At 48.7% G+C, this 271,691-nt stretch overlaps 3 protein-coding genes, 1 long non-coding RNA gene, 2 other non-coding genes and 1 pseudogene across 12 annotated transcripts; 3 read left to right on the top strand and 4 right to left on the bottom strand.

Moving 5' to 3' along the window:
- Window positions 1-19,158: 19,158 nt before the first annotated feature.
- Window positions 19,159-19,234, bottom strand: TRNAS-GCU (transfer RNA serine (anticodon GCU)). Its single transcript has one exon. It is a non-coding gene; the product is annotated as a tRNA-Ser (tRNA).
- Window positions 19,235-56,143: 36,909 nt separating this feature from the next.
- Window positions 56,144-95,174, top strand: RAB11FIP5 (RAB11 family interacting protein 5). 3 transcript variants are annotated; one of them, XM_066377992.1, is made up of 6 exons: window positions 56,144-57,458; window positions 79,509-79,945; window positions 80,080-80,776; window positions 87,686-89,677; window positions 93,434-93,623; window positions 93,884-95,174. In XM_066377992.1, the coding sequence occupies exons 1-6, from the start codon at window positions 57,028-57,030 to the stop codon at window positions 94,085-94,087; spliced, it is 3,951 nt and encodes a 1,316-aa protein (XP_066234089.1). In that variant the 5' UTR covers window positions 56,144-57,027; the 3' UTR covers window positions 94,088-95,174. The 3 variants fall into 3 exon arrangements, with proteins under 3 accessions (XP_066234089.1, XP_066234090.1, XP_066234091.1); XM_066377993.1 differs by having other exon boundaries at window positions 88,004-89,677; XM_066377994.1 differs by lacking the exon at window positions 87,686-89,677.
- LOC136400795 (uncharacterized) lies at window positions 95,158-97,397 on the bottom strand. Its single transcript, XR_010750396.1, has 2 exons — window positions 97,139-97,397; window positions 95,158-96,109 (listed from the first exon to the last, which is right to left on the bottom strand). It is a non-coding gene; the product is annotated as an uncharacterized lncRNA (long non-coding RNA).
- Window positions 97,398-97,537: 140 nt separating this feature from the next.
- SFXN5 (sideroflexin 5) lies at window positions 97,538-217,635 on the top strand. Of its 5 annotated transcripts, none has more exons than XM_066377999.1 (15): window positions 97,538-97,659; window positions 105,195-105,263; window positions 110,245-110,261; window positions 124,036-124,157; window positions 138,393-138,419; window positions 138,841-138,895; window positions 141,739-141,764; window positions 159,086-159,139; window positions 160,124-160,180; window positions 161,512-161,577; window positions 172,169-172,259; window positions 189,467-189,582; window positions 191,614-191,699; window positions 197,987-198,104; window positions 214,596-217,635. In XM_066377999.1, the coding sequence occupies exons 1-15, from the start codon at window positions 97,619-97,621 to the stop codon at window positions 214,671-214,673; spliced, it is 1,023 nt and encodes a 340-aa protein (XP_066234096.1). In that variant the 5' UTR covers window positions 97,538-97,618; the 3' UTR covers window positions 214,674-217,635. The 5 variants fall into 5 exon arrangements, with proteins under 5 accessions (XP_066234096.1, XP_066234093.1, XP_066234092.1 ...); XM_066377996.1 differs by lacking the exon at window positions 110,245-110,261 and adding an exon at window positions 142,198-142,222 and having other exon boundaries at window positions 124,080-124,157; XM_066377997.1 differs by lacking the exons at window positions 97,538-97,659; window positions 110,245-110,261 and adding exons at window positions 97,953-98,092; window positions 142,198-142,222 and having other exon boundaries at window positions 124,080-124,157.
- TRNAT-CGU (transfer RNA threonine (anticodon CGU)) lies at window positions 110,263-110,338 on the bottom strand. Its single transcript has one exon. It is a non-coding gene; the product is annotated as a tRNA-Thr (tRNA).
- On the top strand, window positions 203,645-204,246 carry LOC136397884 (NADH dehydrogenase [ubiquinone] iron-sulfur protein 5 pseudogene; annotated as a pseudogene).
- Window positions 217,636-224,294: 6,659 nt separating the features above from the next.
- EMX1 (empty spiracles homeobox 1) lies at window positions 224,295-242,901 on the bottom strand. The gene is made up of 3 exons (XM_066378001.1): window positions 242,046-242,901; window positions 236,084-236,268; window positions 224,295-226,871 (listed from the first exon to the last, which is right to left on the bottom strand). Exons 1-3 carry the CDS (start codon window positions 242,566-242,568, stop codon window positions 226,704-226,706), a joined length of 876 nt encoding a protein of 291 aa, XP_066234098.1. The 5' UTR covers window positions 242,569-242,901; the 3' UTR covers window positions 224,295-226,703.
- Between the last annotated feature and the right edge of the window lie 28,790 nt (window positions 242,902-271,691).

Consider the following 271,691-nt stretch of genomic DNA (forward strand, 5'->3'; position numbering starts at 1 on the left):
GGCTTCTGGGGTTGTCACCAAGCTCTTGCCACCACCTACTGAAGATGGGGAGGTTGAGTCCAGGGACTAGAGGCAGGTTGGGAGATAACTGGTGTGGGGAGGAGCACTCAAAATCATGGGAAACCTCATTGCCCAGGCCAGGTGCAGGGGCTGGGCCTTGCCACCAGCTGGGGGTCTAAGAGCAGAGTGGGGGTCAGGCTGCCTGTTTGCTCAGCACTAAGCTGAGGTTCCTGTTAGGAAGTGCCCTCGCTTGTGACCAGACTGATTTGTTTGCTGTTCACACTTGCATGGAGAACTGCCCCTGGGAGTCCTGGCTTCAAACGTAAGTGTGGGCGTGGGAAAGGGAATTATGGGTCCAACTCAGAGCTTCCAGGGTCCAGAGAATAATCTGGGAAAATCAACGTCTACAAACTCCTGATGAGGAGAGGGGAGGGTTGGACCCCTCAGAAAGCTTAGCCCTCACTTTCTGCTTTCCAGGGAAGGGCCAAGTGGGGCTTGTCCAATGAGGAGTCCTGAGTCACAAAGGGTTTGGAATTTGACCTCCTCACTCACCAGGGGAGCTGCCTAGTGAAGAACAAAGTATCCTAATGTTGGGGTCCCACCTCTGAGTTGCTAATTTAGTTGGTCGGGGTGTGACCTGGACACTGGGAGCTGTAAACCTTCCCAGGTGATTCCACTGTGCAGCCAAGGTGAGAACCACTGTTCTAGATCTACCAGCTTCTCAGACCTTACTGTACGTGCCGGTCATCTCGGGATCTGGTTCCGTTGAAGAACCTGACCCAGTAGTTCTTGGTTGGACCCTCAGAGTCTGCATTTCTAACACACTCCCAGGTAATGCTAGTGCCAGGCCGGGGAAACATACTTTGAGTAGCAAGTCTCTAAACTTGCTTTAGATTCCTCATTCCAGTTGTCCTAACTGCTCAGTGGGGAGGGGGTAGAGCCATGTCCCTAAGTTTCCTATGCCTATTCACCTAGCTTACCCTTTCCCCACCACCTTACTTATTAAAGTGATCAACAGACCTCACAACCTATCTGGTCAAGGCTGGTCCTCTAGTAATTCAGGGTCTAAGTAGATAAGAGGGACCCCGACTCTACCTGAGACAAACCAATTCAAGTTGCTTTACTTGGGGAGTGTGACAGAGGTAGGGAGAGGGCAGGAGCAAAAGGAACAAGGACATCCTTCTTTTGTCCTCTTGACAACTTGGGCCTGTTGGGCAGATTGTACATAAACATTGTGTAGCAGGGTCTGTTTCCAAAGATGTCTGTAATAATACCTTCCTTCCCACATGCTCTATTACAGAGAGGACTTGTCGTTTCCCCAGCCTCTTTTCTTGGATCTGGGCTAGCCCTATGACTTGTTTTGGTCAACAGAATGTGGAAAAAGTGATACTGTGTAACTTCTGAGACTGGGCCTGTGAGCTGAAGTTTTCCCCTTGCCACATGGGTTGCTCTTTTTTTTTAACAGAGACAGAGAGAGTCAGAGAGAGGGATAGACAGGGACAGACACACAGGAATGGAGAGATGAGAAGCATCAATCATTAGTTTTTCGTTGCGTGTTGCAATACCTTAGTTGTTCATTGATTGCTTTTTCATATGTGCCTTGACCGCGGGCCTTCAGTGGAGCGAGTAATCCCTTGCTCAAGCCAGCGACCTTGGGTACAAGCTGGTGAGCTTTCGCTCAAACCAGATGAGCCCGCGCTCAAGCTGGTGACCTCGGGGTCTTGAACCTGGGTCCTTGCATTCCAGTCCGACACTCTATCCAGTGCGCCACTGCCTGGTTAGGTGGGTTGCTCATTCTTATGAAGAAGGTCAAATTAACCATGTGGAGAGAATGAGATTCCAGTTTCCCAGCCAACCCTGCCAAGACCCTGTACTTATGAATAAAACTATCCTAACTTAGTCCCAGCCACCAACTGATAGTAAAACTGGCTACATAATTTGTGGAGCTTGGTATAAAATGAAAACATAGGTTCTGTTGTTCAAAAATTATTAAGAGGCCCTGGCCAGTTGGCTCAGCGGTAGAGCGTCAGCCTGGCGTGCGGGGGACCCGGGTTCGATTCCCGGCCAGGGCACATAGGAGAAGCGCCCATTTGCTTCTCCACCCCCCCTCCTTCCTCTCTGTCTCTCTCTTCCCCTCCCGCAGCCAAGGCTCCATTGGAGCAAAGATGGCCCGGGCGCTGGGGATGGCTCCTTGGCCTCTGCCCCAGGCGCTAGAGTGGCTCTGGTGGTGGCAGAGCGACGCCCCAGAGGGGCAGAACATCGCCCCCTGGTGGGCAGAGCGTCGCCCCCTGGTGGGCGTGCCGGGTGGATCCCAGTCGGGCGCATGCGGGAGTCTGTCTGACTGTCTCTCCCCGTTTCCAGCTTCAGAAAAATACAAAAAAAAAAATAAATTATCAAGAATTTCAAGATGGCAACAGCAGAGCCTTAAACCAATTGCCAGGTCTCTGTGAACGTGGGGACTTGTGCAACTGCGTAAGTCTCATGCCCATTAAGTCAGCCCTGATTGCAAGCTCAGAAGAGATCCTAGCTGACAGCATGTAAAGCAGAACATCCCAGCTGAGCCCTGCCCAAATTCCTGACCCTCAGAGTTGGGAGCAGATAAAATAGTTGTTTTAAACCAAAAATTTAAAAGTGGTTTGCTAGACAACAGCAGGTAACCACAACACATAGCATGGTCTCTTTGTAGAATAGGAGATGGGTGAGAGAAGGTACTGGCGGGTCAATAATTTGAGAATTCTTATGGACTAAGACCAATCACAGATGATAATGCTTGTTCGTTAGATGGATGATTACTTTAAAGATGAAGTCCGTCGGCCTAGCGTGCGGAGGACCCGGGTTCGATTCCCGGCCAGGGCACACAGGAGAAGCGCCCATTTGCTTCTCCACCCCTCCGCTGCGCTTTCCTCTCTGTCTCTCTCTTCCCCTCCCGCAGCCAAGGCTCCATGGGAGCAAAGATGGCCCGGGCGCTGGGGATGGCTCTGTGGCCTCTGCCCCAGGCGCTAGAGTGGCTCTGGTCGCAATATGGCGACGCCCAGGATGGGCAGAGCATCGCCCCCTGGTGGGCAGAGCGTCGCCCCATGGTGGGCGTGCCGGGTGGATCCCGGTTGGGCGCATGCGGGAGTCTGTCTGACTGTCTCTCCCCGTTTCCAGCTTCAGAAAAATGAAAAAAAAAAAAAAAAAAAGATGAAGTCAACTCACAGAATGCAACAGATAAAAAAACTAAAACAACCCAGCGTCTGAAGATATACATACCCCAGAATATGCTGACCTGGATAAAGGCAGAGGAGGGCAGGGATAGGACCCCTCTCACTTGCTTTTCTCTGGGGCAGGCAGGAGTAGAAGAACGAAGGTGTGGCCTCACAGTCTTGGGCTGACATTGAACTTGCACAAATTCACATTGTGAGAGTCTGGGAAGCCTCACTTCTCCTCATCTGTCCCCATCCTGTTGCCCCTGCAGCCTCTCTCTTCCCAGAGAAGGGCAACTTCGTCCTAGCTGCTCAGGCCAAAAATTTGGAATCATCCTTGGATCCATTCTTTCTCTCATCCTCACACCTAGTTCACCAGCATAATTCTCATAAGGCTCTACCTTCAAAATATATTCTCAGTGAGACTTCATCCGACCATCTCCACTGATACTATGGTGGGCCACACTCCCTGTCTCCTGCTGGGATCACTGCGGCAGCTGCCTGTCTGTTCCTTTGCGTCCATCCTGGCCCCCACTAATCTTCAACCCAGCCGCTAGAGTGGTTCCAGTAAAAAGGGTCAGATCATGTCATTGGAGATCCTTTGGGGATCTAAGGGCTTCAGGGACCACCATTTATGGAGCATGTGCTCTGTGCTGGCTGCACAAAATCAAAGCAGTGGCTCCTCACCACACCCGTGAAAAATCATCAATGCTACCTGACAAATAAGGAACACAGGCTCAGAAGGAGGGAGAGCTGCTTACCAGGTGACACAGCTAATACAGGGCAGGAAGGAGGGCATCCTCTCTTCCCACCAGGCTCCTCTGCCCCTGACCTTGCATTGCTCCTCCTTCACAGCCTGAGCCCTGCGGGAGGGGGTGCTCCTGGCACTTTCCTGGACTGGTGCTTCTCTGTTGATGGGAACACCTGGACTTGGTGCTGAGGAGGACCCTGTCAGTGCTCAGTGCCTGGGTAGGCTACAAGGATAGAACAGGGACTCACAAAGCTGGTCTATGTGGGCAACTAACAGGGCACAGAATCAGGCCTCTGCCAGCTCTGGAGCTCTAGGAGGCGGGGACCCAGTTTTCTCAGTCCCTGCAGAACTCCTTGTTCAGTGCCCTGGAGAATGTTAGCCTTCATATCACCAGTGCTTTTGTAGAGGTCTGGGCTTGCTGCCAGGATTTGGTTTTACATCTAAGTTGTGTGATGTGGTATAAGAAAGTCACTTAGGCCCCCCCTGTGAAGTGGGAATGATAGTCTTTTTTTTTAATATTTTATTTATTGATTTTTTTTTTTCTTAGAGAGAGAGGAGTGAGAGAGAGAGAAGGGGGAGAAGCAGGAAGCATCAACTCCCATATGTGCTCTGACCAGGCAAGCCCAATGTTTCGAACCGGCGACCTCAGTGTTCCAGGTTGACGCCCCATCCCACTGCGCCACCACAGGTCAGGCGGGAATGATAGTCTTAAAGGGTGCTGAGCCCATTCATGGGGCACATGCTAAGTGCCTGTACTGCCTGGGCGCTGTCCCAGCGAGGTCACAAGAACGCACCGCGAGGTGAGCGGTGAGAGGAGATCCCGAGCGCCTGGAAACCGGTTCTGAAGGGCCGGCCAACCGTGTCGTTTCTCGCGTTGGGCAGCAGGGGGGGCGCGCAGACCGTATAATGGAAGCGCCATCCCCTTAAGGCTGCAGGTGGCAACCGGATCTCTGGGGTTTCAGCAGCCCCTGTGAGGGAGCGGGCGTGGAGAGGGGCAGCTGTGGGGGGGCAGAGAGAGGCCCTTTATACAGAAGCCTAAGAGTTAGAATCAGCATGTTATAGACTACTCAGAGGCTACGGGAAGTGAAGCCCGAGGAGGTGTGGCGCGGCGCAGTGACAGAAGGCGGGAGAACCCTAGTGCGGTGGAGATAGGCGAGACACTGTGCCAGGCGCCCTTGACCGCTGTTCCTGAGCTGGAGGAGTTGATGCTTCCTAACTATAGGGCAGAAACAAACACCCCCCTCCTCATAGGAGAAAAGGAGTGGGGGAAGAGATCTTCATCCTGTGCAATCACACCTGGGAGGTGGTAGTGTGTGAGTGTGTGTGTGTATGTGTGTATCTTCCTGCTACCAGATGACACTTCTTACCAGCCCCAAATGTGCTAGCAGTTAAGGTCCTTCTGGCCTTACATGGGTTGATAGACCTATTTTTCTTTTCTGATTCCAAAACTACTGTATACATGTTGCATAAAAATAAAACAACACTGAAGTAACTGCTAAGAAAATGAAATCCTCTCCATAATTCCCTAACAAAATAACCTCTGTGAACAGTATTGTTCAGGTTTATTTCTATTCCATATATAGACTAACGTATGTATTTATTGTGATTTTGATAAGAATCTAAAAATTAAACTATAAAACGGTTCTTTAACTTGCTTTATTTCTCAATAGATATTGCACATCTCCCTGAATCAGTATATAAAGCTCTGCCTCATTTTTAGTAAGTGGTTATACAAAATGCAATGGTTGAGCCAGCCCACTACTGATGGGCCTTAAGGTATTTTTCCCCTTTCAACCATGACAAACATCCTAAGGGTGCTGTGCTCCCTGCAAGTATTCTTTAGTAGTGAATCTTAAATGTACAATTCCTGGGAAGACAGACAGAGATGTTAATTTTATTATTTTTATTTTTTACTTACTGATTTTAGCAAGAGAGAAAGGAGAGGAACATCAATCTGTTCCTGTGGGTACCCTGACTGGGGATCAAACCAGCAACCTCTGCACTTCAGGGCAATGCTCTAACCAACCAAGCTACCCAGCCAGGGCAAGATGTTCACTTGAAATGTTGGCTGATGTTGCTGCATTGCCCTTCACAAAAGTTGCCTGGGCAGTATGCCCAACCACAGTCAAGAGATCTTGGTGGGTTCAGCCATGACCTCTCTCTCGAGGTGAAGGCTGAATCCTCCAACTCTTGCAACTGGCAGTTGCCTGACCTGGCCACTCTGGAGGTCCCAGCAGCTCACTAAGGAACTTAGGGGAGGTTGAAAAGGAAGGGAGGGAGCTTGCTAGTTCAGTTCAGATGGGTCAACAGCAAGATAAAGGATTTTATAACTGCTCCCAGAAAAGGGGAAATTACAAAGTCCCTTATCTCCCAAAGGACTGTGGTGGGGTTGGGTTGGGGTTGGGGCCAGTGCACAAGAGCCAGTTGTAGGAGTGAGGCACCAGTGGAGGTGTTCCTGGAAGGGAAACTGTCACTCTTTAGGAAGAGGGTCCCTGTGGGCACAGGAGCCCCAAGGACCAACCCACTGCCCTTTAAAGCTCCAGCATCTGTCTGGTGGTAGGAGAAACCCTAACCCTGGCCAAACCTCCCAGCTCCAACAGAACATATAGCCTATCTTTGAGGGAGAAGAGAAGGCTAAGCCCCCGCTCCTGAGGTGGAATCAGATGCTACATTTGTTTAAAGAGCCTCTAACCTGGAGGAGCCCTGGAGGTCTTCCTGGTGGAAGAGGTTAGAAGCTCCCTGTGTCTTGGTAAGTAGGCAGGATTTGGACTCTCCAAGAAGCCTGAGCAAAGGCATGTTTGGAGGAGTTACAGTCTGCTCAGGAACAGGAAGGAGCACGGTGGATTGAGGGTGAGCTGGAGGTGGGGACAGGGCAGGAGGAACTCAAGCTGGGGCTGCGATAGAGGCTCATGTGCGGGTGCCCTGCAGCGCCAAAGAGAGGAGTTTGTTTCAGAGTCCTAGAATGCCCTTCTGACCGCTGAACCTCCGGGGCCCTGGAAGATCTGGGCTTCCAGAGTCTGGACACGTTCCCTATGGCTGCTGGAAGCCTGTCGGAGGCTCTTTTCCCAGAGCAGCGGAGGACTCAGGTCTGGGGAGCCGTTCAGCGCCAGGCAGCGAGGCCCACGGACACCAGGGGGCGGGGAGCCCCCTCCTCCGGGCGGGGAGCCCCTCCTCCCCCCGCGGCGCTGGTCTAGAGTCCCGGCTGCGCGCCTGGGCCAAGGGCTGGCACTCTGGTCTTCGCATCTCCACCTTTGGCTCTTTTTTCTTCCCCACCCTCAGCCAGGAGTTCTTTCCCCCAGCCCCGCCAGGTCAACGGAGGATTAGGGGTGCGGGGAGAGGGGAGAGTTAGCGAATTCAGGAGGGTGGGCTAAAGGAGGTTGTGCCCGGGTTATCTCCACTCGCTCTCCCTCTTCCTTCTTCTTTCCCTCCTCCTGTCATGATCTTTGGTACCAACCCAGTTTTTACTGGAGTTGGTTGTCCTCCACGTGTGTGCTCTCATGAAGCAAAAGATACAAATTCATAACATTAGAAGGAAGGAAAAAAATCCTTTGCTCCCTCACACGGTGCCTGTCCCCTCGGAGTCGTCCCCTCTGGAGGCCAGCGCCCCTCCCCCCTCGCCCCCCCAGGAGAAGTAGGGGCTGGGGCTGCCCCACTCCCCCTGCCACACACCCGCACGCGGCAGAGTCACTGCCCTGTGGGCGCCGCCGCGGGCGGAATCAGGGACCGGGGATTGAGGCGGCCGCCGCGTGTTTGCCCAGCGCCCGCCCCCGCCGTCCCTAATCTCCGATACACTTGCAAGTTGGCTTCCTGCTCCGGGGCCCCCAGCTCCCAGAGCAAACAGGCGGAGCGAGGCGCTGCATCCGAAATGTGGCATTTGAGCCTTGCCGGAGGAAAGCCAAGCGCGGCCGGTCGGCTGTAATTGCCCTTCCCTCCCTAATCCTCCGGCCAGCCCCTTCCGCCTTCTGCGGCCCATTGATTAGGGAGGGAGCCGCGGGCTTAGCCAGGCTCTGGGAGGGGCGCCCCAAACCCCACCCTAGGCCTAGCAGGCAGTCAGGACCTTCCCCCCACCCTAGTCTCCCTGTGCACCAGCCTCTCTCCATCTAATGTCCTTCCGGATTTGGGGGAGGAGAATGTCCCTTGAAAGGGCATCAGGTTGCCAGGGGAAAGATGGAGTGGTAATTAAAAGGGGAACACCCCAAAACTTTCCCAGGCATACCCCAGGCTGAGGGATGTAACACCCAGACCACGATGTCCTTTGTGTGATGAGGGAGGGAGTGCAGAGAATCCACAGGGGCCTGGCTGGGCTTGACACCCTGAGACCCACTATGAATCTGGGGTTGGGAGGTCCCTGTGTGCCCCAAACCACCCTCAAGGGTCCACTGCTTCGGCAGTGGCCAGGGCTCACTTCCTGTGGTCTGCTCAGAGGGGCCTGGGCCTCACACCAACTTCATTCAGCCTTCCATCCACTGAACACAGGGGTGGGGACTGCAGAGTGCCAAGAGCTCCAAGCTGGAAAACAGACATGGCCTTTACCACAAGCAGTTCATGGGAGAGGTCAGTACAGGGGAAGAGAGAAATGGGGTGAAATGGGAGCAAACTCACCGAAGCCTTGGTGATGGCTTCAAAGGGACAAGAACTAGTTCCCAGCTGGAGTGAGTTTTGTTGCTTTCCTCCTTTTCCTCAGCCTTCCGTCCAGGTCCCCACCCTGCACTCCTTCTCCCTCCCAGAACAGCCACCCCAGGCCAGGGAGACAACCTTGGCCTTCCCAGCCTACATCTCTGGATTTAGGATCACAGTTCATGGCTTGGCTTCTCTGTACAAGAGCATGGCCCCAGAGGATCCAGGGAGCAGGGGCCTCCTCCGACAGCCTGAGGCCCAGGGAAGAAGAGCTGCGGCTGGGGACAGAGGCTGGGCCAGGGTAAGTAGAGGTCCACAGAAATGGAACACAAAGGAGATGTAAGAGGGAAATCAGGCGAAGAGGATTTGATAGCAAACAAGCACCTGATGTTTCAGCGCCTCCCCTGGACGCCCCTGAACAGGGCTGGGCCAAGGCAATGAGGAGCCACGGAGGGCACACCTGTAAGAAGGCACTCCCTCTCGAGTTCATACAAGGGCAGGGTCAGCATCCTGGAGGGAGTACCTCCTTGCCTCACCCTACGCCCTGCCCTCACTGCCCTATTGGAGCCCCCCCTGGCCTAGGATAGCCCCAGGCACTGACCATTACCTGGGATTTGCCCCATAGCCTGACATCAGCTTGACGTTATCCTCTCTCTTCACTTGGTTGGTACTGACAGAAGGCGCATGAGGCAGGGACCTTATCCTTCAAGGTCACTGCCAATAGCAGGACCTAAGTAGGTAGTGAGTAGTAAATAAATATATAGCTGATGAATAAGTAAATGACCCTGTGTCACCCACTCTCCTTATCCCCCTTCTGAATTCTTCCCTTTAGACATGGCCAGCTGCAGTGGCCACCCCTGGGGTTGCTGGCTTTACCTCTAACCTCATTTAATCCTCAACCCCTCTGCCTGAGTGTGAATTTACACAATTGATGGGTTTTTATTCTCACTTTCTCTGATACTAAGCCCCACTTCTCTCTCCAGATAGATGACAACTCTCTGGGGGTGGAGGCCACGCCTGGCCTGGAATTCTTCTCTACCTTGCAGCACACAGCCCAGGGAGGCCCTCAATAGATGCTGTGTGGCACTTGGGGCCTCACGCCCATCTGGAGACTTTGGACAAGTCCTCCTAATGCCTTATTTCTGGTCAAGGAAAGAATGATCCAGGTCACAAGTCTTTGCAGTGACAGACTTGGCAGAAGCTAGGACCCTGTTTCCCAGAAGCTGTGGGATCTTGTCTTTATGATTAGTAATTGCATCATGTATGTAGGGGTGGGCTGGTGGGGCTTCTCAGCTTTTTCTTATCATACCCAGTACATGGCCCCCAAGTTCAATGAATGTGACAATGAACGTGCGAGCAGGTGGAAGAGTGTGTGACATCTGTTGGGGGTTTGTGTGTGTATGGTGTTTGCTGTGTATGAATGTGAATGAGTGCCTGGGGAGCTGTGTGTGTGTGTGTGGTGTCAGCAGAGGGTGTATGTAGGGATTGTGTTGGATATGAATGTAGGTTGGTGGAGGGTGTTGGCTGGGCATGTGTGTCTGCTGAGTGCGGGTGTGTATGTAGTATCTCCTGGGTTGTGTCTTCGTGCTGTTAGTGTTTTCTAACAATGTGGGTTAGTGGTGTCTGGGGTGTGTCTGCAGAGCATGTTTAGTGCTGGCTAGAGTGTAGGCATGTCATGCCTGCTCTGCGTGCATGTAGGTGGCTGGGTGCCTGCCTGGAGGCTGTGTGTGTGTGTGTGTGTGTGTGTGTGTGTGTGTGTGTGTGTGTGTGTCAGAGAGAGAGACAGACAGACAGGAAGGGAGAGAGATGAGAAACATCAGTTCTTCGTGCATTACCTTGGTTGTTCATTGATTGCTTTCTCATATGTGTCTTGACCAGGGGGCTACAGCAGAGCAAGTGATCCCTTGCTCAAGCCAGTGACCTTGGGTCATGTCTATGATCCCACACTCAAGCCAGCGATCCCACACTCAAGCTAGTGAACCTGCGCTCAAGCTGGATGAGCCTGTTTTTAAGCTGGCGACCTCAGGGTTTCCAACCTTGGTCCTCTGCATCCCAGTCTGACACTCTATCCACTGCACCACGACCTGGTCAGCCTGAAGGCTGTATTGTGATGCTGCCTTCCAGAAGCCTCTGTGTAAAGTCTGCTGATCACCCTATACTTGGCCAGAGGCTGCTGTCTCTAGGCCTGGACTGGTTGGCAGGCATGGATGAGGTTCTGGGAAGTCCATTGGTTCAGGAGGTCAGGAAGCTGAGAGATAGCAGTAACTGCTGTGACAAGGGGCATGGAGCCCTACCAGGGGCAGGTGCTGGTTGCCATAAGTGGGCTGTGGCTGGTATCTGGAGGCCTCAAGCCCTGTTGAATACAAATGGCAAAGCCCAATGCACCACATAGATCAAGGGGAGGGGAGAGGGATGGGAACATTAAGTCTGGGTCTCAATCTAGACAATACATTCAAGCTCAGGACAATTGAAAGGAAGGGAGCCCTGGGAGAGAGTGAACTTGGATGGCTGTAGCCGGTGGGATAAGGAAGTAAGCCAGCTCTGGCGGGCCAGGGTTAGCCCACAGGACACCCTTCTGAGCAGCAGCAGCTCCCTGCCAGGGCACAGGACTCAGTACAGGGAGCAGGAGCAGGATCTCAGCCCCGCTGCCCACCTGGCCAGTTGCCCTTGCACCTTGTACAGACCTGCTCAGCTGTATACAGTGACCCTGGACCCTGGCCTAGGAACCTGTCACTTTCAGTTCCTGTAGAGGGGAGAAGTGGACATCCTCCTCAGGCTTTGGAGGAGACCGGGAAAGGCTGGGCAGGCTGGGCAGGGGCCGGCTTTGGAGAAGGATAGCTGGAGGTCTTTTTGCTGGACACACCCATCTCCTGGGTCCTGGTCTGGCTTTCACAGCGAAGACAGGATAGAAGGAAGGCCCCAGCAATCCAGAATTCTCTCACCTCCATAAAGTGCCAAAATGGCCCCTCACCACCCATGGGAGAGCTATGATGGGGAAGACACAACAACAACAACAACAACAAAAAAAAAAAAAAAAGGAAAAAAGAAGGAGCCTTGACTAGAAAAGGGCATTCAGAAAGGATCCAGCCCTGGCCAGTTGGCTCAACGGTAGAGCGTCGGCCTAGCGTGCGGAGGACCCGGGTTCGATTCCTGGCCAGGGCACACAGGAGAAGCGCCCATTTGCTTCTCCACCCCTCCGCTGCGCTTTCCTCTCTGTCTCTCTCTTCCCCTCCCACAGCCAAGGCTCCATTGGAGCAAAGATGGCCCGGGCGCTGGGGATGGCTCTGTGGCCTCTGCCTCAGGCGCTAGAGTGGCTCTGGTCGCAACATGGCGACGCCCAGGATGGGCAGAGCATCGCCCCCTGGTGGGCAGAGCATCGCTCCTGGTGGGCGTATCCCGGTCGGCGCATGCGGGAGTCTGTCTGACTGTCTCTCCCTGTTTCCAGCTTCAGAAAAATGAAAAAAAAAAAAAAAAAAAAAAAAAGGATCCAGACAGGGGAGAGGAGAGCAGCCTCCCAAATAGTAAAGGAGTCAGCAAGGTGACCCACTGACAAGATTTCTAATCTCGGACTACTGACTTCTTTCTGGTCTTCAGTTTTGTCATCTGATTAAGGAGGTTGGAATAAAACAACTTCAAGTCTCCTTTCCCTATGACTCTAACCACAGACAGACCAGCCTGGCAGAGGGCTGCCCCAGAGGATGGTTAACACTAGCTCCTCTCCTCTTTCACAAGAAGGAGTGAGCGGGGGTGGGGGTGCGGTGGGGTGGAGGGGGGGTGGAGAGTGTGGGTGCCTTAGTGCAGCCCATCCCCAGACTGACAACCAGCCATGGCCGGCAGCTTGCTGCCTGGTGTCTGCAGCACCGTGCTCACATGTCAACAAAGACTTGAAAGGACTATTATGGACTCTTAGTTCCAAGGAGGACAGTGTCTTTCTAACTAAATTCTAGAATAAAATTTGGAAACTTGGAAAACTGAGATTCTGGGAAACTCTAACAAAACCCCTGAACCAATGTGAGTAGCCTTGGCCATTTTTTTGGTCACTGGGGCCTGGAGGACAGACAAGGCATGAGACAGAGAAGTCCGGGCCTTTGGAGGTCACGCTGTGAGTAGAAGAGGAGGTTGCTGGTTGCCTTAGCACCCAGGAGGGAGGGGGACGTTGTGAGCAAGATTTTTCACACCTTCCGTAAAACAGGAAAAAAAAATTATTTCTTCTATTTCCTTCTCTGAGATTAATGATAAACGGTCTATACCCTAAAAGAAAATGATAAAGACTCTAATTTTACTTGGAGGCTTAGAAATGCCATTTCTACGCAAAACAGGGAGCCCATAATCAGACCGAGCGGGGCAGAGCTTTGATAGAAAATGTTTCCCGCTCTCCTTCTATTTCTTCCCCTCCTTTCCCTCCCAAACCAAGATGCCCAACAGCTAAGAACAATGCTCAATAAAGTGAAATAATATTTTAGTCAAAATAGGCCAAGACTGCTCCCAGCCAACTGTAAATTAGCATTTTGAGGGCAAATATGCAGACAATTTGAGATAATGAAGCCTGATTATTCAATCCAATGAATGTTAACTAGGGAGCAGAGGCTCCACTGCCTTATCTCACTCCCTTCGATTTATTTTTTTAATCGTTTCACATTTGAACTCTTTATTTGTTTCTGTTTTATGTGCCCCCTCCCTCCCTCCCTCCCTCTGTCTGTTTCTGTCTCTTTCACACACACAGGCACACAGAGTCTTCCTTCCCTCTCCACCTCCTCCACTCTTGCCCAGGCTGCAGAAAAGGACCAGCTTGGCCCTTGGGGTGGGCTCAGCAAGTCCCCCAGAGCACCCGCTCTGTACATGGTCCTTTGTGGAGGCGGAGGGGCTGGGGGCTGAAGTGCACTAAACAGACAACAGGCCCTGCTTCTTAGTGTTTAGAGCGGGGCTGCCTAGAGGATCTGGGAAAGTCACACACGTTTGTAAAGGAACGTACCAGGTGCAGGTGAGGTGTGGGACTCTGGGATGCACATGGAGTCCTAAACAATAAGAGGAAGACTTGTCAGGCCTTCAAGACACCCTCTTTGAAAGGTCCATGGTGAGCCCCTGCATCCCCAGAAGTGAAAACTTATCTTAAATTAGTTTTCATTCCAGGTAGGACTAACTTCATAATTTGCAGAGCAAATTGAAATGAAAATACAGAGCCCCTTGTTAAAAATTATCGAGAATTTCAAGATGGTGATGGCAGAGCATTTCAGCAAGCATGGGGGCTGCGTCACTGGGCCTTGGCAGCTGCGCAGACAACAAGCCACGCGGCTGGCCCTGATCCAGGAGCGCCAGGAGGTAATCCAAGAAGGCTTTCTGGAGGAGAAATGAGGCAGGATCTTCTAGCTGCTGAAAAGCTGTCAGCAAGACCTTGTTTCTTCTGGGTAGTACCCATTCTCCAGCCCAGAAATGATGCTTACTTGGTGCTGGAGACAGCTCCCGCCTGAGTGAGGATCCCTCATGCTTTGGTGGCCCCCTGAGCTTAGCCTCCTCCTTTGACATCGGCCCTGCTCTTTCCCTTACCAGTGCCTGCTTACCGGTTCCTGCTCCTTTCCCCGTGGGCTCTTGTCCCAGTTCCAGGTCCTGCCATCCCCTTCCTTCAGTGTTCATTGAGTGCCTTCATGCTGTTTGCAGCCGGAAATCTCCTCCCAGTCATGGCCTCACCCCTTCTCTGCCCCACTCTTCAGCATGCCTGCTTCCCACCAAACCTCCTGCTCAAGTTCATTACACCCCTCAGACCCTCGGTGCCTCTGCTCATGCTGGAAGGCCTTCCTTTGGCCCCCAACCCCCTCTTCCCATCTACCCTTATTTTCATCCCTGTCTTAATGCCTAGCCAGAGCTTTAAGTAGCCCTGGTCCTATACCAAGCTTTGCCCTATAATGGCATGCTCTTGGGAAAGTTATTTCACCTCTCTGAGCCTCAGTTTCCTTGTGAACAAATAGGGATGTACAGTACTACTACCGTGTCTCGTGAGATAAATTGGAGGACAGAATGAACTGGTGCAGGGGGTTGACCCTCGTGAATGTGCATACATGTTAGCTTACCACTCTGGGAGGCCGTAGGGCAAGCTGCCCTCTCAGAACTTCTGTACCATTCAGAGGCCCCATAACACAGTGTGGGCACAGTGTTGCGCTGTTTCCTCCACTTGGCTGAGTCTGCCATGAATGCGGTGGTAGACACTGAGGATGGGCTCCCTCAACCTCCCATGCTATCCTCTTATTGGCTGGAGAGATTAGAAAAACTAAAAACTGCATTTCCCAGACTCTCTTTGAGCTAGGGTTCTGGAAGTGAATAGGATCGTATCATCAGTTACATTTATGAAATTTGGAATGTGGATATGAGTCCAAGGCTGTTTTCTGCCTCTGGTTGATTCTAATGACTAGCAAGATTATAGAAACATGGTTTTTGGTTTGTTTGTTTCTGCAATAGCTTCCGTAGTTCATTCTCTAGCTCCTGGGAGTCAAGAGTCAAGGACAGTGGTGACAATGTCAGTAATAGCTTGATTCTAGTTTCTTGGTCTCTGTGTTACAGCTACAATGGTTTCAAACTGCTGGCCCAGCCTGCAGTTCAAAGAATGGTCTCAGAAGTTGGAGTGCCACTGGAATCAGTTCAGAATTCTTCTGGAAATAATTCCTGGATATTCAGGTTAAAACTCACTATGTTGGCCCTTCCAATATTTTGAAAACACCTTATTCTTTATATTAAATCTGTCTTTGCTTCAATGCTCAGAGGGAGTTTCTACACAGAACCTTGACAGGCACATTGTAAGCCCTGCTTGCTCTTGCTATTGTACACGCACAACACAGCACCTAACAGAGGTCTCCCTTTCCCAAAGAAAGCTCACCCTTCACACCAGCAGATCCAGTGCCAACTTGGCCTCTGAGCTGCTTGGCTCATGTGCTGGTCATTGGTTGCTTGCACATTCATTTATTCTCTGCCCTTCCCTTGCTCTGTCCCGGATTCAGGGAATTGACCCTTGCAAATTATGTTTCCCAGTAATTTGCTCTGTCCAATTTGGTTTCCTACTGTGTTCAACCAATTTGAGGCCCTGGTAGGAGGCTGGAGGACAGGAGAAGGGAAAAGGCCAGCGTATTTCATGTCCTTTCTCTCTCTTTCTCTTGTTTCCATTGGCATCTATTCTGTGCAGCCAGCTTCAGCCAGGCATTTCCCCTTAAAATGACTCCAGCTCACAGTTGTTGGCCCCTTCAAGTTGTAGCTTTGACCTGGTAGCCCCAGCTCGTGGCTCTGGTAAACACCACCCCCTCGCTCTGACTGTCAGGCTCTGGGGTGGTAGCAACTTCCTGCAGTTGTTAATCTTGGAGTTGCCTCACCTTTCCATTTTCAGCTTTTCCAATACTCTGTAACTGGGTTCTCAAATTAAACCCCCTCTGCAGAGAGCGATCTGGCATGAGCAGGGTTTGCAGCCTTAGCCTCATTCCTCATGCATGTGGTACTAGGGCTGAGCACCCCCACCACATCTTCCCTCCTCGTGGACACAGTCTATCTCAGAGGCCTGTCTCGCCGGCCTGTCCTGGCCCAGCCTGCAGAAACATCTGGGCAGAGTCCTTTGGGATCCCCTTCCCCAGCTGGGGAGTAGGGGTAGGGGAGGAGCCAGGGTGAATGACAGCTTTCATCAACACCTCACTCTTCTCTTCTCGACATGTTTACTCACAGGCTGTCTGGAAAGTGAGAATCCTCCCTAATAGATATTTCACCCAATTAAATAATTAAAGCAGAGCGTTGCTAAGCATCCTTGGCGAATGTCTCCCAGACCTGGAGGCTCCATCATGCCAGGCCATGGCTGTTGCCAGTCAGGGTCTGGCCAATGCTGAGAGGACAGAGGCGGGTGGGAGGAGCTGCCTCCATATTTCCAGGTCGGGCTGAAGGAGATGAGTGCACTAGAGAGAGAAGGGAAGGAAGGACTTGAAACCATGTCAATGCAGCAAATTAAAAATTAAAATTAAAAAGATAGAGAGAGAGAGAGAGGGAACGAAGGGTATTTAGAAAAGGAAGGTGGGGGCTCATGGGAGAGGTCAACAGACAGTTGGGTAAGGATCCTGCAAAGGAGAAGCTAAGAATGTACGATTCATTCATACTGTGGAATACCACTCAGCCCTTAAAAGAAATAAGATAAATTTGCATGTTCGGATGGGAAAAGGTCACTAAGATACTATATGTGAAAAAAATGCAGACATAGTCCGTACAGCTTAGTTTAAATATGAGTAAAACTAGCACACACGTATATACGTTATACCTGGCCACCCATGGAGAAGGGCTGGCAGTAGCACCCCCCAGTGCTCCTTGGGTGGCCTCTGTGCCTGGGGGTGGGGTGAGGAGAAGGGGGCATTCTCATTTTACTCTCCACACTCCTGAAATGCTCGACTCTTACAACCAGAACGTGTTCTTATATCACTTCTATAATTAAAACAAAAAAAATGTAGTGAGGAATACTGTTAGAAAAAAGAAATAGCTGTGTCTTAAAAAAATGGCGCAGAGGAGGATGTAGGAGTTATGATAAATTGAGGAAAATAGATTCTTAACTGAGTCTATAGTCTTGAATCAGTATTTTTCAGTCATTTTGGCCTCATGTCATAGTGAAAAATAGGTTTTCAGTAGATCCCGGTACACACACACATATATATTCATAACCGAAGTTTCACAAAATGATGTTTGTTTTTAATATATACTGTGTGCGCTAGTATTTTCAATTCTTATCTAATTTTCCCTTTAAAAATACTGTTTGTCATCCGGATTTCATGACCATTATTTGGAAAAAGCTGCCTGAAGGGATGGGGCTCTGGGCCCTCTTAGGAGAGGCTTGCTCATCAAACCCTCAGGGACAACCCCAGGCTGGAGAGGAACCCTAGAATCTTTACTATGCCAAGTCCCAGAGGGGACAGGGAAAGACGTTCTTCACTGGTACCACCACACGGTGTCAGCACTGGCTGCATTCGGTACCAATCCAAGCACCGCCCAGAGGTCTATCTTTAAACCATTATGAAACAGAATTGAACTGTTGTCTACCTTCCAACCCACCTCCAGGTCTCACCTCCGAGAGGGAGGGGGGAGAAAGAGAGAGAGAGAGAGAAACAAAACCCCAGATTCTCCACATGAAGCCCAAACCTCCTTCCCAAATGGGGTAGCCTAGTCTTAAAGATAGAACCAAATTCCACCCCAAGTTCAAAATCCAAGTTTTCATTATTAGCTGTGTGGCCTTGGGCAAGTTTCTTAACCTCTCTGTACCTCAGTATCTTCTGTAAAATGGGCATACGTAATGATACCTCCTTTAAAAAAAAGCCTCCTTCCCTCAAGGAGTTGTAAAGATAAAATGCACTAATACACGCAGAGCCCTAAGAGTATAAGCTATTGCTATTATGCAGTTTTCCCTCCTGGTTGCTTCTGCTGTGAAGGTGCTGTCAGTGGTGGGACGTGCTTTAGTGGTCAATTAACTGCAGAAATGAATGAAATCTGGGAGAGCCCATTTCCAACCTTCCCCCTGGCTGGGCAGTGGGCTGGAGCTGGGAGGTGAAGGGAGGTGGAGTGTGGCGGCTGAGATGAGGCTGATAAGCCATGACTCCAGCTCACTTGTGATTGTGCCCTGGGGCCTGGCCAACCCCTCCCCCACTCCCCCACTGCTATACAGCACTCAGAGCCAGGCCTATCTTGGCCATCACTGTTCCTGAGTCAGGACCAACTTCTCCCTGATCTCTTAGGTCAGGTGGGAGACAGACCACCCTATAGACCCTGAGAACGGCTCACTCTACCTTCTGTGCCAAACTAATATCCCTCCAGAAAGTAGGGGTGGCCCACCACTTCTCTCCTCTGCAGGTGGGCACACTACACTCCTCCCTTCACCAGGTACAGGGCTCCTGTCTAAGGTCCTCTCTTCCCCCCAGGGCTCCCATCCTCTGGTCAGTCTCTCTCCTCTCTACTCCAGTCCTACTAAAAACATCCCTAATGCATCCTGCTCTCCAAAGCCTCTTCCTTGAGCTGGGTTCCTTCTCCATACCCAGATGCAGGCCTATCTCAGCCATCACTGAGCCCTGAGGCCAGCACCTTTAATTTCACCATCTTCTAAATATCATGGCCTAATGTTATCTCTTTAGAAACTTGAAAACAGAATCCGAAAGTATTAAATGTAACCTTCAAAATGGCCACAGGTTTTCTTTTTGAATTGTTTCCACTGAGGCACATAACTCAAGGGTGGAACAAAGAAGTACCAGAGAAGCCCGGCATCCACATTTGAATAGGGGAAAATTCTCTCCTTTTTGGCATATAGTTTTCTGAGGTTTTTTCTTTTGTATTTTTCTGAAGCTGGAAATGGGGAGGTAGTCAGACAGACTCACGCATGCGCCTGACCGGGATCCGCCTGGCATGCCCACCAGGGGGCGATGCTCTGCCCATCTGGGGCATTGCTCTGTTGCAACCAGGGCCATTCTAGTGCCTGAGGCAGAGGCCATGGAGCCATCCTAAGGGACCGGGCCAACTCTGCTCCAATGGAGCCTTGGCTACCGGAGGGGAAGAGAGAGACAGAGAGGAAGGAGAGGGGGAGGGGTGGAGAAGCAGATGGGCGCTTCTCTTGTGTGCCCTGGCCGGGAATCAAACCCGGGACTTCTGCACAGCAGGCCGACGCTCAACCACTGAGCCAACCGGCCAGGGCCACTTTTCTGAGTTTTAACACATGCACAGAGCCCTGTGACCATCACCCAAATCAAGATACAAAACAATTCTATGACTGCTCCCAAATTTCTTCCTCCTGTCTAATTTTACTTGTATTTATTTCTCCTCCTCCAACCCCTTGCAACCACTCATTTGTTCTCCTTTGCTGTAGTTTTATCCTTCCCAATAATGTCATATAAATGAAATGCTAGAATAGGTAGCCATTTAAGACTTACTTCTTCCACTTATTATAATGCATTTGTGATTCATTTTCGTTGTTGCATGGATTAAGAGTTTGTTCCTTTTTTTATATAAATTTATTTTTTATTTATTCATTTTAGAGAGGAGAGGGAGAGACACAGAGAGAGAGAGAGGAAAGACAGAGAGAGAGAAGGGGGGAGGAGCTGGAAGCATCAACTGCCATATGTGCCTTGACCAGGCAAGCCCAGGGTTTCGAACCGGCGACCTCAGCATTTCCAGGTCGACGCTTTATCCACTGTGCCACCACAGGTCAGGCAAGTTTGTTCCTTTTTATTGCTGAGCAGTAGTCCATCATATGGGTGCACTATAGTTTGGTTGTTATTATGGGTAAATACCTAGGAGTGGAATTGCCAGGTCATATTCAAGTTATTTAAAAATAAAGAATGAGAGCAAAATTTTTTTTCAGTCTTGTAACTCTGCAGGCAACCTCTGTTACCATTTTCTTTGTATTTTTCCAGATGTGTGTGTGTGTGTGTGTGTGTGTGTGTGTGTGTGAGAGAGAGAGAGAGAGAGAGAGAGAGAGAGAGACAGAGGAACACAGAGGGATAGAGAGAACATATAATCTTTAAAAACATACAAGTCATCATATAATATATGTTTTGCTTTTGTTACCTTTTTCAATTAAAGATCATATCTTCTTATTCTGTTTCATTCTTTTCTATAGCTGCCTAATATTCCACATACAGATGTACCATACTTTAACTCCTTATTTAAGATTTCGGAGTTTCTGGAATTAAAATGTTGTAACAAGGATCCTTGTATGTGTTCCTTGGGCTGTTGTTTGACAACAGTAAAATAACTCATAGATGGAGTTCTGAGAAGAATAATGTACATCCCAACTGCAATCTCCCCTCCTCCCTCTTCCTTGGCCCATAGCAATTTGGTCCGGGCCCCCAGTAACCAGTGAAACTGCCTTCATTGCTAGTCCTCCTCCATTTCTCTGAAGCAGGCAATGCTGCTGACCCCACCCTTCCCTTTCAAATACCTCCTTGGGAAGCCTCTGGACTCTTGGTTCCCCCAACTTCTTTGATGATCAGAGGCAGATTAAGGTTGGTTGAGGCCCCAGGCACAGAAGAAAATATTGGGCCCCTTATATTAGAAAAAAGTGTAAAGTTGGGGTTTTGTGGGACCCTTCAGAAGTCAGGGCCCAGGGCGCGCTCCCGGTGCGCCCACCGTTAAATCTGCCTCTGCTTCCCCATTTCCACAACCTCCCACCAACCCCACTGCAAACGTTCAGCAAGGCCCACATACTGTCTCTTGCCCCCCACGGCTTCAGCCACACATGCTTTCAGGCGGATCCTACTTTATGTCCACAGTTCTGACCTCTGTTCTCAGCTCTCATCAACTTCCTACCCACATTGTGGGGCCAGCATCCTAAACCTTATCAGTACCTTGCTTCCCTCAAAAGCTGCCTTGGCTTTACTTATGGAGCTGTCATGCCACCAGGAAGCTGACACAAACCGCTGTCTGCTCACTCCTCCCATTGGTTAGCCACCCACCTAGGAAGGGGTGGACACAGGATTTGGTGCCAGGCAGTGCGGAGCCTGCTTGTTCCATGTGACTACACTATTGTTCCTCCTTACTCATTGAGATTGTCTTAGAACATACCATCTGGCCTCCAGACTGTACTAAATCCAACCAGCACTCAGCTCACAGATTAATCTTCCTAAAACATTGCTTTAATTACATCATAATTCTGATCAAACGCCTTCACTGCCTCTAAATAAAACCCTGATACTAGCATTGCTCTTCAAGATCCTCCATGCACTGGGCCCAATTTTCTCATCCAAAAAAAAAAGATTTCAGAGTCATTTACAATTTTATTTACTGCCCTTGGCTGATGACTTGGTGGTTAGAGCATCATCCGGAAGTGCAGAGGTTTCTGGTTCAATTCCCTGTCCGGGCACAAACAGGAATGGATTGACATCCCTGTCTCTCTCTCTCTCTCTCTCTCTCTCTCTCTCTCTCTCTCTCCCTTCCTCTCTCTACAATCAATAAATACACATTTTAAAATATTTATTTATTTATTTTTGGGTAATGAATAAGTTTACATTGTTAAAAATTCTAAATATAAAAAGGATTCAAAGTAAAAACCTCTCTCCCTCCCATTGCTCAGCTACCCAGTTCAGTTCCTTGTAGGGAATAAATATTAGTATCTCATGTATTTTCTTCTGAGATATTTGGTGTGGTAGTTCAAAATCATCCAAAAATTCTTTTATACTTTTCCCTTGAGTATGGGCTGGACTAATGAACTCACTTGTGGTGGGTAGGTTTCTAAGACTAGGGCATGAAAGCCCTTATGGCCTTCTTGCTGTGCTCTCCCTAGATCTATCCGTTTACCCTGTCACAAGGATGCAGAAGCCGGCCCCTGTTGAGGTTGGCATGACAAGGAACTGAGGCCTCCTACCTACAGCCCTGTGAGGTGACCATATATATATTTTTTAAGTAGAAAGTGCCCTTAAAAAAAATTTTTTTTATTTATTGCTTTTAGCGAGAGAGGAAGGGAGAGAGAGTTAGGAACATTAATCTATTCCTGTATGTGCCCTAACTGTGGATTGAACCAGTAACCTCTGTGCTTTGGGACAATGCTGTAAACAACCAAACTATCAGGCCAGGGCAGGGTGACCATCTTAAAACAGATCCTCCAGCCTGACCAGGCGGTGGCGCAGTGGATAGAGCATCAGACTGGGATGTGGAAGGACCCAGGTTCGAGACCCCGAGGTTGCCGACTTGAGCGCGGGCTCATCTGGCTTGAACAAAAAATAAATTAAAAAAAGCTCACCAGCTTGGATCCAAGGTTGCTGGCTCGAGCAAGGGGTTACTCGGTCTGTTGAAGGCCTGTGGTCAAGGCACACATGAGAAAGCAATCAATGAACAACTAAGATGTTGCAATTAAAAACTGATGATTGGTGCTTCTCATTTCTCTCTGTTACTGTCTATCCCTCTCTCTGACTCTCTGTCCCTGTAAAAATATAAATAAATAAAAATAAAAAATAAGAAAACCCAGATCCTCCAGCCTCAGACAAGCCTTCAGATGACTGCAGCCTCAGCCCATATCTTGATTACAACCTCAGGACACCTGGGCTCAGGAGCTAACCACCCAGCTAAGCTGCTTCCACATTTCCAGCCTATAAAAAACTGGGAGATAATACAGTTGATTCTTATCATCCATGGCCGTTTTGTTCTATAAAGTCACTGAGAACAATGAATTGCCAAATACTGAACTACTGCTTCTAAGAGAGATATAGTGTAAGTTCCCATAAAATTTTGGTCACATTTTCCTCAACTGATTAATACATAACCTTGTGTTATGCATGTTTCTGTTTAAGGACCACCTTATTTAATAAAAACTGTTGATTCATAAATATTGAGCTCATGGCCAATGGCTTTATTACTCATTATAAACTGAACCAAATATATCCAACACACGTTTCCTCCGTAAGGTATGTCCAGCCTTCTTTTGTTTTAGGGGGACTTTTTAAACAGTGAAATCACCAACAAAAACCACAAAAATGCAAAAACCACAGGCACTGAGTAGACAGAGAAAAGCATGCTTGTTCATGGCAGAGAGCTGAAACAAGGAGGAAGCGCGTCACCTTGTTCCGCCTCAGCTGGGAATGTGCACGTGGGCCAAACTTTTTGCTGCTCTGCATGTGTATGCAAATGACAGAAAAGCACTTTGAATATGGATTTTGGGATTATAAGTGAATTTTCACAAGTAGGTGAGTAAACTAAAACAGAATATATGAATAATGAGGATTAACTATAAATATCTGTTGTTTAGTCCACTAAGAATAGGGATGATTTGCCCTGCAGGAAATCAATAATGTGCATAACCTATGATCCCAGTTTTTGCAGAATAATGATATATGTATAGGAAAGGGTCTGGAACCAGAAATACCTGTATATGTAACTTTAGATGTGTGGAATTATGGGTGTTTGGTAGTAGTTTCTGATTTTTCCTAAAATAAATATGTATTACTTATTGATTAAAAAAACAAAAGAAAACATTTAAAATTATATTGGTAGATGGTGTTTGTTCCAATTAGTTACCCGATGTTAGACAATTCTTTTGTGTGTGTGTGTGTGTGTGTGTGTGTGTGTGTGACAGAGTCAGACAAAGGGACAAATAGGGACAGACAGACAGGAAGGGAGAGAGATAAGAAGCATCAATTCTTTGTTGTGGCCCTTAATTGTTCATTGACTGTTTTCTTATATGTGCCTTGACGGGGGTGGGGGGGGGGGGGGCTACAGCAGATCGAGTGACTCCTTGCTCGAGCCAGCAACCTTGGGTCCAAGCTGGTGAACCTTGCTCAAACCAGATGAGCCTGTGCTCAAGCTGGCGACCTTGGGGTCTTGAACCTGGGTCTTCCACATCCCAGTCCGACGTTCTATCTACTGTGTCACTACTTGGTCAGGCTAGACAATTCTTTTGTAATAAATTCCAGGTTGTTAAACATTTATTGACCTAACCAATCTTTTTTTGGATACATAAGTAATTCCATCCCATCAGATTACTGTTGTCCAAACTGTTTTGAACCACATGTTATACTTCCTATTCAATCATCCCTTCTCGTCCTTTGTCTTCAGCCTCCCCTTCCCAATTCCTACCCAGACCTTGCTCAGATCTCTCCTATTAAAACAAACAGCACCATTCTTTTCCTAAGAATGCCTGCATTCACTGCTTCCCCTACCTCACTCTCAAACTCTCTGTCCACGGGAGTACACCTTCTGACTCCATCCATTCAGCAGAACTGTTTCCCAACCTCCTTGTGGCTAAGTTCAGTAGATATTTCTCAGGTCCTTTATTACCCTAGCACTCCTCACTGTGCTCTCTCCCTCCTTCTAGAGGCACGCTGTCTGGGTTACCATGTCCACACACTTCTTCCTTACCTATCTGCCTGCTCTTCTGTGGCCTCTTTTTGCAGACGCTTTAGACTCTCTCCTTGTCCGCTTCTCTCCTTACTTCCCACCTCCTCTCTGCGGAGTTCACTCACCCCATGGCTTCAATTACCTCTGTATGTTGAGGGCTGTCCGCAGGTGCTATCAGCTCCCTGCTGTCTAGCCTGAGCTCTTACCTATATGCCAACCATGTACTGGGCCTCTCACTTGGATGTCTCCACTCAGCTTGTCCACGCAGGATCCGTCATCCCCCTTCCCTGGCCTCTCTAGTCTGTTCTTTCCCTTTCCCCATTTCAGATTCTCATGCTAGGAACTTGGAAGTCACTCTCTCATTTTCCTCAGACTCCATACAGTGCTGGGCACTCAGGAGCATCCAATTAATATTAATTTAATGACTTTTATTAACCACCAAGTGCAGTTGATTCCACCTTTGAATGACCTGCTGGCCTCCCTTTCCCATCTTCTATTGCCTGTTACTTACCTGTTTCTCCAGTAGACGATGGGTCTGAGCTAGAGGCAGCAGAGCTGTGAACCCAGGGCACCTTGAAAAGATGCTACGGGAAAATGAAATCCAGCCTGCTCTTAGTAAGGCGCCAAGGTGCCCGAGCTGGTACAGGGCTTCTTCCCCTTATGCTGCCCCCATCATCCATTCAGGAGGCAGGGGTGCCTTTGAAGCCGCCATGCCCTCAGAGCTGCATCGGAAATGGCACTTCTTTCTAAATACTGAAAAGTTAGATGAGATCTATCCATACTGAGTCCGGTCCAGCAGGCTGCACGTCCATCTTCACATTGAATCTGCGTGGGTTAGCCCAAGGGAAAGGGGGCTCCTGCCTCTGGGAGGTCCCACCCCAGCTATGAGCCAGAAGAGGAGGGAGGAGCAGCATGGGGGGGCAGAGAGGTTATGTGCCTCGTGGAGCAGTGGGAGCAGTGAGGATGACCTGGGGCTGGGAGAGAAGGAGACAACCGATTTACTCACTGTTCACAGATTGCCTTGGGGCTAGTCTTGCTGTTGAGGGCAAAACAATCTTATTCAGTTCAAACCCTAATCTGTACCGACCAGTCACTCTGGTTAGCCCAGGCGTTCGAAGGAATTGTAGTTCTTAAAATTATCAGTAGGTGGCGCCCTCAGATCACCTTTGCTCTCTGCAGGGCCGGCTATGTGAGCTAAACTTGGATGGGAAGGATCTGATAGGTAAATGAGGAGAGCAAATGTGAAGGAGGGGTGGTGAGCTGACTTCCACGTTTCTCGCATGCATGACATCCAAAACATGGGCATACATGAGAGGAGCAGTATGGTGGTAGTCAGGGAAAGTGAGTGGGGTTTGAACCTGTGGAAACAGAAGTTCCGAAGGACAACATCCTGTGGGAGATGTGTACTGTGCAACTGATACACAATTCTGGAGCTCTAGGGGAGAGATTAGAGTTAGACATGTAGATTAGGGGTCGTGATTATATGAGCAATGATGCCTGACCTGAGATTGCCCAGGAGGCACGAGAAAGAGGCAGAGGCCTGGGAAGCATTGGTATTTAAGGGACTGGAAAGAGAGGGTGTGGACTATCAGAGATAGCAGAATAACCCAGAGGGACTGGGGTGGATGCAAGACAGGAGAGTTTAAAAGTGGATGAGTGTCCCTGTTCAAAGCCCTCTAAAGAAGAAGTGTTGCCAGCTGGTCCCAAGACCTCTTGTGATGTATGGTCCAGAGAGAGGGAGAGGAGGAAAACACAGAGAGGCTGAAGGAAAGGTGGGCCCTTATCGAAAGAGGCAAAGTACATAATAAAACCAGCCAGGAAGCATATATTAGAAAAAGAAAATCCATGGGAAAAGGATAGGTCACCACACTGGGGCTTAAAATAACTGCGGTTTTCAAATGTAAGGATCTCCAGAGTAACTCCAGGGTAAAAGAAAATTTGGGGAGGGAGAGAAAAAGGGGCTCTTGGAGAGTGTGTTCTAGCAGAGTGTAGATAGAAATTTCTTCCTGATAGAGGTGGATTTAGGTCAGTTGAGGCCTTGGATGCAGAAGAAAATATTGGGTCCCTTAAAAAAAAGAGAGAGAGAGACAGGGAAAATAAGTATACATGTTAACCATATTTTTAAATAAATAAAAAATATTATGTACTATTAATGTTAAAATTGCACATATGAAACTAAACTTGGTGTCATTAGAAAAAAGTGTAAAGTTGGGGTTTTGTGGGGCCCTGCAGAAGTCGGGGCCCAGGGCATGGGCCAGTGTGCCCTCCGTTAAATCCACCTCTGCTTCTTTTCTTTTTATTAATTTTAATGGGGTGACATTGATAAATCAGGGTACATATGTTCAGAGAAAACCTCTCCAGATTATTTTGACATTTGATTATGTTGCATACCCCTCACCCAAAGTCAAATTGTCTTCTGTCACCTTCTATCTGGTTTTATTTGTGCCCCTTCCCTCCCCCTACCCCCTCCCTCTCCTTCCTTCCCCCCTTTCCCAGTTACCATCACATTCTTGTCCGTGTCTCTGAGTCTCATTTTTATGTCTCATCTATGTATGGATTCATATAGTTCTTAGTTTTTTCTGATTTACTTATTTCGCTCAGTATAATGTTATCAAGGTCCATCCATGTTGTTGTAAATGATCTGATGTCATCATTTCTTATGGCTGAGTAGTATTCCATAGTATATATGTACCAAAGCTTTTTAATCCACTTGTCCACCGACGGATACTTGGGCTGTTTCCAGATCTTCACTATTGTGAACAATGCTGCCATAAACATGGGGGTGCATTTCTCCTTTTGGAACAGTGCTATGGTGTTCTTAGGGTATATTCCTAAAAGTGGGATAGCTGGGTCAAAAGGCAGTTCGATTTTTAATTTTTTGAGGAATCTCCATACTGTTTTCCACAGAGGCTGCACCAGTCTGCATTCCCACCAACAGTGCAAGGAGGGTTCCCTTTTCTCCACATCCTCGCCACACTTATTCTGTGTTGTTTTGTTGATGAGCGCCATTCTGACTGGTGTGAGGTGATATCTCATTGTGATTTTAATTTGCATTTCTCTAATGATTAGATTTGTTGAGCATTTTTTCATATGCCCATTGGCCATCTGTATGTCCTCTTTGGAGAAGTGTCTATTCATTTCTTTTGCCCATTTTTTGATTGGATTGTTTGTCTTCCTGGTGTTGAGATTTACAAGTTCTTTATAAATTTTGGTTATTAACTCCTTATCAGACGTATTGTCAAATATATTCTCCCATTGTGTAGTTTGTCTTTTTATTATGTTCTTATTGTCTTTAGCTGTGCAAAAGCTTTTTAGTTTGATATAGTTCCATTTGTTTATCCTGTCTTTTATTTCACTTGCCTGTGGAGATAAATAGGCAAATATATTGCTGCGAGTGATGTCGGAGAGCTTACTGCCTATGTTTTCTTCTAAGATGCTTATGGTTTCACGGCTTACATTTAAGTCCACCGTTAAACCCACCTCTGCTTCTTGATATCTATTTGGAAGCCAAACTTAAATGAAATATGCCTTTGAATAACATAGGACCTTATAGGACTTCAGTCTTATTAGAAGCCATTGAACTTTAGCAAGCAGAAATAGAAAAAATAATCTTCCTTAACATGACAAAGAGAAATGACCAGAAATTAATTGCATACTTTAATGATGAAACGTTGAAAGCATTCCCATAAAATGTAAAACCAAGAAAAAAATTTCCATTATTGTTGCTATTATTCAACATTGTACTGAAGGTCCTACTTTGCCAAGAAGACAAAAAGAAGAATAATTTTTGGAAAGAAAGAAACCAAATTATCATCATTGCAAATGTTATTGTGTACCTAGAAAAGAGAGTTAACTGAAAAATTATTAAAACTAACAAGAAAATTAAGCAACTAGAAATGTTTACCTGAAACCTATGTACTCTTTTTGAACAATGTCACCCTGTTAAATTTAATTTTCTAAATAAAATTAAAAAAAAAGAAAATTAAGTGGCCTACACAAATCAATATACAAAATTTTATATACCAGTAATAAGTAATTTTAAAAAACCATAAAGGTCAAGAAATACCAATTCCAATAGCAACTAAAAACTATAAAATATTGTACATATACATTTACAATGGTTAAAATGATAAATTTTATGTTATTTATATTTTACACAATTAAAAAATTAAAAAATATTATACCTGGATTTAAATTAATAAATTTTTTTTCTTCATTCTAAAGCATTGCTTAAGAGAAAAGAAGAAAAGCTAAACAAATGGAAGGACACATCATATTTTTAAGATGCTATTGTTGTGCAGTATTTTAATTGGTTTAAACCCCATGAATTAGACATTATTATAATTATTTTATATGGACAACATTTTTTTGTCTATACGTTTACTAATTTCTTTGCTCTTTCATGAATCTTTAACCTTCCTTCCAGGATCATTTTCCTTCTTCCTGACGAAACATTTTTTTTTTAATAATTTTATTTTTTTAATGGGGCAACATCAATAAATCAGGATACATATATTCAAAGATAACATGTCCAGGTTATCTTGTCATTCAATTATGTTGCATACTCATCACCCAAAGTCAGATTGTCCTCTGTCACCTTCTATCTAGTTTTCTTTGTGCCCCTCCCCCTCCCCTTCCCCTCTCTCTCTCCCCCCTCCCCCCGTAACCACCACACTCTTATCAATGTCTCTTAGTCTCACTTTTATGTCCCACCTACGTATGGAATAATGCAGTTCCTGTTTTTTTCTGATTTACTTATTTCACTTCGTACAATGTTATCAAGATCCCACCATTTTGCTGTAAATGATCCAATGTCATCATTTCTTATGGCTGAGTAGTATTCCATAGTGTATATGTGCCACATCTTCTTTATCCAGTCATCTATTGATGGGCTTTTTGGTTGTTTCCATGTCCTGGCCACTGTGAACAATGCTGCAATGAACATGGGGCTGCATGTGTCTTTACGTATCAATGTTTCTGAGTTTTGGAGGTATATACCCAGTAGAGGGATTACTGGGTCATAAGGTAGTTCTATTTTCAGTTTTTTGAGGAACCACCATACTTTCTTCCATAATGGTTGTACTACTTTACATTCCCACCAACAGTGAATGAGGTTTCATTTTTCTCCACAGCCTCTCCAACATTTGCTATTACCTGTCTTGTTAATAATAGCTAATCTAACAGGTGTGAGGTGGTATCTCATTGCAGTTTTGATTTGCATTTCTCTAATAACTAAAGAAGATGAGCATCTTTTCATATATCTGTTGGCCATTTGTATTTCTTCCTGGGAGAAGTGTCTGTTCATGTCCTCTTCCCATTTTTTTATTGGATTATTTGTTTGTTTGTTGTTGAGTTTTATGAGTTCTTTGTATATTTTGGATATTAGGCCCTTATCTGAGCTGCTGTTTGAAAATATCATTTCCCATTTAGTTGGCTGTCTGTTTATTTTGTTATCAGTTTCTCTTGCTGAGCAAAAACTTCTTAGTCTGATGTAGTCCCATTCATTAATTTTTGCCTTCACTTCTCTTGCCTTTGGAGTCAAATTCATAAAATGCTCTTTAAAACCCAGGTCCATGAGTTTAGTACCTATGTCTTCTTCTATGTACTTAATTGTTTCAGGTCTTATGTTTAGATCTTTGATCCATTTTGAGTTAATTTTAGTACAGGGGGACAAACTGTAGTCCAGTTTCATTCTTTTGCATGTGGCTTTCCAGTTTCTGATGAAACATTTTTAAGCAATTTTTTAGTACAGGTTTATTGGTGCTAATCTCAGTTTTTGTTTATCTAGCTAGGTCCTTAATTTACCTCAACCTTCAGAATAGTTTTGCTGAATATGTGATTCTAGCATGACAGCTATTTTCCCTTAATTCTGACTTTATTATTCTGCTGGCTTCTGTTTCTCATGATTGCTGCTGAGAAATCTTTGTCACCTTAATTTTGTTTCTCTGTAGGTGACATGATTGCCTTAAAAAAACTTTTTGTTATGAAAAATCTCAAATATACCCCAAAGTAGAGTGAAGAATTTAATGAACTTCCACATTTCCAATGCCTGGCTGCAATAATTAACATCTTCGCCACCAGTGTATCCTTTATTTTGACTCCCTTTCGCTGAGGCACTTTTTGTTTCTTTTGCTACAATATTTAAAGCAAATTCCAGGTATATATCTACATATGTGGATCAGATTGCATCTTTGATAGATGAGAACTTTTCTGCTTTATTTTTATATTAATCTCTTAATATCATCTAATTCCTCATGCGTGTTCAAATTCCCCTGATTGTTCTAAAAGGGTCTTTTTACAGTTGGTTTGTTTGGCTCAGCAAGCAAACAAATTCCACATTGTGCATTAGTTGATGTGGCTTTTAGGTCTCCTTTCATCTATTACAGCCAGCCCCACCCCACTTCCTTTTTTATGCCATTTATTCGTTGATAAAAACAGGCCATTTGTCCTGTAGAATTACCCACAATCAGGATTTGACTGATTACTTCCTCATGATGTCAACTCACTTGTTCCTCTAGCCCCTGTATTTCCTCACAAATTAGTAGTCATAACAGAGCCTTGAGTAGACTTAAGTTTAATTATTTTGGCAAATACCTGTCATAGGTGGCACTGTGTATCTTCTATTACGCCATGCCAGGAGGCACACTGTGTTTGGTTGTTGTATTTTGGTGCTAAATTCATCCATAACTAAATTAAGGGTGCAAAGTGATAATTTTCTTCTAATTCTATCATCTCTTCTCCACTTATTTTTTTAAATTTATTCATTTTTTAGAGAGGAGAGAGAGACATAGAGAGAGAGAGAGGCAAGACAGAGAGAGAGAAGGAGGGGAGGAGCTGGAAGCATCAACTCCCGTATGTGCCTTGACCAGGCAAGCCCAGGGTTTCGAACTGGTGACCTCAGCATTTCCAGGTCGACGCTTTATCCACTGTGCCACCACAGGTCAAGTTCTTCTCCACTTATTTTTTATTTTTATTTGTTTATTTTTTTTTAGTAAGAGAAGGGGAGGCAGACACAGTCTCCCTCATACGCCCTGACCGGGATCCTCCCAGCAAGCTTGCTAGGGGGCGATGCTCTGCCCATCTGGGACCCTTGCTCAGTTGCACTGGACCCATTTTTTTAGCGCCTAAGGCAGAGGCCACGGAGCCATCCTTTGCGCCTGGGGCCAACTTGCTCCAATTGAACATGGCTGCAGGAGTGGAGGCGGAAAGAGAGAGAGAGAGAAAGGAGAGGGGGCATGGTGGGCACTCCTCCTGTGTGTCCTGGCTGAGAATCGAACCTGGGACATTCATACGCTGGCCGACGCTCTACCCCTGAGCCAACCGGCCAGGGCCTCCACTTATTTTTTTTAAGTGACAGACTCCTGCATGTGCCCTTATCAGGGCCCACCCGGTAATCCTGTCTGGGACTGACGCTGGAATCAACCGAGCCACTGGCTGTGAGAGAAAAAGAGAGAGAGAGAGAGAGAGAGAGAGTAGAGGGGAGAGGGAGGAGAAGAGAAACAGATGGTCACTTTTCATGTGTGCCCTGACCAGGGATCAAACCTAGGATGTCCACATGCAAGGCTATGCCCACTGATCAAACAGCCAGGGCCCCTTCTCCACTTATTAACTGGAATTCATATTTTACAGGCCTTTCTTCTCCAGCTACTTGACTGATGCAGTTGATGTCCCACCAAGGTAACTGATGAGGTAGGTGTGTGTGTGTGTGTGTGTGTGTGTGTGTGTGTGTGTGTGTGAGAGAGAGAGAGAGAGAGAGAGAGAGAGAGAGAGAGAGAGAAAGAGAGAGAGAGAGATTATGAAATTATGGAAGTTTCTATATTTCATGTGCCTTAATAAAATGTAGTCATTAAGGGGGAGGGGGAGGAGTACAAAGAAAACTGGATAGAGGGTGACGGAGGACGATCTCTCTTTGGGTGATGGGTATGCAACAGAACTAAATGACAAGATAACCTGGAAATGTTTTCTTTGAATATATGTACCCTGATTTATTGATGTCACCCCATTATAATAAAAATTTATTTATAAAAAATAAAAAAATAAAATGTAGTCATTACTCATTATTAGACAAATGATAGGCCTTTTCATTCTATACTCCATATCTCTTAACCTCCTTTTATATTTTCCATTTCCTGTTTCTCTTTGCTGCATTTGAAGTGAATTCTTTAGCACTTTCTTCACAATTACACTTTCCAGCTGTGTCTAATGTTTTTTGTTTGTTTGTTTTGTTTTTGTGACAGGGACAGAGAGAGACAGAGAGAGGGACAGATAGGGACAGACAGACAGACAGGAAGGGAGAGAGATGAGAAGCATCAATTCTTTGTTGCAGCACCTTAGTTGTTCATTGATTGCTTTCTCATATGTGCCTTGACTGGGGGCTACAGCAGACAGAGTGACCCCTTGCTCAAGCCAGCAACCTTGGGTTCAAGCTGGTGAGCTGTGCTCAAACCAGATGAGCCGTGCTCAAACCAGATGAGCCCGTGCTCAAGCTGGTGACCTCGGGGTCTCGAACCTGGGTTCTCTGCATCCCAGTCCAACGTTCCATCCACTGCGGCACCGCCTGGTCAGGCTAATACTTTTTTTTATTGTGGTATGAAGTTCTTTTTTATTGTGGTAATGTTTGTTGATAAAACCTGAAGGAAGATTAAATTGCATCATTATGTAAATATTTACATAAATTATATATAAAATGAATATGAAGTTATTTACATAGTATTTATAAAGTTTATAAAATAATGTACAAAATTATCTTAAATAATTAAATCATCAATTATATACACACTTTTATCTCAGTTACAGGTATATATATATATTTAAGCATTTTTAATTGATTTTTTAGAGAGAGAGAAAAAGGGAGAGAGGAAAGAGAGATGAGAAGCATCAACTCATAGTTGCTTCACTTTAGTTGTTCATTGTTTGCTTCTCATCTATGCCAGAGACCTTGGGCTCAAGCCAGCGACCTTACGATCACGTTGATGATTCCATGCTCAAGCCAGTGACCCTGTGCTCAAGCTGGCAAGCATGTGCTCAAGCCAATGAGCCTACATTCCAGCCAGCGACCTCAGCGTTCCAGATGATTGATTTATCCACTGCACCACCACTAGTCAGGCCACTTACATATAAATTGTGCACAGAAATAAAAGTAAGATCCATTGGAAGGAGACTAGATAAGAAAAATAGATAAGACTGTGGTCCATGCAACAAAAAGTAAATGCACTATAGCTAAACAAATCAACATAAACAAATCTCATGACTGTGAAAGAGCAAACTGTAGAAAAATACATGCAGTATACTTTAGAAAAATCGAAACAAAAGGAAACAAAATATCATTTAGAAAGGGGTACTAGTTGGACCAAATGAAACTACTTAAAATATATGTGGTAGACAGGCCCTGGCCGGTTGGCTCAGCGGTAGAGCGTCAGCCTGGCGTGCGGGGGACCCGGGTTTGATTCCCGGCCAGGGCACATAGGAGAAGCGCCCATTTGCTTCTCCACTCCACCACCCCCCCTCCTTCCTCTCTGCCTCTCTCTTCCCCTCCCGCAGCCAAGGTTCCATTGGAGCAAAGATGGCCCGGGCGGCGTGCCGGGTGGATCCCGGTCGGGCGCATGCGGGAGTCTGTCTGTCTCTCCCCGTTTCTATTAATAGCTGCAGAAGAAAAAGAAAAAGGAAAAAAAATATATGTGGTAGACAATAAAGAAAAATAAAGAAGTATAAACACAAAATTCAAAACACAGAATAATGTCACTGGGGATGAAAGGGACTGGGATCTGGGAAGGGTGGCAGGGGCTTCAAAAGTTCTGGTTTACTAAGTGGATGGTAGGCCCATTGATACTTGCTTGGTTTTTATTGTATTTTTAACATATGTAACAAGTGTTCTTTTGTATTTATTCAGCATTTTATAAGACCCTGTGTTTTAAAGAGCAAAAGAAAACACATTCCAGTGATACTCATTGCTGCATCTGGGCATTTTGAGCGTGATCTTGTCTCTCTCTTATATTTCTTTATGTCATTAAAATTTTGTACAGTGGCATTTATGTATTATTGATACTTTGATGGTCAGGAAAAAAATCTAGCTAAGTTGGGAAGTTGGTAGCAAAAAGATTAAGGTTTTCAGAAATGAGTCTCAGATTGGAATATTAAAAAAGAAGAAAATTTAGGTGAGATGTTTTACTTGTCTCCACGTACAAGAATGCAACAATATCTATATATTTTTTGCTTGATGACAGTATATCTACCTCACAAGGTTATTGCAATAATCTCAAAGTGATGACACTTTGAGAAGCTGACACAGTATTCTACATGTGATAATTACTGTGAGAAATTAATAAGGAAGACTAAACATACATTGTTCAGATAGCCTGTCCTGCGGTGGTGCAGTGGATGAAGTATCAACCTGGAACACTGAGGTCGTGGGTTTGAAACCTGGACTTGCCTGGTCAAGACACATATGGGAGTTGATTCTTCCTGCTCCCCCCCTTCTTTCTTTCTTTCTTTTTCTTTTCTCTAAAATAAATTAAATTAAAATTGTTCAGATAGAATTTATTTATTTATTTTTTTATTTTTTATTTTTTTTGTATTTCTCTGAAGCTGGAAATGGGGAGAGACAGTCAGACAGACTCCCGCATGTGCCCGACCAGGATCCACCCGGCACGCCCACCAGGGGCAATGCTCTGCCCACCAGAGGGCGATGCTCTGCCCCTCCGGGGCGTCGCTCTGCCGCGACCAGAGCCACTCCAGCGCCTGGGGCAGAGGCCAAGGAGCCATCCCCAGCGCCCGGGCCATCTCTGCTCCAATGGAGCCTCAGCTGCAGGAGGGGAAGAGAGAGACAGAGAGGAAGGAGGGGGTGGGGGTGGAGAAGCAAATGGGCGCCTCTCCTATGTGCCCTGGCCGGGAATCGAACCCGGGTCCCCCCACACGCCAGGCCGATGCTCTACCACTGAGCCAACCGGCCAGGGCCCAGATAGAATTTATAAAGCACTCTTTAACAGTAAGATTTGGGAGATTTTATAAAAGCTATCAAAATATTGCATAATATCCTTCTCTAGAGATTTAAAAATAACATTATGGACAGTTTCAAACATATCCTCAAAGTGGAGAGAATAGCTTATTGTTGGTTTTCCACAAACATGACTATTACCCAAATCCAACAGTTATCAAAATGTTGTCAAGTTCACTTCCTCTTTTTGTGCAAACATGAGTATGTGCATGTGTTTATTGTTTCAAGTACTTCAAAACAAAATCTAGATTTATTGTATCTCTAAAATGTGTAGAATTTTTCTTACATCCATAATGCCATTATCACATTTAACAAAATGAACAATAATTCGGGTATTCTCTAATACTGGGTCATATTCAAATTTCCCCAATAGCATCAAAAATGTCTTTTTATGGTTTGTCTGTTTGCATTAGGATTCACAAATTTAATAATTGTGTCTCTTAAATTTCTCTTAATTTAGAATCCTTCTTTTGTTTTTTTTTAAATTTTTATTTGTTTTTGACACGACTGACAGGGATATAGTGAAGAAACAGGATCAGTTGTCCTGTGAAAGACTCCAATTTCTGCTTTTAACTTTGACCTTCCTTATGGTGTCATTTAACCTGTTTTTCTCTTCCTTGTGTTACTGTGAACTGGAACTCAGTTCTGAAGGCTTTTTAGGTCCTTGCTTTGTTGAGACCACTCCCTACCTGGGACTTTGGACTCTATATTGTATCACATCAGCGTGCTCTCATATTGTCCAATTGTTCCACATCCACTAAGTTTTCTTACTTTTTTTTTTTTTTTTAGAGACAGAGAGAGAGTCAGAGAGAGGGATAGACAGGGACAGAGAGACAGGAAAGGAGAGATGAGAAGCATCAATCATTAGTTTTTTGCTGAGCATTGCAACACCTTAGTTGTTCATTGATTGCTTTCTCATATGTGCCTTGACTGTGGGCCTTCAGCAGACCGAGTAACCCCTTGCTTGAGCCAGCAACCTTGGGTCCAAGCTGGTGAGCTTTTTGCTCAAGCCAGATGAGCCCGCGCTCAAACTGGCAACCTCAGGGTCTCGAACCTGGGTCCTCTGCATCCCAGTCCGACACTCTATCCACTGTGCCACCGCCTGGTCAGGCAAGTTTTCTTACTTTTACAATACTATTTTTTTCTAGAATTACTGTTTTTCTCTAATTCTATTTTATCCTTTAAAACAGTCCCCTCTGTTTTGCTCATTTTTGTGATTCCTTCTCTTACTTCTTTGACCATTTCATACATGGGATTTTTTATTATGTAGCTGATGATGCCCCTCTTGTAGGGAACCTACAGGACAATTTGTTCAGGAAGCAGGCTGTGAATATTATTCAGGGACATCAGTGGCTCATTTATTGAGCGTATGTGCTTGTGTGTGAGGGTGGGAGGTTGGGGGTGCTGGTGCCAGATTAAAGGAGCCTTGCAAAGCAAGATCATTGAAGTTGGGGGTGGACCTTTGTTTGGGGGCCGGTGCAGAAGAAGGTTGAGGGCCCAAGCTGAGAATGCTGTCATAGATGGTTGAAGTGATGCCCCTTGGAGTCTAGTTGAAGAAAAAAGAGAATGAGGAATGCCAGCACCTAATACTATCCTGGCACATAGTAAATACTCCACAAATACTTGTTGACTGTTGTTGAGAGTTAGAAGCCTCCATGAGATTGAAGAACGTGTGTTTAAGACTAAGGGTGTAAGAGTTTGAGGGGCAGGAGGATGGGGTAAGAGAATGGGATATTAAGAGGCTGAAATTTCAACAATGAGATGGTTTTAGTCATGACAAACTCTGTTATGGCTTGATGGAGTGGGTAGGGGCCGAGGTCCTTAGAGGAAGTCACAGGATAGTGAGGGAATTAGGGTATCTGAAGAGTTGGGTGCCCTCCCTTCCCTACCAGGGTCTCAGCTCTTCCAGGCTTTGGTCTCTGGCCTCCCTACTCATCGGTGTTTCACTGCAGGTGCTCCCCTGCCCGCACATCCGCTGGACCTGCAGGAGGCTTCCTGGCCGAGAACACAGTTGCCTGGGCTAACTTTGGGGGTGGGGATTGACTGCAAAGGAGCACAAGGGAACCTTTTGGGGTGATGGAAATGTTCTAAATATGGATTGTTGTGGTAGTTGAGCAGCTACACATTTATTAAAACTAATTGAATTGTATACTAACAATGGGTGAATTGTATGGTACATACATGAAACCACAATAAAGCTGTTTTTAAAAAGGAATCATCGGTTCAGGGACCAGAGTATTGAGATATTTTAGGGGTATTTTATTATTCCAGCTGGGAGGAAATCTGCAATAGGTTCAAATCTGAGTGCTGTGTCCAAGTCTCCGCCTGTGGTATACCTGAGGGAGACTGGTGACGGCCCCAACTCTCCGCCTGTGGTATACCTGAGGGAGACTGGTGACAGCCCCAAGTCTCCGCCTGTGGTATACCTGAGGGAGGCTGGTGACGGCCCCAAGTCTCCGCCTGTGGTATACCTGAGGGAGGCTGGTGACGGCCCCAAGTCTCCGCCTGTGGTATACCTGAGGGAGGCTGGTGACGGCCCCAAGTCTCTGCCTGTGGTATACCTGAGGGAGGCTGGTGACGGCCCCAACTCTCTGCCTGTGGTATACCTGAGGGAGGCTGGTGACGGCCCCAAGTCTCTGCCTGTGGTATACCTGAGGGAGGCTGGTGACGGCCCCAAGTCTCTGCCTGTGGTATACCTGAGGGAGGCTGGTGACGGCCCCAACTCTCTGCCTGTGGTATACCTGAGGGAGGCTGGTGACGGCCCCAAGTCTCTGCCTGTGGTATACCTGAGGGAGGCTGGTGACAGCCCCAGAGGTATTCGGGTCCCAGTGCCTGAGACCTGTGAATGTAATTGAATATGGCAAAAGAGACTTTCCAGATGTGATTAAGTTAAGGATCTTGAAACAGAAAGATTATCCTGAATTATCCATTGTATTGGGCCTGACATGTAATCACAAGTGTCCTTAGAGGATGGAGGCTGAGGGAGATTGACTAGAGAAGTAAGAGATGTGAAGACAGAAGCAAGAGCCTGGTGAAAGGGGTCATGAGCCAAGCAGTGCAGGCAGCTTCCCGAAGCAAAAAAGGTCCAGCAAGCCGGTTCTCCTGGGAGCCTCCAGAAGGACGCAGTGCTGCTCACCCTTTGATGCCAGCCCCATAAAACTGACTTCAGACTTCTGGCCTCCAGAACAGAAAGAAAATCAATTTTTGGGTTTCAAACCACCTAGATTATGGTAAGTTGTTATAGTGGCAACAGGAAACTGATTAATGCCAACAGCAAACATATTTGATTTATATTTTGTAACTAGCTGTACCCGGCTATGCGTTCCTATGGCTCAGTCTGGTTAAATGGAAGAGAAAGAAAAGAGAAAGGATACATTTCTTTCTTTTTTTTTTTTTTTAAGTTTTTTTAAAATTTTATTTATTAATTTTTAGAGGGGAGAGAGAGAGGGAGAGGGAGAGAGAGAGGGAGAGAGAGAAGGGGGAGGAGCTGGAAGCATCAACCCTCATATGTGCCTTAACCAGGCAAGCCTAGGGTTTCAAACCGGCGACCTCAGCATTTCCAGGTCGACGCTTTTTTTTTTTTTTTTTTAGATATTTTTTTCTTTTTTTTAATTTTATTTATTCATTTTTAGAGGGGGGAGAGAGAGGGAGAGACAGAGAGACAGAAGAGAGAGACAGAGAGAGAGAAGGGGGAGGAGCTGGAAGCATCAACTCCCATATGTGCCTTGACCAGGCAAGCCCAGGGTTTCGAACCAGCAACCTCAGCATTTCCAGGTCAACGCTTTATCCACTGCACCACCACAGGTCAGGCTCCAGGTCGACGCTTTATCCACTGTGCCACCACAGGTCAGGCCAGGACACGTTTCTAATGTTTAATTTCACAATGTTTGTGGGTATACAATATTTTTTGTTGTTCCATTGTCTGTGCAGATATAGAAATTGTCTGGTTTGCTGAGTCTAGAACATATAACATATAAGTGTCCATGTGAGAAGCAATCCGTGTGTAGATCTAAAGCACACAATTCTAAAGATTGGCCCTGAGCTTTGTTGATGGTGATTGCAAACACCAATCGAATTGGGAATTGTAATCTCTTAAATTGAAATGGCATATTTGTTGGAATCATAGGAATGCGAGGAATGAGGACATCTTCACCTTTGAAAGGTCCTGTCAAGATTATTGCTTCTACTATGTTGCTCATTAATTTTTTTTTACAGCGCACAGACCCAAACACTTCATGTTTTACCATGAAATCCATCAGCGAGTTCAGCTTCTGTCTGAAAACACGTGCTGTGATGTCATGCCTATCCACCGGTGAATGGCCAGGAAGTAAGAGCTGTTGTATACTGTCCCAAGCTGGATTGCATGTGAATGTAATGAATAGGTCTGGACGCCCATAGTGACGAACATACACAATTGCATCTTGAGCATACTCATGCATATGACCTGGACTGCCTGTATATGAAGATGGCAAAATCATTAGTCTTCCAATGTTAGTTGTATTACTGTCATTTACAACTGCATCTCGTAAGAGAACATATTCTTCAGAGCAAAGCTTGGTCTGATTCAAACGAATGAATATCAAATGTTCTGTTTCAATTTTTGCATATATATCTATGAGGTATTGGTGAAACAATTGACGGCATTTCAAAATGTGATTGTCTTCATTCTTTCTAATCATTAATTAGTATGAATAATAGTTCATTGCGCTGCATTTCATATTTCTTTCTTCGCCACTGACCGGATTTATCATCTTAACATTGAAGTGATATCCATTGGCATCATCCCAAAAAATGATTGGACATTGCAAGGCATTGTAGCATCAATGAGTTTCTGCAAGTTTTTTTTTTTTAAGGGAGGGAAGGGGGCTCTCAGAGGGAAGAGACCCAAGCACAAAAGAGGTCTGCAGAGGGACCAGAGAAGTCCCAAGAGAGGGGCGCCCCCGGGGGTCAGACAGCAGGGAAAGAGAGTTGGGAATCTGCAGAGAAGGAAAGATTAGGAGTGGAGGTTTAAGGTGAGGTTTCTCTGGCCAGAAAAAGGCCTGTGCAGTGGAACAGGTGGCACAGAAATTAAGGACAGGTATGCGAATAATTAGAAGCCGTGTATGTAAGAGATCTCCAATCAGTTCTCAGCTTTTTTGGCGATAGTTAAATTGGTGAGGGTGTTAAAACCGAAAGTCCCTTCAGGAGGCTAATTCAGTGGGTTCTGTGGCCTGGCCACAGCGGAGAAGAAGAACAGTTTCTTCTTCTTTATGGAGGGAGATTCCTGTGCCTCCATGGCCACCCTCAGTCCTCGGAGTGGTCAGATTTGAGTATTAGCGTCCTAAAACTCAAGGTCTGGCCACGGACGGAAAAGGTAAGTTGGATGTACTCCGGACGTCTCCACAAGCACATGCACTCGGAACGAAAAGACTTCCCTGACGTAGTTACAGTTTCGGACAGGGAGTCTCGGAGGAAAGAACTCAAGGGTGACTGGAGGCAGGGGACTTACCGCACCGTGCACCGAAGTGGGTGGAAGGTTTAAGATCCTGGTTCTTTCTCAGAGGGGATAAGGAAGAGGAGCGGTCCTTGTGGACTTCAACTCCTCCCGGGTTTTCGGCACCAAAATGTAAGGTATTTTTCCCTGCTGAGAAGGAAGAAAGAGGCCAGAGCCACGAAGTGTGGAATAACAAAAGGCTTTACTAAGTACAGAGTGCACATCCCACCCGCCCGGCGAGGTTCCCTGGCCCCGAGGAAAGATGGAGGCCAGGGAAGTCGAAGTTTTGTCAATTGATTGTTTCTCCGATGAAGAACAGTATTTCTAGGTTGGAATTGATCTCTGACTATAACAATTGCCACTTCATCTGTAGTTGGAGCATTGAATCTTTGCACATGTTCTCCAGCAGCCGTTTTGTCAGCATGAATAACAATCTGTGTGTATCAGATGGCGTCATGTCAATTGCTGTTTTGAACAAACCCACTAAATTGTTTTTTTCATGAAGAAGCTCTTGCAGTTGGGAAATGATGGACCTTTTTATGCCGGTAGAAATTCTGCAGTGTGCATTCAATTCATCATTACCATCACCAATGAAATACATTCGTAGGAATTTATGTTGACCATCTGGGAATGGAAGCAGGAAGCCGGCTTTATGATAAATTTGTCCTTTCACATTGAAAGTTGGCATGAATTGAGCTGTTACGATTTCTGTGCTGAACAATGTCATTTGGAAGCATGAGTTCTATTTCCTGATGTTAGATAGGAAATGCTTTGATTCGGCAGTATATCCGGCAAGCAAAGTTTTTAATGGCTCTGGTGGTTCTCCAAGTTGAGGCATTTTAATTTTTCCGGTAGCGCAACACATTCCTTTTGTTTCTCCATTGAATTTCAGAGCCTTGCAATAAGGACACACCTCAGTCATAGTGCCGATAAGAACATGCTGGCTCAAACTATAATCATGAGCTGGGTTGTACCGGAATGCAAGGCAATTGTAATCGCGTGATTGCTGAGCACAGAGTCGTGTTTGACACTAATCTGCTGTTTCTCATTGACGTCTTTCAGCCACCCTCAGCCTATCACATTCATTCTGTTGAGAACGAAGCAGATCTGAAGCTGCAGAATGTGATCGCCGTGCTTGCAGCCATGCATCCTCAAGTCTGGCTGCATGTAAATGAATGGTAAATTGGAAACATTGAAATGGAATCGTAAAATATTTAGTATAGCGTGTGTTGCTTTTATGTCCAACAGATGGTGCTGTTTTTAAAAAGGCATGTTTTTACCTGTCACAGGTGTGACATCTATATCTATATAATCGTAGGTATATAAAAAAGAGCGCATATTTGAATGCAATGTTGTGTCAGAATTTCAAAGCAATTGGTGAAGAACTTTCGGAGATTTAAGATTTTGAACAAATGAACATTTACATTTTTATTTATATAAGATTTTGAATTGGTTGCAAATACAAAAAATTTTTAATGGATTTGTGGTTTTTTTAATTGTTAAATTAGGCAGCACAGATCTTTCCCATCAACAAGGCGGTAATAAAACTGCTGACAATGAGTAACGATGCCCCATCGTCCTATGCTGTCTCCCCACAGCCTGCTTAATCCTCTCTGCCTGGCTCCTGCAGGCGTGAGTTTGTGATTCCTGCTTTCGAATGGTTGCTATAGCTGTCTGTGGCCATATTCACACCTGCATATGAGGACTTGACACAGTCACTTTGAATAGATGTAGCATCTTCCATGGATTATAACTATCTCTTTTTAGTGAGGGTCAAGGAAGAAAGAGGAGTCACTTTTTTTTTTCTTTTTTTTTTTTTTTTTTTGTATTTTTTTTCTGAAGCTGGAAACGGGAAGAGACAGTCAGACAGACTCCCGCATGCGCCCGATCGGGATCCACCTGGCACGCCCACCAGGGGCTATGCTCTGCCCACCAGGGGGCGATGCTCTGCCCCTCCGGGGCGTCGCTCTGCCACGACCAGAGCCACTCTAGCGCCTGGGGCAGAGGCCAAGGAGCCATCCCCAGCGCCCGGGGCCATCTTTGCTCCAATGGAGCCTCGGCTGCGGGAGGGGAAGAGAGAGACAGAGAGGAAGGGGGGATGGAGAAGCAAATGGGCGCTTCTCCTATGTGCCCTGGCCAGGAATCGAACCTGGGTAGCCCGCATGCCAGGCCGACGCTCTACCGCTGAGCCAACCGGCCAGGGCCGAGGAGTCACTTCTGAAGCTGGCTTGTGTTACCTTTTGTCATCTTATGTCATTCTGTGTCACCCTTCTGCTGGCTGAAAAGCCCTTGCCCACATACCTCTGGGACTCACTTCCTGTGAAGCTTCTGGCCTTCCTAGAACATCCTGGGGACAAGGGTCTCCCATGTTCACACTGTGCTTGTTTTTCTACTTTGCCATGTACTGATCCATTACCTCCTGGAGTTCCAGGAGCACCAACTTCTCTTGAAAGATCTTATTAGTGTCTTGGTGAGGCAGGACAGTAAGAAGCTAGGAATATTCCTGGGCAAGTGGAATGAGGGAAACTGAGATAATTAAACAAGGCCAAACAATTTGACCAATTTACAGGCAGCTAATGAATTGCAAGTCCTTATCTTCCCTAATCAAGGACACTTGAGAACAAGTGGTTTATACCTCTTCTTTCTGAGCAGAGAATAAGTAGCTTAAATCACCCTGGTCAGAGAGATAGAGGACAGAGACCCAGTGGGTGCCGGCTGTGCCAGCCAAACCCAAGGACAGATGAGGTCAGGGGAACAAATAACAAAAACCTGATTAGAGCCAGACAGACCCAAGATAAAAGTAAAACAGTAAAGTCAACCAAAGAATAATCCCAACTCCCCTATACTCTTATTTTGCTAAATCAACATATTTGCTAAATCAACTTATTTGCTAAATCAACAACTGAAATCCTGCCCTAACATTTGCCCACAGAAAAGAGATAAAGCCGCTCAAAACAAAGACCCAGCATGGGCTCGCTTGAGCATGCCCATGCCCTTCTCAGGCATGAAATTTTCACTTCCTTTCTCCTAAACTCTAAGGGTCTCGCCAATGAGACTTGCAGCCAGGGGAGCAGTGGGAAGTGGCAGCTTGTCCCGGGCTTACCTTGAACCTGTCTACAAGGCTCCCTTTTCCTTTGACTTTCCAGTGAGGTAACAACAGCCCTGCCCTGGCTCACTTCTTTCCTGTTGCTTCTTCTATCCTAAGTCCTTTCTTTGTCTCACTGTCCCCAACTTTAATTAACATACTATCAAAATCACTTGGACTTATGTTGTGAAATCTTTTCCTGCAAAAGTCAAGAACCCGCACCTATCTGCCAGTCGAAGGCAGGTCCACTGCAGGCGAGTCCCTGTCTGGTAACATTGGTGGCCTCACAGGTGTAGAAGGGGGCCTCTGGGAAAGTTGTTCTTCAGTTTGAGACATGCACACAGACCTGTTTAATTATTTGTTTCAGCACAAGTGAAATTTTGTCACACAATGCGCACAAAAATAAATCCTAAAAGTATAAATTAGAATGCTTCAGCCTGATCAGGCGGTGGCGCAGTGGATAGAGCATCGGACTGGGACATGGAGGATGCAGGTTCGAAAACCTGAGGTCACCAGCTTGAGCATGGGCTCATCCAGCTTGAGCATGGGCTCATCCAGCTTGAGTGTGGGGTCGCTGGTTTGAGCGTGGAATCATAGACATGACCCCATGGTCGCTGGCTTGAGCCCGAGGTCGCTGGCTTGAGCAAGGGGTCACTCGCTCTGCTGTAGCTCCCCCCGCCACCAAAGCACATATGAGAAAGCAATCGAACAGCTGAGGTGCTGCAATGAAGAATTGATGCTTCTCATCTCTCCCTGTCTGTCCTTCTCTCTGTCTCTATCTCTCTCTCTGTCTCTGTCACACAGACAGAAAAAAAAATGCTCCAGCATTCAAAGGCCAACCACCTCCACCTAAGCCCCGCTCAGGGTGCTTCCTCTCTTTATCTCCTATTCTCATTCAAGAAAATGAGCACTACAGCAATCCCTCCACCACGAGTCCTGGGCTTCTCCAGCCCCTTATCTCGGGTCAGGATACTAAGGTTGCTCTTTCCACATGCTGACCTGCCCTCTTCCAGAAAGATGGACAGCTTTTCAAAACTTACCCACTTGTGGGACCCCACACCCTCGAATAACACCACAGTCCTTGTTGGCGCACCTCCCGATGCCTGGATCCGTCAGTCTGGATTACAGCTTTGCACTGCCCCATGAAGTGGACCTGCAAGTGCGCGTTGGCACGGCCAGTGGAGGCCCCTCGGGGGTCTCCAATCTGAAGAAGAGATCCACCTCCAGTCATTTTAGCTGCCTTCCTGGCTCTCCTCCCGATTTCCTGTAGGTGACTGCTTCAGCAAGGATATATCCACGCCCTTGCCCAAAACAGCTACAGAGACGCCTGATCTGAATCATATATATTTTTTTAATTTTTTAGATTTTATTTATTCATTTTTGAAGAGAGGAGAGAAAGAGACAGGGAGAGAGAAGCGGGAGGAGCAGGAAGCATCAACTCCCATATCTGCCTTGACCAGGCAAGCCCAGGGTTTTGAACTGGTGACCTCAGCATTCCAGGTTGACACTTTTATCCACTGCGCCACCACAGGCCAGGCCTGAATCATATTTTTAAAAAATATGTTTTTTTCATAATCCATAAAGGTATTGCTCTTAGAAAATTCCCTGTCTTTAATGTGGCCCACAGGTCCTAGGAGGGCGGCTCCTGCCCTTCCTTCCTGCCGTGGCCCTCTGTGCTCAGGCCACACCTGCCTATTCTGCTTCTCATCTTTCTCTGGTTCGTCCCCATGTTAATTTCCTCAGAGAAACCTCTTCTGACCTCCCAATAGAAATAAAGTCCCTCTGTAATGTGAGCTCCCATAATCCTATGCTCTGCCTTCATAGTGCTTACTGAAGTTTTCAGTTTTATATGTTTGTGGTTATGTATTTAATAGTCTGTCTCCCCTGTGAGAGTTCCCCAGTCATGGGGGGAGTTTCTTGGGAGGCTGTGTCTATCTGTCTCACATTTTCTGAAACAATAAATGAACAAAAGGGAACAATTTACAAAAGCACTTCTCTCCTCCCATCCCCAACAACTTATTATTTACTTACTTATTTATTTTTGGTTGTCAAATGATCTTTAATGGAAACATTTTCCTTTGTAGTTCCTAACTAACTGGGCATTCGTCCGTACCGCTGTTGATGTCATGTATGCTATCATAAGGGTGGCAGTCATCAACACTGCAGCTCATAGGCTGGGCAGTCCCCAGGGTCTCTTAATGGAAGTTCTTTTTTTTTTTTTTCCCAGAGACAGAGAGAGAATCAGAGAGAGGGATAGACAGACAGGAACGGAGAGAGATGAGAAGCATCAATCATTAGTTTTTTGTTGCAACACCTTAGTTGTTCATTGATTGCTTTCTCATATGTGCCTTGACTGTGCGTCTTCAGCAGACCGAGTACCCCCTTGCTCGAGCCAGGGACCTTGGGTCCAAGCTGGTGAGCTTTTGCTCAAACCAGATGAGCCCGCGCTCAAGCTGGCAACCTCGGGGTATCGAACGTGGGTCCTCGGCATCCCAGTCCATCGCTCTATCCACTGCGCCACCGCCTGGTCAGCCTTAATGAGAGTTCTTAACAGAGTTCTCTAGCTAAAGATCAGTGCTGTATCTATTGGGCAATGTGGACAATACCTTCAGAAGTGATTAATGTTTTTAATGACTTAATGTTTTTCCATGGTGCTTAATGTTTTTCTCCTTCCTTCTGTCTCTTGGCGGTTCTTTGAGGGCTTTGATGATCTTTTTGTTTGTTTGTTTGGTGTTTTTTGTTTTTTTACAGATACAGAGAGAGAGTCAGAGAAAGGGATAGACAGAGACAGACATACAGGAACGGAGAGAGATGAGAAGCATCAACCATTAGTTTTTCATTGCGACACCTTAGTTCGATCGCTTTCTCATATGTGCCTTGACCGTGGGCTTTCAGCAGACCGAGTAACCCTTTTTCTCGAGCCAGCGACCCTGGGTCCAAGCTGGTGAGCTTTTTGCTCAAGCCCGATGAGCCCGTGCTCAAGCTGGTGACCTTGGGTTCTCGAACCTGGGTTCTCCACATCCCAGTTCAACGCTCTATCCACTGCGCCACCGCCTGGTCAGGCGATGATCTGTTTTTTATGAGTGGTCAGTTTCACTGAGATCCTCAGACCCTTCCAATCACCAGTTGCTTTAGCGATGTCATCACCAACCTTTTTAGAGACAGGGCCAACGGGTGGATCTTGGCAGCCAGGGCAAATGTGGCACTGACTTCCAACCCGTGCACCTCAGGTATATGACTTTGATCTCATTGGGGTGAACTTCAGGGGCATGGTGCAGGTGGTTGGTGTGGGATGAATCCGGATTTAGGACTACCAAAGAAAGTTGCATCTAAGTCTCCTCCGAGCAGAGAGACTGGAGGACCCCAACAATTGAAAATATGTAGAGCTTCTAAAAAAATATACTTGGCCCTGGCCGGTTGGCTCAGTGGTAGAGAGTCGGCCTGGCGTGCAGGAGTCCCGGGTTCGATTCCTGGCCAGAGCACACAGGAGAAACACCCATCTGTTTCTCCACCCCTCCCCCTCCCCTTCCTCTCTGTCTCCTCTTCCCCTCCCGCAGCTGAGGCTTTGTTGGAGCAGAGTTGGCCTGAGCGCTGAGGATGGCTCCATGGCCTCTGCCTCAGGCGCTAGAATGGCTCTGGTTGCAGCGGAGCAACGCCCTAGATGGGCAGAGCATCGCCCCCTGGTGGGCATGCTGGGTGGATCCTGGTCGGGTGCATGCGGGAGTCTGTCTGACTGCCTCCCCGTTTCTAACTTCAGAAAAAATACACCCCCCCCCAAAAAATATACAGAGCTTCTAACTGTTTTAAATTTGAAATAGGTTGTTGGATGTATCTTTACGATTTGTCTAATCAAAAGACCCAAAGGTTAAGTGGTTTTCTCAAAATAAACAGAAAGTCACCAAAGAAGAAGTCTAGCAACATCAAGGAACCCGCCCGCGGCTTAAAGACTAACAGCTCACCTTAGGTGGACTGAGGTCAAAGTGCCCCAGGGCCCTCAGGCTGCAGTGTGTGGAGGAAAGTTCTTCAGGGTGGGGAGGTAGCTCCGACACAGGGAATCCTCAGCTTCCATTCCCCTTTTGCAGCCGCCTGCTGTGCTCCTGGCCTTTCCTCAACTGATATACTGTGACTCCTTTATCTCTGTTCGAGGATATTTAGGTTCCTACCCAAGTGCTTTGCTGTTTTAAATCGTGCAGAAATAAACATTTTTTTTGACAGAGACAGAGAGAATCAGAGACAGAGAGAAGGACAGATAGAGACGGACAGACAGACAGAAAGGTGTTACATCCCAGGAGACAGACCACAGCAAACCCAAAGTGAATTTTATAAGTTTTATTGCAAACCTGCGTAGGGACTGCAGGCAACCCACGCAAGGGAACACTGCAGCCCTGAGCTTCTAAAATGGCTCCTTTTTATAGGGTGGCTATCTAGGCTGAGCAACCAAGCAGCGTTTACAAGGGCGGGAGGGGTGCGGTTAGCTGACCTCATTCTTGGCTAAGTCTCTAGGGTAGGGGCTTCCTTGATCTGGGTATATAGAGTTCAGTGGAAAATATTGCTACATTTCTAACAGTTGTTTATCTTTTGCCTCCTAGCCATGTACTAGATGTACTCAGTTTTTATGGTTGGTGGCCTGCACCGCTTGTCCTAAGATGTCACAAAAGGTAGAGAGAGATGAGAAGCATCAATTCTTTGTTGTGGCATCTTAGTTGTTCGTTGATTGCTCATTCATTGATTGCTTTCTCATATGTGCCTTGACTGGGGGGGCTACAGCAGACAAAGTGACCCCTTGCTCAAGCTAGTGACCTTGGGCTCAAGCCAGCAACTATGGCATCATATCTATGATGCCATGCTCAAGCCAACGACCCCACACTCAAGCCAGTGACCCCATGCTCAAGCTGGTGAGCCTGCGCTCAAGCTGGCAACTTCGGGGTTTCAAACCAGGGTCCTCTGCATCCCAGTCTGACGCTCTATCCACTGTGCCACAGCCCGGTCAGGCTCAGATTTAAAAAAAAAATACTTCCTGGCCCTGGCTGGTTGGCTCAGTGGTAGAGCGTCGGCCTGGCGTGCAGGAGTCCCAGGTTCGATTCCCGGCCAGGGCACACAGGAGAAGCGCCCATCTGCTTCTCCACCCCTCCCCCTCTCCTTCCTCTCTGTCTCTCTCTTCCCCTCCCGCAGCCAAGGCTCCATTGGAGCAAAGTTGGCCCGGGCACTGAGGATGGCTCCATGGCCTCTGCCTCAGGCGCTAGAGTGGCTCTGGTTGCAACAGAGCGACGCCCTGGATGGGCAGAGCATCGCCCCCTGGTGGGCATGCCGGGTGGATCCCGGTCGGGCACATGCGGGAGTCTGTCTGACTGCCTCCCCGTTTCTGGCTTCGGAAAAATACAAAAAAAAAAAAATACTTCCTGTTGTTTTCCATCATTTTCTTTTTGATCTGTTTCTTTCATTTTTTTTATTTTTATAAAGGCTTTATTTATTAATTTTTTAGAGAGGAGGGAGAGACAAATGAAGGGGAGAAGAAAGAAGCATCAACTTATAGTTGTGGTGTCTTGCATGTGCTATGATGTACTCATTGCTATTGGTGTGTTTACTAGTTCTTTTAAATGCGCCTTTCAAGTTTCCAAGTTCCTCTTCTAGTTCTTTATTCCTTGCAATTTTTATTTTGAAAAAAAAATTGGATTGTTTATCCTGTAGTGTGTATTTTGCTGGTTACATCCCTGAGTTGTTGTTTAACATTTTTTTCTGTCCCATATTGTTCCTAAAAACTTATAGTTGGATCTACAGATTTGATCAGATTCTGGTTTGATTCTTTTTTTTCTTTTAAAGGGGCAAGACTAATTCATAGGTGGTGGTGTATTCTTCCTTTAGGAGACACATAATTCCTAGTTATATCTTTTTGGTGTGATGTCAGCAGACATTGACAATCACTGCTTAGGTCCAATCATTCATAAGGGCCTGTGAAATAGTGATATTCCAAGTCAATTACTCCTCCCTCATTTATTTACTGGAACATTTCTATAGATTCCTTTCCTCATCTACTTTTTTTTTTTTTTTTAGAGACAGAGAGTGAGTCAGAGAGAGGGATAGACAGGGACAGACAGACAGGAACGGAGAGAGATGAGAAGCATCAATCATTAGTTTTTCGTTGCGACACCTTAGTTGTTCATTGATTGCTTTCTCATATATGCCTTGACCGTGGGGCTACAGCAGACCGAGTAACCCAGGGGTCCCCAAACTTTTTACATGGGGGCCAGTTGGAGGGCCGGACTGTCCCTCAGACCATTGGAGGGCCGGACTATAAAAAAAACTATGAACAAATCCCTATGCACGCTGCACATATCTTATTTTAAAGTAAAACAACAAAACGGGAACAAATACAATATTTAAAATAAAGAACAAGTAAATTTAAATCAACCAACTGACCAGTATTTCAATGGGAACTATGCTCCTCTCACTGACCACCAATGAAAGAGGTGCCCCTTCCAGAAGTGTGGCGGAGCTGGATAAATGGCCTCAGAGGGCTGCATGCAGCCCGTGGGTCGTAGTTTGGGGACCCCTGGAGTAACCCCTTGCTCAAGCCAGTGACCTTGGGTCCAAGCTGGTGAACTTTGCTCAAACCAAATGAGCCCACGCTCAAGCTGGCGACCTCGGGGTCTTGAGCTTGGGTCCTCCGCATCCCAGTCCAATGCTCTATCCACTGTGCCACCGCCTGGTCAGTCTCATCTACTATTTTCTTACCTAATATTACAGTTCATATAAAAGAAGGTAGAATTCCTTTTCTTTATTTAGCAGGGGTTTTTTTAGGTCACGTCTTTACGTTTTATTTATTTATTTTTTAATTTAGAAGTTAAATTTAATGGGATGACAGTGATCAATAAGAGTACATAGGTTTCAGGTGAACATCTCAATAGCATTTGAACTGTTGATTGAGTTGTGTGCCTATTTCGCAAAGTCAAATCATTTTCCATCACCATATATTTGTGTTCCCTTACTCCCCTCCCCCATTCTCTCTCCCCTGGTAACCACTTCACTTTAATCTATGTCCATGAGTTTCAGTTTTATATCCCCACATAGGTATGAAATCATATAGTTCTTAGATTTTTCTGATTTACTTATTTCACTTAGTATAATGTTCTCAGGTCCATCCATGTTGTTGTAAATGTCACTATGTCATCATTTCTTGTGGCTGAGTAGTATTCCATTGTAGATGTACTACATCTTCTTTATCCAATCTTCTATCCAGGGAGACCTTGGTTGTTTCCATGTCTTAGCTACTGTGAATAATGCTGCGATGAACATGGGGGTGCAGGTTTTCAAAATGGTGTTGGTTCCTTAGCATCTCCTAGTGATGACAAATTTAATATTTAAAAATGATGAAATTGTGGATTTAAATATATTTAATGTATTTCAACCAATTGATTTTTTATCCTTGCTGATGCTCTATTTGTTATGCCTTTGGCCATTGGAAGCCTCTCAAGTTGGCTTCTGAGTCCTTTTGGACTTCTAACCTGGCATCTGAGAAGCAGGCAAGAGGCAGATGCTCAGTGCAGCCTCTAGGTTTCGTCCAAGCACCTCTATCTAGTCTTACCTCTGAAGAGGACAACATTGAACCTTCTAGGTTTCTGGTTAGGGCTTTGACAGATTTACCAAGAGGAGAAATACAGGAGAGGGGACCGGTCATAGTAGAAAAGATGATGAGTTCAATATTGTTATGGGCTGAATTGTGTCCCCCTATCTCCTAACTTATATGTTCAAGTCTAAACCCCCAGTACCTCAGATTATGACTGTATTTGAAGACAGGACTATTAAGGTAATTCAATATGCAGTATCTTTCATAAGAAAAAAAGAATAAGAGTTTTAGTAGTTTCCTGGTGGATTCTTTAGGATTTTTCCATTTCTAAAATCATGTAACTTGAAAATAGAGATAGTTTTACTCTTCTTTGCTTTCTGATCTAGATGGCTTTTATTATTTTTTTCTCGCCTAATTGCCTTAGCTAGAACCTCCAGTGGAATTTTAAATAGAACTGAAGAGAGAACATCCTTGTCTTATTCCTAATTTTAGAGATTATATCATAATTTTTAATTTAATTTAATTTAATTTTATTACAGAGACAGAGAGTGAGTCAGAGAGAGGGATAGACAGGGACAGACAGACAGGAATGGAGAGAGACGAGAAGCATCAATCATTAGTTTTTTGATTGCGCATTGCAACACCTTAATTGTTCATTGATTGCCTTCTCATATGCGCCTTGACCGCGGGCCTTCAGCAGACCGAGTAACCCCTTGCTGGAGCTAGCGACCTTGGGTTCAAGCTGGAGAGCTTTTGCTCAAACCAGATGAGCCCGCGCTCAAGCCAGAGACCTCGGGGTCTCGAACCTGGGTCCTCTGCATCCCAGTCCGACGCTCTATCCACTGCACCACTGCCTGGTCAGGGTATATCATAATTTTTAATGGCTATTATTTATAAAATGTTAAGTTTTCTCACAGTAATTTATCACACAATTCCAAAAGAATTTAAGCTCATGTGGATAAATACAGAGGTAAAAGTAGCTATAAAATCTCTGAAGAAAAGAAATGAGTGAAGACTTGCTCTTTTATTGTAATAAAGCATTTCAAAGACAACAATAATTAAAACAGAATGGCACTGGCATAATGATATAAATCTCAGTGGAATAGAATACAAAGTTTAGATTCTGTCTATAGTATGTATAATAACTTTTAATAATAAAAATCACAATGGCGCCTGACTAGGCAGTGGCGCAGTGGATAGAGCATCGGACTGGGATGTGGAAGACCCAGGTTCGAGACCCTGAGGTCGCCAGCTTGAGCGCGGGCTCATCTGGTTTGAGCAAAAGCTCACCAGCTTGGACCCAAGGTCCCTGGCTCGAGCAAGGAGTTACTCTGTCTGCTGAGGGCCCACGGTCAAGGCACATATGAGAAAGCAATCAATGAACAACTAAGGTGTTGCAACAAAAAACTAATGATTGATGCTTCTAATCTCTCTCTTTGTTCCTATCTGTCCCTATCTATCCCTCTCTCTGACTCTCTCTCTCTGTCTCTGAAAAAAAACAAACGAACAAACCACAATTGCAAAGGGATAGGGTTTTGTAATATGCAGTGGGAAACTTGGATAGCTGTTGGGAGAGAGGGTTAGATTTTCACCTCAATTTACCAAAATAGTTTCTAGAAGAGTTTAAAGAGAATAGAAGAACAAAGAAAAGCCAAACAACTTAAAAACTAGAAAAAATATGAGTGAATATTATTGGACTTGTGAAAGAACTTAACTTTGAAACAATGGAAGATATTAAGAGATTGGACTATGTAACTTCTTATGTCAAAACATATTTGCAATAAATATATAAGACAAGGTGTTGTTATTCTTAACATATAAAGCAGGGGTCGGGAACCTATGGCTCGTGAGCCAGATGTGGCTCTTTTGTTGGCTGCATCTGGCTCGCAGACAGATCTTTTTTATTTATTTGTTTTATTTTTTTTTATTTTCTGAAGTTGGAAACGGGGAGGCAGTCAGACAGACTCCTGCATGCGCCCAACCGGGATCCACCCGGCATGTCCACCAGGGGGCAATGCTCTGCCCATCTGGGGCGTAGCTCTGTTGCAATCAGAGCCATTCTAGCACCTGAGGCAGAGGCCACAGAGCCATCCTCAGTGCCCCGGGCCAACTTTGCTCCAGTGGAGCCTTGGCTGTGGGAGGGGAAGAGAGAGACAGAGAGGAAGGAGAGGGGGAGGGGTGGAGAAGCAGATGGGTGTCTCTCCTATGTGCCCTGGCTGGGAATCGAACTCGGGACTCCTGCACGCCAGGCCAACGCTCTACCACTGAGCTAACCGGCCAGGGCTGGACCACTCTTTTAAAGCAAGAACTGTCCTAATGGATTAGAGAGGTCCAGGAAAGCATGACCACACTCAGCCCTGGGAGACAGAAGAAGCTGGAGGTCCTCTGTCTAACCCTCCTGATAGGCTGCAGGGGTTTGGGGGTGTCAGTGGTCTCATCTTCTAGAGACACCTCTAGGTGGTCAAGTCAGTGTCTTGGGAGTTTCTGCTCTAACCCTTTCCTCCAGGGGCCAAGTGAATGGCAGGCCAAGCCCTGTCTGGCTTCACTGCCCTATCACAGCCCCAATCCAGGGCTGGCAGGAAGCCTGAGTTTGCCAAACTGGGTGGACCAGGGCAGGAGGAAGGAGAACGGGAGTAGCTCATCTGAATTCTCTTTGCCTTTTCCTAGAGCCTTGCTATTCCAAGGGGGGACGGGAGGGTGATAGGTGGGAGAAAGCAGTCTAGTTGTTTTGGAGAGCTAGCAAAGAGATGAAACAGACTATTAAAGGAGAGTGACAAATACATGTTAGTTGTAGTTTGGTAAAGATATCTTCATTTACAAAGCCTCTGGGACTCTATTCTTAAAGTGTGGGGGGCTTCATCCTGACTCTGACCTCAGGTAAGTCTGTTGCCCTTTTTTATATCTCAATTTCTTCATCTGTAAAATGGGTATGACAATACTTCCTGGTTTATCAACTATAAATGGATGTGGTGCTTAGATGACCAACAACCTAGTATGGGGGGCAGATTGCCACAGGCAGTAGAGTCACTCAGACCCAAATTCAAGTCTAGTCTCTGCAATTTTCCAGTTGGAGACGTGGGGAAAATTACCCAACCTCTCTCTACTTCAGTTTCTTCATCAGGAAAAATGAGGGTAGCAATAACACCTGACTTAAATGGTTGTTTCTGGGAATAAATGAGATAATATATATAAATGGTAGAACCACGATGCCAAAGCCATTACACTATAGTTGTCTCACAACCATAATATATATATAACAACATATAGTGTAGAGAAAAGACTGGAAAGAAACATAACAAATTGTTAGCCGTATTTATTTCTGGATGGTGAAGTAATGCTCTATTTTTATTTTCTTCTTTATATTCTTTTTTTGTATTTTCCAAATTACTTTTAAATAAAAAAAAAAGGCTGTATATGATGTGCAGATACCTGGAGATTATTTGCAATGGTTCTCCACTGCAATACAATCTTTGACAACATTTTCTCATGTAATCTTCTCAGCAACCGTTTGAAGTAGGAATCATTATCCCCATTTTCTAGATGAGGAAATGCGACTGAGAGAGGGTAGGGAGCTGGCTTAAACTTCAGGTCTCACTACTGCAAAGTGGCAGAGAGCCAAGATCCATAGGCAGATCGGGCTGTCTCTAAAGCTACTTGCTGTGCACAGGGATGCTGGACTATGGGGCTCCTGCCAAGGACTCCTCCATCCCAGTCATCTGATCATAGAGTTAATGTGGGAGATTGGCAGGATTGGGCCTGTGGCAGGTGTGCCCCATGGGTTTTTTCTACAACCATATTCCTGGTGGGCAACATGGCCTGGAGAGTGGGGATCTTTGACCTCCTGTTCTCACAGCACAGGAAGTCAAGGAGTACTGTGGAGTCCCCAGGAAGAAATAAAGGTATTGAGTAAAAAGGTATCCAGTAGAGGAACTAAAAATAATAGCATTACTATACAAGATTGAGGGACAGAAGTGGGTGTGAGTGAGCTAAATCATTATTATAGCAGGAAGACAATAGATAATGGCTAGTCCTGATAAATCCAAATATTGCGACATAAGCATTTTCTATAGAGATATGGAGGTAACCACCAGTCCTGCAAACACAAATGGCTTTAAGTAGTTATTCCTGATTCCAGGGGTGAAGAGGGAGTTTTTACTTTTCATCATGAGTTTATCTTCCCTATTTGATTTTTAAAAAGCTGAGCATGTGTGTCGCATTTTTTTTTTTTTTTTTTTTTAAGTACAGGCTCTGAAAGAAATAAAAAGCACAGACTTTGAAGTTATCTGTGTCAATTCACATCCTACCTCTGCCAGGTAAGGATCTTGGGCAAGGTAATTTCTCTAAATTGCAATTTTATCTTCTGGAAAATAGGAATAAAAACCATACTCGCCCACAAGGTTACTTATTCTCAGGATAAAATGAAGTAATGAATATAAAGTGCACAAACCAGTACTGGCCGAAATTCAGCATCTATAATTATTAACCATTATTATCATTATTAATAATAAGCCAAGCATGCAAGTAATAGGGCTTTGTACATGGTAGGCATTTAATGGGAGGAAGTAATAGTTTAAAACCCCCACCAGAGCCTATAATTTCCCCCAACTCGTGACGCATGAACTCTAGCGCTCTGAATGAACACTTAAATATTGATGTGGTTACTCATTTATTCATCACTCTGCTCTCAGCCGCAGTGGCTGCTGAGGGTGAGCCCAGCTCTCTGGCCTTCTGCACCGTGGTTCCGCCGCTACTGTGGTCCCCTCCCGCACTGGAGGTTGGAGGCAGCGGCAGCTCACCCGCTTCCCGATCGCTGATGTGGGGCCGTCATTGGCGAAGCGGGAATAGCTTCTGGTTTCACCCGGGCATCTTCCCGGGCAAGGGCAGGCTGATGGGGAAACGCCGCTCGAGATGAGGGGGACAGCCGGCTCTCGCCTCACCCCCAGATGTCTGCGACAAGGGGGATGACCATCCCCAGAGGGGCGGGCCGGGGCAGTTGTAGGGCGAGAGCAGAGACATCTCGAAGGTAGCTGTGGCATTGGCCGGGAGACTCAAAGCGGGCATTTTAGAACTGCCAAGCGGGTCGCGCCGGCCTTTAGGCAGGCGGGGTTTCTCGGGTGCCTCCAGCCTGAGGCGGGGCCAATGTGGGAGCCCCGCCCACCCCTTTGCAGAGGCCGCGCGCCTCGCCTCTCCCTTCAGCTGCGGGCGGGTCTGCGGCGGCCCAAGGGAGGGCGCGGGGCCCAGCGCCTCCGCAGCACTGCCGCACCGCCACGCGGGGTTGGGTCACGGGCCGCGGGGCGGGGCTAAGGGCGGGGCGCTGACGTCGCGGCGCGGCAGGCGGCCCGGGAGGTAGGGCGGCAGGAGGCGGCGGCCGGCTCGACCCAGCCTCGCCTTCCGCTGTAGCGGCCGGGTGTGCTGTAGGCAGCGGTGGTGGCGGCGGTTCTCCGAGCCGGCTCTTGACAGCTCTCCTCCGCTGTGCCCAGTTGATCCCTAGACCCAGTGCTTGCACCAGGTTGGGCCAGCCCTCGCCCGCCGCCGCTCCTCCTGCCATGGCCCTGGTGCAGGGCTCGGAGCAGGCGGTGGGGCCCTCCCGCTGGCTACCCACGCACGTCCAGGTGACCGTGCTGCGGGCCCGCGGGCTGCGGGGCAAGAGCTCGGGCGCGGGCAGCACCAGTGACGCGTACACGGTGATCCAGGTGGGCCGCGAGAAGTATAGCACGTCGGTGGTGGAGAAGACCCCGGGCTGCCCGGAGTGGCGCGAGGAGTGCTCCTTCGAGCTGCCCCCCGGCGCCCTGGACGGCCTGCTGCGGGCGCAGGAGGCCGATGCGGGCCCGGCGCCCTGGGCCGCGGGCTCCGCCGCCGCCTGCGAGCTGGTGCTCACCACCATGCACCGCTCGCTCATCGGCGTCGACAAGTTCCTGGGCCAGGCCACGGTGGCGCTGGACGAGGTCTTCGGCGCAGGCCGAGCTCAGCATACACAGTGAGTAAGGGGCGCGGGGTGCGCGAACGGTTAAAGGCCCTCGGGGCGGGGCGGGGCGGTTGGGAGAGCAGGACCCCGGACCTCGGCCTGGGTGGTGCGCCCTTTGCCTCGCGCTCAAGGGCGTAAACCGGCAAGTTGGTTCTAAGCATTTCGGGGTTCCCTTCACATTCCCAAACATGTGCTGTACTGTGCTTGGCGCTCCTGGGCCTTAGGAGGCCCCCGGGAGGTGTGAATGGTGGCCTAGCGTTAGGCGTAAATTGTCAAGTAAAATTAGGAGTGGGGTCTAGAGGTTCTTGGAGTGTGGGGAACTTAAGAAGGAAAATCTTGAGGGGCATTCTTAGGGCCTCAGGGCCTGACTCCTTTTCCTAAAAGAGGAGGTGAACTGCAGGCGCCTGACCCAAGCCAGGCCCTCAGGCGAGTGGAGAGGCGCTGCCTCACCCTGTGGGGGAAGGAAGGTGCAGTGTTGTCCTCCAGGGACAATGAGGTGCCCCACCAGACCTAGAGACTGAGAAGGCATCTGCTTCTTGTCTGGAACTGGGATGTCCTCTGCTGCCTAGAGACACGCAGGTACCATGTCCCTCTGTGTCCCTGATCTGAGAACAAGAGTACCTCTAAGTAAAGGAAGGAAAAACACGAATTAGTCTACAGTCTCCTGCCTGCCCTGCCTGAGGTGGAAACAGCAGTGTGGTTAATGCACAGCAGGAGATAATTGCCCAGTCACTTCCACCTAGAAGGGCCAGTGGGTTTTTTGTGCTCATTTATTTTGGCAGTGTTTAACCTTCCCTGTGTGAAGATCAAGGCTTCAGATGCGGAGTTTCATTTCCTGTTTTGGGCTTAGGCAGGACCTAGAGGCCAGTTTCCAGGCCTGACAACGTGCTGTGGATCACTCAAGTGATCCACTGGGGTGACACCTCCCCTGGGCTTCATGGGTCCTGGATGAGGGCAGGGTGTGCCATAGGGGGTACAGATATCAGAAAGGTTTGCCCAATTGGAACGGCATCCAACTTAGTAAACCTAGGAAGTTTACTGGAGAAGAATGATGAGCCTGGTGCAGATCCAAATGGAAGCAGGAGTTGGATAGAAAAGGCTCTGACCTTGAACATTTTAAAAAATGTAGGTAGGGAAAAGCCATCATGGCTCTTTGTGGCCTGAAGTGGGAAGCCCAGGGCCAGCGGCCTGCAGGGCTGTGACCTGGCTCCGTGTCCCCCTCCCCTGGCCTCCCGTCCTTCTCTCATGACTTGCTGTTTGGTTGCTGGGTGTGGGGTCATGTGGTATAGCTTGGCCCACGTTTTGTTTTTTTCCTCCCCTTTTCTGTTCTCTCCCTCCTTCCTGGCTAAGGGGGTGGGTGTAGGGTGGAAAGTTCTCTATATCTCTTAGTCCTTTCTTTTTCTGAAGAGGCTCCTCTCCCCAAATTCATTCCATCTGTTTCTTAGTCCTTCAACCTCCACCACTCAGCCAGTCTGACCAGACTGGGAGAAGACACCTCTGCGGGACAAACAAAAAGGTCTCTAGGCTTATAGGAAGGGGCTACTGTGAGGCCAGTGACTTCGGGAGGGTCCTTTGATATTTTTTTAAGTTCCTGCCCTTGTTTTCTTCCCCAGCTGCGCTGTTTATGCCTGTAGGTCCAGGTGGGTCTGTTTTCAGTCAAAGACAGGAAGTTCTCTTGGAGAATTTGACTTGCTACCCCTTGATCTGAATGGCTGAATTGACTTAATAGAAGTCATCTTTCCACAAGGATCTTTCCGCACCCAACTTGCTGCCTGTCCTCTGATGGATGCGTTGACCTGGATTATTTATAGAACCTGGAAGGGGCAGGGAAGAGAAGGGCACTTGTGGTGGGCAGAGGAAATGTCTGTGAAATTGGCCTGATCTTCTAGTACACTGGACCTCACAGCTTGCCCGCCAACAGAGGGTGAGGACTATTGCCCTCTGGTCCCCTCCTCCCACCTCTGGCTCTAATGGCCGCTCCTGATGACCTTTCCTGGAACACTTTGGTGTGGGCTGCTAAGACAGTGAGTCTACACACTGCCCAGAGGTGAGAGGGCGAGATGGAGAGGACCAGGGTGTACCCTCCTCTGTTTTGGATAATGGTGAAAAAGAACAGGCTCACATTTTAACTCCAGGAACCAGATGTGGTATTCTCAAGGAAGGCGGATGATACCCCCTTGTCACCAAGACAGATATCTGCCTGGGGAAGGGCAGCCTCATGGTGAAGAGGAGGGGCTCGTGGAATAGCAGAGCTCAGATTCCAGTCTCAAACATGCCAGCTTCTGGCAGCTCAGGTAAACTCTCAGTGCCTCTGCTTTCTCATCTATAAAATGGAGTTAATTTATACCTTCACAGGGTTGATGTAAGGAATGAAATGAGAATGTAATTAAAGTATCTGGTGGAGTTCCTGGACCTGGTTGATGGTCAGTGAACAGCAGTGATGGTGGAAGGAGTTTTTATAACAGTGTCTGGTAGCTGTGATCTGGGAGACATCCCCTGCCCTAGAAGAGCCTCTCATGTGATGGAGGAGACAGTATAGAACTTAGAGCCTGGGAAAGCCCAGGACTGTGGGTGGCAGGGTATAAGCAGGAGTCTGAGAGCTCCTGATGAGATGGGCTGGCTCTTCACAGCCTTCCACTGCTCTCTTTACTGCTGGAGCTTTGAGAACTAGGGCTTGAGGACCTGCAGTTGAAGCCAGGCTTGGATCAGCGTGCAGCTCTTCCCCAGCAGCTTGCCTGCAGTGGCCTCTGCCTTTCCAGAAAGGCAGGACAGCACAGGGTTTAAGAGCCTGGAGACTGGGCTTTCACTCTCAGTTCTGACTTATTAGCAGGCAAGTTACTTAACCCATTTCCTCATTTTTACAAAGGTCATGATAATAATCATAGAATTATACAGATAAAATAAGATAGCATCTACAAAAGCCTTAATATAGTTCCAGAACCATAGCAGGCTTTAAAAAAATATTAGTGTTGGGGTTACTCTTAGGGTGCTTCTTTGTGTGATTATGTTGATGGTAGTGGCTGGGGTCTTAGATGCCGCAACAGCCTCTAAAGGTCGTTTGTTGGTGGGGTACTCTGAGCTGAGGGCTTTCACTGGAGACTTTCCAAATGATTGAAGCAGAAACTCTCAAAACAAAAGTTAACGTAATACACAAGGAAATTGGTTATAAAGTTTTCCCTTCAGTAAAACCATATGTGGATCATCATGGGTCTGAAAATCTTGAGATGCTTCTCCAGTCTGTCCTTTCTGGCTTTTACCTTCAGCACTGCTCCTAGTACACTCCAGTGGGTGTTCTGTGTGGAATAAAATGGTCCTGTCTTTTTTTTTTTTTAAATTTTTTTTAAAACTTTTATTAATTTTTTTTTTAGAGAGGAGAGAGAATGAGAGAGAGAGAGAAGGGGGAGGGAGGAGCAGGAAGCATCAACTCCCATATGTGCCTTGACCAGGCAAGCCCAGGGTTTTGAACCGGCAACCTCAGCATTCCAGGTCGACGCTTTATCCACTGCGCCACCACAGGTCAGGCAAAATGGTCCTGTCTTAAAGAACCCCTGGTCCAAGCTTGTGGGGTCAGTGGTTAGAGCCCGGCCCCTTGGGAAAGCCAAGGCTGTGGGCTCAGTTTGGTCTGGGACTAGTTTTTCTTTTTTCATCCCAAAACTGTTGTGACCACGGACAGGCTGCTAACTGTGGCTCCCTGAGAGGCCCTGCCAGCCCAGGTCCAACAGAGACTTGGTGATGGGGAACCTCCGAGAGACCTGTGGCACTAGCAGGACTTAGGGTTGAGACCAGGACCTTCTAGCCTGAGACCTCTTGAGGAGGGTGGGTTTGGGAGCACTGGGAGAGGCACCTTAGGGAAATGCAACCTGTTGGCCTAACGCTGGGGTGGTCTTCAAGGGTGTCCACCTATTCCTTAGCCTGTACTAAGTTCTAGCCACATGCCTGGCACAGAACTGTTGTGGGTAGATGGCACACAGCCCCACAGCCTTCTCTCCAGAGGCCACAAGGGTCCTTGGCCTTTTGGGCTCCTGTTCTAGCCCCACACCTGCAGTTGAGGCGGGTGGGACTGCCTGGAAAGTCTGCTTTGGCTGCGGGGGGAAGGGTGTGGCTGTCCATAGAAGCCAGTCATTAGGACACAGGAGGCTCCATAGTTATGGGACAGTTTTTATTTGGGATTGCTTGAGCAGCAGTGTTGGGGTGAGTGGGGAGGGGTAGGAAGTGAGTTCCCTGTCAGACTGGGCGGCTCCTCCTGGCTGGCACAGCCACTTCCCGTTCCCTCTGCATCTGGCACTGGGCGGTAGCCTCATCTCTGCCCTGTTCTCCCCTTCCTGTGGGCAGCCAGAGACAGGCACAATTCAGTAGAGCCTCTGTCCAGGTGACCTTGAGGGCTGTCCCTTTGCTCTGATGGGCGCTGCCTGCCTCATTTGTTACTGCCGCCACCTGGTTCTGTGACACTCTCACCTTGTCCAGCTGTTTCCCCTGCCTTCTCGCCCTGCTCAGGTACTGATAATTAACACAATGAGGGAGCGCTGTGTGTTTTCTGGGACTCAGTACTCTTTATTTCAGCCCTTTGCAAAACAGTGTGGTCATGAAGAAGGTTTGCCCCTCCCCATGGCCAAGTAATAAAAGTATGTCCACAATGTGGCCTGGCAGCCCTGTCAGGGGAGAATCTGGTCACTTGGCTTCTTACTCAGCTGTCTACCCCTTAGGTTCTTTCTTCCCTCAGGAATGGCGGCCATCAGACGGGAACTGGGCTCGGCAGCTCACGCTGAGGCCACGAGTGGGCAGCTGGCCCAGGCCTCACAGGAGTAAGCAGTAAGCAAGCAGGGACCCTGCAAGTTTAGCTCCTGGGAGCAGCGTCTCAGAGGAGCTGTGCAGGGAGGGGCTTTGTCTCTGGCCACCTCAACCTTCAGCTGACCTGGGGGTGGGGATGGGAAGCACAGCCCGCAAGTAATCCTGGATTCTAACGTCAGAGCTAGCACTGTGCTTAGACATATGGAAATTGAGGCTGGGGAGGGAGAGGGACATGCTCTCAGCTACTCAGCAATTAGGGAGGGTGGGGCTCAGTGTGTGGCTTCTGTTAGGCCCTGGCACCAGAAGAGATGGCATTTGGAGCCCTATGTGCATCCCAAGGCACTTTCTGTGGAAGTGCTTGTGGGGTTTTAGAGGGGGACATTCCAGCTGGGGTGGGGGAGGGGCGGAGGCTTATCTGTTGACCTGGTAGGCAGTTCTTTCTTGAGCACCTCAGCAGAGGCTGAGACAGGCCACAGGGGGATATGGACACCCCAGCCTCTGTGCCTGGAGGGCATGATCTTGTTAGGATGATGGACCCCAACATTTGGAGGAAGGGCCACAGCCATGTGCTGTATTTGGGCACCCAGCCAGGGAACATGGGAGAAGTTCAGAGCAGACAGAGCTATTGGGGCCAACTGTGATCAGGGAAGGCCTCCTTGAAGAGGGGTTGTACACCAAAGACCTGTCAGGCCAGACATCAGGGAGCCCATCTGCCACTCCACCTTTCCCAAGTTCCCACGCTGACAGCATGTGGCACTTTGTTTTGGAGGATTATTTTTGCCTTATTGGCCATAAACCCTTCCTGGGTACTGCCACTGTTCTAAGGACTTGACTTAATTTAGCTCACAGCAACCTCTAGAGGTATATAGGTAGTAGTTACTGTGTTTAGCAGATGGGGAAACACAGAGAGGCAGAGTGACTTCTCAAGGTACATGGTACATGCTAGAGCCAGAAGCTGGACCCAGGTGCCTGGTTTGACATTCTGTGTTCTTCACCACCACACGGTACTGGCCTTCTCAGTTTTCTTCCGTGTCTCCCATGATTTAACTCAGCATGGGACCAGGTGCTGAACACCTGTCCTCCGAGGGTTCCTCTTTCTTCCCCAAGGCATACCTCAGGGTCAGTCTTGGATGCTCTAAGCATAGTCTGCTTCTCCAGTGGAAGGCCTTGGATGACTGAGATAAGCACATTCGGTCTGTGGCTCCTTGTCTGTTGTCTGTGTTGGGATGGAGGTCTTGCCTGGCACTTTGGGAAGGAAGGTATCACTGCCACAAGGGTGTCTCTCAGGAGTTGGCGGAGGCCTCAGAAACTCGGCATTGGCCCCGGTACCACCCCCCTGCCTCAGGGAGATTGGCTGCCACTGGCTTATGCAGAAGAGCATCCACAGATACAAGACTTCCTGAGTTTTTCCAAGACACTACATGCTTTTTTTTTACTGTGACAGGACACTCCTGAGCCAGCCAGTTCCTCCCCTGTGGCCACGCAGATGCAGTCATTTGTGGGGTTTGTTTTTCTTTCTTTCACATCTAGGAAGCAATGACTGGGCAAGCCCTGTGACTAGTTCAGGGCTTTGGAGAAAACAAGAGAGAAAATGTATTGTCCTTTCCTTAAAAGGGTGGAAACATGTTTGAGATTAGACCTACACAGGAAGGATAATTAACCTACAAAGCAACATATAAAACGTACGAGAGAAGGAAATGGTCAGACGAAGGGCAAACTTAGTCAGGGTTGGAGTAATCAGTGTGGGCTTCCTAGGGAAGGGGGTACTTTCAATGACCAGGGAGGCATGCAGGGGGCTGGGCAGATTTTTAGGAGGGAGACTGCCCTTCTGGAAGGCGAGGTAAATGTAGTAGGGAGTACAAGGGAGTCACGCTTAGTTTCTTATGTGCCTTTCCCAGCAAAGCAGCCTTTATTTCTTCTGTGGACTTTTTAAAAAAATTTTATTCATTTTTAGAGAGGAGAGAGAGAGGGAGAGAGAGAGAGAGATCGAGAGGGAGAGAGAGGAGAGAGAGACAGAGAGAGAGAAGGGGGGAGGAGCTGGAAGCACCAACTCCCATATGTGCCTTGACCAGGCAAGCCCAGGGTTTTGAACCGCAGCCTTTATTTCTTATTTATTTTTGAGTAGTTCACCTGGTTCAAATTGTGAAGGTACAGAGGATATAAAATGAAAATCTCCCTCGTTCGAACCTTGAGTCACCCAAGGTTACCTCCTCTCTTCAGAGGCAACCAACATTACCAGTGACTCCGCGCACGTTTAAAAGTCAAGGCATTATGCATTTTCTTCTCCTTTTTATGTGTACAAATGCAACACTCTCCACACACAGGCCTCAACCAGTGATCAGGCTGACTTCCTCACAAAGGGATGTTTATTGTTTGTCTCTGCCTGTAGTGAACCTGGTCGAGACCCTGGCAGAGGGCACGGGCAGTACTTGGATTTGACCTCCATGACACAAGACTCTTGTTTGGGGTGAATGTGGAGTTAGGAGTAAACTGGGGTTGGGGTGGTGGTGAAGTAGAACTTCCTCCATATTTTCCTGTCTACCAAAGACCCCCTGGAGAGGGCATCTTGCTAGTTCTTTCCTTCCTCAGGGACAGGGTCGTCGCTGGTTGGTCCTGGGCCACCTCCCTCCTATCAAGCTGATGGCAGCCTCTAAAAGGCCCTTAATAGACAATAAGTTCAAATCTTTATGTGTGTTTGCCCTACTTTTCAGAGCGCTTTCCCAGCATCACCTCATTCTGTTCTTCCCTGAAGGCAGGCAGGGTGACTCCCATTTTTACAGATACAAAGACTGGGGTCTCAGGAGGTAGAATGACCTGTTCAAGGTCACAAGATGCATTAGTGGCAGCCGGATTTCTGACCTCTAAGCCCAGTGCTTTTTTCCCTACCTCGTGCTTTTGGTCATACATACTTTCTGTTGCTGTCTGCGGTGGTTAGACTGGTCTCCAGGCATTTTTATAGCTTTTTTTTTTCTTTTCTGGGTGAGTGCAGTCGGTCTTGGCCAAGTTTGAGGCAGCTGATGGTGACAGACCTTTGGAACCTCCAGCAGTAGGAGGGATGAAGAGAGGAGTTTTAGCCAAGATGTTTGTGCCCAGGAGGGAGGGAGGCAGACCTGGCTGGATCCACAGGGAGCTGAGTAAGCCATGCCCACAAAGACGGGCAACTAATAAAGTGATGGTTCTGGGCTGCAGGGACTGTCCCTGGGGGCTGTCGGTGCCAGGCAGGGTGCCAGAGTAGGCGATAAGAACCATCTTCTGGCCTGATAGGAGGCAATATCCTACCCTATGATTGTGTCAAGCTGGCAGTTCTACTGTTGATACCAAATCAAAGGGTGGGTTAGGTTGTGGGTGTGGCCTGCCACCTGCACACCTCCTGTATGATAGTGCCTAAGGACCACAGCTCATGGTGGGATTTGGAGAGGAGGGAAGGTATCTGGATGGGAGAGACTGTGGAAAGGTTTTCCAGCATCTCTCCAAATTCTGAGTAATAATAGTTTTAGCTTATACTTCTCCCTGCCTCTAACTGGCTTATTTTATCACCCCTTTTACAGGGGTGAAATGGCTGGATTAAAGCCACTTAATAAGTCAGATGCATTCAGGACTAGGACCCAAGTCTCCCAGGTCTTCCAATCCACTGGGGTTTTTCCACTATACCCTTAAAATAATCTTTCTTCAACTTATTTTTGGGAGTAGCTGAGCCCTATGGATTTCATCTCATTTATCCCACAGGTGTTAGAAGGTGTTCCACATATCACTCCCTTGGTTGTGGGGGATAAAAGGCGGGTGACAGTCCCTGCTGTCAGTAAGTCATGAGAGTGCAGGGTGAAATGTCTCTGCCAGAGTGGCACTGCGGTGGGGGGGGGGGGGGACTGGCCCCCTCCCACCTTCCCCATTGCTCCTGTCCTAGTTTAGGGTTTTGTTTTTTTATTAACCTCTGCTCTGGACTGTTATTATAGCTGCTGCTGCCTTTTTATAAACCAGAATGCCAGGTCATTAACTTATGAGGAGAAATAACTGCTAAGACATAAGGATTTGCTTGGGTCAGCCCAGCTATGGCACCCACCCTGGGTTGTGCTGGCTTCCAGGCAGCCTCCCTGCCTCACCTCTGCTGTCCCTCGCTCTTCCTACAGCATAGCTTCTATCAGGTCCTGTTTACATGGCGCACCCTGTAGTACTCTTCAGGGCCAGAATAAAGTTACAGCTCTTTAGCACAATGTTTGAGGCAATCTTGTATCTGCTCCAAAGCACCTCCCTGCCTGACTTTGCCTTTCCACTCTGCGCATCTGCATATTCTGTTTCTTCCACCTGGACTGTCTCCCCAGCCCTGTCCTTGCTTCCTCCCCATCCATTGTTCAAGGTCCAGTATAAATGCCATGCCATTCACCAGCTCTCTTGAAATCATCTTAGTATTCCCCTTTTACCTTCCTGTGCAGTTTGTGCATTTTTGTGGTGTTTATCACCTTCGTCCTCTATTTATGTGGCTGTCTTATTTCCCAAACAAAGCGTAAGCTTCTGAAGATACCCTCTTACTTGTTCCCTTGTTCCTGGCAAATTCTTGGGAAATGTTTCGAGTGGAGACTTGGCTGAGGCTTCCTCTGGTTAGGTGAGATGTCACTGGTGAGTTAGTTCTGTGCCTCTTAGGACAGAGTGAGTGCCAGGATGGGGTCAGGACCCCATGTGCCAGGCCCTGTGCTGGGCTGCAGCCATGAGTAGGTCAGCACAAGCACAAGGCTCAAGATAAGACCATAGGACAAGGGGAAAAAACCTGTGTTCTGGCCCAAGGCTACCCTGACCTTCTCAGGGGTCTAATATTAACCCACTGTTAGTCCCAGGTGAGACCAGAGAGGAGTATAAGTAAGTCAGTGCTCCCTAAGTGCTTCAGTACATGTTTTCAACCATCCCAAACAGATGCAGGGGCTCTTTATTTTTTAAAAAAAGCATAACCATAATGCCGTTATCACATACACAAAATCAACAACTCCTTAATAACCATCCAATATCCAGCCCATATTCAAATATCCCTGATATCATAACTGTCTTTTACTCTTTTCTTTCTTTCTCTTTTCTTTTTAAATTGAGAGGCAGGGAGGCAGAGAGACAGACTTCTGCATGTGCCTGGACTGAGATTTACCCAGCAAACCCCCTACCAGGTGATGCTCTGCTCATCTGAGGATGCTGCTGCTCCATTGCTGAGCAACTGAGCTATTTTAGCACCTGAGGCGAGGCCATCCTCAGCACCTGGGGCCAACTTGCTCAAATCATTAGAGCCATGGCTGCAGGAGGAGAAGAGAGAGTGAGAGAGAAGGCAGAGGGGTGGAGAAGCAGATGGTCACTTCCCTTGGGTGCCCTGACCAGGAATCGAACCCACGACTTCCACATGCCAGGCCAGTGCACTACTGCTGAGCCAACTCGCCAGGGCAGAACTGTCTTTTCATTGGTGGTTTGTTTTAGGTCGCATACTGTGTCTAGTGTCAGGTCTCTCAGTATGACAGTTCCCTCTCTGTTTCAACCCTTCCCTTATGGAGGGGCTGGGTCCCTTGTCCTTGAGAACATCCTACATTGTTGAAGGGTCCTTAATGATGCCCTACACCCTCATTCTAACCTCTCTGCTAGCCTCTGAGCACTAGGTCTGGAAAGCCTGTTTCCCAGGTCCCACCTCCCAGCAAGAGTCCTGTGGGGTAGCTGACTCTGCTGCATGGCCTCACCATCTGTATTTCATCTTCAGTGATGCCCAGGTTAAGCCATGGGATCTGGACTGTTAGCCAGACCCAACCATTAGGAAGTTCCCCATTACACTGTCTCCCGGTGGTTTTAGTATCCATTCATGATGATTGCCACCTAGGTCTCCAGTTCTGCCTTTTCTTCTGTATGTATTTGGAGTCGGGCATAAGGAAGAGCTTTCCCTTTTCAACTGTTTGGTCACTCTACATAGAAATGCAGGCTGGAGCCTGACTAGTGGTGGTGCAGTGGACAGAGCATCAACCTGGGAGGCTGAGGACCGAGGTTTGAAACCCCGAGGTTGCTGGCTTGAGCGTGGGGTCACTGGCTTGAGCACAGGATCTTTGACATGACCCCATGGTCACTGGCTTGAAGCCTAAGGTCACTGGCTTGAACAACGGGTCACTGGCTCAGCTGGAGCCCCCCAGTCAAAGCACATATGAGAAGCAACCAATGAACAACTAAAAGTGACACAACTATGTGTTAATGGCTTCTCATCTTTCTCCCTTCCTGTTTGTCTGCCTGTCTGCCTATCTCTCTAACTTAAAAAAAAAAAAAAAAGAAGAAGAAAAGAAATGGCAGGCTGGAGTGACAGGAATTACAATTTTTGCCATCATTTTCCAGTTAGTGATGACTTTCAAATGAAAAACACACCCCGCCCCAGGAAAGTGCATACTAGTCTTTTATGTGGGAGGAGTTTCCTGCCAGAGCAGAGACGGCAGGGCTTCGTGGGCCTGGGGAGGTGAGGACAGGGTGGCATGTCTCTGAAGGCTGCAGGTCTTCGGAGGGCAAATGATTTAATCTATACAACATTGCTTGAACTGGCCAATGGCTGGCCTGCTAGAAATCTGGGGTAGACGATATATGAGCAGTTAGATATTTTGGTGTTTTCCCCTATATACATTGTCAGTTTCACAGGCCCGTCATCCCCAGCATGGCTGTAGCTGTTCACCAGCCTGAGGTGAGGCCACTTTCCTGAGAGGCTGGGGCTGTGGCTACAGCCAGGAAGGAGAAGCTGCAGACTTGGTGGGTTGCAGCCGTAACAGGTGAGGCTTAGGTGGGGACCAGTCTGGGGAAGTTGGGGATTGTGGAATAGGGGTCATGGTCATGATCAAACGAGCTCTAGGAGCAGCCTGCACCCCTGAGCACTAGGCTTTGAGAACCGGAGTGGGGCAGGGGAATTGTATTGGAGCAGAATCACTGTCCTTCCTTCTGTCTTGGTGAGAGTGCCCTTTCAGAAGTGGCTTCCTAGAAAGGCCTTGTTCATTGTAGCGCTCTTTATTCATAGGAAGTGCTTTAATGGTGCCTGCCCCTTCCCCACATGCATGTTCCATGGGTACATAGTTATCTCCAAGTTACGCTTGGCAGTTTTTCTCTCTTTGGAGTTACCTTTATTGGCATGCAGGGAGCTGAGGGTCAGATGGAGCACTGTAGCGTGACACTGGCGTCTCAGCTGCATGCCGGCTTCTTGCTCGTCGTCAGGCTCTCCCAGGCCCCTGAGTGGAGTCTGGGGAGCAATGCCTGTCCTCTGCCCTGAGACCTCAGCCTGGGTGCCATGCACTGAAGCAGGAAGGCAGACACCTGCCCTTCTGCTGCCTTTGTGCCCTCCCTACTCTATAGCAGGTGTTCTTAGCCCTTTTTGTGTCATGGACCTCTTCTCAGAACAATATTTAGGATTACAAGGCATACACATGATATTGGTGCACCTTTATCAATATATTATGACCTTTGCTAAAGTAACAGGGGCTTTATTACTGTATGTATTAAATCATGAGATCCAGTGTTGGTCTCATAACTTTAAAGTTCAAAGTAATGATGAGTGCAGATGATATTTTGTGACATCTATAACATCTGCAGTGTGATATGAAAATATCTATTTTTTCCTGGTGACACACTTATGGGTACTGTTTCTCTACTACTACTGTTGCAAAAATTCATAATTGGAAGAAAAATGAAATTTCAGTTAGATAATCTAAAATAAAGATATAATTTTTATCTAACACATACCCCTTGCTCTGGAGAAATAAGGAGTGACTTTAGATTCCTTGGTAGGGCAGGGAGATGGGTTTTTGCACCTATTCTGTGTGTGTGTGTGTGTGTCTGTGTTGTACTTGGAGAAGGAGGCAGTCTAGGGCAGTGGTCAAGATTGGGGGCTCTGGAAAGAGGGAGCCTGAGTTCAAATCATGATTCTCCACTTACTGAAAATAAATATGTGACTTAACCCAGTGGACTGCTCTGTGCCCATGTCTACATCTGTAAAAACATGAACTGACACTTGTGTGGCGTTTCCCATGTGCCAGACCCTATTCTCTAAGTGCGTCACACACAATCCACTTCTTAAAGAGTTTTGTGAGGGAAATAGACTTCCATTACCCCCGTAGATGTGAAAACTGAGGCATAGAGAGATTGGGTGGCCTGCCCAAGGTCACAGAGCCGTAAGAGATGGGGCTGGGGCTTAAACCGGGCAGCCCGGCTCCAAAGTCTATGCTGATAGCCACTCTCAGGGTCTGCCTCCCACACCCCACCCTACAGGGCTGTTAAAAGGATTAGTAGGGTATAATTTGGTGTGTTGAGTGCTTAGTATAGTGCCCAACACACAGAAGGTACTAAATGAGAGGTAAAATTGTTGATGGTGATAAGATTAAAGGCCTAGTAGTGATGGGTGGGATCAAAAGCTACCTTCATACATGAGTCTGGGCACTTCTCAAATCTGGTTGGCACCTTCTCTCTCAGGGAAGTTAATGAGATTCTTAGCTCAGGGATGGGGGATAAGAGTCTCAAAGATAAAGAAGATCCCCTTTGGTAACTGGCCCCTTGAAGCCTGGCTCTTGTGACTCCTTCCCTCAGGAGGCTTCTGTAAGGGGATGGTGGGCAGGATCCCCTTCTTTGCTCTTTGGAAATTCCTGGTGTCATGGATAAGACCCATGGATTTGTAGTGATAGAAATGTTGCACAGTTGTTCATTTGCGAACAGGAACAAACAAGTTCTCAATTCATGGATTAATTTGTTCGTTCATTGAACAAATATTTGAGTATCCACTATTTGAAGTGCTGGGGAAACGGAGATGAGCAGAATGAGCAGGGAAAGACAGACATTAAGTGGCTGTGCACACACACATCATCTTACGGTGTGGGATACATGCATGCTCGTGCACGTGTTCATGAATACACACACACTGCTACTCTACTGCTCTGCTACATGTCAGGTAGGATTAAGTATGTTTAAAAAGTAAAGTAGGGTGAGGGACAGTTGTAGTTGGGGTACTCAGGGAAGATGGACGAGGTTCAGATAAACTGACATGAGTGAGTGAGTGAACCATGGTCTGAGATCTAGGCCTGTGTCTCAGCAAAGGGTGAAGCAGCTACATAGTGGCTTTGAGTTGTGAGCATGGATGTTGGGTTGAGGGACACCAGGAAGGCCAATGTGGGTGAGAGACACAGAGAGTCAGGGAAGCCGGGAGCCAAAAGATATGTCCTTTCCACCATTCTAAGGGGTGAGTGTGATATGCGCTGACCTCACCTGTTTGCTGGGTGGATAGCAGGGAGGCAGGTGAGCAGGGAACTGTATTGTCCAGCAGGAGATGGTGGGGGGCTGCACTATAGGGTGACAGTGGTGGGAGGGGGTGGATTGTAGATATACAGTGTGTTCGTAAAGTCATGGTGCACTTTTGACCGGTCACAGGAAAGCAACAAAAGACAATAGAAATGTGAAATCTGCACCAAATAAAAGGAAAACTCTCCCAGTTTCATACCTATTCAGTGCAGTTCGATGTGGGCTCATGCACAGATTTTTTAGGGCTCCTTAGGTAGCTATCCCGTATCGTTCTCACTGACTGATGGCCTACCAGAACGGGGTTTCTCCACCAAACTGCCGGTTTCCTTCAACCGCTTATTCCACCAAGTAATGTTATTCCTATGTGGTGGCGCTTTGTTATAAACACACTGATATTCACATTATTCACGTTGCACTTTGGTCACGGATTCGAATTTAGTGAGCCACAGAACACACTGAACTTTCCTCTGTACTGTCCTCATTTCGACTGGCATGTCCGTGGGCTGCTCCACTGTATACACAGTGTTATGTCATCATCTGCGTGTGCGCACATGCTGCCACATCATCCTACAGAAACTGGGAGTGTTTTCCTTTTATTTGGTGCAGATTTCACATTTCTGTTGTCTTTTGTTGTTTTCCTGTGACCAGTCAAAAGTGCACCATGACTTTACGGACACACTGTAATTTGCAGGTAGAGCTAAAAGAATTCAAGGTTTCGATGTGGGCTGTGAGGAGAAAAAGAGACAAAGATGGTTCTTGGGTTTGGGGCCTGAAATAAACGACATGTGGAAGGCTCAGGAAGGGCCTCACTGTGTGCTCACTGCGTCCCAGGCTCTGTGCCTCTCCTAGGGTCAATGTGATTATTCAGGTTGTAAGCTGAATTTTAGACTGATTAGAATTGGAAATGAGTCTGTCCCCCGCCACCCTACTCTCTGACAGGAACCACCCTGGCACTTGCCTATGTTTGGCATCTACCCTAGGTTGACCCTCCCAGAATGTTGGGCTTTTCCAGTTACACTGTGGCAACTGTTAGCCTAGCTGTGTACCCAGAGAGATGGGCAGAGAGCTGGGTATGGGGAGCCCACTAGCAGGAGAGAGTAGGGCCATGGTCTTGATAACAGGTGAGGCAACAAGTCCCCCACTCCTGGCATCCCACCTATGTCCTCTGCCCCTGTGGTGTGTGGGGAGAGGTCCAGCCTGGGGGGAGACTGAGGGCTGAGTTCATACTGGACCTGCTGAACTTTGTCAGGCATGGGAGCATGGGGAAGATATTGTGGCTAAGCAGGGGCCCTCTAAGAGTTTTCCCACGCCTGACCTTCAGTGGTGCAGTAGTGTCTACCTGGAATACTGAGGTTGCTGGTTCAAAGCCCCTTGCCTGGTCAGGGCACATATGAGAAACAACTACTGTTAATAGGAGTTGATGCTTCTTGCTCCTCCCTTTCTCTCTCTCTCTCTCTTTCTCCTTTATCTAAAATCAATAGATAAAAATCTTTAAAAAATGTTTTCCTGTGGTTGGCACTCAGAAATTTGGGACCCCGATGGCTGTTGGGGAGGCTGCTCCCAGACAAAGTTGTAATGACCTGGGGCAGGACAAACCCCAAGATTTTCTCAGTGGCCTCTCAGGGCTCAGTCCCCTCAGGATTGGGCCAACCCCTTCAACGGGTTTCTGGTCTTTATACCCCTTCTGTGTGTCTGTTTGGGAGGTTGATGCACATCCAGCCCTTTTGCAGCCTCTGCCCCTCTCAAGGTGTCTGGAGGCCCAAGTGTTTGCAGTCAGCTTGATAAGAAATGCTTCACTTTAAAGACTATGGGCATGGGCTGGAGTTAGGCATCTTCATGTTCAAGTTTAGATTTCCATCTCTTATTATCTGTGTGACCTCGGATGAGTCACAAACCTCTGAAAGTTAGTTTCCTCATTCACCTAATAGGGAGAAAAGACCCAGTCTCCAGGACTGTGTAGGTAGTGGAAGAGGCACAGAGCCTGGGACGCAGTGAGCACACAGTGAGGCCAGCCCTGCTGATTCTCAGCTCATCACGTGTCTTCCTCTACGCAGGTATGGTCCTCACAGCCCATCTGCACCCACGGGGTCAGATCTGCATTTTAACCAGACCCAGGGATCCTTGAGTTCGTCGCAGTTTGAGAAGGGCTGATGCATGTTACCCCTGAAGAGCAGCATCCATAGCTCTGCACACCTCTTCAGGGGCAGGGAGGTTTCTCTTACTGCTCTTTTCCTGGTTGTGCCCATCATGTTTGGGCTGCAGATGTACCTGGGACAAGTCCCAGCTAATGACCATCTTTGTCAAAACCCTTGCCTTCCAAGCATGTGCTGCCAGGGCCTTGGAGAGTTCAGGTGCCCCACACAGTGTGAGCGTTGTGGTGGGTGTGATGCAGTGGAGCAGTTTGAACCTGCAGTGGTGGACCTGCAGGTTGGTGATTTACATGCAGCAGGAGCCAGGAGCCGGGGCTTTGAGATCCGGAGTGGGGCAGGGGAATTTTACTGGAGCAGACTCACTGTCCTTCCTTCTGTCTTGGTGAGAGTGCCCTTTCAGAAGTGGTTTCCTGGAAAGGAGGCCTTGTTCATTGTAGCACTCTTTATTCATAGGAAGTGCTTTAATGGTGCCTGCCCCTTCCCCATATGCATGTTCCATGGGTACATAGTTATCTCCTGGGGAAGGGATGGGCATTGCTAGGGCCAGCCCTCTGAGAAGGAGCAGGTCCAGTGGTGGGATTCAAATTATTTAACAACTGGTTCTCTGCCCTAATGACTATTTCAAGTATATAAAAAAAATATGCTGAAAGGTGGATTATTTCATGCATTTAATTCTTAAATAAGAATAAAAGAGGTATACAAAACTAAATTATGTTATGAGTTTTAAGATATTAATGAAAAATATTAAATAATACCTGACAAAAAACAATAAAACTGTTATTTAAGATATTTCCATATTGCTTCTTGATTGGTGTCCTTACTGGCAATTTTCTTTGTTTTTATTTGAGCATCATTGGCTGTGTGATTTATCCTTAACCATCTTTTCACTGTAGGAGTAGGATCTATTCCTTTAGAGTGTAAATTTGTGATTTCCACTTTGGGTACCTTAGAGAGAACCCTGATTACAAATGCCATTTTAACAACTGGTTCACCAAACTTCACAAAAAATGAGGTATCGGTTCTGCCGAACCGGCGTGAACAGGCTGATTCCCACCACTGAGCTGATCCTCTGGACTTTGGAGGGCAAGCCTTAGCTGGGCAGGTGAGAGATGCAGGTTTCTCTGGGTACTGCTTGAGTACCCAGAGAATGAGAATGGTCCCAGGTGGACGGAAAGTTGGTCTCTGATCCACAAAGGGAGGTAGACCAGGCAGGAACCATCCCACTGTGAATTCAGTCACTTGAGGAGGAACCCTTCCCCTTTAACTTAAAAATATATATTCCCAGGCCTGGCCTTTGTAATTCTGTAGGCTTTAGGTGGTATCTTGGTATAGGTAGATATAGTCCCGTGCTGACACATAGCTGGTTTGGGTGTCTCAGCTGGAGAGTTCTGTCTCACGGGCCACCATCTAGATGTGTGTTGGGGTGTTGGGGCCTTGGTCAAATCCTGACTTATTTTGATTGGATCTCAGCCATGGATAGGAGTGACAGGTCAGGCCTCAGCCTGGGCCTTGGAGTTGGAGGTCCTGGGGCTGCAGTGGCCCATGCAGGGCAATGAGATAGCAATAGAGAGAGAGAGAGAGAGAGAGCATGCGCCCAGGGGTGCAGGGGTGGTATGAGGAGGAGCTGAAACTCTTAAGCCAGAGGCCAGGGCAGGAGGCTCTGCTGCCCTCACATGGGGCCCTCTCCTCTGTGGCCAGTCCTGCGGAACTGAGGGTGAATATTTGTTCAAGGAGCTGGCAGATGCCCTTGAAGGCGAGGCACAGCCCTCAGGGTTAGGGACTTCGTGTGTTCATCCTCTCAGATACCAATGGGGTGGTATCCCCACCTGATGGCCGGAAAATAGAAGCTTACGGAAGTAACCTGGTAGGTGGAGTTTGCACACCAGTAAGTGTGTGTGGGGGGCATATGTGCACTCAGGGTGCAGAGCCAGCTCTGAGCCACCATGCTGGGTTGCCGCATGCATCTGGAGGAGAGCTCTGAGCAAGGGGTGGGTAGAGCAAGGGCAAAACGAGAGGGAGGGTGGGCAGTGAATCTCTAAGGGCTTTACTGCCAGGTATTGTTCCTTTGCTTTGGAGCTGTGTGCCTGGGGGAGGGAGGGTGCTCAGTAACATGCACAGGGCACACAGTTTAGCTAGGGAGATCTCAGGCAGCTGAGATGACAATCCCGGGTGGTCAGAGCAGAGTGTGGCCAGATCTGGGTTTAGAGTAAGTTTGGTTCAGAGTATGAATACCTGGTCAGAAAGAGGAGGGTTGGACTGGGCCAGGATGGTGGCACCTGAGAGAGCTTCTTAGAGGTGGAAATTGAACTGGGCCATATGACCAAGTAGTCTCATTCCCCATGGGAGCCTCAATCTGCAGGGGTGAGATGCTCAGGGCCTATTTGCTCTGGAGTCTGCTGTGCGCAGGGCTCTGTCAAGAGAAAGTCTCCATTTCCCTGAGGGATCACCAGCCCGTGTCAGCGGTGTTCAGGGCTTCCTAGCCTTAACTGGACTGTGTACTGCAGTGTTGGGCAGGCCAGGGTCTGTTGGGGGACCCTGTGGACAGGCAGGAGGAAGCAGGGGTAGGAGGGAAGAATATGGCTTTTATCTGGGGCTGTTGGTTGTGGTGCACTGCTGTCTCAGTCTGTGAGGGTCACAGTCCTGGGAGAATGCCTCCTGTGGTTGAGTCCCTGGGGCACCTGACATACCAGCCAGGGTCCAGTTCAGGCCTGGCTTGGCGGGCAGAGGAAAGTAGGATGAGTTGATAGGGTGATAGCTGAGTGACAGTGGCTGGAGGTGTGGAGGCAGGTCCTGGCCATTCTCAACCTCACTCTGCTCTGGATGGGAGAGTTAGACAATGGTGAGGGAAGTCTTTTCTCTTCCTTCCTGGCTGCCCTGAAAAGCAGGCCCAGAAAGAACCCCAAATTCCCTGGGAAAGAGCAGGAGAAGCAAAGGGAAGGTTCTTCTTATAAAAGATAGGGTTGGAAAGGGCAGGGGACAAGGATCCTTTGGGCAGAGGACCTGAGCCTTATCCTGGGTTAGTGAGATACCCCCCTTTTACGAGAGGAGGACAAACAAGCAGCCCATTCTTTGGCTCAGGCAACTGAGGAGATAAGATAGGAATGGGTGTTTTCTTGTCTCTTTCTCCTATTATGACAGAAATATATGCTCCTTATGAAAAATTCAAACAGGATAAAAATAGACAATGTCGGATGTGATAGCTCCCTGCAGCCTGACTTCCCGAGATAACCATGGCTAGTGCTGTGGTGTTAGTGTGACCGGTGGGGCTGAGGGCCCCTGACCTTTATGCCCCAGCAAAGGATGTGTGTGCTTGCTGATTCCAGCTGCTTGAGGCTGGGAGGGTTTGGGGCTGGAGGCCATACACAGCTCTTCTGCCCCACCTCCCAGGATCTTCCTGCCTTAAATGGGGTCTAGGCCAGGTCTGGGGAAAGTGACTAGGGCTTGGCCTTTAAAGACTCTATGTGGTGTCTGACCAGGCGGTGACGCAGTGGATAGAGCGTCGGACTGGAACACGGAGGACCCAGGTTCGAGACCCCAAGGTCGCCAGCTTGAGCGCGGGCTCATTGTATTTGAGAAGGCTCACCAGCTTGAGCCCAAGGTCGCTGGCTCGAGCAAGGGGTTACTTGGTCTGCTGAAGGCCCGCGGTCAAGGCACATATGAGAAATCAATCAATGAACAACTAAGGAACCGCAATGAAGAATTGATGCTTCTCATCTCTCTCCCTTCCTGTCTGTCCATCCCTCTCTCTGATTCTGTCTCTGCCCCCTCACACACACACACAAAGAAGACTATATGGTGCCCAGTGTTGCTAGTGGGGACCTGATGCTATTCTAATTCCTGAATATATGAACCTGTCTCTCCTCTTTGGAAGCCTTCAGGGTCTCCTTTCTGTATCTGGTATTCTGAAACCACAGAGATACCTATTGGCTGGCTTTTTGTTCATTGTACTTCATACTTGGGGGTCCTTCTGTGCTGGTGTTTATGTCCTTCAGTTAAGGAAAACTTTATTGTGTTTTTTCTTTCTTTGTTTATTTATCCTCTTTGTGTTGTTTGCATATGCTGTTTATTTTTTTTTTCTTGGTTAATAAAATTTATTTTAGAAAAGTTTAATGTGTACAGAAAAACTAGTGAGAAGTACAGAGAGCTCCCCCCCTATATACTCCTTAAACCCCCCCTTTCCTCTGTTGTTAGCATCTTGCATTAGTGTGATACATTTGTTACAACTGATGAGCCAATGTTGATACAGTATTATTAATTAGAGCCCTTAGCTCACATTAGGGTCCACTCTTTGTGTTTTTTATTCTGTGGGTTATGACAAATGTATGATGACATGTAACTATAGTCATAGGATTATACAAAATAGTTTCATTGCCCTATAATCCCCTGTGAATTGTTGATTTTCAGGTTGCTCGGCTTTTGTCTTATTTTATGAATGGGAAAGATGACTCCCAAGCCTCACACATGGGACCAGACTGCCCTCTTGTTTGACTCGCCAGTTATTTGGTTGTGGACTTCCTTGGATTGACCTCTAATAATCACCTCATTTTTGTCTTTCTTCATTCTGAAGATTTCCTCCAATTTATCTTGAAACACATCCTTTGAATTTTTTAGTTCAGCTTTCTGTGCCGGGGAGGTTACACATTCTGGGTGCTAGTGAGAGAAAGGGGCCTGATTTTCACTGAGTCCTGTTTTCAGCTGTACCTGACCCTATCATTTGGGCTGCTCTCCCTCAATGCAGACTCTTTCTGGTTCAGTGTCTGCAGAATCTCTCCACTCACATCTATGGAGATGGGCAGGAGTGTGACCTGGGTGAATGGGTACAGCAGCCAGGCAGAATCAGCTTGGTCAGCCCTTCCTTTTGGGCCTTCCCCTAGGAGTCTGAGTGGTTGGGGGAGGGTTTGAGGAAAGGAGAGGGAGGAAGAGCTTCATGCACACTCGTCCCCTGGACGGTAGACTTCACCCACCCTGGCCATGAGTGTGAGGGTCTCTCTGGGAGTGTGTAATGGAAAGAACATGGGCTTTGGGTATAAAAAAATCCTGGCTTCTTGGCTTCCCTCTCCTTCCTGGTAGTTTGTGCTCAAAGGACTCCTGATCTGTGAACTTGGGGTAGTGTCTGCGATCTCATGGGCTTGATGTGAGGTGTAAGTAGTGGGAGTGGGAAGAGACGCCGTGCACTCCATTGTAACACGCAGCAGATGCTCATCAGATATGAGCGTTTTCTCTTCCCTGGTCTCTTGCTTAAGGCCCTTTTATGCCATCCTGTTTGCTCCTACATCTTGCAGAGGTGCTCCTGGTGGGTGAGTCAGTGAGTGGGTGAGGTGTGTGTGGCCATGCACCAGGGTTCCTGTGTTCTTGGCCCAGGGCCTCTGGGTGAGCTATTCTTTCCTGGGCTCACTGGTGGCTCAGAGCAGAGCTTTAGCTTGGACTGGCCAGCGGAGATGATGTTAACAGGGAAAAATGTGGGCAGGTCTATCTGTAACAGGGGACTGGAGATGTTAGAGTCTTTCCCAGACCCAGCGTCACCCCTCTGGGCCTCAGAGTGTCAGCTGTAGAGGGGATGGGGCCGGGGAGAGGTCTCTGAGCTCCAGGGAAGCTGCAGGGTTTGGAGGGGGCTGTGGCATGGTAACCCCTGCCCTGCCTGGTAGCACCGAGGAACTTCCCCTACTCAGGATGTAGTTTCTTTCATCGTGGAAAAGTGTTGGATAGTTTTCACCTCTGCCTGTGATGTGGAAGGCAGGGCCTGTGTGTCAGAGCAGGAGTTGGTGAGAAGCTGTCATGGCCGTATGAGGTGATGGGCACTTGTGGAGGCCAGGCTCCCTGTGTCTGTGACCAGGCTCTCCCCCCACCCTTCTCACAGGTGGTACAAGCTACACTCCAAGGCAGGCAAGAAGGAGAAGGAACGTGGGGAGATCCAAGTCACCATCCAGTTCACTCGTAACAACTTGAGTGCCAGCATGTTTGACCTGTCCATGAAGGACAAGCCGCGGTCCCCCTTTAGCAAGATTAAGGACAAGATGAAGGGCAAGAAGAAGTATGACCTGGAATCCGCTTCTGCCATCCTCCCAAGCAGTGCCCTGGAGGATCCCGAGCTGGGCAGCCTGGGCAAGATGGGCAAAGCCAAAGGCTTCTTCCTCCGCAACAAGCTGCGCAAGTCATCCCTGACCCAGTCCAACACCTCGTTGGGCTCGGACAGTACCCTGTCCTCAGCCAGTGGGAGCCTGGCCTACCAGGGCTCTGGGGCCGAGCTGCTCACCCGTTCTCCTAGCCGCAGCAGCAGGCTGTCCACCGAAGGGGGTGAGCAATGAGGGGCCAGGCCTGCTGCAGAGGGGAGCGGAGGTCACACTTTCCCTTCAAGGGAGCAGGGGAGGCCCCAGGCCAGGAAACGGCTTCTCTTCCCTGTGCTAACCCTGCGTGTGCTTCCTTTTCAGGCAGGGACTCTGCACAGTCCCCCAAGTTGTTCACCCACAAGAGGACCTACAGCGACGAGGCCAGCCAGATGCGAGCAGCTCCTCCTCGAGCCCTTCTTGATCTTCAGGGCCACCTTGACGCCACCACCCGCTCGTCTCTCTGTGTCAATGGAAGCCACATTTATAACGAGGAGCCCCAGGGCCCCTTGCGGCACCGCAGCTCCATCTCCGGTCCATTTCTACCCTCCAGCTCCCTGCACAGTGTTTCTTCCCGGCCCTCTGAGGAGGGACCTCAGTCTGCAGATGACTCCTGGGGCAGAGGCAGCTGCAGCACCAACAGCTCGGAGGCAGTGCCTGGACAGGAGGAGCTGAGCACTCAGGCCAAAGTGCTGGCCCCAGGGGCCAGCCACCCTGGAGAGGAGGAGGGGGCCCAGCTCCCAGAGGGGAAGCCAGTGCAGGTTGCCACACCCATGGTGGCCTCCTCTGAGGCTGCGGCAGAGAAGGAGGGAGCCCGGAAGGAGGAACGGAAGCCCCGGATGGGCCTTTTCCACCATCACCACCAGGGGCTGAGTCGAAGCGAGTTGGGGCGCCGTGGCTCTCTGGGGGAGAAGGGCCCCACCCTGGGGGCCTCTCCCCATCATTCATCCAGTGGGGAGGAAAAGGTCAAGAGTAGCTGGTTTGGTTTGAGGGAAGCCAAAGAACCAACTCAGAAACCCAGGTACGTCCTTGGCAATACCAGCTTTGCCCCTCAGGAAGGATGCTGGGTGTTTGCAGCCTGGATCCCAGGGCGGGAAGGAGGGCTGATGATGTGGCCCTTGGGCAGACCGCGGGGGCTCTGGCTTTGCATGGTTGAGTGCAGTTCTCCCTAAGCCAAGGCTCTTTGTCTGCACGTGGAGGCAGGTGAGTCTCAAGAACATGGTGCTCTGAGGGCCCAGTGTATCGAGGAGCACAGCTCTTCCGCGGTGGGCCTTGCTTCATGAGTTGGTAGAGGGAGGAATAGGAGAAAAGCAAGAAGGCCATTTGTATATATTCTATGTTATTTGACCTCCACCTCTTGCCCTCTGGCCTCAAGGTAAGGAAGACTTGGCAGGTAGAGAGGTGGGGCCTGGGGACCACACTTCAGACTTCCTCACCCTCCCTGAAGCTAGCCAACTTCCCCAAGCTGTTCCTGCTCAGTTTTTATGTCTCCCCCCCAAGAGGACAGTCAAGTAATTGATGCCTCCACCCCTTCCTCAATGCACCTACCTCCAAGTGCTCCCCTGCCCTGGCAGGAGGTTGTGGGAACCTCCCCGGAAATCTGTAACCTTCTGTACTTGGAGACCCTTGGGCTGTGGCCCTCTATGGGCCTCATGGTCTTGAGGCATGGCAAGTGCTGATTATGATGGCTGCTTTGTTCTGAGTGTGCTCAGTCCCACCCTAAAGGAGGGATGCAGGAGTCCTTTACCTGAGGCCCTGGACCGAGCTCCTAAGGGGGTTCTGATACCAATTAGGATTATGCATCCTGTTCCAATGGGGGGAGGGGTTGTTCCCCAAGCATCCAAGGGATTCTCTGACACTAGCTGGGTGTCCTATAATTCAGCTCAGTTATGACACTGTTTACTGAGAGCATCAGATTTCATGGGTAAAGGGCTCAGTTCTACAGGACAGTCCTACCTTCCCCCCTGCTTTAGATGCCAATTGAAAATCATGCTCCCACCTGGCCAGCAATACATGGGAGGCTCCAGCAACTCCCCCCTTGGGTTTGACCAATTTGCTAGAGCAGCTCCAGAACTCAGAGAAACATTTTACTTACTAGATTACAAATTTGTTATAAAAGGCTATAGCTCTGGAACAGCCAAATGGAAGAGATGCGTAGGGCATGGAGTGGGGGAAAGGCACAGAACTTCCATGACCTCGCTGAGTGCAGCCACTCTCCCCAAGTTTGCAGGTGCTCGACAGCTCTCCCAGTCCTTCTGGGGTTTTGTGGTTTCACCACATAGGTGTGAGTGATTGATTCAACCTCCAGCCTCTTCCCCACCCCTGCCCCCAGAAATTTGGGTGTGGGACTGAAAGTTCCAATCCTCTGTTATGGTTGGTTCCCTTGGCAACCAGCCCCCATCCCATTAGGTGCTTCGAAAAGTTCCCTCAGTAATGGAAAACCTCAGTTGTGGGGAAAGGGTATGTTACAAATAACAAACACCCATTTCACCCTCATGGTACTGAAGTGTTTTCAGGAACCGAGGATAAGAGACCAAATATAACAGAAGATGCTCCCATTGCTATTATCAGGAAATTTCAAGAGTTTTAGAAGCTGTGATCCAGGAACTGTGGATGAAGACCACATATATATGGGAAATATGTATTTCTTATAAATTACATAATCACAGCCCCTGACCACTACCCTGGTCCCTTTGCCTTTTCTAACTCTTTAGTCTTCAAAAGCTGTTGAGTTGTCCAGCAAGGCCCATGGTGGGGTCCAGGCCTAGGCCATAGGCACATGTATTTCCCTTCTCAGAGGCCTTAGTCCGGCCCTGGATAGGAGGCCCAGCTGGTGGCCTCATAGACGGGTGTGTGGGGTGGGTCAGTGTCTGGGTGAGGCCACTCTTTGCTTCCTTTGTTTAGTCCATCACCCTGGTTCCTACTGCCCAGCCCCAACCTACCACTGCCCACGGTAACTGCTGGCTACCTGTAGCCTACGGGAAGAGCAGGAAGAAAGGGATGGGCCTTTCTCAGATGCACAGGCTAAGCTTGGTGGCCCTGTAACAACTCAGAGTCCTTTGTAGGTGGTTGAAGGGGGAGAGGTGGCAGAAGACGTAGGCAGGGCATTTGCTAGGAGCAGCTATTGGCTTGGGTCAGAAGAGGCAGGGGCATGGGCTCAGTGCTGTCATTTATGAGGTATCTCTGGGCCTTTTCTGGGACAGGACAGATGCAGGAGGACAGCTTTCTGTAAGGTCATTTCTGGGCTCTTGCTCAGGCTTTGGGCTTAGACCCTGGCAGGCCATGACTTTTGAGTGATGTTGGGGTTGTCACTGCTCCTGCTTATGGCCTCTGTTTTCTTTCTCCTATTTCTCTGTCTCCTAATGGCCTTGGACAGTCTAGAGAAGTTGGGTCATTGACTGACATAAGGAAGCTGAGGTGTTTTTGTTCTCCTATTTGAATTCTGAGCTTGTCTTCAGCTGGCTGGGGGTGTGTGGGACATTTCTGCCCTCCCTCGGGCCCATCTGCAGGAGCAGGCTCTGCGGCCTTGCATCCAGGCAGGGTGGGAGGGTCTTCCTTTGGGTAAAGGGCTTGGCCTAGAGAGGCGTGAAACCCGGCCATTGCTCTCCATTGGCATCACCCTGGGCCTGTGTGCCTTGTGGAGACAGGGAAGCTGGCCTGGAACAAATGACTATTGCTGCTTACCCAGCAGGCTTGCTTAAGACTTTTGGGGAAATATGAGAGGTGAGCTGACTCACAGCAGGAAGCTGAAGGTTAGACACCCAGAACTCGACTGACTGAATGGAGCTGCAGGATCCCCAGCTGGGGACACGGGGAGCCTGTTCCCTGGTCCTGAGGTTTGGGTGCCTCTGCCCTGGGGCTGCAATTGCAGATTGCTGGGTGCTCTTCACTAGGAAGGGCAGCAGCGCCCTCTGGTGCTCCCAGGTGGCACTGATGCTCTGTGGAAAGGCCTTTAGTAGTTTGTGTTGGGCACACAATATCCAGAAAAAAAAATCCAAAGAAAATCTGCTGCTGTTGGAAAAAGCAGTGGCTGGAAGAGAAGGAACAAGGGTCTGGAGGGCTGAGAAGATGGTCCTGTTCCTCCCAACCTGGCCCTCGTCTAACAGGTCCTGTGGCTGTTACACTAGGCCCCTACCACCACCTCAGGCAGATGCGTGCCTGCGTGTGTGCGTGTGTGTAGGGGGGAGGGAGGGAGGGAGGGAGGGAGGGAGGGAGGGAGGAAGTTGGAAATGCAAACCAAGCCCCATCCAGGCCCCTGGACACATGCCTACTCACCAGTCCTGCTGTGAGCCATTCATTTCGAGCTGCAGGGCAGGCTACTTGGTGTCTGTTTAGGACTGTCAAGACCATGGCTATTAACCCTGGCAGGGCCAAAGTGGATTGTTTTTGTGTCTGTCCCTCTGTTTCTATTCCTTTTAGAGGGTCAGCTATTCAAGGGCAGGTTACTCAGTACCCTGCCCCTCCCCCCCATCTCACTGACCATAGAACTTTGAGCACAGTGTGGAAGCAAGTAGTGAATACAAACATTATTTTAATTGTGGGTGAGTGTGGTACAACACAGGCAAGTGTATTGTGGCCTTTCAGGATCTCTGCCTCTGCCACAGCCCCTCACCAGGGAGTAGGGGTGGACAAAGTCCCAATGAGCCTGGAGTGGGCAGTGGCCACCAAAAGGGCTTGCATTCTCAGTGGAGTAAATGAATAACTATGCTGTGTGCGCCCAGCGCCATAGAGTTGGTGTGGCCATATGTCCTGTTTGTGCCTGTTTTCCTGGCACAGTTAATAGTGTCCATTTACCAATATTTAAAATATTCCAGTTTGGAAGAGAAATTATATGGTTTCCCTCCTTACAGCTCACAAGGCCCAGTATGTGCCCTCATTGTGCCCTGGACACGTTTTCTGGACATCCAGGCACATCTCAGGAGATGACAGGAGATCATCGCTTAGGAGTGATGGTTGAAGGGCATGTTGGCTGGGGGTGTTTATGTCTCAAAAGCAGGCTTTGGGGAACTGCCTGGTGGTGAGGCTTTCTGGGTCCACATGCCATCTCTGGGATCAGTGAGTGGAAACAGCAAGGACACAGAGCTCATCTAAGCCTAAGGAAATGCTGTTGACCAGTTAATTCTGGCCTCCAGCTACAAAGGTGGCCTGGTGGTATAGTGAGTTTCCCAGTGACAGTAGTGTTGAAGAAGACAGGGGCTGTTGGGCTGAAGAGGTGATTCCTGCATTAAATGGCTGGCTTAACCAATTGTTTGAAGGTTTTTGCAGGCCTTAAAGTTTTATTTCCATAGCTTGAAGGGGCAGAGCCATTTGGACTTCTGACTTTTCCCCAACTTTTGGTGCTAAAAGAGAAGATTAATTAGCATATGATGAAGCCCCCACTGCTTTGGCGGGGGTGGGTGGCACTGTACTAGGCTGGCAAGGTGGGTTTTAGGATTCAGGTGTTTATGTCTGTCTTTCAGGGCATAACCTGCAAAGCCAACCACGTTTGGGAACGTGTCTCTGATCTGTGCCAGGTGGAATGGTAGGGAGAGGGGATGTCTTAAAGTGAGATTTTTAGAATGTGCATCATACGGAGGATGAAGGAGGTGTGGGGGAGGGGTTTGTTGCTAGTTAAGAGGGATGGACAAGATGCTCTTAGAGGGAGCCTGCCCAACTCTGGGGAGCCTGCTGGGCCTGACACCTGGAGTCCTTACTCCAGGGACAGCTACTCTCTGGTTCCATGCCAACGGGTTTGTGTGCACCCCTGGGGAGCCATTGGGAGTTGCCAGCCTAGCCTGGGACTCCAGCTTGCTTCCCTGCAGCTCTGCTGCCCTGTAGTTCTGACTGCCAACCCAACTGCTGCAAAATTACAAGGGTGAGTGGGGTCAGGCTGGGTCTGAGCTAGGCACTGTTTATTATTTGATGGGGTTCTCTTCCCCCAGGCCTTTCTGGGCACTTGTCTTAAAGGAGAATGGGGAAAGAGGTGACTCAGAGCACCCAGCCCTGCTCTTGGGGGCTGAGGCCTGCTGGCAGGGTTGGCTGTGTCTCGTACGGGTGCTCCAATGGGCACCTCAAGGCAGGGTCTGGAGCTGTGTAGTGGTGGTACATCGCTCTCCTTGGACCACAGGTAGGCATGTGTGCCTTGGCCCTGGGGCTTACGTGAAATGAAGGGAGAAGGGATGTTTGCAGGGGTTGGGACTCTGGGCCTAGGATTCTCCCTTTCAGTATCATCACCATGTTGTGACTATAGAGGCAGAGTGGTGCTAAGAAGCCCAGGTAGGATGAGAGTGGATGGGACTATTCTTACCTCCTCTTCCTCCATCTGTAGGTGGTAGTATGGGACTGAGAATTCACCCATGGATGGCACAAAAATCAGGTTGGGAGAGTTTCTGGAAGTTGGATCTTAAGAGAAACCAAGGGGGTGGGGACCTGGATGTGCCCTGCCTGTGTGGCTGGGCTCACAGACTTGCAGAATCTTGGGAAGCCCACTTTTGCTTCTGGGCGAACTGATTCTTTCCCGTCTCCTGCCCCTGGTGTTTGTGGACAAGCTGGCCCTGCCTCGGCCCAGCTCTGTGTGGGGCCTGCTCTGTCTAGGGCCCTGATTCTCGGAAGAATCCTAGGAAGCTCCAGATTTCTTGGCCTCTTCCCCTAAATGCTCTTCTATCCCAACCTGCAGTCCTGTGGGATGACTGGTGAAGCCTGACTTCTGCCACCTCATGGCCCACCCCCAGGAAGAAGCAGCTTGAGTGGAGAAGATGGATGTGTAGGAGTTCTCCAGGATATTTCTACTTGGCCACTGGTCAAGAAATTAGGGTCTTTGGCTTAGAGTGGGAGCTGGGAGATGGGGCTAAGATAGTAGGTGAGACCACAGAAGTCTGGGTCTGATGTGTGGGGTCAGCTGCAGACCACAGGCAGACTGCAGCAGGGTGCTGGGTCCTGCACTGTCTGGCCTTCTGTGTGCTGGGAGTATACTGTGGAAGCTGAGAGTTCTAGTGTCAGAGTCTGCCCTGCCCAATCCCTAAAGTCACTTGCATGCTGTAGATAAGGTCAAGTGCAGGGGATGCCCCTACACAGAGGACCCTGGAGGGGACACCTGCAGGCCAGCAAATGTTCTCCAGTGTCTTTGGCAGTGTAGGTTCACTGCCATTGCATGGGTGTTCCAGGGGAGCCAGGGATCTGTGTGGGGGACCTCAGGAGGCCCTTAATGACTTTCAGAGTTGCTGCTGCTGCCTCTGGTCCATGTTCCAGCCTTTGGCTCCCCAGCAGGGCTGCTTTCAAGGCTGGCTCATGGGTGCCATAGGTGAGGGGCGCTGTCTGCCCAGTGCCGGTCCTTGTGGATGCCTGACGATAGATGTCCTCAGCAGTGTCTTGCTCTCTTCCTCAGAGAATTGTGTACTGACACCTTGTCATGCCTGATGACAGCCCATCATTACCTCCTGTTTTGGTCAGGGGCCAGTAGAAGCCAGTTGTGTCTCTATTAGTGCTGGCTTTGTCCAGCCAGGTATCTGGGATGGCCTTTTTCTGGCCTCTCTCCTCTAAGCCAGCTGGTAGTTTCTTTCCTCTCTCAGTCCTCGAAGGGCCATAAGGCACTTTCTGCTCTGTTCACCAGGCACAGTTCTCTTGTTGAGTAGAACCTTCAGCACGGGGTAGTAGAAAGGGCACTTGGTTTAGGTTGGGATCCTGACTATAAAATGGGGTTATTGCTTTCCAGCGTTGGTGTGAGGATTAAATGAACTCTGCCCAGCATCTTACTCCTTGGGTAGTGCCTAATGTAGATTACATGTTGGGTCTTCCTTCAGTCCCCCAGCCTATACACATGCCTGAACCCAGCCTGTGTGATGTGTGACACCTTGTCCAGAGGCAGGTGGGGGGCAGTGGGTGTGGTTTTCAGCAGGGGCGTTTCCAGTCTTGGCATTAACCAGGAGGCTCACGGTTTTGTCTCCCTCCACAGCCTGGACGTGTCTCCTCAGGTAGAACCTGACCCAGCTGCTCTTCCTCACCACCTCCCCTGCTCCCCCTGTGCTCCGGCCCCCCCCACTCCTGCTCCTGCCGCTGCTCCCATGCTAAGCACTAACCTTTTTGCAGCCGCCTCCCCCGCTGCTGCCACTGCTGCCACCACCACCGCCACCGCTGCCCCTGAAGCCATCCCATCTGGATTCTTGGGTCTCACCAATCCATTCCTCACCTCCTTGCAGAGCAACCCTTTCTTCGAGGAACTCATAGCTGACATAGCTCTAAACTCTCCTTCACCTGCTCCCTCTCTCCCCAGTGCCTCGAGGGCCAGCCCCACCCCCCTGGCCTCCCCTGGGAAAGCCTTTCCTGAACTGGACGACACCTTCAACGTCTTTGCTGCCAGCAGGCTGCATCCAGAGGCCAGGAGTGAGATCCTGGCCCCTGCTCGAGTGGGGCTGGAGGCGACAGGGTTGACTGGGCTGCAAGACCCGGGCTTCAGGGCCGTGACAGTGGAGGCAGCTGAGCCCTGGGAGGACCCTGGGGGCAGAGGAAGAGGTGGGAGCAGCGAGTGGCTGGAGTCTATGGTTTCTCTGGACTTGGGACTGGACCACCAGCGTTTGAGTGCCCCTGACCCAGGGCCTCTCGGGTCTGTAGGGGCCGGCCTGCCCTCCATGTCAGCCCTGCTACACCCACGAGCCTCAGACTCTGAAGCAGACAGGGAGCAGGCGGCCCCAGGAGGAGGAGCAGGCCAGAGTCCAGCAGACAGTGCGACATCTCTGTTTAGCTCCCCAGAAGTGATCAGTGTGTGGGAGAGGCTGCCTGGCCCGGACGACACTCTTGAGGGCCAGGATGAGGAGGCCTCCAGAGGCAAAAGCCAGCCTTTGCAGGAGCTCGATACAGTTGAGAGTTCCTGGCCTTGGGACGTGGTCAGCCTTTCTCCTGCAGCTGAGATGTCCTCACCAATCATACGGGGAGAGTCTGATGAACTGCCTCCTCCCCAGGAGAAGCCTGAGCCATCAGAACCTGTGAACCTCCAGGGGAAGCAGGGGGTTCCCCAGCTGGAGCTGGAGTCCAAGCCCAAACCCAAGTGGATGTTGGACAAGGAGCTGCAGCCCAGCATGCCACCTCCCAAGCCACTCCACCTCTCCACACCCTCAGATTACCCAGACGAGGAGGAGGAGGGAGAGGAGGAGGGAAAGGCTTCGGTGGGGCTGAGTGGCAGGGGGGCAGAGACAGGAGAAGACACTTTCTCAAATGTGCTGGTTGCTGGTCTCCAGGAGGCCAAGGAGGACTGCAGGAAGCCTGGGTCAGAGTCTGACAGCTGTTCTTCTGGAACCCTGCTGGGCGAGCCAAGCCTGGAAGAACCAGTGGGGGATGCCAGCCCTCCTTTGTCGGGGCCCTGTTTACCTCTGCCCACCAGCTACCCTGAGGGTCCTGTCCCCATACGCTCTTCTTCCAAGAGCCCGGCTATGCAGAGTCAGCAGGTCTGGGGGGCTCTGGAGAGAGGAGAAGGCCCTAAGGCTCCTGAGCCCCAGAGCCAGGAGCCAGCAGGAGAGGGGCATGGGCCCCTGCCCGGCAGCTCCCAACAGCCTCATCTGTGGGCTTTGGAGGAGGATGCCTTGAACCCCTTCTCATCTCAGGGGAGCCAAGATCCCCCTAGCCTTCCATCCACATCCCCTCCAGAGTCCAGGGACTCTTCCAGCTACTCTGGACCAGAAGAGCTGCACACCCCCCCAGAGCCTGCCTTTCCACCGCCCCCTCTCCTGCCCTGGGCCAGCCACTGCCACAGGGAGCCCAGTTCTCCGAGCTCTACTTTTCCTGGCCCCTGGCCCCTGACCTCCTCCTCCTCGCCCCTGGGGGAGCCAGCCTTCCCCCCTGGGGGCTCCCCTGACCCACTTGGGGAGGACCACACTGCAGACACCCCAGCCTCCCCGCTTGTGCTTCTGCCCTTGGAGACACGACCAGCTGAGGAGCCACAGCCCAGTGCCAGGTGAGCAGCCACCCCGAGAGCACTCGCCAGGAGGAAGGGGTTGAAGGGGGCAACTCAGCACAAGGGCTGAGGTGTTCACAGTCCAGCCTCAGCCCTCCGGGGGTGGATGAGGGGCTTGTTCACCCAGGCAGGACGAGGGAAACTTTGAAGACATGAGCCTTCTGTGGTACCAGCTCTGCAATCACCTTTTTGGGGCACTTGGACCAGCAGGTGCCCCTACAAGCCAGGACTTTGGGAAATAACACTGATGAGAGGCAGAGAGGTGAGGGATGGGGGTGGGGAGAGGTAACTAGGTCTCAGGTGTGGCAGGGGAAAGGGGATGAGAGCTAGGGCACTCAGCCGCTGGGGCCTGGGGGCAGTGAAGCTGGTCAGGTGCCCCACCTCTGTCCTCTGCACAGTCCTCTGTCACAGGCCCCAGGGTGGGAGGCTGCAGAAGGCAGAGAGCCAGAGGACAGGAGGGGCTGATACTGAGGTCAGAGAGGAAAGCAGAGACACCTTTGGAGGAGGAAAAAGAAATGCTTCCTGTATGTGCCTCTCAGAAGAAAGCATCTCCAGCCCCATCAGGTGCTTCCTGGTTTGTGTCTGTGCCTTCAGGGTGGTCCCCATGCACTTAGGATTGTGCTGAGTTGACAGTGGTTGCATATGTGACTGTGGTCACTATGGTATTGGTCTGTTTTGGAAGAATTATGAGGCTGTGACCTCCCCAGGTGGCTGATGAGGGGTGGCCAGGTTGCATGGGGGTGTTATGGTGTGTTTTAGCTGGGACAGAGGGTGTCCAGAGTCTGGAGAGGCGCCAGCACTCTGGGAGGCCGGAATGGAGAAGTGGGGGCAGAGGTAGTGGCTGCCTCTGATGAGCAAGGCAGGTGAAGGGTGAGGGAGCAGGTAGGCCCCAGCACTGGCCTTCAGTCCTCCAAATTCAGTGACCATTCATTGTGAGTCAGACACCTGACAGGCACGAAAGCTGATGTCCCCACTGTATTCCCAAGGAGTTCTAATCCAATGGGGAAGACAGAAGTGAACCATAAAGAGAAGGCAGGCCCAGGGACCAGCACTGATCTATGAGACAGGGTGGGAGGCAGTTGGGGCTGCCCATCTGCGATTGCACCGGTGGGTGGTGAGGCCATCCCCAAAGGTGTGGGAGAGGAGGTGGTTCTGCTTCCGGGTGTCCTCAGCTGGCCCTGCTGGATTCCAGCAGCACTTCTCATTATACTTGCCACTTTTTAGAAGTTTGATTCTCTTCAGAGTTGGCTTCATGTCTCTACTTGGTGTGTTCCTTACATCACGAAGTGGATGGGCCAAATACAGCTGTCCTCATTTCTCAGATGGGGACATGAGTCCATGAGAGGTCCAGAGTCCAGGGTCCCTCAGGTGCAGGGGAGCAGTCAGACTGGGAGCCCAGGGTTCCTGATCCTCATTCACAGTGTTTGTATGGCTCACTGGTATTCCTCCCCCAGCACGGCCCACAGGTGGCATTAGAGCTGTCCTTACACCCCCTTCCCTAATGCTAACTGCTAGGTGGGAAGGACAGACCAAGCTATGTTCTTTTCCCTACTGCCTGCCACTGCCTGCCTCTGCCTGGGCTCTTTGCCAGTCTCCCAAATGGTGAGCCTGAGTCCATGGTCCTCTGCTGTGTGCTGTGGTCCAGCCACGACGAGTCTATTCTGGGGTCTCGAACAGGAAAAGGTATGGAATTGAATAAAAGATAGTCAGAGACTTAAAGATATACAGATGGGTTTGGGAGGATGGCATGGAGAACAGTCTCTACTGCTCCTGAGCCGTAAGCATGGCTGCTCCCAAAGACGCATCCGTCTTTATTCAGGGAAAAAACGTGGTCCATTAGCAATTCAGTTGTTTCCAAGACAACTCAAAGACAACCCCCACCAAACCATTCAAATCTAACTTTACACCAATAAGAAACTAGCTTCCAGCCTCTTCCGGAGAACATGGGTGGGAGGAGCGAGAATTAAGTATAGCTCTTTATTAACTACGCAGGTGACGTGGGGGTTTGGGCCCAGCACCTCTGTCCCCAAGATATCCAGATTGCAAAAATACCGTTTATATTTCAGCCCCCAACACCTGTGGGTGAGCTCTTCAGTGGATTTCAGGGCCTTTACCTAAGCCATTTTGCTTCCTACTCCCTAATGGTATGAATTCTCTCTGAACTAACTGTAATTTTTCATAGGTCCCCTAGGAATAGGTTAATTGATTTAGGGGCCTGATGCTTGCAGTTTGAGTAACTGTCACAGGTATGGGGTGCTGGGGGATCTCAGAGAAGTGTCACCTTAGTCAGCCTGGGGGAATCAGGAAGGTTTCCTGGAGGAAGTGGCCTTGTACAACTTTGAAATCTAAGTAGGAGTTAGCAGGCCCACAGGTGAAGGGGTAGTATTTCAGACAGAGGAACAGCTTTCGTAAGAGCCTGACAGTAAGAGAGAGAGCCTGTATCCCAGGCAGAGGGCCAGGAGGAAAGGGCAGGGGCCAGTTGTGTTAGAGACTGTTTTCTGACCCTGAGCGGGAGGCTGAGCTCATTATCCTGTAGCACAATGGAGGAGTGGTTGCAGGCGGTCAGAACTCCGCAGAGGAGTTGACTTAGCAGCTGTGGCCAGAAGGAAGGTTTGGCAAGCCCTGGTCTGGAGAGGACGGGGTGGCATGAGGGAAGGGAAGGAGGTAGTAGGGCTTGGTGTTTGCTAAGGCTAAACCCAAAGTAGGCTATTCACAGGGGTTCCCAGGTCTCTGACTAGAGCCTGGGACGCTAACGGTGCCACTCACCACTGTGTAGTACAAGACGGCAGGTGTGGAGGGGAAGGTAACGTGCCCGGGGTGAACCCCAAGTGGAATAGGTCAGCCTGGAACTCTGCATGGGTCTAGAGCTCAGTGCTGAGCTTTAGGTTGGAGATCGCTATGAGGAGGTGGAGGGGAGAAAAGCCCAGGGCAGACCACCTGGGGTGGTCACAGTTGAGACTGAGAAGGAGCTATTAGAAGTTGGAAAAACAGAAAAGGGTTTGGAATGGGTTGGGGGGCCAGGGAGGAAAGCAGCCCAAAGAAAGGAAAGAGTGGTGCAAGAGTCAGCTCCACAGAGAGGGCGGGGAAGGGAGAAGCAGGGGTTCTCGAGCAGGAACGTTAGTGCTGGACTGGTAGGGCTGACATCCTGTTCTGCGGGTGAGGAGTCAGTGAAGGTAAGACTTAGAGACAGCATGTAGTCTACACGCCCTGGAGAGGCTGGGTGAGAAGGAAGGAGAGGAGGGATGACAGGGTGGCAGCCAGGCCTACACAGGGTGAAAGGAGGGTGTTTCAGGCTGGTGTAGATGCTGAGGGGAAACGACCCGTGGGGGGAGAGGGCAACCAAATGTCCCAGTTTGCCCAACTCTTTCCTGGTTTTAGCACTGCAAGTCCCACATCCTGGGAATCCCTACAGTCCTGGGAAAATCGGGAAACTGGGAGGGTTGGTCACACACCTGCCCCCTACAATACAGAAGAGTTGGGAGGGAGGATGGGTGGAGGGGGACGGCCCTGGCAAAGACTGGGTATAGGTGCACAGAAGTTTGTAGGAGGCCTCTGCCGTCCCTGTGAAGGGGCAAGGCCGCCTGGCTGTGGAATCAGGAAGGGGCAGGTGGTGGGTTGCTGAGGAATGCTGAGCGCAGCTGCCCTAACTAAGCCTTTGGTTAGGTAGGGCAGCCACCACCAATCCAGCAGACCTGTGTCCCTTTTCCTTGTGCCACCCATCCCTCCCCATAATGCATCTCTTGTCTGTCTCCGCAGTCCCCATCCTGTGAAGCCTCTCACTGCTGCCCCTGTGGAGGGCACCCCCGACAGAAAGCAGCCCCGCTCCAGTCTGAGCACAGCGCTGAGCAGTGGGCTGGAGAAGCTCAAGACAGTCACATCGGGCAGTGTTCAGCCTGTGGCTCCAGCCTCCCAGGCTGGCCAGACCGTGGACACCAAGAGGCTGAAGGTGAGGCCTAGCAGGATGCCACAGGGGATCAGACCAGACTTGTGCTATGGAGAGAGGTCAGAAACAGATTGCTGGATGGGGTGGAGCATGGAGCAGGCCTGGTCTCACACGCCAGAGCCCTGAAGCCAGATAGGCCATCTCTGGCATTGGAGACAGAGGCCTGTGTGCCAGGGGCCTGTGGGGGTGCAACTGGGGTGTCAGTGGACAGAAAGGCAGGTACACCTGAGGGTGCCCTGCTCACTCATTCCATCTGACCTCAGGATGCGGGTGTGCTGGACCAGTCAGCCAAGTACTACCACCTGACCCACGACGAGCTCATCAGCCTGCTCCTGCGGCGGGAGCGGGAGCTGAGCCAGCGGGACGAGCACGTGCAGGAGCTGGAGAGCTATATTGACCGGCTGCTGGTGCGGATCATGGAGAGCTCGCCCACACTGCTGCAGATTCCTCCCGGCCCCCCCAAGTAGCTCTCCTCACCTCCACCTCCCGGGAGGGTTGGCGTGATGCCACTGCCAAAACAGGACTCACACCCTCCCTGCTCCTGCTGAACTCACTCTCACCTGGGGCAGCTGTCACCCCTTGCTCCCCCTCCATCCTGTCAACTGGGGCTGCTGGGAGGAGGGCCTTTGGACTCCCATTGGAGGTGGGTCTTAACCTGCCTATTTTCATACTCCTTAGATTGGGGGCTCCAAAAATTGGAACAGAGCATTTAGTCCTCAAGACAGAGTAGGGGTGAGCTGCAATCTGATGTATCTGAGACATCCTTTAGTACGCCATGGATAGTCAGCCGTTTCTTCCACAGCTAAACCCTTGTCCTCGCCATCTCCCTCCAGCCCTGCTGGGCTCCTAGTGTTACTAGGGCTGTGGCAGGGACCAAGGTGCCCATGTGTCTGTAAGTTACAGGCAGCCAGGGCACTTACTCTTCAGCCTCACATCAGTTCCCCCAAGAGCAAGGAACCCGTGTGCTCCAATGTCACGTCAGCCATGTCCCGAGCTTGTCTGTCTGCAGTTGTTTGTGGAGTGAATGTGGTGTGGATGGAGGGAGATGATGTGCATTCTGCAGGCCACTCCCTGCCCTCCTCTTCTGACCTTTCCATGAGTTAATGTGTGAATGTGTGGAGAGCTGGGACATATGTGGGGAGACCACCACCTCACCCCCCTCCAAGGTATGGCCCCTCCACGCCTCGGAGCTTTGGGTTGTTTATGTTAGGGGATCAAGCCTCCAATCCTGTTCTCGTTGCCTGTCCAGATGCTAAAACTCTGTGCTGCTACAGGGTTTGAACTTTTGGAAACTGATTAAAATGTGCCTTTGGGGATGGGATTAAGAGCCTCTGGATGTAGAACTTGCCCCGTTAGGCACCTGTCTCCCTTCCTGTTGAGCACACGGAGCTGGATCTGGCAGGACCCTAGGAATGGAAATGGAGGATGGGCAACCCTGTTGTGTGCTCTGCCCTCCCCCAGATTTAATTTTAGGTAAGGGTCTGGCCAAGCTGCTGCTGCTCCCTTACCCTACCCGCTGTCTTCTTTTACTCCCTCAACACTAACTGAGGGGGATCCTGAGGCAAAAGTAACAGTCTGGTAGTGGGAGGTGCCTCTCTGCCTATACACAGGAAAAAGACTTTGTTGTCCTCCCATCCATCCACGACCTGCTGTCCCAGCCTGTCCCTTCTTGCCTTCTGCCCCATAGCCTTGACTGATTTGGCTGCAGTGCACTGTGAAATGAAGTGTCTGTCCTTTGGCCCAGCCCTGTTTGCTAGCAGAAAAACAAGCTTCCCCATGGAATCTGCAGGGGATGTTTGGGGGCTGGGGCACCCTACCTTAGCAAACTTGAGGGGTGTGGAGAAGCTGAAGGAGGCCAGCTTTGGCCCGGTGAGAAAGTGAGAGCTCTTCTGGGATCGCTTGTTCTCCATGAGCTTGCCTGAGGGTCGATCTCTGGGATCAGGCAGAAAGCCTTGGAAGGAGATTTGCTGTGGAGGTTGTCTTCTGCCAGGAGGAGGGAGAGGAGCCCCACATATGGGGGAGAGTCCCTGTAATGATACCTATCTTAAGGACCATTCATCAAAGCTGAGGGAAGTGTCCACAGGGAGTCACTGGGGGTTGGATGGGTATCTCTTCTTGGGGAAGGGGTCACTCTACTAGGTATCCCTCTGGGCTCTATGTGGGCCAGTCCTGACTCTGATTTTCCACTCATCCTCGATCATGGGCCTCCAGAATGCCCAGGTCAGAGATGTCTTTGAAAGAACCTGAAAGTGAAGCCCAAGGTTCTTGTTGGGTGTTTCTGCTCCTGGCCAAGAGTTGGAAGAGAGCTGCAGGTGGGGTGGGCAGGGAGCAGGCACAGTTCTGCTTTGTCGTTTGTCTTCCTAGTTGTAACTCCTGTTTATCAAGAGCTTGTTGTCCATGTTTCGAGCACTTTATGAAGAATAAAAAGTTCACAGACTGCAGGTGGCTCTGTTGTGTTCCTGGTTTGATGAGCATGTGAGGCAGGCTTCCTGGGGGAGAAGGCAGGTGATGAGGTTCTAGGATGACACTGCCCTGTCCTAACATCAGGGTGGCGGTGCAGTGTTGCCCAGTGGCCTGGATCAGTCCATTTTCACTCCCAGATACCACATTTATTGAGAACTGTAGGGAATACGGGGGTAAAAGACTTGATTCCCATTCCCAAGCCTAACGGAGAGAGAAGATACAAATCCAAGATACAAATGGTTCTTCATGGCTAGCTAGAATCTCTCTAGCTTTAGGGAAAGTGACTGCCACAGACCATGCACTGTTCAGAAACACATGGGCAGGCATGAGCCAACCCTGCTGCACCTCACCACAAGACTAAGGTGACCCAAAGTGGGGATTTCCTACAGTAAAAACCAAGTATTTCTACTGTCCTCTTGTATGAAACCAGCAGCTCTCCTAACCCCAGTGTGTTTGTTATCCCTGCTGGTGCCTTGCTCTACAATCTGCAGTACGCCCCCTTACCTAAGGTCCTTGTAGTGCTGGGTAAACACCACTGAACCCCACTCCCCACTCCCAGTTCTCTTCTCACCCAGGGATTAGGCCCAGGAGGGATCTGCCTTGGCAAAAGGAAGTGGAGGCTACCAGGGCTTTAAGGTCCCCTCCCCACCACATTTACCTCATCCAACAAATATTTGAGTCCCTGCAGTGAGTTCTCCCATGCCTGGCACTGAGGACTCGGCTGTGAATCAGAATGTCACAACTCCTGCCCTGTGACCCTCCACAGGACAGATACTCAAAACCATGAGTAATTATAAATGCAAGGGCAGCAAAAAGAGACTTGCTGGGTGCTACAGGAGCATGAAGTGGGTTTCATGGAAGTAAGTAATGGAATGAGAAACAGTGTTTAAGGTTGAGGCCATAAGCGAGCCAGAGTCAGGATAAGATAAAAAGAGTTTTCTGGGTACAGAATGTTCCAGGGTCAGGGGCGGGGCGCACACAGCTTGCTCAAGGAACTGTCAGGATGGCTGTAGAGCATAAGGCGAGAGGTAGGGTGGGTCTTTTGAAAAAACTACCTGAATATTCCCCAGTACAACGTCCTGCAAGAAAGCCTTCCACGATTACTCCGCCTGCAGTCATTATCCATCTGGTCCTGGTTCGGATCAGCTTGAATAAGGCTCCTCTGGGCTGCAGCTCCAGAAGCGACGCCTACCGCAGCAACTAAAACTTCTAGAGGCAGGTAACCAGGGAGGGGTAGCCCCGTGGTCCCCTTAGTCCGGACCTTAAAATCACGCAGACACTCTTCCGGACGGTGCGTCTGTTTGACCGCGCTGTCCAGAGTAGTCCAGCGTCGTGACAATGCAAACTACACTCCCCACAACCCCTTGCGCCGCCGGCTCGCTGCGGTTGCTTCTGGCCAATCGGGAGAGGCAGCTGTGGCGGGGGCCGAGGAGGGACATTTTAAAAGGGCCGGAGATTGCGGGCGTCAGTGGCCATGGCGGATACAGCGACTACAGCATCGGCGGCAGCGGCAAGTGCCGCTAGCGCCTCGGCCGATGCACCTCCTTTCCAGCTGGGCAAACCCCGCTTCCAGCAGGTGAGGACTGGATTGTGGTCTGAGGGTCACCGGGTGGCACAGGGAGGGCGTGCAAACTCCTCTCCAAAATCCTCCTTAGACCTAGGGTCTCCGACCCGCGGACACCCGGGAGCCTCCCGCTACTAGATCGAGGACCTCGGCCACAGCCACTCCTTTTCCATTGGTCAGCAGGGTGGGCGAGGACCCCGTCTTAGCTCCCTATTGGCCGTCGGAGCCGTCTCTCTGCGGCGTCCCGCGCCCTTCAAGCCTTTTCCTCCGGAGGCGCTCTGTGATTGGCCGCTGCTGGCCGCGGCCGGGGATGCGGGCACCGGGTCCGAGCAGCTTCTGCAGGGTCGCTTTGAGCTGTGCAACTGCCTACTCTGGGCGGAAAGTTCGAGTCCGGCCCCGGAAGAGAAGTTGCTGTGGCCGAGATGCCTTCTGACTTTTTCCCCAGGTGGGGACTGAGTCTTTCCGAGCTTCTGGAGGAGCCTGTGGGCAGCATCTATGCCCCGCGGTCACTCTCCCAGTCCACCGCAACCTGGTCCGGGTGCGCGACGGGTCAGGGCCTCGAGCCGAGGCGTGCTCATGGCCCGGCGACTCCGGTCCCCTCCGGCGGATGATTCGCTAACCCAGCGAGTCGGCCGGCTGCTGCCCTGCCGGGGATGGAACGAGGACTTGCGGGGAGAGCCGGGTGCCGGGGAAACGCTGTGTCATCTGCTGGAGCAGGCGGCCGTTGGGAGGGTCTACGTCCCCGGGAGCATGCACCAGCCTCCGCTGCGACCTCGGCTAAGGGTCTCGGCACCCGAGCCTAGGAGCCGCCGAGAGCTTGGCTCTGTCAGACCTGCTCGGGCTTTTTGAGGCACCGTGATAGTTAGTGGTCCTTGTCTTCTGAGACCCCCGGCAGGGCGTCGCTAACAAGACCTAGGCCACGGAGGCGGGGATCGAACCCGCAGGGCGGACGTGAGGCCAGGTCTAGAGGCTGGGAGGGGTAGTTCCCACGCCGCGGGCCGCCGCATGCGCTCGAGTCCCAGCATTGGCTCTGGCCTCGGCTGCTTCCAACGCTGAGGAAAGGGACTTGGTTAGGAAAAGGGCAAAGAGACTGGGTTGAAGTGAACCTGGGTTTGCCTGGGGTTGAGGTCAGTGGAGGTGGACAGTAAAGAAGAAAGGAAATATACAAAGGTCAGTGCGGTGGGTTTTTTAATTTGTTTTGTTGTTGTTGTTTGGTGACCGTGGTGGTAGAGAAACTTGTTCTACCAAGGCGGTGCTCTGAGCCTCGCTTATAATTAAGGAACTTTGTTCTTGAGCCTTCAGAGGAATGTCCCCACTATTTTAAAACAGGACTTTAATCTATTTTAAAAATAAACTATCTCAGCATGTAGGTGTCTGAGGTGAGACGGCCTCTTCCTGCCAGTGTAGGGTGCCACCTAGGGCAAGACTGTCAGGTGTACCTTTGCCTGAACTTCAGTGACCCTTCATTGGCTGTCCCCCTTTGGGGCTGTAGGCATTCATAAGGCTTAGTCAGGCTCACCTCCTCCCTTCTTCCTCTGTGACAGTTACCCCTGCTGGGACTGACTCTTGCCCACTTCTTTGGCCACCCCAGGTAGGATCCTTATAAGTCAGTCCGCCCTATGGTCCTTTAATACTTCTCTGGTTATTTGGTCTCCTTAACCTCTGGGTGCACCTTTTGAGTGAAAGGGCTGATCTTTCTTTGCCCCATCCACTGTCTCCATCTTAATGCTGAGGTGGGGCTAGACATACAGTACTGTGCTGATAAAGATCTGTAGGGTGGTTTTTCTCTGGCACCTGTTCGGGGACATACAGTCAACACAACAGACATTGGTCAAGGAATTCCAAGTGGACTGAGCCCTTTGCTGTGATCACTGCTGGAGCCATAAATGCACATTTGAGACTCCTCCGTTCCCGTAACCATTGCTGGCATCTCTTTGGCACTGCTCTAGAAGGCAGTAACAGAGTTTGTTTTCAAAGCACCCCTCTTCCAGCATAGTGACCTGCATAAAAAAGCACGGTGCATGTGATTCATCCATGTTAAGGAACACCTCTTTCCCCCCAAGCCTGTTCCCTATCACACTGTTCCCAGCTGTGCAGGTGGCCCAAACTGCCCTGTTGACTCCTAAGAAACCTGGGAGTCACTGGTACTTCCCTTCCTCTCTCTCACTTTCTAAATATGGCCAGAGGTCCAGTGTTCTCATCTCTTAAACCACTCTTAAATCCACTGGTCTCCACTGCCAGAATCCTAGACCAGGTTCCCATCTATCTCCTGAGCCACTGTGGAAGCCTTGTCATAGGTCGCACTGCTTCCACTTTCAGTCTTCCCTCTTCCTCATGGCAGAGTACCAACCAGTGCAGGTCTGGTAAGTGACTCCCCCTTCTCCCACAAACTTAAACATGCTCCAGTGGCTTCCTTTGCTTCTGAAATAAAGACTTAACTTTTGAAGGGGCCCCAAAGGTCTGAATGACCCACCCCTGCTGACCTTTTTCCCCCCCATCCTCAAACCTTCCTTTTCACCACATTGACTGCTTTCAGCCCCTGGAACTATGAGTGGTTCATAATCCAGGGTCCATTCTCAGAGCCCATACCAGGACCCGACGCTCAGTCCCCAGCCAGCCTCACCACTTTCTGCAAGAATGGGCACCAAGATCTTTCCTTATTCCTTATTTCCTTATTTGGAGGTGCCCAAATCCTTCCTGTAATCCTTCAAGGATCTCCCTGTGCAGGAGCGCAGGGAGGCAATGGCACTGAGCAGTGTCAGAGGGTGGAGACAGCTTGCCTCGATGGCATTCGGTCTGTGATCATCTTTCTTCCCATAAGATGATGACAATAGCCAGGTATTGTTCCAGCCTTTTTGTGTGTTATGTAATTTTCACAACAACCTTGTGAGACAGGTACAGTTATCCCTTATATTATTGGTAAGAAAACTGTAGCGCACAGATTAACTAACTTCCTAGGCATACTGGCTCCAGAGTCAATGTTTGTTTGCTTATTGTCAACGTTTTTATTATGGGGATTTCCAAACTTAAAAAAGTGGAGACTGTTGACAGTGATTCCTATGCACTTGTCACTCAGCTTCAATAATTACCAATGAAAGACTAGCCTTGTTTAATCTATACGTACAACCAATGAACTATTTTATTATTATTATTTTTAAGATTTTATTTATTGACCCTGGCTAGTTTGCTCAGTGGATAGAGCGCCGGCTTGGCATGCACATGCCCCGAGTTTGATTTCCAGTCAGGGCACACATGAGAAGTGACTATCTGCTTCTCTCCCCTTTCCTTTCCCCCTTCTCTCTCTTCCCCTCTCACAGCCAGTGGCTCAATTGGCTTGAGTGTGGCTATGCTTAGTTGGTCTGAGCACATCAGCCTCAGGCACTGAAAATAGCTGAGTACTCAAGCATCAGCTCCAGATGGTGTTGCCTGGTGGATCCCGGCGGGGCACATGTGGGAGTCTGTCTCACTATTTACTCTCCTCTCACTTTAATAAAAAAGAGTTAAAATTTTAGTTATTGACTTTTTTAGAAAGAGGAGAGAGAAAGAGGAAGGAAAGGAAAGGTAAAGAAAGGAAAGGAAAGGAAAACAAAGGAAGAAAGGAAAGGAAAGAAAGAAGGAAGGAAGGAAATAAAGAAAAGTGAGGGTAGGAGTGGGAAACATCAACTCCTAGTTACTTCTCACATGTACCTTGACCTGGCAAGCCTAGGATTTGAACCAGCGACCTCAGCATTCCAGGTTAATGCACCACCACAGGTCAGGCAACCAATGAATTATTTTAAAGCAAAACCCAGGTATCACATCATTTCTTGTACCTGCTAGTAAGTATTTCTTAAAAACAATAAGGACATTTTTTTTGTTAGTTGTTTAAAATTTTTTAAATTTTAGAATAATATTAGATTTACAGAAGTCAAAAAGAAAATTCTTGTATAACCCTCGTCCAGTTTCCCCTGATGTTATCATCTTATATTTCCATGGTATAGTTGGTAAAACTCAGAAACCAACCTTGAAACATTAGAATTTCCCTCATTCTTAATGTGGCTGAAGGTATCTCTATGATATTACTGATGTGTTCCTCCGTTCCCTGTAAACTTGAGGCCATGCTTTTAACCTCTGCCCCATATTGCCTTCCGAAGGGGGAAAGATGACCAGACAGCACCCGGGGAAGCTCTGTGACCTGACTGTGCTCCCTCTCCTCCTCCTGTACAGCTCATTTCCTCTCTTGAACCTGCTCTTCTCTTCAGACCTGACACCATTTTTGGCACGTTGGGCCCCCCTCGACAGGAAACAGACACATGCTTTTTCCCATTTGCGTTTTAGTCTATGTACAAATAAAATTTTTTTTTAAACTCTCTTGATTCTTCGGGGTTCTCACTTATCTGCCAAGATAACTGGGGGTAGGGGTGGGCTATGGTGTGCTGGCCTCTGAAATTGCCCATGGTGGCATAGCATATGGGTTGCACAGGGCTCCCTGGGGTATGGGGAGCTTGCTGGGCAGGAAAATGCACTCTTCGCTCCAGGGTGGATAGGTTTGTGTGGCTGAGATTTGAGAGGCATTAGAGAAGTGTCTCCTATAGTTTGCCTGAAGTAAGTTCTAAAACGAAAGTGACTTGTAGGTAATTATGTGTTTTAATCATTTACGTCCTATAGACTAGAGAGTGACTGTTTCCCACTGCTGTGGAAAGGGTCAGTCCCTTGTCCAGTGGCTCTCAATCTCTGCTGCACATTACTCACCTGGGCAGGTTATTAAACAGACACTGAAGTCTGGAGCCCACCGCAGGCCAATAGAATTTGAACCTCAGGGTGTCCAGCTGGTTTTTGGAATACCCAGGTGATTTCCTGTGCAGCCTGGCCCAGCCTTTCTTCCTTTGGGCTACAGGTTCAATGAGTATTTTATTCCTAAGGGCAGTGATTTAGAGATCTGGGTACAGGAGGGCTGCAAGTGCCTTCACAGACCATTGCCCTCAGCTGCTGCTCCCCGGGCCAGCCGGCTCTGCCCCAGGGGCGGTGGAGGTGGGAAGGCAGCATGTACTGCAGGCTCCAGCCTTGCTCAGAATTAGCTGACTCACCTTTCTTGTGAAAGGATCTCGAAGGAATCATTTGGCTGACTCATTCTTCAGGTCAACAAAAAGGAGAGGAAATATCCACTGATAATTGATTAGGTCAAGAGGGGGCAAATTTTTTGGGGTTGAGGGGAAGGCCATACATTTTAAACTATTGAGAAAATAAAAGTTAATTAGACTGTAACAAGCAGAAACATTCCCTGCCATTCACCGGTTCCAGAGAACAGGCATTAAGTAATGCAGTAACAAAGAAAGGACCTGCTGCTTATAGACAGTGTCTCAACAACCCACCTCTTGAGTTACCACTCTTCGATACTCACTGAGAAATCACAGTTTCCCAGACCTCTGGGGTCTCTTTTATAAGGACACTGATAGCACTCAGAAGGGCCGTGTTCTCAGATCCACCCGCCTCCTAAAGGCCCCCCTCCAATACCATCACCTTAGGCATTAGGATTTAACCTGTGAACAGGGAAGGGACACAAATATTCAGGCTGTAGTAATAACTACAGTATAGTTACTATATGCAGGAAATTTAATATGGAATCAATACTTTTATTAATCTATGACCTACATTTTTGTCAGTTGTCTCAATAATGTTCTTGAGAGTATCATCCCCCACCCTTCCCATCCAGGATTCAGTCTAGAATCATGCAATACATTTAGTTGTCTTTTTAGGTTCCTTTAATGTGGATTAGTTCCTCATTCTTTCTTTGTCTTTATGACATTGACATATTTAATAAGGCCAGTTATTTCATGGAATGTTCCTCAATTTAGGTTTGTCTGTTGTTTCTTCATGATTAGATTGTCACTCCAGAATACTACAAGAGTGATACAGTGAACTTGTCAAGGTATCATCCAGAGGCACAGAGTTCCCGTCTGCCTGTCATGATCCTTTTAACATGTCCCCATCACTTGTGGAGGAGGGGGCACTTTATTACTTTCTGGCACAAGAAAATGCACCAGTCATATGTGGTACCTTCCCTGCCCTAGCCCTGGAATTAGCTGCTTCTTAAGGAACCCTGATTCATTTTAGTGGACAGAATCCGAGTGTCATTCTGTCTCTTTGCTACCCATTCACTGTCTGTCTGGCTCTACTTATTTCCTTGTCTATGAGTTGGAATCATCCTCTTTATACGCCTGTCACACCATCATAAGCATTTTTCCACATCATAAATGTCTGAAGACAAGTAATTCACTGCAGTGTGTTCAGACTCCCTACTTGTTTACAAATAATGTAAGAGTGAGCATCCTCAGCATATAACATGCCTCTGACCAAACCTCTGAATGTCTCTGATTATTTCCTTAGACTAAATTATTAGGGGTGAAATTTTGTCAGGACAACAGTGTGATCATCATGGTGTAGGCCATTTGAGTTGTAAGAGGTTAGAGAAGCAGCTATTTTTGTTAGGAATGGTGCTGAATCTTGAACCTGTATGGAAGGGCAGCACCTCAGTAGAGGTGGAAGCAGGAGGTGGAGAGCGACTCCAGGAAGCATGCCATGGTGAGCAGATATGGTGGCAGCGTGGGGCCTGGTGTGTGCAGGGGACTTTGAGGTGACCCGGGACCTACTATAGGGTCTTTATCAGGAAGGGGAAGGAGCAGAAGTTGGCTGCAGGGTCTGAGCAAAGGGAGGGAGTATGGAGGCTTCCGTTTCCTGCACTATGCAGAGGATGGTGCTAGGAGGGCTGTGGGGTCCAGGGAGGATCTGGGGCAGAGCCTGGCAGTGTTGCGAGGCATGAACCCCCAGCGTTTGCAGCTTTTCTCTTTGTCCCCTAGCTTGGCACCCTCCTCCTCTTGGGCTTGGCTTTGCCAAGCTGGCCCTGTCCCTAGGGCAGAGGGCCCAGCAGCACGGTTGCTGGGTTTTCTTTCACTGTGCTCTATTGCCTGTGGCCTGCTTTGCACAAAGCCCTTCCTTTCCAGGGACCCTGCTCTGTGGCAAGGCCGGAGGGAGTCTGCCCCGCCTTCAGGGCCTCACAGCAGCTCCACAGCTGTGGGTGAAGGAGGGTCTGAGGGCTGCAAGTGTGGTGCTGAGGTGTCTGAGCTCTGCCTATGGGAGCTTGACCTTGGGGAAGGACCTCCCCTCACCCGAGAGGTCCAAAGCAAGGCCGGTAGTGAGGGGAGGCTGGGAGAGAGTGGGGGCCCAGGCCTGACCTCCAGTCTGTATGCTCAGTGGTGGTGGGTACAGAGCTGCTGAAATTCCTGAAGTGGATCTCAGAGGGGCACTGAGGGGGAAGGGAGAAAAGCCTTGAAGAGAAGTTGGGACAGTCACTGCGTCTTAATGGTCTTTCTGAAATGATGTTAGTTAGAAAGCCCTCAGACTGGAAAAGTGGGCCTCAGGTCACTGAGCAGTGAGGCCTCATTGGTATTTATCACCATGTGGGGAGTCCTCGGCACTGTGGGGCCCGATGACTGGGGTGAGGGGTGGGGCTCCCAGTGGTGGAGGATGGTCTACAGCAGCTGATCTCTCCTCTCCCACCCCTTCCCCAGACATCCTTCTATGGCCGCTTCAGGCACTTCTTGGATATTATCGACCCTCGCACACTCTTTGTCACTGAGGTAAGTCATGGCTGTGTGTGTGGGGGGGACTTGGCCTATTTTATACTTTGCCACTTTAGAAGATCAGTGGGTCATCTGTGTGTGTGCTTTATATACATTATCTCATTTTATTTGGATTTCACCATGTCCCTTCAAGGTAGGTGTATATCATCATTATTATTTCAAACTTGAATAAAATTATGTCCAACTACAGAAATTACATGCTCATTACAAAAGTTCAGACAGCACAGATGTGTTTAAGTAGAACAAAAAAGTACCCTTTATATACTCTTCCTGCCCAGTTCCCTCCTCTCCTAGGCAACGAAGGTATAATTTACCTTCTACATGGGACCCATTCTATGAATTTTGCCAAACATATTCAGTCATGAATCCACCCCCACAGAGTAGTGCATTTGTATCACCCTAAAATATTTCCTCATGCCGGGTCAGTAGTCACTGTCCCCAGCCCAGCCCCTGGCAACCACTGATCTCTTTTCTGTCCCTACTGTCTGTTTCTACAATGTCATGTAAATGGAATACTACAACCGTATGGAGCTGTGCGTGCCTGGCTTCTTTTCCTTAGCATGATGCTTTTGTGAGTCATCTGTGTTGTTGCATGTATCAGTACTGCGTCCCTGCTCACTGCTGAGTAGTAAGTATTCCATTGAAAGGATATTCTAGAACTTGTTTGTCCGTTCACTTGTTGATGAGCACCTGAGCTGTCTCCAGTTTTTGGCTGTTATAAATAAAACTGCTATAAGCATTCTTTGTGTGGACGTATGCTTTCATTTCTAGGAGTAAATAGGAACGGGCTGGCTCATATGGTAAGTGTGGTAAGTATATGTTTCACTTAATAGGAAACTGCCAACCTGTTCAGAGTGGCTCCATGTTTTATGTCCCCCATCAGCAACGCTTCTCTTGCTCCCAATCCTCACCAACACCTGGAATTGTCAAAGTTAAACATACTAAGTTTATTTCAGCTATCCCAAGAAGTGTATCTTTGTAGCCTTTGTATATGTAGTTACAAATGTGTGTAGGAATGCATGCATATACAAAATAGCAAAGATTTATTAAGCACATACTATGAGCAAGGCAGTGCTGTAAGCATTTTATATCAGATTAACTCAAAGCAACCCTGAGGTAGATACTATTACAAGTTCCATTTTGCAGATGAGGAAACAGACAGAAGTTAAGTCTCATGCACAAGGTGCTGGCCAGTGATGGAGCCAGGGTACCAACCTAGGTAGGCTTGTCTTCAGGACCCTTACTCACAGCCAGTTTGCATTCCTGTTCAGGTAATGAGTTTAGAGAACTCTCCCAAGATTACTCAGCCCTGGGCTGCATACCCTGAGGGAAGTCACTCAGGGTCCTGGTTGCCTTCCTGAGTGAATAGCACTTTTCCTGCACATCTTTTCTGAGTTGATCAGCTCTGGGAGGGAAAAGCCATGGTGGAAAGAAGCACAAGCAAGGTCTGCTGGGTACCTGGGCCTGGAGCAATCCCCACTGTGCCCAAGGGAGCAGCCTAGTAATGTGAAATGTGGGAATTAACCTGACACGTGGTTTCCCACTGCACCTCAGCAAGGACAGAGGGCTCAGGTATTTTACTAGCTGGCCCTGTGTACCCCTCTGGGCCTACTGCCTCCTAAGGGCAAGGCTGCTATACTTTTTGGCTCTGTCTGGATTCTCCTAAGGAGTTGTCATTGTGATCCAAACTAGGGAAACTATTTACCTAGCTTAGATTATATGTCTTTCTGGAAAGTTCCAGAATGGTGCAGAACTAGATACAGTTGCCACCTAAATCTCAACATAAATGCTACCTGCTTGATGGAGGAGCCAGTGCTTAACTCAGAAGATGGAGGTGCTAATGGTGGACTTTGAGGCGTGTCGAGAGATGACAGAGGGAGAATAAGAAGGTTGGGAGGTAATTCAGTGCTCCCCACATTACCACGAGCTGGCAGGGGCTTTGGGCATGAATGGTCTGCTACAATGTGGCATGCTGCCTGTGCCTGGGGGCTCACACCCTTCCTCCTCTCAGTCTGCCCACTTCTCATTCCCAGACCACTTCATTTTACTGGCCTGCTCCTGCACCACATCTTTCTTCTTCAACTCTTGTATTTTGAAAGGCCCCAACATTGTACATCATTACACCATTGGGATCTAAATACCATTACTACATACAAAACCCTCATACTTCACTACTTTTTTTAAAGATTTTATTTATTGACTTTACAGGAGGGAGGGGGGAGAGAGAAGAGTCAACACATAGCTGCTTCACTTCAGTAGTTCATTGTTTGCTTGTTGTTATGTGCCTTGACCAGGCAAGCCCAGGGTTTTAAACCCGAGACCTCAGCATTAAAGGTCAGTGCTCTGTCCACTGCTCTGCCATAGGCCAGGCTCATACTTCACTATTAACTGAAGTGTCAAAGTAACTTAACTACAGTGTGTCCGTAAAGTCATGGTGCACTTTTGACCGGTTACAGGAAAGCAACAAAAGATGATAGAAATGTGAAATCTGCACCAAATAAAAGGAAAACTCTCCCAGTTTCATACCTATTCAGTGCAGTTCGATGTGGGCTCACGCACAGATTTTTTAGGGCTCCTTAGGCAGCTATCCCGTATAACCTCTACAGCAGGGGTCGGGAACCTTTTTGGATGAGAGAGCCATGAACGCCACATATTTTAAAATGTAATTCCGTGAGAGCCATACAACGACCCATGTAGATTATGCATTATCCAATAAAAATTTGGTGTTGTCCTGGAGGACAGCTGTGATTGGCTCCAGCCACCCACAACCATGAACATAGTGGTAGGAAATGAATGGATTGTAATACATGAGAACGTTTTATATTTTTAATGTTATTATTATTTTTATTAAAGATTTGTCTGCGAGCTAGATGCAGCCATCAAAAGAGCCATATCTGGCTTGCGAGCCATAGGTTCCCGACCCCTGCTCTACAGACTCATCACTGACTGATGGCCTACCAGAATGGGGTTTCTCCACCAAACTGTCGGTTTCCTTCAACTGCTTATCCCACCGAGTAATGTTATTCCTGTGTGGTGGCGCTTCGTTGTAAATGCGCCGATATTCACGTTGCACTTTGGTCACGGATTTGAATTTAGTGAGCCACAGAACACACTGAACTTTCCTCTGTACCGTCCACATCTCGACTGGCATGGCCTTGGGCTGCTCCGCTGTATACACGGTGTTACGTCATCATCTGCGCATGTTCACATGCTGCCACATCATCCTACAGAAACTGGGAGGGTTTTCCTTTTATTTGGTGCAGATTTCACATTCCTATCATCTTCTGTTGCTTTCCTGTGACCGGTCAAAAGTGCACCATGACTTGACTGACACACTGTATTTCCTAACTAGAAAATAAAGCCAATGCAATGGCAATTTTAGAATATTTTTCAGATTTCACATGTTCCCTCTCCTCATCAAAGATTCTGATAGACTTCCCAGAAAGATCTTCACCTTTCCCCTAGTGATACCTCCCCCCCCACACACACACACCCCAGTTGGAGACTGCTTCCAGCACTGCTTCCTGGCCTTTTGGAAAGTTTCTGCCCACAGGAGATCTTCTAGGCCCTAAATATTCTGCAGGGGCCATGAGTGCGGCCTTCAGGCCCTCACTGGTTCTAGTTCAGGTAGGTGGCTTAGCAAAGCCATCTCAGAGGCACTGAGAGGAAAAGGTCTCTCATTTGAGCCCCTCCCCAGTGAACTGTGGTGCTACCAGGAGGGCCAGCCTCCCCCTCCTGCTGGGCTCACAGACCATGGCTCCTGTCTACAAAACAGTTTCTCTCCTGGTGCTCTGGGCTGGTGTCCTGAGAGGGAGTGTGGGGAGTGTGGGCTGTCCAACCGGAGGACAGGCCTGTTTGCCTGTGAGGGTGGGAGGATAGTGGGGGACATGAGGAGGCTTTGGAACCCAGAGTTTCCTGGGGTGGAAAGATCCTGGGCAGCGTGAGCCGTCTGTAAGGGCACACAGGAATGTCCAAGAAGCCAAGCAACACTTGGAGAGTTGGAGAACCAGTTTATTATGCTGGTGGGCCCAGAGGAGTTCACACTCCAAAGTCTGAGCCCTGACTGGTGGGCTTTGGGGCCTTTTATAGCCCTGGCTGATGGAAGAAGCAAGCAAGGTTACAAAAGCGAAACTGGAATTAGAAAGCAGAGTGGCACAGAGATGAAGCATTTTGCTTTGTCATCATTGAGTCATAGCTGTATTATTCCCCCCTTTGTGCCCTCTAATGAAGTCTATGGGGCATCACTATACATGTCTGAAAACACTCATTAGGACATGGAGGTGTAGGGGCACTTAGTGGCAGAGTAAGGTTTACTAGGATGAGTTTGTTTAGGATTTTGTAAGGAGTTGTTTTAACAGAAAATTTCCAAAACATTTTATAGTAACAACACATCCTACTATTAGTATGTAAGTAACTATTAATAACAATCTCTCTAGTCTATTCTAATCTGCTGGAACGCTTACAGCTAGTCCTCTGCCCAAAAGTAGAGCCAGGATCCTGCTGATGATCAGGAACAGCAGCTGGCAAGTCATTACAGCCCTGGTTGTTCCTTGGGATCTGCTGGTTGGGGCCCTTCATCAGTTTCTGGTAGTATGCCCATTGTGGGGTCACTGTGAGTGGTCCAGGTCTCTGGCTGGTCCTCAGTGTTGGCTCTTTTGACTCGGGTATGGTGAATCCAGGGTGCTGTACCTGCAATTTATTTTATTTTATTTTTTTGTATTTTTCTGAGGTGAGAAGCGGGGAGGCAGAGGGACTCCCACATGCGCCTGACCGGGATCCACCCGGCACGCCCACCAGGGGGCAATGCTCTGCCCATCTGGGGCGTTGCTCTGTTGCAACCAGAGTCATTCTATTGCCTGAGGCAGAGGCCATGGAGCCATCCTCATCACCTGGGCCAACTTTGCTCCAGTGGAGCCTTGTCTGTGGGAGAAGAAGAGAGAGATGGAGAGAAAGAAGAGGGGGAAGGGTGAAGAAGCAGATGGGCGCTTCTCCTGTGTGCCCTGGCCGGGAATTGAACCCGGGACATCCACGCACGGGGCAGACACTCTACCACTGAACCAACCGGCCAGGGCTCGAATCTGCAATTTTAATGGCAGTCAGAGTAGCCAAGACAACTATATGTGGACCTGTCCAAACAGGTTGGAGTGTTTTTTCTCCCCAGCCTTTAACTCATACTATGTCTCCAGGCTGATAGGAGTGGATCCAGTGCCCTAAGGGGATTAGGGCCCTCTCTAGAACATCAGGGGCTATCTTATGGAATGTTTCCTCTAGCATCTGGAGTTGGGTTGAGAGGCTTAGTTCTCCTATCTGTCGGGGATCTCCTTTTAGCTTAATGATGGATGGGAGGTCTCCCATATAATATTTCAAAGGGGGAGTATCCTGTGGGTCCAGAAGTGCATCGGACATACAGCATCGTAAGGGGTAGCGTGTCTATCCAAGGGAGGCCTGTCTTCTGGCAGAACTTACCTAGGGTGGTCTTTAGGATTCGATTCATGCATTCAACTTTCCCTGAACTCTGAGGCCGGTATGCAGCATGTAGTTTCCAGCTGATTTTTAATACTTTTGCTATTACCTGAACAGTGGTTGACAGAAGGCAGGCCCTCTTTGCTGCTTGGTCAGCGAAACTGTTTCCCAAGCTTATTGGGTTGGTACCTTTTTGATGTTCTTTGCAGTGTATGACTGTTACTCTTTTTGGGTTTCCAGACTGCTTCCAGTAGTTGAAGAATTTCTTCTTTGTTTCTTATTTCTTTATCTCTGACCGTGAGTAGTCCTCTTCCCTTATAAATTGCCCCATGCACATGTAAGGTTGTGAAGGCATATTTAGAGTCAGTGAAGATGTTCACCTTCTTCCTTCCCCTCTGAATATCGTAGCGCTTGGATTAGTGCCCATAGTTCTGCTCTTTGAGCAGACCATCCCTGTGGTAATGCTTCTGCCTCAATGACCCCGTCCCGGGTGGTCACTGCATATCCAGCTTTCCGTTCTGTTTTGGATGAAGTTACTCTTATCTGAGAACAGTTCTAGTTCAGGTTCAGTGAGGGGGGTGTCTGTTAAATCAGTTTGGCCTGAGTAGACCTCATCCATGGTTTCCTCCCAGTCATGATCTGATGGCCCGGCCTCGGCGGGGAGGATTGTGTCTGGGTTTAGTGTGCATACTGTTTCTAGTGTCACCTGTGGGTTTTTGCACAATAGTCCGTGATAGTGGACCATCCTGGGCTGATCATCAGGGTTGTCACTGCATGTTGGACTTTCACATGGATGTTCTGGCCTAAGTTGAGCTTGTCAGCCTCTCTGACTAGTGTCACTGTGACAGCTAGTGCCCGGAGGCAAGGGGACCACCCAGCGGCCACTGGGGTGAGCTGTTTAGACAGATAGGCCCCTGGTCTCCGCCATGGCCTGGCAGTTTGGGTGAGCAGCCCTAGAGCTACATGGCCTTTCTTGCAGACGAAGAGATTGAATTCACGGTTTGTATTTGGCAGTCCTAGCGCTGGGGCACTGGCGAGCAGTCTCTTTATTTCTTGGTATGCCATTTCCTGTTTTTCGCTCCAGTCTAGGAGTTTTCCCTCTGGCCCACTTAGTGCCTCATCTAGGGGTTTTGCCTTTCCCGAGAACCCAGGGATCCAGATGTGACAGAACCCTGCGGTCCTAGGAACTCTCTAAGCTTTTTGTTGTCGGGTCTAGGGATCGAGCAGATGGTTTGTTTCCTCTTGGGTCCTAGGGAGAGATATCCTTCATTGATGATGAACCCGAGATATTGAACCTGGGGCCGGCACATCTGGGCCTTTACCCACGACACCCGTACCCTGTATCTGTCAGCAACAGTAGCAGAACTCTTGTGCCTCTCCAGCAGTCTTCTCGGGAGTCACTGGCCAGGAGATCATCTACCATATTGTAGGAGGGCACAGTTTACCTCTTCCCCTGGGAAAGCCGTGGAGTCTGCAGCCAAAGTCTCACCAAACAGGGTGGTGAGTTCTTGAATCCCTGGGGCAGGTGTTTCCAGGTTAGCTGAACTTTCCTGCCTGTGTGAGGTTCTTCTTCCCATTTGAACATGAACAGCGGCTGGCTCTTTGGAGCTGGTAGACAGAAAAAGGTGTGTTTGAGGTCCAGGCACGAGGTTGAACCAGCTCTTTCTGGGAGGAAAAAGACGCATGAGACTAGGGGTTTGGGACTACAGGATGTAAGGCGATAGCTGTGCTGTTGACTGCCCACGGATCTTGGACTGGCCGATACCTGCCTCCATTTGGCTTTTTCACTCGTAGTAGTGGTGTGTTTCAGAGGGACTGGCATTCTACCCAAATCCCAGCCTCTTTGAGTCTTTTAATGTGTTCCTGTGTTCTGATTCGGGCTTCCCTGGGAACTAGGTATTGTTTCTGCCTTATCGGGATTGCCCCAGGTCCACTACGATGGGTGCGTGATTCTTAGCTAGTCTTTTCAGCCCACACCAGTGGGAACTCCTCTAGTATTTCAGAAGGGTTTTGCTCATTTATCTCCTAAGTGTGGAGCTTCTATTAAGCCTCTCTAGGAACTATTACAGATATTAGGGTCTTCTGTGTTCCTAAAGTTAGGCTGGCAGATTTTCCAGGAGTAAAACTTATTTGGGCTCTTGCTTAGTTAGCAGGTTCTGTCCCAGAAGAAGGAGGGACATTCAGGCAGATATAGGAATTCATGGACAACTTGATGTCCCCCAAACTGACATGTTCAGGACTTGCAGAAGGGGCTAGCAGTTTGAGTGCTCGTGAATCCAATTACAGTGGCTTCTTGCTCTGTAAAGGGTGCAACCAGTGTGGTGACTACTGAGTGTTCTCCCGTGTCCACCATAAAAGTCATTGGCTGGCCCCTTACTGTCATATTGACTGTGGGCTCTCAGGGGCCTGTTTTCATGGAGCCCAGTCTTTCCTAATTGGAATCAACCCTGGCTAGCCCAATCAAGTCCTGGACCGCTGGTTCTGGTTGATACTTTCCTTTTCTTGACTGAGCAGCTTTGGCAGCGGGGCCAGAGGCTGCTTTCTGGTTGGGGCATTCATTTTCCAATGTCTGATCTCTTTGCAATATGCACATTGATCAGGTATCAGGGGCTTGCCTCCTTTTGAAGGGCAGGCTACCAGGACCTTGCACCATCCCTTCTTATTAACTCAGAACCAAACCCATGGAGGCAGTGTCTGTGCTATCTGTAACCAGGAATCTATATAGGGAAACTGATCTGGGTGGCTGGGATTACCCGTCACAACCTGGTAAATTGCTCTGGCAGTTGATAAGTCTAAGGTTCCGTCCAAGGGCCACCCAACCTGAAAGGTGAGCCACTCGCGTTCACAGAGGGTGTGGAGTTTTCTGGGGGTCAACTTCATGCCATAATCATCAGAAAACCCCTCTTAATATTCCTATTGTGTAGTCTAATACAGTGTTTGGACTGACCAGACCCCATGTCTAGCCTAAATATGACCTTCCAGTAACCCCTCCCATGTCAGGAGTCATGAAACAGACAAAGGGTGGGAACCCCCTTTTCAGAGGCCACTCTCTCGTGAGACTTGAAGGTGCGTTTAGCTAAGGTGCACTCATATAAACCCTGGGCCTGGTTGTCTCCCGAAAGGACGTCGCCATGGAACCTCAGGTTAGGTCCCACACAGACTTCGTAGCTTGTGCTGAGGAGCCACAATCAGTCACTCAACATTCATTCAAACAGAGGTTATTACTTTCCCCCTTTCCCGGGGTATCCCTATCTGGTGTCTCAATTCTGAGACTGTGGGAAGTGATCAAGCTCTCCTTCCATCCTGAGTCGGGCCTGATTGGGTGACTGGTCCCAGGACCTTACCCTGTCCAGATGTGCATTCCGAAAAGGTTAGTCTGTCTCTGTTGAGTCTGGTTGGGTCCAGTTACCCCAGGCGTGGGTTGAGGGGAGCTCTGAGAAGGAGGTCTCATGCAAAATGTCGGATGGCACCGCCTTGTTCCCATGGAAGACCCCCACCATCCGGTGCTTTGTTGCTGGGCCAGTGGTACAAGGGGCCAGCACAGTTGGCTTCTCCCGGGGAACCAAATGTTACAGCAGACTGGAATGTTCAAGAATCCAAGCCACACTCGGAGAGTTGGAGAACCAGTTTATTATGCCAGTGGGCCCAGAGGAGTTCACACTCCAGAATCTGAGCCCTGACTGTTAGGCTTTGGGACCTTTTATAGCCCTGGCTGATGGAAGAAGCAAGCAAGGTTAGAAGAGCAAAACTGGAATTAGCAAGCAGAGTGGAAGAGTTACAGGTGAAGCCTTTTGCTTTGTCATCATGGAGTCATAGCCGTATCAGTCTGGTCATCCAGCTTTGAGGGGCAGCAGCTGAATCAATGGATAGGCTCCTCATGAGAGAGGGTTGCACCTACTTGTTTGCAATTTCTTGTTGACAGAGCTTTAAAAAAGATCCCAACCAGCGTATGTGCAATGAGGTGGAGGACATTTTATTCACTGTAATTTCTCTTAGGAAGAAGGCTGTCTTTATTTTATGAATGTCTTGAGTAAGGCTTCCGAGGAAGAGGTAGGTCTGCTGAAAGAGGGCAGAGAATTGAGCTTTGATCCTAAAGGAGAGAAGAGAGAGGAGGGAGAAGTGGGGAGAACGGTGGAAAGGAGAGCAGGTAACCTGGTGAGCTGACAGGTCAGTGCTTGGGGCTCTTTGGAGATTGGTCATGCCTACTGTGCTTGTGATAGTCGTTAACATGATGCAATTTTGAACCTTCCACCATCATTCTTGGAAAGTTGTCAGTAAAATCTGCCTGGTTCATGAAATGTCTGCAAGAGTAGATTATTCGAGGGGCTCTTGAGGTGGCATGGGTCTCTATCAGGGTGCAGGATTATGGGATCAGGTCGAGGAAGGAAACCACTAGGAGCTGGCTGAAGCCCCAGCTTTGGTCTTGCACGCAGGTCATGGAATTCCATCTGGATCTCTGAAGCTAGCTGATATCTAAGCTAGTGTGTGTGTGTGTGTGTGTGTGTGTGAGAGAGAGAGAGAGAGAGAGAGAGAGACAGAGAGAGTCAGAGAGAGGGACAGACAGGGACAGACAGGAAGGGAGAGAGATGAGGAACATCAATTCTTCGTTGTGGTTCCTCAGTTGTTCATTGATTGATTTCTCATATGTGCCTTGACCAAGGGGCTACAGCAGACCAAGTGACCCCTTGCTCGAGCCAGCGACCTTGGGCTCAAGCTGGTGAGCTTTGCTCAAACCAGATGAGCCCGCGCTCAAGCTGGCAACCTCAGGGTCTCAAACCTGGGTCCTCTGCGTCCCAGTCCAGCGCTCTATCCACTGTACCACCGCCTGGTCAGGCTAAGCTACTTTTAATTATGGACTGAGGAGAAAAGGTATTTGCTATTCTGAACTCAATAATTCTTTAAGGGAATGAATGGTTGATAGATTATCATCCTGAAGGGCATTGGAAACTAACTGAAATAGCGTTACTAATACCATCTCCATACTAGTATTGGTATAGTAATCAGAAACTATTTGGGGGTGTATTGTAGGATAGAACAAATAAGTAATTATACTGATGTTGGGAATTGGGGTTCTCACCGTGGAGTAGGGAGATACAAATATGAAGTAGGGGAAAAGACAAAGAATTATGTGATGTTGTATTTGAGGTATTAGTTTGAACACATGATTTACACACACACACACACACACACATGCACACACACATATGTATATTTCCCAATTTCCTGGCTCTGTTCACTGAAAGGGCTTAGAAGCAGTGACACTCAGTAACAATGTACCACTACCCTCGAAAAAGAACCAGGTCTTGGAGAGATGGCCAAATCCCCATGTGGCACAAGGAGAATTGCTACATAAAGTTAGAAAGTGCTCAGCGAATGATGGAGAAATGGCTCAAAGGGCAACCCACTGGCCACAATTGGGACAATTTGAACATTAAGAAGAATAAGAGCAGCCTAACCAGGCGGTGGTGCAGTGGATAGAGCGTCGGACTGGGATGCAGAAGACCCAGGTTCGAGACCCCGAGGTCGCCAGCTTGAGCGCGGGCTCATCTGGTTTGAGCAAAAGCCCACCAGCTTGAACCCAAGGTTGCTGGCTCCAGCAAGGGGTTACTCAGTCTGCTGAAGGCCCGCGGTCAAGGCACATATGAGAAAGCAATCAATGAACAACTAAGGAGTTGCAACGCGCAATGAAAAACTAATGATTGATGCTTCTCATCTCTCTCCATTCCTGTCTGTCTGTCCCTGTCTATCCCTCTCTCTGACTCACTCTCTGTCTCTGTAAAAAATAAAAAAATTAAAAAAAAAAAAATACTAAGCTTTAAAAAAAAAAAAGAAGAATAAGAGCAATGGGTTATAATACATTGATAATAATAATAATGATAAATCCATGAGTCCATAGTAATACTAAAAATGTGGGAGAGGGAAGCTCTTCCTCACAGTAGAGTGCCAGCTAATATGGAAGGAAATAACCAGTGTGTAATCCTCAAGGAAACAACTGATTCCAACCAGGATTACTAACGGATGCTATTTCCATAGAGCAAAAGATTGTTGGGAAACAGGATGTTTGTATGCCCTCAAATCAGTACCACCCTGAAGATTATTCATCAATATAAGAGGAAAAGGTACCTTTACAATGGTTGGAGGATACCCCTTTAACCAGGTGACCAAATTTAGCATCACTAACAATGAAGAGAACACACCATATGCCTCCTGATGTGATGAGATTCTGGTATTAACCCCTAAATATGTGGAAATGTATGCAAGTCTAAAGAAGCAAATAAAAATGCTTATTACCCCACCTGCCAGAAATAATAACCATTAACATTTTGATGTATGTTTATGTACAAAATTAGGATGTTTACATAATACATTTATATATACATAATACATATATAGTGCTCTCTCTATAGATATATGAAGAATCATAAGATATATCTGTATACATAACATAAATGTATATATGACATATATTCTTTTTTCCATGTAGTATACCATGAGCATTTTTCCTTGTCATTAAATGTTACAAAATGTGTTTAATAACTGCATAGTAATCTATGTCGTAATTCTATAATTTATTTAATCATTTTCTCTATTATTGACCATTTTGGGTGGTTTCAAATCTTTTGCCATTATAAATAATATTGCAATAAGTATTCTTGTACAGAAAGCCCCATCTTCTTTATTTCCTTTAGATAAATTACTAGAAGTGGAATTTCTTCACGAAAGCCATTTTAAAGGCTTCTGAATATATTGCCAAATTGCTCTGCAAATTGTACCAACATGTATACTCTCTCAATAGCAGTGAGTGAGGGTGTTCATTTAAATGCATTTTAGACAGCATTAGATAGATATTCTAATTTTAAAAACCTTTGATAGAATTTTTATTTTAAAAAATCCAAATGTCAGTACCTTTATATACTTCAAGTTCTTGCCTACCTGCATACATTTTTGCCACACTTATTACATTGAACGCAGACTTTTTATTTGCTTTTTTCATTTATTTTCAAGTCCTTATAATTTTTTAAAGTCAAATTATAGTATAAATAACCATTACTTTTAGACTTTTAGGTAGGTTGTTTTCTATCTTGTGATCCCGCAAAAAACAACAACAAAATAACAGACATGTCAGTTTTCACCTGTGCTAAATTTATTATTTTTTTAGACTAAATTCCTAAGAGTAGGCTATCCAGACTGGAGGCCATGATTGTTTTTATAGTTCTTGGGATAGCTGGGCCAATTTATTTTCTAAAGGGTTGTACTACCTGCCATACTACCAGAATTATATTGGTTTACCTCACATGGGCCACCAAAGGGTGACCAGTGGTCTTCCCATGTGTTCCTGGTTTCCTTCTCGTCCCTTGCTTGGGCCTCCCAGAGGGTGGCTCATGGCTGGTGGGAGCCAGGCCAGATAGCCCTGCAGTCCCTAGACTGCGGGGAGGGAACGAGAAGGGGGTGGGAAGGCCCAAGGAAGACTGGAGGGCTTGGCACTCTGCATGCACAAAAATCATTAGCTTTGGCCCCAGAGGCGGATTAAGGTCTGTTGAGGCCCCAGGCACAGAAGAAAATACTGGGTCCCTTCAAAAAAAGAGAGAGACAGGGAAAATAAAAATACATGTTAACCATATTTTAAAATAAATAAAAAATATTATGTACTATTGATGTTAAAATTGCACATATGAAACCAAACTTGGTGTCATTAGAAAAAAGTGTAAAGTTGAAGTTCGGTGGGGCCCTTCAGAAGTCGGGGCTCATGGAGTGCAACCGGTGCGCCCGCTGTTACATCTGCCTCTCTTTGGCCCACAAGTCCCGCCCCCTGGAGCCACAATAGGAATGGATCAGCCAGGGTGGCAGACTAGGTAAGGATGTGTGGCCCTGCGCTGGGCAGACTAGGTAAACATGCGAGACTGGCCCAGGTGAGAACATCAGATGGATACTGAGCAGTTAACATGAAGTGACACAGCCCGCTGCCTGCCCCTGCCAGCCGTGTCTGCTCCATTTCTTCTTGCACACCCCACCTCGCTGTCAATTCATTCTCCCTGACACATGGCTCGCTTTTTCCTTTTTTTCAGGTCTGCAAGCTTTGGGATTCTTAACGCTTTGCCTGAAATGCCCGTGTTTCAATTGTACCCTTTTCTAACCATGCTCTCTGGTTTCTCTGTATCAGGCTGGGCTCAGCTTTGAAGGAGAGTGAAGGAGGGCCTTCCTTTTCTTCCCTGGGGTGCCCACCCCAGTAGGCACCAGCTTTGGGTGGGGAGGCGGTACAGGCCTTGCTGTGGGTTCTTTGTGAGACTGCCCTTCACTCAGTTACTGTCATGAGGATAGGAGGTTCTTCCATGCTGACATCTTGTGGAAATGACCCAGAGTTGGGATGGAATGGGTTTCCAGGTGCCACCCACCAACTCTGTGGCCCTCGGCAAGGAAATGCCCTTTCCTCTCTGTCCCCAATTGTCAGAAAAGGGGATGGCCTAGATCAGGGGTCCCCAAACTACGGCCTGCGGGCCACATGCGGCCCCCTGAGGCCATTTATCCGGCCCCTGCCGCACTTCTGGAAGGGGCACCTCTTTCATTGGTGGTCAGTGAGAGGAGCATAGTTCCCATTGAAATACTGGTCAGTTTGTTGATTTAAATTTACTTGTTCTTTATTTTAAATATTGTATTTGTTCCCGTTTTGTTTTTTTTACTTTAAAATAAGATATGTGCAGTGTGCATAGGGATTTGTTCATAGTTTTTTTTTATAGTCCGGCCCTCCAATGGTCTGAGAGACAGTGAACTGGCCCCCTGTGTAAAAAGTTTGGGGACCCCTGGCCTAGATGGTTCTATGATATACACACATGGGAGTATTTTTATTCATGTCCTATGTGAACAGGGCACAGTCTCTTTTAATCCAAGGATTCTGTAAAACCAGCATCACCATCAACGGGCTTTGGTCTGATACTTTGGAACCTGGATTCCTAACCCTGACCATACCCTTTGCCTCTCCCCCAGAAGCCTCAGTCATTCATTTTTGTTAAGTGCACATTGTATGTGGCCCTGTGTTGGTGATGGGCTGGGGTGGGCATGTCCTGTGATCCTGCAAAGATACCTAAAACTAGTCCCCTGCTCCCTGCACTTTGCAATCTGACAGATCACATGAGCTCACGAAGGAGGAGCAAGTGGTCAGGGGTCTCAGAGAGGTGCAAACCCAATGCTCTCTGACTGTTCACAGGAGGGAACATTTCTAGAAGACTCCTGGAGAAGTGAGCCTTGAAGGGTGGATGGGGTTGGTGGTGGACTTGGGGAGAAAGGGTGTCTTGGTGAAGGGAACAGTATGGCAAAGTCAGGAGTGGGAACATGCAGGCATCACCTGCAGAACGGGTGAGTCCTTTTGCCAAAAAGGGGGTGAAATATTTCTGTGTGCTACTCATATCCTGGCCAGGCACTGCGCACTGTCACTCCCATCATATATTATATATATTAAATATTATTATAACAAGTTCAATATTTATATCAGTTTGTCATCCTCCCTTAACCAAGCAGGGATTATACTCAGTCTGCATTTAGTTTGGGGGTATGCTATGGTGCTCTACCTCCCCCCTTAAAAGATTAGTTTTGCTTCTGATGACTCTCACCAGCTTTTCTTTCTGTACCCTGCCCTTCCTGTGTCCCTCTGTCCCCACTTCTGTCTGGCCTGGCCTCCTGTCCTCTCCTTGACAGGGTGGTCTCCTGTTCATCACCCTAACATTCCATACCTGCCCCTTTGCTTGCTTCTCCTTCCCTTCAGACACTTGGGATGAGGAGTCTCCTCTTTCCAAATTCTTGGCCCCTGGAGCAGACACCTTCGCAGTGACACTTTTAGCAAGGGAGCCCGAGGCAGGCCGGCCGGCTGGTGATGGAGTCTGAGAAGCCGTGACCTGGGCATCCATGCCCCTGGCCCCAGTCTAGTCTCCAGCCAGCGGGGCCCTTCCCCATCTCTGCATTCAGGGCCTGGCTGCCTTGTTCCTGGTGGAACAGACCTACAAAGTTTAGCCTCCCACTGGCCTCCAGCTTCCCCACCCCTCAGGTGCCCCGGGCTCTTCAACCAGCCTCACAGTGCATCTGCGTGACCCTCCTCCTGTTCCCCAAGTCTTCTGAAAATGGCCCCCTTCTCCATGGGGAGACAAGCCCCCACAACAGCCAGCCCTCAGAGACCTCTCAAAACAAGTGGCCTAGGCACTTGCCTGCCCTAGAGAGTAGCCTGGAGCCCCAGCCCTTCAGCCACTGATGGGGGACCTGGCTGAGGGTCAGTAAGGCCCAGAGACAGAAAAGCACATTCTAGCTTCTTCAGTCCTGATTTTCAGCTTTGTCTTCGTGAACTTTGGATGTTGTTCTCCTTTAACCCAGGCCAAGATCAGGCAGGGCTCTTGGGAACTCATTCTTGTGGCAGGAGGCCTCCCTTTGATGACCGTGTCAAATGGGATGGAAATTGGCCAGGTTGTTATAGGAACTTGGAAGAATCCCTGGAGTGGGAAAATAATGAGAACACGGGGCCATTCACCACTCAGCGGTGGAAAGTAGAGCACTCATTGTCTGTCGGCAGGAGCTGTGCGGAGAAAGGGAGCAGGCTCTAGTGGGAGCGTGCTATATCACTAGGAGGCTCTAAGGATGCTGGGGGCCCAGAGAGAGGGTCTGACTGAGCTCTGGACTCAAACACTAAACCCCTCACTCTCTGTGTGGACTCTAAGCAAGTTAAAATAACAGTCAACACAAAAACAAATGTATTAAGTCTAGAAGGAAAATCGTCCTCACCTTTGCAGTGATTATCTCGGGGTATGTTTACAGGGCATTTAAAATGAGCTTTTGTGCTTTTCTGTTTTGTTTTATTTTTTTTCCCCGACACTTTTTCTAAACAGCATGAATTAACTGGGTTGTGGTGGGGCAGGATCCCGAGAACACAAAGCTATTTCCAGTTTGGAAACACAGATTGTGGGCGGGCACTATGCAACTTTGGAATTGACATGTGCTCATTTGAGAGGGCAGGGGCAGTACTTTCCAGCAGTCAGGTTGCTTCCAAGCAAGTGTTCCTGGCCCGAATGTCCTGGGTGAGACCAGCACTGGCCACAGGTGCTTCACACAGGCCTGGAGGGTGGGGGGTGGCCTGGCTGGCTTGTCAGGGCCGGCTGTCATTCCTGTTGTTACAGTCCAGGAGGTGGCTGGCCATTTTTCATCCCATGAGAGCACCCTGTCCGCTGGCCCCATCTGCTGGCTCGGCAGACGTGTGGTCTATCCCTCTGGGTGCCTTTCCCAGCGCTGCGTCCTGCCTTTGGACCAAGGGGCTTATGTCGAGGTCTTGGCATGCCTGTTCCCAGCCAGCTTTGTCTGTCCTTTGTCAGAAGAGGAGTGGAGGGCCCTGGCCAGATAGCTCAGTTGGTTAGAACATCATCCTGAAGCACTGAGGTTGCTGGTTCGATCCCCAGTCAGGGCACATACAGGAACAGATTGATGTTCCTGTCTCTCTCTCTCCCTTCTCTCTTCGCTAAAATCAGTAAATTAAAAAAAAAAAAAAAAAAAGAACGGCAGTTTCATTGGGTTTTTTCACCCATGCTGCATATCTCTGATGTCTGGGTCCGTTACTTGACCTTGACATGGTCCACCTTCTATCACTGCTAATTTTTTGAGGTACAACATGCATGCAGTAAAATGTACGTATCCTAAGTGTATTGCTTAATGGATTTTGACATATTTTTATGCCCACATAACCTCCACTCAGATCAGATATTTCCATTTCCATTACCCTGGAGGGTTCCTCGTGCCCTTTCAAGTCAGTGCCCCCAAAGTAACACTGTACAATAACCTCTGCCACCACAGGTGAGTTTTGACTGTTTTTAAATTTTATGTACTGTACTCCTTTACATCTGACTTCTTTGGCTTATCATGCATATTAGCTATCTATTGCTATGTAGAGAAATCACCTCAAAATATGGTGGCTTAAAACAACAACAGTCAATTCTTATGCATTTGGGTGGGGCTTAGAGGGGATGGCTCCTCTCTGCTCCATGCAGCATTGGCCAGGGAATCTTGATGGGGGGCTGGAAGGTCCATTTCCAGATGACTCATTTGCCTGGTGGGCAAGTTGGTGCTGACCATCAGCTGGAACTGTGGGCTGGGCCTTCAGTTGTTGTCCATGTGGGTGTCTTCATAGGGTGCTTGGGCTTCCTAACAGTATGATGGTTGTGTTCCGAGAGAGCGACCATTCCAAGGGAACAAAGTGGAGGTGCAAGGCATTTTTATAACCTAACCTTCGAGGTCATAGAGCCTGGTGTTGGCCAAACTCTTTTGAGGCAGACATGAAAGTCTTCCCCGGATTGGGGGGGGGCATAGCCTTTACTTCTGGGTGGGTATATGAGAAGGTTTTAGTACAGCCTGGGGGACGGGAGGTATTGAGCTGGCCATCTTTGGAAAACACATTCTGTCACATTATGTTTGCGAGAGTTATCCTTGTTGTCACATGTAATTTGTAATTTGCTTTTTAAAATGGCTGTGTAATATTTCATGGTGTACATAGATTACAATTTATTTATTTAGCCTACTATTGTCATTTGAATTGTTTGTAGTTTTGGGCTATTTGAACAGCACTGCTATGAATATTCTCATAGATATTTTGGTGGACAAAGGTGGCCTTCTATCACTGTTGCTGTCTCTTTAGCTTTTAAGATTTTAAAAGTAATACATTTCTGTCTTTTATTTTCTCTCCTTCCCCATCAGTTACTGTAGCCATATGTATTTTACTATGTAAATCTCTGCTAGTGTTTTTTAAATGTTGAAAAGAAATTACATCAGTATTATATAACTATGTTCTCTCTATAAAAACTTTTCAGTATTACAATTAAGATTAAAGTTCCTTATCACACCCCTTGCCAAGTTGGGCTCTTTCCTCCTACCCCAAGGTAATCTCTGTCACCAGTTTGGTGGGTCTCCTTCTAGAGCTTTTTTGATGCATTTACACGCATAAATATTCTCATAGAAAATATTGTTTTCTCTGTGTGTGTGGGTGTTGCTTGGTACAACAAGTGGCATCATACTGATCTGCAATTCACTTTCTCACAAAAAATATCTTGGGAGATATGGCCATAGAATCGCATATGATGTACTTCACTTTTTAAACTGCCAAATGTTTCATAGTATTATTATACCACTGCCATTTAGCCATTTCCCTATAAAGGACATGTAGGTTGTATCCTTCTTTGTTGCATGGTGTATGTCCCACGAACCAGAGGGCAGGCCTTACACACTGTAATGTTATCAGTACTTGGTCAGTACAGATGCATTCCTGTGAGGAATAGAGTTGCTTGAGCCCCGGAACTGTGCCCCTCAATATCCCTTTTCTCTTCCCTGCAGAGGCGTCTCAGAGAAGCTGTGCAGCTGCTGGAGGACTACAAGCATGGGACCCTGCGCCCAGGGGTCACTAATGAACAGGTAACTCTGCTGGAGGTGGGGAAGAAGGAGGTTACAAATTCCTAACCTTTTCCCTGAAGCCAAAACCATCTCTTTCCCCTTCAGTATCCACTTCTACTGTGGCTGCCTACCCCTGTGGACTTCTGGCTTTTTGGAGGGGATACTCAGGTCTCTCCCATACCCTGGGTCTGGTGCGAAGCATGGAGGCTGATGGGTAGAGAGACCCAAAGACAGTAGTTTGCTGGAGCTGACATGGGTACCTCCTCCCAAGTCCACATTCAGTGACATCACAGTGACAGCTTGAAATCAGCCACAATGGGAGTATTTACACCATGGAAATTGGCAAATGCTACCAATTAGGACTCTTTTTCCCCCCTAAAATTGATTATTAATTATTTATCAGCATGCCACTCCCCAAAAGTTTAAGTTGAAGGTGGGGAAAGAGGGTAGATGATGGGGATTAGGCTAGGACACTGTGGTTTTATTTTTTTAATCTTGTGTAGGAACCTGAACTAGAGCTTAGTGAAATATTGGTGGTTGTGTTTGGTTTTGGGGAGGGGTGGGGGATGTAGTGTAGAGCAACTTTAATGATTACAGAGGCTGATGATTAATGTACTCAAGTTTCTCTTTATGTTCATAAACTTTATTTCAAAAGCTTGAAAAAATTAATCTCGCATTTTTTAAAGCAATGTGTGTGCATAGTTCAAAGGGTCAAATAGCACTGCTTGACCTGTGGTGGTGCAGTGGAGAAAGCATCGACCTGGAATGCTGAGGTCGCCTGCTTGAAACCCTGGGCTTGCCCAGTCAAGGCACATAGGAGAAGCAACTACAAGTTAATGTTTCTCCCCCCGCCCCACCTGCTCCTCTCTCCTCTTTGAAATTAATAAATAAAATCTTGAAAAAGAAAAAAGTCAAATAGCACTAAAACACTTGTAAGGAATGTGGACTGCTGCCCATCATCCTTCTTCAGTTCCCATTCCTGTTCCCCAGAAGCAAATAACGTTAGCTGTTTCTTCAGATAGAAATCTATATTTCAAACTGACAGGTTTATCTATACTGCTATTTCTCAACTAATTCTTTTGTATTCTCTATTAGGGTAGTTGAGAATTCAGTTCTCTTAATAACCACACCCATAAATATGCTTCTCTTCCCCACCCTCATCACCCTCCCAAGATAGTTATCATGGCTTGGGGTCTATGGATATTCAGTATTCACATTATAATTATGTAAGCGACATTTAGTGTCGAGTCAAATTCATTGTATCATGATTATATTTCCGTGTGTGTGTGTGTGTGTGTGTGTGTGTGTGTGTGTATTTAAATGAGAGGAGGGGAGATAGACAGATTTCTGCATGTGCCCCTACTGGGATCCACCTTGTAACCCCTATTTGGGGCCAAGGCTCAAAATACCTCAAGCTGAGGTATTTTGTGTGCCTGAGGCTGATCCTTGAACCAACTGAGCTAGGGGTTGGGAACCTTTTTGGCTGAGAGAGCCATGAACGCCACATATTTTAAAATGTAATTCCGTGAGAGCCATACAGCAACCCGTGTACGTTATGCATTATCCAATAAAAATTTGGTGTTGTCCCGGAGGACAGCTGTGATTGGCTCCAGCCACTCACAACCATGAACATGAGCAGTAGGAAATGAATGGATTGTAATACATGAGAATGTTTTATATTTTTAATGTTATTATTTTTTTTTATTAAAGATTTGTCTGTGAGCCAGATGCAGCCATCGAAAGAGCCACATCTGGCTCGCGAGCCATAGGTTCCCGACCCCTGAACTGAGCTATCCTCAGTGCCTGAGGCTGATGCTCCGACCAACCAAGCCACTGGCTGCAGGAGGGGAAGGGAGAGAGAAGGGGGAGAGGGAGGGAAGAGAAGCAGGTGATCGCTTCTCCTGTGTGTCCTGACTGGGGATTGAACCCGGGATGTCCACATACAGGGCTGATGCTCTATCTACTGAGCCAACCTGCCAGGGCCTTTTTCCTCTGTTTTTTAAACTTTATGTTTTACCTGCAGTTAATGATGACCTCTTTTTTCCTTATTAGCACAGTTTTCTTTGTACCATTTCGAACTCTTACTGCAGCCTCTAGGTGCATTTTCAGTGCCTCCTTTCAATCCTGAAGACTCCAGTTTTTCAGTTCTATTTTTTTTTTTTCCTGAAAATTTCCTTCCTGGGCTCACCTCCCTTCAGCTCCAGGCTTCCTTTCTGTGTATGTACACTTTGACTTTGGTGGAACACTTCTTCTGGTAGTTTCCTGAAAGTATAAATGGAAGAAAATTTTTGCATACTTTTAAGTTTGAAAAATTTTAATTCTGTGCTCAACCTTAATTGACAGTTTGGCTGTGAAGAAAATTCTAGGATGACAATCATTTTCCTTTAGAAGTTTGAAGACATTGCTCTGTTGGCTCCTCGTATAGCAGCTGAAAAATGCGAGCCTATTTTTTTCCCGATTCTTTGCAAGTGACCTGTTTTCACTCTTTGGAATGTTTAGGATCTTCTCTTTATCTATAAAATTTATTTCTGAAGTTCTACAATGTTATGTCTTTTAAAATCCATTATTTAGGGCTCCTGGTAATTTTTTCAATCTGAACACTCCTTTCAGTTATGGCAAATTTTCTTAGACTGTTTATTTGATAATTTCTTCTCATTCTGAAGCTCCTATTTTCAGAATATTTGACATCTTACATTGACACTCAGATTTTCTTATGTTTTTTTTTCTCTATTTCTTGACTTTGACCTTCTGTTTGGGTTTGCAGAAATTTTACTTAAGTTTATTTTCAACATGTCTTGAAATTTTAAATTCAGCTAGTATAATTTTCATTTCCATGAACTCCTTCATTGTTTTTTTAATTATTTTTAAATATAATCCTCTTCCTGTGTTTTTATTGTTATTGCTTTTTTATTTTTTCTGAAGTAAGAAGCGGGAAGCAGAGAGACAGACTCCTGCACGCGCCTGGCCAGGATCCACTAGGCATGCCCACCAGGGGTCAATACTCTGCCCATCTGGGGCGTTGCTCTGTTGTAACTGAAGCCATTCTAGTGCCTGAGGCCAAGGCCATAGAGCCATCCTCAGCGCCCGGGACAACTTTGCTCCAATGGAGCCTTGGCTGTGGGAGGGGAAGAGAGAGATGGAGAGAAAGAAGAGGAGAAAGGGTGGAGAAGCAGATGGGCGCTTCTCCTGTGTGCCCTGGCTAGGAATCGAACCTGGGACATCCACATGCTGTGCTGACGCTCTACCACTGAGCCAACTGGCCAGGGCCTCCTCTTCCTGTTTTGTGAATACAGTAGCACCTCATCTCTGCATTCTGGAAGCCAAGCAGAGGAAGGAGTCTGGGGTCCCCAAATTCCCTGTGGACTCTCATTAATTTCACTGCTTTTAGCCTCACCTCCCTCCACCTTCCACTGTGGTAGTGTTCTCAGCTTTGGAGTCACTATAATTCAGTTTCCCCAGAAGATTGTTAAATCTTCAGCATCTGGTAGGGACACAGGTGAGGGCAATAAGAATTACCTTGCTGTGCAGGGAAGCCCTGAGGGTATTACAGCTTTGAGGATAGACTTTCAATCAACCCCTTTGTCTAGCCCTGTGATCAGCCCTTTTTTTCTGTGGTTTCTGGTCCCTCCAGGTCTTGAGCTTTGCCCATGTCCGTGGGGTGATGGGCTGGCTCCTTAAGCATGCCCTCTTCAGGAATTAAGGGGATGGCTTCCTCCTCTCTGCTGGGTCAGTTACTAACACTCTACTCATTTTTCGTCCAGAAACATGATGCTGTCATCTGCCTTTGTCTTCTCTTCTGTTCTGGTAACTGTGCGGCATGGCCCCTGCCGTCCTCTCACGGCTTCAGGCACGAAGCCCTTGCTGAGGCTCTGTGCTGCCAACCCGGCACTCCAGTGGCTGGCGGGGTGTTCCCAGGGTAGGTGGCTTGCTATCAGCCCTTTCCAGTCCAGCTCATTTCAGCATGGATTTAAGGAGCACCTACAGGCCAGGCTTGGTGCCAGGGCCTGCGGGAGAGAGCAGGGAAGAAGCTGGAGGAAGGTCTTGCTTCATGGACTCCCAGAATCTAGGCAACAACAGTGAAAACCGTGGGAGAGCAGAGGAAGGAGGAACCCGCCCAGACGAAGGACTTCTGGATGAGATTTCTCTCCAGAGATCTGAGGGATGAGAAAGGGCTGGTGAGGAGGAGGCGCCATTAGGGATGGTCCAGATGAGGGAGCACACCATGAGCACAGAGAGAGCAGGCCCTCTCAGGAAGTGACAGGGGAGGGTCCGCACTGCAGCCCAGCTAGTGAGGGGCACGTGCAGGAGCAGATGCAGCACCTGTCAGGTGTCCTTGTGCAGGGCTCTGTGGAGTGACATGAGATGGAGCAGTGCTTGGCTAGGCAGGGTCCGATCTCAGGCATCTGCGCTGCCTGCTGAGTTGGGGCAGCTGTCAGCAGGAAGGGCAGGCTGTGGTCTCCTCACTCCTAGCACAGTACTTCTCTCTGGTACCCAGGAGCCTGGGTGGCGTGACCGACAGCCCCTCTCTAGGCTGAAGAAGTCCTGAGAGCCTTGCAGTTCCTCTCAGACACATCAGGGCTGGGTCCAGCCTCCAAGCCCTTCTTGACCCTGTGTCACTCCTAGCCAAACTCCCCTCTGGCCCATCCTTGCTGAAGTTGGCCTCTGGGGCTCCTTCCAGCTTCCAGAGTTTGGAGAATGAGGCCACTTTTCCTCTCTTTGCTGCCTTCAGTTGCTTAAAGCTGCCTGTCTTGTTTCCTGGGGCTCCTTTGTTTTCTGTCCCCAAAACCCCCATGTACCTCCAGAGAGCTGGGCGGTGGGGCCTCTGGCAGTAGCCATGCTTCCCTTTCTGGCTCATGTTGGTGAGGCCCGCAGTGTCCACCTGGTGGCTCCGTAGCACAGTGCTCTGGGTGTGAACCTGCCCCTACTAAGCAGATCCTCCCTCTCCATCCCTTCTACTCCTCCTGGCTCCCCAGAGCATCGAGGATTGGGCTCTGCAGCTCTCATACTGCTTCTTCCCTCCCCCAGCTTCAATTTGCAAAGCCATGCCTGCCTCTGGCCTTTATAGACACAGGGCAGAGAATGGAGGGCGCTGTGGACAGAGGAGCTTGTGAAGGTCTTGCAGCCCCACTTAAACCTGTGTGGTTAATGCCGTCAGTCCAGACCGTGGGCGTCTGCCAATTGTCCAGTATATAAAAGGTGTTGAGGTAGGTGGGCAATTGACATGTGCCATGGTTGCTGCCTTCACATGGCCAGCTCCCAGCACAGGTGAGGCCACCACACAAGTGGGTGGCTAGAGCCAGGCTGGAGGCTGAGCCACATGGAGCTAATGCTAAGGTGGGTAGGAGTTTATCCGTGAGAGATTCCTGAGACTGCAGGTGATAAGGAAAGGCTTTGTGTAGGGGGAGCATACGTGGGCGCTGAACGGTAGCTCGAATGCAGAATAGAGAGAGACCAAAGGCAGTGGGAGGACACACTGTAAGTCACAGACAAAATCTGAAGTAGGGGAGGGAAAGAGAGAGACAGAGAGAAAGAGAGAGCTGGGAGAGGGAAGAACAGGGAGAAAAGATAGATGAAATTAGGGAGACATAGTTGGAGAGGAAGTTGGGAAGTTACAGGACAGATTGTGAAAGTCTTTGAAACCCAGGTAGAGAGATGCCAAACATGTTATGTGGGGCAAGAGGCAGCTGCTGGAAGCCCTTGAGCAATGGAGTAGCATGAAAGTATACAGTGGTGGGGTCATGGGGGAGGGGCGCCTGGTGAATGGGGGAGGGGTAAGTGCTGTTAAGGAAACCAGCTTGGAAGCTACTGAAGTAGTAGGGAGTGAGGTGAGCAGGACTCTTGAGAGCCACTGCAGGCTTCTGCGTGGTGGTTCTTACCCATCATTCCACATTCCCCAGAGACAGGGAACCAGCCCACCTTTCTTACGTGCTTACTCTGCACCCAGCAAAACATATCAACTGCTCAGAGACTCCATGCAGTGTGGACCTCTGTCTGCAACCTACCAAGGAAAGGACAGCTGGGTGTAAGAGATCCTGCAAGGCTCCCTGGCAGGGAGGAAATGGGGTCAGCTGTGTTTGGGCTTTGCTGAAAATAGAGAAAATGCTGAGCTAAAAATACTTGCACCCCAAATCTTCTCTGGGTGTCAGTAGATTTGTCAGAAGCTGACTGAAAGAAAGGCTTGGCTGACACCCCCCCCCCCGACCTTTAGGCTCAAGCTTCTGGGATCCTGATCAGCACCCTGCCCCTCTGGGCTGGCCTGGGCGGCGAACAGGTCAGTGATCAGTACTAGTTGCAGCATTTGTATAATGTGCCGGGTGTTGTATTGGATGCTGGAGTCTCATCTCTGGGCTGAGTCACTGTAGTAGCCTCTTGGATGGTCTCCCCATTCTACCTGGGCTCCTGTGTCTCTTCCCAATACACCAGTCAGAGCGATCTATGAAAACACACACTTTTCCTCTGCTCCAGGGTTTCTCAGCTTCGGCTTGATTGGCCTTTGGGACCAGACAGCTTTGTTGTCGGGGCTGTCCAGTGCACTGTAGGAAGTTTAGCAGCATCTCTGGTCTCTAGCCACTAGATGCCAGTAGCATCCCCTCCCAATTCATGACAACCACACATTGCCAGATGTCCCCTGGGTGCAAAATTACCCCGTTAAGAACCAACTCTACAGTAGCCCCCTGTTTCTACTCAGAGTAAAAGCCACAGTCTTTAACATAGCCTACAAAGCTCCTACTTCTCCCTGATCTTCCTCTTCCTACTCACCCCCTTACTTAGTCCACTGTAGTTACACTGGCCTTCTTGCTGTCTCTTCAATATTCTGGGCAGGACCACTTCTGCCTCAGGGCCTTTGCACTGGCTGCCTTGTTTGCCGGACAATCTCCTACTATATATCTGCATGGCTCACTCCCTGCATCAAGTATTTCCTCCAATGTCACCCCTGGGAAAACTACCCTAACCACCTTACTTACTGCTGTCAGGCCTTAAACATCATCCCCCTTACGACTCTGTCAAGGAAGAAAGTCAAGGGGAACAAAGAAAGTACCCAGTAGGGCCAGAAGCAGGACAAGAGATGGAATCGTAGGGGGCCAGATGAATGGGGAACCCAGGTACTAGGTGTGCTTTATGGAGATGGAGAAAATGCAGCCACAGTGTCTCCCTTTACATTCTCCCACCTCTACCTCCGCCTGGCCTTTCCTTTCATCCTCCCTGTGCCAGAGGCTGTGGCCCTGGCCATGTCATCATGTGCCTGTGTCCCCTTCATGTTTCCCATCCTTTATTTACCTTCTTGTGTAGACCCCATTACAATAAATTTTCTTTAAAAGTCCATCCCTGCTGCCAGCACATACCCTGTTTTTTCCCTTGTGTCCTTAAGCACCTATCCTTCTAGCCTGTCAGAGAATTCACTTATTATTTTTATTGCGTCTTGTCTGTTCTCACTAGCATGTAAGCTCTACGAAAGCAGAGATTTTGGGTCTTTTTTGTTCACCAATGTGTTCTTAATGCCTAGATCAGTGCCCAGCACGTAATAGATGCTCAATAAGTACTTGTTGAACAAAGGGATTTTCCTTAATCTTCCCAGTAACTGTGAAAATGAGGATTCATATCCCCATATTACAAATGAGGAAGTGGAAGCTCAAAAGAATTACATAAGTTGCCCCAAATTGCATAGCCAGCAAGTGGGAGATCTGGCGTGCAGATCCACGTTCAACTCCAAGGTCCACTCTCTTAGTAAAGAGAAGCTGCTGTATAGGGAACTCGGGACCGCTGCTGGGCAGTAACTGGAGAACCAGGGGCACATGTTCCTTCTCCCTCAGCTATCTGTAGGCTTGAGGGGGTACCTTCGTGCCACATGGACTTGTATAGGTACATATTACCTGGGAGTAACCATGGCAACAAAATTAATGGTAAGGAGTAATAGGATTGGCCCAAATGATAAATTAGGAAGATTTAAAAATTTTTATTTTATGGAAGCATCTTTTGCCTTACAGAAGGATCCCCTTCAGGCTCTGTTTAATTACCTTCTGGAGCCTGTTTTAAATAGGCTCTGTCTTTGCTGCCTTCAGAGGGTTGGAGAAGCAGCTTGGAAGGAGGCAGAGGGGAAGGGGAGCAAGCCAGACTGGGGGTGGGGCCTGGGCAGTTAACTCCTCCATTGGAGGTCTGTGGTCTGGGCGCTGGCCTGCATACCCTGCTCTGCCCCTAGAAGGCAGGGCTTTTTTCTCTGAAGCTTATTAGGGGCCCACCCTCGGCCCCTCCCTTGGTCTCTTCCCTGGGGTTCTTCTAATAGGTTCAGATGGCAGCTCAGCCGACACTCAGGCCATTTCTGAAATCAGCAAATTTCTGCATTGTTCTAGCAACTGCTCACCAAGACTGCTTCCCACACACCCCTCTGTCCTCATTCTCCAAGTTAAAAATCAAGCAAGGTCCAAAGTCTCAGATCCACAATGGCTTGTTGCTGCAGCTCGTCAGTTTCAAGGATCAGGTCTGCACATTTTTATGTTCAGCCAGGGACACGGAGGGAAGTGGGCTGAGCCCAGAGGAGATTGGTCATGCCAAAGAATTATAGTTTAAAGTGGAGCTGCTTCCTCAGGCTGCCGAGAGGACGCTGGGGGCTCCCTGTCCTATATTCTCAGTGTGGATGGCCCATCTACTGCATCTCTTTTCGACTCCCATTGAATGCTTTACATCCTATCTGTAACCTATTTGCAGGACTGGCTCGTGAAGCTTTAAACTAGCAACCAGCACTTGGCTTGTGGGCGATACCCACTGCCATTTCTGTGTCCAGTCTGATTGATGAGTCCAGCAGTTTCCAGGGAAAAGCGCAGACCTGGAAAGACTTGTTTCCACTTCCTGCCCCTTTTCCTGCCTAATTAATTTAAAGAGCAATGTAAGTGTAAGGTATTTGGTGACTTGCACAGGAAGCCCATGTAAATTAGTGGCTGACCCAGGGCCAAAATCTGTGACCCTGACTCATGGTGCCATAGTCTGGAGATGGGTGAGCCTAAACAAGATCAGGTCATGGCTAGGAATTGTAGTTTAAAGTGGAGATGTCCCTCCCACCTTGCTGCAAAACCTCCTGAGGAGGGAGCATTGCCAAATGTCACAAGAAGAGTGTCATACACTGTCTTAGCTTTTGTTCCTTCCTCCTGCCTCTGGAAAGACTTTCCTGATATCATGGGAGGCAGTTTCCTCTAACCCCAAATGGCTTATCTTATATACTAACTTCAGTAACAAGCAGATCCCAGAATGTACCAGCTCAAATAACAGAAGTTTATTTCTCATCCATGAAAGCGTTCAAGTTCCAGCGGGCAGGTGGCTCTGCTCCACAGAGTTACTCAGGGACCCAGGTTCCTTCCATCATGTTCTCCATCATATCCTCGGATTGTCTTCGGTGTGGCACAGGCTGGGCTGCAGCCATATCCTGGCTCTGGTTCACAGGAAAGGGACAGAAAACATGGAATGGGAGGCTCTGGCTAGGAAAGGCACATCTTCTTTCCTATCATTTGCCATTGGGAACTCAGTCACATGGATAAGCCTAACTGCAAAGGAAACTCGAAGATGTAGTACAGCAGGTCAGCTGCCTGCCCACTACTGTTCTGTTAGTATGGAAGAAAGGGACCTAGATTTTGTTGGACAGTTAACAGTTTGTGCCACAGAAGTCAATAAAGAGCTTAGATATAGTTGTGTACCCTATATCTATTTTTCTCATGGTTACTCTTAATCTTTTTAACAATTCTTTTTGAATAGGGAACATATGAACAATTTACAAAATCTTAAAGATATATATTAAAAAGGTAGAGAATAAAAAACAAGTTTCCCTTTCCCTGTCACCCAATTGCCTCTCCCTAGAGTAACCATTAGTTTCCTCTGTATTCTGCCAGAGATAGCTGAACACATTTAACCTTTTTCTTTAAATGCTAATGATATAATAATGATTACTCCAGGGAAATTCACTGGAGCATGGTTGTAACTGTAAAAGATGGGACAGTCACAAAGGATGAATATTGTAGGATTCCGCTTACTTGAAATATTGTGAGTGGTCGAATTCACAGAGACTGAAAGAATGGTGGCTGCCAGGAGCTGGGGAAGGGGGGAGAGGAAGTTAGTGCTGTGGGTACAGAGTTCAGTTGAGTAAGTTGAAAACGTTCTGGAGATGATGCTGGTGACGGCTGAACCACAATGTGGATATATTTAATGCCATAGAACTGCCACTTAAAAATGGTTAAAATGGTAAGTTTTATGCTATATATATTTTACCACAATAAGATGGGAAATAGCCTAAAAGTCCACTAATAGGGCACAGTTTACAATATATAATACACTCATTCAAGTTTTCTACTGGAAGAAGAAGGTGCTCTCTGTGCGCTGATGTAGTAATATCATCTCCAAAATAGTTTAGATGCCCAAAGGGACAGAACGGTGTGCAGTGGTATGTTAGCATTAGAGACGGGGCAGGTGGTGATTAAAAGTCAGGGTTCTGTCCTGGCCGAATGGCTCAGTTGGTTATAACATCATCCCAAAGCGCAGAGGTTGCTGGTTCAATCCCTGGTCAGGGTACATACAGGAACAGCTTGATGTTCCTCTCTTTCTGTCCCCACTCCCTTCCTTTCTTGATGAAATCAATAAATAAGCATAAAATAAAAAAGAGTGGGGATTCTAGAACCAGACTGCTTGGGTCCAAACCCCAGGGCTTCTGTGGGAAAGGGCTCAGCAAAATAGAAAAGCATGGAGTTCTCCATCACATGAGAAATTGTTGGTGACACTGGCTTGCCTGGGCTCTATGTGTTGTGAGGTCACTGCAGGGTGTGGAATGTGTCTGTGAGCTCTGGGGTTCTGGCTTTACCTGCTGACAGCCCAGCTGAACTTCTGCCTTTGTGGATAAGCCAGCATCTGCCTGACTCTCACTGCTGCTCCCTGGGGGGAGGTAGAGAAGGCAGTCCTTGAACCTGAGGGATACAGTGCCGCCATGGGTTGCGGGTGCTGCTTGGCTGGACTTGGGTGGGAGGGAGGGGGAAGGTACTGGCGAGGAGTACCTGCTGCCTGGCCTCAAGGAGGTTCGGCGCCCTCAGGGTGATGCCAGCCAGTCTTCCTCCTCTTCTCATGCCTCAGGCCTGGCACTCACTCTGGCGTTTCCTTCAGAAAGCCCCTGGAGGCCAGGAGGCCTGGGTGCCTGCGTCCAATCCTGCCACCAGGCTCCTGGGACCCTGGCTGAGTTACTTTACTTAGTCTTTCTGAGATGAGTTCCCTTGTCTGAAAATAATCTATCCACCTCACAGGCATGTTGTAGGAGTAAGACAATAGACATGAAATTACTTTAAAAAACAGGCCCTGGCCGGTTGGCTCAGTGGTAAAGTATTGGCTTGGCATGTTGATGTCCGGGTTCAATTTCTGGTCAGGGCGCACAGGAGAAGCCACCATCTGCTTCTCCACCCACCCACCCTTTCTCTCTCTCTCTTTTCCCCTCCTGCAGCCATAGTTCGATTGGTTGGAGCGAGTTGGACTCAGGCGCTGAGGATGGTTTCATGACCTCTGCCTCAGGAACTAAAAAAATGGCTCCATTGATGAGCAACTGAACAAAGGCTTCAGATGGGCAGAGCGTCGCCCCCTAGTGGGCTTGCTGGGTGGGTCCTGGTCCTGGTCCTGGTGCAGGAGGGAGTCTGTCTCTCTGCCCCTCTTCCTCTCACTAAAAAAAAAATAATAACTAAGTCCATTAAAAATATTGCTCATTTGAATGACTCTCCCCCTATTTAAGCATTTATGGAATGTGCCCCATGGACCAGGTAGTTTAGATATGCATATCTCATTTAAACCTTTGTATGAGTCACAGTAAGCCAAGTGCTGTAACAATCTCCAGAGTTCAGGGGCTTATACAGTAGGGTCTGTTTCTCATGTCAGGGTCCAGTGCAGCCCAGGGCCTTGGAACACGCCATTGTCCAGAGACCCAGCTCCTGGCACTTCATGGCTTTACTGTCTACTAGGGCCTCATCCTCCTCCACTGGATTCTCTGTGGAAGCTTTGGGTCCAGGCCTGGAGGTGGGTCCTTCCACAGTAGCATATAGGTGACCTACCTAACTGTGGGGGAAGCTGGGACATGTAGGCTTAGCTGTGGGCATAAAGGAAAACACAAACTGCTGTGGAACCTCAAACATCTGCGTTATAACAGCCCATTTCAGTGATGGAAAAACTGAGGCACAGAGGCAATGTAACTGGCCCAGGGCCACAACTCCATTACGTGATTTGAACATAGACCTGTCTGGTCCTTACACCTGCTCTTTACACTGTCCTTTGATGTCTTAGGCCAGTATTTTTGCCCAGGCTGTTCATCAGAATTATGGGGAATTTTAAAATAACTATATAAGGAAATCTTGAGCTTTTTAAAATAAAATTTTCGTTTTAGAATAGCTTTATATTTTCTGTGTGGCCAGAGCTGGGGGAGATGCTATATAGGACAGTGATGAAAGGCTCGTGCCTGAAATGGTCCTGGGACTTGGGGGGATATACATACTTCAGGAAGGCACCTTCTCAGCAAAGAGGGTTCAGCGCGGCAAGACTCACTGAGAAAAGAGGATGGGATCCAGAGGCCTCTTCAATGCTGATGGCAATATCTGAGAGAACCATAGCCCCCAGTTTGCTTTATTATATAGCCATATGCAAATAAGGAAGTCTTTGATACAAAGTCACACATCTGAGGCAAAAACAGGAACTCTCCCAAGGCATAAACAGGAACCCCCCCACCATGCATAAGTGAAATCAACCAACATCTGAACAAACAAAGGGTGAGAGGAAGGGCATGTAAATTGCTTCCAGCAAGTGAAGTGGGGCTATGGGATGAGTGCAAATGCTCAGCTTCATAGCCAATATGGAGGTGGAGGGGGGGGGGGAGAATTTAGCCTTTTGCTAAGCCTCCAACTTACAAACGCTTTTTGCCACTTGCAGTCTACCACAATGATCTTTTTCCATCTTGGCTGTCTGTATGCACTCACCTCCTTCGGCTAACAGTGATTCTGTGTTGGGTTTTTCTCCCTCCAGTCCCTTCTGTTCCCTAATTATTATTTTTCAAAAAATCTACTGCTTCCAATCTTCCTGGAATAGCAGACAATCAAATATGTTTGAAATGTATCTAAAATGAGAGTAATTAGACTGTGAATTAAGGCTTGAGGGACTCTGCTGTGAGTATAATGCATAAACTTTAATATATCAATTTTATAACGTCTATTTTTGTTACCCAGTAGCCTTCTGCAACTCAATTTCTATTCCAGACAGCAACACTGCCATGCAAATGAAGCATAACCAAACTATTGGCTGCAAAATGAAATATACACTGCTGTCTGCCTCCTCCCTCTCACCTGTACCTTGCTTGCTCCATTAAAAATGTACTGGCCCTTGGTTTGCCCACAATGTAAAGTTTTATTTACTATGTTTTCTTGATTCTATAGGGCCTATTCTTGTTACATTTTAACATATCTTAAATGGGGTGAGTCTTTTTTAGTGATGGCGGTCTTGGCATTGTGTTATTGTTTTCTTACTTAGCGGCACAGAATAGTGTTTTAGGATTAATGATGTTTTAGGTTCAATGAAATACAGTATTTATATCATTTGAGGGAATTGACAGATTGTTCAATTTCTCCAGTCTGTGCCCCTTGCTTGTGCTGGACAAAGACAGGTTTACCACTCATTTGAAAGCATCTTCCTATTTCCTACCACTTCTTATCACAATAGGGATAACAGTATTGACAGCAGTAAGCAGTTATAAAGCTTTTTTACTATGTGCCCAGTGCTGCTCCAGGCACTTTTCATATATTTTTTTCCAACAATGTTGGAGTTACAGCTATTACCCTTTTTATAGATGAGGAAATTGAGGTGCAGCAGTGGAAATAGCAAAGCCAGGAGTCCCCAAAAACATCACATTATGCTGCCTCGAATGATTCTGGAAGATGGTAGAAGGGACCTTCATTTAAATCAGGCTTCTTACCTGACCCTACCTTAGAATCAGCTAGGAAGCTTTAGAAAAATGCTGGATGAATTCTTTAATGTTACAGCAGCCCAAGTTGAGAACCCTTTGTTTACATGATCTGTGTGAAATCTCCCCACTCTGCTGTTCAGGGTCCCGGATGCCACAGCCTGAGGGTAGCTGCCAGATCTGGGTGACCAGGACAGCCTGAGCCTCTTTGGCCCTTTGGAGCTAGAGTTCTTGGTTAGAAAATATGTCTTGGCGACCTTAAATTGATAAGAGCTTTTATTTTTTCACTTCCTTCCTTCCAGCTCTGGAGTGCACAGAAAATCAAGCAGGTAATCCAATTGTGTTTTCTTTTCCGTCCCTACTCCATGCTCTCCTGGACCCTGCCTTGTCCCGGAGATCATCGGCTGTTGCATGCCCAGACTACCCCTCCCCTTTGTTCCTGGCTGCCCCTCCCCTTCCTTCTTCCCCAGCACCCAGGACCTGAGTTTCTGAAGACTGGGGCTCAGGCCAGCTCACCTTTCCTGGGTCCCCTGAGCTCCTTCCCTGTGGCTCCTTCCACACAACCCTTATTATGTGCCTACTATGTGCCAGGCCCCAGGGTTCAGAGGGCTGACTGATCAGAAGGGCAGATACAGCCACTGGTCATCTGAATCATCCTGCCAGAGCCCTCCGTCCCTCCCCCCTCCTTCCCTCGCCATGTGCCCCTCCCCGCTCCCGCTGTTACCCTGGGCTGTTCCTTGCTCTTGGCAGGCTATTCTACACCCAGACACCAATGAGAAGATCTTCATGCCCTTTAGAATGTCAGGTAAGCCCTTGAGACCTGGTTCTGCCCAGCCAGGGCTACATCCTATGGTCACAGTTTCAGGAACGTCTGCCTGGGGGGGGGGGGGGGGACGAAGCCTGTTACGTACATGGCCACACTTGCACCTGCATGCTAACCTTGGCTCAACCATACAGGACTCTGGCCAGGCCGCAGAATCACCTGTGGAGCTTTAAAAATGTTCCTTTTCTACCTGAGCAGCTGGGATGCAGTGGGGGCCTCTGCAGGTGATGGCCTGTGCCCTGGCTCCCAGTTATACCCCACTCACAGTCGGCAGCCTCTAGGGCAGGGGTCGGGAAACTTTTTGGCTGAGAGAGCCATGAACACCACATATTTTAAAATGTAATTCCAGGAGAGCCATACAATGACCCGTGTACATTATGCATTATCCAATAAAAATTTGGTGTTGTCCCGAAGGACAGCTGTGATTGGCTCCAGCCACCCGCACCCATGAACACGAGCGGTAGGAAATGAATGGATTGTAATACATGAGAATGTTTTATATTTTTAACGTTATTTTTTTTATTAAAGATTTGTCTGCGAGCCAGATGCAGCCATCAAAAGAGCCACATCTGGCTCGCGAGCCATAGGTTCCCGACCCCTGCTCTAGGGTGACCCGTACTACAGGCACGCCTGCCTCCTGGGAGGCGCTGCTCTCCTACCTGCACACACTGTGCTCTTTCCTTCCAGGTCCCGCTCCCGCTCAGCCCTTTAGGCAGTTAATCCCCAGACTAACTCCTTTGTCTCTGATCCTGCTATTAACCTGCCCTTCAGAGTGTCTGCGCTGTGTTGTCCTACTGTGCACACAGGGACGGCCAATTCCCATTCTGTGGAGACCAGTGTGGCAGGGGGAGTGGAAGAGTAGGTATAAGATCCCTGCCACCTGGGAAGTCCCCGCCCTGTGGTCACTGGAAGGATAGTTCTGTGCATGTGAATCTAATAGCTCAGAAAGCACTTGCTCACACGCTGGCTGGGGCTGGCATGCTTATCCTACTCACAGTTCTGAGGGCCACAGGTCTGGCCCAGAGTCAGACTCACATGTGTGCTGATGCCTCCTCCCTGGGGTAGTACCCCTGAGTTACAGGGTGCGGGAGACGGCTGCTGGATGCTGCCTTGGGAAGTCCTCAGGCAGCTGGAGAAAGGGGTTCTCAGTCGAGTAGGTCAGCCAGGGTCCCTGTGCCCAGAGAGCTTGACACCATGGGGGCAAGAGAATCACAACCACGTGACATCCTTGGGCAAACTGGGGCAATCAGTGTCCAGGGACCCCTTGCCTTGCCATGAGGAACTCCAAGGAAGCAAAGGCTGTGAACTTGTCATAGTGCTGTGAGCACTTCTCAGTCCCCTCATGGGGCCCTAGCAGGCTCTCACCCTGAGCCTGGTGCCTCTTGTAATTTTCCAGTAAACTTTGAACCTCTCTCCAGAGTGATGGCTTGTGTGCATGCACAATTACACACCCGCAGGACGCAGACCTTTGCTTTAGATGTAATTTAAGTACAGTGTGTCCGTAAAGTCATGGTGCACTTTTGACCGGTCACAGGAAAGCAACAAAAGACAATAGAAATGTGAAATCTGCACCAAATAAAAGGGAACCCCCCCCCCCCAGTTTCTGTAGGATGATGTGGCAGCATGTACGCATGTGCAGATGGTGACGTAACACCGTGTATACAGCGGAGCAGCCCACGGCCATGCCAGTCGAGATGTGGATGGTATAGAGGAAAGTTCAGTGTGTTCTGTGGGTCGCTAAATTCGAATCCATGACCAAAGTGCAATGTGAATATCGGCGCGTTTATAACAAAGCGCCACCACATAGGAATAACATTACTCGGTGGGATAAGCAGTTGAAGGAAACCGGCAGTTTGGTGGAGAAACCCCGTTCTGGTAGGCCATCAGTCAGTGACGAGTCTGTAGAGGCTATACGGGATAGCTACCTAAAGAGCCCTAAAAAATCTGTGTGTGAGCCCACATCGAACTGCACTGAATAGGTATGAAACTGGGAGCGTTTTCCTTTTATTTGGTGCAGATTTCACATTTCTATTGTCTTTTGTTGCCTTCCTGTGACCGGTCAAAAGTGCACCATGACTTTACGGACACACTGTAGATGAGCAGTTTGCTGCTATCCAGCTACCAGATGCCATAAGTTAGATGTTGGAGACAAGAGGCTGCCCAGTGACAGCAGTGGGGATGGTGGAGGGATGCCACAGTCTAGGGGCCGTGAGCAGTGAGGAGATGGCATAAGGGCTGGACTGTGCTTCACAGCAGCTCCATCCTGCTCTGCTGAGGATGTCTAGCCAGGGTACTAGAGATCAGAAGAGCCCTGGCACTTAGAGGTACACACCTCACGTGGGTGGGGAATTTCCTTTCTAGAATTGGTCATGATGCCAGTGAAGTGAGGGTATGTGCTAGGAAGACAAGCTGAGGGAAGAAGGAAGACATTCTGGGGCTTTCGAAGACAATGCAGTGTATGTGACGAGTGTGGGCAGGGCACTGTGTCTCATGAAAGAAACAATGGGAGGGCCACCAGGTGTGAGGCAGTGGTGTCCCAACTTTGGGCATCCCTGCCTTCAGGAGTGGGCCTCTGGGTTTTGGAGGGGAGTGAGAACTGTCTGGCTAAAGGGGAACAGAGGGAGGGGGGACACAGGGGAGCCCTCTGCACTGGGGAGGGCCAAGCTGGAAAGAAGTCTGGGGACTGGAGGTGCCTCTCCTTTAACTGACTGGCACCCTTCAGTGGGACCAAGACTAAGCCCAGAAGCTCTTCCAGGATCTCAGCTGAGAGGTTGGTGGGGCCGAGTGGGGGGATTCTAAGGCCTGACTCCTCTCTCCTCTCACAGGGTACATTCCTTTTGGGACGCCAATTGTAAGTATTACCTTCAAAGAACATTTTTTCCCCTAAAATATTTTTTAATGTATAACTTTACATCATTGCTCATAAGTGTTTGACTGAGTTGTTGATTTAGGATAAAATCCTGGAAGGGAATTACCGGAGAAAATAGCATACATTTCTTCTTACTTCTCTTGCTTTGTACTGTCGACTTCTTTCTGTAGAAGGCATGTCAGAGTACACTCAACACAGAGCCCCAAAGTGCCTTCATCCCTGCACACTTTCCATCCTGAGCATTCTCACTAAGCATGTTGGTTTGGTTACAGGGAAGTTTTCTCCAAAATCTTGGGGAGTCAGAAAATTAGTGTGATTTCTGAAAACTTAAGTTTTGAATTACTCAAAAAGGATTTCATCTTCTTTTTATTCAGTTTTAGTATCAAGGTTAAATTTACTCTTAATTTTTTTATAGGGGAGTGAAACAAATGTACAGAGAGGTACGTTCATCATAAATGTATGCACAGTCTCGGCCGGATGGCTCGGTTGGTTAGAGCGTCTTTCCGAGGTGCAGAGATTGCCGGTTCCATCCCGGTCAGGGCACATACAGGAACTGATCAGTGTTCCTGTCTCTAAATAAATAGTTTTCACAGAGTAAGCTCATCCAAGTAAACATCACTTAGGTAAAGGTTTAGAGCATCATCATCATCTCAGAAACCTCTGTTACTACCCCCACCATAGGAAACCACTTTTCTGACTTTCTTCACTATAATTCTCATTTAGCCTGTTTTGAGCTTTATATAAATGGAATCATCAGTATGTACTTTTTTGGCCTTTGGGTTCTTTTACCAAAAATTATAAGACTTATCTGTATTGTTCTATGTAGTATTTGTTTTTCATTGCTGCATAAGATTACATTGGTATAACAATATTGAAATGTCTTTATCTACCCTACTGTTGGTGAAAATTTGGGTTGTTTCTAGTTTGGCATTCACAACAAACAGTGAGGCTTTGAACATGATTGTGTAAGTCTTTTTATAGGATGTATATATCCTCATTTCTCTTTAATTATTCCTAAAAGAATAAAGAGATAAGAACTAAATACAGTGTATGATCCTAGAATCAGGATCCGGGCAGGTGTATGTGTAAAATTGTATTGTAGTCTCTTATAAAGTTAAACATACACTTACAATGTAAGCCAGCAATCCTAACTTTATGTATTTGCTTCAAAAAAAATGAATACACATGTCCACACAAAGATCCATATGTGAGTGTCTATAGTAGCTTTCTTCATTTTAGCCTAAAACGGGAAACAGACAAGAATGACCAGTAAATGTTAAAACCACTGGGTGAAAAACTGATGGGAACAGGATTTACCTAGTCTCAAAGTTTCCTATATATCATTCCTTCTATGTTTAACAGTTGGTACTCTTCTGTAAATAAGAGATTTCCCTTCTGCCTCCTCCTTTAATGTGTTACAAAACTATCAATATGATCTTGTGTATTTTTTCTGTTCAGTGGGTAATAATTTACTCCTGTCATTACTCATTTTTATATACAAATTGTGCTAAATTTGACCAGTAGAACCCTTAAAGCAGTTTCTCTGTCTATTTGACATGTACTTCTTACTCTTCGAGTACTTCAATACTTTCTGGATATTCCAGACTCATCCTGTAGTTTCTCTACCCCAGTCCTAGAATTATTCATTTCTCCAAAGAGCACTGGTTCCTTTTATAGGATAAAGGTATTTAGAAACCAAAATTTGGATTCTGGGTGTGCTCATTGTTACCAAAGTGTCATTGTTGCTAGGCTATCTTTGCAGATAGAGTTAGGAGGTACAACTTTTTAAACATCATGAGTTTGTACTAATACCTCTAATTCCAATCCAACATTTCAGAGTTCTTCCCTCCTTCATTACATATTTATGGGCCCTCTCCCTGAATGAGAATCTGACAACCATGTTTAGAAGTTTTTGAATCTTTTTCTTCTCATATGTTTATGTTATTTATTTGCTGTACTGTTAGGTTTATTTGTTTCTGTTGTCATTCAACTTCAGTTATCCATTCTTGCTGATTTATTTTTGGAAATATATAAAATATCAACATAGTTCAAAAGTTAAAGGTATATAAAAACTCATAATAAAAGTTTCCTCTATCCCTTCTACCTCCTTCCCACTCATCCTGTAAGTAAATAATTTTATTCTTCATATTTCTTTTGTAAAAATAAGCAAACTATAAAACTTTTATACAGTATTTTTCTTTTTCTTTTTTGCTTAATGACATATCCTAGAAGTCATGGTGTATCAGTTTATAGAGATCTCCTTGTTCTTTTATTTTTAATAGCTACATAGTAGCCTACTATGTGTAAGTACCATAATTTGTCCAGCTAATTTTCTATATATGAACATTTAGGTTAATCCCCAAATTTTGCCAATATGAATAGTACAAGAGTGGATAACCTTGTGCAATTGTTTTTTTAATATTGACAGTAAATTCCTAGCTTCTATGTAGGACTACTTAAATAGACATTTCTGGCCATGAGCAAGAAAAAAGAGAGAAGATGCAAATAAATAATATTAATAATAAAAGTATAATACCTACAGATACAATAGAAGTTTAAAAGATCAGAATGCATTGAACAATCTAGGACAATAAAGCTGAAGACTTAGAAGAAATGGATACATTTCTGGGAAAGTTTAAAACTACTTAGTAGGTATAGTAAATTTAACAATTATTTAGGCATCTCGTGTGTGTGTGTGTGTGTGTGTGTGTGTGTGTGTGTGTGTGCGTGTGTGAGAGAGAGAGAGAGAGAGAGCTAGAGAGAGAGAGTGTGTGTTTGTGTGAATGAGTGCTTTCTTTATTAGGCTAAAGTCCCTCTTTGGATAATATTCAGAGTGTTTGGGCAATACACTTTGTGAGTCCTCCTGGAAATGTATTTTTTCCCCCTCTCATGCCTGATTCTCTCTTCCATTATAGGTAAACTTTCCCCCCTCCCCTTGGGATCCTTTGGTATTTTCCCTCTTTATCTTCAGAATTCAGAAATATCCTCAGGATTAAAATTTTCTTCTCTGTATGTTTTATAAAATTATACAAGTAATACATGAATATGTTCTTGGAATTCCAAATTACCACCAAGAATTATTTAAAGACTATTTTAAAAGTTATGCAAGTAATACATGAATATGTTCTCTCAGCTCAGAATTCAAACAATACAACATAAAGTACTAAAATTTCCTCTGACAACCCTCAACCCAAAATCTGCTCCCAGAAGCGAGCTCTCTTAGAAGTTGGGTGTGAACTTTCAGGTTTTTTTCTATGTATTTGCATATATGTGAATCATCATTTAAACTATTAAAATGATGTTAAACTATAACTATATTATTTATTTACCTACAATTAGCTGATTACACATAGCAGTTTGCCTAAATAAAGATCTGCTTAATTCATTCACTCATTCATTTGTTATTCCTGCTGAATTGTAGTCTTCTGTGGTAGACTGCAAGTGGCAAAAAGCCTTTGTAAATTCGAGGCTTAGCAAAAGGCTGAGTTCTCCCTCCCCTCACCTCCATATTGGCTATGAAGCTGAGTATTTGCACTCATCCCATAGCCCCACTTCACTTGCTTCCTTAAGTTGCTGGAAGCAATTTACATGCCCTTCCTCTCACCCTTTGTTTGTTCAGATGCTGGTTGATTTCACTTATGCATGGTGGGGGGATTCCTGTTTATACCTTAAGAGAGTTCCTGTTTTTGCCTCAGATGTGTGACTTTGTATCAAAGACTTCCTTATTTGCATATGGCTATATAATAAAGCAAATGGGGGGGCTGTCCCTCTCTTGGATATTACCATTAGTATTGAAGAGGCCTCCTGATCCCATCCTCTTTTCTCAGTGAGTCTATTTTCTTAATTCCACACTGTTCTCCCTCAAGACCCAGAATTTCTAGCCATGCTGGTCCGCAGCAGTCTTCCCTAATGATGAGTTTCAGTTGTGTCTGATTATTTGCTAATCAGAAATAAAAGTACAGTATTGTGAAAAATTCTTTTCATGCTTTTTTTTTTTGTAGAAGTATGAAGATTTCTCAAAGGCCCATTCTTGATAGTGAATTTGCTGTGTAAATGGCTATGTATCTACATTTAAATTTTTGATAGCTATTGCCAAATTACCCTTTAGAAAGGATAGATTTCATCATACCTTTGAAATACTGGCATTCATATTTTTAGTGGGTTGTTTTGTTTTTTTGTTTGTTTGTTTTTTGGCCAGTCTTAGGGGAGAAAAGTAGCATCTCTTATGGTTTTCATTTTTTATTTCCCTGAAGATTGTGCTTTTTTGTGTGTGTGTGTGACAGAGACAGAGAGAGAAAGAGAAACAGAAAGAGGGATAGATAGGGACAGACAGGAAGGGAAAGAGGTGAGAAGCATCAGTTCTTCATTGTAGCACCTTAGTTGTTCATTGATTGTTCATATGTGCCTTGATGGGGGGGCTACAGAAGAGTGAGTGACCCCTTGCTCAAGCCAGCATCCTTGGCCTCAAGCCAGCGACCTTGGGCTTCAAGCCAGTGACCTTTGGGCTCAAGTCAGCCACCATGGGGTCATGTCTGTGATCCCAAACTCAAGCCAGTGACCCTGTGCTCAAGCCAGATGAGCCTGAGCTGAAGCCGGTGACATTGGGGTTTTGAACCTGGGTCCTCTGCATCCCAGTTCGATGCTCTGTCCATTGCGCCACCTCCTGGTCAGGCAAGATTGTGCTTCTTTTCAAGTATTTATTGGCCATTTGTATTTTGTCTTCTGTGAACGTCCTGTTCATATCCTTTGTCCATTCTTCCATTGGCCATATTTTCCTAATTATTTGTAAGAGTTCTTTATATATTTTGGATACTAATCCTTTGAATTTTTATGTTGTAAATTTCTTCTTCCAGCTCTTTCCCTTGTACTCTCTGGTGTCTTTGTTGTAGAAAATTTTGAATATTGATGTTTTTAATGATTTTTCCTTGCCTGACCACGTGGTGGCTCAGTGGACAGAGCATCGGACCGGGATGCAGAGGACCCAGGTTCAAAACCCTAAGGTTGCCGCTTGAGCATGGGCTCATCTGGCTTGAGCGTGGGGTCTCTAGCTTGAGCGTGGGATCATAGATATGACACCATGGTTGCTGGCTTGATCTCAAAGGTCGCTGGCTTGAAGCCCAAGGTTGCTGGCTTGAGCAAGGGGTCACTCACTCTGCTGTAGCCCCCCCCCCCCCGTCAAGGTACATGTGAGAGCGCAATCAATGAACAACTAAGGTGCCGCAATGAAGACTTGATGCTTCTCGTCTCTCTCACTTCCTGTCTCTCTCTCTCTCTCTCTCTCTATCACACACACACACACACACACACACACACACGCACGCACAAAAGATTTTTCCTTGGATTGATATTGAGTCTTGTCCCAAGTTTTCACCTTCATCTCCTTTATTAATATGACTGGACTTGTAAGACTTGTATCTAAGAAATAGCTCTTAGATAAATTTGTCATTTCTTTTGTTTTTGTTTACTAACTTATTTTTGTTTTTATAATATCCTTTGGCCTCTTTTATTTGTTTGTAGTTAAGTTTATTTTTCTATTTTTTGCCTTTAATACTTATTTTTTCTCATTTTTTCCTCCTGATAAAAAGTATTTAGGGCTGTGATTTTTCTTTTGAGTATATCTAGAACCTGGCTATATCTAATATATTACTTTATATAGTGATCTCTGTTTTTATTTTTCAATAATTTTGAAATTATAGTTTTTAACCAGAGAATTTAATCGTCTAGGTTTTTCTTTTTAATTTTAGAGAGAGGAGAGAGAGAGAGAGTAAGAGAGAGAGAGAGAGAGAAGGGGAGGAGCAGGAAGTATCAACTCATAGTAGTTGCTTCACATATATGTCTTGACTGGGTAAGCCTGGGATTTCAAATCAGCAACTTAAGCATTCCAGGTCAACACTTTTATCCACTGCGCCACCACACGTCAGGCTAGCGTTGTTTTTGTTTGTTTTTCTTTTTCTTTTTTTTTCTTTTTCTGAAGCTGGAAACGGAGAGAGACAGTCAGACAGACTCCCGCATGCACCCGACCGGGATCCACCCGGCACGCCCACCAGGGGGCAACGCTCTGCCCACCAGGGGGCGATGCTCTGCCCCTCCGGGGCGTCGCTCTGTTGCGACCAGAGCCACTCTAGCGCCTGGGGCCAAGGCCAAGGAGCCATCCCCAGCTTCCGGGTCATCCTCGCTCAATGGAGCCTCGACTGCGGGAGGAGAAGAGAGAGACAGAGAGGAAGCAGAGGGGGAGGGGTGGAGAAGCAAATGGGCACCTCTCCTGTGTGCCCTGGCCAGGAATCGAACCCGGGACTTCCACACGCCAGGCCTACGCTCTACCACTGAGCCAACCAGCCAGGGCCTATTTGTTTGTTTTTTTAATGTGTATCTTACTGATTTTAGAGAGAGGAAGGGAGAGAGACAACAACATCTGTTCCTCTATGTGCCCTGGTCGAGGATCAAACAGGCAACCTCTGCACTTCTGGACAATGCTCTAACCAATTGAGCTCTCTGGCCAGAACTCAGTCTTCTAGCCTTAATTACATAGAAGAACACAGTTCAAATCCCATCTGGGTTTTTTTTAAATGTATTACTTTATTATTTTCTAGTTTGTTTGGTTCTTTTCAGAGAGAGTGACCGCTACAATTCTGCCATTTGAGATAATCGTGTGGTTTTCTTTGTAGCATAGTATATGATTATATCAGTTAGGATCAGGATCACCTACATATAAAAAAGTTCAAAATAACAGTATCCTAAACAAATTAATTTCTCTCTCTCTCATGTCAAAGAAGTTTGGAGATAGGCAGATCCCCACAATGCCGTGAGGAACCCAGACTTCCATTTTCTCTACCATTATCAGTGCTCTCTTCTATCTTCAAAATTACCTCATAGTCCATAATGGTTGTTGGAGTTCCTGCCATCATGTCCACAGTACAGGGAGGAGAAAGAAGGAGTGAAAGGGTATACCTCCCAACTGAGTCTGTTCCCTTTAAGAATCTTCTTCAAGGATATACACATTGGTTTTGTTTATATTTCATGTAGAATTTGGCTGGATTATAGTTGATCCCTAATTATAGGGATTCTGTTAGAAAGAAAGGAAAAATGGTTAATAGGTAGGCAAATGGGAATCTGCCTCAAAAATTTTATTTTATTTTATTTTATTTTATTTTTTGTATTTTTCTGAAGCTGGAAACGGGGAAGCAGTCAGACAGACTCCCGCATGCGCCCAACTGGGATCCACCCGGCATGCCCACCAGGGGGTGGTGCTCTGCCCATCTGGGACGTTGCTCTGTTGCAACCAGAGCCATTCTAGTGCCTGAGGCAGAGGCCACAGAGCCATCCTCAGTGCCCGGGCCAACTTTGATCCAATGGAGCCTTGGCTGCGGGAGGAGACAAGAGAGACAGAGAGGAAAGAGAGATACAGGGGTGTAGAAGCAGTTGGGTGCTTCTCCAGTGTGCCCTGGCCGGGAGTTGAACCCAGGACTCCTGCACGCCAGGCTGATGCTCTACCACTGAGCCAACAGGCCAGGGCCCTCAAAGTTTTTTATAAATATTTTATTAACACTTGAAAAAAATACATGATTTGGCAGTATCATCTCTTTGCCAAACCAGAGAAGTTGAATTTTGGGCTCATTTCCTCATAAAAGGCCAACTGGACCCTTACAGAATTAATGGCTGCCACCATCTGAGAGGAACTTGCTAATCCCAGGGATGCCAGCACTGTCTCTAGTCGCAAGGTATAATTGAGGGCACTCCAGACATTTGCACTCTCTCTTCTTCCTGCCCAAGATAGGTCAGTCATTTCAGGGTCATTATAGCCTTGTAGGCGTCCAGTGAACTTGGGTGCTGGTCCACTCATTGTCCAGGGCTCACTGCTGGAGTAGATGCTGTGAACATCCTGTCAGCACCAACACTGCCCCAGCCTACAGCAAATGTCCCTCGGTGAGTAAATGTGTGGGGTATGCTGCCTGGGACTCTGAAATCCTGTGTGAACACTTGGTTGAGGTGAACTGGTAGCTTGGCCTGAGTGTCTCCCATTGGGCCTTGGTAGTAGCCAGAGCCAAAGTGACAATGCTCACCTAGACCCACTCCCTCGTCCCAAATATCCGTGTTCAGGATTAGAACAGCTGGCCTACAGGCCAGGTCCTGAAAGTAGGCTTCCTCCTTGGTACGTTAACTTGGACAAGCAATGTGAGGACACACTGGTCCCACTCGCTGCCCAGGTCACTGCCTTGCCTTGTGTGGAAGGAGGCTGGCCGCTGCTCTGGCGCTTTGATCAAGGTCTGGCTCCCACCAGCCACAGCTCCTCGGAGGCCCCTGGTTCCTGGTAGCACGGGACATCTCAGCAAATGCCTGGTCTGAACAGGAGTGAAGGTTCCAGTCCACACCTTAGGGAAGCCCCTGGTGGGATAGAGTGGGTAAAAAATATAGACATGCAGATGCCACTAAATGCTTACCAAAATAGAGACGGGGGTGCTGGCGGATATACTAGGAACTGGGTCGTGAGTGATGAAGGGAAGGGGTAAATAAGGTTGGCAGGTACCTTGACTGAGATACTTCTGGAAGCAATATTCAAGTTGCCTTCTTCTGGCTTGACCCTGCACTGTTCCCACCTAGACTGAGAGGAACCCTGCCCCCACCCTGCTCACTCCCAGAGCTCGGGAGAAACGAGCTGGTTTTCTCCCAGAGGCTGGTGCCAGTTTAGTCAGCAGATTTCACAGATCTACTGGCACTCATGTAGCGTCTTATTTTAAGCTTAACATTTGAAGATGGGAACTTTTCCCCCTTCGATGTGTGGCAAAGAGATCCCAATTTATACATAAGCATGGGGCTAAGCCAGTGCCCCAAGGCTGGTCCCCAGGCTAGTGCAGTGCATGGCTTTCCTCCCTCGGGTTCTTAGAAGGACCCTGCCAACCATAGCCACTTTTTAAAAATTGGTTTTAGAGAGAGGAAGAGAGAGAGAGAAACATCCATGTGTCATTCCACTTATTTATGCATTCATTGGTTGATTCCTGTATGTGTCCTGACTGGGAATGGAACCCACAATCTTGGCGTATCAGGATGATGCTCTAACCAACTGAGCTATCTAGCCACTTTTGTAATTGGCAGTTCATTCCCAGGTTTCCACTGAGAGGTGTGCAGCACTGTCATTTCCATGCACACGTGGCTGGGGAAGGCAGGGCCAGTGCTCTGGCCCCATCTCATCCTCTGCATTTCCCCACCTGCCTGCCTGTGCCCACAGCCTTGGCTACCGCAGCATCTCAGATGCTGGGTTTCTCTCATGGCCCTGAGCTTCTCCCGGGCATTCTGTGCCTCCCTTCTCAGCCCTGAGCTCCCCGTGTCACGGCTGCCTTTCTCTCCCTCTCTGTGTCATTCTGGGAATTTCAAAACTGAAGGCCTCACTGCCCCATATCCAGCTGGGGGACTGAGGAGGGCAGATGGACACTTTGGTCAGTGAGCCTAGTGGCCTTGAGTTACATCCATCCCAGACTTTTGTCTTGGGCCATTTAGGACTAGGACTCTGTACTCTGAGCTCTCTCATTTTGTAGCACAGGTGACCAAGTGGACTTTGAAGCCCCACTTCTCAGAAGGTGCTGGTATTTACAGTCCCTTCATACCTGGGGAGGAGGGTGGACCACAAAGGTCCACTTTACGTGAGGATTGACTGTATTCCCAGGACCTTTGGGACATCTCCCAACCTTCCTCACTCAGCCTCTGCTTTTTCACACACGTAAAGCCAGTCCTATTTTTTCCCCATTATGAATGACACCAGCCATTTTGGCCTTGTTTATATCACATAAAAAGTGTTGCTCAGTTCAGCTGGATTGACCAGTCAAGGACAAACATTCATTTGACAAAAGATATTGTCTTTAACTGGTTGGGATCCTCTGAATAACAGCACCCCTGATGCACTAAAGTGTGACTGTTCAGATCATTAGCCACATAAATCAGAAGATGGAGACAAAGTAGAGGGAAAAAGCAGGCATGTTGTTGAGTACGGGGCTCTTGGCAAGTCTTTGAAAAATGGAGAGGAGCATTTGGAATTGAGTGTGTCTGTGCGGAGGGAAGGGGGGTAATGCCAAAGGGAAGGGGCTTGCTGCTTTACCAGTGAGGACTCCCAGGTGTGTGGGAAGTGAACATCAAATGGTCCCGCTGCTCTGAAACTTCTGGGAGCTCTTGAGAATGACACAGTTTAAACAGATACTATGGAGGTAGATGAACGCTGCAAAGAAGGCGAGCAATGTGCAGGGGAACATGTGATAGGGGACAGGGCCTCACCTTGAGGGCCGGGGAAGGCTTCCTGAAGTAAGTGACAACTCAGCTAAAAGCTAGAGGATGATTAGCCAAGTAGAGACAGGTGGAGGGTGAGTAGGACATTATTTCTATCATTATCTTGCTTAAGCAAGATAATTCTGTACCTATAGCTCTGTCCCCTGATTTGTTTCACCACCCAGTTGTTTTGACACACACCCTGTTTTCTCTGGATTGTCTACACTTTTACATAAAAAAAAGTCTTCAAGCCTTGGCTGGGTAGCTCAACTGGTTAGAGCATTGTCACAATATGCCAAGGTTGCAGGTTCTATCCCCAGTGAGGGCACATATAAGAATCAACCAATGAGGCCCTGGCCGGTTGGCTCACAGCTGCTGTGTAGGAAGTCCTGAGTTTGATTCCCGGTCAGGGCACATGGGAGAAGCACCTATCTGCTTCTCCACCCTTCCCCCTCTCCTTCCTCTCTATCTCTTTCTTCCGTTCCCACAGCCAAGGCTCCATTGGAGCAAAGTTGACCTGGATGCTGAGGATGGCTTTATGGCCTCCACCTCAGGCATTGAGGATGGCTGTGGATGCAGCGGAGCAACACCCCAGGTGGGCAGTGGGCATGCCGGGTTAATCCCGTTTGGGCACATGCGGGAGTCTGTCTGCCTCCCCACTTCTCACTTCAGAAAAAATACAAAAAAAAGAAAAAAGAATCAACCAATGAATACATAATAAGTGGGACAACAAATTAGTGTTTCTCTCTTTCTCCTCCCTCCTTCCTCTCTTTCTCTAAAGTCAATAAATTTAAAAAATCTTCTTTTCCTATCATTTGAGTTAGTTTTGTATAGACAGTGGCGGGGGGGGGGGGGCGGTGTTTGCTCATGTCTCTCTTTCTGAGTCCCAGTATCACAAGTATACAGAATTGTGACCAGTGGCCTTGGTCCCCTGTTCTTGTGTTCCACTGTCCATATCCCCCTTGTGGCCAAGTAGATTCGGATATTTGGTGGTGCCTTTCTCCCAGACTGAGACCTCATCCTCTGCAGAGGTTAGAATACTTGGAAGGAGGAGGCCTGAAGGGAGATGTGATTTTTCTTGTGAGCCAGTTTCCATGTGGGTACCACTGATTGGCCCCATCTCAATCCTGTCCTGAGACAAGGCTCAAGCACAGACTACCTTTCATCCTTTCCAGGGTGGCCCTGGGCTTGGACTAATGGTCACCAGGTGGAGTGGATGGATAAACTAGCTGTTGCTCAGGAAGCAGTATCACTAGTAAAGACATAATTCAAGGTGCATTAATGGTGTAGAATAGCCTGACCTGTGGTGGCACAGTGGATAAAGCGTCGACCTGAAAATGCTGAGGTCGCTGGTTCAAAACCCTGGGCTTGCCTGGTCAAGGCACATATGGGAGTTGATGCTTCCAGCTCCTCCCCCCTTCTCTCTCTCTGTCTCTCTCTCCTCTCTCTCCCTCCCTCTGTCTCTCTCTCTCCTCTCTAAAAATGAATAAATAAAATTAAAAAAAAAATGGTGTAGAATATTGAGCCAGGAGAGACGGCATATTCACTCTTCCTATGTGGTGACCTCCCTATTAATGAGACTTTGTTACTATAGTGCTGTACAACAAACATCTACAAAATTTTAGTGGCAGCCATACACATTTACTTATAGGGATCTGGGGTCTAGCTGGTCTAGACTGGGCTTGACTAAAGCATTTCTGCTTCTAACTACAGAGTCTGGGATCAACTGGGGATCAACTGACCCAGGCTGCACTCTGCTGCTCACGTCTCTCACCCTCCTTGGACCAGGACACTAGTCAGAGCACGCCTCCTGGCAGCAATGTTAGAAGCACCAGAGAGTGACTGAAGCACAAGAGGCTTCTGAGGCCTGGCTCAGAACTGGCACACTGCCACTGCCTCCCTCATGCTGTTGGCCAAAGCAAGTCATGTGACTAAGCACCAAGAGCAGGAAAGGGTGTAGATCAGGGGTAGTCAACCTTTTTATACCTACCGCCCACTTTTGTATCTGCTAGTAGTAAAATTTTCTAACCGCCCACCGGTTCCACAGTAATGGTGATTTATAAAGTAGGGAAGTAACTTTACTTGATAAAATTTATAAAGCAGAGTTACAGCAAGTTAAAGCATATAATAATAATTACTTACCAAGTACTTTATGTCGGATTTTCGCTAAGTTTGGCAGAATAAATCTTTATAAAACAACTTACTATAGTTAAATCTATCTTTTTATTTATACTTTGGTTGCTCTGCTACCACCCACCATGGAAGCTGGAATGCCCACTAGTGGGCGGTAGGGACCAGGTTGACTACCACTGGTGTAGATGCAGGGAAGAGTGGAGAATCAAGACCAAACTCAATCCGCATACCTGCTCCAAAGGCAAACACCCCCATGCAATTCAGACTTGAACAAAAGGCTCAAGGAAGAGATGGCTGATGGTTGTCATTGTCACAATCCAGCATAGATCTTTTTCTGGCCAATAATTATTTAATATTCTTAATGAGTTGGCAGTATTTCCAGCGTGTTGTTTGGGCCCATATTTGTTCTGAGTGCTTCAGGGGACATCAGAGAGAAAAGCCCTTATTCTACCTTTAGAAGCTCGTGATCCATTGAGGGATAAGCCTGTCCAAAAACAAGATGTGGGCAAGCTGATGCTCAATTGTGTCATGCAGACTGTAGATTTAAGAGAAAGGAGAGACCAGCAAAGACCGGAAAAGAATGAGGTAGGAAGAGAGGAATTAATACTAACTCCTAGTAAGCACTTGCCAAATACCAGACACTGTGCTGAATTCTTCCCATGACCATCCAGAGAGATACTGGATCATCACCATTTAATAGATGAAAAAACAGAGGCACAAAACTCAAGTAATTTGCATGTGGTCACTTCTCCGATAAAGAATGGAACCGATAAAAACTGGATTTGAGTCCAGTTCTTCCTGTAGCCAGAGCCTGAGTGTTCATGACCAGAGCCCAGGGCTAGCCATCCAAGGGGAAGGGGAATGGCAAAAGCAGGCAGATGTGCATAGAGGACAGCTTCCAGGGGGTGGGAGCTGTGGAGGGGACCCCAGCCACATTATGAACTATAAATGAGAGCAAAGATGGGCTGTGCGATTTGGCCAAGGTCCTGCAGCATGAGAGGGTGGAGGCTGGGCTGGAATTCTGGCTGTTGGCTTGCTTTCTACTTTCCCGGGTACCAGCCGCATTCTGGGCTCTCTCCACCCATCTGCGCGGCCACGCCTGAAGCGTTTCCCTCTTGGAAGAGGTGCAATCCACTGGCATTGAAGCCGGGTGGACTGGCTTCCTCTCTCTCTCCATCTCTTTTCTCCTTTCCCCTGCCATGTTCTGGAAAGGGCAGCGTGAGGGAATGTGGGCAGGTTGTACCAGAGATACACATCTGAGAGCTGAAGGAACATTTATTTTTAATTTAGACTTAAAAAGAAAAAAGGAAGTTATAAAATATCTGCTCTTGCTCCTGGGATTGTGCAGATGGTGCTGCGTGTTGCCTAATAGGGAATGGGGCTGGCGCCACGTGCTCCTGGCCCCGCCAGCCTGACTTGAGGACCTGGAAAGTGGGGTCCCCACTTCCTTTGCCTCAGCTCACACGGCTCCCTTCGGCCTGTTCGGTCAACGCAGTGTGGTGTTCTGCTACCTCCTAATCTTACCTTTCTGGGCTCCAGTCTGTTGATTCCCCAACCTCCTCCTCAGTGAGGTCAGACTCTCAGCTAGCTGTTCTTGCTCCCGTGAGCTAACACACACACGTGTCCACCTCAGCACCATCTTACTTCCTCCTTTGGTGGATGGCCAGAGCACACCTGCCTCTCCCTGCCTGGACTCCTGTTTGGATGTTATTACTTATCAACTTTATAGACACCCAAGTTCCTGATTAAACCATCTTGCCATTTTCCTGCCCAGGTGTTATAAAGGGTTTTCTCATACATTCTCCTGTTTGCTGTCGTTCATTGTGGTCAGATACCCTGTATTCCTTTCCTCTGATATTCCCCACTGGGAGCAGCAGGGAACTTGGTGCACAGGTGCTGCTTGAAATGGGCATGGAGTCTGATTCTTCCTTTATGCTCAAGGGGATGAACCAGAGAAGGTGCCCCTAAACTCAGAGAGACAGAGCTCCTGAGCCAGGAATCAGGAGATCTGACTCCTTTTCTGCTTGCTATGAAGCCCTGGGCAGATCAACAAATGTCTCTAAACTTCAGTTATCGCATTTCCAAAATATAGAAAGTAATCTGGATTTTGTCTGAGGCCCAGAGTTATAATAAGGATCATGCTAAGTGGCATAAGGAGAAATGCTTAGCAAAGTCAACCAGTCATTCTCTTTAAGAAAGCATAAAGCCTGACCTGCGGTGGTGCAGTGGATGGAGCATCATCCTGGAACACTGAGGTCACCAGTTCAGGGCCCTGGGCTTCCCTGGTCAGGCATAGGCATATGGGAGTTGATGCTTCCTGCTCCTTCCGCTGCCCTTCTCTCTCCCCGCCTAAAATAAAATAAAATAAAATAAAATAAAGCATAAGGAACAGAGGTGCATGGACATCAGGCTCATATTAGGACTGGAGGCTGGGACAGGACACTGGTTAGAGTTGGCAGCAAGGTGAGAAACCCACTGGTGACAAGCCACGAGTGTGTGTAGTGCAGAGCCTGGGTACCAGTTTGGTTTAGTTCAGGGCTGTGGTTTATTTTGGAAAAGACTCGATAATTATATTTTTTAAAATGCATGCATAAGATAAACAAATGAAGATGAAAATGAGACAAAAGGAAATTTAGGGAAGGGAGGATAAGGTAAAGTCTGGAGTGAAATTTGGACACAAATTACGTGCCATGAGGATGTATACACTTGGCAGATGTGGGTCACGGAGATCTGGCCTCCACAGTCAGTGCAAAGAGAACACAGTTAAATGCCCAGTATCTGTAAGACTGGTGCAAACCAGAGTCTCAGAAGTCCAATTTCTGATTCATAAGGGGACCCTGTGATGTGATGAGCTGTGAAGGTCCTGGACAACAGCTGTTTGGTAGATATAGTGAGTTCCAAGGGGCTGCATCTTACCATGCTCCTGGTGGCCCAAGCACAGTTCAGGCAGTGCAATGGGGAACAAGGGGGAAAAGACAGTGTCGTTCATAACACACCCATGTTATGTAAACCAACAGATTAGAGGGGATGATATGCTTTCAACAGTGAACTACTTTCATTTCCTCAGGCTTTGGGAGGCAATCACACATGCACCTGTGTACTCATATGCATGTGCATGTGCGCGCACACACATACTCGCTGGCTCACGTTGTCCCCGGCTTCAGGCCTCTCTAGGCTCAGCTTCCTCTCTATGGTCTGGCTCCTGACTGGCAGCTCCACTAAAAGGTGGTCCAGTGATCCCCAGGATACTTGGAACCTAAGAATAGAATTTATACTGAGTAGAGACCTCCAAGGTTAACCACTTTACTGTGCAGGTAAGAAAGCTAGATATCATCGTCAGCTAGATATCACACAGGGACAGAGCTGAGGCTGAAAACCAAGGTCTCCTGATTCCCACCCCAGTACCCTGAACTGTCATTGCAAAGAAAAACAGAGTCTCTCATTTTGGGAGAGAAAAATCTCATAGTTCCTCATGGGAGCTATGGAATGGCGTTATAAAATTATATAATTTTATTCAAACGGATATGGGCCAATAAATATAAATGTGTGTGCATATTCACTGTTTTAAAAACATTTTAATCTTTAAAACATGATTTAGTAATATTGCTGAGGATGTCTAGAATTTGATTTACTGCATAGAATTGAATGTTTATACTTGCTCCTTACAGAAACTCTTGCCAAAGAGCCATTTTATCTACAGGAATAATAAATAAGTCAATATGTGGATGGTTGTGCACATTTTTTCCCCATATGCAGTGGTACTTGGTAGATGTTATTTTGCACGTAAGCATTCAAAAGGTAAACTTGAGACACACATGGGTCCCTGAAGTCCAAGGTTTGGCTGATGTTAAAATCAGACACTTAATCTTGACTTTACACAAAAAACAAAGTCAGAGCTAGGTCTTAGGTGATATTTAGGTTTTGGGAATAATGGATCCACACATATGTAGTCAAGCTTAGCTATATGGGTGTATCGGCTTATTCATTCATTCATTCAACAAATATTTCTTAGACATCCATGTTTTATTCAATAGCTTAAACATGGTGCAATAACAGATATAAATTTCCCCAACTTATATTTGTAAAGTACTTAAGGCCTTTGAGGTATTTTTTATTTAATCTTCACAAAAATCGTGTTGGATGGCTGGAGTGTGAAGGAGCCGGTTCATGGAGTAGAAGAGAAGGTGCTTCTTTAGTTTGCTTGTTTGTCGTGTTGTTCCCCTCCCCACCACTTGTGGGAATAATGCACCTCAGCTGTCAAAAAGAGCCTGACCAGGTGATGGCACAGTGGATAGAGCATCGGATTGGGACACAGAAGACCCAGGTTCGAAACCCCAAAGTTGCCTGCTTGAGTGCGGGCTCACCAGCTTGAGTGCGGGGTTGCTGACTTGAGCCCAAGGTCACTGGCTTAAGCAAGGGGTCACTTGCTCTGCTGTAGCCCCCCCTCCTCAGTCAAGGCACATATGAGAAAGCAATCAATGAATGAACTAAGGAGCTGCAACGAAGAATTGATGCTTCTCATCTCTCTCCCTTCCTGTCTGCCCCTCTCACTGTTTCTCTCTCTCTGTGTCTCTGTCAAAAACAAAACAAAACAGAACAAATACTTAAGAAGAATGTGAGAAAGTTCTATGTAACCTGATGCATGCTGCACTACAGATTGATTTCTTTTTCATTCTTGGGGGATATGTATGTGTATGGTTTTATATAAGATGTTTTTCTTTAAAAAGTGGCCTTATGCTATAATACAGTTCTGCAACTTGGTTTTTTTTGGGGTTTTTATCATACACAGTCTCACTATGGGCAGCAGTCTGTGTGTACACATGATCCGTATCAGTTTGTATAGATTCAGCTTGCTCTTATTTGTGGCTGTTTAATTTTTTTTTTTGCCCTTTTCAGCCTTTCTCTCCTCTCTCTCTCAGGTGGTCGGTCTTCTTTTGCCCAACCAGACCCTGGCATCCACTGTCTTCTGGCAGGTAACAGTCTCCCGGCAAACAGGCTGCTGAGGGCGGGCCCAGCAGGTACTGGTTAGAACTCCCTGCCTCAGTGTCTTCTCTCCCATCCGTGCCCTTCGGGGAGGATCACCCCACTTCATAACCCAGAGCTACCCAGACGCTCCTGGGGGAAGCCCCACGCCTCAGGCCTTCGTGCCACGTTAACCTTTGCATGGAGGTGATGAGGGCTGGGCTGCTGCCCTGAGCTGGATGGCTTGTTGGTGGCCACCCAGTCTGTCTCTGGCTGCTTGTCCCAGGGTCAGTGACCCCAAGGCCCACCATCTCTTTGCTATCAGCCTCATCCAAATTTGTGGGGAAGGTAAATCCACCCCAACCCCAAGGCAGTGAGGTGAACAAGGAGCAGATCCTGGTCCTCGCTCCTGAAGAGAGTCTGGTTGAGGCTGGCGGTAGTTGCAGCTGCATGTATGTGTGTCTACAGAGAAAGAGCGGACAGAGGGAGAACTCATCTGTCTTCGGGAGAAAATGCCCATCTTCCCTGAGCAGAACCCCAGCAGTGCCCGTGTTGGTGGTGCAGGTGGTGCAGGACACTGGGTGGGGATATTTTATAAAGAGCTTCAGGGCTATCAGGCATTCCAGGGGCCTAAGTGTCCACCTCTGTCCAGTAATTATGTAATAAGACTGATGTGGCAAAGGCAGGGGAACCCGTTTGGAGATACAATTTTGGAAGAGGTAGCCTCTGGATTAGCATGGACTAGTGTGGTGGGCAGAACCAGTGTTCTGGTTTGCCAGAAGCTGAGGGGTTTCCCAGGACTGGGGACATGCAGTGCTAACTGGCATAGCCCTGGGCAAACTAGGCAGTTGGTCATGCTAATAGTGGGATGGACAGACCCACCATGAGCTAGTGACTCAGGTCTTTCTGAGGGTGTCTGGCCTCCTGGGGCTCAGGCCTGGCTTCCAGGGAGGTGAACACACTTTCCCTGACTTCTCTCTCCTCTTGCCTTTCAGTGGCTGAATCAGAGCCACAATGCTTGTGTCAACTATGCAAACCGCAATGCTACCAAGGTGAGTGCCACAGACTGCCACCCGGTGGTGGGTTTCAGGCTGGGTGACCTTTATCTGCCGTACAGTGCATCATGCCACTCTGTAGGCACCTTATTTAAATCCCCACCCCTCAGGAGGGGCCCTGCTGGGACTGTTCACATGACGTGAAGCCCATAAAATGGGAGTGTGGTGGGGGTGTTGGAAGGGATGAGCCCCACTGGCTTCAGAATTCCCTGCAGGCAGCCCTTAGACCCGATATTGGATCAGGACAGCATCAGCCACGTGGGAATTGGATTTCTTGAAAGCTTTCTCCAAACTTTCCTGGAAGCTGCCTCAGGGCCGCCACACTGTTGGTGGCCGAGCTGAAAGGCTGCTCTTAGGAGTGTTGGGTCGGAGAAGACCGACACTTCCTGCCCAGCCCCTGCCCTCCTGGGGCAAACTTACCCCGGAGGTCTGGTCACCCTTCTGTTGTCCAGGAAAGGGCCGGGCCACGTCTTCACCGGCAACGCTGCCTCTTCCCTGTCAATGCTCTGGCTCTTTGGTCTAAAGGCAGGAAGAGGTGAGGAGGAGTCTGGATCCCCTTGGGGGCTATCAGTTCGGGTCAGAAAGGGTCTGGGCATTTTCTAACCTTGAGGGCTGGCCTGGGGGTGGTAATACTTCAGGGCCTAATAGTCTGAGGACACCACCCCCATCTAAACCTTTGGCCCGTGCCTAATACATGTTTCACACATACATCTCTGCTTGTTTGGCTCCTGTTTACCTTAAACCAAACATCTCCAAGGTTGCCATTATGGTGTGTAGAGGCAAGACCCTCAGCTCTTACTTAATTTTCTACAGCATACCTGGGGATGCATTTTTCCATAGAAATATCGAGTAACTGCCATCTGTTGGCATGGAGGCACAGGTGCTATCTGGGTTGACAAGGCCCGTGAGAGCCAGCCAGGCCGCAGCCAGCCCCGACACTGCCATCTCCGGCTAGGAAGTGCTCCAGGTGCCAAACAGTCACTCGCAACATGCGGTCTTCCTAAATCAGGTCTGCTGGCCCGCCATAAATGACCCATTTGGCCCTGACGGTTCTCTACTGCCAGCCAGCAGTGTCCACCAGTGACCTCAGAACAGGGCAGAGTGCAGTGGGCCCTTCAGCATCTCCCTGGACTTTGCTGCCTCATGTTCCCATATTTAGAACTGTGCTGAGGGAGGTCCCTTTGGTGTCCAGAGGGACCTCTTTTTTCTCACCTGACCCTGCCGTCTGGGAGAGAGGAATGCCCCGTGCTGGCTGGGGCTCTTGGAAAGGGTACAGTGTGGGAGCTTTGGGCAACCAGTGGGCCTGAAATTCTGCCTCTGTCTTCCAGCCTTCACCTGCATCCAAGTTCATTCAGGGCTACCTGGGGGCTGTCATCAGTGCTGTCTCCATCGCTGTGAGTAAGCAGCCGCCACTCCCGCCTTCTCAGTCTTGCTCTGTGCCTGCCCCGCCCAGCATTTTGGGCCAGACCCTTTCTGAGGGTCAGACCTGGACAAGGAGTGTGGGAGACAGGTCTGTGGGTGGGCCGTCAGGGTGGGCTTTCTAGGCAGAGAGGAGAGTAGATCCTGGTAATGCTTTATTTTTTTATTTATTGCTTTTAGAGAAACAGAGAGAGGAAGGGAGAGCAGGAGAGAGAGAGAGAGAAAGAAAGAGAGAGAGAGAGAGAGAAACATTCATTTGCTGTTCCAATTAGTTGTACATTCATTGCTTTCTTCCCATATATGCCCTGACCAGGGATCGAACCTGCAACCTTGGTGTTTTGGGACAACATTCTAACCAACTGAGCTGCCTGGTCAGGGCTCTGGTGAGAGCATAGACTGGTGAATTGGGTTTCAGAGAGCAGGCAGGAGGGGAGGTGGTGCCTGTGGGTGGTGGGAAGGGCTGCCCGCTCCAGCCGAGGGCAGTATGTTTGTCCCTAGGGGGCCCTGTGCTTGCCTGCACTCTTTTCAGAGGAGCTGGTCCCCACACTCGGTAGCACAGCTAATGCAAGAGGCTGGGGGCTCTGGAGTGATTCATAAGGTTGGCCCAAATGCCAGCTCCCTTTTGCTCTGTGTCCGAGCTCCTGAAGCACTGCTGTCTCCTCTCAGTAGCCTTGGCCACATGTCCAGGGCCTTCTGGAGACCTTTAAGCTCCTCAAGACAGGGGAGATAGGCTCACTTTGAGTCCCACAGAACTTTGATAACAGAGCAGCTATCCTAAGTAGGGGAGGTTTGTAGACTGTGTTAGCATAGGGATGGAGCCTAGGTGAGTGACAAGGGCGGGTGGCACAGCAAGGGGCCTAGGCCCGAGCCAGAACGGAAGCTCAGGCTGCAGGACCTTGGCTGCACTCGTCTCCCCCGTGGCCCACCCTTGCTCCTCTGTCTGGTACTCTCTCTGGGTGTTTCCTATTGCTGACTCCAGAGGCAAGCATCACTTCACAACTTTGTTATTTTACTCATTACACAATAAATATATGCAACTTCTAAGGAAAGAATTAGAAAATTCAAATTAAAAACATTCACATATAATAATATTTTTGTGAAATCCACTTTCCTCACCTTTCCCATGTCATTAAATATAATAATTGTTCATTAAAGGGTACTAACCGTTTACGCTCTGGCCCAATAGCTCAGTTTGTTAGAGCATCTTCCTGAAGCACAGAGGTTGCCTGTTTGATCCCTGGTCAGGGCACATGCAGGAACAGATGTTCCTGTCTCTCTCTTGCTCTCCCCCTTCCTCTCTCTAGAATCAATAAAATAAACATTAAAAAAAATATTAACCCTTTGTACCACACACCGTCATTGACTTCACTGTTCTTCTAAAGGGGGGTTGGGGTTGTTCTGAATGGCCTCATTTACTCTACTCCCACGTAGACCAGATCATCCCCAAATAGCTGTTGGGGAGGGAGCGTCCTCATTTCATGACCAAGATCGTCTCCTTCCCTGAATCCTTACGGCTCATCCTCAGCAAGAAGCCAGCCAGGCGTTACTAAGTCTGTCTGAATGGCTGGCCCGAGACTGCCAACCCCACCCAGATGCTCCTGCAACTTAGCGTGAGACTTCACTTGGTTGGGATCACACATCTGGGGGTCCTTGATTCTGCCGGGTTGCCTGCCAAGGTCAGTGGCTCCTGGAAGAGACTGGAAAGGGCTCCGTTACTTCTTCCTTTCCGATGTCACCTCCTCTTCCCTTATGAGAAGAGGAGCTGAAGTCTCAGCCTAGTTTAGCAGCTTGAAAATCCCACTTTCCTTCTTTGAGATTTAAAGGTGCGGGGGGTTGGGAGCTGGGAGGAGAAGCCACATGGGGGAACACTAGTGGCTGTGACTGGGAAGGGCTCGAGCGAAGGGGGTCACTGTCCTGGCGGGACTTTCCTCCTGCAGGTCAGGGGCCCCAGGCTCTGCACTCACAGCCCTTGCTTCTCACCCAAGAGGCCCTCAGTCATTCTTTCCCAGCTGCTTGCTTGGAGCAAAGCTAGCCAAGATGTGGGGAGGAGATTCTGAGGCCCAAAGCTGAGCAAGGTTACTGGAGGTTCGCAGTCCTTCCTGGCTCTCGGAGCCCGGGTCCCACCCCTAGGGACTGGGGACCTCACACTGGGCTGTCATGGCCCCCGGGGGCTGTTCCTGTGCTGGGGATGGCCTCCTCACTCCTCCCTGCCTAGCTGCAGAGTCCTGAAGAGGTTTTCCCTGACCAGGCCAACCCACACTGTTCTGGCCCTGCCATAAGTTCTAGAAACTTCTGTCCTTCGCAAGCACTCAGTTGTACCCCGTGTCCTGCCCTCTCATTGTTCCAGTGGATTACTAGTTACCCAGGGACAGGCCCTGTGTCTTCTCCCCCACTGAGGGGGGCATGGAGCAGTGCTCCATAAATACTTGTTAATTAGGTTGCGATTGATTGGCGGCCTCGGGAGGCCCTTCTGCGCTCTGATCCACGAGCCCCAGCGGTGGTGGCGTCCCTCTGCCTGCCGTCTTCACAGTGAGGATCTAACTCCGGCAGATGGAGTGGAGTTTCTGACTTGGAAAATCTGCAGCTTGCTTGCTTGCTTTTCTTTTGTGTGTGTAAATCACAAACGTCCGAAGAAAGAGGCTTTATTTTATTTTCCTTTCCCTCGTTCTTTGGAACCCCGGGCCCCGCAGCCTCATTAACTGATCTCTGCTTCAATTAGTGACAAATCCCCTCCCAGGGCGAGCCTGTTAGGAGGAGATGACCTGCAAACAAGTGTCAGGGCCCAGTGGTGGGCCCAGCTCTGGCATTAATTAAAACGAGTCCCTACAAGCAGGCAGCGTGGATGGGGGTGCTGACAGGCCAGTGGCAGGTCCCAGGGACCGAGGACAAGCTGGAGTGGAGGCTAGGCTCCGGTAGCCCAGGCTCCTCTCAACCCTGCAGGGCCCTTTTCCCCTCTCACTAGAGCCCATGGCCTTGGCCAGCAACCCCCAGAGTTGGGGACCCCCAGTTGGCTTGCCCCGGAAATGAAGTCCCACACTGGTTGCAGGACCCCCAGGGTGGGGTAGCAGCCTTTTGGTGAACCCTCTAAATAGAATTGGCAGTGTCTGGCTTCTTGCTCAAGAATAAAAAAAAATTCATCTTAGGTTATTTTTGAGATCTAACAGTTTGCTGCCTTTTAACAAAGGGAGCCTCCATCAGTCCTCGCTGCGTGTTAGTTCAGGAGTTGGTGTTGAGCACTCCTGTGGTCAGCTCCTCCGAACCCTGGCTGCAAGTGGGTGTCCTGTTCACTCCCTGAAGGGTGCGTATGTGCGGAGCACCTTGGAGACACTGATGCAGATGCACAGACTGGTGTGTCCTTCCAGATGCTGTGAGGGGAAGCTGGGATACTCTGTTACAACCCTTGGGTGTGGTGGCACCCAGGGATGGGGCCCCTGATTTGCATAGGACAGACCAGAGTGAGGCAAAGGCAGGGCAGTATGTTCCGTGTAGAGGGCACAGCACAGAAGGGCACGCAGGAGGAGAACGGGACAGATCCCAGATGTCAGAAAGTGAATGTGGTTAGTGTGTGCAGAGTGATGGCAAGGAGGTGATGAGGAGCAGGGGGAGGAGCAGGGGCTGCTCGTGGAACCCTGTACAGCCATGCCAGAAACACTGCCTGGGCTCAGGGACCATGGTGCTGCAGGGGTATAGGCAGCGGGGGCTGGAGAGGTCATGGGGGGTTGGCAGGCCTGGAAGATGGACCACCTTCATGGACACAGGGTCTGGGATGAGAATGGACCTGGGGCTGGAGAGGAAGGCTCAGAGCTCAAGTGAAGTCAGGAGCTGGCTGTTGGAGCCAGCCCATGAGAGATGCTTCCTGCCTGACCCGCAAACCCTTGCCTTCAGCCAGGTCTTAGCTGGTTGAGGACTTCCGCTCTGGGGGCAACACTGACCTCTGTTCTTGAAGGGCCTGGGCCCTGGGCATCCTTTTGTATAGGATGTAGTGATGTCTGTTAACCTTTAGTACTAGACACTAGAGTATAAGGAAGTGTCCGGGGATCCCTGGGTCGAACCCCTCCTACTCCCAGTTCCCACTGCTTACTCCATGTCCCATGACAGTCACACAGGCAAATAATCATAATGGCTAACTCTTTTGGAATGCCAGGTACCATTTAGCTGTTTGTCTCCATTTTACAGATGAGGAAACTGAGACACAGTGGCAGAGCTGGGATTCAAACATAGGCTTAGTCACACACTATTCTTCTAACACAGAGCTCTTTGCTTCCTGCTCCCCCTGTGGCATAAGGAGGCTAGAAAGCCAACCAGTATTCTCAGCGTCCAGGTTGAAGGAACTGTTAACCATGTCCCCCAGGTACCCCAAGAACAGTGGGGATTAGAAGAAAATATTTGAGAGACTCTAGCTATAACAGGGTTATAGCTCACCTTTGTATTTGCACCTAGCTGGCTCTGTGGTCCAGGGTGCACCTCAGGGTGTTCTCTGAGGTCTGGGATGTACCTAAGGGTGTTCTGTGTGATTGAGGGTGTACTTTAGGGTGTTGTCTATGGTCCGGAGTATACCTCAGGGTGTTCTCCACGGTCAGGGATGTACCTTGGGGTGTTCTCTGTAGTCTAAGGGTGTACCTCAGGGTATGCTCTGTCATCTAGGGTTTACCTCAGGCCCTGCTGTTCTTCTCTGGGCTTGATGGAGGAAGGAGCCAATAGCCTGAGAACCCTGGACCAGACTATTGTCTTGCTACTGTCACTGGGATAGGCTTCTGAGTTGGAAGCATTGCGTGAACCCTGTGGCATACTCTGAAGTGTTCCAGAGGCTATAGATGGCACTGCTGGCAGTGGTGAGTCTGGCATGAATGTCAGCTCTGTATAGATTCTAGGGAGGACAAGTTGTTGTTCTCTCCTCCGTGGATGGGGTCTAGTGTAATTGGTTTCCCAGCAGGCGGCCCGCTGGTCTCTGTGGGTTATGGTTCAGTGTAGCTAGCAAATAAGCCACTCAGTCACAGCCAGAGCTGGCTGGTGTTTTAACCTGTGCATGACTGTTCCAGCCACTTTGGCTCTTTGCTCTCAGTGAGCCTTTGCCAAACAACAGGCTGTCTGGGGTTGCAGGAAAATTAGAGGGTAATGGGACACTTAGTTACCAAGTTTATTCTACAGTGAGCGCCCTCTGGTGGGAAGTTTTGATACCTCAAAGTTTCCTTGACCTGCCCCAGTCCTTCCCCTCTGGACCTACACAAACTCCTGACCATTTGGGTACATTATTTTCTACCACTCAAGAGTGATCTAGATTCTGACCTCGTGCCATTATACTTTCAGGGATGTCCCCTTCTCCACTGACCCCCTTATGGCAAGCACCAGTGCAGTCCACAGAGCCAGCTCTGAAGCTGTGACTGAGTGGCTTATTTGCTGAACCTGAACCCTTCCTTCTAACCTGGCTGTCTCCTACTCACCCTCCAGGGCTCAGTCAGGCACCCCCTTTCTCAGAAGCCCCGTTATGGATCGGGCCACCATGGATGGCCCATCCACTCGGCAGGACCTAGGCCCACGTGTGCAGCATCTAGCACTGGTGGAGCAGCGACTGCACAAGGCAAGACTCCTTGTGGTGCTTTGTTTTTTCCCTCCTGTTTTATAAATCATTCACTTGATTTATTCTAGGAACATTTATTAAGCACCTACTCATTTCACCAAGCACCAGGAATTCGGTGAGGAAAGAGAGAGAGGCAGAGGCCCTGAGCCCAGTGTGTCGGGCCTATTAGGAGGGATAGATGTTTATTTAGTAAAGAGTCCATAGGTAAAAACATTTCTTTGAAAGTCAGTTTTTAAATCATATTCATGTGTTACTTTGATTGCCATCATGTAAGAAGGTAAGTAAATATATACTTAGAGAGCGTGATAGTTGCATGGAAGGAGGTGGTCCAGATTCTGAGAGGCCATCCAGGGGAGCCCGAGTGACAGGGGCCTCTCTGAGGGCCCGACATTCAAGCTGAAAAAGTGAGAAGGCCAAGGGAGGGACCGCTTGGAGGCCCTGGGGGAGAGAGATGGGGTTGGGCAAGGAGGAAGGAGTGGAGAAAAAGAGAAATCGGCTCATCAGAGGAGCAGGGGCGATGGTGAGGTGGCTGGAGTCTGGCAGGCACGGTCACACAAGGCCGAGCACATCTGTTAAGTGCGGTGAGAAGCCATGGACAGGCTAACACAAGCCGTATCCACCGTTAGGAGATCACTCTGGCTGCTGTGTGAAGAGGGGATTGGAGTGGAGCAGGAGTGGAAGCAGGGAGCTGGGTTAGGAGTGGGCCGTCCCTGGGGAGAAGAGTCTGGGGCTTGAGCAGTGTGGTGAGAGCAGGGAGGAGCAGCCCCGCGCAGGGTATCCAGGAAATGGAACTGGTAGCTCTGCAGGACGGGCTGGGTGTGGGGTGGCAGAGGTTCCTCTTGGGGGAGACTCCGAGGCGTCCAGCAGGAGGGGTGAGCTGGGAATGGGAGAGGAGCTATGTGTGGGTGAGGAAAAGTAAGATAATCGTCATTAGGGGTAAGGTGGAATGCCTGAAGCCCCTCGGAATAGGGGCGTCTGCAGGGGTTGGTGGCTGGGCTGGAAGAGAGGACACAGCCTGGGTAAGAGGGCGCTGCATGCATTGCTCAAGCCCCACTGGTGTCGCCTTGCTGGCTTTGCAGAAATTAGGCTGCTGTTGGCCTGAGCAAGTCACTGATACGTAAGGAGACAGTTCTCAGCAACATAGCGCATGACATTGAGGGCCCTGTGTCATGGAAGTCCCACGCCACTCCAGTTCTTGGTGGGTCAGCACTTATCCCCACTGTGGGGAACTGTCAGGAAGCCAGACTCCCCCCTCTCCCTCTGCTGCTGTGGCATATTCACCAGTCTGGGAGCCAGAGCTTGGAGAGAAGTGGCCAGAGAAGGCCCACTGCTTCCTCAGGCCTTTGCTGATGTCCTGTTTCTGGCTTATCCCAGGACCCCCCGTCTGCTGACCACGTGGGAATTTTTGTGCAAAATCCACACCCTGTTTGTTTTCCCCTCCGCCCAAATGGAGCCCCTGTTTGGTTAATTTCTATTTTGTGGCTTATTTGGAGGCTGTTAAAACAGACCCTAGGGGACCCTCAGCAGTGATTGTTCCATATCTCATTATCTTTCCCAAACTCGATTATTAGCTCAGATTTTTCTGATCGCTAGCTGCTGTTCGTGATGAGTTGTGTGCCATTGATGCCAGCTGGTTCCCTTAAACAGGACCCACCATGCCAGGGAAAATGAGCTGGCATTCAGAGCCACCAGCCACTTGGCTTTTTAATTTTAATGGGCTCCACCAAATGTTCCAGGCCAAAGGGCCCCTAAGGAACCAGAACAGACGGGCTCCCAACCCCCAGTAGGCAGCCCACCCTGGTTCTTTTCCTGGCTGAGGCCATCCTAGCTACTGGGACAGCAAAGCCTGGGTTGGGGGCTATGGAAGGAGAGGGGGTGAGAGGCCACTTGCCTTCTCTGTATTCATGCCTTTCTGCCACCTGCCCATCCTGGGTGGGTGGGTGGTCTTCTCCCCACTTTGCCGGTCCCAGTCCCTTCCCTGGGCCTAGGCCATGCACTCAGATGTGTGTGTCTGTGCCTTAGTAAATCTCACCCTGTTGGTGTTGAGAAGGCTATGGTGGGCTTTTGGGGGAGCAGAGTCTGGAAGAGACCTGGGACCTGGCATCATTTTCTCTCCTTTCCTCCTCCCATGTTGGGCTGCCATGTTGGGTATGGGAGACAGGCTGGGTCAGTCACTCTGGACTGCCACCCTAGCCGGAGAGGGAAAGGCTCAAGTGTCGGTGGCAAGTCCAGTGTTTGCCACAACCGAAGGCCACCGTTCCTGCTTGCCCTGCACCCACACTCCAGCCCTGCCTGCCCTCAAGAGGCTGCCAGGGAAGAGCCTGGGCTCCCTGCTGGCATCTCGGAGGGCTGCTACATTCCACTCCTCAAGCACTCTCTGCATCTTTCCAAATGAATGTGGGAAATCAGACCTTCTGATTTCAGTTGTGGGGGAGAAGGGGGGGCAGGGGGTTCAGAGGCTCTACTTCCCTGACTGGAGCTGCTTTCCCCTGTCCACTCCTGGGCCCCAGCCCCAAGCTGGTCTTTTCAGGGAGGGTTTTGCTATGCAAACAGCCAGTTTTAAGTGGCATGTCAGACATTAAAACACTCCTCATTGAGATGGAAGACAATTGTAAAGTAAATAGCACAGTGGTTAAGAACAAAGCTTTGGAATTAGCAGCCTATGGGTTCAATCCTAGCTTTACCTTCCTCGTACTAGTTGTCCATCCTTGGACAAAGTTACTTAACCTCTCTGAACTGTCTGAACTTCTCTGAATCTGTATAAGGGGGTAATGCCCTATGTAAAAGTCTTGAAATGGGGGTTTAATTAAGATATTTCACTTGCCAGGCATGGCCTGACTCCCCATTCCCCTTCACACTGTCCCTCTCTGCACTCTGTAGGAACTTGTTCCCTGGTATTGTGTGTGTGTGTGTGTGTGTGTGTGTGTGTGTGTGTGTGTGTGTGTGTGTGTGTTGGGGGGGCATTTCTGAGTCACAGAATAGAGGTCACTCGCTGCTGAGAGCTGAGGAGACCTGGACTTGATGAGTGTCATTTGTGTGGCAGCGGCAGCCTTGAAGCAGGGCATCAGGGCCCAGTGTGGCTGGCAGGTCTTCAGCCCTCCCCGCGATACCACTAAAACATGTCCAAGCTGCATGCCTCTCCCCGCCACCCAGCCTTCCCTTGAACAAGCAGAGAGGGCAAGGATTGGACTCTGAGCATCAGCTTGAGGCTTCAGATGGAGGTCCGGCACCCAAGAGTCCAGGCTGGGTTTTTGCCTGGCAGCCGTCTGGCTCTGTGGAGCCCTGGGCTACTCAGAGGCTGGCTGGTTAGAACTTCCCGTCTTCCTGGGTCACGGCCATTTCTGCTGCGCCCTGCTTTGACGGCAGCAGACCCCCAGCAGCCGTGGAGGCCTTCCCAAGGCTCTCCATCTTCCCCCACAGTGCAGAAGGTTGAAGCCAGAGCCAGGGCTGAGGGTGCAGTTGGTCTGCTGTGCCAGGAGGTGTTCCAGACCAGAGCAGGCAGCCCTGGGCCCCCGTAGACCAGGAATAATCTACAGGGCAGGGGCTGGCTCTGACCTCAGCTCGGAGAGCAGAGGCTTCTGCACACCTTCTGGTCTGGCCACATGCATCTTGTTTCTTCTCTCTCTGTGCCTGTGCTTGTGCTGTTTTCCCCACCCAAAGCTCCTTTTCCTCTGCCTGGACTAACCCCACCTTCCCCTCCTCCAAGCAGCCGCCCTTCTGGCCTTTGTTGATCGCTCCATCCCTTCATCTGTTTGTTGGCTCATGCGTTTATTCTTCAGTCACAGTGTATTCAGCGTGTCCTACATGCCATCCTCTGCCCTAAGTGCTAAGCACACCAAGATGAAAAAGACACGGCTCTGCCCTTCCTCTCAGCCTGGTAGAGGACATCACACCCACGAGCCATGTACCGAGTGCTGGGAAGGAGAGACTTGTGATGTGCAGGGGAAGCACTTTCTGCTAAGGAGAGGTGACATCATTCTTATATAGCTTAATTTATTGAGGATTCTTATTCTAAACACTTATATCCATTCTTGTACCAGTCCTGGGATGCTGCACATGCTGTCCTTTTTTGTAGACAAGGAAACTGGGGCAAAGGTCAAGAGACTTCATGACTAAAAGGTTAAATGACTCCCCCTGTTAATAAGTGACACTGGAGGTAGAGCTCAGGGGTGGGCTTTAAAAGATCAGGTGTGGACTGAGTAGAGGAAAGAAGGAAAACATCCTTCGCATAGGGGCCAACATGGGCAAAGGCCCCAAGGCCAGAAAGCTAATGTAGCATTGTGTAAGTGTAAACTGGACTCACAGAAGGAGAACATGGGTTGTTGGGGGAATGGGGAATTGAGGTTATGGACCACTGCACACTGGAGATTGTACCTTCTCACACATATCATGGGAGGAGTTGGTGGTGGTGAATGTGATTGGACCTGTGTTCTAGAAAATCAAAAGACAGCGTGGGGATGAACTGGAGTGGGGAGAGCCCAAGGCAAAGCGAGAGGGGCTCTGGTGTCCCGGGCCAGGTGAGGGGAGCTGGGTCTGCACCCACTCCTCACTCCTGTCTTGTTCTGAGCTGCCCCCCTTAGCTCTGCAGGCACCTGTGGGCAGGTGCGTGGATCTCACTCTCCCAAGTCTTTGTGGTCTGGCCAGAAGTGGAGCCTCGGAAAGGTAGTACGTAGAGGTTGGGGTGGGAATGAGGGGGTCCTACGCTGCATTTATTTGCAATAGCAACCGCCCCACCATCACTTTTCCCCTCCCCGTGGAGGCCGCACGTGTGTTTGCAAACGTAACTGATGTTTTACCTCTCTCTCTTTCTTCTGAGCTGGTTAACTGGGATGCCTGGGCAGTGGTGCTTTGGATAGCCTCCTGGAGCTCTGCAGTCTAGGGTCCCGGGTACAGTTACAGGGAAGATGGTGCCCCTAGCTCTCAGCTCTTCCCCTTCCTCCCACAGGCAGCTGTCGCACCAGGCACTTTTTTTGTTTTCTCTTTCTAAGGTGGGGCTTAATGTCCTGGTTCAGAAAGCCAACAAGTTCACCCCGGCCACCCGCCTTCTCGTCCAGAGATTTGTGCCCTTCCCCGCTGTAGGTAAGACCTACACAGTGCTGAGCGTCTGCGTGCATGCGTGCGTGCGTGCGTGAATGGACATGTGGGGCTTCGTGGCCCTCGGGGAGCTGCACAGCTGCTTTGGGGGTAGGGGTCTTTCTTGGAGGGACAACTGGAACAAAATGTGTATAGATAGAAAAAAAGTAACAGGGGCCTCACTGACTAGCTCTGTCCCCAAAATTCTACACAAGGATTCTTAACCTGGGACCCCAGACCCCGAAAAGGTCAGTAGATAGAATGTAGTGGATCTCATGAACTTGGTTGCAGAAAATTTTATACTAACCTCTAAACTAAAATGTAATACTTCCTTCCATTATGAATGTAGGCAGCACACCACAGTAACAAACAGGTCCTGTAACTGTCACCAGTAGAAGTTACAGATATTTTCATGTCCTATTACAATTGTTACAGAGATCTTCAAATATTGTTCAAAATTAATACTAAATTAAAATTATACTAAACTGATCCACTGGTAGGTCTCATTTTTAATTCATTAGTTAAAAAGCAAATCTATTACTATATCACAATTTAAAAAATATTTTGATAACTTATTTCAATATAATTCCTTTGTAACCCTGTGTATTTTGTTTTATGCATTTAGAGACATTATTTGGGAGCAGGGTGCATAGGCCTCACCAGATTGTCCCAGGGGTTCCTGACACAAAAAAGGTCCAAAGATCCCACTAGTCTCTCATTCCAGGCACTTGGGTATTGTGGGCCCTTTGGGTTACAGAAGCCCCCCACACATTCAGGTAATTGAAATTGCACAAGTATGTGTGGAAGGCATCTTTCCTGTTTTCAGCAGAGTTCTTGCTGGTCTTGGCGTCTCTGAGCTCATAACAGATGTCCCGACCTGGACCTGGGGATCCCACAAGGCCCCAGCCTGCCTCTTAAGCAGCCCACACCTTGTTTTGGAAGGAGGCACCACAGGGGAAAGCTTTTTAAAATTACAAAAAAAATAAACAATATCGAAAGAAACATGAGGCAGTTTGTGATTAATCAAAAGAGAAGTATAGCCTGACCAGGTGGTGGCATAGTGGATAGAGCATCAGATTGGGATGCAGAGGACCCAAGTTCGAAACCCCGAGGTCGCTGGCTTGAGCGCAGGCTCATCTGGTTTGAGCACAGCTCACCAGCTTGAACCCAAGGTTGCTGGCTTAAGCAAAGGGTCACTCGGTCTGCTGTAGCCCCCCCAGTCATGGCATATATGAGAAATCAATCAATTAACAACTAAGATGCCACAATGAAAAATTGATGCTTCTCATCTCTCTCCCTTCCTGTCTGTCTGTCCCTATCTCTGTATCTCTCTCTGTCTCTGTCAGAGAGAAAAGTATAAGCCAGTGTTTGAATCATGACATTGAGCTCCCCATCTGAGGCCAGAGGACAAGGATGGGGCCAGCCCAGGAAGGGTATGGGGTCCTATGACCTCCTTGGGAACAAGGCTCAGTCTGAAGAGCTGGTAGTCAGACCCAAGTTCATGTTCCGGACCCTGTTCTCCAGAGCTCAGCTTCCCCATCTGTAAAATGAGGCATCAGTACCTACCTTCCTACATTCCAGAGCTGTGGAAGGATCAAATGAGACCACAGACCAGATTCCATTCACAGGAAAGTGCTTTGAAGCACCTGAAAAGCTCCTGGGAATCATTCCTGGGCAGCCCCACCTCCTCCATGGCCCAGAGGCTAATGAACTCCCAGGACCAACCTGCTTATGAGCCTCAGCTGACCCAGATAATTGCTATAGCAACTCCACACTTTTAATGAACTCTCAGCTATTTCTGGTGTGGGCCATTAATGGAACAAGTCTTTAGATCTGACTTTGTTAAGGGGCCTAATTGAATGAACATGGCTGCCGTTCTTGCAGTCCTCCCCGTCCTGGGCTGGAGAGTTAGGTGCAGCCTGGGATGGGGGCCGCTCTCAGCTGCACTGGACTGGATCTGGGACTCAGCTGAGATGTAATCTGTCCTTGAGCCAAGCTTCAGACAAGGACTTAACCAGGGCCCATTGCAGCCCTGCTGTACTGGCCAGCTTCCTGTGTGACCTTGAGGGTGGTCTTAACCTCTGTGAGGCTCCTTCCGGGGGAGGACCCCTACTTTCTGATTTGACCCTTTCTGCCATACCCACCTGAGACTTTGACCTTCTCTCTTTGGGTTCCAGCCTGACTCCTCTCCTGCTTTCTTGTTGGGTGGGAGCCTCCTCTCACAAGTCCAGCCAACACTGAGGGGTCTTGAGTTCCTGCGTATCCCTAGTCAGTTGCTCCGGATGCACTCAGTGTGGTTTGCAGCCCCGATAGTCCCAGTTTTCCAGGATCCTTAGAGAAGCAGGCCCTTTCTGGTTGCTTCCTCAGGCCTGCTGCCCGAGTCCTGGCTGTGTGCCTGCCTGCCTTCCACCCCCCTGCTCCAGTCTCTCCTTCCACATTTAAGCTTCCATCTCTACCTCCAAACGTCCATTCCAGGCCCATCTGCAAATGGGTACTTGCTGAATTCCCTGGTCATGGCTGACACAGTGGTACATAAGATAAACAGGAATGCAGGTAGTCAGTTAGTGTTGTCTCCATTTACCAAGGTTACGGGTTCAATCCCCAGACAGGACACACACAAGAAACAACCAGTGAATGCATAAAAAGTGGAATAACAAATCAATGTTTCTCTCTCTGTCTCCCTTCCTCTCTTTCTAAAATCAAATTTTAAAAATGGTGAGATAAAAAATTCTGTTAAAAAATAGATAAACAGGCATGCCCCTCACTCTCCAGGGGCTCAGAAATCCCTAGGTGCTCTCGGGCCACCATCTAGTGCACTCAGCCTCTTTCCACCTCATCATGGGGGCCTCAGGCAGGACAAAGCATCTCTAAGCCCCCGCATGCTGTTGCACCAGGCTCTCACCCTGCTTTCCATGGCAGGCTGGGTCAGACTGGGCCAGACCACCGTTAAGACCACCAAGAATCTTGCTCAGGACTTGCTTTACCTTGAAGAGGGTTCTTTGCCCCTTTGGAGCCCTGGCCCAATGGGAGACAGGACTCACTGAGCTGTGAGTGCACAGGCCAAGTGATCAGATTAAGTTCTGGTGTGTTTAAGAGAATAAAACAAGAGAGTCTTCAGGGTGAGGGAGGGCCCTGAACTGCACTGTGTGCACTGTGCTCAGAGGCCACATTCCCACTCTGTCCCTTCTGAGCAGGCTGGAAACTCGGGCTCTGGGGAACCAGGAAGCTCCCAAGAGTCAGGTGCTTCTTCCCGCTGCTCTGCACAGCTCCTTCCTGGGCTCCTGCTCCAGCCTGAGGTCTGGGAGATGGGAGGACACCTCTCTGCCAGAGAGAGAGAGAAAGAGAGAGAGAGAAAGAGAGTCCTGCGAGCTCTGGCACAGGACACCTGGTTCTTGCAGCTGGTTCTGCCGTGACCACTCCTCTCTGGCCTGGGACCAAGCCCTGTTTCAGCCCCTTCCCGCTCGGGCTTCCCTAGGTTTGCAGAGCCCAGTGTTCCGGGCTCCACCATGCTCATTTCCCCCAGCAGGCCTCTATTCCCCTCGGCTCTCTCCATTCTCTCTCTAGGAGGCCCCTAAGGCAGAGGGAGCCATCCCATTTTACGGAAGAATAAACAAATTCAGACACTGAAAGTTATCCTGTCGTGGCCAAGACCCAGGCCCAGGCCTCACACTTAATACTTCAAGCCCACTTGAATAACTCTTCACTCCTCTAGCTGAGAAGCTGCGGGATGTGGTCCGGGGTGGCCGAGGCTGTTGGGTGTCTCACCAAGAGCACCTCCAGGTTCGCCCCTGGTTTTTCAGCCCTGGTTGTGTTCGTGTGGCGTGTGTGCGCGCAGAGCCGGCGGCAGCCCCAAGGACACTCAGTGCAGCCTCTCCCTGAAGGTGGTTTCAGAGCTTTGCTGTGCCCCGGTCCAGAACAGCAATCATGTGGGAGATCTCAGTTTCTATTTATACATGGACATGTTAGGAAAGACGGCGTTTGCTGGCATCAGAATCGATTGGGGACTGGTAATTAATTTGTTTAGACCTTAATTAATTCTCTAGTTCTTTCTTATTTGTGGTCTGTCACGCTTAATTGTGTTCAGGAGCTGAGCTTGGAGCAGGCCCTCCATTAATTGATGTGCGGTTGCTGTGAGGTGGAAGTTAATGGTTTGAGGAGCTGGGCAAACAGTGTAATTAAAGGTCAATTGAGGAGGCATCGGAAAAATACAAACCTCCAGGTCCAGCCACTAGTCTCTGTAAGCAGAGTCAGTTCCTGCGGAGGCAGGTCCCACAAACAGTCCTCACGTGAGGCCGTGGGGTGGGCTGGAGGAGGGGCCAGCAGGAGGGCGTTCCAGGTGTCCTGATGGAGCACTGTCTAGAGAAGTAGATACACCTTGTTAGCAATGGGCAGGTGGAGGAGCTTTAGCCTGGAGCTGAGAGGTAGAGACCTCAGGTGTCTCCTGGCCAGCAAGGCTCTGTACCCAAGATCTGTGTATTTGTGTGTAGGGGGCGGGGCAGGAAGCTCTGAAGGTCACCCTGAGGCTGCCTGTTGAATCCACACAGAGCAGGGGACCAGCAGTGTCATGTGCTCAGAAAGACGCCCATGTGGGCCCTGAGCTCCTGATGGGGGAGGCCTGAGCCTTAGCACCAGCCAGCTAACTCCTTGCACAGGGAATAACGTTTTTTGTGTGGACCGGAAATGCCAGCCTCATCATCCCTTTGCCGAGAAATGACTTTTTCCTGTGCTGTCTATGGCAGTCCCTTATGTTAAATGTCACAGCTTATTTCATCACCATGAAAATAAAATCTCTGTACTCAGCAGTAAGTCCATTCCTCAGGATGTCTGGGCAGCCTTTGGGGGAAGGTCCTCTGTTCTCTCATACTAGTGTGTCTGTGTCTGCCCCCATTTCCAGGCCCCCCGGGACCAAGGCCATGGGAGTCTTGGTGTCATTGATTCCCGCGTCCACTTCACTGTTCCTGCCTCAGGTGCTCGATTCACCGTGCTCGCCTTATCTGGAAGGGGCTATGGCAGTGTGCCTGAGGCCCAGGGGTCAGTCCCAGGACTGCTCCTCTCCCATCCCTCCTTCCCTGTGATTAGAAGACTGCAGGGTACCCCCGTGTCTGCTGTGTCCTGGTCTTGTGACTTACGACTCCCTCCACACAGGTCAATGATAATGTGGCATCCACAATCTTAAGGTTCCTCTGGAGGCCTAGGAGTCCTTTCCTTTGACTCCTGATCTTGCTCCTGCTCATACCTCATCATAGCTGGAGTGAATATTGTGACCTCCCTCCGGCCTTTCTTCCTTGGCTCCAAACCTTTGCACACACGGCCCTGCTTGCCTGGATTCCCCACACTTCCCCACAAGCTCAGCCCCACCCTCTGCCTTCCCTTGGCTGCCAGGCTTTGTTTCTTGGCTCAGGCACTACCTCCTCCAAGAAGCCCTCCCAGGTAGCCCCAGTTGGGGTTAGAACACAATACCCTGTGAGTGCCTATGTCCATCCTGGAACTGCCTGTTTTTATTTCCAAGTCTGCCTCCCTCATCAGACTGTGAGCTCCCCAGTGATCTTATTCATCACCAACCCCCAGGCCTCCTGTGTGCCTGGCACACAGTCGGTGCTCAGTGTTTGCTCAGTGATCAAAAGAATGCTTTGGTAGAAAGGGTTTGAAATTGGCTGCCCATAGTGGAACTTATACCCTGATGACACTGGTGACCAGATTCTGTAGCTGCTTGGACATTCATTCTGGTTTTGTTTTGTTTTTTTAATTTTTAAAATTGTTTTTGAATGTTCTGTTTTCTTATGTTTTCATCATCACTGTCATTCACCTTTTAGTAGGCAGGCTAGGGTTGGATGGCCCATGAACTTACCAGTTACCAAGCTACCCTGGCATGATGGATCTGGAAGGATGGGTGGGCTGGGCTAGCCCAGAACTGGCATAGGCCCTCGGTATGTGTCAGGCCCCAAGAGGACATGGACAGTGGAGCCAAGGCAGCTAAAGGGAAGTCTCCAGTGATATGTCCTGGGGTTCTGTCTTCAGTCTCGTCCCCTTCGGTTAATTATATATATACCTGTGTTGGTCAGAGGGAGCCTATGGGTCACATTCAAGAAACAGCAACTTGATGTTAATTAAGATTTCATGGGTAAGAGTTCTAGGATCCAAAAAGACCTCACAAGGTTTGATGTAAGGCCTGCTGTTCAAAAAAATGCACCTGCACAAGTATAGAGGTGCTGAGACTGAGTTACCAGAGCCCTAGGATAAAGACGTGGGGATTTCACAGGTTGGATGTTCAGAATAGGTCCAGTGTGGCTCTGATGAGGCTCGCCCAGACTTCAGCTGTATTACTAGAGATAGAGTGCTCAGAACAGAGGAGTCTGTTTAGCTCTAGACTTCACACATCTAGAGAAGCATTGATAAGTGGGAGCCCAGCAAAAGTAGAAGGATCTTCTGAAAGCCTGACAGTCTGTTATTGGGAGCTGCCCAACTCCTCAGTTAGGGAAGTGTCCAAGTACAGCCTGGCCCAAAAAGCTGTGAGGTGCACTCACACGTGACCAAGTCACCTGTTTCTGGGCAGCTTGCCCAGGATGTGGCATACAGTAGCTGCTTGGTGAATGTTTATGGACAGACTTCCAATTCAGAGATTTTATAATTCCTGTGATCAAAAGAAAGGGAAGTCCAGAGACAGAGAAGGTGGGGAGGCACAGGCAAGAGAGGAGGAGTTCTGAATTCGGGAAGATTGGAGGCCTGGTTCAGGCGGAGGGGAGCGGGCACGTGCGGCCTTGGATATTAGTGAGAGTTCAAGCTTGATCTATGGTTAGTGGAGAACCACCAAAGAATCTCAAGCTAGGGAACCTTCCAGAAGTTGAATGTGGTAGCAGGAATGTTTTATTAAGATTCTGAGCATCAGAGGCCGCCTACACCTAAATTTACAGGCTGATTTTCCAATCCAGGAATTCCCAGTCCTGAGTTTGTGACACTTCGCTATGGGATGTGAAACTCTTCTAATGCTCCAGTGATTTAAAAGAAAATATGCCATACAGCACTGCTTCTCAGGCAGAATAATGGAGAATATCATGAAATTAAGCAAATATTAGGATGTGCATCTTATTGATAATCATCATCCTTTAACGGCCTCGGGCTGTGTTTATATGTGATTCCGGAATGCGTGTGTGTGTGTTTAAGGTGGTGGTGGACATATATGTCTGCTTGAAAATCCATAGACCTTGTCTGGCGGGGACCTGAGAAGCTGGCTACAGTGGTTGCCTTTATGGAGGGGAGTGAAGTCAGAGGTTGGAAGGAGACTTACGTACTTTTAGAATTTATACTCTTATATGATATGACTCGCGACTGTGTTCATGTGTTGCCTACAAAACAGGAGAGAGGATGTGGGGAGGTGTAGTCCGAAGAACTTTGTCCAGTGTCAGTCTGAGCTAAGATGGAAGCCAAGTCTCCTGGTTGCCATTAGAGTATTTTTGTTTTTGTCTTAATAAAAATGGTTCTGCTTTTCTCTGATAATACATGATTGTTACATAAAGTTAAACCATCCTAATTCTCTCTCCAGAAATAAGTTTGATATAAATCTTTCCAAATTCCAGTAAACATCTAAATGTGTAGGACTCTGACTACCTGTTCCGTCTATGTGTAATATACATATATATTTAATACAAATGAGATCCTACTGTGTACACTATCCTGTGAATGGCTTTTTAACCTCATAATAAATTTTGGATGTCTTTCCATGGTAGTCATAAAAACCTGTTTTTTTAACAGCCACGGTAATTCATTCTGTAGCTTTTTTGTGTGTGTGAGAGAGAGGAGAGGAGATAGTGAGGCTGACTCACGTGTGTGCTAACTGGGATTTCGATGCTCGAATCAACTGAGCTATATTTAGTGTCTGAGGCTGATGTGCTCTGAGGGAGCTATCCTCAGCTCCTGGGCCACCACACTCGAACCAACTGAGCCACTGACTTGAGAGGAGAAGAGGGAGAGAAGGGGGAGAGAAGTAGATGGTCACTTCTCCTTTGTGCCCTGACCGGAAATTGAACCCAGGATGTCCATATGCTGGGCTGACACTCTATCCACTGAGCAACCAGCCAGGGCCTCATTCCGTAGCTTTTATAAAAAATATGAAATATTATTTCAAATACATGGAATATTGTAGGACATATAGAAATAAAGTGTTAGACGCACCCAAAGCCTTCTGTGCCCTCCATCATTTTTATTCTGGTTTTCTCCCTTTCCAGGGTCAGGCTGTTGGCTTTCATTCTCCCCATTTTTATATTTTATCATGTGTATGTAGCATTAACCAGAAATGATTGCTTATGTGTTTTTTAAGTTTACATTAACTGTCATACTGTAATGTTTTTTTAAAACTTGCTTTACACTGTGGTTTAGAGATTTATCCATGTTAATACGTATCATTCATTTCAGTGGCTATGCCTATTTCACAGTTGTCTAACTGGGGACATTTAGGTTGTTTCCAGTTTCTCATTATACATAGTAGTGCACTCAACAACCTTGTGCACATGTCCATGGGCATACCTGGGTGAGCTTCTTCTCCAGGGCAGAGGTTTTCAAACAACCACCTGGGAGCTTTCAAAGACTGTTGAGAGCTGGGTTGTAGATTTGGTTTTTGTTTTGCAGCCTTTGTTGAGAATCACCTATCTAGAGGCTGTACCTAGGAGTAGAATGTCCATCAGAAGGCATGAACAGCTCAAGCTTTGCTAGATATTGCCAAAATAGCATACTACTTTACCCTACCTACAAGGTTCAAAATCTTGTTTCTCTACGTCTTCTTCAATACTTGGCATTATCAATCTTTTAAAAATTTTGTCCATATGGCCTGACCTGTGGTGGCACAGTGGATAAAGCGTCGACCTGGAAATGCTGAGGTCGCCGGTTCAAAACCCTGGGCTTGCCTGGTCAAGGCACATATGGGAGTTGATGCTTCCAGCTCCTCCCTCACTTCTCTCTCTCTGTCTCTCCTCTGTCTGTCTGTCTGTCTGTCTGTCTCTCTCTCTCTCCCTCTCCCCTCTAAAAAATGAATAAAAAATAAAATAAAATAAATTAAAAAAAATTTTTTGTCCATATGAAATAGTCTTTTATCATTTTAATTTGCATTTTGCCAATATCCTGTCTGGTTGAGAATTAAAAAAATTTTTTTTTTTAGAAAGAGACAGGGACAGGCAGACAGGAAGGGAGAGAGATGAGAAGCATCAACTCATAGTTGTGGCACTTTAGTTGTTCATTGATTGCTTCTCATATGTGCCTTGACCGGGGTGCTTCAGCCAAGCCAGTGGCCCCTTACTCAAGCCAGCAACCTTGGGCTCAAGCCAGCAACCTTGGGCTTTAAACCGGTAAGTAACCTTTGGGCTCAAGCCAGCAACCATGAGGTCATGTCTATAATCCCACACTTAAGCTGGTGACCCTGTGCTCAAGCCAGCAACCTTGGGGTTTTGAATCTGGGCTCTCAGCATTCCAGACTGTTGCTCTATCTACTGCACTACCACCTGGTCAGGCAAGAGAACGTTTTCTTAAGTGTATTGGGCATTTGGGTTTCCAAATAGGAGGGAGGGAGGGAGAGAGAGAAAGATGAGATTACTATTTTATACCACACACAAAAATAAAATCCATATAGGTTAAACACCAAAATGTGAAAAGAAAGTGTTAAAGCACCTAGAAGAAAATATAGATAAATATTGGCATAGGGGTAGAGTTTCTTAAAGACACCTTAAAAAGTATGTATCAAAGAGGGAAAGATTGCTTATTTGACTATGTATTAAACTATATGTCAGAAGACACCATCCACAAAATAGAAAACAAGCTATACTGTGTCTGTAAATTATTTAACCAATCAGGATTAATTTCCATTGATTGTTTGTTTGTTTTTTTAGATTTAAAAATCTAGTTTTGACTATTAGTAAGATTGAGCTCATGTTTATTGATTTTTTTAAACGTTTCTTTTTATCAATTCCTACTCAAATATTTTTCAGTAGTTTTTATCACTGTATCTTTTTCTCTATAATTGTTAAAGACCTTTATACATTTTTATGGATTTTTTGAGTGAAAGTAATAAACCCTCACTCAAACCAGCTTAAATAATAAAGGAATCTATTTTTTTTGTTGTTTAATCCCTTCACCTTTTTCACCCACACCCCCAAATCCCCCTCCCCTCTGACAGTTGCCAGTCTGTTCTTTGTCTCTGTGAGTCTTCTGTTTTGTTGATTAGATTCTAAAAATGAATGAAATCATATGGTACTTGCCTTTCTCTGATTGGCTTATTTCACTTAGCATAATACTCTCCAGGTCCATCCATGCTGTTGTAAAAGGTAAGATTTTCTTCTTTTCATGGCCCAGTGGTATTCCATTTTGTAAATGTACCACATGTTTTTTATCCACTCATCTATTAATGAGTACTTGGGCTTTCAGATCTTGTCTATTTTAAATAATGCTGTAATAAATATAGGAGTGCATATATTCTTTCAAATTAGTGTTTTGGGTTTCTTCAGATCTGTTTCTAGAAGTGGAATCACTAGGTCATCAGGCAGTCCCATTTTTAATTTTTAAGGTAACTCTCTGTTGCTTTCCACAGTGGCTGCACCAGTCTGCACTCCCATCAACAGTGCACAAGAGTTCCTTTTTCTTTTTCTTTCTTTTTTTTTTTTTTTGTATTTTTCCGAAGCCAGAAAAGGGAAGGCAGTCAGACAGACTCCTGCATGCGCCCGACTGGGATCCACCTGGCACGCCCACCAGGGGGCGATGCTCCGCCCATCCGGGGATGTCACTCTGTTGTGACCAGAGCCACTCTAGCGCTTGAGGCAGAGGCCACAGAGCCATCCTCAGTGCCCGGGCCAACTTTGCTCCAATGGAGCCTTGACTGTGGGAGGGGAAGAGAGAGACAGAGAGGAAGGGGGGGGTGGAGAAGCAGATAGGTGCTTCTCCTGTGTGCCCTGGCGGGGAATTGAACCCGGGACTCCTGCACGCTAGGCCCACGCTCTACCACTGAGCCAACCGGCCGGCCAGGGCCAAGAGTTCCTTTTTCTCCACATTCTCACCAACACTTGTTGATCATTGATTTATTGATGATAGTCATTCTAACAGGTGTGAGGTGATACCTCATTGTTGTTTTAATGTGCATTTCTCTGATAATTAGTGACATTGAGCATCTGTATAAGGGAATGTATTACTTTACAAAGGTTAAGTCCCTGGTGTAGCACCCAGGCCCTTCCACTCTGTCAGGGGCCTCATCTGTAGGGTAGCTCCCTTCTTGGTGGTAAATTGGCATCAGCAACTCCAAAGGTTACATCCAGACCCACCACTTCCCAGAGGACAGGAGGCAGTGCCTGCTACCTCTTTTTAAATAAGAGGAGACCTTTCCCAGAAGTCCCTGCAAACATCCCTCATTGGCTAGTATCAGTCACATGTTTCTTCCTAAACCAATCACTGGCAAAGGAGGGATTATTACAATTAGTTTAATCTTTTAGGCATAGAATAGCTATTGAGTTAGTCACCATGACTCTCCATAGATTCATATTAGTAGCTTTGCCACATATAATAGATATATTTTCCCGTTTCTTATATAGCTAGTGTTCGACTTACGACCACGATTGGTTCCGACAGTCCGGTCATAACATGATTTGGTCATAAGTTGAGTAGGCTATATGTACAGTACTGTGAAATGATGTTATAAAAATCTTTAAGTCATATTTTATCATAATTTTCTTTCATTGTTATATATCATAATTTTCTTTGTTCATTTTATGATATTGGTATCATCTCTACACCATTTTGTTTCTTATTTTTACATTCGTCAGGTTTAAGTAAAACACTGCATTACCAGCACAACTGGTTTAATATTTGCAAAGACAATTTCCTCTTGGTAGACATCTTGGGAGGGGTTTGATGAAAACTATCCAAGACACAAAACACAAATTGCCGTACTGAGTCTGGGATAACAGTTGAAATGGTGCACGTGGAGATGGTAGTGCTGCCGGAAGCTGGTCCGCTCTGTCCTACGCCCAGCTGGGCAACGCTTGCACTGCCAGACGCGGTGCAGTCGTGGCTAGCAATTGTGGTCGTAAAGTTGAATGGTCGTAAGTTGCATAGGTTGTAAGTCGATCAATATTTGTAATAGAGTTTATGAATAGACATTGAATGCCACATTTCTCTATTCTAAGATGTCTCTGTTATAAGAGGCATTAATATAATAGCCTTTCAGTAGAGGAGAGGACTGTATTTCATGTTCATTTGAAGGAATAAATAAGCATTCACTACACATTCAACCCAAGTCACTTTCTTCACCACAGTGTGAGTCTCAGCCTTCTTCACATTTCCAATTCCCTTTTAGACATTAGTTGTAGAACAGCATGGTGACTACCATTGCTTTTTGTATTCCCTACCTCTATCTTGACTCCTTCAACCCCTTTAAAATCAACATTATAATTTCAAAGCATACAAAAGAATATTGGGAATTATTTGTCTGCAGCTTCTATTTGGTTATATTTACAGTTTCATTTTTTTCCTTTACTTGCAGGAAAAAAAATATTCCTGAACTTAATCAGCTACTTTAGGTAGTTTCTGACATACAGATGCCTAAGTGTAGGACCCATGGATAGATCACACCAATCCCTGCTGGATTTCAAATTTTTATGAGCTACTTCAAGTAATTTGGCTATTTCTTTTCAATTTTTAAACAAGTAAAGCGTGATTATAGTCTCATTGTAAAAATGCAAACAGTATAGAAAATTATAGGCTAAAAAATGGAAGTCCTTTAACATCTCCTAATTCCTAAGTTTAGTTTTCTTCCCCAAGGAGACCACTCTGTGCGGTGTAAAGCTTCCAAAACTTTACTTATAAATTTATGGGCACACAGATGTGTGTATACCAATTATGAGGTTTTACATTCAGTAAACCATTCTGTACATACTCAGCAGCTCTTTTCATATAAGTTTGTTTTGGAGAGCTTCCCGTGTAAGTTCCGTAAATGGTGGACATTTAGGTTGTTTCTAATTATTTGCTCTTACAAACAGTGCTATAATTAACATCCTTGTAAATGTCTCTTTGTACATATGGGCAAGCATTTCTTTAGGGTAGCTATCTATGGTTTGGCAATTTCTGCTGCCTTTAATTGCATTGCCTGGTATCTGGCAGACGATCTTCCGCATGTACAATAACTTTTCATGTCCGTGCTCCATTATAGCGTAAGTTTTAAAAAGAAGTTCTAGGCGACAATTAGGAATCTAAGTTTAAGTTTATATTCTGTGTGGATTGCTGTAAGCAACTGAGGTGACACTTGAATGAACAGATAGACATGGTTAAGTTCACCCATGCACAGGCAGTTGTTACAGGGAGTATATGAGGTCCTCCTACCCCGAACACCTATTGTAAGGCACATCATGATTTTGAAATCCTTAAAATATGAGAAAATGCATTGTAGAATAGAGGAGTTAATGGTGTTTTATTTTCCCTAAATGAATAGCCTATTGCTTCACTCCCATATTTGAGGCATCCTTTTCCTGCGAGTTGATACAATTGCTTTACCACAAACTCATCTCCCCCACAGATGGGTATATCTTTGGACTATTAACTTTATTGATCTATATGTCTGTTCCCATGAGTCTGTGCTAGTTTAGGAGGCACATTCTGTAATCCTATTTTTGAGAACTTACTTGCACATTTATCTTCTGTCTACTGCTCTTTCTTCCCATGCTGTCCTTTTACCTAGGGCACTTCACTAGCTGTTTACAGCTGGCGTGACTCTGCGTCATGATGGGTCTGATGTGAGAACATCTGCAGCAGTCAGACCATATTTTTCTTAGGACTTGACACTGAGCTTTCATCAGCATGAAGTGATCTCTCTCTCATTCTTTCTCTCATACGTGACATCTCTCAGCATCGCTGCTCCAACATCAGTTATGCCTGAGTCTTGAATGGTGTCAATCTGAGTTGAAAATGTGCCAGCTTTCCTAACATTATCACTAACAGACTGCTTAATTAACCTGCTGATACTGTCAATAGTAGATCTTGCTGGTGTGCTAGAAAGGAGACCCGTTGCCCGTGGTTGGTCTCTCTCTCTCTCTCTCTCTCTCTCTGTCTTTTTCACTTGTTTAGGTTCTCAGTGTCCATGACTCGGGAGCTAGACTTGCCAGGAATGGGATGGGAGGGCCAGAGAGGACTTGAGAGGAATATGGCAGAATTGATGAGATTGTGGAAACGAAATGACTAAAACAGGCCAGCAATCTCACTGCTCAAAGGCAGGATGGCAAAGAACCTATGCATACAGCAGGTGCCCAATAAATGGATAGCCAGTATACACAGTCAACAGAAGAGATTGCAGGGTAAGTGCCATTTGAGTAGGCAGTAAGAATGGGGGTATTCCAAGGTAGGAGCCTGGGATTGCCATCATTCTGAGGTGGTTTTTAGGGTTTCCTCTGTCTTTTTATTTTATTTTTTTCAACCAAGCAGCTTAAATGAGAGGAGAGCTTTGTCATTCCAAAGAGTGTCCTGGAGGGGCTGTCCAAGGAGAGGGAGGCTGGGTTTTCACTTCCTTTCATATCAAGTCATTTCGTGTTTGAGCCAAAGTCCTGCTCTGTCCCTCTGTGGCTACATCACATATTTGAAAACAGCGGAGAGCAAGCGAGATTCCACATGGACATAGGGCTGGTGGACCATCACCTCCAAATCCACACTGTCCCTTCTCTTTGTCTGTCTCCTACACACACAGTGGGGCTAGAGATGTCTCAGCCATTCCTGGCCTCCCTTAGCCTGGCGCGACACTGGCACAGAGGTTGTGAGTCCAGGGATCGCAGGGAGGTGCTTCCTGCAGCCCTTCCGTCTACTCCCAGGGAAGTAGGAGAGAGAGTCGAGTTTGCAGAGTGAGCTGGAGGCTCCTGACTTGAGGCAGGTGCTGGTCCCCTGGACCACATTTCTATAGTCTCACCTTTCCCAGAATGGTGGTGGTGGAAGCTGATCTTGGAGGGCAGAAACCCACAATGTCCTCTCCAGTGATTTTGTGGGGTCTCCTGGGTACTACCAGCCTAGCATCCCCAGGAGTAAAGGATGCAGAGCGTTCCTGTAGCCACTAAGAGGCATGTCACTAACACAGGCTAGGTGCCCCCTTCCCCAAGGCCCCTGTGGGCATCTTTTCTGGCCCTGAGCCTGGGGCAGGGGGTGGGGTGGCTGGGGCTGGCAGGAGCTCACCTCTGAGGGTGAAGAGAGGGAGATTCAGTGTCAGGATTGGAACCCAAGTCCAGCTGGCCCATACCGGGGCCCCCAACCTCTCTTCCTTGACCTCAGATTCACTTTTGTAATTCTGTCTTTAGATGTATGTAACCCAGGTGTTTTGTTTTGTTTTGTTTTGTTTTTTAACATAAGCACTACTGATATTTGAGCTGGATGATTCTTTGTTACGAGGGCTGCCCTGTGTTTAGCAGCCTCTCTGGTCCCCACACACTAGATACCTATAGCTAATCCCCTCCCCCCAACACCCAGCAGGTCGTGATAATCAAAAATGTCTCCAGACATTGCCAGATGTCTCACAAAACCGCCCCTCGTTGAGAGCCTCTGTATAGACAGGTGAGCATGCCTTCTGTGTGGACAGAGTGGCCTGACGCAGAGGCGTGCCCGTGGTCACTACTGTGGCCGAGTGTCCTGTGGAAACCTGAGAACTACTCAGAGATGGCATATGTGCTGTAAATACATTTAAAAACGGTATTTGGTCTCTTGCTTTTCTCTCCAAAGACTGCAGAGCCTCTCGGTCTTCCCCTCTGTTTATTCCACTCCCCACTTTATTGATAAAGGGGACTGAGGCTCAGAGACCCCCCAGGGTCTTAAGCCACCCCTCACCTGCAGAACCCTGTCCCCCAGCTGCGAGCACCCTGGGCCCCTCTGCTCCCCAGCGTTGGCTCAGGCACCAGAAGCATCTGTGGTCGTCTTCCCACTCCACCTGCCCACGAGGCCCGGCCGCCCTCCAGCTCCCAAACCCTGCCCCCCACCGGAGGGAGTGAGGAAGCAGCAGGTGTTGATGCTAATCAGCGTTCACAGCCCAGAACTGCAGTCGCTCCCAGGCTCACACACTCCCCAAAATTAAACACTCATTATACAAAATTAATTGACATTAATTAGCAAAAATTAAAACTTTAAACACAGCAAGGCGCTTTGGGGGGAGGAGTGAAGCAGGCAGGCTCCACACTTGTCACCCCCACTCCCCACCTGCCTACCACCCCCAAGTTCCCCCACTTCCATTCTGTAGCAGGGCTGGAGGAGTTCAGGCGAGGTCACGCCCACACCCAGCCTGGGGGCCAGGCCCAGCCATGTGGGTCCCAAGTGAAAAGCCAGAAGAGGCTCTCTATACTCATCACCAGCTGATGGCTGGCCCCCAAACTCGGGCATCCAGTGCTTAACTAAGGAGCCAGGAACACTCCCCTCAGCGCAGGTGCCCACGATCTCAGCTGAGATGGGTGGGCATGGCCAAAGGAGGAGACCCAGCCACCTGAAGCCAGAGTGTAGAAGGGATTCCTGTAGCTCTGCTCGCCCCTGTCCCCTCATCCCTATCTGGGCACCCAAAGGATCAGGCTCTGTGGCCTTTCAGCTCTGCCCCACTTTGCTGTGTGACCTCAGATAAATCACCCCCCTCCACACACAGCCTGAGCCTCAATTTTCCATCCATATGATGAGGGGGTGGTGCTGGGTGAACACTGAGGTTCCTGCCTGCTCTGGCACCTGCTGTCAGGGAAGCAAATCTCTGGGAACTTGATTCACTCTGGAGAGCAAGGGGCTGGATGTGGGGGGCTGGCGTTTCCAGAGGGTGCCCAGAAAGGCAGCCCAAGGGACTGAGTTGCTGATGGTGCAGCGTCAGGTACCAGTGAGGGGGTGTCTTCAGGCCAGAGATCCCCTCTCCCCCCCCCCCAGATGGGGATCCATCTGACCTACCTGCAGGGGCCAGCCTCTTTGATTACTGGTCGCTCTCTAAGCCCTGAACTGTTTCTCCTTCCTCCCTAATGCTGGTTATTTTCCACCTTTGCTCACCAGGTTCCCAGAGGCCCCCAAATCCCTCACCAGGCTGATAGGCACCAGAACCACACCTTTGTCCACTACGTTTGAACTCAAACTTGGCATTTATTCTGAACTTTGTTGCTTGGGCTAGGGAGGCTTGGGTGAGGGGTGGAGCCTAGTGGTCTTCACCAGATGGAACGCCATCCCCCCTCCTCACTTCTGCTCCCTGCTCCCTCCTCTAGCCAGTGCCAATATCTGCAACGTGGTCCTGATGCGGTACGGGGAGCTGGAAGAAGGGATCGACGTCCTGGATGGTGATGGCAACCTTGTAGGCTCCTCCAAGATTGCAGCCAGACATGTGAGTCCTCCCAGGGCTCAAAGGGCTGGAGGGGGCAGCAGCAACAGGGTCGGTGTTAGTTTCCCCGAAATGTTTTATTCCTCAAAGGCTGTTGTCCACAGCACCCTTGCTTTGTGCTCTTAATCTCTCCTCCTCACCCCACCCCACCTGCCACCTCTGTGAGTCCCACCCTCGAGGTCTGCCCCTCCACCCCTGTCCCCTATACATTCCTTTTTCTCTCCAAATGCCATCTCCTCACCACTGTGAACCATCCCTATCTCTTGTCTCAGCCCCTCAGGAACTGGCTTCTCTGATCTGTTAATTGGCAAGGGCAGACTAGACCCCCGGAGCTTTGTCTCCCTCCCCAGGACCTACAACCCTGCTCCCTGGGCCTTCCTATCCTCTTGAGAAAGAAGAGGAAGAGTGGGAGCCAGTGCTTCCTGGTTCTGTGCTAATAAGCACTTCTGCAGTAGGACACCTCACGGGAGTGAGTGTGGCTAAGGTGTAGGGATTTTGGGCTTGCAGGAGTCCATGGGGGTGGTTGGGGAAGAATAATTTGTTATAAGAAGGCCCTCTTCCACCTCTGGTCTCACTGGCCTCACCCACTTCAGCTTCTGTAATTAAAAAAAAAAAATCCTATACGTTCATACCTCCGCATGCTTTCCAGCCTTCTTCCTCATGGTGATTAGTGGCTCTTTCTGCTCGGGCTTCCAAGCGCCTGGGCAGGGGTTTCAGCTGTGAGGTATCTATTTCCTTCTGCTCCTGGCAGATTGTCTCTCCTCAGCTCCCATGGGGGCCTGAGCCTCACCTATCAGTGAGGCCTTCTCCCTAAGCTTCCCGTGTGCAAGGCCCCTCTTATCCCAGTCCTGCCCTCCCCGCCGTTTCAGGGAAAGTGAGTGCCCATCCAAGGCTCTTAACAGGAGGGGACTCGGGTTGCCAGTGCCACACTGCATCCTCCGCTTCCTGCACAGTGGCTCTGAGCCTCGTCATTCCCATACCTGTTCGGGAGACAGGAGGGAGGGGCCCTCTCCTGGGACTACCTGAGGTTGATCATGAAAGAAGGACCCAAGTGCTTGGGAGAAGTTTTCAGCCTGAGCTCGTCGTCATAGGGATTTGGCCTCAGTCTTCTACCTGGTACCAACCTCCTATCCAACCCCATACTCTTTCTTGACCTACCGTGCGGGAAGCCAGCGGTGCTAGCTCCTGCTCCTAGTCCAGACAGCGGGAGCCCGTGCTCTTCTGCAGCCCCGGGTGTTCCTCGGCCTGGCTTTGTCAGCTCCTTTGTCCAAGGGAAGACCCAGAGACCTGGGGGCTGAGTCATTCCTGGAGGCCTAGGAGCCTGTGGGGTTAAAGGAACTCCCCACAGTGACTGTCACAGTGCAGAAGGCACGGAGCTGTGCCCTGACCATGCCCCCCCTGCCCAGGAATCCCAGGAGTCCCCAGAGCAGGGCCCCAGGCAGACTTCCTGTGGAGACAGCAGACACTCAGCAGAAGCACCCTCCCCTTACAAAAGCAACCTCTGGTCACTAAGAAAGACTCATCTGGAGTCAAGAGATGCAGGTCTTTGGAATCTTTGTCTTAAGGGATGTCAAAAAACCCAAAAGCGAACCCCAGAATTTCTGTCATCCCTGAGCACCAGGAGCCTGATGTGGCTCAGCAGGCCCTAGCTGTTTGTGCTGGTCCTGGCACTGGCCCTGTTAGAGCACCTCGGTTCCCTGTATACCTCCTCCAAGCCCCTGCACTGCCAGCCCTGAGGCTCCCCCTGGGCACAGGCCCCTTCCGGGGGCCCATTCTGTGTTGCCACCCCTCCCCCACATGTGGCAGGTGCTGGGATCTGCTCTTCAAATGTGTGTGCTGGGAAGATGGGGGTGGGGATAGCTTTTCTCTGTTGTTTGGAATATGGCTTTGTGAGCAGTTCCATGAATTATTCCACTCAGCCAGATGTGCTAGCAGTGCTACACACACCTAGAGGCTCTGGGGTGGAATTTGCTGCCAGGCAGCTGTGCCCCAGCCTGGGAGCCCCACTCACCACAGCCTCTGCTTGCCCCTCAGGCCCTGCTGGAGACGGCGCTGACGCGAGTGGTCCTCCCCATGCCCATCCTGGTGCTCCCTCCAATCGTCATGTCCATGCTGGAGAAGTGAGTTGGGGCAGCCAGGACAGTGGGGCCACCACCGGGGGTAAAGGGGGAGGGAAGGGGATGGGGGGACAGCTGGCAGCCGCCAGGTTTGTTCAGACTCTCCCAGGCAATGCTACTGGAATCAGTGAGAATTCAGGGGCTGGGACTGTGCTAGGTGCTGGGAAGGCTGGCCCCGCTCTGAAGGCCTGGCAATTCTGTGTGTGTGTGTGTGTGTGTGTGCATGCCCTTTTGGTGCACAGTGCAGGACCAGCTGTGAAGAGCGTCTGAGGACTGTGGTAGGAAGACTACGTTTGGAGGCAGCACCACCCCTGTCAGGTCACTGCCTCACGGAGCCTCAGTGTCTCCATTTATAAAATATGAATAGTACTGGCCTTTCTGCCTCCCTCAGAGGGCTATTCTGAGGATACCTACTTGTCATGACTTTAAAGAAATAAGGGAACACATTAATAAAAACAATGATAGAGCAATTCTGTTAATTAATGAGTGTGAAATTGAATCATAAAGACTGAAGTGCTGCTCAGGGAAGCTGAGGGCAGTGGGGAGGGACCAGGGCCATCTCCATGTGGTTTGGGCAGGCCCTGAGGATTAGGGTGCATCTAGGAGGAAAGGAGGGGGGAAGGATCTAGGCGGGGGGTGAGCAAGATGGATAAAAGCTGGAGGTGCAGACCCCTGGCCCCTGCAGGTAAAAATGCAGAGGCGTTTACTGTCTCCCTCCTGGGGGCCCAGCCTGGGAGGGGGCACCTTAAGACAGCTCAGCTGGGTTGGGGGCAGTGTCGGATAAGGACAGGGTTGGAGGTGCTCCACTGGGCTTCTGGGACAGGACATTCTCCTCAGTTTCCAGACCTTCTTATTCCCACAATAGAAATTATAATCACAGCTAATATTAAGCCCTTGACTACATCCCAGTCCTCTCCTAGCCAGGTACCTGCCCAAATTCCATCTCGAAGGGACCCTCCATGACCCCCCATGGGGATAACAGACACCCCCTCATCCTTCACACTGCCTTAATTTTATTCACAGTACTTAGCAATATCTGAGGTTCTTTTTCTAGTTGTCTATTTTCTGTCTGCTCCACTGTAATGTAATCTACACAGAGGCAAGTAAATTCCTTCTACTTAATGCCCTGCAAAGCTTCTAGCACAGTTCTAGCACATAGTAGATGCTCAGCAAGTGTTTGTTGAATGAATGAATGACTCAATCAACCAAGCTTCACAACAGTGCAATGAGGTAAATATGGTATCCGATTTTACAGATGAGGGATGGAAGGCAAAGATTTTGTCACCTACTTACAGCCATACACTAGGTAATGGCAGAGCCAGTAGTGGCCCAGGCATATGGCTGCAGATCTGTGCCCTTCTTCCCACACTGGCTGCCTCTTGGGTCTTCAGATCACCTCACATAATCAGTCACCATGTCTTTGGGTCCTGTCCTCCATGGAGACTGGGGAAGAGCAGATGTGGGGGCTGACCTCAGAAAGCCTGTATTATGATAAGGGGGACGGGCACGGCCCATACATAGTTCAGCCGAGGTGGGATGGGGCAGGGAGTGAACAGGACCAAGGTGACCTTGAGGGGAGGAAGCACTGTGGGCCCAGTATCAACGGGGGCTGGTCCAGAGAAGAGAGGCTGCAGGTGACTGAAAACCAAAGAGGATTTGGGCAGAAGGAAGGGCTTTCTGGGCAGCCACATGTGAGCCTGTTGTGTAGACATCAAGGAGACCAGTCCAACAGAAACAAGTAGGCTCTTCGGGGCTGGCTGATGAGGGGCCCTGTGTCCCTTCCTCACCCTAGAAGAGGGGGGAGGTGTAAGAGGGGGAGGACCTGAGCAGGGCCGTGGTGGGTTGAGCACGGGGTTGTAAAAAAATTAGTCTTGTATGGAAGTTGCAAAACTAAACTGACCCAAGGAGAGCAATTGCTTTTGGCCCGACCCTTGTATATGTAGCTGCCTCGTGAACTGAGGCTGTCCCCGAATACCAGCCAGTGCAAGTACCCACAAGGACACCATGGGACAAATGAGGAGGGAAGGGCTCTTCTGTCTTCCAGGCTGCCTAATCCCAAGCCTGGAGTTTGCTGGGGGACCCGTGGTCTGTGCTGCCTTCCCAGTTGGCATCTGAGTTTATGTAGAAAGTGCAGTGATGGTTAGTGTTCCATTTGAGGAACTTAAGCTCAGCTTTGGAGGTTTGGAAGGAGGTGGGGTGGTTCTAGTTCTGAACCTCCCTGGCCTGGGATCTGCTCAGAGTCTGACTGCCATGAGTCTGGCTCAGCTCACGGTCCAAAGAAGCGTCTAGAGCAGGGGTCTCAAACTCGCGGCCCGCGGGCTGCATGCGGCTCGCCGAACAATTTTGTGCGGCCCGCAGACTAATCCACGAAGTTCAAAATATTTTGGATAAAATTAAGTAAGCCTAGGGGCCTACTTGTATTTTTCATTTCTCTAGCATCCTAGCTAGATATTAGCTTAGTTAACAGCAGTTGTGTTGCGAACTACAGTTTCTGGTCGTTTTGTGACACTGAGTAAACTGCATGTACGATTGTGCTTGTTGTACTGATTTTTTTTTGTTTTCAACTGCAGTGAGACAAGTGTTGCATAACAGTTGCCTTTTGTAGACCTAGTGTGGCCCGCCTAACGGCTGTGATCTTGCTCTGCGGCCCACATGCTGAGTTGAGTTTGAGACCCCTGGTCTAGAGAGAGCTTGGCTTTGTACTTGGGTGGTCCTTCCCTGAAGCCTCTTGGAGGTTCTCTGGGGAGAAGTAAGGGTCCAGCCAGGGTTTCCCCAGGAATATCAAAGTGGAAAAGACCCAGTTTGTGCCCTCAAAGACTAATTCACACATATGGGGGAACTGCAGGACCAGGTGGTGGGGGCCAGTGTGGCAGCCATAGCTGAGGCTCCTGGTAGGAAGAGGAAATCTGGGTCCTTGCTCCACCACTTTTGGGCTGGCTGGTCCAGGAGACCCCCGCAGCCTCAGTCATCCCCACCCCCCAGAATGTTGTTTCCCTAGGGCTTCTATCCAGCAGGCCCTTGGCTCTTCTTACCGGCTGCACTGAGCACCCCATAGCTTTTCCATGCAGGGGCACTAGTGGCAGGGCCTGGGCTGAGGAGTCTGGGGTGGGGGCAGCCGCACCCTGGGGTGAGGGAGTCAGGCCAGCCAGGGAAAAAAGACAAAAGAACACCTACAAAGCATCCTACTTGCAAATTAATGGAGTGCAAACTAAAAGTGCTTCTAGTGCCGAGGGCACACACTGCAGTGGGAGTGGGGAGACGAGCGGCTGTGTGTGGGGCTGGGGCCCAGCTTGATTCACTTCTGGCCTCAGTTTACCCTCTCTGCACGCTGCTCTCTGAGATGAAGTCTCTGGGTTTCCTGCTAGGATAAGAGAGGTAGGCACCAGGCATGTTCAGGTGTCCCTGTCCCTGAGACTGGAAGGAAAAGCGTCTGAAATCAGAAGCAGAGTAGCCTCAGCTCACAGCCCAGAGCAGGCCTCCCTCTGAGGGGTGCCCTCTGCCCCCAAACATCCTCTCACCCTGCTCAGCCTCTGGACCTTGCTGGGGAAGCTGGTGTTAGACCCCAGGCTGGGAAATCAGCCCCCTCCCCATAATCTCCCCAGCTCAGAGGCATGTGCAGCGGCCCTCCCCCCATCCCGGCACCCCTGGCCCTGGAGTTTACCCCCCACCCCAGGCCTGGGTTTCAGCTGGTCCTAGGGTCTGGCAACGCCCTCCGGAGTGGTTCCTGAGGCCGCTCCTGCCTCCCCCATTCCCTGGGATCCGGGTCTTTCCTTTCTCCCAGTCATTCACACATCTCACCATCTGCATATTTTCACTCCCCCTGCTGCCTTTCCAATCCCTCCCTGCCTTTCTCCCCTCTGCCCCTCCCCCATCCTGCTGTGTTCCCTTTCCCGCCTGCTCTGGGCTGGGACTTCAGAGGCTCCCATTGGGCTGCAGTCCCAGGCCTGCCTCCTTCCCAAATTGGGAGCACAGGCCTCGGACTTCCTGGGCCTCCTTCCTAGTGAGGACTTCAGCCAGCCACCCGTGAGAGAGAAGCCAAGGTCACAGCCCCACATGGTAGGGGGTCAGTCCCTGCCAGGAGTTCCCAGGGATTGAGTTCATGGCCTGCCCCTCACCTGCCACCTTCTTTCTTCCTATCACCTTCCTTGCCCTCAGTGACCCTTGGGGCTATGCCTCCAGGGACTTAACACCCTCCTGCCCCATTCTCTCTGCTCTAATTACCTTCAGGGGCTGAGGTCACGTTTACCGCCACTGGGACAGGAAGGCAGCACCTTCCGAAGCCTCTTGAGAGCCCGGGCTCCAGGCCCTGTGAGCAAGTCTGGAGAGTGAGCCCTGTATCTCACCTTCTTGTCCTGCTGGAGAAGTTAATCCTCATTAAAAAAAGGTCTTAGGGTCTATCTCAGCCCTTTTCCTGGCCCCTCCATGACTCCCATGCTGGCCAGGAGGCCTTGGGCTGAGTCCATGGCTGGTGTGAGGCTTGCCTGGAGAAGAGGGAGAGGATGGGGCTACTGGACCTAGGTCATGGGGGACGTCAGACGGGCTGAAGCTTGATTTAGGCACCTTTGTCCTGCAGCTCTTGATGCTGTAGAAACTTCCCTCTCCAACGACTGGATTCAGGTTTAATTTAACAGCTGGACAGACCTTGGGATCTGGGTAGGTGGGAAGGGCTGGAGGACAGCCCTGTCACCAGGATCCACCTTCTTTCTTGTACACAACAGGGGCAGTAACAATTACTGAGCACCTACTGTGTCCAGGCCTTTTACTAACATAGAATTTATAAGTAATTGTATTTTATTGGTAACTTAGCAGAAACTTCTGGGCCAGGGTTTCTCAGAAGTGTGGTCTGGGGATTGATCACCTGTTTTAGGGTTGTTTATAATGCAGGCTCCCAGGTATTGTACCAACTGAATCAGGATCTCATGGGGAAGGGGCTCTTGGGAATCTGCATTTCTAACCAGCTCCTAGACAGTAGGTTTGAGAACGCTGCGCCCTAGTTGCTGTCTGCTCAAGGCCACGTGCTCCTGGGATCTTGTCCCAGAATGTAATGGGGGGGCTGCCTGCCCCCCACTGAGGCCCTGCCCCCAGGAGGGCCACAGGCAGCCCTGCTCCAGCAGAGCCGGGGCAAGAGCCCTGATTACTTCGTCTTCATACCAGAAGGCAGACACAGCCCTGTGGACGCTGACGGTGACTGAGGTCGGATTTAGTGCCCAGCATCCTCTGGCAAATTGCCCGCTCATCCATCCTACTGGCGCACCCCACCCTAACCTCCCCAAGTGGAAGCTCAGTGGTCTTCACTGAAGGGCCTGCTGGTTTATACGAAATGGAAGGCTCTGATGGACAACATGGTAGAGGTGTCTCTGCCAGCTGGTGTCCCACTTTGTCTGGAGAGCCCCTTTTGTCATGGCGCTGGGGGACCCAGGGCCTGGAAGGAGGTTTTTCATACCCCTCTCCTGCCCAGGAATCCCATCTCTAAAGTTTGTCATAGAGACTGGGTGTCAGCTGTGACATGCTGATGATGAAGTTGGCAAAGGGTCCTGAAGGCAGGAGCCAAGAGTACCCGGTGACAGCACTCTTAGGGAGTCAGGAGTCCAGGCAGCAGCCCTGCTGGTCCCTGCAGACTTAGCCTTGGCCTTGGGCAAGTCACTGCCCTTCTCTGTGGCTCTTGGATTGAAGCTGATGAAGTAGTCAGTGGGGTGGGTATGCTCTGTTCACACACCCAGAAGAGGGTCATCCCCTCCCAGCTGTGTGTCAGTATGTGTATACATGTGTATGTGTATATCTGCATATGCATGCATGCATGCAGGTGTATATGTGTGTGTGCGTGTGTGTGTGTACATGTCCATGTATGTGCCTGCGTGTGTGTGGTTTGTGTCTTCCCTTGAACTTGGCACCTATTCAAGTTTGTTTGCTATTTCATCATGTGCTACCTTCACAGGTCCTCTTACTCTCCTGTGTGTCCCCCAGGAGCAAGGGCCAACAGCCTCCCCTGTTGTCACCCCCACATGTAGCCTCCTTTGCACAGGGGTGTGGAAGGGGCCCCCACAAGTGCTCACTTATGATTTATGGTTGAGAGTTCAACCAGCAATGTCCTTCAGGGCAGGGCTTGGGGAGCAGGGTGCCAGTTGGGGAAGACTCAAAGACAGAATTCCACAACTACGTAGCTACGGGCCGGCAGTGGCCCAGAACTATGCTGCCCTGCTCCTGGGACTCTGAGTGGGACCCAGTGTGGTTTCCTAGCGGCCTGCTCACCCTGTGCTCGGGTCTCACGGGGCTCCTTCTCTCCCCCACAGGACAGCTCTCCTGCAGACGCGCCCCCGGCTGCTCCTCCCTGTGCAAAGTCTCGTGTGCCTGGCAGCCTTCGGCCTGGCTCTGCCTCTGGCCATCAGCCTCTTCCCACAGATGTCAGAGGTCAGTGAGGGGCGAGGCTAAAGGATATGACAGGAAGGATGCAGTTATGCCGGTAATAAATACTTATTTAGTGCTGCCTCCTTAGTGCTGGGCTAGGTGCTGGGGTTAGAGCCAGGAATGAGGCTGTCCTCTCAGAGCTGAGAGTGAGGCAGTGAACATAACCGTGAAACAGAATAGAAAAAGAAGGATGAGTTATGTTATAATGAGAAGAACTCAGCTGGATGTGGGAGGAGACAGTTTGGAGCCCAAACCGAGCCTACAAGGAAGTGGCATCTCCTGGGGCCTGGAGGATGGGATAGAGTTGGCCAGGTGCATAGTGGGTGATGGGATATATAGGCTGAGGTCACCTGGGGGGAAAGTGTGAGGCGGCACACAGCATGTTCCAGAGCTAGGAAAGTCTGCCCCTTGAGCAGAGAATGGGAGAATGGAGCGAGATGAGGTGGGTCAGGAGAGGGGGCCTGGACCCCACTGGTGCTGGGAACTTGGGAATGAAAGCAGAGAGGGTCATTGTCATCAGAAGGGCTGTGCAAAGCAGGACCACGGATTCCTGATTCTGAACAGTCCCCATGGTTGCATTGTAAGGCTGGGTGGGTGCTCTGGAGGAGAAGCAGCCATCAGGAGGCTGTGGCGGGCGTCCAGCGAGAGATGGTGGCAGCTCGGACCAGGCTGCTGGCAGTGGCATCGGGAGAAGTGGGTCCTTTTCAGGCAGAGTTGGGAGGCAGCTTCATGAGAACTGGTGAACCGCATGTGGTGGGGTGGGAGCTGCAGGATGTGTGCCCTTTCTGCACTTGAGCAACCAGGCAGATGTTGGTGCTACGTGACAAGGTAGAGGCCCGAGGAGGGGCTGGTTTGAGCAGGGACAGCGTGTTGCGTTGGATGGACACGTGGGGATGGAGGAGCCTGGGAGAGGTTGGCTCTGGGTCTGGAAAACCAGAGGAGGGCCGCTTGACTTGATGGTGGAGGCTTGACTTGGGGTGGTGAACATTCAGTACAGTGTACGGATGTGCTGTAGAATTGTGCATCTAAAACCTGTATAATTATGTTAACCAGTGTCACCCAATAAATTCAATAAAAAAGACAAGAAAAGAAGTAGGGCCACCAACATAAACAGTAGTAATGGAATCAAGGGCAGTGGGTGGGGTCAGCCAGTGAGCCTGTGGAGAAAAGAGGTCCTGGATAGGGGTGGCGTCTAAGAACAAGTGACTGGGGAGGCAAAGACAAAGCCCAGTGGGGTCGGGGGCGGTTCACAGAGTCAGGCGTGAGAGGTGAGGCTCCATGTGGATAAAGAGTGTCTGTTGGAGTCTCAGGCAGTGAGGGCAAACCTTTCCCAAAGGGTGGGCCCAGCTGACAGGTGAGGAATGGGGGGGGGGCAGGGCGGAATGCCTGGTGCCAAGGGAAAAAGAGAAACAGACCCATAGCTGGAAACAGGTGTGGGATCGAGGGAGGCTTCTCTTTACTTTCCCGCTTTTCAATTTAATTTTATTGAATTTAATGAGGTGACATTGGTTAATATAATTGTATAGTTTTTAGCCTGACCAGGCAGTGGCACAGTAGATAGAGCATCAGACTGGGAGACAGAGGACTCAGGTTCAAAACCCTGAGGAGGTCTCTGGCTTGAGAGTGGGCTCATCTGGTTTGAGCACAAGCACACCAGCATGAACGTGGGATCATAGACATGACCCTAGCTTGAGCAAGGGGTCACTTGCTCTGCTCTAGCCCCCCAGTCAAGGCACATATGAGAAAGCAATCAATGAACAACTAAGGTGCCGCAACGAAGAACTGATGCTTCTCATCTCTCCCTTCCTGTCTGTCCCTATCTGTCCCTCTCTCTGTCTCTCTCACTCTGTCTCTGTTACACACAAAAAAAAATTATATAAGTTTTAGGTGTATAATTCTGTAGTATGTCATCTGTATACTGTATTGTGTGTTCACCACCCAAGTCAAGTCTTCTTCCATCACCACTTATCCCCTCTACCCTCCCCCTCCCCCACCCCCTTTCCCTCTGGTAATCACCTTACTGTTATCTGAGTCTACTCGTGCACCCCTATGTTCAGTGCAGCATCACTTACAATAGCCAATATTTGGAATCAGGCCAAGTGTTCATCAGTAAATGAGTGGATAAAAAAGCTGTGGTAGATTTATACAATGGAATACTAGCCATAAAAAAGAAGGAAATCTTACCCTTTGTGATGGCATGGATGGACCTGGAGATCATTGTGCTGAATGAAGTAAGCCAGAGAAAGACAAATACCATGTGATTTCACTCATATGTGGAACCTAATGAACTAAATAAACTAACAAACAAAATAGATTCATAGATGTTCTCCCCTTTTTTCAATGGAAGGAAGTGGCACTTGTGTCATGCAAAGGGAAGACACAAGATAGAAATGGAGGACAGTGGGAGGAGGAGGGTGGGAGATCAAAGTCTATAAAGGGGACAGGGACTCAAGGGACTCGCACCTTGGCCGGGAGAAAGCCCTCCACACCGTGCAGTTGGCAGTGCGTTCGGGGGTGGAGAGGTTAAGGAAGTTCTGGTCTGTATTTGCACGACTGAGCAGAGAGGAAGCAAGGTGGGGGAAAGGGAAGGTCAGAGATTTGAGGACTGTGGAGAAGGTTCTAGACATTCAGAGGAGTGAGTGGGAGAGACAGCTGACCCAGGAAGTCAGAGAGCCTGAGGAGCAGGGGGCCATCGGAAGGGAAAGCTGAGGGAGGACACAGGCCTATGGCTGTGGGCAAGGCCGGTCCACCCAGAGGAGCTGGGGGCCAGCTCCGGGCGGGACCAAGGGCTCACTCTGAGGGTTTCATCTGGCTGAGTGGGGCCTTTGGGAGGTTGGTAAGAGATCAGGAGAAGCAGTGGACCCTGGAGTCTCAGGTGGTGGAGGCGAAGATTGGCAAGCAAGCTGATGGGAAAGCAGTGTGTGATGGAGAGGCAGACCCGAGGATCAGAGAGTGAACTTGCTATTTGGAGTCACTGAGCTCAGGGGCAGAGGGAGGCTGTGGCTGGAGACGGGTGCTTCTGAATTTGGGATTATAGGACTGACCCTGCTCGGTCTTTGAGAAACAGTGGGAGGGGTCCTGGATCCCAGAGGGAAGTTGGGGAAGGTGAAAATAAGGGATGTTAGACCTGGACTGTGAGGACTGGAGACTCAGGGTCTTAGAGCATCATGCAACAGTCAAGGGTGTGGAGAAAAGCTTAGTATTGAACAAATCTTAGTATTAAAAGATCTTAGTATTTAAAAATGTTAGTATTAAGAGAGTGGGAAAGGCTCAGTCTGAAACCAAGCCTTAGGCTACAACGACCCCGCCAGCCCACAGCCCGTCTCCCACAGTGACCCAGCCTCTAGGCTCTGCAGTCCCAGGAGGATGAGACTAGACCCGCTTCCCTTTCCTGAGCCCCCAAGTTTCGGAGGAAGCTGTGGTGTGGTAGGGCTCCTGTCTTGGGGGGTAAGCTACACCAGGATGGGGAGCCTGATGTGTGACCTCTGCCAGCAGTACCTCATGCCCACAGGGCCCAGTCTGGTCATGAAGTCAGGACACTCCTACCCACTTTCCCACACCCTACGAAAGCTGCACAGCCATTACCTGATGCTTGGAGCCTCCAGATGAAGCCTAGGGCTTCAGGTTGCCTGGAAGTTCTGAAGATGGGAGGGAGGGCACTTCTCGGTGGTCCTGCCATCACCTTCCTGGAAGGGCTGAGCCCAGCACTCTCCAAAGCTGCTACATCTTTGTATGTCAGGCTGAATCTGTGGTTCTAGACAAGGGTCCATGTGCCGTGTACTTGGAGGTGCCACTGTGTTCAGAAGCTTCAAGCAGCTCTCATGGCTCTGCCCGTCTGCATAGGGTAGGGACCCAGGGTTGAGAAACCTCAAGGTACAGAATGCAAGACTATCCCCATTGAAAGAACTTTAAAGGAAATCCCGTTCACCATCCCACTGGCTCTGCTGGGGAAATGGAGGCCCAGAGCAGCCAAGGGACCAACCCAAAGTCACAGAAGTCAAGTGTTGAAATGGGAGGAAACCCCAGAGGCCACTCCCAGCCCAGAGCTCCCAGGAAAGCTTGTTGGGATTTTCCCTTCTCACGCAGCCACCTGACTTACCTGGGGGCAGTGAAGCGAGGCCAGCTGGAGGCTGCCCTGCAGTGAGGAGGAGGCAGGGATGCTGTGGGACTTTGGCAGGTGTTCCTCTGGGGCAGACAATGCAGAGGTGACAGGAGGTGCTCTAGGTGGGCAGCCCTGGCCTCACAGAGGTTCCATGTCCAAGTGCAGGCACCTCTCTTTCCCTTGCCTGCCTCCAGTAGGCATAGTTCTTCTGGGTGTCTAACCAAAGTCCCTCTCATTGCAACCCAGGCTTCTTTCTTTTGATTGGGAAGAATATAGTCATTGCATAGGGATGTGATTTTCAGAGCCCCCTCCTCACCTGAATCAACCCCACTAGGATGCAGGTAAGTCTGGGCGTTATGGGATGCTTTGCGACCTATCTGTGACCTACAGCACCAAGGCCATCAAGGCTGAGAGGACCTCATCCCTCTCCATTCATCCTCCCAATTAATTCTTTCTAATGAGGTACTGCTTTTGCCATGTGGGGATCACATCTCATCTCAGAAGCCAGTGGGATTTACCACAATAAGTCTGGACTTGCTTGGGCTGACCCAACCTTGCCAATACCCACCAAAGTTGTCAACAGGAGTAATTGCTGAAACACTAAGTAATTAATTAGGGAACTTGGAAATTACACTTAGGGACTGGTTCCTAGCCTGGCTGGCCTTGGTATTTGGCATGAGGTTTTCAACCCACTAACCCCAGAGACTGGAGAGAACTTCAGTTCCTGGGTGAGAGTTTTGTCTGGTCTTTTCCAATCAGTATTTCTGCCTACTGAAATGGTGCTAATTTTAAAATTAAAATAGCAAATATTAAGCATTTACTAAGCATCTACTAGGCCAGGTAGCATGCTTGTAAACTACATACCTTGTTGTGTGAAATCTCCCTAATGTCCTTCACTTCCCAGGTATTACTGACCATCAGGGGATGTGTGCATCTCAGGCTCTGGGGAGAGATTTTGGCTGGAGACATGGAACCTTAGGTGAATGAGGGAAAGTGAAGTTGAGGAAGGGGTCAGGTCACTGTGGGGAGAAGAAAAGGCATCAGGAGTGGCCAGAGCAGAGGGAGAATCCTGATGGAGTGGCTTCATGGTTGCTGAGGACAGGGCATTTCAAGGAAGAGGGGGCTCTCTGTAAGTGGCTGCTGCAGAAGGGATTAGGAGTCAACTAGATTAGGAAACAGTGATGTAGCCAGACAGGGCTAGAGGAGGCGTAGTGGTAGTCAGGTTTCTATCTTGTTTAGAGAAGTTGGTTCAGGGATGGGAAATCATTGGAGAACAGCGAAGAAAGTTTTATTCACTGGGTGTTCTGTGGGTTGGGGGTTGGGAACCGGGAGAGGAGGCAATGATGGGGTGCCTGGGTCTTGTAAGTAGAAGGACCTGTTTGGCTGCAGTGGGGAAATAGGGGTCCAGAATGTGACAGCCCTATGGGGTGGGTACCATTATTATTTCCTGTTTACAAATGAAGAAACTGAGACATATCAAGGCTAAGTTGCTTGCCCAAAGTCCAAAGTTGTAATGATGGAGTGGGCTCTGTACCCACAGAAGGATTCCATAACCCTCCCCTCACACACCACATCACTATTAAATGAGAAGACCCGATATCTCCGGTAGTCGCCGCCCCTGAGGGGACAAGGGCACCGCCGCAGGATGCCATGCCTTTTCTTAGGCATACAGAAAAGGCTGGGCATTGACTTAGACCGCTGGATGACAATCCAAAGTGCTGAGCAACCTCACAGGATTCCGTCTCGGTGCCATGCTTTTGAAAAGGAGTGGATAGAGTGTGCACATGGAATTGGTGGTATCCGCGCAGAGAAAGAGTGCAAGATAGAATATGATGATTTCGTAGAATGTAGGCTTCGGCAGGAAACGGTGAAACATCTGAGTGCCGTTATGCGGCAGCAGGATAAGCTAATAAGGGAGGGGAAGTACACACCTCCACCCCACCACTTGGGCAAGGAGGAGCCGAGGCCCTGAGCTGAGCAGGGCAGCTGACGTTGGCTGGAGGCTGGTTTTCGTGTTTGTTCTTCAACACTGAAAAGCATATGTACTGACAACCTCTTTGTGAAAGTGTCTAACAATAAAGGATTGGTCCGTTCCAAAAAAAAAAAAAAAAGAGAAGACCTAAGTTTGAGCCCCAGATGACTGCCCAGCCCCAGCCTTCTGACCTTTCATGGGAACTTCATGTCCATGTTCACAGGGACCTTCTGGAGTAGGTGTTAATGCCTTTGTTCTCTAGAGCTAAGGGGTTGTCTGGTGGGCCAGCAGGCGGGGCAAGGAATCTCCTTAGGAACTTGAGTGCTAGATTGGGGGCACAAGGCTGGCCTCCCTACCAGGCCCAGCCGTGCCAGCATGCAGAAAGCCTGGGAGCTATCCTGGTGGGCCCTGTGACCTGCAGGTCAAGGCTATGGGGCATTGGCCAAGGTTGGCTCAGCCAGGCCATGCCCAGGCATGGATGGGCCCATCGCACCCAGAGTCTTTTCCCCACATCATCGACACTGGAGTGCTTTCCCCTTCTTCCTGTAACTGGGAAGGCCATGTCAGAGCCCCCAGTCTCAGGAAGTCTCTTCTGGTTGAGTGGACAGAAGCCCAATAAACAAGAAATGTCAGGTCAGGCAGGTTGTGGAGGCCTCCGTGACATGGTAGGTCCTGATTTGTGATGGCCTTTCTAGCCCTGCGCTCGCCGGAGATTAAGGTTCTGGGTTCTAGGTAAATGTGGTCATTTGATAACGAGTGCCAGCTCTCAGTCTTCGGGACACCCAGTCTGTTGATGGAGGGAGAAAGGAACTGTTGTCCTGAGGAGGGAGATGGGACACAGAAAACACACAGCATCAGAGTCTACCTGGGTGAGGTAAGGCAGATTCTGATGGGCTCATCAGGAAGGACTTCTTGGAGGAGGGATCATTTCTAGAATAGCTTCACACACACACACACACACACACACACACACACACACACACACACACACACACGTGACTTGGGTCCCTCAAAGGAGATTCCCAGGGTCCAGTCTCCGGGCCCACAGGCGTGGCTGCCAAAAGAGGCTGGACCAGGGAATGGTGAATGTCTCCTCAACTCTGACAGCCAGTGTTCCTTACCTGGGAGCACATCTAATCCTGTTTAATAATACTCACGTCTCCCCAGAGCAAGAAGCAGTACCCTGGCCAACCCCTCTCCCACATCCCTGTCTATTTGTTTCTCTCTGTCTTTGTGCTTCTTTCTCTCTTCCTCAGTTCCTCTCAGGCTCCTCCCCAACCCCAGTCCCCTCTCTTCTCCCCACTCTTCCTCTGGGAGCTCGGGGGCTGGGGAATGGGGCTGCACGTACAAGCCGGAGCCATTGTTCCACAATCTGTTTTTGTCTTCATCTTGTTGGCAGGCGGCAGGAGAGGAGCAAAAGGTTAATGAGGCACTGTGCAGTGGGATTACCGCGTGAACGGCGGGCGGCGGGCGGCCGAGCCAGCCGTGGTGACAGGGAACTAATTAGGAGCAGTTTAACAGGAGGAAAAAGTGAAATCTCCTCTTCACCAACTGTCAATAATTAGCTGATTTGGTGAGGTTGAAATGTGTCCACAGGAAAAGGTGGGGCTCTTCTGTGGAGGAGTGAGGCGCAGGGGAGTGGGGCCACGGTGGCACCGCCCTGTCCCTAGGTGAGGGTGGAGTTGCCCCACATTCCCCAGGCCTGCCCTTCTTGGGCTGGCATCCCTTAGCCCCAGCTATCCATATGACCTTGGTCTTGACCTCAAAGACCTCAGTTTCCCTGGCCGTAAGATAAGGTGTTGGAACTCAGTTTCTTACTGGCTCTGCCCATTAGGACTTTGACAGTGAAACTGAGAGGCGGGGCCCTGGTCCTAGAGTCGGGATTGCTGACAGCAGGCTGTGTGACCTTAAGTCAGATACTGGCCCTGGGGTGTCTTGTCTGCAGCATGGGTGTGCCCCACCTTCTGGGGCATGGCTTGAAGGCGTGGCTCGGAAACAGTGCTGAATTGTGAATGGGCAGAGCTTCACCTTCCTCTGAACATCACTCACTTAGCTTCTCCAGGCTTCCCAGCAGCAATCAGGGCTGGGGCAGGGGTGCGGAAAAGGTGGGCTCTGTGCCTCCAGCTGGGTGACAGGTGGAGGAGGGGCCCCAGGCTGCTTCTGCAGGCTATGGGCTGGCCAGGTGTGGGTGTTTCTCTCTTCCCTACATCAGCTTCACAGGACCCAGTGGGGCCAACAAGTCATGTTCACTAGCATCCAGGATTGTATCCTGTTGGGCCTGTTTGCCCTGTGATTGTGCGTTTGTTGGCTCCTGCCCTTTGGCCTTTCCTGACGCCTCAGCTGGAGACTCCCTCCCCACTCTCCATCTGCCCCTCCAGCTTCTGCCAAACACCTTGACTAGAAGAAAAAACATCATCAGAGCCCTCAGGGCTTCCTGCTCTGAGCCTCCGTGGCAGCCCTGTTAACCCCCACTCCTCCCTCTCAGCCCTAGAGGTCTGGGGCGCTAGAAGCATGTCTTAAAAAAAAAGCTAAAGCCTTCTTCATGTCCTCCCACCATTCACAAGCCACATCTTGCCCTGGGCCCAGAGGGTGGCTCTTAGAGGCCAGGCCCATGCTGTACATGAGGTACCTGATGGTCAGGCTCAGCCTCCCCCTTCTCACTCACTACCCCCACCCCGCCCTTTTCCGCCTCCAGCTTTCAGGGTTTAGAAACAGAGACAGGAAAAGAATATGGGTAGCCCCAGTAGGTACCAGAACCTTCACTCTCTCTCTCCCTATTACCAGTTCTGAAGAAAATAGTGGTTTTGATGAACCAACTTGGCTGGGAGCTGTGACCCACCAGAAGCAAATGTCTTTCCAAGCTTGCCTCTCTTTCTCCAAGAAAGCATTTGAACTTCCAACCAGAGTTGGGGATGAGTCAGGTCTTCATTCAAGCTGTTCTAGAAATGACTCCTCCTCCAGGAAGTCCTCCATGATGAGCTCCACTAGGATGTATCTCACCTCACACACGTAGACTCTAAAACTGTGTATATCCTGTGTCCCATCTCCTTCCTCTGGACAATGGTTCCTTTCTTTCTCCCTCAATGCATAGGGTGTCCCTGACGCTGAGAACTGGCCCTCTTTATCCACACCTAATACAGGGCATGGATCATCTCGGCTCACCTTGACTTTTTTTGTTACTGCTTTTCCTGCTCATCAGGGCCGATGGGAGGCCAGAGGCAATGCCTAGAGGACATTGTGTTTCTGAGTCCACAGGTGATCACCATCTCCCAGAGCAGGGGCCTCCTCCCCTCCAATCTCAAATCCATCTCTTACTTTGCTTGGAAATGTTTGTTTGGGGTTTTTCTCATTTACTGGTTTAATCAGTCCCTACTGAACTCCAAAGTGGGCTATTTTTGCCATCAGAAATCTGCTGCCTCCTCGCCCGCTGCTTTCTTGGAGTTTGCCCACAGGACCCCCCAGGAGGCATGGATGAGAATGGCAAAGCCGTTTGGAGCCCAGGAACGCCAACGCCACCTGTCATGTTGCCTGTTCCGCACCCCCCCACCCCACACCTGCACGTGCATACAGGCCCACTCACAAGCACACGCTCGAACATGCACACACATGCCCCAGTGGCAGGCCTCAGCAGGGCTGCCTGTCAGCCTATCTCTCCCTGGTTCTTTCTAGGACCTTCTAGATCACCCAGATGAATTCAGGACAGGGAAGAAGGGGGCTTGGTTGTGCAAAGTTTCTGTTGAGAGGATTAAAAGCATCAGTACGTGTGAAGTGCTTAGAACATGCCTGGCCCGCAGCAAGACCTCAGCCATGTGAGCCGTGAGGAGACGGCGGCAAGCAGGACTGGGCCTGGGCACAGGGATAACCACATGGTCCTGCCTTGCTTATGTGGCATCACAGAGGTTTTCTAAGCCTCCAAATGGCTCTCCCATCTGTTTCTTGATTTATCCTCATCCCAACCCCAGGAGGTAGAAAATCTTCCCACTACACATATGGGAAAACTGAGGCCCCTAGGTTGAGAAGATAGAAGACAGAATGATTCTGAAATTGGTCCACCAGAGAGCACCCAGAAACAAGGCAAAGCTCCAAAATGGGGAGGGGTCTGAGCATCCCCTGGGGCACATCACACAGGGGGGAGGGAAAGTATAACATAGGAGTCCTGCACTTAGGGAGCCTGGTTCAGTTTGATTCTACTTTTGTCGAGGACCAATAGCGCACAGGCATAGGGGTACTGAGCTGTCTCGAGTGGCTCACACTGAGGTGAGATGGGGACCGCAGTATTCACAGATGGTTAGTGTACAATTTTGGCCTACACCTGGGGATGTGATGGAGACGGAAATAAGTGCCAAGGGCACCATAGGTGGCAGCACGGATTTGGTCTGAGATCAGGAGAAGCTTCCTTGAGGAGGCAGCCTTAGAAGATTAGCATATAGCTGGACTCAGGCTTCAGCCTGAACATACAGTGTACTGGAAATAGAGAGCAGCCAGTGGGTGAGGAACCGGAAGAGGTTCCGGGAGGCGGTGAGTGTACGGCCAAGAAGTCTGACATTCATTGAGAAGGCAGTAGGAGCCCAGAACCAGCACCAGGGGCCTGACCCAGGGATCCAGGCTCGGGCCTCAGCTGCTCCTCAGCCCTAGCCTAACACCCCTGCTCGCCACTCAGTATAGCTTCCCTGAAGGGGAGGCCTGACTGTGTGTGTCTGCCCAGCCCCAGCAAGAAAGGTTGGGGTGCAGCTGTCCAGAAGATGTTGGTTCCAGGCCTGGCAGAGGCCTCAGGCACACTTCGGTCAGCCAAGTGCCGGCCTGGGCATTGGACTTCATGTCAGTGTTGTCGCCACCTGTGGACCTCAGAGGCCCAATCCTTTGGCCAGGAGCAGGAGGCAGCTTTGAGCAGTGTCACAGGGTCACACTGAACACCCCAGCCCCCATCCCTGTGCCTTTGAAAAGGAGGCAGAAAAGCCACCAGAAAAAAGGCAAGGAGGAGGAAGTTCTTTGTAGTAGGTAAAAGCCCCTGAGAATGGGGCACAGGCTGGGGATCCAGTTTCCTGTTTATGTCTCGGCACCTTAGCTCCAGGTTCAAATATGTAAACTATCTGCTGGCCCTGGCTGCAGGTGTGTGTGCTCCGAGGCTGCAGGGGCAGAGACGTGGCCCCAGATGCATTCCTGACTCTGGCCCCCCACCCAAGATGAGCCAGGGGACAGAGGCAAATAGCTCAAGCTTAACCCTTCCTCTGCCACAAAGGAAGACCATCAGGCTGCTCTAGGGGATTCGGGCCAGCTGGGCCTTGGGGTGCTCAGGGGAGGCTGGGGGACACTGGATGTGGTGTTTTATGTTTGCTGCCTCTGGCCTTAGATGCGACCAGAAGTGCAGAGATAGCCGCTGTGAGGGACAGCAGGCCTGGCTAGGTCTGGAGGGTGGGGCGGGGCTCTGATGTGGGGGCTGGGGGGGTGTCCTGAGCAAGGGTGCAGGAATTCTAGCAGGACAATGTTTGGCATGGGGGGCATGTTCCCAGCAGGCCCACGTCTTCATGGCACCCCCAGGCTGGGGGGTACCATCAGCCATTGCCAATTGGTCATTTCAGCTTTCTCGCTGGTGCCTGTAGACCCCACCGTCAAAGGCTCTCACTCCCCATCCCAGACACCCCCTTCCCTCAAGGGCCCCTCCTGACTGTTCATCAGGTACCTAGGGAGGAGTTCACCAGATAACAGAGGGGCCCCCAGCTGGCAGCCTGGGGCTGTGTCATCCCTTCTCCCTGTGGCCACTTCTTACCCAGCTCTCTTTCTCCTTGTTACCTTCTTCCCCGGGGGAACCCTCAGAACTCTCCTGTGGCCAAAACTAAGCCCCTGCCCTAGTGCACTACCCTGGGGCTCCAGCTCCTCCCACTGGGCCTTGGTACCTCCCTCTCGCCACAGTCTGCCTGTGAGGCACTGTAGCCACCATGTCATTAATTTTTCTTCCAATGTGGAACATACAGCCAGCTCTGCTTCTTACCCATCAGTCCTCCAAACAGCAGGAGGCCCCAAGAGAATAGTCCCACCCTTTGTCCCTATCTTGGTGATCCCAGAGCTGGTTACGGCTGCAGCAGGGCACTCCATTGCCCCCACCCAGGACCTGAATGACATTTATTTACCAGCAGGGCCCTGGTTGTGGTTGCCATGGACAACATAGACCCCCATACCTCAAGCAGGTGATCTTCAAGGGGGCAGGGTGTAGCCTGGGCTTCCCTGCCCCAGCCTCCCTCACTAGCCCGGTGGCAAGGAACCCTAGGGGTCCTGACACCCATGAGACCTCAAGATGGTAGGTCATTGATCCAACTCCCACGCCAGAGGGCTGGCAGGGTCTTCACCAACAGCCTGTTGAGTTGGCCCAGGACAGAAGTGAGAGGCTGTGACTGGGATCAGCATGGAGTGAAGATTAGGAAATCTGGACTCCAGAGGTCACCAAATCCCGTTGCCAGGACCGAAGCCTCTCAGCCCTCACTGGAATGAACCAGGTAACTGTTTGCCTGGTGTCCATGCTGTCTTGTGCCTGTGACACTCTCTGCCATTGCTTCCACTCCTTGGGCTGGTCCCCCAACGCCGCCATCATGGATGGGCTTGTTCCCTGTGCCCATGTGACTGTTCCCCAGGCCTGGCACCCTTCCCTTTCATCTGCTTTCCTGGGCAAGCTCCTCCGCTCCGGGGGCTCCGGCTGTGCTCACACACTCTGGGTTCGTTCTCCTGCCCAGAGCCCCAGAGCCTGGGACCTATCTACTCTCAGGCCTCTCCATCTGGGGGACTCAACATGGCCAAACCTGAGCATGTCACCCTCCCACCCTGAGCGCTCCTCCTCCCATACTCCCTTCCTCTGAGAATGGTATCACCAGCCACCTCGGCTCCTGAGCTAGAATTAGGAATCGTCCAATGCACAGTCATCCTCAACACCTCCATCTCACCCCCACATGGGATTGGTCATCAACGCCTATGGATTTCATCTCCAGAAATGATCCCCAGCGTGCAGCCTTCTCTAAGCCCCAATGCAGCCTCACAGGCTGGGACCCGGCACCTCTTTCTGATTCCCACAAGTGCCCCACCTCCAGTCCATCCTCTATACCCACTGCCACCAGAGGGACCTTTCTAAAATGGAGCCTGCCCCTGCTCAAAATTCTTCCATGGTTCCTTATTGTCCTCAGATAAAATCCTGATAACTTCGCATGGCCTATAAGGGCCTCTCTGTCCCAGCCCCGCCTCCATTTCTTCCACATGCCAATATTGCCCACAGCAAACAGGCCATGCCAACCAGCTAATGCTTTTCTCAGCAAGTTTTTCTTGCCCTCTCATCAAAATCCTCCACTTTTCTCCTGGCCCACCTCCTCTGAGGAGTCTTCCTTCCTTGTTCTCTCATTAGTACGTGGTAACTCCGCCCCCTCCCCAGTTTCCATGGCACTTTGTTTCTCTGGGATCCATCTGCTTTCATAGCTGACTCCTCCCCTAGACTTGGAGCTTCTCAAGGGCATGGGCTGATCTTCCCCGTCTCTGTGTGTCCAGCCTTGATGTATGGAGTTGGCAGCCATAAACACCTGCTGCCTTGACGGCTGATTGAATTGAAATGAGAGAAAAAGCCTTGCATGCCTGCTCTGTCCTCAAGCCCCAGCTCCTGAGTGTCTCAGTCACTTCCCCCCAGAACCTTCCCACTGCCTGCATCACCCCCATGCTTCCCTCCTACCTGCTGCTGTCAGCAAAGTGGGGATCCTGGGGGCCCTGGGTCTGTGACAGCATCTACTGGGAGGCTCACCTGGGCCAGCCCTCTACAGGGAGAGTGTTGAGTGGGCCGTGGCCCTGGCCTGTGGCCCCCCACTGTGGTGGTGAGCAGAGCCTCTCTGTTTTTAATGTGGGCCTCAGTGCTTCAGTGAAAGCCGGCATGGGAAGTTGCTAATAATGGCACTAAAATAAAATATGCTACATCTGTTATGGGTAGCAGAACAAAATTAGCTGCTCACACCTCTGACATCCAAGATGTCTTAACTTAAAATACTCCTTGGCTTACTTTACATCATTTACTGATTATATTTAAAAGAAATACAATTTTGCAATTACTGTTCTTTCCAGTGTGGTATCTATGCATCATTTTCCTTTTATGTTTATATATTTCTCCTTCATTAGTGCAGTCTGAAGGGTGATTAGGATTCTTCAAACATTTTACAGAGGTTAAACGTTGATTAAGATTTAATTATTACTGTAAATAGCTTGGAATGACATATGGTGCAAAAGCCTGACATATGTGCATTTGAATAAATGAAGTGCTATTTCCCAGGATGCCTCAGTAGCTGTTTAACAGCTTTCCCGAAGGGTTATGTTACACCTCATGGTAAGATTGCTGGGATGTTATATTTTGTTGGTTTTTGCAGCTGAAAGCTAAGAACAGTTTTCCAGTTTTTTAAAAACATTGAATATTTTAAATACCTAAATTGTTTTGCACAAATTTTTGCTAATTTGTCTAACTAGGTTAAACATTTTCAAAAGCATTTAGATTTTTAAGCGTGGGCGCTGTGCATTGTGTCAGTGGCAGCGTGGGGACGAGGGGAGTGGGTGGGGTGGAGGGGACTCAGAGGCCGGCAGGGGTGGGGACAGACAAGGTGCCTTGAGGGGAGTGGGTGGGCTCAAGCCCAGGCCTTAAGCCCAGCTCTTGTCTCTTTGGCCCTCTCAAATGGCCAGAGCCTGAGTGTTGGGGTACAGGGACTATAGGAGAAGGGTCTCCCTTCTCCAGAAGCTCTGCTGCTATGCCCACCAGCTCTAGTCCACATTGTCCCCTCTTGTCTGACTTCTGACATGCACAATTTGGGCCTGACAGTTCTTTGTAGGCAGGGCTGGTCTGTGGCGCCTTTAGCTCAGGCCCCAGGGTCTCTGACCAGAGTACCGCTGGGAGACAGCATGGGGAGCTGGGTTGGGGGCAAGGCTGATGCAGTTCCATTTTGGATGGGTTGAGTTAAAGTGCCTAAGAGACATCCATAAAAAGGTTTAGTAGGCTATCAGTTGGTGGTGGACCCGAGACTCGAGGGAGTAAAGGCTGGACACTCCTCACATCTGGGAGTCACCAGGAAGGTTGAGTCACCCAGAGGGTGTGTGCAGAGAAGAGGGCCCAACCAGGGACTCTGAGAAATGTCCAGTGGATATCACAAGAAGGGTGGGATGGCAGTGACCTTGGAGAGAAAGATTCTCTGTGGAATATGGTGGGAACAGAAGCCAGATTTCCTGTGGGTTGAAAAGTCAATGGGAGGTAGGGAGGTGGGGATGGCTACTCCTGTAGACATTGCCTTAAAGAAATCTGGTTGTTGGGGAGGAGAGACACCAGGCGAGAGCTACGCTGTGAGGGGGTCACGGGGAGATTTTCCTAGACAGAAGGTTCTTGTCTATATTGAAATGCTGGTGGGCAGGAGTCAGCAAACTGAAAAGATGAGAAAAGGGGAGGAGAATCCAGGAGTAGGCGGGGGGAGGGGGAGCTCAGGGGAGATGCGCTGCTGAGGGGAGGGGTAGTTGTTCTCGAGTAGCAGGAGGGCAAAGTGTGTGGACACAAGTAGGTCATGAGTTTGATGATGGGACACTGACAGGTTCCTTCTGATGCCTTCTGTAAGTAAGGTAGTAAGAAGGCTCATCTGCTCAGATGAATTAGGAGCTAAGGGTGGGGTGACCTCTGCCGAGAATGGGAGAGGGAGGTGGCTGGCAGTGTGGCGAGGGGGTGAGGGGCTTGCTGTCTACTGTGAGGATCCAGCCAAAGTCATGGACCGTGAATGTTGACTGGGCTCCATGGGGTGGTCAGGTTCAAGTGGAGACAAGGTGGCTGTGTAATTGATTTCCTCTGAAGCGGAGCTTCTTCCAGTCAGGGCTTGAAGGACTTTAGGACTAGGCGGTAACTGAAGTGACGGCCCCACATGTCCAGGTTGGAGGGGCAGAATATGGTACTAAGCTGTAGGGACTCTTGTCTTGGTGGTGTCAAAACAGACGGGGAGAGTGAGTGGGTTCTGGAAGGACAGGGGACTGTGGGGTCCGAGAGAGTGGGGTTTGGATTTAAGAAGTCTGAGTAGAGCAGCCCTGGTTGACCAGGTCTAGGGTATGGCCCTGGGAGGAGATTTGTGTAGCACAGCGGACAAGGTCATTGGAGATACGAGAAATACAGAATTCAGAGGCCAGAGTGTAGGATGTTCACATTCATAGACACACGGTCAGAAGAAGAGGCAAGACCTGGGTGGGAAGGGATACTGTGAGCCCATTGGCAGGAGGGCAGAAAAAAACGAAAGGTGTATTAGGTGGCAGACATGGGACCTGGCTGGGGTGCCAGGGGCACGGGGGGACTGTGAGCCCCAGAGTAGTCCTAACTGCCACTCCCATCCTCCCCACTCTTTCCTGTCACCCCCTCACCTTTCCTCCCTCTGTTCTTTCTCCTCAGATTGAAACATCCCAGCTGGAGCCTGAGATTGCCCAGGCCACCAGCAGCCGAACAGTGGTGTACAACAAGGGGCTGTGAGTGGTGGCCAGCCGGCCTGGGGATGCAGCATTGTCCAGCCTGGGGCGTTGGGGTGGGGAGGAGTCTCATGAGCAGTACCCGCAGAGAGGGGCAAGCTGAACCCACCGGTCCTGGGCCACCTGGGGGGGCTCTCCATCCACAGTGGTAGGGAGACTAATCTATTCACATGTTAACATAAGGGAGAGGAATTCTGACACATTTCCTATAAAAATAATCAAGTGCATTTCTGGGCCTTACGTGGGGTTGTCGAAACTCTACTCAGCACAATTATGTGTGAAGCTGAAAAATTGTAGAGTGCCCACAGGGTAGAATTAGGGTCCTTTTATACTTTCTGTTTTTTTAATTTTTTATCAGAATCAAGCCTTGGTTGCAGCTGCCCAGATGCTGCAAGCAAGTAGTCCGGTGGTAGGAATAAGAGGAGGCCTGCAAACTGGCTAGTTTGATGGCCAGGTGGTAGATTTAAGATATTACTGTGGCCGAGACCCATGTCTCCCTCGGTTGGGCAGGGGTGGGGAAGAGCGGGGAGTCAGTCTACACCTCGCAGGATGAGCCAGGTATGACTAAGTTCCTCAGGACGTGGCCCAGAAAATCAAGAAGCACTGGAGGCCTCTGGAAGATTCCATGGGCAGCTGGCTCTAATTGTGGCCAGCCTTCGATATCCATGCCACAGCTGCAGAACCAGTTCCTTTACATAAAGCCCAGTGGCACACTGGGGCTGGCATCTCCCTTCATCGAGGCCTGACATACTTGAGGTCCTTTAGATGACCCCAGCTCTAGGCAGGAAGCCTCAGGAAGGAATGATGTTTGGCAGGAACCATAGGCATGTGGTCTGGCCTTTGCAGGAAGCCCCTCCTCCTGGCACCAAGCTGGGAGCTAGGCGTTGGGGCCAAGTGTGAGGCTAGAGCCAGGCTGACAGCCATAGGGAAGCGTCCCCAGCCACTGCGGCCGCCTGCTCCGTCTCACTGCTTCCTGAGCAGGAGGGTCTCGTTTCTGAGAGTACAGAGGCCAGATCTGTGGGCACCGACCTGAGAGGAAGCATCATCCCAGGAACAGCAGCACTGGCTCTGGCTGGCTGGCTGTGTGGCCTTGGACAAGCCCGCTCTCTTCTCTGAGCCTCCACTTCCTGTCTGGAACCAGAGGACTGGATCAAGGGGTTCCCACCTGCTCTTCCAGCTAGATCTCATCTTGGCCTGTCCTGCTCAGATGCTGGTCATCCCATCTCAACATGGACACTGAACTGGGAAAGGGGCAGGCTCCTTTGGGAATGGCCAGCAGTTGGCCTCAAAACCTGGACTTTGCCCTTTTGTGTATGACTCCACATCCTGGGGGCACTTGACCTTTGCCAAACACTCCACAGTTCTGAGGGAGGAGGCAGTGTGGATGCCTGGGCTGGAGGGGGGCCATAGCCACATGCCACATCTCACCCCGGCCTCCGGGGCCCTTGCTGATGGCTGCCGTCTCCCTTCCAGGAAAGAGAGAGAGCTCCGCAGAGGAACGGGGCCTGAGAGGGGAGTGAACAGGGTAATAAAGGCCCATAAAATAGGAAGCATGGGCCTCAATATACCTCTCACCTGACCCCAGCTGGAACAAGCCCTCAATATGCAGCCATAAGATCTCCCCGCCCTCAGTGACTTCACCTAGAGAGGCCTGCTGGAGGTGAATGCTGACATGCAGGGAAGGCTCTGCTATTCTTAGGTTGGGGGAAGTGTGGTGAGGGGACCTTCTCCAGGCATCGACACCATCCACCCCACCAGAAGCCCCTGCTGCCCTCACCTCCCAACAGGGCCCTGGTGCCTCCCAGCTCGCTCTGCAGGGGCCTTCCCTGAGGGCCCCCCACTCTCCCAAGGAGCAGCCCACCACTGCCCAGCAGGAAGGGGAGGAGGCAGAGGCAAGCATAGAAGACAGAAGGGTAGAGGGAAGGGGTGCCATGGTGTTGGAGAGGCAGGTATTTTTTTAAGTACTCCTACCATAATGTGAATGTGCCTGTGACTGGGGGCTGGGCATGTCTGGGTCCTCATTTGCAAAACATACTTCAAGTTCACCCTGCCCCCCTTCGTTGGGTCTTATTCTTGTGCACTTTACTTTGGGACCAAAACTGTCCATCCCAGCTCTACTCCCACCTCTCCAGAGGCGTGGCAGAGACAGATCTTCCAGCTCCTCCTCTGTGCTGGCTGCCCAGCCCCGGCCCTGTGGCCTCTGCATCTCATAACCCACTAACTTGGTCTCCCAGATGATTTCTGGTCATACTACTAAATGCAATTTCAGGTAACTTGAGGGACTCCTCCTGGCAGGGCTGGTGGTGGCAAAGAATCCTTGTGGCTCAGGGTGATGGAGACAGACTCGGTGAGCCATGCTGCTAGGTCCTGGTCTGGCTGTAGAACACACCACAAGGGGAAACTGTCAGCCAACACTCACCCCTCAACTCTGCTGAGGTCAGAGGAAGGAAGACCTGGGAATATTGTTTCGTGACTGGCGAGGAGGCTGAATGAGGGCAGGGCTGGCCCAGCGGTGCCAGAATACAGGGCACACCTGCAGCTGATTTCTCCAGCTCTGGTGTATCTGCGTGACCCTCCTCTGGCCACTTCAAACATTCCCAAAGGCTCCGATGCCCTTCTCCCATTTCCAGGGGATAATCTACGTGTGCAGGGACCAAAAACCCAAGATGTCCAGGTGGCCTACATATCCCTTTCTGATTGTGGGTGGGGGAAAGGTCGGGGGAGGTGTTGTTCCTGTCCAGGACCTCTAGCCTGGCTGAAGGATGGGGTCCATAGAGGAGAAGGGCCAGTGGACAGAAGCGAGGTGGTTTTCTAGCCCTGGGCCAGTGTGAGTGAGGCACCAGCACATGTGCCTCGGTCATACCCAGGTTTCTTTGCAATGTCTTTTTAACCTCAGAAAATGTCTCACTCTCTGTGATCTGTGTCATACTAATGAACTGTGGGCAATAAATGATGGGTTTAAAGCATCAGGGCTTGGCTTTGTGAATTATGGGTGGGAGAGGTGGGGGCCGGGAAACAGCAGGGACATGCCAAGGGCTAGCTGAGGATTTTACGGGATAGTCCCTGAGGAAGATGCAGGCGCAGGCTCGGGATGGTCAGGCCCTCTGGGAGGTCCAGGGGAAGGGAAGGGGAAAGTATGGGAGAGCATAGAACAGGAAGCTGGACAACAGGGATGAGCTGAAACTCTGCAGAAGGAACCCCCTTTACAGAGCAGTTGCTGAGTGCTTACTGAGGGCCCCGCTGCAAGGAACTGGAATAGACAAGGGATTTTGCTGGATTCTCATACTGTTTATGTCAAGGGAGAGTGGTGGTGGTGGTGGGCAGACATTCTGGGCTGCCTGGGGGCCAAGAGAGGCTACATAGGGAGGAAATGTTCGAGCCAAGTGGAAGGGCACCTGATGTCCGCAGCATGCCCACCACCAGCCTGGGAGGTGCTCCCTCCTCACTCCTCCAGTCCCTCCGGACAGCCCTGGCCCCTCCATTTCCGGGCAGTCTCGGAGTTCCTTCAGGAGTGCCGCCTGGCCTCTTCCTGGGACCTCCGAGCATCTTCAGCCCTGCAGGGAGAGGCTGATGGCTTCCCAGGCAAGGCGACCATGTCATAGATGTGGGTCAGGTCAGCCGTGGCTCCAGCCCAAGCTTGGTCCCAACATGACGCTGTGACTTCCAGACAGTCGCTTCCTTTATTCACCCATTCATTCAGTCAGATGTTTGGGGCATATTCTCCAGCAGAGAAACATCTCTTGGTGTCCTGAGCTATAAAAGTGTCGAGAACAGCATGGCTCACTGGACTGGTGTAAGGAGACTGGAGAGAGCAGGTGAGGAACTCACCCAGATTCTTCTCTCTTCCTCCCTACTATCAGGGGCGGGGTCCTAAGGAGGGTAGAGGGGGAAGGAGTAGGGGAAAGGTCTGCTCCCAAAGTGACACTTCTGGGTCAGGGGGCTTCTGTCTCTGGGGAATTTTTTTTGCTAAGAGCCCTACTGGCCACAACCCCCATCCGGGTGGGCGGAAATCCTTAACTCTCAGAACAGACACAAATCCCTCCTGGGAGCTGTTTGTTGTTTTTAGCTGGTCTGGGGTCTCAGCTCCTGCCCAGCCCAGAGATCATTAACACTCCAGGAATGTGGCTTCCACCCGCTGGCCCCTAGGGCCTCCCTCCTCCCACTCAGGCCATGGTGGAAAGGAGAGTCCGAATGCTAGGGGATGAGGGCATGATGAGTGACCCTTTCCCCAGGCTCTGGGGGTCCCAGCCTCAATTTCAGAATGCAGCTTCCCTCAGTCTCCCAGAGCTGCTGCTGCTCCTGCCATCCTACCCAGCCCCATGTCGCTGATTAGCTTGCAGAACAGGGGCCTCTCCGCCACTCCCTGCAGGCCTGCCCCCCACATGCTCATGCCTCCCTCCAGCGCCAGGGGCCTCTCCGCCACTCCCTGCAGGCCTGCCCCCCACGTGCCCGTGCCTCCCTCCAGCGCCAGGGGCCTCTCCGCCACTCCCTGCAGGCCTGCCCCCCACGTGCCCGTGCCTCCCTCCAGCGCCAGGGGCCTCTCCGCCACTCCCTGCAGGCCTGCCCCCCACGTGCCCGTGCCTCCCTCCAGCGCCAGGGGCCTCTCCGCCACTCCCTGCAGGCCTGCCCCCCACGTGCCCGTGCCTCCCTGCAGGCCTGCCCCCCACGTGCCCGTGTCTCCCTGCAGCACCAGGGGCCTCTCCGCCACTCCCTGCAGGCCTGCCCCCCACATGCCCACGCCTCCCTGCAGCGCCAGGGGCCGCTCAGGGCAGTGGCTGAGCAGCACTCTGGCTCCATGCCCCCTCTGAGGTGCGGCAGCAGTGAGTCTGGCTCCTTCCCCACAGGACACCTCCTCAGCCAGGGCAGGAGTCTGGACCCCTATTCCCCCAGGCTCCCTGGTCCTTGTGGAGGGGTGGAGAGAAGGAAGGAGAGAACAAAAAAGAGGAAAGAGAAAATGAACAAATGAGCAAGTAGGCAGAGGCAGCAGATGCCCCCCCCCCTTGAAGACCCCATGCAAACCCAGTGAGGAAGTAAGGAAGGGGTACCCCTGCCACCTGGGCTGGCTTTCCTCTTCACAGGTAAGCCTGGCAGAGAGAGGGATGGAACCGCAGGGCCCTAACTCCCTCCTGGGTTGAGCTGCTGGAAGCTCAGTTGTTACAGAACTGGGGGGGGGGGCAAGGCATTGAGAGTGAATGTGGGCCCATTGCTGCAGGGTCAGGGAGAGCTGGGAGTCATCAGAGGCTTCCAGCAGGGAAGTAGAGTCATCTGACAACCGAGTGGAGTGGAGCATGGACTCTGGCAAGACTGCTGGGGAGACCAGGGAGGAGGGCACTGTGGCAGTCACGGTGAGAGAACCGGGGGCTGGGCTGGGTGGTGGATGGGGATGAAGAGAAGTCAGGACATCAGGACTGCTCAGCTCTTGATGGTTGATTGTGGGGAAGGTGACAGAGAAGAGTCAAAGATAGCCCCAAGTTCCTGGCTTGGGCAGCTGAAGACATAGATAGTGGTGCCGTTTCTTGGTGAAGAAAGAAAAATTTGCAGAGAAGGTGATGCATTCTGTTTTACAAGTTAGTAGTCGCCCTGGCTGGTTGGCTCAGTGGTAGAGCATTGGCCTGGCATGTGAATGTCCCAGGTTCAATTCCTGGTCAGGGCACACAGGAGAGGTGACCATTTGCTTCTCTCCCCCCCCCCCCCCTTTTCTCTTCCCCTCCCACAGGATGGCTCGTCTGGTTCAAGTGAGTTGACCCCGGGCACTCCATAGCCTCCACCTCAGGAGGTAAAAAAATGGCTGGGATGCTAAACAATGGAGCAAGGGCCCCAGATAGAGCATCGCACCCTAGTGGGCTTACTGGGTGGATCCCGGTCAAGGTGTATGTGGGAGCCTGTCTTTCTGCCTCCCCTCCTCTCACTAACAAAATAAAAATAAAAACAAGTTAATAGAAGTTCCTGTAAGATAACCAAGTTGAGCTATTGAGAGACGAGTGTGAAACTCAGGAGGCAGGTCAGGATTGGATATGTAGAGTGGCATGGTATCCGTTTATCGAGAGAGCACCTGGAGCTAAAGGAACAGAGGCCACCACCCAGGGAGTATGTGGCATGAGAAGAGGAAGACCTGGATGTTTCCTCAAGAAGTCCCCATCTCTGTGACCTGAGTGGAGAAACATGAGGCTGCTGAGAAGTTCAGCCACAAGGAGTGTTATATGGGCTGCCTGACCAATAGTGGTGCAGTGGAGTGTCAACTGGGGACACTGAGGTCCTAGGTTTGAAACACTGAGGTCACTGGCTTGAGCATGGGCTCATCTGGCTTGAGCTCAGGCTCACCAGCTTGAGCATGGGGTCACCAGCTTGAGTGTGGGGTCACCAACTTGAGCGTGGTGGGATCACCACATGATCACATGATCCCATGGTTGCTGGCTTGAGCCTGAAGGTCACTGGCTTGAGCCTAAGGTCACTAGATTGAACAAGGGGTCACCGGCTGGGCTGGAGACCCCCAGTCAAGGCACATATGAGTAGCAATCAGTGAACAATTAAGTGCTACAACTACAAGTTGGTGCTTATCTCTCTCCCTCTTTCTCTCTCAAAAAATAAAAAAGGAAAGGAAAAAAAAGGAAAGAAGGAAAGGGAAGGGGAGAGAAAGAAAGAGGAAAAGAAAGAAAGAAAGAAAACAAAGAAAATAAGAAAGGAGGAAAGGAAATAAGAAAGGAAGAAGAAAAGAAAGGAAAAATGTATGGGCTAAATTTTGTTCCCCAAGTTCATACGTTGGAGTCTCAATCCCCCATACCTCAGAATATGACTGTCTTTAAAGAGGCAAATAAGGTAAAATGAGGTCATTAGGTCAGTCCTATTCCAATATGACTGGTGTCCTTAGAAGAAGGAATTTGGACACAGACATGCATAGAGGGAGAATAACATGTGAACACGAAGACAGTCCTCTGCCAGGTAACAGAGAAGCCTCAGGAAAAAACAACCCTGCTGGCACTTAGATCTTGGGCTTCCAGCCTCCAGAAATATGAGACAATTTATGTTGTTTAAGCCTCAGTCTGTGTTGCTTGTCACTGGCAACCCTAGCAACCTAATACAAGAGGTAAGAGGAAGATGAGTGTACGATATCCCAGAGGACAAGAATTGAGCATTCTTCAAGTGGGAGCAATTGTCCACATACTTAGCAAGTGCTGAGAAGAAGGAAGATGAAGACCAGGGCATGTTCCCTGAAAGGAGCTGCAGAGAATGGTCTCAATGAAGTGTGATTAGGGCAAAAGCCAGATCTTTATGGGTGAGAAGTTAGCAGGCCTCCCACTGACTGCCAGTGTAGATCATTCTTTAAAGAAATTTGGTTGTGAGTTGGGCTGACACATGACGATGACTGTAGCATGATGTAGGGCTATGGGAGGGTTTTAGACAGGAGACTTTGGGGCCTATCGAAACTCTAGTGGATGAGAGTAGAAGAGACTGTAAAGGCAGAAAAGAAAAGGAAGAACCACCCAAGAATGAGGACCTGCAGGGGTGTGGGGAGAATGCTCCTTGAGGAGAGAAGAGACTTGGGTAGTAACAGGAGGCAGGTGGAGAGGCTGGGCTCGATGCAGACAGTGTGTGTTTGAGGGTAGAAAGTTGAGGGGTAAGAGGCTAGTTTCCCTGGCTCCTCCAGACCTACTCTGCACCCTTCCCCCAGCAGCTCTCCAGGAGGCTGACTCCAATGGACTTGACATCTGGCTCCCAGCACTGGGAATAACCAGCAGGAAACTGGAGGATTGGAGGAGGGTGAGACAGGGTCTCCCCTGGTCTCCCCTGCTGTCTGTGGCCTCCGTCTACTGAAGGCCACAGCTCCATCCAGGGCCCTCTCTACCCAGCTGGCCTTCCAGATTCTGGTAACTGCTCCTGCCCCTTGCATCTTTAGGCCTAAAGGCTGTATGTGCTCCCCATTGCTGCTAGCCTGGGGTACTGCAACATCTCTTGTTGGCTTCCAAAATTCGTGATCATTCCTTTATTCAGCTCTCCTCAAAGTGCCCCACTGAAGGGACCGCCTCTTCCTGCCAGGCCCTGACTGATAGGCAGGTGTTCTCTTCCGGTGTTTCTTTCTCTCCAGGATGGAAGTGAAGTCCTCTGCTGAGGGTGAGGGGGGAGAAGAGGTGTGGGAAGGAGGATGACTGTTTGAGACATCCCCTGAGAATGGGAGTGGACTTTTCAACAGGGGTGAGGCCTCAGCTGGGGTAGGACCCTGGAGCTCCAGGGGTGCCATCCAGTAAACTTGCCTGATGTACTTACAGACTCAGCTGCAAGGGCAGGCAAGGAAACAGATTCAAGCAAGGTCAGGATTTTGCCACGCCGGGACAACTAAGGAACAGTGGGACAAGAGGATGCTGGAGAGAGAACAGAGGAGCCCGTGGCCAGGAGGGGCCGTGAGTTCAAGCATGGATATAGAGGAAAACTGAGCGAGCAGGAAGAACATGGGATCTGATAAGGCCTGAGAGTGGGTGGTGATGAGGAGAGTGAGGACTGAGACTGTGCTGCTGGGTGAGGGTTGCCATGTGGACGCCCAGGTCTTGGGGAGACGGGAAGATCATAAGCTGGTACTCACAGTGTTTGACAAGTGAGGGGGCATGACTGGGACATGCAGCCACACACTGCCCACGTGCACAGCCGCACCCCCCCACACACACACACACACTCCCTCACAGTCACACTCATGCACACATGCCCACAGCCCTCCCAGACCAGACACTCCCAGACACCCTCACAGGCACTCACCCTCACACACACCCCAGACAGCAGATGGGGCGCTCGGGTAATTGGTTAAACCTGCTCTGATGTCTGGCTCCGCATTGGCAGCGCCTGTCTGACAGGAAAGCTGGCTGGGCCTGCTCCGCTCAGCCTGCTGGCCTCCCTGCCCCGCCCCCTGCGGGGCTGCCCTGCAACAGGAGCGAGGGAGCCGAGCTCACCACGGGCCATGGGCCCAGCCTGGCTCCCTCCTGGCCAGAACCCGGTTCACTGGCGAGGCTTCCACAAAGCTCCCCGAGAAGCAGTCACAGCACCTACCTGTGAGGTGAGGAGGAGTTGGTGTGAGCCAAGTGCAGAGATGCTAAGAGCACCAGCCATGCTGTTGTGGAGGACGGAGGGACTAATTTCAAAAGTTCCGGGGACAAGAGGATGTGTAAAGATCATTCCCTGGATGTGAGGCACAGAGCTTAGGCCACTAGTTAAGAACAGCTCCCTTTGTATTCCCTCACCTTCAGCCACATGCAGATGCAGCTTGGGGTTCCCACAGGTGCTCATCATACCTCAGCCCCCCCCCCCCCCACCATGCAGGGCCCGGAGTCCAGTGCCACTGAGGGATGTGACTGTGTCTGCTTCAGGGAAGGCCTGATGCCATAGCTCCTGTCCACCTGTCCTCAGCCCTGCATGCCCTGACCCCCAGGGAGCCTGGGGGAGGGAAGGGAGCATCATTCCTAGGCTTCTTCTCCCCTTCCCAGCTGCATCTGTGTCTCTTTGAGAGAGACTTTGGTTTGTTCCCTGGAGAGGGCCCAAAAACTCCCAAATTAGCAAACCTGGCAAGCCCGCAGCTCAGAAAATAGTTCATCCTGATTCCATGTTTTTCAGGCTCACAGAAGCCTTTATTAATTAAGTCACAACACCAATATTTACCGTCTGCAGGAAGAGGCACAACATGGGGGGGTGGATGGGAGTGCTCGGTACTCCTGCCCCGCCCCCAGCAGGCCTGGCCTAGGAAGATTGGCAGGTTTCCTTGGGTCTTTTCCAGCTCTTTATATGTATGACAGGGGATGCTCTGCTGTGATCTTCTTGTACCCTTCCCCCAACAAGTGAGAATCTTGAGAGGAATAGCTCACCCATTCCTCTGCCCCCTACTAGTGCCAAAGGATGCCTCCTCTCTTCATCCTCACCCAACCTGCGTCCCCAGAGCTCATCCCACCTGGCTGACAGTGAAGGAGTGCACCTGAGGTTTAACTTGGACTTATTCAGGATGTGAGGGACGCATTTTCATGGTTTATGGGGCAAGGGGCATTGGAACAGGACACAGCCCTTTGGTTTCTAGTCCCAAGTGAGTCTCAGCAGAAGGACCTTCTGTTTTTGGATCCTTAGGTGTGCCCCTAGGCCACAAGGCTGGGCCTTTGACATCTTTCCAATGACTTCGACATAGATCAAGCCCCTAGGACATTCCAGGCACCAGGAACAGTGTAAGTAAAGGCACAGCTCAGGCAGAACCCCTGGCTCACTGAGGAGCAGGGATGACATGGGTGAGACTGAACAGAGGGTACCGGGAGTGAGGTAGGAGAGGCCAAAGCTGGGGACCTTAGGAAAGGGGAGACAGGGTTCTAACTGGGCTCAAGGGAGAGAACCCTGGCTGTAGCATGGAGGTCCTCCTTTGAAGTGGGCCTCATCCTCAACACCCACACAAACCTCATTATACCTGTTATTACTCTCCTCCCCTCCCAATTCCCCAGGAGCCATGTACCCTGTTTCCCAAGGTAGACAAAACCTTGGCCATTTGCCATGGTGGGCAACCCTGCAGAACAGGTGGAGAAATGCTTTGGGTTTGAGGTACTGAGAGGTGTGGAGTACAGCAGACAGCTGGTGGCCGGCTCAGTGGGTATGCAGCTCAATGGAGCTCGGCTGGAGGCATGGACGAGGGAGCCAAAGACAAGTCCTGGCACTGGCTGCAGGGCCCCAGGCCAAGGGCACATGGACTGACTCTGGGGTGGACAGAGGTGTCGAGGCAAGGACAAGACTGGGAAGGACTCAGAGGGGCAGAAGGTGTCAGAGGTACCGGATACAGGTAGGGAGGGGTGGGGAGTCGGAGGGAATGGTCAGAGATTGGGGTGCAGGTGAAGCCAGGTGAGAGGCCTCTGAGTTTGGCCATAAGGGGGCGGCAGCAACTGACTGTCATCAGCATCAGCAGAAGATTGGGGACCACTTGGGAAGTAAAGTAGAGACAGGACTGGATGTCATAAGGAAGAGGTTAGGAATACAGGTTTTCCTTTTCTAGGATGGAGGAAACCTTGGTGGGTAACAAGCAGGAAAGACAAGGGGACAAATTGAAGGGCAGGTGAACTAAAGAGCGTGGTATGTCCTGCTTTGGAGCTCTTTCCCAGGCTGGGAGACCCTGAGTCCTCAAGCCCTGTCTCTGAAGCTTTCACTTGCACAGGGGGTTCTACAGGGACAGGTGAGCATCCTGGTAGGGCCAGGACTTGGGGCTAGGACTGTGAACCTCTGTGAAGGGTGTCCCCTCCACCCAGCCCCCAAAAGCCCCCTTTTCCTCCAATTTCTCCTCGACTGGAGGAGAAGCCACTAGAGTCCCTAAGCATGGGGGATTTTGTACATTCTTTTCTCCTCTGACCTACCTGGACCTGACTCTCATTGCTCAACATATTTGCAAAGACCTGAGCATAGCCTCCCTCCTGTACAGGGGTGTCCTTCCCTATGTCTAGCCTCAGTTTCTTTTGTGGAGTTGGAGCATCCTGAGAGACCAGGTCAATAACCAGCAAAGGAAAGGAGTTAATAAATTGAGCCTCCAAGCCCCCTCGCCCAGGCTCCCAGGCCCTGAACAAGCTTGTGCTGGCAGTCCCCACTGCCCCAGAACCCGATTCCACCACCCCAGGCTCACAGCTCGGGGGTTGGAGCTGGTTGCCTGTGTCATTGAGAGAGAGACTTTTATTGTTCCCATAGGGAAGGGAAACACAGGGGATCACTAAGAGCTACAGTGGGTGCCTGAAAAATAAATTAAAACAGAAATGCTTCAAAACAAAAATAAGAGAGAAATGGAGAATGGCTGGGAGGCAGCAGTGGCTGTCAGCCTGCCCAGGCAGGCGGGAAGGCTCTCCAAGGAGAAGGCGAAGCAGTCCCAGGCCTCAGCCAGCCCATTTCTTGTCCCTCTGTCGGTGGTAGCCCCAGGCTCCAAGCCCTATGGGGCTGTGATGTGACCGCAGCCTGACCGGGAGTGGCCAGAGTCCAGCTGGGCCCATCCACAGGCCTGGCCGGCAGTGAGCAGCACTCTGCCCTCATGGATTCATGGCTACCCACCCTAGTCATTGGAGGTGACATCGATGTCCTCCCCGTTGGCCTGCTTGGTGGCAATGCGCCACCGGTTGATGTGGTGGGAGCCCTTCTTCTTCTGCTCGGACTCAGGCCCCTCCTCCTCCAGCTTCTGCCGCTTGTACTTTGTCCTCCGGTTCTGGAACCACACCTTCACCTGGGCCAGGGAGGGAGGGGCACAGGTGAGAAACACCCAGGAGGCCCCCAGAGCAGCCACAGGGGCTTCAGCACTCCTGCCAACCAGCGGCCAAGCTGAGAGCCAGACGGAGAAACCAAGACCAGGATCCTTTTCCCTGGCCAGCTGCCACCGTTAGGGCTAGAGTGGACACAGTGGACCAGAGAGGGCTGGTTTCCAGTCCCTTTTAACGGAGGGAAGGGAGGGTCATGGAGCTGCTGAGCATCCTGTAGCCACAGCACAACAGAGGGAGGCCCAGGCTCTGGAGCCTGGCAGACCTGGGACTCTACCAGTTTCTAGAGAAGAGATAATAATCACCCCTCCACAGGGTTAATGGAAGCAGAAATGAGAGAACATATAAAGCTATCACGTGCTCCTTCTGTCCGCTCCTCCTGACCACACAATTTTATACCTGGCTTGCTGAGCCAGGCCAGACCAGACCATTCTGAGTCAGTGGCAGGAGCCTGGCTGATCCTCTTCTAAGTCCCTTCCCTTCTCTGGGCTTAAATCTCTCCTCTATAGGAGAAACGCTTTCTGGGGCCCTTGCAGTTCCAGAGCACCTCCTGGGCTTTTGCTCAAGAGGGTCTCTGGGGAAGGTGGTGCAGAGAGGGCAGGGTTACAAAGCATGGATGGTTTCCTGGAAATGACAGCACATTTGAAAGCAGCTAGAGCGATCTGTGGAACCTGTGCTCATGGCCAGTAGTAAGCTGTGTGTGGATTGATGGTGAGGACCTTGGCTTGGGGCAGCAGCAGTGATTGCTGAGGAGAGATCCCCGAGTCCTGGGCAGGGCCAAGGGCAGTCCTCAGAAGGACGACCTGGTCCAGCCCCGACTCCCTGAGAATGGGTGAAAGGAACAGGTCTTTGCCATAAAACCAGGCAATGGCAGTCAAGAGCAGGCTTGGCACCCAGGCCCGGGGAGCAGTTTTCTGCCCAGGATGCCCCACCCTCACAATTCCCCGACACTCACCTCTGTCCCTTCCATGGAGCCCACCCACCCTGGGGCTCCCCCTAGCCACCCCTCACCGAGGGTTTCCACAGCACCATCTGTCCTGTCCCTTGATTTTAGAGCACTAGGATTGGGGGGGGGGGGGGCTGGTGCTTGGTGCCAGCAGACTAGCCAGCTAGAGACAGGAAGAGATGAGGGGCCTGGCCTTTGGCAATAAAACGAAGGGAGGGCTTTCTCCCCTCATTTCCAGGGCAAGGTTCAGACCCCTTCCTCACCTGTGTGTCACCTCAGGTAGATGGGGAAGATGGCAGATGTTCTAGGCACAGGGCTTCTGCGTTCTATGCTCACCTTTCCTTGGACACAGGGATTTCTGGGCCCTGGGTGGTTATCAGCATAAAAATTTGGAGGCCAGCCTGGCTCCTGCCCCTCACCCACCCACCCTGGAGCCTGCTGTGACTGTGCCATATAGTAGGTGGGTGAGCTTGCCCTGCCTCCTGTGCAAGGCATGTACATGAGTCACGAGTCACGTCTGGATGCTGCCTGGGGCGGATTCCTAAGAGCCCAAGGGGCTGGCTGAGGACTAGGCATGGCTGGCCTGCCGACAGGGTGATCTAGGGCAGCCCTGGGCAGCACTAGGGACAGAGGGCCCCTATCTGTTCCTTCCCCCTCCCACACATTCCCATGTCTCCTTCCTAGAAGGAGACCTGCCTACAGTAGCATGGACCCAGCCTACTACCCTTGCCTAGACTCACTGGTCCAAGGGAGGAAGGCTTCAGTGGTGGAGCTTCAGATACAGGGACTGCTTCCTGGCACGCCCAAATGAAAGGTGATTCTGAATATTTTCTCCAGGAAAATAACTGGTGTCAAAGAGGCAGCCGTCTAGAAACGGCCATGAACCCTCTCCCCAGGCAGGCTGGCTATCTTCCGAACAGCCTTGGGCTGAGTGTCCAGATGCTGTTTACAAAGACTGTACTAACACGGGGATGCTTATGACTTAGTAATAGTAGTGAAAATGGCAGGATGCACAGTTTGGGCACAGTATTAGGACAACCATTGAAAAACAAAATCTATGCATGGGGGAAAAAAGACTAGAAGGATATATACCCAACATTTGGACAACTTTTCTTTCTTCTTTCCACTTCCCTGAACTTTCTTTAATGTGTTACTGATAACAATTAATAATTATTTTTTACTTGGAAAATAAAAGGAACTGGGCTCTGAGTGTAATAGGAAATAAGAGTGACACCTATGACCTCTCCAATCCAGCTGGACAACTCTGGGGTCATCCCAGAGCCCCTTCCCTAGAGGACAGAGGGCCTAGAAAGGAACCAGGACACATTGTGCGGCTGCCAGCTCTGTGGGAGCCGGCCTTAGGAGGCTGTGCTTCTTCTGGACCTGTTCCCCCACCACACCCCACACCTTTCTCTAAGTCCCAAAGGCACAGTTAGGATATTGGCTGGAGGAAGCCCTCACTCATCTCTGACCCCGGGGAGTTTGACAAGAGAGGTTCCTTCTGGTCTCCCAAGTCCCTACCTCAGTGATCTGAGTTTTTTTGATAAGCCACACTCTTCCAAGAGTCTCTGTTTTGACCTGAGTTACCCCACCTGAAATGCTCTTCTTACTTAGTTCTTCAAACCCTGCTCAGATGTTCTGAAACTGGACCTGCCCCATCACCTATCTGTACTTCCTTAGCATTTCCCTGTTTCAGTAACGGTGACCCCAGCAGTGCGCTAATTTATTTGCTCAAACCTGTCTCCTCACTGGACTGTGAGAACCTGGAGAACCAAAGCAGTGAGTTAGTCTGCTCTGGAGTCCTAGTGGACACATTTCAGGTCTGTTCAGCCAGCTGGCCAGAGAGATGAGGTGACCCAGCCTTATGCTCTAGGCCAGACCTGGAAAACAGGAGAAAGTCGATGGCAGAGGGATTGTGGTCTAATTAGTAACGGGGTTTAGAAAGTGCTAATTGCTGAAGAGACAGGATCTTCTTTTGGCTTAGTTCAGTGGACACTTCTTCAAGATGGTCATTTTTTTTGAGAGACAGACAGAGACCGGCAGGAAGGGAGAGAGATGAGAAGCATCAACTCAGTTGCATCACTTGGTTGTTCATTGATTGTTTTCTCATATGTGCCTTGATGGGGGGGAGGGGGCTACAACTAAGCAAGTGACCCATTCCAGTGACCTTGGGCTTCAAGCCAGTGACCTTTGGGCTCAAGCCAACAACCATGGGATCGTGTCTATGATCCTATGCTAAAGTCGGTGATCTGACTCTCAAGCTGGTAAGCCCATGCTCAAGCTGGATGAGCCCGCACTCAAGCCGGCGACCTTGGGGTTTCAAACCTGGGTCCTCATGTCCCTGGTTAATGCTCTATCCACTGTGCCACCACCGGTCAGGCCAAGACTGTCAATTCTTAATTCTCCATGTTGTGGATTGTATTAACCACTTATAGGGGGAAGTTGAGGGAGGGAGACTTATTGTTGGAGGACAAGGGTCAGTTTGAGTTAGGCTGGATGAAGAAGATGAAACTGCTCTGGAAGAATGAATGAATGAATGAATCAAACAATCAGTCAATGCATTAGCGGAGTAATCAATTTATGCATTATAGAACAAAGGCATGCATGTATTGATGCATGAGTGAATGGACAAATGAACTAAAAAGCATGCAAACTACATCTCCAGCCAATATTTCAGACTTAACTCTGAAATAATCTTCTGTCTGAATGAACCAGCTGTGGATCCCTTCTTTTCCACCACTCCCAATCTTAGCTCACCCAAGTGGAAGGGTCTGGGACTACTGGGCCCTGCACACTTTCAGGTGAATACCTGTTCTCTCCTCAAGGAGTTCAAATAGCCTTATTAAGGGGTATTTGAGTTTTGTAACTTTAATACAAAAAGTTCTTCCTTCTGTCCTACTGTTCCCTCTTCTGCTTTAATTTAAGCCTGTATCCTCCTCAGGCACAGAGAAAGTCCTCAGACAAGATAGAGGCTTGGAGACATAAATCAAGCCCCTTCCCCAGCCTGCTCTCCTCCCATCCTCTCACTTTGTGGGACAGACACAGGATGAGGGATCCATTTGATCATGCGAGCTGTCCCCACTCACAAGGCCAAGCCCACTGCCATGGCAAACTCAGTTCTCACCCCCTTAAACTGAGATCGCCTTTGACGCCCCCCCCCCAACCACAGCCCCAACTCTTCCTGAGCCTTCTTGTCTCCTCTCAGACCAGCCCGGATGCTTCCCTCACTCTTAGGTGAATCAACCGTGTAGGTCTCCCCTGACCTCCCTCAGCACAGTCCCGTCACTTCAAGGGGACTCCAGTTGTCCCCCTTAATGCAAAGTGTGCATATCCTACAAGTGTGCACACTTTGTTTTTAGGTCCCACTACTAACTGAGGAATCTCCAAAGCCAAGGACCACATCTCTGCACCCTTTCCCTTCACAATCAGCTAAACTTAAAGCCAGGGAAGGTCAAGAGACACCTGCTGAACTGTTCAGAGCAGGAGGGTCAGCTGGAAACACAGACCAACTGATCAGCCTGAAGCAACGGAATGCTTTCTCTCATCTCCCTAAAATGACTGTGCCCTCCTCACATGCAAGCTACATTCCATGCTATATGATGGCTTGCCAGCATCTGATATGTACATATGATATCACCTGACCTTTGGGATCAATAACACTAAGCCTATATGTGCCCCATATTGTGGGAACACGATGTTACACATACCCGTTATGCACACGCAAACACACACACTCATTTGCACTCGTGGCTCTCATCTGACCTAGCCACCAGGACTAAACTTAAGTGAGCATCATCCATGTAGACTCCAGGGCTATACCACAGCAGTGAGGAGAAAGTGGTTAGAGCCAGAAGGGAGAAGAGACTGGGGCTCCTCCTTCCACCTTCTGAATAAACCCACCATCATCCCAGCATCCTACCCCCAACCACACATGCAGCCCTGCCCCAGCAAAGAAGCTCAGGGTGCCCACCTCCTGACACTCCATGCTAAAGCTTTGGGTATACAGAGATACTTGATCTCTGGATTAAGATCTGCACACTGATTTGCCTAACCTTACCAAAAGCTTTATCCATGGATAAAACCAGATCTTCTAGATCAACAATCTAGAAGAAAGTGCAAGGGAAAGATAGAAAACAGAGGGGCAGAGAGCAAGGGGAATGACAGATAAATTAACATATGGCTATGTGTACCATTAAGAGAAGTCTGCCCATTCATTCATCACATGTTTATGGATTATCTACTCCTTACTGGTCACTAAGCTGGGCCCTGGAGTACAGCGAGAAATAGGAAGACTTGGCCTCTGCCTCCCAGAGCCAAGATGCTCAGGCTGGCTGTTCATCCAAACTTTTCCTGGGTCCCATCCTGAAACTCCTAAGAGAATTCTGAGTAGAGCCGAGGAATCAATATTTTAAAATTTCTTTGTGAGATAGAGATAGCCTATCAACAGACTGATATTTGGACATGGCAGATGATTAAACAACAGCAAAGTTCACTTAATATTTTGATATGTGGGAGATATACTGTGAGCTCTGAGGATTTATATGAAGGATTACACACAGAGAAGTAGAATATAGATGCAGAAACTCAGGTTGGAAAGAACCCTGGAGTTAATTTAATTCAGTACTTTTTTTTTTTAGATTTTATTTTATTAATTTTAGAGAAAGGAGAGAGAGAAAAGAAGAAAGAGGGGGCAGAGGAGTAGGAAACATCAACTTGTAGTAGTTGCTTCTTGTATGTGCCTTGACTGGACAAGCCCAGGGTTTTGAACCAGTGACCTTAGCATTCCAGGTCGATGCTTTATCCACCACAGGTCAGGCCTGATTTTATTCAGCCTTACAAATACAGCAGCTGAGGCCCAGAAAGAAGACAAAGCTGGGACTGATGATGATAGATTACCATTAGCAGATGTAGGAATATACAATCTTTGTCAGTTGCTAAGTAGATCTATAGAGAGGGAAGTTTGAGGTGAATGGTAAGTACGCAGAAGATAAAACAAAATAGACGATACAGAGATCACCAACAGTTGGGTAAATAGGAGTTATTGTTAGGAAGAACACTATAATTAATAGAAATCAGGAAATATAAATTAATTGGCTTTGGGAGGCAGTATAATGAGAGCAGACATAAGTACATGGCTAGATATAAAACAGCTATCTGTGAAGGATAGATTAGAGAGCTCTGAGAGAAAAATATAGATATTGACAGTAGAAGTAAACGGCAGGGGGCTGATGGGAGCCACTGAAGCTCGACAAGTAGCTGACAGCTGGAAATGAGGTTAGCTTGCCTGGTAAATACTGTAAGATGGAGCGTTGATTAGTTAATGATATAACATAGAACCAAATGATAAGTTAGGAGGACAGAAAGACAGCTCTGATGATAAAGGAGACTGGATGTAGCAGAAAGAACGGACTAAGAGTCAGGAAGCCCAGATTTGGATCTTATTATAATATTATCTTGATATATTACTTCAAATAAAGGGAAGGATGTACCGGAGATAAGAATTGATGTTATTTGAGTTAATATGAAGTGCCTTTAAATCCTTAGACAACATATTTTCTGGAGGAGATAAATGGGACTCAGAGAGGCTGAGTACTTCACCCAAGGGTCACACAGTCAGTGAGCAAGGAGGCAAAGAGTGAAACTGCATCTGCCTGCCTGGGAGCTCTGCTCAGGCGCCACCTCGGAGTCCTCCTGGAGAGAATCCTCCCGTGGAGAGACAGCCTCCACATGCAGCTTTCTCAGGCCCAAACCTCCTGTGGTTCTACTACTATTTTTTGTTCCATATGCTAAAACCAGCTCACTTATATAGATGGAACAATATTAGATATGAGTTTTAATAGGGAAGCTTTTAAATAAGTTTGTTTTAAATGTAAATCTTACAATGAAAATGAAAGAAACAATCATATTTACTGGCATTGTTAGGAGCAAATATTGACAAGCAGCTAGAATCAGCTAAAGAAAGTTAATTAAAAATGCTTTCACTGAGCTAAAAAATCGAAAGTTTAAACAATGACATTATTTCAACAAGTGTTAATCTGTAGGTGGTGGGATCATAAATCCTTCTGTGTTCTTAAAATTTAATAGCTAGTACTTTTTTTTTTTTTTTTTTACAGAGACAGAAAGAGAGTCAGAGAGAGGGACAGACAGATAGGAACGGAGAGAGATGAGAAGCATCAATCATCAGTTTTTCAGTGCGACCTTAGTTGTTCATTGATTGCCTTCTCATATGTGCCTTGACCGCGGGCCTTCAGCAGACCAAGTAACCCCTTGCTCTAGCCAGAGACCCTGGGTCCAAGCTGGTGAGCTTTGCTCAAACCAGCTGGCCACCTCGGGTCTCGAACCTGGGTCCTCCCATCCCAGTCTGACACTCTATTCACTGCGCCACCGCCTGATCAGCAATAGCTAGTACCTTTTAAATGAAGTTTAACTGTAAACACCATTCTTATTTTTTTCCTTTTTTATAAGGGAATATTTTATAGCTTCATATTCACTTTGAAATATCCCCTAATTTTTGTGAGCAGTATAAAAAAAAAACATAGGTTTTTTTGTTTGTTTGTTTGTGACAGAGACAGAGAGAGGGACAGACAGACAGGAAGGGGAGAGAGATGAGAAGCATCAATTCTTCGTTGCAAACCAAATAAGCCCGCGCTCAAGTCGACAACCTTGGGGTTTCGAACCTGGGTCCTCTGTGTCCCAGTCCGACACTCCATCCACTGCACCACCGCCTGGTCAGGCTGTAAACACCATTCTTAAATCGATTCCTTGTTTCAGACAAGTTTAAAATGCTGTTTGCTGGGAAAGGGGAAGGGATATTATTTTATGAACGTGTTAAAAAAAATCTTCCTTTAAAATGTATTTAGAATTAACTCCGTTGTTTTGTAAGCTTTATCTCTACGGATGGAACAGCTCAGCTAGCAAATCTGGGGGGAAATACAAGTCCTTTAGCGGAGACAGGAGCAAGGCATTGATTAAGTGGGGTATCAGACAGATAGGACAATGGTACTGTAGATACTAAAAAACGACGGGAGGATGAGCGGGTGGAGTCAGCGGGCCGCAGGGAGCTGGGGACTCAGGGTTTGGACTCCCCCACTGAGCCCCCTTCCGGCCCTCACTGCTCTCCGGAGACCCCAGGCTGCCCCCTCAGCCCTGCCCAGCACCTTCTCACTAAGGCGGAGGTGGCACGGGGTAGGCGTGGAGAAGCACAGGAGAGCGAGCGGAGGATGAAGCGCTAGGCCAGCTTGCAGACCTCTCCTTTGGAGATCGGGGAGCTGACAAGGACTGAAGGGAGCGGGGCTTCTGAGGCCCCTCCAGCGAGTGGTGCTCAAGCTGACCGAAAGCTCAGGCCGTGCTCCCTGCAGCATTTACTTGTGGCAAAGTCTTTTCTTAAAAAAAACCAAAAAACAAAAACAAAACAAAACACTGCTTCCTTATAACTCCCATCTACTTCTTTAAATTTAAAAAAGAAATGATCAATTACAAAAATACGTGATAATTGTCATTTCACCCAGTGCGAACCCTCCGGCAGGGGAGTTGACCCTCTGCCCAGCTCAGTCGCCCTTCTGACGCCCGCCCCTGGGTGCCCGGAGTTCATCTCCCACCATCCCGGGCCCTCAGGTGCCGCGCGCTCCCAGCCCCACTTCCCACGGTTCCGCGGCCCGTGCGGGGCTCGGGGCGCCCTCCGGCCCCAGGCAGGGCTGGCCGCTCCCAGCGCACCCCCGGTCTCTGACCTTCCTGCTGGGCGCGCACAGGGCTTCTCCCCCTGCCCGCCCGCTGGGCAGCGAGGCCTCCGCTGGCGCTGCCCTGAGCCCCAGAGCCCCAGAGCCCCGCGGGAAGGCCCCGCGGCCCGAAACCCGGAGCGCCCGGGAGCGGCGGGGGAGGGGTCAGGGTCCGACCCAGCACCGTGCGGGCCGCCGCCCCCCGAGGCTGCCCGGCGTGGGGAGTGGCGGGGGCGCCGCCCGCGGACGCCCGGTGCTTCCTACGGACTCAGGGAGCAGACTCGGGATAAGACTCGATCCCCCTCCTGGCGAGTCCTTAGAACCTGATTAATTAAAACACTGCGGTCTCTGCCAGGCGAGACGCCGTCGGAGGTCTGGGGTCCGGGGCTCTGAGGACAGGCCGGGGGGGCGCTGCGCGGGGGCAGGAGAGGGCTCCGGGGACGGCGAGGGACTCTGGCCGCCCCCACCTCCACCGGGCTCCGGGGGCAGCGCGGCCGCTCGCCGGCGGGGCGGCTGTTACCTGCGTCTCCGAGAGGCTGAGGCTGCCGGCCAGCTGCTTCCGCTCGGCGCCCACCACGTAGTGGTTCTTCTCGAAGGCGCGCTCCAGTCGCAGCAGCTGCGAGGGGGAGAAGGCCGTGCGGATCCGCTTGGGCTTGCGTGCGAAGGGGCCGTGCAGAAGCAGCCCGTCCTGGGGCACCTCGCTCGCTGCTGCCGCGCCGCCGACGCCACACACACGGGTAGACAGAGAGAGGGCGCGTGAGCTGCTGGCCGGGGCCTCTCCGGCTCGCACCTACTCCCTCGGGAGCACCGCTACCCTCTCCCATCCTTGACTCCCTCTTTCTCCCCTCTACTTTTTGCTTCTCCTTCCTTAAGTCCACTCTCCTCCTCAACACCCCTTCGCACTCCCAGAGCTACGGGTCCGGTCAGGAGATGAGAAGTGCAGAAGTGCAGTCCGCTGTTGGGCTAGGGGGTGGGCCGGGGCCTGGGGAGGCGCCTATCAGCCCAAATCACAGTGCCTGGAGCAACCCAAGAGCCCAAGGTGCCAGAAAAAAACTCTTAGCTCTGTTTGTCTGCTTGTCCCATTATATCTCCCCAAAGAGGGACCAAACGTAGGGAAAGGGCTGTTTGTCCTAACGTGATAAGGTGAACAGTGAAGCTGTTAGGCATCCCCAGGCCAAACACAGATTCAGGAACTAGAAGATAGCCAAGAAAGTCTTTCCTCATACCTGCTTAAACCAGCCTTGCTCAAGCCACTAGCCCTTTGGAAATGCCTACCAACAGGCCCAGGCTTTACCTTGCCAGTAGGTAAAAATAGGCCAGTGGTAAAAAATGGCCAGGCAGCACAATGGTCTAAAGTCAGGTTCTTCTGTCCTTCCCCTCCTCTCTCCCTTTACCCCTCGGGTAAAAGCCTCTCTCTACAGGAGGCTCTCACTGCTTTCTGGTGGGAAAAGATCTTGCTTCATCTGTGAATAGTTCTGTGCTAAAGAAACATGTTTATAAATATCTTGATATCATCTTTCTCTCTAATAGATATAGATATAGATATATTGGTTTCTGCATGGGTGTTCATAAATATTTGCTCCAGATGGGAGTCTTCTTCTCCCATCCACCATACAGGATTTTCAAAGACTGTGACTGTCCCTTGGCAAATGTTGGCCATCATGGAGACTCAGCTTTTACATGCAGAAGGAGAGGATGACATTGGACTGGATGAGGCTGGGGTGGTGGGGTCAGGAACTACAAAAGCCAAACAAACTTCCACCCAGAGCCCCAGTCTCTGAGAACTCCCACCCCTACCCCCAGTAGGCCCTCTCTGGCTTGGTTACACATGCTAACAGCTCAAAAAAAGCCCTGAAATCACCCACAGGTTCTTGGGCAGTGGCGTATAACAGTCCCCCAGACCCACCAATAACGCAGAGCCCTAGATAGAATATTTTGACTGAGTGAGCTGTCGAGATCGACTGATCCAATGAATTTCTTCAGAAGTGGCCACTGGTTTGACTCAACTTGACCTGTTGTTTTGTTCTTAAGACAATTGTTTGGATCATTCAGCTGAGATCTCCCATCTCTGAAAATACATCTGTAAATGAAACAGGGTTTATAATTGAGATGCTGTTGCTAAAACTCTCCAGGTTCATGTCCCTCTGCTGGTGGAAACTGCCTGACATTACTTTCTCCAAGTCCCTGGGCTTCAGACACCACTACAAGCAAACTTTATTGCTGGGGTTTTCTATAGAACAGGGTTTCCTAGCAATGAGGGGCTAGTTCCTGGGGGGAGATAAAAGTCCTCTGACTGAGAGAAGCCACTAATTTTCAGTCATCCATTTCAAGTGGTTGGATCTATGCTTCTACAAAAGGGAGGGGAGTCACATCATAGTAAGATGGAGGGGGACAGCCTACCCGTGGGGCCCTTCAATATGGAACAGGCCCAGGATTCTAAGTAAGGCCTGTCTGAAGAAAGAGACGTTTAATTTGTGGTAGTGGAGGGGATAGATGATCAGAGAGGTGGTCTGACAGAGAGGGGTAAGAGGGAAAGAAAGGAAGAGCCTGATCCAGGTAGGAAAAAGGATTAAGGTCTCAAGTGTGGGTAAGAAAAAGGTGGGAGAGGTGTGTGGGAAGCAGATACTTCTTGTTGATGTTAAAATAAATTGCTTCAAAAAATAACACCATTCTGAACACAGGTCAAGTCCTAACAGGGGTTTCCTCTGGACAAATGAGCTGGAGAGGAAGAGAGAAAGCCTAGCTTCTCCCAGCATTTGCAGGGTTTGGCTCCAGTGGCTAGACTGGCCCTGGCTGGTCAGAAGTGAGGTGGCAGCAGAGAGACTGCAGATCTGAGTGAATGGGAGGTAGAGGTGTGAAGGGCAATAAGTGGCGGCAGAGGCAGGACACAGAGTGTGTGTCCCTTGATGGCTGTTTTATAAGGTTGTAGTTTGTGTCAGTCCCTTCTGTGGTGGAGTTCTCTCTGTTTGTGTTTATAAATCCAAAGTGGAGGATCAAAGCAACAGGCTTCGCTGTCATTCTGACACACACATGTCCACTTGCCACCAGTCTGGCTATTTTAGGGGAAAGCTAGGTTGCTTGGGGTCTGCCTCACTGAGAGAATGGCCCCAGTTCACTGTCATGTCCTGTCAGGGAGGACAGCATGTATCTGCAGTTTGTTCACATGCATGTACAGAAACAGAGGGGTCCTTCTGATCCAACCACAAAGAAGCAGGAGGCAGGAAATTTTTTCAAGATGCTGATAAGTGATGACAAAATAAGCAGGGCTTTCCCTATAAGAAAGAGGATGTTTAGTACAAAATTAACCATCCTGAGAAACGGATCAATAGCTACATCTTTATGTAAGGACACGGGTGGTTTGTTGCTTTAGGTACCTATGTGCAAGGGCCCATCTCACTCTGACCTGTGGGTGGGGGGCCTCAACCACCCCTACAACGACTTCAGTTTCCCGTATTTGGAGTACAAGGTCAGAACAAGCTTGGGACTGTGGTGTGGTGTGGCCTGTTTTGATCCCGTAATTCTGAGCTGTGAGAGTGGGCTGTCAGTTTCAGATAAGGACAGGTGAGAAAGTAAAAAGCGACTGGCTTAACCGTCTCTGGAGCTAGGAACTGAACCCCACCCAGTCCCGTTTTCCTCTGTCTCTCTCTGCGGGCCACTTCAAGGCACTGGCTAGGAGTTAGCAGTCGAGACTCCCAAGGAGGAAGCAACTGGAGGTGGAAGCAAGGGATCTGAAGGGCCCAGGGCTGAGCTGCAGTGCCTTCAGCAGAGGCCTCGGAGGTCCCGGGGCTTTAGGCCTGATGACGGGCGGAGAAGCCTGGGGCTACCAGAGGGAGAGGCTGGCCAGGCAGCGGAGATAACCTCACTCCCTCCCCTCCGGCCGGAACAAAGGCGCTCTTTGAAGCACCGATCCATTACCAACGCTGGTCCCGGAAGGTTGAGTCTCCCAAGCCCCCCCCCCCCCCCCCCCACGCTGTTCAGTTGCTAGGAAAGTTCCTGAAGTCCAGGAAATAGCCCCGCAGGGCAGCCAACACCTGGTCTCCACTGGCACCTCCCCTCCAGGCCTCGAAGCTGCCTCCCTCCGCTTCAGGATCCCGCAGCCCAGGTCCGACCCTCCTGCGCTGGCTTCTCCTCTTCCGCCGTCTCGCTTAGCGGAGAAGCCGCTGCCCTGAGCAGCCGGACAGGCTGCCGAAGAGAGTGCAGCGTCCTGAACGCAGATGCAGATACGTTTCTTTTCGTTCCTGTAGGGTTTCATTTCTAGTATTAAAACAGGGCTGAAATGAGCATCGCAGAGACCCGGTTCTCTAGAAAACACGGCGCGGGAAGCTTTGGGCCGGCTCGACTCGCAGCCCCGAGCCCGGCCGGCACCGCAGTGCACCCGCCTCCGGGCGCGCACAGGTCGGCTGCGAGGCTGACCCTCCCCGGAATCAAAACGTCTAGGGTTCTCAAGTCTTTCTGCGCCCAACGAATTTCCGAGTTCAAAAATGCAGCCACATTTGGCTCCATTTCCGTATCCTGACACGGTTCTTGAGAGAAAAATCCAAACGTTTTGCAACTCGACAACGTGCCCGTGGGGACTGATAGTTAAGGGAGCAGCGGCAATTTCCAAAAGGAAAATTTTTTTGCGGAAGATTTGTCCGGCCTAGTCTGAATGGGGATGCTCAGAGCCGGAGCTGGAGCTCTCAAGAGGCCCTCGGCGCCCCAAACCTGGGCGGGAGAGGCCAGAGACAAGAAAGGCGGCTGGGAGGGCATGGGGCACGGGTCCGAAGCCGGGGGCTCCGCGGGGAAAGGCTTTCTGTGGCTGAGCAGAGACCACAAGGCTTAGGACCGGCTCTGTCCTCTAGTCCGAGCCGCTAGCCCTTCGCCAGTCCCTCCACCCACCTGGTGGGAAGGTTTAGAAACAGACGCGACTCTCAAATGGGTCCGCGGGCACAGGGTTTAAAGACTCGGGCCCGGAACCGAGCCATGAAGGACGTGGTTTGTTCAGTTTTGAACAAAACTTAATTTTATCAGTAAACATTGATTTTAATTGACAGGTTTTTCGCCCAAATCTCCTGACACCCGTAGGCCTGTTTCCCCCCCTGGATGATTTAGACAAATCTTTGAAATCTTAAGGGGAGATGTGTGTCCACAAAAATTTTTGTTTAAGTAATTACATTCTCTTATTTTGTGGAACCTATTGGATCAGCGTCTACTAGCCAGACGGGACTGAGAAAACAGTCTGACAAATTGGGACCCGAGAAAGGCTTCCCGTGAAACAAGCAGCTTAGTTAATGTTTCAAGAGATTTTTTTCTCCTATTATCCAGATAACTGTACCAATTATCCAGTTTATTTTGACTGTGTAGACGGATTTGCCGTCAGATTAGCTCCAGGAACCCAAGCTCTAGCCAAGTCCTTTTCATTTCTTTCACTAAAAGCTGGTTACCTAGCTCTGAGTCATGGAACCTCATGACGCTGAGGACCGGGTCTACACTAACAAACTAAAGCCGGAAACTAAAGGAATTACTGCACAAATTAAAGCTACTCGTTTAAAAAAGAAAGAAAGAGAAAGAAAAGAAAAGAAAGCAAACTCCAACAAATTCAAGGCAGAAAACTAACTCCAACAAATGCAACTCTTCTTCGGGAAAGTCAGATAATTGAATCGGTGTGTGTGTGTGTGTGTGCGCGCGCGCGCGCGCGCGTGTGTAAGGCCAGTGGAAGATCTTCATCAGCAAACCCATTGCCCATAGCGTACTAGGGGGCTCGGAGAGACTGCGACCTTAAAAGCGTTTTGCCCCCGCCCCCTGCCTGGGAGGCGGCCGTCGGTTCCCCCACAGCCGGTGGGCTACGAGAGTAGGCAAAAGGCGGAGGAAGCTGGTTTGCTATTGCAAACCTTCCTCACCTGCATCCGAGAGGCGCGTGTGACTTGGAGAAGTTGGGCCGAGGTTGCTGAGAAATATCTCAAGACAGCGGACAACACCGTACTGAACATTAACTCTTCAGTTTGCCCTAACCGCTGCCCCTTCTTCACACAGACCGGGGCACGCAGGTGGACTTTGCCCTGCTCGGACGCGCCAGCTAGGGCAGATCCCTGGGAGCTGGTGATGGACGTGCGAGGGAAGTATGGTCCCAGGTCCAGCCTGGGAAGAGGGAGGGTGTTGGGCACTGCGCTCTCTGGGCTGGGACTGGCTCAGCCTGGAGAGATTAAGGCAGGCCTCCGGGAGGACGGAAAGAGGCTCTAAGGATGCTCCCGGGTTTGGCGTCCGGCATCGTAACTGGGAAAACCTGGAGATCGCAACCTGTCTCTCTGGGAGAGGACCTAACGCAGCAAGAAGCACGATGGATCCGGCGCGGGTCTCTCTCCCCGGCTTGGGAATCGGCCTCTGAGGACCCGCAGCCTTCTTGCAACAACTTCCGAACAGCCCCGCGCGCCCCGAGCCTTTTCCGCGTCACCGCAGCGCGGGCGCCGGCCGGCCTCGTAGGCGGGCACAGCGTGGGCACTCACCCTGGAAGCGGTGGCCGAAGAAGCGGTTCCGCAGGACCCAGGGGTAGAAGTGCAGAGGGTCCCGGTGCTGGGCGCCAAAGAAGGAGTGCGGGGGCTGCAGCGGGGAGGCACCCAGCTGGTGCGCCGGGTGCACGGTCAGCGCGGGGTGGTTCATGGCCTCGGGGAACACGAGCTCGGGCCCACCGTAGAGCGAGCGGCCGGCGCCCGCGGCGGCTGCTGCTGCGGCGGCAGGGAAACCGCTCACGAAGGCCGCCTCGGCCACGCCGGGGTGAGGGTAATTGAGTGCCGTGGGCCGGAGCGGCTCCTCCGAGGCAGCCGCCGCCAAGGGATGGGAGCCCCCGCCGCCAGTGCCCCCGCCGGTGCCGCCGTCCTTGGCCACCAAGGACTCGATGGTAAAGCCGCGTTTGGCTGTGGGCTGAAACATGGTCGCGGGCGCCAGAGCCGAGAGATGCAGCCGGGCTCTGGGGAGCGCTCCGCGTCCTGGCGCCGCCGCCGTGCGGGGTGTCCTCCCAGCCAGGCACATGCACACACACCAGCACCCCTCACCTCCCCCGTCCGCCCGCCTGCGCTCAGCCCCTGCGGGTGAGCCAGGCGCGGATCCGCGAGGGGCGTGCAAGCCGGAGAACGCGGAGTCGGGCCACCGCGCGCAGCGAGGCGCGCCGGCCTCTGCCCGCGAGCGAGCAGCTCCCGGCGAGTGCACTGGCGCGGACCAGTGCGGTGCTGCGAGCAGTCTCTACGGCCTGGGGGCTGAGCTCGGTCCCCTCCCTCGCGAGTCTAGTCTGGACCGACCCCCGCCCCCCGTCCTCCAGCAGTGCCCAGCCCAGCTTCTGCGGCCGCCGCACTGCGAGGCGCGGGTTAGCGGGCACCTGCCCCGCGCTCGCCCATTGGCCGGGGCTCACCTGCCCCAAGGTGGGGGGCGGGGCGGGGCGGGGCGAAGGACCGCGGGGAGGGAAGGAGCCAGCAGTCGGAGGCAAAAACCGGCCTGGAGCCTCAGCGGGGTGATCCCGGCCTACCTCCACCCCGTCGCCGCGGGCATCTTCTCGCTTCTCTGCCCTTGAGCTGAGTCCGGCGGCCGCTGCAACCTTCTCAACGCACGCGGTAGCCAAAGAAGGCGTCCGTGGGGCCGGGGGCTTGGGAGAAACTCCAACTCCATTCCCCTGTTTGTAACTCAGTTGAGCCCTCTCCAATTCGTCCTGGGATGTTGTTTAAGTTCTTAGACAACTTGGAAACGAATGGAGAGTGGATGTTTAAGGTCCAGCAAATAGGTTCTCCCAAGAAGCAGCTTTTCGCTTTTCTGGCAACCGGACCCTCCGGTTCGCCCACCACTGTCTATTGGGCCGCGACCTCGTTCGTGAAGTATCGCGTTTTCTGAGTGTCATAGGAGGACAGCTCCAGAAATTGGACACTCAATACTTTTCACGAGGGCCAGGCCCGGGGCAGCGCGAGAGACGCCGCCAGAGCGGTCGCCCCGCAGCTCTTGAGCCGTAGTTCGCGGGACTCGGAAGCACTTTCCTGGCCCGGCCACAGCCACGTGGCCGGCTCGCACGGGGACGCCGGCTCCAGCGCAGCAGTTTGCTCCCCTCGCCTCCTCTGGTAGCGGGGGTCAAGTGCAGGCGGCCGGGCCAGGCCGCGGCCTCGGCGACACTGTCTTACCCTGGAGCTGGCCGAGCAGTCGACTCGTCTCCGGGGAGACATTCCCGCAGTCCCAGGAACGCAGTGGCCGTCGGTCCTACCCTGACCGTCACCTTTCACCCGCGGCTGCAGAACAGCGGATGACTCTGCTCTCGCCAGTCTCCTTTTCGTGCAGTGATTTCTGGGAGCGAGAGTGCTGTTGGCAAGGAGAGCCAGTACTCCGCAAACTTTCACTCGGGCCTTCCAGGCCTCAGGAAGAGACCGCGCCGAGGCCGAGGAGGGCGCTGGGCGGTGACGGGGAGGCTGAGACCGGGACCCTGCGGCCGCAGATGGGGACCTCAGCGCGTTCCGCTTCCTCGCAGCTGTCGAGGTCAGTCAGTGGCTCGGCCGCCGCCCGGGTGTGCGGATCCGAGCTGGGCCTCCCGGCGCCCGAGGCCAGGGGCTCTGCGTGCCGCGTGAATCTGCAGGGATTCCAGGCCGGGTCTTGGGAGTGGCCTGCAAGAGCCCCGAGAGCCCTGGTCCGGGGGAGCGCTCCGGGCGTCCTTGTCGCCACAAAGCGGGTTAAAGTCTATTTTCCACCCGACTGCTCCGAAAAGCCCCGCGCGCCGACGCCGTTACGATCCAGTCGTGCGAGGTGGGGAGGGAGAGGCGAGAAAGGGGGAGGTGAGGCCACCGCACCCTGCAGCCCTTCGCGTCCTGGGAAGCCCAGGGCCGAACATCGCGGAGGCGCCCAGAAACGCCTACAGAAAGAATCATTACGGAATCCGTGGCGAGCGCTTGTGTCTCTTTTGCTGGTCTCTCCAGATCTTTCTGGCCTCTGTGCTGGTCTTTCCCACTCTCATATTTCTTTCTCGGGTTCTCTGTTTCGTCTCTCTCCTGCCTCCCTGCTCTTCCATCCCGACTTTTCCTTTATTCCTTCCCCCTTCTTTGCTGCATTCTCAGTCCTAGAAAGGGGGGAGCTACACCAAGTGGAGATGGGACTTAACCAGGCCGTAACACCAAGAAGGCGAGGGTGCAGAGCTGGGTAGAGGCACAGACAAGGAGAATTTCATTCTATATGGAAAGAAATGACAGGGGAGCAAGGTCCCCTTAGGGACGTGGGTTCAACTGGATAAGCACTGCCTGGGCCTGTGCTCTTCGGAGACAGACCAAGTGCTGGGGGCTGCGAAGGAGAGGTGCATGTTGAACTCGCCCCCAGAACCTTGCACCCCTAGCTGGAGATACACCCCACCTGCCCAGCCGCAGGCCCTCACCTCCTACCTCTCCGAAAGGCTGGGCATTGACCTCGAACTCGCCAAATTGGGCAGGCAGAAGAGCTGTGAATCTATCCCGCCAGTCCTAGACTTGCATCTACAGACCAATCACATCTACATTCATTTCGTATGGCTCTGGATTTACGTGATCTTATTTAATTCGATTAGAGCTTCAAAATAAGTTTCCCTTGTTGTGGTGCTTTCCAAATACTTTGACATCCAGCCACCTGTCATTAACCCCATTTTACGGGTGAAGAAACAGACTGCACGAGACTAGTGACTTGAGGTTGGTTATGGTCTGGTTTCAGCTGGGACGGGTTCAGTGGTCTTGGCCTGTCTCAAATTCTACCCCCATTCCACCCCCATCCCCGCCACTGCAGCCAATTCTCCCAAGATGGGGCATCTATAGGGTTATGGATAGGGTACTGGGGTGCACTAGATAGTGACGGTTCTACCTTCAACTTCCCTCCTCTTTTCCTCTCTTGATGCCCCTTTCTTACTGTTTCCTCACCTGTACTTCCCTAATTTCCTTCCTTTCCCCTCCCTTTGCATATATTTATTCCTAACCCAGTTTCCTCTATTTCTGCTTTTCTTAGGGCCTCTTCATCTGCTGTCCTTCCCCTGAAGTTAATTAAGAGAACTTGTCCCTCTTAGGCGGGGCATGCGGGGGGGGGGGGTGTCTCTAAGCTTGCCACTGTGTTCTAGATCCAGTATCAATGCCCCACCGGGCCCCAGCCTCTTCCTATGCCTTCTGCCCTGCTTGGTCTCTGCCAAGATCACACCTCTCCATCTACCCACCCCCTTCCCCACCTCCTCCACTGTGCACAAATGCCTCCTCTCCTCACAAGCTGACAGCTGCCACCTTAACCAAAACCTGCTGCTCCCTCCCTCACCTTTGTTCCCCAATCCTTCCTCCACCTTTCCTGTCCTCTCTTCCAGGCTGCTGAGTTCTGTTCCTGACCAGAGGCTGGCCATGCCTTCCTCCTGCTGGAATGCCTCACCCTTCCACACATCTGTGGACGGTTTATCTTTCACTCTGCATTGCTCACCCCCTGGAACACCCATCCTGGCTCTGGCCCAACTTTTCTCCTCCCCTCCTCCATCTCTGGAATACCCTGGACTCAAATCCTGACTCTTCCATTTACTTACTAATGGTGACACCTGGGGCTGATAATCTTGCTTCAGTTTACACATCTGTGAAATGGCAAACATAATATGGAAGCTCTGTGAGAAACAAATGAGTTTGTGGTGTGCAGGACCAATGCCTGGCTCCAGAGAGGCACTTGGTGAATGTTAACTGTCTCTGCCTTTTGCATATGCGGAAAACTTGGGGATTGTCCTTAAATCTTCACGCTGTCTCATCCTCAGTATTCAATCCATCCACCAGGTGGATTTAAGTACTTTTCAAGTCTAATCCCCTCCATATTTGATTCTTTGCTGGCTAACTTGATTCTTGACAACTCCCTGGGAAGTCCTTTCCACCACCACCAGTCACCACTCTATTTAGCAGAGTGGAGTTGCCTGTGTCTGCAATCTGTCTCCCTCACTAGGCTAGGATGCCCCCAACACCACCCCCCAAGCTGGGAAACTGTCATGACCTCCATCATAACCCAGGCAATGTTTGTCCAACAGAGCACCTGCCCCTTCATGGAGAGCTTGGTCCAACAACATTCCCAGCCATATCCCCCTTTTACTTCCCATCTCGCTCTTTTATCTTCATCCTACATCCATCTTCATGTCTTCCTGTCCCACAAAAAGTCTTCTGTCCTCATGTTTCCCTCACTCTGTTAACTTTTTTTCACTGCCAAACTTCTCGAATAAGTTTTAGTCTCTCTCCAACCCCTTCATTTTCCTTTCAGTCAATAAGCCTTTGCAACCTGACCTCCACACCATTACGTTAGGAAAATGGCTTGTAAAATCTCCAAGACTTTTAGTCTAGTGTTATCACAATAGCAACCTGTGCTTATAGAGACAACAAGTACAACTTTATGGAGCTATTGTGAGATTGAATGAGTTATAATCCCCACCCAGTGGGCTTAGCACACTACCTAGCACATAGTAAATACTTTATAAATGTTAGCTATCATTTTAGAATTGTGCTGTCCAATATGGAAGCCATGTGGCTATTGCATGCTTGAAATGTGGATAACCCAAACTGAGATTCTGTAAATGTTAAATACACACCAGATGTGGAAGGTTGAGTGTTAAACACATGTAAACTATCATTATTATTTTCTGTGTTGATTACACATTATAATGATAAGAGGGGTGGACAAAAGTAGGTTAATAATTGTAAATAATACAATAATAAATAAATAATACAAAAAAACTGTTTTACATATTCACAATTGTAGACCTTCTTTTGCCCACCCCTGTAATTGGAATATATTGGTACCAAATAAAATAGATCATTACGATTATTTTTATCTGTTTCTTTTTACTTTTTAAATGTGGCAACTGGAATATTTAAAATTATATGTGTGTTGCACATTGTATTTCTACTAGACAGAATTTTATAGAAAATACAGGGAATTCAAAAACACACGAGAGGGTAAATGGATATGGGGAAGGGAAAACAGATTTCATAATTACCTAATCCGACCACCCAGAAGCAATCATCATAAACTTATTGCAATATATCCTTTCAGTTATTTCTCTCTGTATATGCCTCCCTTAACGGGGGGGGGGGGGGGCATCATACTGTACACAGTTCTGTTACCTGCTTCTTTGTCTTTACAACCAGTCAGAAGCATCTTGGCATCTTCTTAAATGTTCTCTATTGGATTTTTAGGCTGGTTACCAATTTTCACTCTTTTCAACAAAATTTTGACCAACAGCCTCATAGCCATATTGTTTTTCTATATAAATGTCTAGCAGCATGATTTCTAGAAGTAAAATTTCCAGATCTGCAATATTTTAATTATTTTGATGCATATCACCAATTTGGCTACTAGAAATGTTGTACCCATTTATTCTCTCACAAGTGGGGTTTAAGGGTTTTTCTTCACCCTCTGAAACAGTCATCAGACTCCTTATTTAAAAATTCCAAGGTTTTTAAAGTCATAGTTGTCTGTGCGCTCTTCAGCATTTGACTACCTTTAACTCACTTTTCTTTTAGAAGTTCTCTCTTCCCTTTATCTTTCTAGCAAGGTACTTGCCTGGATCTGCTGCCTCTGGGAACTGCTCCTTCATGGGCATCCCTTTTTTTTTTTTTTTTTTCATTTTTCTAAAGCTGGAAACGGGGAGAGACAGTCAGACAGACTCCCGCATGCGCCCGACCGGGATCCACCCGGCACGCCCACCATGGGGCGACGCTCTGCCCACCAGGGGGCGATCCTCTGCCCATCCTGGGCGTCGCCATATTGCGACCAGAGCCACTCTAGCGCCTGGGGCAGAGGCCACAGAGCCATCCCCAGCGCCCGGGCCATCTTTGCTCCAATGGAGCCTTGGCTGCGGGAGGGGAAGAGAGAGACAAAGAGGAAAGTGCGGCGGAGGGGTGGAGAAGCAAATGGGCACTTCTCCTGTGTGCCCTGGCCGGGAATCGAACCTGGGTCCTCCACACGCTAGGCTGACGCTCTACCGCTGAGCCAACCGGCCAGGGCCCATCCCTTTCTTTTAACTGTGGGCATCCACCAGCTGTCCTTGCCTATCTTATGTGTCGTTGTTTACTCCCATAGCTTCAACCAATACCTTGATACAGACCCATAAGAGTATGGGCTTGTAATGCTAGCTTTTCCCCAGATTAAGTCACTAATTTTCTTTTTTAGTTTTTTCATTAATTTGAGAGATAAAGGAAGGGGAGGGAGGGAGAAAGGAAGGGGGAGAGAGAGAGACATTAGCTTGTTTCAGTTAGTTGTTCCCTCATTGATTGCTTCTCTTAAAAAAAAGATTTTATTTATTGATTTTTAGGGAGAGAGGGAGGAGAGGGGTAGGAAGGGAGAGGGAGGAGAGAGAGAGAGAGAGAGCAAGAAGCGTCAACTAACAGTTGCTTCACTTTAGTTGTTCATTGATTGTTTCTCGTATGTGTCTTTACCCAGCAAGCCTAGGGTTTCAAATATCGACCCAGAACCGGTGACCTTAGCATTCCAGGTGGATGCTCTATCCACTGCCCCACCACAGGTCAGGTATTGGTTGTTTCTTTTATGTGCCCTGACCAGGGATGGAACCTATGACCTCGGTGGGCTTGGGTGATGCTCTATCTCCTTGGCTCAGTCTCTTCTGATAACTGGCCCATCTTCTGCTTCAGGACACCTAGTCTCAGCAACTAAGGCGTTTGTGACATCTTCCTCTCAGCCGCTGCCCTGCATATCCACCAGTCTTTGCATCCATTTCTTTCTGTTCTCCTTGCCACTGGCCTACTTCAGGCTCTTGTTACCTTTCCCTAGTGATTCTTTTATGATCACCACTTGTGGTCTCTCCATGTAACAATTTATCTTACACATGGCTGCCAGGTTTCTACAACACAACTCTAACCTGTAACAATAGTTTGACAGCTGTGGAAACCGGGGCTGTTTCTTTATCCCTGTGACTCAGTTTTTCATCTGCAATCTGGAGATAATAATAGTACCAGAGAGTTTTTGAGAGAATTAAAATGAGACAATTTATGTACAGCTCTTAGCACATAGTAAGCACTCAATAAGCATTAACTCTTAGTGTCACTATTCCCACTGAAGTTCAAACACCTCAGGTTGGCATTCAAAGCCCTCCGTGAGGAAGTCCCTACCTTTCTAGCCTTGTGCCCTCACCTCTGGGTAGGCTGCTCTGCAGCACTTATCCAAGGACTCCTTGTTCTCTGTGCCTCTCTGCATGCCCTACATGTCTCCCTCCAACCCTGCTCAGAAGCATTATTCCAGATTACGAGTCAGTCCAACTTCTGAGAAGAAGTAAGTTGTCAATAGTACATGAAGTCAACTATATATAGAATAACAACTTCATGAGAACTTCATTTATTTTGTTCATTGCTGTGTTCCTGATACCAGGCACAGTTTCCTGGCATATGATAGATGCCCCTTAAAGATTTGTTGACTGAATATATGAATTTGAGAAACATAATCTAAGACTCTCCTGAGACTGTATAGAATTGTAAATTTTCATTACAATAGAACATAAAGAAGAGATTGTCCATGCCCTGTGAGATTTGCCACAAAATGAGTTGAACATAGACCTCCTTGGAAGAGTCCTCCTGCAGAGCCTCTAACTGATTGGAAAAGAGACCCAGACACTTTTCCCCACTCATTTGAGAGAAAGAGAAAGAGTGAGGGGAAGAGCAGGAAGCCTTAATTCCTGTATGTGCCTTGACTGGATAAGCCTAGGGTTTCGAACCAGCGACCTCGGCATTCCAGGTCAACACTTTATCCACTGCACCACCGCTAGTCAAGCAAGACCCAGACATTTTGAATGTGAATTCTGTCTAGTAATTGGCTAAAATCTTGGATAGGGAGGACTACAGATCAAAAATTTCCAGTGTGTTTCTATATTGTAAGATATAAGATCTAGGAGCAAATATCTTTTTCTTCTAGGAGGACCACTTCAATGAATGCCTTGTTTTTACAAAGATAAAGTCTGAATTCTTTTTTTTAGTTCTAAAATTTTACTTGAAAAAATTTTTTTTCAATTACAGTTTAGATTCAAAATTATTTTGTATTAGTCTTAGGAGTATGGCATAGTGGTTAGACAATCTTATACTTTACAAAGTGATCCCCCTGATATTTCCAGTACCTACCTAGCACCATACATGGTTATTATATTATTAACTAAATTCCCAATGCTGTACTTTATATCCCTGTGACTGTTCTATAACTACTAATTTGTACATCTTAATTCCTTCCCCTTTTCACCCAGTCCCCCAACTCCCCTCCCTTCTGGCAACCATCAGTCTGTTCTTTGTTTCTATGAGTTTGTTTCTATTTTGTTTGTTCATTTATTTTGTTCTTCAGATTCTGCATATAAGTGAAATCATGTGGTATCTGTCTTTCTCTGTTTGATTTATTTCAGTATAATATCCTCTAGGTTCATCCATGCTGTTGAAAATGGTAAGATTTCATTTTTTATGGCCAAGTAATCCGTGTGTGTGTGTGTGTGTGTGTGTGTGTGTGTGTGTGTGTGTGTGTGTATGTGTGTGTGTGTATTTTGAGTTTCTTTGGATGTATACCCAGAAGTGGAAGAAGTGGAATTGCTGGATCATAAGGCAGCTCCTTCCTTCCTCCCTCCCTCCCTCCCTCCCTCCCTTCCTTCCTTCCTTCCTTCCTTCCTTCCTTCCCTTCCTCCCTCCGTCCCTTCCTTCCTCCCTTCCTTTCTTCCTTCCTCTCTCTTTCTTTTCTTTTTAAAGATTTTATGTATTGATTTTACAGAGAGAAGAGGGGGGCAGAGAGCAAGAAGTGGCAACACATAGTTGCCTCACTTTAGTTGTTCATTGCTTGCTTGTCATATGTGCCTTGATGGGGCAAGGCCAGGGTTTTGAACCAGTGACTTCAGCATTCCAGGTCAACACTCTATCCACCGTGCCACACAGTCCAAGCAAGGAAGTTTCACTTTTAATTTTTTGAAGACCCTCCATATACTGTTTTCCATAGTTGCTGCACCAATTTGCATTTTCACAAAGATTCCCATTTCTCCATATCCTCACCAGCACTTGTTTGTTGATTTATTGATGATAGTCATTTTGAGGTGTGAGGTGATACATCGTTGTGGTTTTAGTTTGTATTTCTCTGATGATTAATGATGAAGATAAAAGCATCTTTTCATATGTCTGTTGGCCATCTATATGTGTCCTTTGGAGAACTGTCTATTCAAGTTCTTTGCCCATCTTTTAATTGGATGTTTTTTTGTGTTGAATTGTAGGAATTCTTTATCAACTTCAGATATAAACATTGGCAAATATCTTTGTACATTTAGTAAGTTGTCTTTTTGTTTTGTTGATGGTTTCCTTTGCAGTGCAAACACTTAGTCTGATGTAGTCCCATTTGTTTATTTATTTATTTTTGTTTCCCTTGCCCAAGGAGACATGTCAGAAAAAAATATTGCTAAGAGAAATGTCAAAAATTTTACTGTCTATGTTTTTTTTCTAGGAATTTTGTGGTTTCTAGTCCTACATTTAAGTCTTTAATCCATTTTCAGTTTATTCTTGAATATGATGTAAGAATGTAGTCTAGTTTCTTTCTTTCTCTCTCTCTCTCTCTCTCTTTCTTTCTTTCTTTCTTTCTTTCTTTCTTTCTTTCTTTCTTTCCTTTTCTTTTTCTCTTTCTTGCATGTATCTTTTCAATTTTCCCAGCACCATTTTTTGAATAGATTCTCTTTATCTTATTTATGTTCTTGCCTCTGTCATATGTTAATTGACCATATAGGCATTGATTTATTTCTGGGCTCGCTATTCTGGTCCATTAATCTATCTGTCTGTTTTTATGTCAGTATCATGCTGTTTTATTTACTACAGATTTGTTCTTAAATGGAGCAACTAGAGATCCCGTAACTCAGTATCCTGAATAACAACATAAATGTCTTCTCTATAATAGATATTATTTTTGCAAATTACTATTACTTCAGGAAAATGCTTGTGGTTTTTTTTTCAGCACATGGATCTAGTCTGTCCTGTCCCTGAAAATTAGGGCTCTTTCTTGAAAGTGTGCATGTGTTCTTATGCAAATGGAGAACATAGAACTAGAAATGAAGGGCAGGGAGGCCTCTATCTTTACCTCCCACCAGTAGAGGATTCTAGACCAGAATTGCCAAAGCCCATCTTGAACTATTTATTTTGCTGAATGCCCACTCAGAGTTTCAGTCCAGAAGGAATCTCAGGCTTTGGGAAATGTATTCATGTCAGATGATTATGTATGGTGGATTGGCCCAGTGGAACTCCTAAGCAAGGCCAGCCCAAGGGGTTCTGGAATGGGCATGTTAATTTGCAGGCATTCTGTAAGGTAACAGAAGGGGCTATAATGGGAATATATTTAAGAGAGCAAGTGAGATTTGGGCTGGAGCTGGCAGATACTCTTTTCTCCACAAAACTAGAGAGGCTAAACCTATGAAAGAGAAAAGCTAGACCCTGCTGTCACATGGATCATGGGTCATGCAATGAAAAACTTCGCTCTTTGGGATAGATCAGTGCCAGAAGACTTCAGCGGGCCCATCTCCACCTGACTTGGTGTTCTGCCAACCTGCTCACTTGCCCACCTTCCCAACTGCCCACTCACACAAAATTATTTGTTCGTATCTGGATCTGAATAGCTTTGCATCACTCAGTACACCCATTTCTTACTCTCCCTTCAGTTGTCCAACAATTTGGCCAAAGTCATTTGTGGATTCTTTCTTTGTAATTGAATATGATATCACATTTGTTCCTAATAATATGGTAGACTAGATGTCTAGAGAGCCTTCCCAGTATAACACCTAACAATACATTTTATTACATTTTGACTTTTTAATTATAATAATTTCCAAGCATACACAAAAGTAGACAATATTATAATAAACACACAAACAATACCCTCTTACTTATATTTTACAATTAACATTTTTTTCCACTGTGCTTCCTCTCTTTTTCTTTGAAGTATTTTAGAGTATAGTCTTCATGATGCTTCATCCCTAAAAACCACACTAAAAATCTCTATGGGAAATTATATTTTTTAAAATACTGAGACTTTTTATTATGTGCAGTTTTAAACATACTTTGTAGAGAGAATGGTATATAATAAATCTCCATATGTTTATTACTCAACTTCAATTATCAATCTTTTGCCAGTCTTAAAAACATCTTTTTGAATGATGGCTGAGCTGGCAGAAGAATAAGGAAAAATTCTCAATTTCCCAGAAATGATAGAAAGCTTGAGCTGAGACAAGGAAATGAGTTCTAAAGCTCATGTTTATATTGAAACAAATCCTAATTCACTGGTGGCCCAGGGTTTGGGCTTTAAAGGGTCACAGTGAGAGGGACAGGGGGAAAATCTTGGGACAAGAAGTCAGATCAGAGATACTAAAAGGTAACATCTTTACTGAGTGACCAAGAAAAAAAAAATCTCATCCCCACAAAGGGAGGTGGTGGGTGTATGTATCTGGCATAGCTCTGGTTCTGTGTGTGGAAGAAAAAGAAAACCAACAACATCTTTTCTTGATAGTTTCTAACCAAAGTCCCACTTTACTGGGATTTGGGGCTAGAAATTTTAGGAGGCCATAAAAGATTTCAATCTAAAAGTTTAGTATCCACTGGCAGGGCAAACAAGTGTATTTATTCCTCTTATTTCAGGGAAGATACTGAAAACCAAACTTCATAACCCCCCAAAGTTCCAAAAATTATAAACTAACAATTAAAAATCACAAAATACACAGGGAGAGAAACAAGGGAATCAGCAGAAACCACAAACTGCAGGTTTAGACCTGCAAAGGTATCATATATTAAGATTATCAGATTTAGAATATAAAATAATTATGTTAAATATGTTTTTAAAAATGAAAGAGAAGGCCCTGGCCAGTTGGCTCAGTGGTAGAGCGTCGGCCTGGCGTGCAAGGGGTCCCGGGTTCGATTCCCGGCCAGGGCACACAGGAGAAGCGCCCACCTGCTTCTCCACCCCTCCCCCTCTCCTTCCTCTCTGTCTCTTTCTTCCCCTCACGCAGCGAGGCCGGGGCGCTGGGGATGGCTCCTCGGCCTCTGCCCCAGGTGCTAGAGTGGCTCTGGTCGCAACAGAGCGACGCCCCGGAGGGGCAGAGCATCACCCCCTGGTGGGCGTGCCAGGTGGATCCTGGTCGGGCGCATGCGGAGTCTGTCTGACTGTCTCTCCCCGTTTCCAGCTTCGGAAAAATACAAAAAATACAAAAAAAGAGAATATTAAAAGAAACTTAAAAAATACCTAGTGTGAAAAATAATATAATTTTAGAAATATATTTGATAGTTTTAAGTAAAATTAAATATATAGCCTTTTGGTCATTCTACTTCTGGGTATATACTCAAGAATAATGAGTGCATATGTCCACAAAAATACTTTATTTATAATCACTAAAACCTTGAAACAATTTATATGCCTACTAACAGCAAGATGAATAAATAAGTTATTTGATTCATATGATAGAATGCAATAAAAAACAAACAATGGATACATGCAACAACATAGATAGATCTGAGTTATGTGGTTGGTAAAAGAAGATAGACACAAAAGAGTACATGCTGTAAGATTCCATTTCTATGATGCTGTAAAAACAGACCAAATTAATCTATGTTGATAGAAGTCAGAATAATGGTTATCTCAGGGATTATTGACCAGAAAGGGGCACAGTGAAATGTTTTGAAGCCCTATAAATGTTTATCTTAATCTGGGTATTGTTTATATAAATGTACATATATGTAAATATTTATCATGATATACACTTAAGATTTGAACATTTTACTGTATGTAAATTATACCTTGGAATAAACAAGAAGGACTCAGCCAATTTGGAAAAAAGAGCAAAGGGAAATATAAAATGTAATTACTGAAATTATAAACTTACTTTGTAAGACATTAGCAGATTAGACATAGAAAAAAAGAGAATTCACAAACTGGAAGATCTGAATAAAGAAATGCAGTAGAGAGAGAGGCAAAGTTATAGAAGTTATCAAAATATGAAGAGATATGGAGTATTGTGTTTGAAGGAGTATATCTATCCAGAATTCTAGTTGTAGAGAAAAGAAGTTTTGAGGGAGAGGCTACATCTGAAGAGCTAATGGTTAAGAATTTTTCAAAATTGATGAATGGCACCAATTCTTGGATAAGGCAGTCCATCAAATTCCAAGTAAGATAAAAAATAGAAGCCTACACATAGACAATATAATTGCAGAATGCCTAAGAAAAAGAGATCTTAAAAGTAGCCAGAGGGGAAAAAAACCAAAAAAACAGTATTACAAACCAATGACAATTAGGCTAACAAGTGACTCTTTAATAACATTAAGGAACAAAATTTTTGTTGCATCCACAAAAACACTTGTTCTAACCTAATTGGAGTGTGCTGATTGCAAATCTGACATTAATTTTTCTCTGTAAGCTACAGTATTTTTGCAATTCAAGATTTTAGGTTTTCATCTTATTGTAAAATTTTCAACATTTAATTTAACATAATGAAGTAGAATGTGTTCTTGGGCATCATCTTTGTGAAAATATTATATAATGCAGTAAATACACTAATACACTAAAAGATATGATTGCATCAGAGTTTGTCTACAATTTCAAAATAGAACGTATTAAAACACTTATTTTAATCATAAAATTTGCACAAAACTTATTTAAATTCTATTCAGGCAAAAATTTGCGTTTGTAGCTCTTGCATTTGTGTACTTGTTGAGGACAATCTCGTTTGATGCTCTAGCAGTAGTCTGCTCATCACTAACAGCTTCAAGATTTTCGGGAAACTTATCAAGGTGACTGTTCAGGAATCTTAATGCTCATGTTACATCCAATGTCACGAAAAGCCAACAGCATCCTTTGAACCAGAAGTTCATAGTTTTCTGCTTTTTTGTTGCCAAGGAAGTTCTTTGTAACTGCCACAAAAGACTGCCATGTGGCTTTCTCCTCCTTATTCATCATCCTGGCAAATTCTTTATCATGTCTGAGGGTTCAAATTTGAGGTCCATTGAATACACCTGCTTTTATCTTCTCTAAAGACAAGGCAGGAAAAGCAGAAATAATACAGTGTGTCCGTAAAGTCATGGTGCACTTTTGAGCGGTCACAGGAAAGCAACAAAAGACGATAGAAATGTGAAATATGCACCAAATAAAAGGAAAACTCCCAGTTTCATACCTATTCAGTGCAGTTTGATGTGGGCTCATGCACAGATTTTTTAGGGCTCCTTAGGTAGCTATCCCATATAGCCTCTACAGACTCATCACTGACTGATGGCCTACCAGAACAGGGTTTCTCCACCAAACTGCCGGTTTTCTTCAACTGCTTATCCCACTGAGTAATGTTATTCCTATGTGGTGGTGCTTCGTTATAAACGCGCCGATATTCATGTTGCACTTTGGTCATGGATTCGAATTTAGCGAGCCACAGAACACACTGAACTTTCCTCTGTACCGTCCACATCTCGACTGGCATGGCCATGGGCTGCTCCGCTGTATACACACGGTGTTATGTCATCATCTGCGCATGCGCACATGCTTCCACATCATCCCACAGAAACTGGGAGGGTTTTTCTTTTATTTGGTGCAGATTTCACATATCTATCGTCTTCTGTTGCTTTCCTGTGACCGGTCAAAAGTACACTATGACTTTACGGATGCACTGTATGTTGAAAGCATTCACTTTCTCTATTCAAAGCCTAAACAAACTGCTTCATTAAGCCAAGTTTGATGTGAAGTAGGGGAAAAATGATCCTGTCTTGACTAACTACAAGTTCATTCACAATATTTTGCATCCCTACTTCCAGAGCTTCATGTTTCGGCCACTCCTTCTATGTCCAGTGTTTCTCCCGAGCTCAGCTGTCCCACAAACACAGAAAGCAAGGGTATTTTGTGAACCTCTCTGTTGTCCTAGCAGGAAATTTACTATTTTAAGATCCACACAAATGATCCAGTTATACTCCTCATACTTCAGAAAGTTGAGGACAATTTTTATGTCATTCTTACTAAGTCATTCAATTTGGGTTGGCTAAACTGCTGAGGAGTTAATGACTGCTTGACATCAGAAGAAGACCCTTCAGATTCTACAACCATTTCCTCATGTATCTTATCAAAATACACTTGATCACCATACTCACTTTCTTCGTCCTTAGAAGAAATATATAAAATCATTGAAAACTGTAACCGGGAGTGTCTCAGAGTCTGGGATAGGTTGTATTGCTGAAGGAACATTAGGATATGCGATCATATGCTGTTTTTTCTTGCCGATGCCCTTTGTATGGATCAGACAGAAATAACAGTCTCTGCTGTGGTCCTTAGGTTCACGCCAAACCATGGGAATACCAAAAGGCATTTCTTTGCGGTTTCCTTTTGTCCAGTCACGAAGCATTTCCTCACAATTATGACACACAATATGAGGAGCCCAATTCTTGTCTTGATCACCAAGGGAAACTTGAAAATAGCATGTGTCACTAATGATGAAATATTGCGCCTTTGACGCTGAAGTGTGTAACAGCCACATATATAACAGAAGGTGTCAGGACTATTCTTACATTTACACCTACTTGAAGAAGCCATGATTCAATCTTAAAACAAAATAAGAGGGTGTTTTTATCAGATAATAATTTTTTACATTTAGAAACAACTACGATTGTGTAAAAGTGATGTTTGTAAAACATTAATTGCCTTGTGGTTATGTTCAATCCTAGAGTCGTTGCCCTTTAACTCCAATTTAAAAACCAATGCATGCCATTAACTGTAACAAAAAGAAATCAGAATTGCACAAAAACTAGAGCATGCACCAAAAAACGAATTTCAGATTTGGAATCAGCAATGCAGAAATATATAGAAACAGTTCTAAAACCTAATGCAACAGAAAATGAAAAAAAAAATTGTTCTCCAGTGTAATGGATGCCAGAAGAGAGTGGGCTATATCTTCAAAGCAATGAGCAAAATTGACTTATAACACATAATTGTATTTCTAGCAACAATGGTTTTTCACAAATAAGAGTGAAATAAAGACATATTTGGATACATTTAAAAAGAACAATTCAACCAACAATCCCTCACTAAAGGAATTTCAGGTGAAAGAAAAATTGTTGCAGAAGGAAAGTCTGAGATGAAAGGCTGAATGATGAGTAAAGTTAATATAAATAAATGTTGACTGATTAAAAAGTGGCCAAAGGAGTTGAATAGATATTTCTCCAAAGAAGATATACAAATGGCAATAAGCCCATGAAAAAAATGCTTAGCATCACTAACCATTAGAGAAATGAAATCAAAACTACAAAGAGATACTAGCTTGTACGCATTGAATTGGCTATTATCAAGAAACCGAAAGTAGCAAGTGCTGGCAAGGATGTGAAGAAACTGGAAATCTTGTACAGTTTTGGAGAGAATATACAATGATATAACCAGTATGGAAAACAGCAAAGCAATTTCTCAAAATATTAAAAATAGAAGTATCATATGATCTAGCAATTCTATTTTTCATTTTATACCCAAAATAATTGAAAGCAGAGTTTTGAAGAAATATTTCTACATTCATACTCATTGTAGCATCATTTATAATAGCTAAGACATAGAAGCAATCCAAGTATCCATGGATGGATGAATGGATAAGCAAAATGTGATATATACATGCAATGGTATATTATTCAGCCTCAAAAACAGGGGTCCCCAAACTTTTTACACAGGGGGCCAGTTCACTGTCCCTCAGACCATTGGAGGGCCAGACTATAAAAAAAACTATGAACAAATCCCTATGTACACTGCACATATCTTATTTTAAAGTAAAAAAACAAAACAGGAACAAATACAATATTTAAAATAAAGAACAAGTAAATTTAAATCAACAAACTGACCAGTATTTCAATGGGAACTATGGGCTTGCTTTTGGCTAATGAGATGGTCAATGTCCGGTTCCATATTTGTCACTGCTAGCTGTAACAAGTGATATGATGCGCTTCTGGAGCTGTGACGCATGCGTCCCGTGTCACCGGAAGTGACGCCATGCTTTGTGGCGCCACCACATAAAGTACTCCAGGAGCACAGGATGCATCCTGTGCTCCTCTCACTGACCACCAATGAAAGAGGTGCCCCTTCCGGAAGTGTGGAGGGGGCCAGATAAATGGCCTCAGTGGGCTGCATGCGGCCCGCGGGCTGTAGTTTGGGGACCCCTGTTCAAAAAAAAAAGAAATTTCTGTCATATGCTACCACATAGAAGTCCTTGAAGACATTATGCCAAATGAAATAAACCAATGACAAAAAGACAAATATTGTTTGATTTTACCTCTATGAAGTACTTAGAATAGTCAAAGTTAAGAGACCAAAAGTAGAATGCTGATTGCTGAGGAAGGAGGGGATGAGGAGTTACTGGAATTTGGAATCCTAATGAGTATAGAGTTTTCATTTTGCAAGTTGAAAAAATGGATGGTAATGATGCTTGCACAACAATATAAACAAACTGAATACCACTGAATGTACTTAAGATGGCAAATTTCATGTTATGTGTATTTTACCACAAGAAGAATAAGTTAAAAATAAATATATAAATAAAGAATAAATAAAATTATATGATGGCAATAGAAAGTAGTGCGTGTCTTTTAAAATATATCTTTTTGGCAAAATTAAAACTTAGAAAATCCTCTCAAATATAAATATTGATTGTATTAAATCTTAATGTTTCTATATAATTTGTAGGACTGAAAAAAATAGTAAATATTGAATAACAATAGTATATAAGTTGGGTTAGAGTGGTGACCAAAGTTAAAGCATATTTGGGTCATATGTTTTCCTGAGGAAATGTAAAGATAGAGTTTAGATATTTTAGAAATTAAATATGCTAGATAAAATGTCTGGGGTAACTACCAAAGGAATAGAAACAGCATATTACTTCCAAATTAGGAAAAGAGAAAAAAAATAGAATCATAAAAATCTAGGCTGAATGACAATTAAGTAACAATAAAACAGTTTCTTAATAGAAACTACAATCAGTGGGAAAATCTTAAAATCCATGGTTTCTAGGCTATAACAGCAGTATGCCACTAGGCTGAAAGAGCTCCACGTTGGGACATTAATCTGGTTAGAAAATAACTGAGAAAACATGGAAAGTGTCATAACAAGAAGTGTTAGAGAATCTGTCATTGGCATTCTCCTCTTAGAGATGGAACACAATCACTGAGCAACTCTAAATAAATACTTAAATCACAGGAATTTTAAAAAAAGTGATGTCAAAACAAAAGTTTGAGTTCCTATTTTTCACAAAAATTTCCAAGAGTTTGCCATCAAATTATGATGCCAATAGTATTGTGAAGAGTAATCAAATATTTCACTATCAAGAGTTAACCAGAATTGACATGAGGGTTGGTGTAGAGTAACACATTTCAAGCCAAGACTCTGCATATGGTTTGAAATTTATAAAAGAAAGTAATAGGCTTTATTAGTCCAAACCTACCTTCAAAGTATAAAATCTTCAAGGTGAATTAAAATATTATTTTAAAACCTTTATAATCAGACTGTTGGGGGGATGGAACAGAACATTATTCAAGATACATTATTCTGTTACCCATTCTAGTTGTTCTGACAAAAATTTAAAAATGAAAGAGCAATTAAAACTTGGAGTAAAATTACTGGAAAATGTCAGAAAACCAGAAAAAATGTGAAATCATTTATATTAGTGTAATTTGTAGTGAACATCTACTTTTCAGTAACATTGCCTTTTGTAAACTATACTGATTAATTGAAACCTAATGAAGATAGTAGAATGTATCTTAAATTGAAAATATGTTATTTCTGAGAAAATTGTGTTTATCAAGGGCTTAGGGAATCCAGTTTGTGAACAAAGGCAAGTACTTTTTTCTAAGTGGTGTAAATACTTTATTAACTAATAAATTAGTTTATGTATTAGCATCCCAATTATAAAAGTTTCTCTGACCCATCTAGTTTACTGTATACGGTTCATCCTAAAAAATAAAAGTTGAGATATACAATGTATTCATGAGTTTTTTTCAATTTGGTAATTAGAAATTAAAGTTTTCCTCACAATATTATGCTCCCTTTCTTCCCAAATACATTCAGTGACTTCTCATTGTTTTGAATTAGAAATCAAGGAGAAATATAAAGAGAACTTACAACTAATTTAAGTTGGTTTCTACAGACTGTGCAAACTTACTTGGGCAACTACTGAATTTTTCAGTGCCAGTTTTCTTTTCTGAAAAATGGAACTAAATCACAGAACCTGCCTAATAGTTGGGAGGACTTACATATATGTGAAGCACTTAGAATAGAGTCTGACATATAACATATCCCTAGAATTAGTAATGAAATAATGAAAATAGACATTGTTTGCATGAATTACTCATGAGATAACAATAAGACAACTAATAATGTAATGTTTCCAAACTCTCAACCTGTGCAAGGTTCCTGCAGAAAATGCCAAGACTATTTTAATTAAGCAGAGGTTCGTGGATGTCATGGGTATGGATAAGATCACTGGGAGGTTCTTACACCAGATTATTATGGAAGCTGGATTTAATAAAATGTATGGCTATGTCTACATAGGAGTTACTGACACAAGTGAAAGATTTAATGTTGTTGCTACGTTTAGGGAGGATGAGCCAAGAGCTTTATACACACATTGTCATGCACATCTTGGGGATTTAATGGTGTTGAGATTTGTCGGAATATGAAAGAACTCCTCAGTGATCTCAATACTGTCAATTCTTTGTATGACACTATTCATGCATCTCTGAAAAGCTGGCAAATTTTCAAAACATTTGTAAGCACAGTGAAGGCATAACACACAGGAAGCTCGAAGGTTGTTGAAAACATGTTAGATTGCTGATTATGATTGAGGGACTTCTGCAGATGACTCAAACATGGGAACTTGTATCAAGTTATTCTTGAAATGCACAGGTGGCTGGTGCAGGGAGGTCTTGGCTGACTTTGGTTTCTAAATTTGAATTTACCTTTTGTTTACAAATTTTAAACAATGGGCTAAGCATTGCAGCCATATTTTTCTGAAGAGCTTCTAATAGAAACTTAGACATTTTTCTCTTTGCTATCAAAGCTCAGAAGCAGCATTTCATCGTTTACTCTTTGAGAGAAATGATAAGTATTTCAAAATCATTTGGGGCAGAATAGAGAAATTATGCCAAAAATTATACCCAAAGGTTTCAAAGTTGAAAAAAAAATTATGTTAAGGAAAAAATAAAGTTTATAGTAATTCAAGTAGTACATTTCCCCTATTACATCAGAAAAACAATTTATAATAAATTTTTATTTCCAATAAATAGTAGCCATATTACTAAATTTGTCTTTCCAAAAAGCAATGACAACAAAATAAAAGAAATATCAGAAACACTATTTCACGGAACAGTGTATTAAGTGAAGCAACAGCTAAAGCTGTGCGAGAACTCTCAGCGTGCCTTCCCGCTGTGCCCACACCTCCATACGTCCCTGCTGTCCTGGGTGAACCACAGGCCCCTCCTGCTGGCCGCAACTGATCGGACTGTGGTGCTCACCGTGATCGGACTGTGGTGCTCACCGTGATCGGACTGTGGTGCTCACCGTGAGTTTGCCGGTGACTTATTTGGGCCAGGCTCAAACAATGAGATTCTCTCTCAGGCATTTGAGCTAAGTGACTCAGAGGAAAATAACTTGGTAGTGGGCAGAGAAGCAGAGAGTACAGCAAAGCAGAGAGACAGGGACAGCCCTGGAGAGCCTGGTGGCTGAGCTTTCGGGTGAGTCCAGGGCAGCAGCCCCTGCAAAGAAAGGGCCATCCTGGCGTGAGTCCGAAGGTTTAACATGGCACTGCTCTACTTATGTCTGTCTCCCCTGAGCAGCTCTTAAGTCCTTGAAACTCTTAAGATTCTTATTTCATGTTATCTCACGCTCCCCTATAACAGATGTTTCCCAGGCTCCTTGGGAAATGGATTCATTAGTATGAGGACAGTTAGGAAATCTGACCAGGTGAAGGTTATGATGAGTGTGGAGGGCACAGCAGGAGAGGACTCTTACTGGATTGGTGACATCAGTGTCCGGGGACAGGCTTGGAGAGAGACCATAAGAGCCCTGGGACATCTCAGGAGCCTGGTGTTGAGGACAGGGACCTGATCATGTAGACACTCACCCCCTGAAAGCAGCTCATAAGTCTCAGTGTCTCAGTCGTGGTGCCACAAAGACATCTGTCATCTGGCCTCCTCCACTCCCAACAGACCATGAGCCGCCCAGCTACCTGGTGTCCTGTCCCCACAAGTGAGGCCCATTCTCCCCTCAGTGCTTTTGCTCATGAGGCTCCTGCCACTCAGCATGCTCTCCCCCTCCACACCAACCTTCAAGGCCTCTTCTTCTTTCACTTGTTCTGGGCAGTTCTTCCCACCCTCCCTCAGCTAAAGGTTGCCCTTTGGGGCCTTCAGGCCTCCTACATTTGTGCAACTCTGGAAAGGTGTGTGGCAGGGACCTGGGACTCCCTGAGACTATGGCATAAAAAGAAGACAGCAGCCACTGTCCTTGGTTCCCTCACCAGAAATTCAGTCCCTCCTCACCCCTTTTTTGCCTCATTCCATGGCCCATCATCCCAAACAGAGAGTTAGAAGAGGTTCCTTTATCCCATATCCATGTCTGGGTTTCTAGTACTTCTGATCCCTGTCCAGGGGGTCTCTAGTTTCAGCTGTTCGCTCTCCTTCTGCTTCCACAAAGGCAAGGATGCTTCTCCCAGGCTTCCAGCCCACCCACTCACCCCACCCAGCCCTGGGGACACCCCTGTCTCTACCCCAGCTGCAACATCAGCCTGGGCCCTCACTCCAGACCCAGCACTGAAAGCCAACCATCCTTTAATGAGCACATTAGTGCTCAGGTGTGGCGAGCCCAAGATTCTTCATAAGCTGGGGCAAGCTTCTCGTTATCTTAATGAGCCGGCTGGCAACTCTTCTGGAGACCCTCCTTTCTCCAGGGACCACAGACTTGGTCCCCTTGGCTGCACCACTGGGTCTGCCCTGCCCGTCCCATCCTGCCGCCACCTGCAACTCAGGCCTCAGTCTTGCTGCCCTCATCCTGCATCCTCAACGCTGATGCCATGGTTGATGGAATTTCTGGTTGCTCAGACATGAACCACAAAAAAAGCAGGACATGCTAACTAAGTAAGCCAAGCTTCCTCTTGCTGCAGTGGAAGTCCCATCTTGCTTTCTTCAGCAACATCTGCTCTTCCTCCAGGAAGCCTGACTGCTCTAACTCACTCGGATCTTCTAGTTCTCTCCAGAGAAGTCTAAAGTTCACAAATGATTCTACTGGAGGTAAGAATGTCTGTCATGATATGAGTAAGACCTCCGTGGCACATAGACTATGCAACAGCACTCACCACAGCATGAGTAGAACAGTAGAAATTTAAAACAGCAGAACTACATTTTCATTGAACATCTGCCCTCCCTTCCTTCCTCCCTTCCTCCCTTCCTCCCTTCCTCCCTTCCTCCCTTCCTTCCCTCCCTCCTTCCTTCCTTCCTTCCTTCCTTCCTTCCTTCCTTCCTTCCTTCCTTCCCTCCCTCCCTCCCTCCCTCCCTCCCTCCCTCCCTCCTTCCTTCCTTCCTTCCTTCCTTCCTTCCTTCCTTCCTTCCTTCCTTCCTTCCTTCCTTCCTTTACTTCTTCATTCCTTCCTTCTTTCTATTATACTTTCTTCTTAATACTAAGGAAATGCATATTCACAATGGAAATTTTTCAAAATATAGGAAACTAAAAAGAGCTACATAAAAATTCTTCAAAGTCCTGCCAGACATCATTATTTTTACATTTTACTATTATTAATATTAATAATAGCTAATATGTATTGAGCTCTTTCTAGATATAAGGCACTTTTGTATAACTTTCCATTATTATTTCACTTCATCTCTTTGACCCTATGAGACAGATGCTCTTTTTTTTTTTTTTGTATTTTTCTGAAGTTGGAAACGGGGAGGCAGACAGACTCCTGCATGTGCCTGACCGGGATCCACCCGGCATGCCCACCAGGGGGTGATGCTCTGCCCATCTGGGGCGTTGCTCTGTTGCAACCAGAGCCATTCTAGCACCTGAGGTAGAGGCCATAGAGCCATCCTCAGTGGCCGGGCCAACTTTGCTCCAATGGAGCCTCGGCTTTGGGAGGGGAAGAGAGAGACAGAGAGGAAGGAGAGGGGGAGGGGTGGAGAAGCAGATGGGTGCTTCTCCTGTGTGCCCTGGCTGGGAATCGAACCGGGACTCCTGCACGCCAGGCTGATGCTCTACCACTGAGCGAACTGGCCAGGGGACAGATGCTCTTTTTAACCCCACTTAACTGGTGAGGAAATTGAGACATAGTTTAAGTACATGTTGACTTGACTCCAGGCAGGTGATAACCAACTCAAGCACTAGGCAATGTTAAATTTTTTATGTACATATTTGTAGTCTTTTCAATAGATCATAATTAACATGGACTCCTTATCTGTTTATCTGTACATACAAACATATTTTGAAAAAAATTAAGTAACATAGTCATACCTTACATTGTTCAAATAATATATTGTGCTAGAGAAAGTAAAAAATATAGATGACTTTATTTTTGATAAATTCTGTAAAAATGTTTTTATTTATTGATTTTAGAGAGGGAGGAAAGGAGAAAGAGGGAAAAAGATTTATTATTCCACTTTTTTATGCATTGGTTGGTTGCTTCTTATATGTGCCTTGACAAAATATTGAACCTGCAACCTTGGCATTTGGGGACAATGCTCTAACCAAATGAGCTGCCTGGCCAGGGCAAAATACAGATGATTTTAAAGAGGGAAACAAAAATCACCCACAAGGCCACTGGTTACATCTGGGAATCTATCCTCCATTCTTAGAATGAATTTAGAATTAGGAACATAGATAGCTGTAGTTCCTAAAAAGGGCATCATGACCCAGGGAGTCTTTTAAAAAAAATTTTTTTTTTATTGATTGATTTTAGCAAGAAAGGAAGGTAGAGAGAAAGAGAGGAACATTGAGCTGGTCTAATATGCACCCTGACCGGGAATTGAACTGACAACCCTTGTGCCTCCGACGATGCTCTAACGAATTAACTATTCGGCCAGGGTCCAGACAGTCTTTTAATGAGCTGGGAAGCCACTTTAACATTCGGCATTTGGCCTGGAGGATGTGAATTATGTTTGAAATCTGGAAGAACGGTTCTGTCTGCTGCAGGCAAGTATGTTCCAGACTGTAGTATTAAACACTGCACAGAGTCTTTATAAACATCTGGGTTGCAGGAGAAAGAGAACTGGACCAAAGGTCAACAGAGCTGGACACTCTACCTGAGATGCTTAAGCTGGGGAAGTCATTTCCTGCTTGGGCCTCGGTTTCTTCATCTGTACAATGAGCTACTACAATTCTGCGTAGCTTCATTTCTGGGTTATCTGCTGCATTTGGGACGATTCCTGACACAGTCCCCGCCCAGCTCTGGCAGGGAACACAAGAGGGATGATTATTATGAAAGAAGCTGGGGTCAGGGAACACCAAAGGCTTAAGGATGCCCAAAAGAGGATGTGAGCTTTATTTTTCTGAAGGGCTGGGCCAGCCAAGCCGATTAGGGGCCCCAAGCAGCTGTGGGCCGGGGAGGCCGCTGGGAGTAAGGGGATTCAAATGGTTCTTTCCCACCCTCTCCCCCACCAGCCTGCTCTGTGTAAAAATTCCAAACTCTCAATCAAACCCCCTTCTCTTTTCTCCTTTCATTCACCTGCCCATCTTCTTCTCTTCTTCTCTCCTTTTCTATCCAAACTCATAATTAATCGCTCAAGGCAAAAGTAATGAATGTTAATTGGCCATCTGTAGGAAGACTAATTAAAATCTACCACGCTGGGGTTTCAAACATACCTATAGCAACGGAGTGAATTGGGAATGAGGCGAGGAGGGACTGAGGTAACAGCTGAAAGACTGGAAAACACCATTGGGCTTAGGTGTGAGGGAACAACGCCAGAGAGGGGTTGAGAGGCAGGAAGGGGTGGTGGCGGGGGGAGACTTCCTCGATTTACTCTTACCACTGTAGGACCTGGCATTTTGTCGCTGTTCTGTTTTATGTTTAATAAACACATTTACACATTTCCTTCTTGCTGGACATGAAATAACGGCATGGCTGGAGTTTGTTGACACACAGTTGTTGTCCCTTAGTCACAAGCCTGAACACACCCATTTACCCAGGAATACCTGCACCATGTCAAAATCACACCTAACCAGATACATAGACAGACATATACACGCACACAGACACACAGGGCAAGTCTCATGCTCAACTTTGTACAGGTTCATCCTGCAAGACAATACCCTGTCACATGTGTACATATGCACACCCAGTTATACACTGAGAGCAACCAAGGGACGCAAGGTAGTTACACACCATCACATATAAGCACATGTATGCACACTGTTGCATGCATTCATAGTTTAAACACACATCCCCACTGTTACTCAAATGTAAATGTGGACATGCATTCACAGTAGTTTATGCTTGTACTCGCATTCACACAATAGTCTCACAGGTATGTACATATAGTTGCACACCCAAACCCATATTTGTATGCACACATGGTATCTGGCAGTTTTATATCAAAATGCTTATACATAAGTACACATGCAATTACACAAGCTCCCCCTCCAGGCATAAACATAGTTAAAGCAACTGTATGACTAATATTAATACTAAGGTGGCAGAGAGTTATACACACACATGACTGGGGCCAATGGCAGGCCCATGTGTGGTTCATATACATCCATACGTGTGTACACAGTCCAGGAAGAAACATACCCCAATGATGGCCTCTCATCTTCCTGAAAGGACAGGGATCAAGTCACAGATCTAAGGGCCTAGGCTTCCTCTCCTCCCTAAGAACACCCTGCTTTGAGCAACATGAGCACCCACAGCCTGCCTAGAATGTCCTCTCCAACATCCGAGCGGAAAAGATGGTGGGTCTGAGGGGAGCACGAGAGAGGCGCTGGGGGTTGGGATGGATTTGATAAGGGCAGGCAGGTGTGAGGCTGCCAGCCTGCAGGATGGGTGGCAGGGCTCTGTACCTTCCATATCTGGAGTCAGTTCTATGGCTCAAGGAGGCTTAGCCTGGGGGGGAGGCATGGCATTGTGGGAAGAGCTCTGACACAGGTTGGGCGCCTTTGGCCAGGAACTCTTTTTCTTAAAGTGAAAAGTGAGGGGACCTTCTGCATAGTTTCTGAGGCCTCTTCCCATTGCTGTAAAATCTCATTATGATTAGCTTAGAATAGCGGAGGGAGTGCAAACGTACACACAAAACTTCCTGACACATGGGGGATGAAAACCTGGAAAAGGTCACCAGAGAGAAAGGGCACAGGGTCCTACCTAAAGATCCTTACAAGAAAGGGTTAATTAAGCATTTCCCTGTCCCTGGCTTTGTGCCAAACCTCTCTGCTCTTAGAGGCTTGGGGTCTGAGGTTCTCAGACCCCTGCAGCCTGGAGTCAGTGCAAGGCACATCCTCAGGTCCATCAGGGACAGCAGCTGGGAGAAGAGCAGGTCACAGGAGGGCAATGTCCTCAGTGCCATCCGAAGGGAAGGACCTCTGTGCTGGGTGCATCACTGGAAGTCAGGAGTCAGACACAGAAGGAATTCCCAGCTACCATAAGTGAGATGCTAAGAATCCCTGATATCCCAGGAGTGACCAACATATATGAAGCCAGGTGCTGGTCACCACCTTTCTCAGATCCGGGTGGTCTGGCTACTTTACATCCCCACCTGACAAGTAAGGAGACCAGTTGCTCTGATTGCCCAGGGCCACATGGCTGAAGTGCCAAGCAAGGCCACCAAAGCCAAGTCCAGTGGGCTAGCTCCTAAAGTTGGGCAGCCCCAGAGCTTGTCCCTGTGCAGGACAGAAAGGAGCAGCACCTGCTTCCCAGGTGTGGACCTCCCGGAGAGCTGCTGGGCCCTCGGGGTCTTCTGCTGCCCAGTGAAGACCTCACAAATCTCTGGGAGGAACAGGCACACACATACACACTCTCATACTCACGCTCACACACACAACCCTATGGCAGCTTCTACATTTGGAGCTGACAGATGTGCAAGGTAACAGCTCGGCACTGCCTGTGCAGCTGAGACCCTGCGACGAGAGCGGGATTATTTCCAGCGAGGCTCAGGGAGGCTGTGTGAGTGCACACCAGGGTGTGTGAGTGTGTGTGTGAGGAAAAGAGAGTGTACAAGTATGTGAGTGTGTGTGTGGTTTCTCCTGCGATCTCTCTCCCTCCATTGAAATCTGTCTTGCTGTATTTTCTAATCTGTCTTCCTGCCTTGTTCTGTTTCTCCACCTTCCTCTCACTGTCCCGCTCACCCTGTGTCAGTCTCACTGTCGTGCCTGTTTTTGTTTTGGCCACTCTGTCTCCAGAGAGGAGAGACTCCCCTCCTCTCAACTCCTCTACTTTGCCCCAGGCCCCTTTCCTGTCCCACCCAGGCAGGCCACAACGACAGACTTTTAGAGAAAGCCCATTTTGTTCTAGATAACGGTGGCACTGTCCTGGAGGGACAGGGGAATCTGGGGCTGTCCTGGGGCCCAGAGAGCAGTACCCCAGCTTTGGCCACTGTCTTCAGGACTCACCTTTTCTCTTAATGGGATGCCCATCATTTATGTGTAAATTAGCATTTTAAAGCCCTTTCTGCCCCTCCTGTCACCTTCTCTATATTCCCAACCCTCACCACATACTGAACCTAGTGCTGTCCCCAAATCAGGCCTCCCAGTGGCCCTGACCATGGCCATATATTGACCTATAATTCTGATTTCAGACTGAACTCAACCCCTAACCCTCACTCTGTCCCTGAAACTTCCCTTCTCTGAGGGGCTTTCCTTTGATCAATGCCAATACCACTTGGGTTCAAAAGGGTCACAGCACACTTTTAAAATTAATTAATTACTGGCCCTGGCCAGCTAGCTCAGTCAGTTAGAGCCTTCTTTCTTTTTTTTCTTTTTTGTGACAGAGACAGAGAGTGGGACAGATAGAGACAGACAGACAGGAAAAGAGAGAGATGAGAAGCATCATAGCTGTGACACCTTAGTTGCTCATTGATTTCTTCCTCATACGTGCCTTGACCCGGGGGCTACAGCAGACCAAATGACCCCTTGCTCAAGCCAGTGAATTGGGTTCAAGCTGGTGAGACTTGCTCAAACCAGATGAGCCCGTGCTCAAGCTGGCGACCTCAGGATTTTGAACCTGAGTCTCCTGCATCCCAGTCCAGCACTATATCCACTGCGCCACCGCCTGGTCAGGCTAGAACCTCTTTCTGAAACACCATACAGAAAGTGATCAATGAACATACAACTAAGAGGAATAACAAATGAATGCTGCTCTCTCTTTCTCTCCTCCTTCTTCTCTCAGTCTCTAAAACCAATCAGTAAAAAAATTAACTACTTATTTTCATAGTTCACTTGTTAATGCTCTAGTGCAAAGTGGGGACATACCTAGAGCTACTGAATTGGCATCTGGGTGAAGGAGGAGCAATGGAACAGTGATTTTTTGGGAGAATTCCCTAGGTGATTCTGACACAGGTCAGCCCCACCCACTTTCACCATGTCCACGTGTGGGGTTTCCTTTAGGGGTTCCGAGGGAACACTGAACCTCCACACAGGAACGCCTGGGCTGGGTGGGAACCCACACAGCGGGGGCAGGTCTGCAGAGGCCTGACTCCCAGGCTCCAGTCATCACATCCAAGCCCTTGGAGTGCTTCCCTGTGGACCCGGCAGTGGGCCACCGTGGCATTCACTCCCTCACTTGCTCACTCACTCTCATATTCATTCATTCATTCAAACACTCAACAGTAGCTCAGTGGGTAAGGTCTGTGGGATACATATAGCCTCTTGGGCCTGAGGCCTTGGATCCCTGGTATCAAGCTGGGGCTTAAAAGGATAGGGCCCAGGCAGGAAAGACCTCTGCAGTGAGCAAAACCTGAACCAGAGTATGGGCCAGACAGACTCCTGCACCTCAAGAGGAGATATCAGATCTGAGGAGTGGGCCCCTCTCTTCCATTGCTCTGGCGTTGGGGGCAGGGGTGGGGCATGGGCTTGTGGACTAAGAAGCCACCAGGGAGCTTCCAGGTTAGTCACCTAAGGAATCCTTCTGAGCTCCTGGGACCAGCTGGGGGAGGGGGCCTACCTGAGGTGGAGCCCCCAAAGTTAAGAAGGAAGTTCCTTCTCCC

Source organism: Saccopteryx leptura, chromosome 3 (assembly GCF_036850995.1).
Source record: "Saccopteryx leptura isolate mSacLep1 chromosome 3, mSacLep1_pri_phased_curated, whole genome shotgun sequence".
NCBI lineage: Eukaryota > Metazoa > Chordata > Mammalia > Chiroptera > Emballonuridae > Saccopteryx > Saccopteryx leptura.

Bases quoted from the DNA above. Each gene is read 5' to 3' on its own strand.
- RAB11FIP5 (XM_066377992.1), top strand. From the start codon at position 57,028: ATGGCCCTGGTGCAGGGCTCGGAGCAGGCGGTGGGGCCCTCCCGCTGG. The intron at 79,946-80,079 runs GTGAGCAATGAG...CTTCCTTTTCAG, and splicing joins CAGGCTGTCCACCGAAGGGG to GCAGGGACTCTGCACAGTCC. The intron at 89,678-93,433 runs GTGAGCAGCCAC...CTGTCTCCGCAG, and splicing joins GAGCCACAGCCCAGTGCCAG to TCCCCATCCTGTGAAGCCTC.
- SFXN5 (XM_066377999.1), top strand. From the start codon at position 97,619: ATGCACCTCCTTTCCAGCTGGGCAAACCCCGCTTCCAGCAG. The intron at 138,896-141,738 runs GTAAGCCCTTGA...CTCCTCTCACAG, and splicing joins CATGCCCTTTAGAATGTCAG to GGTACATTCCTTTTGGGACG. The intron at 159,140-160,123 runs GTAACAGTCTCC...CTTGCCTTTCAG, and splicing joins CATCCACTGTCTTCTGGCAG to TGGCTGAATCAGAGCCACAA.
- EMX1 (XM_066378001.1), bottom strand. From the start codon at position 242,568: ATGTGCCTGGCTGGGAGGACACCCCGCACGGCGGCGGCGCCAGGACGC. The intron at 236,269-242,045 runs GTGAGTGCCCAC...GCGCGGCAGCAG, and splicing joins CTTCGGCCACCGCTTCCAGG to CGAGCGAGGTGCCCCAGGAC. The intron at 226,872-236,083 runs GTAACAGCCGCC...TCCCTGGCCCAG, and splicing joins TCAGCCTCTCGGAGACGCAG to GTGAAGGTGTGGTTCCAGAA.